Raw genomic sequence first — 288,358 nt, 5'->3', positions numbered from 1 at the left:
CCAGCTACCAAGAAGGAGAAAAAAATTACTGCTATTGCTGAACTCAGGACAACATGATTTTAATTAAACACATGCAAGAAAGCATAACATTCCTGCCTAAACATAGTCATTGAGAAGCCAGAACAGAAAATTTTCTATCAACAGATACTGTCATTTTTACTCATCTTGTTTTACAGTGTTTCCTTCTTACCTTTTCTTATGAAAGTATGGAAGAATGGTAATTAGACTTAGCTAAGGAAATGGGCTGAAGCAATTCTGGCTGAAGCTCGTTTTCCATGCAGGACAGCAAGCTAAAGTATGTCTGGCTAAAAATCAATGACATTATACTGTTTAATATAGTAGTCTATGTCATCATCCATTTATGAACACCTATAAACACTATAACTGGATGACTTATGCCTATCTTACAATAATTTTGGTCAGCTAATGACTGTGGACAAATCTAATTAACTTTCTAGCTGTTTTCATGAATCTTAGATGTTATAAGAAATTCTCATGGTTTTGTCATATCCTGTGTCATTTTTTGCTCTGGTGGTTATTCCTAGGAGCATACCCTCCAGAAATGCAACAATATCAACACAATTGTTTTTAATATTTATTCTGTAACCTTTAGATTTCCAAATATTTGTATTGGTATTACTTACTGACATGGTTTAAGCCCAGCTGGTAATTCAGTACCACACAACTGTTCGCTCTCTCCCCACCCCTTCTCCTGCTCCCAGAGGGATGGGGAGGAGAATCAAAAGAATGCAACTCCCACGGGTTGAGATAAGAACAGTCCAGTATAACACAAACTACAGCTGCTACCACCAATAATAATAATGATAAGTGAAATAACAAGGGAAGAGAATACAACCGCTCACCACCTGCTGACCAGACCAACCTGAGCACTGATCTAGCCCTTCCGGACTAGCTGTCCCCAGTTTAAATAGTGGGCATGACGTGCTGTGGTATGGAATACCTATTTGGCTAGTTTGGGTCAGGTGTCCTGTCTCTGCTTCCTCCCTGCTTCCCCTCCTCCCTGGCAGAGCATGAGACTCACAAAGTCCTTGGTCAGACTAAACATTACTGAGCAACAACTAAAAACATCGGTATTATCAGCACTGTTCCCAGGCTGAAAGTCAAAACCAGAGCACTGCACCAGCTACTAAGAAGGAGAAAAATGACTGCTACTGCTGAACCCAGGACACTTGCAAATGCCCCTATATCCCTAGGAATGTTTCATAGTGGAGGATTATTGCATATTAATTACTTTACCTTGTGGCCAGAATCTGTCTTATGGCTGAGATATCTTTAGTGTCAGAACCATCCCTTTTATTTTTTGGCCAATATTGAGAAAATAGTAACTGGAAAGGATGTGTGTTATTATAAAGCTTTTAAAACCCAGTCAGACTCCCTTGTGTTAAATCCATTTGGCTCACTGCTTATGTCATACACAGTTATATAAATTAATATTTGGTTTTTGTAGAGGGTATTGTTGCACTTTACTGCATTAACCTAAGATTTTCCAGCCTTTTTCAGACTCAGCCTAGGAATCTGAGAATATTTTAAATGGGTGTGCATTATTAAAACATAATAGGAGTCTGTATCTTCTTGTTTAAAAGTGCTTAATTGCACTAATATTTTAGAGGACTGAATTTTTCAATAACTGTCTTAACAGTTCATGCATTGCCTCTGTATTGTAGGCAAAATCATTAAAATTCTTTTTTATTGCATATAAGTGAAAGTTCCACTGTGTTTTCTCCAATACCTTTATCTGTGGTTTATCTGTGTTTCCTCCAAATACTTTAATCTGTAGAGATATTTTCAGATCTGCAAAAGCCCCTGTCACGTGAAATGACTTTTTTTCTGTTTGGTTTTGGTTTTTTGTTTTTTTTTTTTTTGTTTGGTTGGATTTGGTTTTGATGGGATTTTTGGTTTTTTCTTGTGGTGATTTATTTTTCTGTTTGGTTTGTTTTTTTTGTGTTAGTTTTGTTGGGTTTTTTTCTTAAATGAATTAAAAAAAATGAATTTCATTCAACAATTTCTATTCTGACCTTCCATGGTAATAGAGCACTTCGACACTGGACTTTTATTTTCTTATTACCAAATGCTTTCATATTGCTGTAGCTGATATGCTTGGTCTTTGGGACACCAAAAGACTTTCTAATCCTGTTGATGTTTTCTTTCTTGTGATTTGAATGACCTTTAAGTGCTTTCTGTAAAATGTAATATTATCTCATTTATTTGATTTAAATCTGTGTATGTAAAATTGTTGTTAATGAGGTGATTTAATAATGGACAAGCACTAAATTATCTTGTTCAATTTGCATAAGCCCCTAAAAGCTTTTGGACTCTTGTTCAAGTTTAAATTATATGATTATGAAACTGAAGGCTTTTACAAGAAAAGATGTTGGCACATGCTTGAAACCATTCCTTTTCAAGCTAAACTGCTTCCAGCAAGAAGAAGTCTCAAATGCACACTTCTATTAATGAAAAAAGACCCTGTAACATTCTGTTTTTTTCTGATTGGTACAGGGGTACCACTTTCCTGGCAATTGGGGTCTAATTCCTATCAAAATTTAGAAAGACAGAATTGTGAACTCACATAATCCTGAAGAAATTTTCTGAAATTGCTAAACATTTTCTCAAATGTCTGGTAGATAGGAATTTCCTGACCTGGTTGCTGAACTGGATAAAAAATGTTAGTCAGCTCTTTTTTCTTTAATCTTAGCCAAATCTGATTTTGCCTATTATTTTCTAAATATGTACATAATATGTAAGTGAACGGGGAAATTGGAGGGGACTTTATTTTTTTAAGGTATGACATCAATGAAAAAAGGTTATTTTAATGAGGCTACAAGAGGTTTCCTGTGTAACCAAGTTCTGTTCATTCGTCTTTGTCATTTGCTATGTCCATAGTTTCTTTGTGGGATATGGGCGTATGTGGGATATTTGTGAACATTTCTTTAATCTTCTTCCAAATCTCTGTGCTCTTGCCTTTATATTGGTGACATATTATGTCAGTTCATATTACATTCCTCATTTTCAGACCTTTAAGCACTGGGCAAGGGTTATGTAGTTCTTATTTTAACAAAGTCAGCCTCAAAATTTTTCTCTTCCATTTAAATAAAAATGAGGAGTATATTGACTGTGCTTGAAGGAAGGAAATAAAAGCAAACAAAAAAGAGAGTCATAGTGAAGGACTAGGAATTTTTTGTTAAACAAGAAACCATTCTTTGTTACTCTAGCCCACACAACAGTTAGCATCACCTTGCAAGCCCAGGTTGTTAAGACTTCAGATGTTGCAACCCATGTTGTGCATGGAGCCAATGAAAGCCCAGATTACAAGGTTACCAAGAAATTCCCATGAAAGAGTAATCCCCACAGAAGAAATATACAATCGTGGATGTGACATCTATCTTCAGGGTAAGGATTACTTTATCCTGCATGAGCCGCTTTACTATGGAGCTATGGGATTTTTTTTAAAGGTACAACATTTCTGATAGAAACTAAACTGTAAAATTCTCAAGAAACTGCTCAAGGTAAGTTATCTTTAGCAGAGGAATTTAGCAACAGTCCTGAGGAAAAGCAGAGAAAGACAACTTTAAGGCAGGGAATTATGTCAACCATCCCTTCACGTAAATGATTCTTTTATTTATCCCTTTATTGGATATCATTAGGACAGTAAAGCGTTTCTTAACGGATAAATGATAATGTGATACAAAAGTTACAAATGCCACATCAAAATGTTATAATGCCTAAAGGTACAGAACTCCTTAAATCCCCCAAAACTAGAAAATTTTACAGGGTGTCCGTACTGTAAAGACTTCATCTACTCTCATGCAGTTTATGTGCATTTTATTTAATGAGTCTTCTGAGTTTGGGAAGTGGGATATTCCTCACTTTTCATTTGGAAGTGACTGTGTCCAGTTATAAACACTGAAAATTTCAAATGTTTGCCTAAATTCCCGAGGTATGAATAACTCACATTATTTCATCTTTATTTTAATAAACTTCCTAATAGACACTACTTCTAGGAGTTTAGGCTTCAAACCAGATTGAGGTGTTTAATTGCTCTTTGATGGCCTCTGCTGTCCAGGTGTAGAAATAGGAGAAATAGATGTTAATGAATGAACCAGTACAGGGTTATGTGATATGTAAGTCTGTTCATTCTCCAACTACTATAGAGTTAGAGGTGACATTTAGTAAGCCAGCAGTATTGCTGCTTACTTACCATAGTAATGGAAAGAAAACTCTCGAGTTAATCCCACCAATCCACCTGTCTGGGCTGCACCAGATCCATGTGTAGATGCAAGCTTTATACAAAACCAAAGCAATCTACTGATGTTCAGATTTTTTTATTTTCCTTGTAAAACAGTTGTTGTCTCACTTTCTACAAGTAATAGAAATTGTAGAGAGGGTTATAGCTATTCTCAGGAGCATTAGCTGTTGCATTGATTTTTATTTAATGATATACTGATGAAATTTATTTGTATGTAATTGCCTTGGGCACTGAAAGGTGAAGTGAAAGGGCTACTCATACCCTTAGCATGGCCTCCTGGACAGGGGTTCTTTGTTTTTTGCTTACTACTCAGAACATCTTATTTAACTTTTCATTCAAAGTGTATTGCTCTTCAAGATCTTTCCTTCAGTTTGGAAACAAAAGAGGGATTAGAACTCTGATCAAGTTTCCAACATGTAGACTTTGAGTGCCCTGTAATGATTTGACATGCTTCAGGGATGAGAGAAAAATAAATTTCAGGTTTTGGTCTCTAAAGCACACAGATATAAAGTGTATGCATTCACAAAGTCTTTAATGTTAATATGAGAGTGAAACTATTTTTTTTTTCTTGCAAGCCTAGCAATTCCTTGCATCTTTTTAGCTCAGCTATGAGACTATTAATGAACGGATTCATCACACACTACAAAGATATTTTCTGTTCACTGAAGTGCTGCACTGAAATTGTTTATAGTCCAATTCGTATGCTTCGAAGGGGAATATTGGTCTCTAGAGTATAGTTGAAAAGAATATTTTACATTAAAATATGAGCCTTGGTTTCCAATACTTTGGGTTTGTTTTTTGGTTTTTTTTTAGGGGCGAGTTCTGTGACTGGAGGACCCAGAGCAACATTTGCTTTAATAAATATATTTCAGTTAACATTTAATAGTTGGTGCATATGGGAACTGAAGTTGAAAAAAGAGATAAGCAAAGAGCAAAACAAACCTTGTAATCTTTTTATCATGTACCCTCTGTCCTTGATTGACTTTTTAGATTGACTGCATTGTTAACATGAGCCCTCTGTTCTTGACTGCATCTGCTCTTGCAGTCCTTGCTGTCATGGTTTAACCGCAGACACTTGTTTACATTGATATTGTCATCTGTTAATCCAAAGAACTGCAATGCCCTAAGGATTACTTGTGCATTTGCTACTGGGAGAAACATCTCATCTGAGAAAGGGCTTACTTTTCAATCCTTCCCTCTCTGAGAACTGAATTTTTCAAGTTTAATAATCTTGATAGGATTAGCAGTTTAGGTGCTCAGATCAATGGTTTAAAAGGAGTCCATTTTTCAGAAAGTGCTGAATACAGGAACTCCAGACATGGGGGGGTTTTCTCAAGGGAACAAATGGTTTGCCAAAACTGTGGCAAGTGAAACTGCTGTTTGGTTATTTTGTTTGTTGCTTCTTCTTGTTTGGGAGTTTTTTAAACCCACAATTTTTTCACCAGCAAGCTCTGTCAGGTGCATAGTACAACACAAGGGAAAGAAATCATAGACTCATAGAAGAGTTAGGCCTGGAAAGAACCTTAATATCATCTAGTTCCGACCCCCCTGCCATGAGCAGGGACACCTCACACTAAACCATGCAATGCAAGGCTTTGTCCAACCTGGCCTTGAACACTGCCAGGGATGGAGCATTCACAGCCTCCCTGGGTAACCCATTCCAGTGCCTCACCACCCTTACAGTAAAGAATTTTTTCCTTATATCCAATCTAAACCTCTGCTGTTTAAGTTTTAACCCATTGCCTCTTGTCCTGTCACTACAGTCCTAGTGAGCGAACTGTGCTTTTTGTTTGTATGTGTTTATCCAGAATAATCCCCTCAAATTGCAACAGATTAAAAACTAATGCTGCTAGAAGTGTGGTTTATTCTGTCATGTCTGTCCAACTCAGTGGTGTAGGGAACAACACTGGACTGTTAGGGCGGAGGCAAATCATCTACAGAACTGTTTGATTTATTTTGTAATGAATAAGTTTCCTAGGTATCTGAATCCTATTAAAAAATGTTTCAAAACTCTGTTAAAGATACTATAGACCTGCAAATTTTGAAAGAAAGGGATTTTGGAGGATTTGGATATTACAAAGTCTGAATCCTTTTTTACCCTGCAGTGTGTTAAAAACATGAATTTTGACAACTTTTTCTAACCCTTCTGTCTCCCATGTCTGAAAGACTCTTTCTTCATGTCCTGGGTTCAGCAGTAGCAGTCATTTTTCTCCTTCTTAGTAGCTGGTGCAGTGCTCTGGTTTTGACTTTCAGCCTGGGAACAGCGCTGATAACAACGATGTTTTTAGTTGTTGCTCAGTAATGTTTAGTCTGACCAAGGACTTTGTGAGTCTCATGCTCTGCCAGGGAGGATGGAAAGCTGGAAGGAAGAAGAGACAGGACACCTGACCCAAACTAGCCAAATAGGTATTCCATACCACAGCACGTCATGCCCAGTATATAAACTGGGGGCAGTTACCCGGAAGTGTTAGATCAGTGCTCAGGTTGGTCTGGGTGTTGGTCAGCAGGTGGTGAGCGGTTGTATTCTCTTCCCTTGTTATCTCCCTTGTCATTATTATTATTGGTGGTAGCAGTAGTGATTTGTGTTATACCTTAGTTACTGGACAGGTCTTATCTCAACCCATGGGAGTTACATTCTTTCAATTCTCCTCCATATCCCTCTGAGAGCAAGGGAGGAAGGGTGGCAGTGAGCAAGCAGCTGTGTGGTTCTCGGTTGCTGGCTGGTCTTAAACCACAACACCTCATTATGAATAATTTCTTCCATGATTAGTCATATATATTTTCTGCTTATCTGACTTACTTTATGAGCTTAACAAATACATTGTTCATTTCATACTCTCCACAAAAGGAAGTAGCCACAATACCTCTGAGCTTGAATCCCTCAAAGGGAGCTTTCTTCATGTTCTCAGTTAATTAAAATATCTAGTAGACTGGACAGGTGTCACTCATTTGGCAGAAGAAGCTTTTATTTTGCATTAATTTGAAGTTATTTCTCAAACATCATACTTTTTGTGTCCCTGAGACATTTTTCCACACATTTTTTTCTGAAACTTTTCATTCAAACCATCATTGCTTGACAGCCCTGGATCCTTTATTGCATTTCATCTACAAGCACAAGGAAGTATGTCCCCAGTGATAAAGAAGCCCCATTTTACTTGCATTACTTGAAAATAAAACCTAAAAACCCCCCAAACATAGATTGATCATCTGAAATTAAGTTATATTTCATTTTTATGGAAGTAATCATATGATAATAAAGATCTTGAGCAGCAGAGACTCTTAAATTTTGTTACCTTATTATAAATGAGCAGTAATTGAAACTAGTGTTATTCCTGATTTAACTCTAATGCAGCTCTGATATGACTCTTCTGCAGCATCACCTTTTTGTCTGACCCTGCCACTAACAAAGCACAATGCAGTGGTGAATCTAGTCCCTTTCTAAATACATTAAGATAAATTCCCTATTGCTTTTATGTAGTCTGCCTGTTGTTCTCTAGTATATTGTTCTGAGAGGAGAAATACTGGTTCTATAGGAGCCATGATAAAATTTGAATTGGTAAAGTATTTCTAGACATGGATGAGAAACCATTTTGTTAGACTAGCTGTAATTATCTGTTCATTAAACACACCGTGTCACCTTTATGCTTCACATAATTCCAAGATTGCCTTGTTGGGATTACTCACAAATCTTCCAAAAGACTTTGGGAATAACTGTGAGAGATACTCACTAACATATCATTTTTTTTTTTTTTGACTGGAGTGGATGTTCCTATCACCCCTAGAGTGATGGAAACATCAAGTGTATTTCCACAATACACTTACAGGGCCATCTGAAAACTGGATATTATAAACAGTTTTCCTCAATGTCTGATGACACTGCAAAAGATGTAAGGCCCTCAAGCCTATGTCTTTCAAGAGAATCACACCCAATATAGAGCCAGTAAGCAAATTATGCTGATCCATCATGTTTGCCTAAAGGTTGTTATATTCAATAATGCTGATCCATCTTGTTTGCTTAACATATCCTATATTCTCAGTGAAAAATATCAAGTAGCTGTAGATAGCACTGAACTTGATTAAATAGATCTATCCTGTGCTGCTTCTGTATTCATTCTGGGTCGGTGCTGTGATATCAAGCCTCATATGGGGAGGTTGGAGCAGAAAGACGACATACACAAACATACATACTGCTTCTTAAAGTTCAGGTGAATATGACACAGTCAAGATTCTACAGTAAGTTTGAACATGCCTTTCTTCTTGGTGGCTTTATTTAGATAAAATCAATCTTATGAAAAACATTTTGCTGAGGGACTATTTAATTTACGTAACCCCTATGACAAAGCACTGGTTTTGCTTTACACATCCTTGTGGTTCTGAGACATTTATTCCCCAAAAGTCCACATTGTGGAAAATGTTAGTATGCTAAGAACATGACAGACGAAGACTATTTCCTCCATTAATATATTCTTAAAATTCTCTATATTTTTTCTTCTTTTAATTTTTTTTTAATTGTTCACTTTTTTTAACAATTGCTGAGGTATCTCTAAACTCAAGTCAGCATTATGAATTTTAATATTGTTTCAGAAATGTTATAATTTTTCTTAATGTTTTTGGAGTAAATTCCATTGTAAAAATAAGTTACTACATTAATAGTTCTCCACACTGAATACACATGGCTATAATATGCAATTCTTGAGTCTTCTTATATATGAGAACTAATGTATATTTATGTATGTAGCCCTTTCACATTCAACTCCTACATAAAATACTTTACCTCGTAAAATACAGTGATTTGCTTCATAAAACATTTCCCTACAGTACATGTGAAAGCAGTCTCATTTTGTCTCCATTATGAGCTGAGGAAGACACTGAAAACAGTTTTATGACACTTCAAGGCACATCTTGTATGCTTTCCTTACCACTGTTCATCCACTGTCTTATCTACTAAAAAAAGACAGTATTTTTTTTGTTGTTATTGAACAATAAGTCTCAATATGAAATAAGAAGACTAACACAGGTAGAACTAAAATCTTTATTATTGAACTCTGAATTTTAAACTGTATTGAAATTTTAAAATATTCTTATTGCAATGGCAGTTATCAGTTTCTAAAAGTACAGCTTCAATCAATTTTAAATTATCATGCTAAACTCCTAGGATGCTTTAAATGGCATGACCAGATTTGAAAGGTTAACTGAGGCTAAAACACACGTGTATCTATCTGTGCATATCCTTTACAATTTATATAAATAATCTACTTTGCAATATCTCATATTCTCTTAAAAAATGTTTATCAAGTTTTGGTGCTGGATCTTCTTTACTGAGAAATCTGTTAACAACAAATACACTGGAGGGACATTAAGTCAGTTTTCATTTGTTCTCTTATATCAAAACCAGAAGAAATTAAAAAGCTTCAAAATTATATTTGGGGGAGTACTAAATGTAGAGGGAGGTCATCACAGAGCACCCAAGATACACATAAAGGTTAGTGAAAGTAGATATGTGACTTGTCAGGTAATCTTTTAGTCTTTATGACCTAAGAAAATCTTGAAGGGATGAAAAGGAGAGCGATGTACACTTTTTATGTGTACATTGAATACACAATGTAGTGGAAAAGAGCGGAGAAAGGTCTGAACAGCCCTTAAGGTAATGACAATAATAGTCAGTTTGTCTTGGGTATGGAAGTATCTTCTCACGCACATCTCTTCAGGCATCCCACACTTCTGGAGAGGTTATGTTTGCGCTCACTGAAAGGGGTATTATCAGAATGTAGTGCATCCTTCCTCTGGAGGAACGAAGTAAATTTGTGTAAAACAGATGCATGCAAACTTCTTCCACATTTCCCAGAAGGAGCAGTATGACAGCAGACAACTTGCTAGCTGTACAACTTTTAAATGAAGAGGTTTTTTAATGAGGCCAGGATTTGGGTTTATAATATATCAGTGAGAGTTTTCCCTGTACTTTAAATGTGAACAGGATTTGAGTCATTTCCTCACTAAATGGCAATGATGAAAATTAAGCAAATAGATCTCACAATCTCCTATTTGCTAAGTATCTGAATACATAATTCATTGATTCTGAATGCATAATTGTAAACTTGTGGAATATAGTAGGGTGTATGAATCTGATAGTCTTAAATGACCTAAATTCAGCATGACCAGTGTTTTCTGAATTCTTAAGGCCAAATGTGCTATATAGTTCTTACTGACCATGTTTCTCTGTTCGCGCTAATTGTGTGTCTCATGTGAATTCAGATACAAGCAAATTGGGAGGACTGGAAAGAATAATTTATGGCTAACTTCGGGAAATACAATTTTTGGTTTATTTTCTTACATAGATGTGTCTATATGAAGCAAATCACTAGTGTTTTACAAAGTAAAGTATTTTATGAAGGAGTTGAATATGAAAGAGCTACATACATACATATACATTATTTCTCAGATGCAACAAGACTCAAGAATTGCATATTATGTCTATGTGTATTCAGTGTGGAGAACTATTTAATAATGTAAAGTTAGATCTTACTAACTCGTTGGGGAAGGTAATACCATGAGATTAATAACAACATTGTTCTGAGCATCTCTTTCAGTAATTCAGAATTTCAGACGTTTGTCGTTCAAGTTCTGACCTTTTCTGCATCAGTACAGTTCAGTCTAAACAATTTAGCTAAGACTACTATCAGTTGTATGTTGTTTTACTATATTGTAACATATCACACACAGCCTTGTACCCTTCTGTTTATGGTGATGCTCCGTACTTCGGCAATATGATCCAAGAATACATTCCCGATAAAGATACTTTCAGTACTCAGAGATTAGTTAATGTTTTCTATTCACATCACATTTTTTAATTGAAGAGTAGGTACTTGGCTTTTTTTGGTTTCTTTTTTTTTTAAATGGCCTTTTTTTCAGGCACCTGATTGTTAATATAAGCATGTCACTAGAGTTACTGTGTCTTGAAACTTTGGATCTTAGCACATTGCTGGTGCTATTGTAACAGATGGCTCCCCCCTGAAGACCTAACATTCTAAGGTATTGAGCAGCACTGATGGAATAATTCATAGATTTAGAGGTACAAATTAAAACATGCAAAAAAAGCTGGCTACATATGCTACTGCAGCTTAGAAGAAATAGTCTCAGCAACAGGGTATTAAGCAATGGTAGACAGGTTTTCTTTACCAAGAAACAGACCTGCATGTGCAACATCCAATAGTGATAAATTCTGGTCTGTTTTAGCCTTAAGCAAAACATATTTTTTCATAACTGTTATTAGGTTACCATATCCCCACCATGCACACAGAAACACAGTGAAACTTTTTCCTTCTCTCTGTTTTTCTCACAGTATCAGGTAAGCATTTTCTCACCCTGAAGACTGAAGAATGATGATGCCACATGAAGTTATGACTCTGTAAATGTGAATGCTGTGTATCATGTGTGTGAATTTCAGCTAGCAACTTTGTCTCTAAGTAAGAATAAGTTTGTTTTCTTTTGTTTGGTGTTTTTTTTTTCATTTGTTCACCAAAAAAAATGTTTGCTGTAAGATTTTTACTTAGCATATAATTTCTAACCCTTGAAAGACTGGGTTACTGCTTCATAAAAAAACACAAACAGAACATAACTTAATCCATTATAAAAATTTTAGATCAGTGCTGTTTGATTGCTCAGGCTCTCATTTAAGTAAATAACAGTAATTTAAAAAAAAGAAACCTAAATTTAAAGTTGCTGTACAGGAGACAAAAATATTTTGATTTGACAGTATCAAAGAAGACTTAGATTTCTAGCAGAGCCCTGGAGGTTCATAATAAAAGATACTGTTTTGTTTTTCTTTTTCCTTTTTATTTCCCTCACATAACAATCTTCATATTCTTCATACTAATTCTATTTTAAAATGTTCAGCAGCTGCTAGGACACAGACATTTATGAAATAGGCAGGACTGGAGCAGTTTTAAAAGGCTGAATTATACCTTCTAAGTGGCTTGTGAAAAAATATCAGTTGTCCTCAATTTATACTCTATGGAAAAAAAAAAGAAAAGTCAATGATGGACTGGATATTTTGTCCAGTTTTAAAAGAAAGTCTTGAGAGACTTTGTAGCAGTGAATTTCAAAAGTCATTAAACTGTATTCTGTTCTCTTAAAGAGGGAAGAAATTTCCCTGAGTAGATTCTGACCTAAGGCAACCTCACCAAGGCGCAGGGTACTTAGGAATGATGAGAAACCTAATGAAGAGAAATGCATTATAGATCACAAAGTGATTTTTTCTTTTTTCTTAAACCTTCCTAGTCTGGGTATCTGGTCAACTTCAAAGTCTGTCTTTGAAACAAGAAACTTGGAATTTACAATTAAAACTAGGGAACTAGTATTTTTGTCTATAAGAATCATCAAAACAAAGGAAACTGGTGATGGTGATGGTGATGGTTCTATGGGTCTAGCTGCAAGACTTAATTTCTGAGAATAAATATCAAGCAGTGCTTAAAATAAAGGAGGATCCCAGCATGGAAATGAAAGTACCAAAATAATGGCACCCTACTGGTCCCAAGGTTAAGACAAAAAGCACACAAGCCAAGGGTGGTCCAGGAGCCATGTACTCAGTGTTCTGGCACTGTCTGGTCACTGTGGACTGATAAATGTCAAAGAAGCAATTTTATAATACCTGTATAATGATTATAACTGTTCATAAAATTAAGCAGGAAAAAAAAATACTGATTTGGTATATTCCTTCAAGAAGAAGAAAAGTCTCAGAATTTAACAGCTTTGCTCCCGCATTTAAAAACATTAATCATAAAATTGTTGATATCTAACCAGGCAAAGTATAAACTTCTTTAATATGTTTCTTTGTTTGCTGTTTCTCTTTTGTAAACATAGACATAAATAGAGATGAAGAAGATTTTGTTCCCTTAAAATTGAGCATTTTCCCTTCAGCTTTCAGACCTCAGGTCACTGTACCAAGAATACCAGCAATGCATTCCTATTTCACCTGAAATGCTAAAAAAGTCCCACATTCCATCTGGGAATCTCATGGCACTTTTCAAACACTGATGAATTTACTAGTGAACAATATAGGATCAGCTCTCCATAGAAAGGTAATGGGGGGAAAAAGAACCCTTTTCCATCCACATGACTTTCAAATATCTATAAAGACTACTTCAAAGACTGGAATAAGTGGCCCATACACCAATGTGGCTTCTATGACAGTTACAAATGATTAGGTAGCAGCGAGAAGTATGTTTAGGACTCCTGAGCGTTCTACCCCAAAGATCCTGGATTGAGTTGAGACCAATGACTAGCAGCTGTCAGAACATGATATTATGCTATATTGACAATGGCTGCTGAAAGGTTCAAGAAATCTTTACTTGATTACTGTATACCTATCTGGCATCCCTCTGTTTCAAAATTACCTGAGAAGCAAACCAAACTTTGATTAGAAGAAAAATGACTGCTACAGCTGAACCCAGGACACCAATTCATATATTTCCAAATTCTTGCTGAAGGCTCTCTGAAAGGGGAATTGCTGATATTTGCAAGTTCCAAACACTTAGAGATTAGTTTTGTGTAACTTGATATACAGTCATAGTTATGTTTGGTTTGTTTTTTTATTTCTCTACTTTTATTTATTTTTAATATTGTAGGACTTCCTTATGAAAATTATACGTCAATTAAATTCTTACAACTCGTGGATATTGTGTATTAATATACAGACATAAAGCAAAGTGCTTAGAGACCAAGGTTTAAAGTGTAAAATTAGTGTTTTTATTACATATAATATTAATGTTCTGACTTTGTCACTATTTGTTAACACAAAAAACAGGTTTTTTTCTTTCAGAAGCCAGTGCACTTTTTCTAGGTATGTCGCTACAGTCACTAAATATTCAAGTTGTCATGCAGATGTAACCATTCATTTATTGCATCCCTTTAATGTGAACACCTTTCACCATGTGAAAAGGCTTTATAGTAGAGCTATAGTAGTACTACACACAGTTTGTAAATATACATCCATTACTTACTGCCTAAATACACAGAGCACATAGCTAGGAAGAACTAGACTAAACAACTGTCATGATTTAAGCCTAGCCAGCAACCCAAAACCACTCAGTCGCTCGCTCACTCTCTTCCTTTCCTTCCGCCGCTCCTGGAGTGATAGGGAGGAGAATGAAAAGAATGTAACTCCCATGGGCTGAGATAACAACAGTCCAGTAACTGGAGTATAACACAGATCACTGCTGCTACCACCAATAATAATGATAAGGGAAATAACAAGGGAAGAGAATACAACCACTCACCATCTTCTGACCAATACTCACCCTGATCCAAGCAATGATGCAGCCCTTCCAGGTAACTGTCCCCAGTTTAAATAGTGGGCATGTCATGCTATGGTATGGAATACACCTTTGGTTAGTTTGGGTCAGGCATCCTGTCTCTGCTTCCTTCCAGCTTCCCCTCCCCCCTGGCAGAGCATGAAACTCAGAAAGTCCTTGGTCAGAGTAAACGTTACTGAGCAACAACTAAAAACATTGGTGTTATGAGCGCTGTTCCCAAGCTGAAAGTCAAAACCACAGCACTGCACCAGCTACTAAGAAGGAGAAAAATGACTGCTACTGCTGAACCCAGGACATCAGCATCTCCACTACAGGCATCTGACATGTCTCTGCTGCCCAGGCAATCATTATTCAGGTGAGAAAGTGTCAGGCTTTACTCGGTCCTTGGAATAGGGTGGTTCTTGATCTTTCTGAGCTCTTCGGTTTTGACTCATTAATTCTTTTCAGCACTTCACAGCTTTTCATACTAGTATTTTCCTTTGAGTCCCGAGTTGCTACTATCATTTCAACAATTTCATTTCTGGTTTTATTTTTCTCAAGAAGAAAATCTTGGCTTTAGCTTATATCCTCTCTCACAGCTCAACAAGTTTTCAGTAAAACTGAGCCAAGGCTATGTACCTGCACAACACAAAACTGGGCCACAGGCTACAGAAATCTAAACCCCTGTGCCACAGTTTGCACAGAGTGCAAAAATTATTAGTTAAGACTGAGGAGACAGATATTGCACACAGTTCTGAGATAATCTTAAGGTCAGATATATCAAGGATAAAGATTTCTATTTATCTGCATACTTTGCCTTTTACTTGATGTAATAAAATCTGCAGACTATCTACGCTTAAGTGTATTTAAGCAACCTATGCTTAAGTACATACATAGAACAGAGAAAATGTGTCATCATTAAGGTCATCAGGATGGACAGGTTTTTTATCTAAGAAGTTATCATTTACTTTAACTTTTTTTTTTCATCTTAATGCTGCCCAGTACAGAAGAAGTAATCTCTAATAGTCTTTACAAGTGGTATCTGAAACAGGAAAAATATAATTGACAAATAAGTACATTATAGTATGAGTATTAATGTAAAATTATTTGATGCCTATGTATAGAAGTGCATGCCTGGAACTGATTAAATTAATGTTTTTTGAAGAAGAAGTTTTAAGGTAACATTTTCTGAAGTCTTTCCTTAAAATTTTATCTCAACTACTTACTTCCAGTTTGAATTGTCTTTTAACAGCCATTTAAATGGATTTCTGAAGGAGTTTTCCAGAATAAAAATCTGATAATTTAGATTATACAATACTGTTTGTTTTGGGTGCCCATAATGACCTTTGACCTGAAATATTAGAGTGAAATCTAATTTTCTCCCGAAATCTGAGAACAGTTCTGCACCTTCTGCAACAGCCATTAATAACCCTACTCAGTTCATATTAAAAATATTTACAAAATAATTATATTGGGAGTTGGGGCTGTTATCTACTGCCTACACTCAGCAATGAAAAGCCATTAAGTAACTCTATTCTGTTCACCTGAGTTTGTGATTCTAATTCTGTTTTACTGTATTCAGACTACCCCAGAATCTGTAGCAATACTTTTTGCCTTATTTCAAAATATTCTTTTACGTTAAGTAGCCTCCCTTCTTTTATTTTTGCATGTCCTGATTGAAATGTTCTTCCTTTGTCCTCAGGAAAAGGAGAGGTAGTCTTTTGAGTATGTGCTAAAAAAGAGTGAAAGAGTATTTAGTTCACAGCTTGTAAATGTAAAGACCCTTTTTTTTTTTGTTATTATTCTCTACTCTTTATTTTGTCATATTGCCAGCATAAATCTTGAATAAAAGCAACAAGACAGGGTAGCTGGAGCTGGTCTCATCTTTTCAGATAGTGTTCTTATTTTTGTTTGTCTCAGTCACAGACAGAACCTCCACTGAACTGTTTAAATGTACTCTACACACCTTTTGAAATATACCTTGAATGCAGTTTTCTGGAGAAAAAAACGAATATTGTGGTAGTAATTTGACAAGAGTTTTAACATTAGACCAATCAATTTTGCAGTGTAAATGAGTACAGGATAAGCTGAATGGTTATTGCTTCAGGAAAGACCACTATATGTTTTCATTAAATGTGTAACTTCAGCTCCTCCATGTTTTCCCACAGCTGGTCTGAGATGGGCAGTGAAGAGAAAAACTTGTTGTGTCTGCTTAAATGGACATGATACACTCAGGACAGTCGGGGGAGAGTGTCTCTCAGTGATTCCTCTTCCCTTTTATCACTAGAAGTTTCCATGATGTAAAGCTATTTGCCAAATTCTTGAATGATTGACACTTACACTTGTCCTTAAATTTGCAGGGGTTGCTATTATTTCTTGAATTGAATGTCACATTAGATGCTTATACCACATGCAGGAAAGGGTGTTGCAGATATTGACATTTTTTAGTAAACACGGAAAGGGCTCATCTGCCGGGAAAAGATAGAATAGAAAATATTGCATGTCAAATTCAGTTCACTGCTCTGTGATTTAATACTGACACATCCCAGGGACCTTGGGATCAATAATATTCATAATCTGATGTCCCAGAATAATTTTTTCTCATATGCAAACATCACCAAATTGGTTGTCATTTACAATTCGGCACTTTTGCATAATGCCAGAGAAGCTGAGCAATAATTAAACAAACTTCCTCTCTCCTCATTTTTGACATTGAGAACTTGTATAAGAAAATCTGGAATGGTAGATCTCTGTGGTAAGTTCCTGTTTAGCAGTGAAAGAACAAACCAATCTCTGATCTAGGCTAGTTAGTCTCTCTGTTCAAAGACATTAGCATTATTGGACCTGAAAAACATCAGTGCAGGAACAAACTAGTTCTGCAGACATCACAAAATTTAAACGATGATGAAGAAAAAGACTCTGAGAAGAATACAGGTTGATTAAAATGCCCATAGAAATAAATCTGAGCACCTTTCTCTGCCAAGAATAACTGCATTTTGAGCAACCTGCTCTAGTGGAAGGAGTCTTTGCCCATGGCAGGGCAAACTACTAGATGATTTTTAAGGACACTTCAAACTCAAACCATTCTACGATTCTATGATTCAATGATTCTATGATTTTAGCAGCTTGAAAAGAGGTGATTTTCTTCTTCACAGTAATAATTGAATTTCAAACAAGAACAAGCTAGCAATGTTGATATAAGCTGTGTAGTTGTACAAAATCACATTTTTATCTAGGCTAAAATGAACCTCAGACATTTCTAGATACTCTAATGTCTCATTTGACTTGACATTATTATTTGATAATAGTGCCATCCAACGCACTTTCCACATTTCTGGGAAAATTAGACTGTTCCAGTCTTTGGAGATTGCACATCCTTATCAGAGATATCCAATCTAGAAAATTTATCTAGCACTCAGGCCTAGACTGCTTGTTTAAATCTAACTTGATTTTTCAGACCAGTAGGGTTTTTTCTAGGGTGATGGATTTGTGCTTTGTGAAGATTGTTGCTACAACAGCTAAAGCCACTCTAAGAACAAAAGCCTGATGATCTGGTACATTACTTGGAATATCTTCTCATTCTGACATAGTTGATTTTGTCTTGCTTTCTTCTATCTGAGAGCTCATTCCTGAATCTCAAATCTTTCTAAATTTTCTAAAACTCAGAAATAACATTTTAAAAAGAAAACAAAACACTAACACACACATGAAAACCAAAACAACTGAAACAACTGAAATCTTAAAAATCCTTAAAATAATAAAAATATTAAAATTCTTGTTTACTAATTAAAACACTTTGAATAAGCATAGTCATGCATAGCAGAAGCTGAAGGACAAATGCTCCTTGGTTTGATAAAGCTGAATTGTTTTGTATTATTTTAAATACTGGAATGTCAAATATAGAATTGCTACCTTGTTAAAAGGCAACAAAGAAGGAATGTACTGTTCGTTCAGCAATGTCTTAAGATATTGCTAAGACATTCAGCAATGTCTTGAGGCAAAAAATACAAGTTACTTTAACAAGCACTAGGTTCATTATTGTCTAGCATCCTGCCCTCAAGAAAATAAGTCACTGTGACATACAATTATTACCCTAGTCTGACTTCAGATTGCAGAAAAGTATATTTTGTATGACAGTGGGAAATTTCAGCACTCAGACCTTCGTGAAGAAAATACATTTTCTCTTACTAGGGTTTTAATTTGGAAATTAAAACCAAGCCAGTAGAACATGATTGAGGCTCAGCTTTACAAACAATTACCCTTCTTGAGTACAAATACTGTTTCTTTTTAGAATATCTGCCTATGTGGATCCTAATCATAGACCAGTGAAATTTTGAATTCTTTCACCAGTTATTTCTTTGGAGATAGCATATGCATTCAGTTTCTGCTCTTCCCCTCCCCAAAAGCATAAATCAGAGAATAATCCCTATTGTTAATCAGTTCATTTTTGTTGCTTCTGAGAACATGAGTAACACAGAGTCCATTAAATTATGAGACCTAGGTTTTATATGTATTTTTTCTCACCATTCTTCTTCATTTTGTAGTTTGATTCTACCCCATTTAGGTTGAGGTGATTTTGTGAGGATTTTTTCTCTTTGGTTTTTTGTTTTTTTTTTTTTTTCTTTGACAGTGATATCTTTTTTTTTTTTTTTCCTCTAGGTAACTGTGGTTAAATAATCCAATAATCAAGGTTCTTGCTGTCATGGAATCAAAGTCTGGAGAGTGCATCTTATTTCAGAATATTAGCAAGGAGTAAGGAAACAGCAAAAGAGGCCACAGAAAATAGCTTTCACTGGTTGAGAATACCTACAAAAATATGTTCTACAGAGTCTTATTTCAACTGATTAGTGACTGGTTAATTCAGAAAAAGAAATCACAGCTTTTGGGTGATGTAGTCAGTTGTCAACTGTTTTCATCAGCTGCTTTCTAAGGAACAACATTAATAAATATGATCTTATTCTGTTTCAGTCTGTGGAATTAATAGGAGTTTATTCTAGGCTCACAGGTGGCTAAAGCCACAGGAAAATTGCTTCATATCATATTTCAGCTGAGAACAGAGCTTCAAAACCTGTCTTTGGTCATTGGTCAAACTGAGCCTCAGGTTATTTGGACATTTGGTTCACAGATTTTCTCAATGCTATTTACTCAAGAAGTCTGTAACCTGTTTACAAGCCCAGCTGGCAGAGGATAAGCCTTGGAGTGAGCTCTGGCATGTATATTTTTCTCTCTTCAGTGGTACACAGGTTTGTGAAATGGATGCCAAATAGTTTTGTTTTCTATCCCAGTATCTGGTACTTCAAAGACCTAGTAGTTGGAGTGAATGTGTGCGGAGAAAGCTCCTTTGAATTGCCATTAGATATGTTTATAATGATTTCTGCTGGATGCTGAAAAAGCACACAAAAGAGCTATAGCACGGAAGTGTTCTGAACAAGGTATCAGTCAGAGCTCAGAACTGCTCTTAGTCATATAGTCATGTTCACCCGGTATGTATTTTCCCATTGTTTCTACTAGTTCCGTGTCTTAAGTATATACCATAATTTTCCACACCTAAAGAGTGAGCTTTGCAGCCAAATCTTTCAGCTGACGCACTTGACAGCACCTAGCGCTTGTAAAAGAGTCTTAGTCATTACTGTTGTGCAACATCTGAGTGTTTACGAATTTTATGAAACCCGTGTATCTGCATCTGCATTAATTCCCCTTAGAAAGGGAATCTGTTTGTAATAAGGTAAGGATCACAAAACAACTTTACATTTAAATCCAGAACTGGCTCTTTCTTAGAAGTATTTCTTTGGTTATGTTGCATTAATTACATAATATATAACAACTAAGCATAAATTAAAATATCCATAGTTTGAAATTAGACTTCTTTAGTCTCATATCACTCCACTGAAACACAGTCCTAACTGAAGACACAAATGCAAGGAACGGTCAATTTCTCTTGTCAGTACTGGCAGTATGATAGTTCCAGAGAGTAACGTTTTTCACAATCACTTTTAAAGTTGGGCTGAGCTTCAGGGTATATAGGTCAGACATCTTCAGAGATGTTTTCTGGTATGATGAAGTAAGTCCTGTGAAACTTCAGAAAGGCCGTGTAACCTGAGAGAGGCACTAGGTAAAAATCCTAATGTTTGTCCAGCTCAGCAGCAAGAAAGTCTTTGAGGTTTAGATTCTTCCAGAAGACTTAAGACCAACAGAAGCTCTGGAGAAACCGCAGAAAGGCTAAACGTATTATTATTATTATTATTATTATTATTATTATTATTATTATTATTATTATTGTTGTTGTTGTTGTTGTTGTTGTTGTTGTTGTTGTTGTTGTTGTTTTGTTATTATTATTAACAGGAGGGAGGAGGAAGGGATTTATTTCCAACCCTCCACACAACTGTTAAAAAAAAAAGCCAGAAGAAACCAACAGCAAAATCAGTGGTGGTATTTGTGGACTAGGTACTTACTTGCTCACACTTCACCTGTGCAACTGTGTACTTCACCTTGGACAGGAGCTTACCTGAACCTTACTGGTTTTCCCTTGTATTAACTGAGTTACCTGAGACATTTCAGGTCATTTCCTAAAACAATTTTCAGTCAACTTACTTTCACGTTGTATCTACAGGTGCAAAAGATTATATAGCACGTCCTTCTTCCTTACACATCAAACACACTCCAGGTCAAAGTTAGTATTTCTGTAGGCAAAAAGACCCATACATGCAACATAATAGGCTTTGGTGGAGTTGTGGTTCAGTATTTGCATCTGATTGTATCCCTGGAGCATCTGAACTGCCTTTTGAAGGAAACAGGCTCATCACCTCTGGAAGCATAGGATGAAAGTAGTTGCCTTTTTAACAACATAGAAAATGCCCTCACCTCAATGCTACATCCTAAGAGCTGTCCTTGGGGGAAATGAGATAGTTATTTCATCCAGAACTAAAAAGTCTCACTGGCAAGAATGAAAACCCTTACCTTTACAATATACATGACTATCAGTGAGAATATTAATGAGAAAAATCATACACCTAACTCATGAATTTCCTTTGTAGAATAATAGAAAGCTTTAATCTACAGCCTCATTGTAACTCACAAAATTTGTGTCTGCTTGGAAAAATATGCATTGAATTTTCATTCCAAGGCATGGGGGGGGGGGGGGGGGGGGGGGAGGGGGCTGTTCTGTAGAAGTGGCATCCATGAGGAGAGGCTAGGGCTGTCCCATGCCAGAGACAGCTGGCTCCTGGCAGCTTCAACATACCCACATCAGGGCATGGCTGAGCCCCTCAGCCACAGGCAGGCATCTCAGGGAAAACATCACTAGGAAAAGGCAGAAAACTCTTCACAGATGAAGGATGAGGGGGAAAAAGTGTAAGAACCAGCAGAGGGAACACCAAGGTCAGAGGAGAAGGAGGATGCTCCACGTTTGCACAGATATCCCCACTGCAGCCCATAGAGGACCCCATGCTGCAGCAGGTGGACATGCCTTGAAGGAAGCTTCAGCCCATCCCTCGTTGCTTTGGTGGTGCTACCCAGGGTGGAGAGGGGGAGAAGAGTCAGGAATGAAGGAATGAAGTTGAGCTTGGAAAAAAAGGGGGTAGATGAAATATCTTGTTTCTTTTTTTTTCTCACCATTTACATACATTTTAATTGGTAACAAATTACATTTTTTTCTCCAACTCAAGTTTTGCTCCTGAAAGTAACTAGTTAGGCAATTTTCCTGTCTTTACCCATGAGCCTTTTTGTGTTATTTTCTCCTTATTTGATGGAGATGAGAGAGTGAGAGGCTGGGTGAGAGGCATCTGGCTGCTAGCCAAGGTCAACCCACCACAGGAAGCTTATGTCTTCCTAAGACATCAGTGATATGAACTTCTTGCAGAGGAAAGCTTTATCAGAATGAAAGAGACATCATTAAAATGGACAGAAGATTAGGAGAGAATTAAGTGTAAGAGTGTAATTTTAAAATCAAAATGGCATAGCTTGAGCACTGAGGAAATATTATATAGCACCTTAATCATACCTCTCAAAGTTAACTTTTGGGTAAAGTAGTAATTTCATTTGTTTTCCTTCCAATTGTAACAATCATCACATAACACTGATCCAAAACTGGAATTTGATGGCAGAAAGATAATTTTTTTATGTTAGAATTATGTTAGTCAAACTGCAGGTTTAAATATCAGTTAAAAAATGCCTCCTTTCAATAGTTTTCCTTTTCTCCTCCTAAATTGGTTGTTATTGAGACTCTGCTCTCCTTCTTTAGTGTACAGCAAAGAAGCACAATCAATTCCTGTTAAATAAAACTTTTCTTTTGGGTGATTTTAGTGACTTAGTAATATGAAATATCTCCGATCAAGCTTAGTCATCATGTATGTTAGAGTCACTACATAAATGCAGTAACTGACAGGATTGATAAGAGGAGCCTGGGCAGCTGGAAAAGAAAGACTATAGTTCTCCAGTGAATTTTTAATGACATGGTTATATAAACAACATGAGGTTTTGTTTGTTTTTTTCAGCTATGCTCTTCATAACTATTTTTAGCTTCTTGTCCATCTGCCTCCCATTGTAAACTTCATATGTTTAAGTCCCTGTTGACTCTATATTTACATCTATTCCTGTATTTATATAATCTTAAATCATAGAATATCTTGAGTTGTAAGGGATCCGTAAGGATCATCAAATCCAAATCCCTGTTTCTCACAGGAACATAACTGTACAGAACTTTACATAACAGTAAACCAATATTTACATGCACTTTCTCAATTTTCTGTCCACCAGAGGTTGATATAGGGTGCTAGACTTTCTTTAACAATACTTACTTGAATACCTTCTTGTTATTGCAGGGTGCCAGATTGCTTTTCCTGCTTCAGTTTCGACACATAATCAGTTTCTTTTATTGTTTGTTATTTCTTTTTTAAATGATGAAAACTATATAAAGTGGGAAAGAGTATAGTCCTTTGTAGCAGCCTGACTTCCAGTGCATACTCTCTATGGTCTTGCCTCTAATTCATCTGGTTTGTTTCAGGTTTTTTTCAGTCAGAACATTGCAACAGGTTTGTAGTGGATATGCAGAAGCTGGACTTTGTGCAAGCAGTATAGAATCCTCCCTGACCTGTTCTCCAGGAAAAAAAGAAGTAAGGCTGGGTTATCTGCTGTTAACTTTGTCAGTACCTTTGACGTAATGAAATTCTACATGCAGCTAAGGCAAAGACAAAAATAAAGACATATATATATTCACATATACATATTCAGTATTATATTTCAAACTAAACCTTACCCAAAGCCATCTTTGTGCTTGCATATCAAATGAAAACAATGAGCTCAAAGGGAATCTGTAGTCATTGCTGAAGATAAATATACTGAGTTGTTATGAACCCAATTAACTGCTAGTCATATTCAAATAATTTCCTGCTGAAGAGATGTATGTGCTAAGAAAGACACATGTAGTCATACCAGAAGTGATTGTGAGACTTATACTTCGCCAACTGAAAGAAAAAATGTTGCTCATGAGCAGTCTTATTTTAATATACTTACTGTGTGGGACAAGCTGATAGCTATTATTGCATTATGTTTTAAAGTCTCAATAGCCACTCCCTTTGAACCATAGCCTTTTGAAAATACTTGCTGATCTGCTCCCTGAGTTGATATACAGGGCCAAATTGAAATGCACTTATGAAGAAAGGCATATTTACCTATTAGAAATATGAAAATGTATATATTTAATTCGTAAAACTTCAGATCTATGGTTTGAATAGCATAATCGTTTTAATAACATTACAAAATACAAAATATGGAGGCTTGTTTTCTTAGAATCATAGAATAGTTAGGGTTGGAAATGACCTTAAGATCGCCTAGTTCTAACCCCTCTGCTGTGGGCATGGACACCTCACATTAAAACATGTCACCCAAGGTTCTGTCCAACCTGTCCTTGAGCACTGCCAGGAATGGAGCATTCACAGCTTCCCTGGGCAACCCATTCCAGTGCTTCGCCACCCTTACAGTAAAGAACTTCTTTATGTCTTATTGACCTTTATGTAATTAAGCTTTTACCCAATACTTTAAGACTTATTTTGTTTGGCATGTTTACCAACTTAAGCTCCCCTGACTCCCTAATTCTACTATTGATTAGCTGATATCCTGCAAAAAAGGCTATGGCTATATATTAAATACAGGAGCCACACTTGAAAAGAGCCACTTAATTCAGTTTTTGTCCCAGTTCTGTACTCTAATAAGGTAATTTTGAATATGTATGATATTAAAATGAGTCAAATCAGCCCTCTGAATCTGACAAACTGATGTGTTTCTGAGAGCTGGTTGTGCCTCTAAAATTAGGTGCTAATCAGGTTTTCAGCAAATGTGCAATTGACTGTGGAATTTTGAGGCCATTGAACAAACTCTGGATAATGAAACAGCAGTACAAATAACTTCTACAGAAGCTGAATACTCATTTTCATTTAGTATCTTATCTAAGATATAAATACTATCCAATAGTATGAGGCATAAATACATTCCCTAAAAAGTATCAGGAAGTGGGAAGGGGTATCCAATGAAGGAGCATGTGGCCAGTCCTTATTTTGCCAGTGCAGCCACAGTGATAACAACCTATTTACTGACTACACAGCCAGTGCCATTTGGCCTCTTAGCCATACGTTACACAACCTTGCAAGATGTTATTTTGAAGTCCCCTTGTTTGACTTGGAATCTGCTTAAGTCCTGATAGTCCTAAAGTTCACTAGTCCATAAAAAAGTCAAAAAAATCACAAGCTTTAATCATGCCATGTTGAGACATTTTTATACAGTTTTCTTTTATTCTATAGGTACAAGAAGATATTTATAATAATGCACTGTGATCAGGCACATTTTATGAATGTTGAAGGTTGCTTGAGAAATGTCAGGGTTTTTTTCCCCTCATGATTTTTCTGATGTAGCTGTCTTGCATCAGGCAACAACACTATATTTTTGCTCTATAGCCCACTTCTCAATGAGGCTAATCAGTCACACATACACTTTCTGCTGGCTGAAAGCCTTTTCCTTCACCACTTAGTTGGCTTATGCTGTCTAGACTTAAAAATTGCTTCTTTGACACTCCTAAAAAAAGCAGTAAAACTGAAACAAGCAAATTACATCAGGAACAAGTTGTACAAGCACTAAAGCTTTATTGTAATATAGGAAAATTGTATTATCAAGCAAAGAAAATCACAGAATTGATATGAAAAGCAGTTTAAAACTCATGTATCATCATTGCCCTTCCTCAGGTGATTACTACATGAAGTGTAAGAATAAGTTTGTATTGTTTTTTGTGTTCTTGGAACAGAAATTGGTTATACGAATGGCTTCCTGAGGAACTAATAATTGACTTGGGGGCTTAAGAAGCAAAATTTCTCTAGTGCAGCTGCTGTCTCATTTTTAGATAAGATAAGGATTAAGAATACAAATTGCCTAATAAAGAGAAAATCTTTTCTGTTAAACTTGTTTTACTCCCTCCTATCACAAGGGAAGCTGAAAATGCCTAGTTTCCTATTAAGAAAAAATGCTTAACCATCGTAAAACACATTCCTATGCCTAGAAAATGATGTGCAGTTTTCAACTTCCTGTTGCATGGCACTAACTACAACCATGTTTTACTCTTCCTGCCAGATGATACCAAAGGCCTAACTATATCAATACATTTCCTTTAGCAGTGATGAGTAGCAGATATGTCCCTCTGTTATTAAATATATGCATTAAACCTTGTAAGAGGGTCATCATCTGCTTCTAACTTCTATACTATGAGTTATGATATCAGGGGCAACCCCTGAACTAGTGGTGTTTTCACAGACTTGTACCATATTTCTTATCAGTTAATTTGTTTCCAGAAAGAGGAATCTCAATATTCATTTTCTCCTCACATAATTTTTTTTTGCTACAGGAATCATAGCTGATACTGTTCTGCTTCTTTTCTAGTTCTATTTGAGAACTGTAGCTGCTATCTGAAGCCTATAACCATCTCCAAAGGTGAACGGAAGCTGCCAAAGCCCATTTACATCTGAGATTTACTTTAGTTTTCTGTTTACATTTGTCTGTTTCTTAAATAAAACAATGGTAAGAAGCAGCTATCAGCAACGCTGCCTCATCTTAAAGTACTAGAAAGTTTAATTATTTAAAAAGATAAACGCTTTTCAAGCCAGTTCAATACCCAGAAAGTTATTTGACAATGGGACAACTTTGTTATGCTTTTGAGAGCTGAGTACATATTGCAAGATGGCTGCTGTGAATATTCAATAGTAGTTTTAAAGAAATAGACTTCGGTTTCAGTTAGCCCCCTGATAGTCTTTTATCACAGATATGTTAGCAAATGTCTCTGTTTGCTGTTCTGTATATTCTGTCTATTAAAGCAGCCTCTGTCTAAGAAGAAATCGTGAAATTTTGGAATTAAAATTTTAAATTCATGGCTATAGTAATTCAAAATAGGAAACATCATGGAATAATTTTTAGCTACTAAAGTGTAAGATGATTTATTGAGTTTGGTTAATGTAATAACTTGACTACTTCAGGTCCTTGGCAGGAATAAAGCTTTTAACGTTGCTGTCTCTCACCTGCTGACTTAAAGGTGACTTTGGACTTCTTGTAGTGGGTGTTCCATTATTTGTTCTTGTAAACATATGAAATATGACTTCTTACTCAAAAAAGAGATTGCTACCACTACAGCATTGTTCTACTCTCTTCTAAAATGAAATTATGGCTTTTCATTAGAACTACTGAAAATCTAGAGATGTGCATCAGTTTGCACTTTCTTTGGTACATCAGCCACCGGAAATGCAAAATTGTATGACCTACTTCATTTAATTGTCATATGGGAGGTGAAATGACTTTTACAGAAGGTTCAAACACCATGTGCACTTTGTCAGAACTGCCTTGTTTTGTAGTCCCTGTTATTACTAGGTTACTTGTTCAAAAATTGTCAAGGAAATTAAATCTGGAAGAGCTGTCAAATTTCAGAAAAATGCCTTGAGCTGAATTCTCTGTTTATCTGAAATACCATGGCATAAAAAAACCCTGCCAGCATTTAAAGGAAATCAAGGCGTCAGCAGAAAGAAATCTGTTATCAATAAAATTTCCATCCTAAAAACACATTATGTGTTTTCAAACAGTGTCACTTTAGATATTCATAAATAAAAGGTAGTTTTCCTTTCTGAAAAGTTACCTGTTGTGGCTTATTTCATTCTTATAACCACATTGATGTGCAGTCATTTTATGGCAGTATTTGGTGGAAAGTTCAGCAGCTGGCTGTTTCTCTGAGTTTGCCTGGCATGAGTAACAATTTCTGCAGCTTCCTGAAAGTTCAGTTAGCAGCAGATAACTGAGCATCTTTAGCCCTAAACAAAAAAGGTTTCTTTCTCTGCAGTAAACAGAGAATTTCAGTAATGAGTAAAGATACCAGTTCAGTTTATCCCTGACTCTTCGCTTAGCAGTAAGACCAACACAGTCAAGCACAGGCAGAATTAAGATTGTTAGAGCAATATAAATGTCTCTTTATGCATGTGCAATAATAATCTGTCTCTAAGTGCACAACAGACTCAGCCTGTACCTTATTCTGAAGGTTTCTCACTGGGATCCTACTTCAGATTTCCCAGCCAGTCTTTCCCTTTGATCCCCATATCTAGGCATGGGTTTTTGATTTCTAATATTCTAATCAGTATTTGTTTTACATTTCATTCCAGGGACTTCTTCCTCATTGCCCCTCAAGCCAGCAGGGGAAAGAGGTTGAAAGAGATGCCTGATATGCCCACTGTAGGACTCGGGATCTGCAAGAAAAGTGAGAAAAGTTTAAGAGACAGTCTTATGAAGACTACTGGCAATAACTTTTGGTTACAATCTGTTTCTTCACTCCGAGAGGTACACAAGAGTCCATTATTCTGAGTTTTGTTTTACCACTGAGCTCCAGGTTGTCAAACATATTCCATGTTTATTTGCTGGTGGATGTTTGTGTACTTGAGTGTGATTTACATTTCCCTTTCAGATCTGCTAACTTCACAGTTAATTGTAGTGTTATCCTGTGACAGGAACACTAAAATAATATTTCATGTTTAAGACTGGTGCTTTATGGTGGAACATTGCTTTGAAGGGACAGATTTGGATGTCTTTTCAAGTGAGGTTTTTTACTAACTCAACAAACATTCTTAATGAATGTTATTGAGATCAATATGTTATTTATGAGGTGAGCTATGTTTAACCAGAAGCTTTAGAAACTAGCTTGTGTTTAAAAACCTTTACATCTGCTGGTATTAGCCTATCACTTTTTATTAGGGATCTAGCAACAAACAACCCAAACAAGAAATACCCACTACTGTGCCTACACAGAAGGTCCAACCCTAAACTCTACCACTTTGCACCCTGAGACAAAAAGCTTCCATAAAGCCAAAGACAAATAGGTGTGGGATTTAGGCTCATGCTGGGAGTTGCATAAACAAGGTATCATAAACATGAAGGTGTCAGAGGGCAGACTAAAAGTGTGCCAAGGCAGATTTAATGTAATAATGAAGTCAAGCAGGCTGATAAGTTTCTGTAAGCACAAAAGTCACTAAAACTATGTGTTTTCCCTTGAAATACTTCATGCATTGAGATGTATGAACCATTAAAAAAAAGAGGTTATTTATAGGATTGTATCCCCACAGAAGATTATATTCAATCTCATAATCCCCAAAGGTGGCATTCCTTCCTCACCCACATAAGTGCAACAAAATAAAAATAATGGGTAGAGTAACCTGATCATCTCCTTAGATTTATTTTTGCCAAATAATTCTATCAACATGTATGCAGCATTCCCAAGTTTAGAATATGACATTCTGAATTCTAAAAATGATTTCTGAAAAAGTTTGACCTGTAGTACATAAACTCTTTTAACAATTTTACATTTTTACCATGTATATGAAATGTGTTTTAGCTGCAACAGCGGACAGCGGTTTTTGCCTTTTGGAGGGTTGGAATTTATTATTTTTTTTCCTGAATAATGCATGTTATGAAGTCATAATGTTGTTAATATGCCACTCTTAAAGGTTACAGACATTTTCTCTCATTTCTGAATAAACATTTTTGCTGTAGGTGTTCCACTCAGGGAAGTTTGGGAAGTTTACTGTACACCAGGTGCTCTTGAGTGAAGATAACTCGTTTCAGACTTATTTAAAATGTATTGAATAAGTTGATTGCTTACCAGCTGGAAATATTACAATTCCACTTCTACGGCAGCGTATTTCTGTTAGGCCTGTCTGCCCGTCAACACTATACATTCTGATCACCACTTTCATTTTATCTTTATAAGGATAACCATCACTATCAAGTGCAGTGGAAGAACCACTTAAAGAAAAGTGTGAGAAAAAAAAATAAATAGCCTGTCTTTAAGCCAGTATTTGTTGTCACTCCAAAAAACCTCAAACCAAGATAAAACAAAAAAACACCAAGAAATTCCAAGACAGTCTGCTTTCTAGAGTTTTCTACAAAGAAAGCCTACTATCCTTCTTTAATGTTTACTATCAAATTATCAGTCGGTATAAGAACAATTACATCTTGAAATTTCTTCACTATGAGTCCTTAAAAAATATCAAGCATTTGAACCATAGTTTAACATTAGCAACACATTTGCTGCTTTTCGCTAGTGGTTGTTACGAAAAGGCAAGTGGAAGCATGGTGGTCTACTCTCTCAAAGATTAAGTCTTCTGGATCTCCATCTTTAGATATTGAACAGCACATGCCATTTGTTCTTTTTGGTATCTTTATTATAAACTAACATTTTCAGAATAAAAGAAAATTATTCATAGAAATGGTCAGTTGTGGAAAGTGTCATAAAAGGGAATAAAACCTTAAATCTGTAATCTGCAAAATTTTTTATAGCTTATATGTAAATTTTGCTGGTAGTGCTACCTATTATAAAGTTCATGTAAATTTTCACATCTTTTGTTTCATTTTCCTCTTTTATTGCTTATTCTTGTATGTCATGCTATCGAATGAACCACTGACTAACAGGAGGGATAAATATTGTTTTCCATTTTCCATTTAGTCATTCTACTATGTTGATCTGTCTGCCCTATCAATACAATTTGAGTCCTGAAAAAGATCAGGTACTTATAGAACCCAATTAGAAAATTAAAAAATTAATTACAACTTCTACAGTGAATGCAACTTGGTTTACTAGCTTCCTAGCTTATTCAGAAGCTGAATGGTTTTTTTAACCCGTAAAAGGTTCCATTTAAATAACATAGCAACAGTCCTGCCTTAAGAATGTGAAGAGTGACCAGAAGAGAAGAAACTGAAGAGCTCTTCAGAAGGTGTACTGACCTCCACATTTACTTATCCTTTTGACTCCACTAAACTGTAGCCTAAAACCTGTATTAGGCACACTATACTTCAGTGAAATTAAATTTTTTTGCCACTGTTTCTTTAGCTTTCTTTTAATTCTAGAGTTACAGCCTTGCTTACAACTATCCGTATATACTTACAACTATTTATATATATATGTATGCATATATGTATACAGGTGTGCATAGATACACATATGTGGTATACAGGGCTTCAAACAAGAGGGAGGAGTAAAAGCAGCACTCTGTTCTTTGCTGTACTTAATTTCACTGTATTTCTTATTCCAATGTCTCATGCTTTCAAAGTATCACAGATTTTCCTTAGCAATGTATAACACTAATACAAAAGATATTAAGAGACAGAGTTTGAGAACAATAGGGTTGTTCATCATATGTGAGTATGCAAAAATTAATTTGCAAAGGACACAGATAGGAGTAGATAGAAAATAATGCATAATACTTGAATCTTTCTGTAGTTAGTTAAAAATAGAGACATCCAAACTGCTACCAATATAGCTGCAGAGTAAACTACATCTTGAGATGAATGGCTTCTTTCTAGATTACAGTATCATCATTTATACTTGGTTCTTATTTTTAAGGTTATCTATGTCATCATAAGCTGTAAGAACATTTTTTTTGCCTCAGTGAAAGCTGAAACTCTAGGATATACTTAATATGATAATATATTTTTTCTGGAGATTAAGGAGATAGAAATGCACTGCTACTTAGTTTTGCAAGTGATAATTTAAATAACGGTAATGTTACTCTGTATATGTGCAAAATTGTAATTTAAGTCCCTTTCCGTCAAGAGATTTTTCAGTGAAAAATTTCAAAGCATGCAATAGCAATTCTATTTAAAGGCAGATATTTCTTTATTATACAAAGTGGTTTGTATCTTGCTGATATCACCATTTTAAAGAAAATAGACATTTCAAAGTTTGGTATTATTGCCTGTGATAGATAACTATCCAAATCTGTGTTAAGATTCTGGGTTCCTATATGTACACAGCTAGTACATTGTTAGCTTGTTCCTTAAAGTTGGAGCTAATCTTTATATGAATATTCATTAAAAGATACCTAAGATGTAGTCACAACTAAGAGGATTCATATTATCTCATTAACATTTTTGACTTTGAAATTCTCAGGTTTTTTTCTGCATTACTTAATAGAGATGTTTTTGAGCTGGGGCATTTACCATTTTTTATATGTAGCATTTCTTTCCTGATATCTCTTTTTTCTAGTTAGCTCTTTTCAAAACTTGTTAGCTGGAAGGTTTGTGTTGTTCATGTCAATTTGTCATATTAGATTCTTAGAATCTCATCAAAATCATATCAAGTTTCATCAATCCAAACTGTGTTCTGTGCTTCTGATAACAGAGTGCTATAGAAAAAGTGTGGCTTGAATGTTGTTGGAAGACGAATAGCTTTATCATCATCTCAAAAGTACTATAAGAATTGCAGTAATTTACTAAAGGTTCACAAAATATGATTTTTGTTGTACCTAATAATCTGAAATTGTCCATAGTTTATGATTTGCAAAAAATGTACAGAAGGCTGAGCTTAATTTTATAGGGCTATTGCTAACCCCTGCCAGGTGAAGGATTCTCTTTCTCCAAAGGAAGACAGTAATGATATAGAGATAGCTTTTGTTCTGGCCCCTGAAAAGAGCCAAATACTGAAACAGGAAATTAAAAGACAGCCCCTGAAGTTAAATATGTTACAAGATATTTCTGCCCTAGCTATAGGGCTAGGAACATAACAAAAATGCATCCTGTGGCTGTATGACCTCTACCATCAAATCTTCTGGCACAGATGCAGATAAACCAGGCAGAATGCCTTTCCACTTCTGCATCATGTAGTACTTAACAAAAAACTGTCTATCACAAAAACGTACATTATCATACGCTGCTGTTACTGTTATGCTCAGGCACCTCTAGACTTTGGACAAGCCTAGGCATTCAGAGAATACCTTTCTCATTTGACTCCTAGACTAATGAAGCAAAACAACTGTCTGTCAGACCAGAATTGGCCTGTTCCTTGAAGTGTGCTATGGCTTTCTCTGGCAAAGATCATACCTTTCAGAGAAGACTGATTAATTGCCTCCTTTTGGCCTTTTGTGAATAATTGAAAAGATCTGGCAGGAAATTTCAGACACTGCCCTAAATTTTCTTATGAGGAAGCAACAAGTTTGCAGGGGCAAGTCTAATTTTTTTCTCCCACTCCCCCAAGGTTAGTTACTGTTGTGCTGGGCTTAACTTGCATAAATCTCTTAAATCATTCAATGTCCCTTTGAGACTGAGATTAGAAAAAAAATCAGTCTGCAATTACCAGCTCATTGAGGGAGGGAAAAAATAGATATGTTCCTGAAAGTTCTTCCACAGTGAAGGGCACCAATGTCATCTCAGCCAGTAGTTTCTATTTGCTCAAGCAATTCACTCAGTGAGAATAACATCTTTTCCAGTGTGTATGATCTTACTATTCCTTTCCCATATGTCTTGTCCTGATGAACCTCCTAGCCAGTGGTACGCTTTGTTACACACTGCCTTTTTCATTGGGGTTTTATTGATGCTCTAGAGTAAATTATGTTTAACTGCTGTTGTGACTCAGATAGAGGGCATGTGATTAAAGGACAGTTTACGGGATTCCCTAATAGTGGTTCCAACTAACCCTTAGAGCCAAAAGATTTCCTCATCTATACTGAGTAATAACAGAAAACTGAATTTCCTATAGGTCAGTCCAAAATACTGGCCCCTTGTACACCAAAGCTCTTTCAATTTTTTTGAGTAATTGTCATTGGGGATTTCCTATGTGAATGTTGTCAATTTTATTGTAAGTCTTACAAATATTGGCGGCTTTAGATCTCATAGTCAGAAGCAACTTTAAATATATTCAAAATACCAAAGTTAATGAAATATCTAGCTTTTATGGATTTTAAAAAAATCAAATAACTTTACTCCAGTTGTGACTTTGGTGAGACAGACTAATAGATTATGAAAAAATAAATATCAATCAATCACACTGGATTCCCAACAAAGTGTTTTTTTGGACCCACACACACCTTCTTTGTATCAAATGGACACTCTCTGCTGTCTGTGGATTTTGGTTTAGACTCTGGAAGCTGCACGTGTAATAATAATGGGAATGAGAGAGAGCAATTTCATCTCATTCCTGCTCTGGAGCTCTGTCAGGTAAAGCCTAGGTTTAGCACACCTCTCTAGTGCCACCACTGTTGCAAATGTGAGAATAAGATTCAACCTAGGGAGGGCTTCTCACTTTTTGTAGGACCAGGGAAGTAATAATCCCCCTGTACTTGTCATTGGTGAGGCTGCACCTCAAACGCTGTATTCAGTTCTGGACCCCTCATTATAAAAACAGCATAAGCAACCTTTGCAGTTGTTTAGTCTGGAGAAGGAGGGATCTTAACACTCTCTACAACTACCTGAAAGGAGGCTGTAGTGAGGTGGGGTTGGTCTCTTTTCCAAGTAATAATAGGACCAGAGGGAATGGCCTCAAGCTGCACAAGGGGACATTTAGACTAGATATTAGGAAAAATTTCTTCACCAAAAGAATTGTCAGGCATTGGAACAGGCTGCCCAGGGAAGTGGTGGGATCACTGGAAGTGTTCAAAACCCGTGTAGATGAGTCCCTCAGTAATATGGTTAGCGGTGGCCTTGGCAGTCCTGGGGTGACAGCTGAACTTGATGATCTTAAAGGTCTTTTCAATCTAGTTGATTCTATGATTCTCAAAATATGTCTTTGAGGTTAAATCTTTTGTACCAAGTTAGCTTATGTTAAGGTAATCTAGTTTGAATGGCTGCACCACAGTGAAATACTTGAACTAAAATTTCCAAAGTAGTGTCACTAGTTCACTCACAGCTCTAAGACCTTTTACTGACACATCTCATCATTTTTATTGCTGCACTAATATGATATACATTAGAAATTCCTTTGTGCTAATATAGCAAAGACAATTTTCTATCTTGAATACATGCTGAATATATGTGGGAGTTGTGAGAAGGCATTAGGCTTCTAATAGAATTTAATAATTTTCATCTGCATTGACACAGCACTGTGGTCTTTTTAAACTACATTGAGAATAAAATTCAGCTTGTATTCCCAGAGAAGCCAGCAGACTGTGTAAAACAGCCACAATATACTCACCCTTTCAAGGATGCATGGACTTTAGCTCAGAGCAATCCCCAAGCTCAAGTCATCTTTAAAGCAAAGACAAATCTTGGGACTAGTCAGTTTGGGTTGATGGATCAAGTTGTTTATATTGTTAGACTCCTAAAGTTTGCAATTTAGTGATATTGCCATCAGCTATATTACATTGACAAGGAAGGAAAAAATTAGTTTGGGAAACAAGCATGAGCATTTGGCTGATTCTGTGGAAACCCCAGCTCTTTAGTGTGCACAGGGGGCTTTTTGTCAGTCAGTTATTTTTCTGATTGCAAACTGAAGTGGCAAGGGACAGAATCCAGTGAAATCATTGTCTCTGAGCTGGCTGTGAAATAGCCAGAAACTTCTCAGACAGGGAATAGAATTCTCTTTCTTCAGTATAAATTTCCATACCTTGCTAAATAAATTATGAGTTACATTGGCCCACAGTTTCTAGATTCTTGGGCAGCTCAGTCTGATACCAAGAAATTAATGAATAATTAGGAGCCGGTGTCCCTCCCATTGTATGTTGGTGCCAAAATTCCTATTTATTTTACTGGGAATATGAGAATATCTTCTTCAGTCGACCTTGCTTGCTAATAAGGAAAATCAAACCTCTTCCAAGGCCAAAAATGTGCTAACATCTCCATATTTTTATGGTACAACAATAAATAAATTCAATGTTCCAGTTCTTCAGTTTTGCCAAATTGTCATCTAGAGCAACAATAGAATATGGGTCCTGTGCAGTTTGTTCTGCCAATTTCTGAAGGTATCATAGAGGTTAAATAACAAATACATAATGTTTCTGCTTTGGATGGTGTTATAAAGGAAACTGGATAAACACAAGAACATAAATCAAGAAAAGGTGCTAGAAAATGATGCCATCAGTTAGAAAAATGTGCCATACTAATACCTGGCCTGTCCTCTTACTTGCTGAAAGTAGAAAAGAGAAAATCATTTAGCATCTTGAGTAGCCTAGGCACTGATTGATGGCATCTCATCATGCTTTCTAATGTATCTTCTAGAGCAACTTATAAATGACATGCAGGTTTTTTCTTTTTAAATGCTACTTTATCAATTCTCAGTTGTTCAACTCTCAAAATAGAAAAACAAAATTGAGGTCTGAGCAGTTGAGGTTTGACTTCATATTGAAAACATTGATTCTGGTCAGATTTTTGGTGCAGGTATAGCCTGAAGCATATATGAAGTCCCATTAAAGATGTGCTTAAAGTGCTTACAGTGCTTAAGTACCTTTGTGAATAAAGACAATTTTTGGTCTTTCAAAACACTGATATTTGGTGCATGTTAGAAAAACATTCTTCAGGGAAAAGGTCACACAAATAAACATGGAAAGCTGTTCTTTTAATGAAATAATTATGAGCCTCGATAACTGAAGAATTTTGCACAGATTTACATTTCATTGCTATTTGTGTGTGTGTCTTTAAAACTTGTTTCTAGCTAAGTTACCTAGAGTTGTAATCATCCTTATAAGCCCCAAATCACGAGAACTCTGTGAAACTCACAAACTGGAGAAGGCAGTTGTACTTCCTGTCCCACTCTGCAAATCTTTTGTTTGGCAGAAGGAGGTGAAGAGATCTTGGGAGGTTTGGGAATATAGATGTGGTGTTGAGAAGCACCTGGAACACATGACAACTGGTGTCTGAAAAGAATCTTTAACCAATCTGGTCTTTGTAAACCTGCCAAAAATTCTTCATCCTAGCAAAGGAGTAGTCCACTACAAATCAACTTTTCCCATCAAACAAGAAAAAGAAGAGCAAGAGAAGATGATGTAGGTCGCAAGGATAGAAAGCAAGAGCACAGTTACAAAGAGCAGAAGTGTAACTAAAAAAGGCTTTGGCCATTCAAGTGTTATCTACTCTTCTACGTTTTCATTTTAATTTATTTCAGGCACTGGGCACTGCTATCTCCTTCTAAGCTGCAGCTGATTTTAGCCCTGTTTTCAAACCTTGAAAACTGTTCAAGCTTGGGTCTATTTGTGACTTCCTGTAGGAAATATCTTGCAAAGCCTTTTTTAGGCAAGAGATACACCATGTGCTTCTTTAAGCATAGATGCAGACAGGGTTTTGAAACAGAGTTGGAAATATATACTGATGGTGGAGAATATAACAGCTCTGGTAGAAAACAAACAACTCTGGTATCAGCAAAATATTGATAATTGAGGAGTTTTACAGAAGCTATCAATCTCCTTGAATAGAGATTAAATAGATGTTTTTATTATGCATTCCTTTAGCCCATGTAGGATGTAGGAAATAAGGCTGAGATGTTATATAAAATAGCAATAGACAAAACCTTTATCTTATGTGACAGCATCCCATCACACTCCAGTTACAAGTTGCAGGGACTAGGACCTGTGCCAGTGTCACGCTATCCACATTTTTTCCCAAGTGCATCAGTTGCCTCTTCTGACACAAAATCTGGGCAAAACCAAGCTAATACCATTGGTTTCCTTATAATAAAAAAAGTCCTTACAGTGGGATGGAGAGGAGAAAAGAAGGAAATGTGATTGTTTAGCATAGTTCCAGAATAAAGTGCAGCTTTTTAAAGTAAATGTGTCCGAAGTAAATTTCCCTGTGAAGTAACACTGCTTTCCTGCTAAGTTATTGTTGAAAGGATTTACATTTAATGAGAACAATGAATAATCCTCCTCGTTCTTCACTCATCCTGTCAGTGAGCTCATGTACTATGCAGGACTTAAGGCTTATCACAAAATGTTAGAGGATCAGGGGACCGCAGGGATAAAGTGACTGTCAAGTTGTGCTGAAATTAGAAAACACAGAACTGTGTTGAGTTCCCAGAGCTGCTCAGATTATCAGGACTGAAGGCTGGTACCACACATAGTGCTTGTCCAGTCTCCTCATAGCAAGACCCACTGCCTTGGTTAGTATGTTCATGCTATGTTCAGGAGTGAGATCGAAGTCTGAAACTGAGGTTGGAGAGTGAGTGGCTAATTCCTCTCTGTACTGTACTGGCATAGATCACAACTGGTGCTTTGTAAGTCACTGGACAAGCAAAAGCATAAGACAGATGGGAGAAAAAGAAAAAAACTTTGCTTATTTTCTGTTACATCTCACTTTTCTCCACTCTCTGTCTCTGAAATGTCTGTCTTTGAGAAGGTGAGGATTATTGAACATGTGGTGACTGTTTTCTCCAAGGTCAGAGGTGATACCAGCACATTCTGTGAACATGAGCAAGTTTTCCTGTTTTAAAAACTGTCAGATTAACACCGGATGCCAGAAAGAAGTGAACATAAAGATGTTAAGCAGCAAGGAAAGTAGCCTTTCTAGATACCCATGATACAGAAAATATGCACAAAAACGGATTAAACTAGTGAAGGAATTTAAATGCAAGTAACACTGAAAGACGGTGCCCAGAGAAGTTGTGGCTGCCCCATCCCTGGCAGTGCTCAGCAACCTGGTCTAGTGGAAGGTGTCCCTGTCCCTGGTAGAGGGGTCAGAACTGGATGATCTTCAAGGTACTTTCTAACTCAAACCATTCTATAATTCTATGATTCTATAGGATTTTCACTTGGCATTTTCACCGGCCTTTCCTGATACCCATTAGTATATTATTATTTATGTAGGTACAGGTACAGTAAAAGAGCAGTGTTGATGCCTTGGGTTTTTTTCTCAAGTATATTGTTTCACATGCAACTATGGTCAAAAGGACAGATATCACTGTTTTGCTAAACATTGGTACAAGGACCATGCACCAGAGCACAAGCAGTGCCCCATTCTCCCAGCTTGTGTGGAACAGGAATTTTTTTATATTTTTGCCATTTATTTTTTTTTCCTTTTTTCCCCTTAGTGTCATTATGATAATTTTTTTTTTTTGCTATCCACATCTGGCCACAGTAATATTAACTAGTGACATTAGCCACACACAACTGGATGCACAGAGGTCTGTTGGCATTCTGGTATAGAACCTGCTTTCTTAAAGGTCTGTGATTCAAATCTCCTTAGCTTGGTAACATCTGACACATTTTTGATGCTCTTGATGGTCTCTAAGCAGTTCCTTATATACAGACATCCATGTCATACTGACACACTGGACAGCATTTTTAACAGAGGGACAAAGGATTGAAACAGCAGCACACAGCCTGAACTTGAGCCCTTTTCTCTTCTACCAGACATGTTCTGCAAACACTAAATTCTACTTAAAAATCAAAATAAAATTAAGAAGTCTTTCCACACAGATCCTTCCATCATGGGGAGGGTTGATCCAGGCAGTAGAGTGCCCTGAGACAGCAGTAGCCCACAAGGCTTCCTGGTGATTATAACATCAGCCCTCTGCTGCTCCATGTTGCAAAGTCAGCCTCTCTTGCTGAGCACCAACATTGAGAGTGATTCATTGAATACATCAGAAATAAAGGAAGAAGTCAGGGAAACTAAACTTGAGGAGGTAGAACAAGAGAAATGTCAATATTCTCAGCACCACACCCTAAAAAAGACCAAGAAGAATAACAATTACCTATAAAAGTTATGCTACACTGAAAAGAAAACAAAAATATGGTGAGCCACTGTTTCAAGATATCAGATCTTTTATATAAAAATGATAAATCTTATGAAGAAAATTGCTTTTAAAAAGATAATTACATTTCTATATACAGAAGAATCAGAAAATCCCCCTTATGCCAAGTGAAAATTCTATAGAATCATAGAATTATAGAATGGTTTGGGTTAGAAAGGACCTTAAAGATCACCCAGTTCCAACCCCTCTGCCAGGGACAGGGACAGGGACACCTTCCACTAGACCAGGTTGCTGAAGGCCCTGTCCAACCTGGCCTTGAACACTGCCAGGGATGGGGCAGCCACAACTTTTCTGGGCACCGTCTTTCAGTGTTACTTGCATTTAAATTCTTTCACTAGTTTAATCCTTTTTTGCGCATATTTTCTGTACATGTTTTTTTTCTCTAAATTATAAATTCATTTATTTATAATATTGTAAGTGCTGGAAAACATTTCATACGTTTCTCGTAAAATATGCGCAATATGCTTAGTTTGAAATAATTGGCTTTCTGTGCCCATATATTCTATCACAAGATCCACATTTTAAAATGTTCTCAAGGATATGAAAAATGGTACTAGGTTGAAAGAAATATTATTCACAGAGTGTAGAGTTTGTTCACAGAAACACCTGACAGAAAGCAAGACTAGAACTCAAGAGTGCTGTGATTTAGAAAATCAATAGAAAAAAAGCAGGTAAAAGACATGCAGAATAAACAACAGAAATGATAAACAACAGATTGAAAATACGTGTGAGAGCTCAGACAAAAAATAAACCTTAAGTAATATGAGCAAATGCCCAACTACAGACAGTACAGAAATCGCAACCACAAGGAGTTAATCTCTGGATAACATCTTTTTTTTTTTACGTATGTGTTCTTAGAAAATTGAACCATCTCAAGGAGGAAGCACAGTTGCATGCTAAGAGTATTAGAAGAAAATTGCCTGAAAGAGAAAGTAAGTGCTAAGAAAAAGTGAAATGTGAGTTGTTATATCAGCTAAACTAAAAAAAATGTATAAATTCATGGTGGTTTGAAATGTGGAAGTATTTGAACTTAGCTATTTTATTTTCAGTTATTCTGAAAGGCAGAATGAACCCACAGTACAAGGCAAGAGAGATGTAATGCCTATGTGTTCAGGTTGTTTAAAACAGTAAGTGGACATTGTTTGCAATAGTAAACAGCCTTAGTTGTTTGCAGACAATGATCTGAAAGTTTATGAGTCAGCAAGGTACCATTCTCTGTGTAGAATGAGGAGCAGCACTTTTGTTCCTCTCTTTCAAATTTTACTTCAACCTGAGAAGCGGTAGTGCTGAGACAGAGGACTTACAAATAACTTTGGAGAAAGCAAGCTGCCACAGCCTCTGCAGGCATTACAGGCAGTGCTCATCATCAGTCCCCAAAGGCTGGATTCAGGAAGGTAATTACTGAAGCTGTCAGGATGATATGGGAGATGCAGAAGTCACAAGAGCCAACCTGGAGAAGACCCTGAGGATTCAATAGAATGTACAAACATCTGTCACCCAAAGACCTCTAGAGAAAGTCACATCCAGAGTCCTCCAATCTCATCTGGAACTGCTGAGCAACTCATATGGCTCAAAACCAAGCAAACCAAGGTTTAATTTGAAAGTCTCCATTAGCTGGTGTTCCAGTCTAAGAAAAATTTTGAAAGTAATATCTCCTAAGATGGTAAAGGCCTCTTCATAAATCAACTCTTCAACAGTTCTGCTCTCGTGAGACCTCACTTGGAGTACTGTGTGCAGTTCTGGTGTCCTCAACATAAAAAGGACATGGAACTGTTAGAACAAGTCCAGAGGAGGGCCATGAGGATGATCAGGGGACTGGAGCACCTCCCGTATGAAGACAGGCTGAGAAGCTTGGGGCTGTTCAGCCTGGAGAGGAGAAGGCTGCGTGGAGACCTCATACCAGCCTTCCAGTATCTGAAGGGTGCCTACAGGGATGCTGATGAGGGACTATTCATTAGGGACTGTAGTGATAGGACAAGGGATAACGGGTTGAAACTTAAACAGTAGAGGTTTGGATTGGATATAAGGAAGAAATTCTTTCCTGTTAAGGTGGTGAGGTAGTGGAATGGGTTGCCCAGGGAGGATGTGAATGCTCCATGCCTGGCAGTGTTCAAGGCCAGGTTGGATGAAGCCTTGGGTGACATGGTTTAGTGTGAGGTGTCCCTGTCCATGTCAGGGGGGTTGGAACTAGATGATCTTGAGGTCCTTTCCAACCCTAACTATTGTATGATTCTATGATTCTATAAACCCTATGACACAAGCCCCTATCAGTTTCAGGACACAGAAATTAATTTTGCCTGATTGGAGTGCAGATGTGTAGGCATGGAAGCTAGATCAAAACTCAGAGAGTGTATAATTATTTCCATTCAAGGAATGGGGTTGCACTATCTTATTCTTTCTCAGAAACTTTCCTACAATCATATAGACATTTGAAATTGTATCTCCACATAGGCTGTGGGCCAAACACCTTTCCAGCAGTCCATTTTATATGCATTATTTTTGGCATCTTTAAGGATTGATGAATTGTTAAAATGAGAAAATGCACTGATTTCTATTACTGCATCTGCTACACATTTCATGCAAGTTATGTCTATGAGTTATTTACGCATTGTATTTCTACTAATTACTATGCATTATGTTCTCCTCTAGATCTGATAGTTTGTTTCTGCTCCCATTAGGGAGACTGAAATGTTTTAAACATGAGCGCAACAAATATTGCATGACAAATATCAGACAATGAATTACCCTTCTTCAACACCAAGAGATGAAAAATTATTTGTTCTACTATACTTGAAAAATGCTGGATTTAGCAAGGCAAACATCTTATGGAATATTTTTTTTTAAAAATATTGGAAAGCTCTAATTTCAAATATGTCTTCTGTGGTATGCTTATATAAATCAGTGTTGCTGACTGAGGGTATCTAAGTAGAAACATGTGACTCTTCAGATCTGGTAAACTCAAGTTTGATTCCATTTCAACCACAACTTATTCTTTAAACCCGTTCAATTTTTTCACCTCAAAGGATAAGATTAATAAACTGCTTGACATGTCTACCCCTTTTCTTTAGTATAAGCATCATATTTGCTTGGTTTCTATGTATAATTATGTAATTTAATTGATGTTATAAAAAGGGACAGTTTTGGTCTGTATGCTGTTCCACTTACCTCTCTTTAGCCTAAAGAGGAGAGAAACAACAAGAATGAGACATGGATTTCAGTTTCTGCATGTGCACAGGAAAGATCCTCAAATAAGGAAGCTCAGAAAGATCCATTGGGATGATGCAGTAGGAGACACACACGACTGGAGTATACTACTGGCATGTACTCACTCCTAGAACAATGCTTTTTCTCACGTTCAGAGAATCAAAGATGGGTAAACTCATCTTTGGTTTCTTTTGTGCACATCACAAGTGCCAGAGGTAATTTCTTCATGTTGGAAGGAATATTCTTTGATAGAGCAGCATCTCCCTAATACTCTCTTTTGCCGCTAGGTCATGACATGGTTTGGCAAATTCACTTGCTTGTAAGGAGATTCTGTTCATCACTTTATTTGCTGTAAAGAAATAAAATAGATTATATGTTATAATAATGGAATCATAGAATGGTTAGGGTTGGAAGGTACCCTGAGATCATCAAGTTCCAACCCCCCTGCCATGTGCAGGGATGCCTCGTACTAGACCAGAAGAGACTTGTAGGGACAAGATATTGAAAACCTAACATTCTCAGTGGGTGAAAATTATGTGAGAGCTTCTCTCATAAAGGAATTTGTCTCAACAGTCTTTGCTAATATTAGTTTGTACTTGTGATATTTGAAGTTGCTGCTTTGCCAGCTTCTTAACCTCTCAGAGGTAGCCAAATCTTGATGCTGATGGAAGGGAATTCAGTTATAAAACACTATGAGATCATTTGGATTGAAAGATGCTATATAAACATGATTTTTAAAAATAAATGTACTGTAAATTACAACACAGCTTTGATTTACAATTACTTAAGGGCGTTTAAATGTTACGTTTCATACAGTCACTTAGACAACTGGGATGCTACAAGACTTAGTAGTCCCAGAGCAATACAAAGCCAGAGGGAGAGAAAATTACAGGCCTATGATTTTTCTTTCTTTCTGTCTGAGGATATGGTTCACCAAAACCCACATTTAAAATAAAATGGCTTTTTCATTGTCAGTCGTTTGAGGAAATAAAAGCAATTAAATGGCACATTGATTTTAAATTTCCGTCTTCCGCACTTCAAGTGTATCTCCTCTGGGAACTAACAATGAAATATTGTTATTTTAAATCCACTTCTAGCTATGGTGCAGTACTTCACAGACCATGCTTGCACAGCATTATGCAAGGTGGAATCCAGCAAATTAAGCTGACCTCACATTCCCCTTAAGCAAATAGTGAAGAGTGAGGTGCTGTTTTAGGACTTGTGTTTGGGTTAAGCTAGGGACAAGCAGTTCAGGTACCTTAAATGTGCTGAAAAATTTGTTGGAACAGAGCTAAATAATGCTGATCATTAGACTCAAGCTTTTCTCCTGCATAGCAAGGAAAATGGCTATACAAACCCTGCCTAGAATAACCATGAGGCCAGAAGAACAACTACATCCAGGCTGTAGAAGATCCCTGTCACCCAGCACCCTGTCTCTGACATCACCTAAAATTAATAACTTAGGAAAAAGTATAAGATTAGGTAAACTACATGCAGATATTCTCCCAGTTTCCAACAATTTGCAGCTCATATTGGAGCAAAGATAGTGTCTTTATGTTTTAATTGTCCTCAGTGGATTTTTTCATTAATTTGACTAGTCATTTCAAAACCACATAAATATTATTATCCACAATATCCTCCAATAAGTAGATTAGATAACTAGTTAATTGCATTAAAACTTTGGTAAAAGAACGCACTTTTAATGTGAATTTTTACTTCATGCAAATAAAATTAGCCGTCTTAAAAAGAAGGTTAAGGTTCATTCTTTACTGTGAGAGTGACAGAGCACTGGAACAGGTTGCCCAGGGGGGTTGTGGAGTCTCCTATGTTGGAGATATTCAAGGCCCGCCTGGACAAGTTCCTGTGTTATGTACTTTAGGTTACCCTGCTCTTGCAGGGGGGTTGGACTAGATGATCTTTCAAGGTCCCTTCCAACTCTTGGGATTCTGTGATTCATAGGCAGAAAAAGTACTTCAAAACATGATCAAAACTATTTTTTAAAACAGATTGATCTAAAAACATTGTCTTCTGGGTTTTCTTGTGATTGTATTGAGTTTACATGGCAAGCTGCTGGTTGTGGTGGGGCTACAAGAGTGTCTTCTGTGAGAAGCTACCAGAAGCTTCCCCCATGTCCCATGGAACCAATATCAGCCAGCTACAAGACAGACCCATTGCTGGCCAAAGCTGAACTTATAAGTGATGGTGGCAGTGCCTCTGGGGTGATGTATATAAGAAGCGGAATAAATTACTGCACAGGAACAACAGTAGCCAGAGAGAGGAGTGAGAATATGCGAGAGAAGCATCTCTGAAGAGACCCTGGTCAGTGCAGCAGGAGGAGAGGAGCTGCTCCAGGCACCAGAGCAGAGATTTCTCTGCAGCCCATGGTGAGGCAGGCTGTGCCTCTGCAGCCCATGGAGGTCTATGATGGAACAGGGAGATGCCCAAAGGAGGCTGTGACTTGATGTCCAGCCAGGATCAACCTGCCACAGTGATGACCAAAATTTAACTTTCCTCAGGTATAAGTGAACTATGATCTCCAGGTTATAAAAACCAGCTTCAACTCATTTGCTTCTTATGTGGATGCACCCCTGAACTTAGTTTGGCTGAAATGCTGGAGTGTGGTTATAATTTACAGACTTGTGATGGAGACGTGTCTCTCTGCATTTTCATCCTCCTGTAAGGTGTGATACCTGTTGCAATCCTGACAGCCAGCTCTGGGGTTTTCACTTCCACTATAGGCAGACAGCTCAGATGATTAGAGAAAAGCTACTGCATTTGAGCTATCAATAATCAAATCATTCATGTGCCCTTAGTGAATAAAAATTAATTTTTAAATTCAAAGTTAAATAGGAGGAAATTAAAAGGAGCAAAGAAATCCCTCATCTTCATAGTCAGAAATTTGAGTTTTGAATCATGGGTTTATGTTTCCTCTCCCATAAGAGAGAGGGAGAACATAGTTATCATCAATAAACACAATGGCATATTCAAGCAATTATATGGAACTCTTCATTTCAAAACCCTGAGCAGTTTATAATCACTAAATAAGTAAACCTTGCAGCACTTCTGAAAGGGATATGGAACTTGAAAAACGTATTTCTTAGGGGACCCAAACTGTAGGTTTTTTGTGTAACCCACAGGTTAACTGTAAAATTCTGGATTCAATACATCTGTAATGTATTTTCAAAGTCAGTTCAAGGAAATAGTCCCATTGTGTCACTTATCCCATTGAGGCAGAGAAAATAAAGCACAAACAGAAGTGTGTGTTTCTAGGAACTTCAAAACAGTGGAAAAGGAAAACAATGGGAATTCAGAGCTGATCACACTTCACTCTACATGCTCAGAATTTCATATAAGGTTTGGTTGTTAGGTGTGTTATTCCAGAAAATTTCTTATCAAGCAAAGAAGGCCTGTAAAAGATTATGCAATTATTACACATGTTGCACCTTCATTGATTCCTTATATAGACATAAGGTATAATGCAGCTAGTTTATACCTAAGAGCCACAAGTACTGTATCAGCTGGTGTGTTTGGTGTATCAAAGCCCCTGTTGTACAGTCTGCACTCACTTACATGAACAATAATCTAGAACAACTTTGGTAAAATCATTAAGTGGATTAAGATCAGGATATATGAAATCTAGTCCAAATATAAACTGACAATATGAAATAATAATGGTTTCTGAGAGACAAAGAGGCAGAAGAGATGTGAATATTTGTGGTCTAGGTACCAATGAAGGCTTTCAGGAAAGCACTTTCTGATGCCCACTCGAAAACTGTATTTTTTTCCTTTCAGACATATCCAAAGTACAAACACACTTCTAAGGTTCTCACAATCCCTCAATAAATCAAAATTCTGCTCCTGATTTCTAAAATATTTTCTTACAATTTAGAGCCCTTAAAGAACTATAGATCCAAAAGTGTACAGAGAGATGGTCTGAGCTGCTGTCATAGCAGAATTAGATATCTTTTTTACTTAAAATATTAATTATCTGATCTATCAGCAATTTGAATTACACTGTTAAATTATATACTCATGATTAGTTTGTAACAGAGAATCATAGACATTGATTTATAAAACCTTGAACTACACTCTCAGGCTGGCAGAACAGGAGATTTATGTTAAAGTACTGCTGGTTTAGTATAATGTGTGTTAACCAGAAAGAAGAATCGTAGCATCATAGAATAGTTAGGGTTGGAAAGGACCTTAAGATCATCTAGTTCCAACCCCCCTGCCATGGGCAAGGACACCTCACACTAAACCATTTCACCCAAGGCTTCAGCCAACCTGGTCTTGAACACTGCCAGGAATGGAGCATTCATTCACTACCTCCCTGGGCAACCCATTCCAGTACCTCACCACCCTAACAGTAAAGAATGTCTTCCTTATATCCAGTCTAAACCTCTGTTGTTTAAGTTTCAACCCGTTATCCCTTGTCCTATCACTACAGTCCCTAATGAATAGTCCCTCCCCAGCATCCCTGTAGGCCCCCTTCAGATACTGGAAGGCTGCTATGAGGTCTCCATGCAGCCTTCTCTTCTCCAGGCTGAACAGTACCAACTTTCTCAGCCTGTCTTCATATGGGAGGTGCTCCAGTCCCCTGAAGACAACACACGTTTTAACAGGGGACTGATTAATACAGTACAGATAAGAAAAGCAAAAAATAAACTGGGAAACTAAAGGAGTGATCTGGATTCTTCTCAATTTAGAAACATGACACTGAATAGCATTTTCTCCAGGTTAGAAGGAAACTACCCTTCTCTGTTTTATATCCAGTCCTCACAAAAACTGATTAACCTAAGGAAATCTCTCCTATTCTGAGGAAGTGCCTGAAAGTTCCAACGTTTATTAGTTTATTATCTAACAGCCCACCCAATACATAAGTAGTTTAGATAGATAATCAATAGATAATCAGTTGTGTTTGTTCTGTGCAATATATCTCAATTTCTCATTAATCCAACTATGATCTGTAGATCTCTTGGGTTCATCTTGTGGTAAATTTAAGATTTGACTTTTTTCCCTTAATGCATGTGTTAGCTACATGCATGGCTACATAACTATGCTTTATAGAAACATTTGCTTGAAACTATCCTAATGCTAGCATACTTTAATATTGAGTCATTGGTACAGAATTACTGCATTCAGTCTAGTCAATATAATTGATAATCCAGGCATCATCCTAAATTTATTACTCTCAAATCTGGATACCTTCTCTGCATATCCAGAATTATACCAGTGTATTGGCATGTGCTCGGTATGCTCCTATCCCTCTTGCCCAGTTTTAAACTAAGACCAAAGAAAACCATGCACATATAGTTTGAAAAGGTCACGTTCTGCTCTCAGCAACAGGAGCATATCTGAACACCTTAATGGCTGCTGTCAGACTATGTGATGACTAAAAATGACAATAATTTCTTCCTTTCAGTAGTTACTGAGTTACAGAAAATAACAAATCAAGGAAGGTGCTGCTGATAAGTGAAATTTTGATTATAACGACATAAATATGTTCTTATTGATTTCAGCCCAAAAGTAGTAGAAAAAGAGTCAATAGTGCATATACCAATATAGATGATGGCTTATGGCTTGCATATCTTATGTTCTGCATGTATATCCTTTAACACTCTTGTATAAATAGAATCAAACACCTGTCATTGTAACTCCCACTTAGTCTGAAGTAGACCACAAGGCTATCACATGACATGGCTGCAACTCAGTTAAATCACATCGCACAAAACTGTGTAGAATGCATTTAATCACTTGTTCGATGCAAATCTACTGACTGACTTGGTTGAATAAATGTTGCACAAATATTTTTGTTCTTGTTATTGTTGGTAGTTTGCAAATTTGCATATTATTTATTTATTTACCTGCCCTTAGCTGGTTGTCATCTTGCTGTATTGAGACAGATTCAGGTTTTATTTGCGTTCTGTAGAAGTGTTTGTTCTAAAACAGTGTATTTCCATTGGCCTCAGATCACACTCAAAAAAAAAAGTCAATGTCTATTTTATTTTAATGTCAACTAAAATAATACGTGAAATGAATCTTCTGGAAGTAACTCAAAGAGGTGAAAAAGGAACTTTAAATTTAGTAAATTAGATGTGTAATCTGAAGTTAGGTGCTTTAAGATGAAACTAAGTGCAAACAAGGGATGCACAAGTCTGATTCTTTATGGGGGTAAATTAATGAAGCTCCTTTGCAGAAGACCTATACCAAAGGAGACCAATGAGGAATGTATAGACAGATAGGAAAAGCCTCACACTAAAAGGCCCCTGTCATCATGGGTGACTTCAACCATCCTGATATCTGTTTGAGGGACAGTATAGCCTGGCACAAGCAATCCAGGAGGTCCATCGATTGTGTGGAAGACAACTTCCTCCTGCAAGTAATAGAGAAGCTGACAAGGAGAGGTGCTGTCCTTGACCTCATGCTCACCAGCAGGGAAGGGTTCGTTGGAAATGTGATGCTCCAAGGAAGCCTTGGCTGTAGTGATCACAAGATGGTTGAGTTTGAGATCCTCAGGACAGTGAGAAGAGCGTGCAGCAAGCTCACTGCCTTGGACTTCAAAAGAGCAGACTTTGGCATCTTCAGGAACCTGCTTAGTAAGGCTCCATGGGCAGGGAGGCCCAAGACTGTTGGTTGATATTCAAGGATCACCTACTACAAGCTCAGGAGTGTTGCATCCCGACTAGAAGGAAGTGCAGCAGGAGGACCAGGAGACCTCCTTGGATGGATAAAGAGTTACTGAGGAAACTTCAAGGGAAAAAAGAGGCTTATAAAAAAGGGAAGCAAGGATAAGTGGCCTGCAAAGAATACAAGGATGTTCTCCGGGAAGCTAGGGACCAGGTAAGGAAAGCTAAAGCCCATTTAGAATTAAACTTGGCTAGAGATGTGAAAGATAACAGGAAGGGACTCTATAAGTACATTGCAAATAAAAGATAGACTAGGGACAATGAGGGCCGTCTCCGGAAGCTATCAGGAGAACTAGCTACCCTGGATTTGGAGAAGGCTGAGGTTCTGAATAACTTCTTTGTCTCAGGCTTCACTGGTAAAGTCTTGGAAGGCAGATGCAGGGACTGCGAGAATGAAGACCTTAGGCCATTGTAGAAGAGGGTCTGATTTGAGACCATCTTAAGAACCTGAACATGCACAAGTCCATGGGACCTGATGATATCCATCTGTAGGTCCTGAAGGAGCTGGCGAATGAAGTTGCTAAGCCACTGACCATCATATTTGAAAAGTCGTGGTAGTCTGATGAAGTTCCCGATGACTGGAAAAAGGGAAATATAACCCCTATTTTCAAGAAGGGGAAAATGGATGACCCAGGAAATTTGGCGTGGCAAAATCTTGGAGCAGATTCTTCTGGAAAGCATGTTAGGGCACATGAAAAAAACCCAAGGTGCTTGGTGACAGCCAGTATGGCTTCACTAAGGGGAAATCCTGCCTGATCAATTTGGTGGCCTTCTATGACGGGGCTACGGAAACGATGGACAGGGGTGGAGCAGTTGACGTCATCTACCTGGACTTGTGCAAAGCGTTCGACACTGTCCCACATGACATCCTTGTCTCTAAATTGGAGTGTCATCAATTTGATAGGTGGACCACTTGGTGGATAAAGAACTGGCTGGATGGCCGCATACAAAGAGTTGTGGTCAACGGTTCAATGTCCATCTCGAGACCAGTAATGAGTGGTGTCCCTCAGGTATCGGTGATGGAACTAGTCTTGTTTAACATCTTTGTCGGTGACATGGACAATGGAATTGAGTGTGTCCTCAGCAAGTTTGCCGATGACACCAAGCTGTGTGGTTCTGTTGATATGCTGGAGGGAAGGAATGCCATCCAGAGGGACCTTGACACACTTGTGAGGTGGGCTGATGCCAACCTCATGAAGTTTAACCATGCCAAGTGCAAGGTCCTACACCTGGGTCAGAGCAATCCCAGGCACAGCTACAGGTTGGGCAAAAAGGAAATTCATGGTAGTCCTGCGGTGAAGGACTTGGGGGTGTTGGTCGATGAGAAAATTAACATGAGCTGGCAGTGTGTGCTTACAGCCCAGAAAGCCAACCGTATCCTGGGCTGCATCAAAAGGAGCATGACCAGCAAGTCGAAGGAGGTGATCCTGCCCCTCTACTCTGCTCTCGTGAGACCTCACTTGGAGTATTGTGTGCAGTTCTGGTGTCCCCAATATAAAAAGGACATGGAACTGTTGGAACAAGTCCAGAGAAGGGCCATGAGGATGATCAGGGGACTGGAGCACCTCCCGTATGAAGACAGGCTGAGAAAGTTGTGGCTGTTCATCCTGGAGAAGGCTGCGTGGAGACCTCATAGCAGCCTTCCAGTATCTGAAGGGGGCCTACAGGGATGCTGGGGAGGGACTATTCATTAGGGACTGTAGTGATAGGACAAGGGGTAACGGGTTGAAACTTAAACAGTAGAGGTTTAGACTGGATATAAGGAAGAAATTCTTTGCTGTTAGGGTGGTGAGGTACTGGAATGGGTCACCGAAGAAGCTGTGAGTGTTCCATCCTTCGTGGTGTTCAAGGCCAGGCTGAACAGAACCCTGTGTGAGATGGTTTAATGTGAGGTGTCCCTGCCCATTGCAGGGGGCTGGAAATAGATGATCTTAAGGTCCTTTCCAACCCTAACTATTCTATGATTCTATGTTTCTAATTTGGTAATGACATGATGACATTTTTTTTACGAATAATTTTTTTTGCAAAAAATTTACTGTACAGGCTCTTTCTATGCAAGATTTTTCTATGGATTTTATCTATAATGTTCTATTCTTCTGTATTCTTCAAAATAAATATTTTAAAACATTGTTATGCTACTATTTTACTATTTTTATTTATGTCATTATTTTTATTATGTAGAACCAGCAAGCTAGAGCTGGGTTTGAACATCACTGGCTTCAGGCTCTTCAAGATCATAAAACTGAACTGTCTATTTTAATTTTTTAAGAGTTTATCAGACAAGAACTGCATGGGTTTTGAAAAAGGCATTTAAGACATGAACAGGGTGAAAACAGTGTTCTTCAATTCTAACTCAGATGCCATTATAATTGATAGTTTGGCGTTTTTGCCTTTCAGCTGAGATGAGGAAGAAGGGCAATAAATGGTAAGAAGCTTTGGCTGTGGACAAGAGACCTTGAAGGAGAGAACTGCAAGGATACTGTTGACAGAACAAAGAATATCTAGAGTAAAAATCTGGCTTTTCTGCTCATCTAGTCCTTGTTATTACTATGCTGTTTCTGCTCATTTTTCTCTAGTATTCTGACCGGCAACTTCTAGAATGTTTTCTGGGAATATGATTACATTGTTTTTAGGGTAGATTGTCTGGGAACAGACGCTTGCACACTTGGAAAGGGATATTTTGGATTTTATTTCCTGTTCACAGAGAACACTACCAGTGGTAATGTTTGAGCTGTAAATGTGGATTCCTGATAATCAATTGTTTATTATTCGTGTTTTGTATTTACCTCCTGTTGATGCTCAGTCTGCAGGTAGCAGGAGCAAGCAGACCCTGTTTAGTTGCCAGTTGCTTTTGTCTTTCTGTGCATCTACACAGAACTCACAAATGTAAGCATGCAACATTTATCTGTGTACTGTGGCAAGACCCCAAGGCTTTGCTTAGTAGTAGGGGTCATAAAAGACTTTAAAAAGGCTTTTTGAGGGCCTTCAAAAAGTAAAAAAACAAGTATTTCACTCATGAAGTTTCTCAATGGAATTGATGCAGAAAGTTCAGAAAAAAAGTATGAATCCTGCTGCCCGAAGCTGCGTATGATTAAGGTATTACATCGTCAAGGAACAGAGGCAGATGCAGCCTTTAGAGCTTGTGAGTACATCCTGGCATGATTTTAGGTATTTCAAGTATATCCATAGTGCTGTTCAGTTTTTTTTTGTATATTCACAAACAAGATTATTCTTTTGCTTCTGTTTTCATCAAAACTAGGAGAGCTTCTCTAAGGTTGTCTGCAGACCCCGACTGAACACAGGGTTTCCTATGATTCAGACTTCAGACTTTCTATCTGATGGCTCCACTATATATTGCTGGTGGAAAATTAAGATGAATGTAGCCCCAGTATTTAAATGGCTTAGTGTTGTCACACACTGTCTGCAAGTCAGGGAGCATAGAGGCTACTGTAAAATTGAGGATTTATTCAGAAAAAAGACTAATATTCCTGAAACTGTCAGAAACACATTTTCTTATTCCTAAGTAACTTAGAACCAGGAAAAACAGAACAGTTTTTGATCATTGTGCTTGGGCTGAGAAGAACAGATAAAGAGCAAAGTGAAAAGTTAAAATTAAACAGGTACACTGTGATAAAGTTCCAAGCAACTGAAAGAAGGGTAGCAATGGAAAATGTTGGCCTCTTAAAATATCTGTTGCTACCAGCTTCAGACATACTCTAAAAAAAAAAAAACCCACAGATAAACAGATAAAGCTACTCAGACAGCTTTGGTCTCTGAGCTTCCTCCAAGTTCTCTGAGCTCTAATTGAGACAACAAAGAATTGTGCTAGTTTCCAATGTGTCACTTATCTGAAGTCACAGAAGCATTATCTTTACTCAGCAAAATGTATTTTGCTTTTGAAAATCTGTTCATTCAACCAGATGACCTGCTACTGTCTAGACTAGATGGAAAATATTTGATGCGCACAGAATCTATTTCTTCAAAAAGACATATATGATCACTCATTTCTATTGCTTAAACAGATCCAAATATTTCCCATTCAAAATAACATTTGAAATATGGAAAAGAAAACATAAAGCTTCAGCTTTTGTTAGTTTTCATAATTTGATGTAAATTATCATCAAAAACCCTATATTGCCTTCCTTACTAAAAATGGAAAATACTGAAATGATGTGCATTACAGCTTCATGGATTTGTCAACCAGACATGAAATCTTTCACTGACATAAACAAAGGCAGATTATTTGGTATGGGTATTCTTGAGACAAAGTACTATTTGCCTAAAATTGCATGGATTCTGAAAAGCAATTCCATAGAAACATAAAGAAGGAAAGAATTCATAATCATAACTATGAAGCCATGCCTCAGGAGAGGATCAGTCCTTAAAGTGAGGTACAAATTGGAAAACAAGAAATACACAAAAGGTATATTTGTTGATTATTAATTTTAGATCGTGTATTGCCTTACATAAAATTGTTCCCTAGAGTATAGGAAATCAGTAGGAAATCAAAGGTTTTGTAGTTTCTTTTATAAACTATATTTGTGATAAATGCTTGCCACAGCTGACGAGAAGTAACATTGATAGAACCTTAGTACCTAGAAATAAATTCAGTTCTGTTGTACAGAGTAGCATATTTCATGTGGGAGAAATAATGATCTATTTTTAGTTCAGCTGTACTCCTAAGAATTGCACCTTTCTTCCCACAGAAAGAACTTATTGCACTTTCACACCTCAGTGGACTGTTAGTAAAACATTTCAAGCACAAAATCCAGTAAGATTCAGTAAAGTGTATTACAGACTTGAAAGTCACATGAAAATTGCAAATGTTCTATGAGTTAGTTAAGTCCAGTTCCTCCCTGATTAGTACAAATGCTTCAGCTCTTCCTTCTCATTCTTTGGTAGAATCCCTCATGTGCAGTACAAATGCTTTTTCAGCTTGTTTGTTTGTTTGTGTTTTGTCTTATGATATTAAAAAAATCATTCATTCATAGAATCATAGAATCATAGATTAGTTAGAATTGGAAAGGACCTCAAGATCATCTAGTTCCAACCCCCCTGACATGGGCAGGGACACCTCACACTAAACCATATCACCCAAGGCTTCAGCCAACCTGGTCTTGAACACTGCCAGGGATGGAGCATTCACTACCTCCCTGGGCAACCCATTCCAGTACCTCACCACCTTAACAGGAAAGAATTTCTTCCTTATACCCAGTCTAAAGCCCTGCTGTTTAAGTTTCAACCCATTACCCCTTGTCCTGTCACTACAGTCCCTAATGAATAGTCCCTCCCCAGCATCCCTGTAGGCTCCCTTCAGATACTGGAAGGCTGCTATGAGGTCTCCATGCAGCCTTCTCTTCTCCAGGCTGAACAGCTCCTACTTTCTCAGCCTGTCTTCATATGGGAGGTGCTCCAGTCCCCTGATCATCCTCGTGGCCCTCCTCTGGACTTGTTCTAACAGTACCATGTCTTTTCTATGTTGAGGACACCAGAACTGCACACAATACTCCAAGTGAGGTCTCATGAGAGCAGAGTAGAGGGGCAGGATCACCTCCTTTGACCTGCTGGTCACGCTCCTTTTGATGCAGCCCAGGATACGGTTGGCTTTCTGGGCTGTGAGTGCACACTGAAGCTGGCTCATGTTCATTTTCTCATTGACCAACACCCCCAAGTCCTTCTCCGCAGGACTACCATGAATTTCCTTTTTGCCCAACCTGTAGCTGTGCCTGGGATTGCTCCCACCCAGGTGTAGTACTTTGCACTTGTCATGGTTAAACTTCATGAGGTTGGCATCAGCCCACCTCACAAGTGTGTCAAGGTCCCTCTGGATGGCATTCCTTCCCTCCAGCGTATCAACAGAACCACACAGCTTGATGTCATCAGCAAACTTGCTGAGGGCACACTCAATTCCATTGTCCATGTCACCGACAAAGATATTAAACAAGACCAGTCACAGAACCGATCCCTGATGGACACCACTCATTATTGGTCTCCAGCCGGACATTGAACAGTTGACCACAACTCTTTGAGTGCGACCATCCAGCCAGTTCTTTATCCAGTGATTGGTCCACCTATCAAATTGATGACACTCCAATTTAGAGACAAGGATGTCATGTGGGACAGTGTCGAACGCTTTGCACAAGTCCAGATAGATGACGTCAACTGTTTAGATTCCACTTATTTAGCAAGTAAAATTTCCAAAGGCATTCTATTCTGTAGATTATATTCAGCTCAAGCTAAGCTTTCAAAATTCATGTTATAGCTGATGAATTTTACACAGAAGTTTTTCCACTCTTAGGAATAATATTCTGTCCACAGAATAAATTGTGCAGTTTGTCTTACTACTGACAAAAAACCCAGTAACGTTGAACATATTTCATCACATAACCTCTTTCTGAATTGTTCATGTTATAACTGTTACTTAATAGTAACCATTTGAAATGAAAACTTGTCCTGCTTGCATTAAGTTGGTTTTAAGGGTTCTTTTATTATTTTATTGAGATATCTTTGGAAGATGTGGGTTGAAGCTGGCAGAAGCCTAATCCTAGAAAGATTGGTAAGAATCAAACAAGATTTGGTCAGGCCACACTCTTAGGAAAAAAATCCATTTGCATAAATTCAGTACTTGACAGCATGTCCTTGCTAAAGTTTTCTTCAGGTTTACCCAAAATCAGCCAATCTGAATGAGCTCGCCTTTACTAAAAACTAAAACAGTACCACACTCCATCTGGTCATCAACATGCAATCAGCTTTGTTCTCTGATAACTCACACTTTTCCTATCAACTCCTAGGAATTTGTCAGAGTTAAGCACAGGTCAGGTATGAGTTCCAAATATATAGGAAAGTTGGTGCTTCTCTGGACTGATTCCCCAACCATTTCCCATCAGGTCTTTCCTGTTTACTTACACATGCAGTCCTAGTTCACCCACAGGAGTGGTTGAGATGCCCTCATTATTATCCACATCCAAGCAAACAGAGGTATGATCAAAAGAGAGCCTTTCCTCATCCTGAGGGCTTTCCACTGGGCTTGCTCCAGGAAGTGACTGCTTGGTATGCACAAGCTGAGGAGGCCAAACTGGACACAATCCTCTCAGCAAGTCTTATATGGGCCAAAGAAAGGGGAGGAATCAGCTCCTTTGAGCTGCTACCTACACTCTAGAGGCACCTACTCTGTGACCACCCTCCATCACTGCAGAAAGCGTACCATTAACTTGTGGTCAGCTGCTTCTTCCAAAGGATCCAACAGTGTTTTTCTGCAAGGCTGATCCATACTTTGTCTGCCCCAAGCCCACAGTGCTACATAGGGTCACTTCATCCCAGGTGCAGAATCCTGCTCTTACCTTTATTAAATTTTATGAGTTTTCTTTTAGCCAGATTTTCCTATTTCCAGTTTAGTTAGCTGTTAACAGTTGTTAGTGATGACATTTACAAAGTGTTGATCCTAGTGTTGTCCCATGATGGCACCACTGATATACCCTTCTGAGCTACTTTACTGGCTGTCTAGCCAAAGAGATATTGTCTCATGATCCATGCCCTACAGTTTCAATTTAGGGGGTTCCCTGACCCACTTCAGAACTGGGCTTCATCTGGCCTAGGACCATAGGAGGAAGTGAGGATGCCTGGGAGGATTGTACTCTTGGCCACCTATGTTCATTGACATCACCTGATCTATCTCCATGGCAAAAGTGAGGGCAGGGCAACACTCTGGTGAGTATCTATTTACCAAAAGCTTATGTTCAGGCTTATACATTGAACGACAGTGGGCAGCATATCCAGTGGGACTGGGTTTGGAAGGACACTGAATAAATCTGCCTTCATCTTATCAACAGTGTCCCATCAGCCATATTTCAGATAATGCAGAGGTATATCTCTGCATAGCAACCAACTATGTTGCATCTCAGGGTACCTGCCTAGAAGCATCTGCGCCACAGTTGAGGTAAACACAGTCAGATACACAAGCCTACCAAATATGAATTATCCTTGCAGACATTTATAAATGCTATCCCTTTAAATATCCACTGACCTATACCTCCCCAGTGAAAGGACACACAGGTGTTCTCAGCACAGTTCCAAAGCCACTCAAAAACACCCCTGAGTTTTCCACATATCCCCAGAAGCCAGAAGTACTGTTGGTGGATCTAGGTTTTTCTTGATTTGCAGGATATAATTTATAAAAAGGATTGCTATAGCAACCTACCCACCCCTTTCATTCATACATTTTCAATAGTCTGAATTTCAAACTTCTTGCAGAGTCTACCACAAAAACACAACTTTGCTTGCTTGCTATATATGTTTTCCCATAGTCCCAGTTCCCTTTTTTTCTGGCACCTGCCCCAGTTACCACTCTTTGTCAGGGCTTTGAGGAGCCTATGTTTGAGCATCAGCCAGCATGCATGCCTGTGCCTCATCTGTCATGTAGTGGCCGGATCCCCAGAACTTCTGATAGTTCCAGGGTTCAGAAATGAAGAGCAGGAAACATTAATCTGGGTGTGAACTCTTCCATTAATTAACCACCACCTGGACTGCCCTCTTTACCCTTGCTTTCTAGCAAATCGTAGTGTTCATGGTTATCTATAGAAGACTTCTCAATGGCCCCAGAGAATGTCTGAGAATAGTAGCAATTCAGAGGTGCCCTGGGGTATGTTAGTAGGGACAGGGACCAGCATTCTCAAATGGCAGCCTCCTTAACCTTGTAGGCAGTTGATGTGTCATGAATGGGGCAAAGAAGAAAGGAATACATACCCCTAAGATGCATGAATAGTATATGCCAAGGTGAATGACAACTAAAAAAGTTATGACAAGCCAGCTACTCCAGGTAGTAGAGTTTAACAGCCCGGGTGTGAGCTATCAGATGTGCCCTGCCAATTAACCTCAAGAACAAAGAATGGATTTGGAAATGTTTTATTTAGTAGTGTGAACCTAGCAGGGGAGTTCCTATCCTCAGTAACATTTCTCTATGAAAACACTGGTTCAGGACATGTAACAGCAAAAAACAATTCGTTTTGCAGTTGTATTTGGTTGCAAGCCTTGAGGAGACCTGCTACTCTCAACTCACACGGTAACTATTCTTTACTTTGTGTACCTAATTGCCATTTTTTTTAGTGAGCAAGACTTCACATCTCTATCTTATAAAACAAAGAATGTAATTTATATGGTAGAAAGAAAAGTGAAAAATAATAGAAAAGTAAGAAAATCAGTAGTGTGTACAAAATTATACTTTCTAGGTCTTATATAGCCTCAGCTGTTTTGGGGATGAATGGGGCACAGTTTAGACCTTGACAGTGTTCTTTGGTCTAACCTAGTTCTTTCCTTGCACAAAGGAAATATACCCACTTCCCAGTTTCTCTGCTCTTTAGTAGTTAGTACACAATAAGGAAAGTGGGACATGTCACCCTCAGCTGGTTAGTACTGGTTAAAGGTAATACTACATCTGTTATGTATTTGAAGGTGACCTGTGCGGTAAGTATTAGGGGCTCATACTCCAGCCTGTGGATAAGAATGAGTTAGGAAAATAAGATGAAAGAGACTTCCAAGTTCAATGAATTCAGTATCTTCCTATTTCTGGCAACTGTAGTGATAATTTGCCTAATGTGTTGTTGATAACCACTAAATGACTTGATCTTTCTTAATTTCTGTTGTACTTTTGGGTTTAGTAATTTTCTGTGGCAATAAATTCCACAGTTTACAGTTAATGAATGGAAATCTCCTTGAATCACTTTTTAATTGACAGCTTTTTAATATCATTGCATTTCTTTGCATTTGCATTATGAAACAAAGGAAAAGAATTTTCTAATGCTTTTCTTATAGAATACATTTTCTTATGTTTCTTCAGTGATCAGTACAAACTGCTCAGTTTCTTTTCATACACAGACACTTCCAGTCCACTGGTCATACTTTTCAACATCCTAAGAACTAACCTAAGCTGTGCAATGTCCCTTTTGGGATAGTAAGCAGCACTGTGTACTCCAAATGAGGTCATATCATTAATCATAAAAAGTCATTATATGCCAATGTTAATTACCCTATTAGTCTTCATGTAACCTAACTTCTTGTTAGACTCCCAGCTATGGCTGCATATCAAGCAATCTGTAGCAATTTCTAGGTCTGCTGTAGGAGTTGCTTCCATAAATTTACAGCCCTCTGAGATGTCACAGAAGTGTGAACTTTCCTTTTCAATGTGAAATGAAACATTTATTATGTTGATAAGTAAACTACTCAAATTAGGCCTCTCTGAGATTTCTTTCAACTTCTGTGACCCTTCTGGACTTAAATGACTTAGTCGTATCTGCAAACTTCAGTAAGTAGAACCACTACTGTCCTACAATTCTTTTGGAACTATTGATAGACAATTAAAGTTTGAGTGCAGTAGAGTACTCGCTGTTTTCAGGTGGTTGGCTTGGTTTGGGTCTTAGTTGGTCATTTAATTATGCTCTTTAGATTTTTTTCATGACTGTTGCCATTCCTCTCAAGATTATTTGTTTTATAGAACCATAGAATATCTCAAGTTGGAGGGACCATGTCAAAGACTATAAGGTAGTTTTATTAAATTATGTGAACCAGTTTTTCTCCATCTATCCCTTTATACATATAGTCAAAGAACTTAAAAAAAAATTAGTAAACAATATTTTCCTTTGTAGAAGCCAGCTGACTTTATTCTACTTCATGATATCCCAGACACTTTATTTTTCTCCCTTGGTAAGTGTCATTTTCAACTAATCTGCTAGGTACAGACTTAGTCCTTAATTCTCTAAATATATTGATAAGCTTTATAAAGAGTAAAATTCTTGCTATGAACTGGATCAGGTGGCTAATATATGCATCCTACTGAAAATAGCTCTACCAGTATAAAAAAACGCAAGTATTTTTGAAGATGAATATTAATGTAATCACTTTAATTCATAATAGAAGACTAAGTAGCCTACAGAGGGCACTGTGATAGTAAATGCACTAACTCAGGTCTCATCCTCTCTGGCATTGCTTGGAATAGTGATACCCTGAGATTTCCACTACTTAAAATGCTCTTATCTTTTTTGTATGGAGAAGAATACAAGGACAAGCAAATAATTATCTTGAAAACTGTCAATACCTTTTTCCTAATATAAGAGTTGGTCATGCACAAGGTCTATTGAGCTGAACAACTAAGACAATGGTCTTAGGAGGGAAGATACCTAAGATGAAAGATGAAAAAAAAAGGATGAGTAATCAGTGATATTTCTTGAAAATACTCTGCCACCTTCAGAAATTTGTACTTAGGGATTTCTTCAGCCAGATACCACAATTCTCTGTTTAATAACCTTTGAGGGAATTTTCTATTATACTGTTCAATCGCTCTAAACTTCTGTAAACTTCAGTATCCACATGATCCTTACTAAGTGGAGATGAGGTGCTGAGTAAAATGCCCAACTCTGTACTTTTTTTTTGTTGTTCAACCCTTCAGCGAATCTCCACAAAAGTGAATTATGTTTTATTGTTCAGTGGAAGGTGTTCAAACCACTTTACTGATGTTAGAAATGGTCTAATAAAAGAAGTATAGCTTTTTTTCCTAGCATAGAAAAGGCCTCAGGATTTACAGTGGAATTCTGCCTTGTAGGAGGGGTTGCTTCTGCTGCCTTTAATGACTCTTTTGCACTTGACAACAGAGCAGAAAATGTCCACTAGGCAATAAGGCTTCTGCAGAATAAATGATACTATAAGATTCCTTTATTTCACCATTAGAGAAAATGTTTAGACAGAGGTGCTTATACTCATTTTAGCATCAATTTACATACATTCCTCCTGCCTGATATAGATCCAGATGTAATTAGTCTTCACTACAGACCCTGAGCAGCAATTTCAGCAAAGAAGAAAGAAACCTCTATCACATTTGCAAAGCAGCCCTTGTACAAATGGAGAAAGTGTGGAAGAGCTCAAAGCCGAATGTTATACTGTAATAACCTCCCGTATAATTTCACTGAAATTTTTTTTAATTGTAGGGTCATGTTGCCCTCAGTTGGTATGTGCAACTTTTGCTGGCACTTTCAGTGGTGGCAAGAATGTCATCTCTGAGGTATCAAGAAGCATTTTTCAGTGATGCAATGACAGCTTTGCTTGGCATCAAATTTTTGATAACCAGAATGTCCCATCTTTGCCACGTCAGTTGACAAGCAAATCAGAGAAGACTAGACTTTCTGAAACTAGCTGAGATCCATGGGTTTCCACCTGTTTGAGGACAAGAACATCAGGATAAGTTATGATATAAAAAAAGCAGACTTTAACCATATGTTTCTAAGATTTGCTCCAATTTCTGATGAAGAAAGTTAACAAACAAAAGCAAACATTTATAAAGCAAAATAAATTATAAAGCAAAATAAAAGATCCTGACATGCTCTAGAGATATGCTACCAACACAATGGCAAATAATTTCACTTCTCTTTCCTTCTAGTTTGACAGCCATACATTGGCAAAACTGCTGCTGAAGACATCTTTCCTTGCTTTAAGGTAGCTACATGTAAAGATTTGCAGAAAGAATAGTAATTATCATGGCAGAGAGCCCAAGATGAAGATAAGTCTACACAGCAGCAATTAAAGAAAGTGAACTTTGTAAGATGGATAATGAACAGAATATAAAGCACACAACTATCAAATTGGGAATCAGTGGAACACTCTTTCAGATTCAATTGTGAAAAGGATGAAGAAACAGTGTATGGCATATAGAACACTCTTTCACAAAGAGATCAAGATTGAGTAATTTGAAAACAAATACTTTGTTTTTCAGAATATTCAAAAAGTTTTACAAATGTTTACAATATTCAAAAGATTTACACATAATTTTCCCTTTTTGTTTCATGTTTCTTATGTATCTAAATCTTTCTGCCCCAAATTAATCTCCATAGCCTCTCCTATTATTCCCACATTCTATTCTGATACATGAATATTTCATAGAGTCATAGAATAGAATCATAGAACAGTTAGCTTTGGAAAGAACCTTAAGTTCATCTCGTTCCAACCCCAATGCCCTGTTTGCAGTGCAGAAAAATAAGAAAGTATCCTGGGGCATTTCTTGTATTTATGTCTCTGGTTGGTTTCCAGGAACAAGTCTTTTAGAAGCCTGCCTGCAGAAAGTGACACTAATGAAAGGATTTGTATTGAAAATACTGCTTGTTAGAAAAAAAGATCAGGTGGACAGCTTTCAAACAGAAAGTAGAATAGCGGATAGAGGGATTTAGACATAACAGTTGTGATGAAAAAGGAAGAAAATAAGCAAGTCAAGCACTAAGGACATTTTTATTGACACAGCAGGAGATATATAGATATGAGCTGTATACATAAGCATACATAAACACACACACACACATGAACACACACACATATCCTTCCACTTGTTTAATTCTCTGGATATTGTTTATTATCTTGTCAAACGTCATCTTCAAATATAGTACAACATCTTTTGTGCTAACCTATCCTTTGGTCCAGGACTGTGCCATGTGGCTTAGTTACTTTTTTTTCTCAGAGCAGCCTCTAATGCTACATCTGTCTCAGATTTTCAGTGTGGTCTTTAAGTCTGCTTTTGAAAAACCTAAATATTCTTAACCATAGCTGCAGAAAACAAAAGCTACAGAACCTTACAGGTAGATAGGACATCGGCTTTTACTGGGCATTAGACACAAGCTGATAAGAGAAGAGCTTCTTGATCCATTATATCACAGTACTTAAGGAGAGCATGCAAAAAAAAAGAACAAACCCAAGTTATCATTTGGTACCTGGGAGTTAAGGATAATGTAACATAGCTAGACATGACAAAGATTTAGTTCCACCACTCTCAGAAATTATTAGTAAAATGTTGAAATGACTATTCTTCCCTAAAGTAATCATCAGGTTAACTACAAATGATTGTCCCTTAAAATCATTGCTGATTATCAAAACCACTAAGATATCAGCTTCTTTGACACCTCATTCTTTATTAAAACAGTGGTCTTCCTGCTTGTAAAATGATTTGTACAATTTGCTTTCCAGTATAAAGCTATCAGACCCATTTAAGCTCTGTCCTGACTACTGCATGGAGTTGTGCAAAAGAAAATGGCATGAACTTGCCATGTCAAGGTAGACCTAAAAACATAGACTTGCCCAAAAACTGTAGAGCTCAGTGCAAAATGATTATTGATAGTATGCCATAGGCTCTTTCTGAAGATCTCAAGCATTTTCCACTTCAATTCATGATTGTTCAGTACTTCTCTCTGAGATTGAGAACAACTGTTAACCTTCATTATTGGAAAAATTACAAGTCCTTCATAACTGTTGCTTTCAGCATTGCTGGATTAACAGTATTGTTTAAGATCTTCATTAAGCAGTTCATGAAACCTAGGTGACAGAAAGAGAATGACCACAAGGGTGGTGGCTTACCAAGGCCAGCTCTACTGCAATAACATGACTGTGTATTTCAAGTTAATGCACCTAGCCTGTAGGTACTTATTTTCTATATACCAACACAGATTACAATGGAAATACCAAATTCCCAACAGCTCAGTCTGCTTTTTCTCTAAATTGTTGAGAAAACAGTATTTTCAATCACCTCATATAAGTAAAAATTTGCGGCCCTCTTTTGTTCTGTTTTCACTTCCATCCTATGAAACAAAGTTATTTTCTGCTTCTCTGAGGGAGAATGAAAAGGTGTTTCAGCAATTAGTGCTTGCAAAGTTCTATGAAGTAAAAGTCCTAAATTTCAGTCACTGAGATCAAAACAATATGAAAAAATCTCTGTTCCAGAACTTCTATAAGTGTCCCCAAGTATACATAGCCTTTGATCAAATGATCAAGATAGTCCTGATGTCTTTACTTCTGTGGAGTAGATTATTGCACAACATAAATTGTCCTATAAAGATCCCAATGAAAGTACTTGTGGTTTGCAGTAATATTCAATGCAAACAAGAGTGTCTGCTTCCAAATGATAATTAGTAAAGAGGGTCCACTTCAGTTTTAATTAAATCAATAAGAGTGTTTTCATCTGCTTCACTGGATAGCTGCTTTTCTTTTTTTACAAGCTTTCTCATAGTCCATTTAAAAATATGTATCTCTCTAGAGATTTCAAAATGTATCCTGTACTGTCATAACAGCATATTCTCACTACCATTCTCCAGATCAAAAAGGATTTTCAATGCAGTTGTGGTCACCATGCTATTTTACAGAGTGTAGCATTAACAATGTTTGGTGTTCTGGTCATTTGTGTGCCACTGAAATGAGACAGACACAGTGTGACATGTAAATAGTAAAGAATGCTTTCCTAAGTTAAGGAGCAGTTAATAATATGCCTCAGCCCCTTTAAATAAATAGCATCACTGTTTTTAATCATAAAAGAATAGAAAGGAAAAAAAAATTGATTTTGTTACATTGATTGAGTAATGTAAAATATGCACCACCTCAACCCCCTAGAGGGTTCTTAAAAACTGCTATACCTTGTAGCTTGCCAAAGCTTCAAAGTATAGCAATACCTGGTGGGTTTTCTAACTGTGAAAAACCTTAGAATGGACTCATTAAAGTGCATGCAAATATCCAAACAGAAGCTTCACCTAGTAGAGGTTCCTCTTTAAAATGTAAATGGTTTGCCACTTTTGAGGTTAGCAGTTTAGAAAAACAAAACCTTTGAACATTTTAACAAGAATCCACATTATCTGAAATTTATTGTGATGGCTAGTGCTCAAAAGGAAAGAAACGGATGATTTGTGTATATGCTGATACTCATGCTATTATAGCTCATATACATTCCTGCTAGTAACTGTTTACATTGTCTTTTCACATAGTACTGAGAAATTCAAACAGACTTGAAGAGGAACTTTTTTATTGGCTTTTAGGACCATTTTATGAAATAATGCCTTGAATTCTATCAGGCCACCCATGCAACTTCTCACTGCTAGACAACCACCTGGCTAACATTTTTAAAAATAGCTGTATTTTCACAGCCAATAGTTTCTCCATTTAAGGTTAATTATTATGACCCAGAATTTTAGCTTACAATATATGAAATACAAGGCTACACTAGCAACCTACTGAGGTTGGCTCATTTCTAATTTAAATAATGGACAGCTTTACTCCCCCACAATTGCTGGAGTGAGTCACCCAGTGGCCCAGTGTCACTGAGGCTGTACACATGTAAATTAGAAGACAATTTGGCCTGCTGTCTGGGGTCTGGGCTTAGTAGTGTAAATCTACAGATGTTCCATGGATACAAACCAGTACTGCTTTCCACTTGTTAAGCAGCAACATAGTTATTCATTAAACAGCCTCAAACTATTGTTTGCAGCAAGCAAGTAGTTTCCAGTGTCTTTAGAATCGTTTCACACAGCAGCAAGGCTGCAGTTGTTGAGCATAAAACTTGAGGAAAAGACATGCACATGATGAGCACATTTTGCATAAGATCCCTACATGCAAGCAATAATGTTACATGAAAGAAGACTAAAGTTCTTGGAAAGTTTCATTAACATTTTCAGTAGTCTCCATGAATATCAATTCCAAGTTCTAAACCTGCCTGCCTATGTTATTTTGTTAATCTGATTTAAGGGGGTTTATATTATATAAGACTGGAGTCTACAAAGAGACAGCCTTTAAAAATGTGAGTGCACTGACTGAGCTCAATTCAGTTAGATTGCTGAGAATAGTAACTATAAATGCCTGCAGGAATTTACTTTGTTACAAATATGTCTTTTTATAAAAGCAAAGACCTAGCCTCATGCTTTCCTTTTCACTCCACCAAGCCAGGCCAGTATAGGTGATTCTTTAAAGTGAACAGTGATTGATCACCTTTTCTCAGGATAGCACAGGTTATGGCAGCAGTGGCATTGTGGGACTTCAAACCATTACGAAATCCATTTGAAAAAGTGAAGAAGACTCTCAGGTGAGTAATCAACATTCATCCCTGTTTTCTGCAGAGATGGAACTACCCGAGTTTAAAACCAAGTTTAAAGTTAGTCTAACAAAGTTTAAGGTCAGTCTAGGTACATTTACATGAGCTGCAGGTGCATACTATAGAAATCTGGGCCCAAAATATGCAAGTATGTATGCAGTGTTGTTTTAAATTACCTTAAGAAAATCTGAAATAGATTTTTGAATCTGCTCTGGTGAATCTCGTGCAACTCAAACTATGCTATGAGTCAGCATAACCCAAGTTAAACACTTTTGGTAGATTTTTGCTTTTAGAGTACATGAAAATCTCTCCACAAGGTATTACAAGTTACAAAAAAAGGACTCTCTGGTTTGACAGATTTCCACTTACTCTTTCTTTCCGGTCTCTCCTTTTAGTTACATTTAGTTACATCCAGGTCTTTAAACCTGGAAAAGCCTACTAGCTGCAGCCCCCAGGGAGCCATTATGCATTTGTGTAATTTAGGGGTGAAGCCTCTTATTTCTTTTCTCTCTGTCTACTAACTGCTTGCGCTTTTGGCGATGGTGGTTTTTCCTTGGTTTTTGTCTCCAGCTGCTGGTAATTATATGTCTTGATGTACTTGCTTGGCTGTTTGGGAAAATGAAGAATTTTTTGTGGGGGTGCTTTGAGGGCTTTGGTCCTCTGATGTGTCCGGGGGGAGCTGGACAAGATGCTTTTCTGCAAGTATACACTTGGCCTCTACCCTGAAACTGGTATTGGAGGTAGCAAGGAATGTCTTCCTGATATGTGTGTGTATAGATGTTCTTCCTAGAGGGATATTCTTCTCAGGGGGATATTTGCTCCCCATTTTATTATGTGTATGATTTACACTGGGTTAAAGTAAACTCCAGATTAATTTATGATCCTGCCTTTGGAGGAAGAAGCATTTCACTGCCCACCAGACCTCTGCGGGACTTTCTGCAGTCAAAATGAAGACATAACTGTATCTGGTCTAAAGAAGTTACTACTTAGCAAACCCCATAGAAGTGTTTATAGTCTGATGGCTGAATATTTATGATTGAACTCTGTTGGTGCTATACAAAATAAGGATAAGATTAAATGAGATGTGTTTGGTATGATTATTTCCTTCTATTGACTGCATCTTCTTTGCATTTTCTATTTAGTGTAGTTTGCCAGGTTGGCTTGGATGTAATTGCTGAATTTTGTCTTGATTTGACAGGTTCATATTTATTGCCCTAATACAATATTGATAATCCTTGGGGTCTTTTACTTTACAAATACCCTGCAATACATGCCATATAAGCAGTCAGAAGGATATAGAAAAAGAAAGCCAGCAAAATGGATAATAACAGAATATGCATATGCCCTGTTTTTGTTTTGTTTTTCCACTGGTAAATACACTGAATAAGGCTGCTTTATAAATTGTCTGGTAGCAGACTCTATAACCAGGTTAGGTTTTTTTATTTAAATTCCATGTAGTTTTCTTCTTGAAATTAATAGGAATCTTGATTTTCAAAACATATCTGTATAGGAATTTTAGTTAGCAGAGTTCCATTTAGTACCACGTGACAGGCCCACCTATAGTGTTTTTTCATTGAGGAGTATATATTTATGAAGCCATTACAAATAATTGGAAAGTGTCTGAAGAATTGACTTAAATTCCACAGTCAGTTTAATCTGGCATATGTTTGAGCTGCAACTGAAAAGGTCATTTCTGTTCCTGCTTTTATGCTGTTCATGTGTCTGGGGGCGTGAACTGACTAAAATGGTACGAGATGAAAACTAAGGAGGAGTGGAGAAAGCTTGTTTCAGACGAGCAGTGGTTTCCTGAAGAAGTTTGCATGAATGCCAGCCATAGCATGTGGAACAACGATGCTTCTTTGGGCACTGTTGTCTGCCAGATTTAAACCTGAACCACTGAGAGACAGTATTTAACCCTCTGTTTTCATAGCCTGTGCTGTGTTACACATCTATTCCTCTGCCTCAGACATGTGACTAAGCTTCTTTGTATTGACCCACTTAAACATGGAAACAAGCAACACCTAGGCAAGAAGCAATTTCTCTTGCAGAAAAAAATAAATGGAGATCTTGATGTAGCACCCTATATTCCCCAAACCCGTTGGCTGGTTTTGTTTGTGACTTGGCAGACAGTGCTCTATGTAATTTTCATTAATTTAAGTGATTTCTGACCATGTCAACTTTCTCTCATGGTACACAAAACATATAACTTACAGTCCCAATAAAGGGAGGGTCTGCAGAAGAGCAGTGTCATGGTTTAAACCAAGTCCACACAGCTCGTTCACTCACTCCCCCCCTTGCTCCCCCAACTCCCGGAGAGTTAGGAAGGATAATCCAAACAATGTAGCCCCCACGGGTTGAGATAAGAACGGTTTAATAACTAAGGTATAACACAAATCACTCCTGCTACTACTACTACAAATAATAATAATAAAGCCAATAACAAGTGAAGAGAATACAACACCTCACCAGCCACCGACCCATAACTCACCCCACCCTGCCCGACCGAGCACCAACCGATACCTCCTCCATCCCCCCAGTCCTTCCGGGTTTCTCCCGATTACATCCTGGGTATGATGTGCTATGGTATGGAATACCTCTTTGGCTAGCCTGGGTCAGGTGTCCTGTCTCTCCTTCCTCCTGGCCTCCCCTCCTCCCTGGCAGAGCATGAGGCTCAGAAAAAGGCCTTGGACAAACCAAACATTTGAGCAGTAACTCAAAACATACTTGCTATCAGCAACCGTTCCCAGCCCGAAAGTCAAAACACAGCACTGCACCAGCTACCAAGAAGGAGAAAAATGGCTGCTACTGCTGAACCTAGGACAGACAGCTAACATTACCATGAATTTTCATGGAATCGTGAAGATTGTGTGTCCTGATGTCTTTGGGATTCTAGTTTGAGATAACACTGTGTCTGACCACTCAAGTATGTTCATTTTCTAGATGAGAATCCCACTCCTCTTTACAATTTTGGGGTTGTTTTGGTCCCTGACTTCAGAAAAAAACATAATACCAAAGAAGTGGCATATAATATGCAGAAGTAGTATAAAAAATTATTGTTCCATACACTAAAAAGTACTCCCTTTATTCTCTACCTTGGTGATTTATAAGAACAAAATAAAATGTTTGTGCACTACACATGAAAATCCCATGTGAGTTAAATTTTTGCAGTTATAGTGATGGTTTTGAGTGATTTGTGGTCTATGATGCATGGGTGGAAAAATACAAACATTTAATAGCTTTGTTCCAAAACCCAAGCAACATAAATAGTCTCAATATGGATTGCACATGCTACATGTTGTGGTCAGTGTTTAATCTTACGTGTAATAAGAGCAATTCCCTTATGGCAGTCACTGATGTCAACACAACATATTGTGATCCACAGAAGTCAATTTGTGCGGCTCTGTAGCCAGTATTCCAACCAGAGGTTTCTTTTAAGTCTTACAGAAAGAACATACTTCTATCTGTCCTCAAGGTGGAGGTGCTGACATTATGAACTTGTTTAATCAAAAGTTTTTGTATGGTGAGGAAGGGTGAAATGTAGGCAGTTTAGTACCCGGCTTAGTCTTACTGCCAGTTCTGTTCCAGCATGCTGTGTGTTGCTCTTGCTAGCCATGGAACAACCTTTCCCTCCTGTTTCTGCACAAACCAGTAACATCTTCAGTGTATTTTTTTGTTGTTTTCCTTCTTGACTTACAGCACCAGAAATGGTTGTTTCTGAGAGTCTCTACATACGTATGAACACACATAGTGTCTCATGGTTACTTGTGACATAGTCAATGAAATTATAGCATGAAACCAATGAAAGTAAATGTTTTTTCCACTTATCTTGTAGAACTGATGGTTAAGGCTACATGGTTTTACTGTCAAGAGAAAATATGCTACATTGTACTGCACATTCTTTCTTCTTTTTAACACAGCCACACTGGAAAGAAGGGCAGGTAGCACAGTAAACATATACAGAATTACTGATGCTTTAAAGGTGCAGGGCTGGGTCAGAACAAGCAAATCTTAATTTGGCAGTCAGTCATAATTGATGTTTATTCACACAAAACCTTATACAGTAGCTTTAAAAATAACAAATGACACATAGATGGTGGGTATTAGCATGTTCTCATAGACTACAGCAAAGTAAGATATTCTGTGGTGCTGCAAGGCTAAAACCAGTGATCAAATAGGAGGTGCCATGCAAAAGCAGGTATGATCTTAGATGTTATACTTTTGATGCTGATAATTTTGTTATCCTATCCTGTGTAAGTAATCTCACACTTTATTTCTATGTTTCTATGTTTCTAGCTATACATGCAGACATCTTAAGCCAGTAGAATTGATCTGCTAAATGTCTTAGAGCATGAATGAAGCTGGAGAGATAAAGAGTCCTTGTATTGATGGTAGGAACTGAAGCTTTAGAAGTATGACAATTACAAGATGGTAATTGGTATTTCATTGATGATGCTATTGAGACAAGAGCTCAGAACAGAATGCACCTATACATAGACACATAATTTGAAACGCTACTGATTGGGAAACAGATTCAAGCATCTATAGCTGAACCTTGATTTGGTCCCATACTGATTAAAACTATTATCTGGTTTTAGTTTTTAACACAAATTGCTCTATACAGATGGGAGTGGTACAAGCATGGGAAAGAATGATCCATTTAATTCCAGCCTGTGAACATGATCTATACTAATTTCATAGAAAACCGTGCTCTCATCTAAATGTTCTCAGGCTTAAGGAATTTAATAAAGCCTCTGTATGAACATACAGGATTCTGAACTGCGTGACTTGCTTTAGGATTATAGCCAAAATATATGACTATAATTAAAATCTGTTTATTTCAACAATTAAAAAATCCCTTCCCCCTCAACATACCAGTGATAGGGATTTCCTTTGCAGAAAAACAAGTCTTTCTAAATGCCTCAATAGCAGATGTTGCTGTTAACAAAGTATCCCACAGATACATTCATTATGTAAAAAATCACCTGGAAAAGATGTAAACTGAGCAAAGGAATTTCACTGCAGAGTTGTAAATATCTCATTCTGCATAGAGTAACTGCTTGTTACTGCTATCTATATAAAACTATGGCTGTAACACAGAAAGAAAAACAAAAGTAAAACAAAGTAGCTATAGACACCTGTTCAATGAGAAAAATTGTTTTCAGGGCTAAAACAAGTGAAACAAAGCTGAAGGCATGTCAAGAAACCTTCTGACAAGGCAGACCTGACAAGCCGCAGTCTTGGGGCCTTGCAAATTCTTTCGAGTACCGGCAATACTGTATTACAAGGCTACCCAGTTATATATGAAAGGTAATCACATTAATGGGTGAAAATTAACAGTAAGCCAGGAGAACATGTAAGGATCACTGGCTCCTTAATAAATTAAATGAGGAGATTAATGTTTTGATATGTAATTGTACTTCTTGTTAATGGTAAATGTGAAGTCTTAAATTGATGCATGTAATTCTCACCCTACAGTTATTATCACAGTTGATTAACTCCTTATTGCAAGTCATGATATTTCGTAAGTCTCTCTGGATTTGATTGAATGATTTTGTGTTTTACATTAGCTCTGCTAAAATGTTTGAGGTGAAACAAAATTCAACCCCATCTGTATTTCAGGCAATAATGAAATAAATACATTGCACTTCTCTGCTCTCTACCTTGTTTACAGGTTTGTATGCTGGAAAGTGAGACTGCTCTTCAATGGCCTTTACAGAACCAGAGAGCACTGGGAAAGCAATAAATAGACCAGTCCTAGTCAACCAAAAGGAAATCAAAAGAAGATCTGAATGTGAACACTGATTTTATCTCATTAGCCTTTGTAAGCTCATGGGTCCTTCATGAGCTTGTGAGATTTTTTCTTATTCTGTAAAAATAAGTGACATTTCTGTAAGGAAGCTACACCTCTGTACACTATTTGCAAAAAGCAGTAGGAGAACTGAGGTGACATTCTTGTGAATCACCTTGCAATGCCATTGCAGGTTCATACTCTTCATGGATGTCAACAGGGAACAATGCATATAAAAGCTCTGTGATGTGAATTATTCTTTTCCGCCTTTCATTTTACCTTCCTTTCCTGTGTGTGCTTCACATTCCAAGTTCATTAGCTTCTAATAGAACACTCGTTTATTATAAATTCCTTCAAAACTGCAATGCAGTCAGACACCAGATCTTTTACATTTGGGGCACATCTTAAGCTGCCAATGAAGTGCTCTTGTTTTGGTGTTCTGTGGTCTGCTCAACCCTTCCACCTGAATAATTCTGGATTTTACATGAATGTTCTTAATAAATGTTTAGATCTTGGTCTCTATCTCTCAAGAGTCTGCTTTCAGGACTTTTTTTTAATCCTTTCACCATCACTTCCATTTGGGTATCAACCCTCTGCAAGTATCTGCAACCTACTGCTATAGCAGCGGATCCAGTTCCTAAGCATTCTCTTTGCTAGGACTATGTATGAGCTGGAAGTCTAAGTTCAGTGTTACAGAAGTAGTCCAGAGTGCAGTACATTATGCCTCAAACTTAAGCAGGAGACTCATTGTTTCATTTGTTGCCTTGTGCTCCCTGACAGTGTGGCTTTTGGTGCACTATCTCCCCTTCTTGCTCTTGGTCTCCATAAATTACATGAAGGTAATTAGCAGATCTGTCATGCACCAACCAAGTGAGGCTGGTTCAGGGAGCCTGAAGCAGAGAAAGCTGAAATAATATTTTAAAGGAAGTCATACTCCCTAAAAGTAGCTTAACACTGTGAACCCAGATATGATACATAAACTTGTACAATACACCAAATCATTATACAGTCTTTCTGCAAGAAGATATCCATGCCAGGCCTTGAAATTGAAGTCTCACAGACTACTTACTATTCCAGTAGTTCAAGAAGCATTGACATGTTTTCAGTCTTATAAATGGAACTGTAGCATCTTTAACTCCATACAAAATTTATGAGTGCTTCTGTCATACTTTATGACATTAATTTAGTGTCTGTTGTATGGCGTTAACTAATCTTTTCTCCACAAGAAGCTATTGTGTCTGAAATAGGGAACTCCTTGCTGAACTTATATGCAAAATGGAAGTACACAGAAGGTGGAAACAGGGGCAGGCTGCCCAGGAGCAATATTCGAACATTGCCTGAGCACGAAGTGGAGGTGGCATGCACCTATGTGAGGTGAACAATGTCATCACAAGGCTGCTGTCTATCATCTTTCAGAAGTCATGAAAATCTAGGAAGTTCCCAACAACTGAATAAACATAACTGCTAGGACTATCTCCAAGAAGAACAAAAAAAGAACAATCAGATAATCCTCAACTCAGTTCCTAAGAAGGCTACAGAACAAACCCTTCCCAAAGCCGTTCAGTTCCTGGGAATGACATGGAACAAACCCTTCCTAAAGCCATTTTTAGCTACATGAAGGATAAGATCTTTTTGAATGGTTGGCATGGATTCAGTGAAGACATATCATGCCTATCTAACCTTATTGCCTTCTACAGTGAGATGAATGGCTCTGTGAATAGAGGAAGCAGTAGATATTATATACCTTGACTTTAGCAAGACCATAGTAATCCATAGCGTTCCTATCGCCAAAATGAAGACTTTCCTTTTTCTTTTTTTTTATTTGTTGTCTGAATAAGTGGAAAATAAGGTGGATGGAAAATTGGCTGAACTATTATGCTCAAACGGTGTTCATCAATGTCACAAAATTCAGCCAGCGCCCTGTTCTGTGTGGCATCCTCACGGATAAATACTGAGACCAACAATGCTTAATGTCTTTCTTAATGATGTGTGTAAATTTGCAAGTCTGAAACAGACACTAAAATGGAAGGGAGAAGGAAGAGGAGGATAGGGTCTGAAATGCTGGGGGCAGGACTCTTATTTAAAGGGTCCTCCATAAGAACCCATTTGGCTTAGTCAAAATATTCCAAGATCCTTAGTTTTCAGTTTTCTAAGGCTCTCCAAGGAAGGAAAATGTGAAGATTTTATGGAAAGCACCAACATGAAAAAACAGTATGGCAATCTGTCAAAAGCTGACTCTAAAATAAGCAGCAAAGAAGCTGATCCAGTTGTAATCCCAAGGAACTGTACCAGCAAGTACTGACTCAGCCCTAGGAGCCTCTTCTTCTCTTGCACATGTATCTTACTCTCTTTTTTACATCTGATGATGAGGGGGAGGAGAGGGGAAAGCAATAGTTTTCAAGATCGTTTGGGGTGAGAAGACAATGCTGTGGCAAAAACAGCAGTAGAGATTTCATGACATGCAGCTGGGCAAAATTCCAGCCATGATTAACATCAGCAAAGTGATGTATGTAGGGATCAGCATAGTCCCTGGGTACAGACAAGGAAGTCAACAAGTGATTAGGAGGGTAAGTGTGCAAGGTCTGGGAAGAAAAGTTTCTAGATGAGGATACAGCTGTTGGGGACAGGAAGTTACAGAGACTTTCTCTGAACTGATGACAGTCTTTGATTTAGACACAGAGATTGTAATTTAAGAAATATCATTCAGAATGAGAAAACCCTCAATAAACAGCATGGAGTTAGTGCATCTGCTAGGCAGCAGATGTAATTAGCATTATCCTGGCCAGAGCCTGCAGGTAGACACAGACCTCTCAGGGCCCTGTCTGCAATGAGTGCAGCAGCACCATGCTCACAGCAGTGCGAAGGAATGCAATGAGCATCTGGACCCACTTATAAATCTGGTTCTTACAGAACGGTACATAGCAAGAAATTACTGAATTCTTGGAGACAGTAACTTCAGGGCTGTGCAGCTGCTCTAACACTGTCTTCAGAGTTGTGACTATGTGTTGCAGTGCAGGCTTCAGTTCTGTGTGCATATGTACTTGGATTATGTTAAACATTTTACATTTGTAGGAGAATGTGTCCTGTCCTGTACTTATTGTTTTGCATCAGTTTTGTTGTCATGGCATGGTAGTGATTGAGCAATGTGACTTGGTTTGTCCTCACAAACTAAACAGAAATTCAGTTACTCTTGTAAGTCAGGTTTTGTGTGGTGTGGGCACTTAAAACCCTCATTTAATTCTCTAGGAAAAAAAAAATAAAAAAGCTCATTATCTATCAGAATTTGGCCCTCTTATTGCTTGCCTACCATTCTACATTTGGTTTTCTACTATTTTTCTTACTGTATATTTGAACACTAAAGGATATTTTTAATACCATTCTGAAACATAATTTATGGAGTTAAAATTAAGACCCTGCTTCATTGCACAAAACATATGCAATGAGTGAACCTGAAGCATTTTCTAGTTTAATGATTTCTTTCAATTCAAGTGATATTTATTCTGAATCACTAAATTCTTCCTCTTGGTTGTTAGAAGCTTCAGTGCTAATAGTTCCCCAAAACTAATGGAATCTAGCAATATTCAATTGCATTCTATTTAACTTAGTGCATGAAATATTTGTTTCCCTATGTGAACATGTTTTATGGAAGAATATGCTCATGTCTCTGTGGTGACTGAGCTTGATGATTCTTTCAGGTCAGGTATCTTTGCACTTGTGTCACCTTTTCAGACATATGTGCTCCATGTACCTTGCTTCTTTTCTAATAACCAGTGCTTACAATAGCACAAAAAGTGGTGTCAGGGTTGGTGCCAAAGCTGCTGTGGCTTGGAAGCTTCCACATCACACCTGTGTGATGCTGCTTCTGCCCAAGAGCCAGGAGATGCTGCCACATTCCCAGAAGCAGCTTACAATTAAGCCCTGGGGAGTTACTGTTGCAAGCTGGAACAGCAAGCGTTTCCAGTAGAGCTGACTCATCTTGAAGACAACGAGATAACTCATAATTTCATAGGATAAGGTTCCCTTTCCAGTGCTATCTTCAGTTTAAGAAGTAGGAAGTTGATTGTCATGCTATAAGTGCCAAGCTGTGGCTGGGAGCACTTCCTACATCTGTGTTCAGAAAGTAACTAACCATTTTTCACAGCACTGTTGTCCTGTGAAACAGATTGTGAAGACAAGCAAGGAACCTGAAACAGACCTGATATGAAGGAAGTCACAGTAGGTAGGGCACTGCAAAACAGGTGGAGCAGAATGGGCAATGGCAGGCCCCTGGGACTTAAACTGAAGAGAGCAGGGAGGAAGAAGGAAAGGATGCCCAAAAGCTACTTAGATGGAGGGTGCAAGTCACCAGGGAATCTTCCTGGGAAACGCAAGCACCCTTTCATGAGAAACAGGAGAGCAGGGCTGACATGTAAAATATGTTAGTCACCATCCTGCTTCCGCAGATCTCTATTATTCTATTTTTTAAGGGTTTGGAAAAACATCAATGACACTAAGCAAACTGAGAACAGTTCTTAGGGTAAACACTGAGCTCAGAGATTAGAAAAATCAGTATTGACAGTTGCTGTGCTTCTCACACTCTCCAAGATGCTATGTTATCTGTTCTCCCTCCCACCCCCCAGGCTTTAAACCTGCTTCAGCACTATCATAATGGGTTGCATTATGTCAGAACAAGGAATACATGAAGATTTCAGGCTTTTGAGGATATTTTTTATGTTAACTTTCTTTAATAAGCATCTCCTCGTTGCTTGAAAATGTCATTCTAGCCAAAGATCTTCTATAATTAAAGAGCAAAACTGTCCAACTAATTAGAAGTTTTCTCTTGCCCTGAGCATAGCTCTGGGCATAGAAACAGGGAGTTTAAGGCAAACTGCACAGCAGTAGGAGTAATTGAATTATTTAAAATGAATGTCTACATTCTAAACCATGTTCAGTGGGAAAAAAATAAGCAGCAAGGTCAGGAACAATGGAAAAACGATAGGGGATTTTCCTTGGGAAAGTAATCAAAGCAAAAGTTACAAAAATCCTCTCTTAAATGGCATTGAAACAGCAGGATTTTGTGAAAGCCACTGACTGTCAGGCCCCTAGGGCTTCTGGCCTTGATTATGCAATTGCTGCACAGGCAGGACTGGCTGCCAGCAGTGGCTTTCCCATGAATTTCTTAAAGAAAATACTACAAGATGCACGTTTAGGTGCTTTTAATTCAGAAGATATTGCCTGTGATAGAAATCCGTGGGTTCGTTCTCACTTTCTGATGATGAGGGAGAGAAAAGACTTGTCTAATTAGATACATCTCATCCCAGATTCCCTCTTGCAAATCTCCCATCTCTGATAATGAGGTGTTCCTGCTCCCTCTGCAGGGGCTAAGCAGGCTGCAGTCAAAAAAACAGCCAGCTTTTGCATGCCTAAGAACCAGGTGAAGGCATAAGCCCGACCATAATTGTCCTCTCATTAGTGCAGTGTTGAAAAATTGCTCAGAGGGAGCAAATATTATTTGGACTCTTTTATAACTGCCTTTCTCACTGTTTTTTGCAGTGTGATAATGGCAAAAGCACAAGGCAGTTTGCTTTGTGCTTGTGATGATTGCTTTTTCTGTTTTTCCAGGCTGTGCTTCAGGATACAGGGTGGTATGGCATCTTAGGGACCAGCAACTCACCATCTTTCACTGGTGAAACATCTGTGCTATCAGTGCTGCTTGGTAGAAAGAAGACAGTTAAATGTGACAGAACAAAAGAGAAGCAATGTATAACCACACCTGTGCTAGCAAAAGTTCCTTATAGCAAACTTTGAAAAAAGCTCTGCTTAGTGTGCAAAGTCCTGGACTGTACTGATGCATTTCAATAGGGTTTCATTCCTTTAGCAAAGCTGCACTTCACTTATTTACCTTAAAATACTTATGTGGCTGTCACCCAAGTGTCTGAAATAGAGATAACAACTGCACCCCTTTCTTCTTCTTTGGAGACAGGAGAAATGGCTTGATTAATTTATCATAGGTTTTTGTTTGTTTTATGTTTGTATGGATGACTGGGCACAATGTGCTGGAGACTGCAGGAGAATAAATTATCAAAGGAGAGCTGTAGCAGGGCTGCATAAAGGGAGATCTGTGAATGTTCATTTCACCTGAGGGTGCTTTCCATAACCTGAAGTCCTTCTCCGAGTGAGTTCCATTACTGATATGATACATTGCTGCATTTGCTACAAATTTTGAATTTTCAGGCTGTCTAGCTTCATGTCTATATCTTGCCTTCTACCATCACTTTTGGCACCCATCCACATATTTTATTGGTTTATACTCTTCCTCAGTGATCACTACAATTTTTTGTCACTTGGATTCTTTGAGCAACCAAACGTGCATATATTAAGACTTTGCATGAAAAAAAGACTTACAATTAAATTCTTATTTTTTATGAAGTAAATATAGTATTCTTAGACTAGAAATAAAAAGGTGGTTTTTTTTGTAAATCCTTAGCTGTGACAACTGGAACAGGAAACTTGTTTCTTACTCACACCTGTGGGAAAGGAAGAGGAAGAAAAGATGCCCACCTCCTAAAGGAGATTTTTAGCTGGTGAACAGAGATTTGAAACTGGTCTTTACATGATGCTCCACAATTATTTGGGCACAGAGTGAAAACTTCAACCCTGGCTTTGAAGAAAGTCTCTTTACCCAAAGCTAATAAATCCCTTTCCAGTGGCAAACAGGCTGTAATGATGTCTCTAGGGTGAAGAGAAGTGTAAACTGGCCGGAGAGGCCTTTTCTTATTGCACTGGAATGCAGTGATGGGGAGAAGGGGGGAAGCAGCAGGATAGAGCACACAGCTGCAAGGGGCCTTTAATTGCACACAGAAAATGCTGCAAAGGCTTGCCCTGATGCCCCTTTGGAGTATTGCACACAGGTACAGTTACCAGCAAACTGTGCCCAAGCAGCATGAGAGACAAATAGCCTAACCTGGCACCAGGTAGAGGTTGGAAGCAACTCTGTTACAAACTGTTGAAATGTGGTGCCTTTGTCTCTTGGGGTTTTATAACCCTTTAATGTCCCAAACTGCATTCACCTAAACGTCCACACACACATTTCACCGGTGTAAGAATTTTAATTGTTTCAATATTCTCTTAAAAACTGAGGCAGAGAGAGGAACTGGTAACTGCACAGTGAGCTCTCTTGCCTGCTTTCTAAGATAGCAAAGATGACTGATTAGTAGGAAATGAAATTGTGCAACCATATTAAAACCTAGAGATTTTGTAGAGTGCTTTATCTTTGTATTACTGCTTAAATTAGCTTGTCATTTCCTTTAGTTCTTTCCTGCACCATCAATGGATTCATGTTTGCCTTTTCTGATTACTTTGTTTTCAACTGTTCTTGCCCCCTTCCAATAGAATATGAGGTATAAAGAAACACTAGGAAATTACATAATTTACAAGACTAAATAAAGAGGCAACCAATGAGTTAATGATAAACAGTAAGAATTTTAAACAGGAAAGAAAGAGAAATTAAAACCAGACTTTATAGATACATTTAAGTATATAAGAAATGGATATTTATTTTGAGACAAACCATCAGACTATGGCCAAAAAAAGGGAAAAAAAGCTAATAATTTTATAAGAACAACTGGAGATAGCAGATATGGACAGAAGTTTTCAAGGACAAGTGGGTAAGACCTTCTGAAAGGTTAAAATTTCATCTCTAGATACATAAACATAAATAATTCTGAAAATTTCAGACCATATTTGTACATTATGGTATTATTATTATTTTTGTTTATGGTCTATAAGTGCATTGGGAAAAATTATTTTGGGACACATAAGATTTTCTGTTTTCCACAGTCAGCCTTTCAGAGCTTAGAGACATACCCCAGAATTCAAGACGCTCATTTAAACTGCAGTTAATCTGTCTCAAAGGACTGGAGATCTGCATTAACCAAGCATTCGAGCCCCTTTTGGAGAATCTAGGCACTTTATTTCTGATACATTTATTCTTCCCCTTGAGGAGACAAAAGAGATCTATAGATCTTTTGAGGAAATGGCTGGCTTTATAAATTATTGAGGCATAAATGCAATAATTAGCTGGCTTTTGTCAGCACCATATTCCATATATAGCAGAGCTGCTAATCTCTTACTGTTTTTCAGGGCTTTTGTCTCCTTAGTAGATTATATATAACTCTATGACTGTTTTTGATCACTTTGTAATGAATATTGTATCACAGTGCACTAAGTAGACTAGTATCAACATGTTCTTTAGGATTAAAATTGCATGTGAGTAGTTTTAAGAAGTATTCACATTCAATGGAAAAATCCAGTGTTTTCCAAACAATTAGATTCTGCAGACTAGGACGGGTTTTCATTGTATACAATATTATTTTGATGTTACTAGGCATACTAAGTCCACATGATGCTGTTTCAGTTCTAAACTGGCTTACAAAGACAATTCATCGTCTCCACCCTGAAGTGTATACATCCATCATGTGCTTCAGGGTATGGTATAATTATTTTAATCCTGCTTTACAGATTAAAAAAACTCAACAATGTGAACTGAATAGGTTTATTAGACATCATAGTGCAGGCCAAGCTAAGCAAGAAATGTAGCTGTAGGACACTCTGATGTTCTAACTGTTAGAAGCATGTGGCATTCCTAGAAAAGTTGGATAAAGAAATATCTACATTTTATTATGTTATCCAGACTCAGATTTTGAGAACTTCTAGCTAAATAATTTATCTTCATTTCAGCATGTTGATACAAGTGTCTCAGATGTAACTCACTACATCCACCCTCACGGATTTTCTCCATTGCTTTGTGCTTATACAGTGTCAGATTGGGTTGGCTTACTAAAGCTCCTAGGGCACATACATTTTCTCTTCTGTGGCAGATGGTGACTGGTCAACTGAACATTGGTGCTGAACTGAGCCAGCAAACTTCTCTATCTGGTTTGGATATTCTTCTAGAGTTGAGCAGGCATCAAATCCCAAATGACAGAGCCATTTGTCATCACAATCCAAACCATTCTTTCAACACAGAAGGCCTGTGCAATGAATCAGAATGCTACACTCAGACTCTTGAAAGCATTTCACACACAGAGCATTGCTCTGCTTAACACATTTCAAACTACAGTAACTGCTAATAAGGTAAAAAGCAGTGACAAATCAGAGAATGTCGTTTCCAACAATCATGCATGACTTACCATGGCAAACACATCCTCACTGAGTAAGGAGAGTGCTCAGCATCCGTTTCAGGCCTCCTACTGCAGCCTTTTATGCTTTTTATTTTTATCCCATTTGTCAAAATAACAGCCTTTTATCAGTGCTGATTGCAGAGGTTTTGACTCCTCACCTGCTGGGTTCCCCCTCTGCTCCATTGGGGTTTCCTAATTGAATATTTCCCCTGTGAATAGAAAAGGTTTGAATAAGAACAGGAAAAAAATTATTAACAGTGTCAAAACCTCCCATGAATCTTATACCCCAGTCCCACACACAAGCTCCTTTTTCTTTCCAAAGTGCAGAATACTCTTATTTCGGTGAGCATACTCAGCTTTTTCTGAAGGTAATCACACTTATTATACGCTAAACATTGTAAATGAACTCAAGTAAGAGCCTAACATGAGGAAGAGGAGAAGGAGAGGTATTAATTCAAAGTAAGTTACAAGGTGTCTGGTTTGCTTAGAGTAGTTGGAGCATCATTTCTCATATTTGCGAGTCAAAGCAAGGAATCGTTTAATTGCTTGCGCTGAGACCTGGCATTAACAATTTCTGCCCATGTCATGGTGGATGGCGTAGGACTGAAGGATGAATAGTAAACTCTCATGTCTGCCACTATTATTCCTACAAAAGCAGCCTGCATGCTGTCATTCACTTGAGAACTGACTAACAACCTTGTATTTCAGCTTCTGACGTGTGTGGAAGGTGGTGCTCTGGATTGAAGCAGAAGGAGGACTTTATCTGCCAGCTTCTTACCTTGACCATGGTGGCTACTGCAGATGCCCATGGTTCATCATGTCTCATCAGAAGCTGCTACGTAGGTGCTTTTGCTGCATCCCTCAGCAGAGGAGGCACAAAAGAACCACAAAGTGGAAAGTGTCTGTGAAAAAACAAACAAACAAACAAAAAACAGTGTCAATGAGGCTGTTGTGCACACTTGGCTTCTTGAAAGCAAAGCAGACTTTCTTAGGAAAGGGAGGCTCTGCTGTATTGCTCCCTGGGATTTCTCAGCTGTTTCCTGAGTTTTAGAAAGATCCCTACTTCTCTGCACACAAAACAAAGAAACAACCAAATGCATTAAATAAATGAATGGATCAACAAATAAATACATAGTTAAATGGATGGTGAGAATGTCTGCAAAGGAGGGAATCAGAAAGCACAGATAAGCATGGGAAGGACTTAAAAAAGCTGAAGGGAAGCTCTCTCTACATCCCTGCTTCTTCATCCTCTAAATCCTCATGGATTTATTTTTTTGTCTTTTTTTTAAAGGGGACTTTGCTGCACAGATGGTTGTGGAAATAGTCTTACAAAGAAATTCCTTGTAATCTTTTGAGTGCATAAGCTCACAATAATGAGAAATGCTGAGGTTTTCCCACTCTCCAATTTAGGCCAGTTATATCATATCAAGGGAGGTCAATCTGCATATTCTGATCCTGCTTTCCCAGCTTCAGGTTTATACATCTTTTAGTGCCTTTTCCCATATCATTTCCCCACTCTATGAAGCAGATTGATGAATTCATTTATCTATTATCTAGCTGCATGTGCTGCCAGAAGATTACGACTGGAAGGTATCTCTCCTTGTGAGAGTGAGCAAAAGGGCATCCCTCAGTACCTGTCTTCAAATATCATCTGTTCTCCTATCAAATGATATACTGTTGAATTTCAGCTTTGAAGTAAAATGATCTTGAGAGGAATGCCTGTTAGGGGTATTTAACTGGACTCTGGTACTCCCTGTAGGTTTTTAACAAGAGGTTAATTGCATTCTAATTCTTTGAATAAGCCAGGTGAAAAAAGATTTCAACAAGTTTCCCTGTGTATGTACATTGGTCTGCAAAGCCAGCACTGGGGCAAGAGAAAGGGAAGACCCAGAGAAACCCGAGTCTGCTGCAGATCAGGTACAGGCAGGTAGGCAATGCAGGATTCTGGCTGCAGATTCAGCCATCACCTGAGAAGGAGGGTGGGCTGGGTGGGATGACCAACGCTGGGGGTTCCTATGGCAGCAGGCTGAAATTGCTCTGGACAATCTGGTTTGGGGCAACTCCTGAACAGCTGAGTCTGCTGCTTCCCTGATCAACATGCGGGTAGGAGACAGGCTGTGATTGCTGCTGGGTAGACTGGTAAGAGGATGCTCTCTCATTTCCCAGCTCTGCTCCTGTCCCTTAACAGAGCAAAGCAGCAGTGGCTCTGGCTTTATAGGGTGCCTGAGCTAGGAGGAGAACAAGGTCCTGGACATTCAGCTGTTCCTGAGAGCCTGCTGTCAGTTCTGATTGTGGCTGGAAACAGCCCTGGTTGCAGGCAAGAAAAAGTAAATCAGTCTTCTGTAAATGAAGCAGTTTGATACAGCTAGGGCAGAGACTAAACACAGAACCAGAGCTTTGAATTCCCCCAGGTGCTCTTTAGAGTAGTGTATCTCTTCTTGTGAGGCTCCACCAGGTATATGGAAGAGTATAACAAATATGCTTTGCATTGTGTAATCAAATATCTTGAATATCAGAGGAAAGGTTAAAGGCCATCACAAAAGGACATGTAGTGCTACTTTGCTGCAGTTCTTCTGGCTGCTCACAAATTATCCAGTAAGTGCAGCACAAGGGAGAAAGCTATTAATAGTCTTGCTCATCATGGTTGCACAGTGAAACATCATAATCCTAGCACAAAGGAATATGTGAGGCATGAACTGTAAAGCAAAAACTTTAGGCACAGAAGACAGCCTCAACACCATGTAATAATTAACAAATGAGAGAAATAATATGTTTAATGGAGACTACTCATGAAGCTACAGAAGAAGGCCTCTGCAATAAATAAAATCTAAATGAAGTCTTGCACCTGAGCCAGAGAGCAGAGTGTTCCGGCTCACCCTCATAAACTCTATAAACATTTTTGTGAACAGATCAAATAAAGTGTTTGGTGTACAGGTGCCTAATAAGCTCTACCAGTGGTGGAACACGTTAATCTCAATTTGATACACATCCGTGTGTTTGAGTTCCATGTGTGCTTCTTCAGCTATGGACTACTTCTACAAGTCAAGGGTTTAGAGTACAGGCCTGAATTTCTATCAAAAGCATTGATAGAAAATGCATATAAATTCGGTTTGACAGTGTACTCAATAGCAATTTCCAAAGAAGTCTGTGCTAAAATAGTATGGTTTAGTTATATGCACATGCCACTTAACATAAATACACATCTAATTTTAGTGCATAAAGCATATTCACAGTTTCCTGAAATTACCAATGCTATGATCTTGACTGTCAAGCAACAAGAAGAAAATCCTATCAGCATATTTCCACCGAAAAAAAACCAGTACATTTTGGAATAACAGTAGCTACTGAAGACCTTGAGGATAATATATGTAGGACATAATATTTGAATAAAAATCATAATATTTGTATGTGAGTATTATGCAGTATATTTATGAAAAACCTCCTCTGTTAAACACTTATACCTTGATTAAATCCTGAAAAAAAATGCTAAATATATTTCCAGGCATATTTCCATTACCAATTTAGAACATTTGGATCACTTGTATTCAGAAGGTATGCAAATAGATTTAGCTGGGTCATATTTTAGCTGGTATTTCTAACAAATATAACACCATGGGAAATTTCTCGTCAGAGCACATTTATTTTATTATCTAGATGATTATGGCTGTATTTTTTCTTCACATATTCTACCTTGTTGATATGCTGAACTCTCAGATTTTCAACAACTGCTTACATTGCAATTACTTTAGATATAATATAGTGTCTTTTATTCCCAGTTTTCACAGATCTTTAAAATTACTACGTTTCTATCTAAACTGCCAAAGGGAACAAATCGGTTATGGCCCTTCTCCATAGGCGGAACTAGCATTGATGTTGGGCCAAAATATTGTCATAAATGTTAAAAACATGTACAATAAAACGTGCAAATGTTCATACCCAGAGTTTAGAAAAGATGAAGCTGTGACTACTTATTTCAATATTTCCATTGCATTAAGAATAGCAATTCCAATTTATAGAAAATATTTCTGCTATAGAATTTGCTTTAGTTCCAGGTGTAAACAAACAAAAAAAAGAGCAATTATTAGTTAAAAAATGGGGAATTGGATGTGAGCTTTCGCCCTCTCAGATGCCTTATTACTCAAGCCCTAGTGCCATTTCTATTATTACTTTAACATGAATAGTCACTGGGAAAATAAAATAAGAAGGTATTTGAAATCATGTCCCCCACAGCCTAGCTGACTGGCTTTTCAGCTGCTGTGCTAATAAGTCATTTCTAATGGCTCTCATTTGTTTCACATTCTCTCAGCTTTCTATTAAGGCTTTATCAGAATTGTTCCTTTTATTATTTTTTTTTTTAATTCACTCTTCTCCAAATGTATAAACATTCATTGGAAAAATAGCCTGACTAAGAAGGAAATCTATCTGTATTGTAAAATGCAGTCTTGGGTAAAGTTTATCAGAGGAAAAAGCACAGGTTTAAGAAAGAATAAAAATTAAGATACCAGAAGTGCAGTCTTTCTCAGTCACCATGCTTCTATAGAAATATGTTATTTCTAGAGGAGCAATGAACAGGAAAAAGGAACATAACATAAGTAATTGATAACAAATTCACCTAAATCTTGTGTCCGTAACTTCATTAATAATATGACTAATATACTATAACTTTTGTCCTGTTTGTAAAAATGATCAGCAAATAATGAATCACTCGTTCCACAATGAATAATAGGCAGGATTAGCCAAAATCTAGGAAGCCTAATTCCAAGTGGGGTCATGATTCTATGATTCTATCAGTACAGCTATAGTAGATGTCACTATGGGAAATGCCCTACTTGTGCACCAACCAACCTCTAATCTAACAGAGCCCTTGACCTTAATGCCGGATTGGGGTGGGTTTGGTCTATCTGGCAAATATAGTATAGGCATATAATTAAACATTGTCATTTTATGGCTATTTTATCAACTTGCTACAGGTAGTATGAAAATACTGGAAAAAGTAAAGTCTGCAATGATATCAGAGCTAAATAAAAGTTTCACAAATGGATCCTGAGTGTCTGAATTTCTATTTCCATCTAAGCATGACTGCAAAGTATAAAAGCTATACCAGTGGTACTATAAGAAGGCTAGATTTCTAGGCAACCCAGTCTCTGGCCTCTGCTAGCCATATAACATTTCAACAGGCAAAAAGGATTCTTTTGCATGTGCCATGGGGTTTTTCCATGTTAATAATACTGCAGGCCTTTAGCTTCTTAAAACACATAGTGCCATGTGATTGAGAAGGAGCTCAGTGGAGGACAAATGAGGATGAGACTGTATAGGGCAGCAGCTTTGCAGGTGCAGAATGATGCTTGTGTCAGTCAGCACCTGGCTTTGTGTGGCTGCCACCCTCTCTGAGTGCCATGGCACTGCCTCATGGGCATGGCCCGCACAGGATTAATGGCAGGAGAGGCACTGGCACTGTTTGGAAGGAAGCAGGGCACCTGGCAAATCCACCCTGCTTTCTTTCAATGGCATAAGATGTTTTCCAGAAGAAAACATTCTTCAGAGGAGCACACAAGCACTAAATATTCACCTATTGGCAAAAAAAAGACAGATTTTCATTAATTCTTTCAGTAGTATTAATGTAGTAATGTATAGATGCATTAATCCCTGCAGCTTAGGTTTATATCAGTCCTTCCTTCCTACATAAATATATGCTATCTTTTCTTATAAAAAACAACAAAAAAAAAGCATTTAAGTGAAATAAATTGATGTGCTATTGAGCTTGAGCCAATCTCTTGAAGCAGGGCTTTTTGCTATGCAGTGCTAGTCAACAAGGGAAGAACAACCACAGAGCTGTTTTAATTACTTGAATTATTCACCTAAAACTCCAGATAAACTGACTTTCCAAAAAGAAAGAAATCCCTGTTTTTTCTGTTACTGGGAAGTGAAATGCTGAGTTTAAAAAAATAAATAATAAAAAGCTTCATTTGCCTGAGGTTTCTACCCAGAATTCCTCCCATGACAGCTGGATAGAAGAAGCGAATATATACAAGACACACAACGCAGGGATCCTATTTTTGGCAGAAAAGATACTACCGAAAGCACTGCCTGCACTCCAGCTTTGGTCTTCTATCATTAAGGTTGTAATATCATGAAGCTGGTGCCTCTGTGTGATAGCATACAAAACCACTGTCTTTCTGTCCCAGCATGCTCATCCCTGGCAGCGTTCAAGGCCAGGTTGGACAGAGCCTTGGGTGATATGGTTTAGTGTGAGGTGTCCCTGCCTGTGGCAGGGGGGTTAGAACTAGATGATCTTGAGGTCCTTTCCAAACCTAACTATTCTATGATTCTATGCAGGGACACTTCCCTACTCAGCTGCTAAGAAAATTGTGCGAGCTGGAGCAGCCTTTTCCCAAGGGGCTGGAGACAGTTCTGACTAGTGTGGTCTTGGAGAACTGAGAGTGGCCAGTGTGATGCACTGCTTGGGTGCTCAGAAGTAAGAAACCAGTCCAAAAGTCTCCGCTCTGCCATCTATCAGTAACTCTCTACAGACCTCTCCTTCTGCGCTTCAGTTCATACCTTTCCTACCTGCTGATATTACCCATTTTTACAACTCCTTCATACTAACGCAGTGTGGACTTTAGAACAAGTGTCCTTATCTGAGTACCTGATCAGCAGCTGCCTGTTTATGATGACATGTCAGCAGACATGTCAAGACAAGGCAAGAAAGAAATTATATGGCAAGGAGACATTTACTTACTAAAATCCAAACTGCAAAGAGGGAAGGAGTTAATTGTTGCTAAAGGTACTTCTCGAACATTGTGTGCTTAGTTTTTAATGTAACTAGTTACTGTGTTTCTGCAGGTTGAGGCTGCACCTTCAATAACACTTTATTCCTGGATACTTTAGAAACTAATCAAGAATTAATTGCAAGGAAATAACAAGATGTGGGAAGCTAAAGTCTGTTGTCATTGTGAAATCCTACTTTTCGGCAACAGTAATCAGCGTGGCTTAGCTTTTGAGTATATATATTTCTATTTACTTTTTCCATTAGAAAATACACATCCCATTTTGAAAATATTTAAAGTATAACACACAAGAAAGACAAAGTCAAAATCAAATTGCAGTGATTCTGAAACTGGGTCTTAATAGTTACACAAGACAAACTACTACAGCCTACACAAGACCTTTTGGACCAAAGGGGTTGCCAGATAGTCTCTTAGGCCATCAAATAAAGCTGGAGAGAAAGTTGTGTTGTTGACTTTTTAAGTCAATTGCTGTGAGAGTGGAGGTAATTTCCTTGCACTTAACAAAACATACAAAAGAAGAAGAGACAGTGTAGCAAAAAGTAGGGAAGCATGTTTTTGTGTTCATGATCTCAGGGTACACGGCAGCTGGTCAGTCACAGATGGATGCTCTGGGCTGGCAGGTCAGCCATGACAGCTGTTGCTTTAAACCTTGGCTTGCTTCCCTGGTCCATAGCATCAGTAGGATGGGTAGAATAGATCTCTTTCCTTCCCTCATTCCTTGCAGGCTAGGCCCAAGTGAAGGTCCTGCTCTGTGCTATGGCATTCATGAAACTAACTCCCCCCCACCCCCCAAATAAAAAAGAGAGGCTGGGATAAAGTGGAGGTCTGTGAAGAAGGACATACAGATATGGTATGATGGAGCAAGAGCTTATGAAGCTAGAGCATAGCAGCTGGCTATCCCAAGACCCAAAGCTTGTACATAACAATCAGAGTTATTCAGCCCTGCTAGCCTTATGCCATTGCATCCTACAGCAACTCATCATCCCTTTGTTTTGGTCCATAGCATTGTGTTTCTCTTTGGGTGTGTATATATAAAGCTTCTCAGACTCTAAACTGATCACTGATATAAATAATGTATGATATACTGGAGTCACCAACTAAGCCTAATTTTTCTCCTTCACTTAAAAGTCTTGATAATACACAGCCCTTGAAAATTAGTAGTTTATTGTGTTTGAATTACCCTATATTTGTCTCCTATTTTGTATTCCTTCTGTCATTAGTCATTAGAGACTATCTAATGACTCCTGATTACTGCCATAGGCTATGACATGTATGATGAACTTTCACCAGTTTCCTCCAGGTGAGCTAGCTGGCAGGTCACTGGCCTCAATTAATAACAGTATCTTTTGCTATGACACATGACTGCTACTGAGAATCAAACAAAATAAAAAAAATCAAAACAATAATGTTCATAGTCTCAGTTTGGAATTAGAACATATTTATGCATTTGTATTATTTAAAATTTTGGCATTTACACAAATGGACTTATTAGAGAAACAACATTCTGTCTAGCTGAAGAAATAAAAAGATCTTAACAATTAATCTTAAAATTGGGATATATACATATCTAAAGCATGTATGTATAATATATATGCATATATCACTATTATGTGTAGATTTTTAATATGGAAATTCAGGAATGACACAGTGTTTTCCATTCAAATAGCACGAGCCAATTACATTTGAAAGCACAAACAAGAGCAATTATATCATTTCATCTTCCAAAACTGAGAGAATATTCCTGTTAAGGTGAAATGGGGGCTAAAGCATTTCAGCACTTAGAGAATACAAATTATCATACAGCTAATTTACCCTGGGCAAATGAGCTATATTTCCTAGAGGGCAGAACTTCTCTGTAGACTAAAAAAACACACAGATAAGATCAAATCTATATTTACACGAAGGAAAAGGTAAATTTGTTCACAGAACCTTTTTTTTTTCCTTTCCTTGTATAGAAAGGGCAAAAAAAGTGTTTCTCATAGCACTCTTTATTTACTGAATACAGGGAGTTTCCTACATGTAGAAAAGTATGCCTTCTGATTGCATCATGCATGCTCCTTTCTGTGCTGGGAGTCAGGACCTGAGGAGTGGTTTTCTCCTCTGATAGAAGTACTCCTCTATCCCCAGATCCCAGGAGATACAAGGAAACTCTTGGCACCCTTCAGCTCCCCGGGGCTCACAGCAGAAACACTGGCCAGCCTGCTTGGTTCTGTAGCCTATAATGACAAACCAGGATTTTTGGAAGAGCAGATTGGATAACCTGTCCATGATGGCAGCAGAGGAGAGATTTATGTCTCTGCCGTACATGGCAGCCAGGCTGCCCTGGAAGCTCAGGAAGAGGGAAATGTGCTCTGTACCAAAACCTGTGTGAACTACACCATGGGGCAGTCGATGAGGGAAGTGCAGCTTCCTCTCTGCCTTCTGTCCAGAAGAGGAAAAAGAGGGAAAACCAACTTCTTCTGACTTCAGAGCCCTTCTTTAGAGCCTTACTTCAATTTAACAAACCTTTGGCTAGACATCAGAAGAATGATGGTTTTGGCAAAGCAAGGCCTCCTTTGCACTCTGCAAATTTGGGTGGAATGTGGTTGTGAAAGTAAATCTAAATGAACTTTTCTGTAGAGAATGAGATTATGTAGGGTTAATTTCTGTTTCAGAGAGTAAGGTAGACTGAAAAATGCTGAAAGTGAATACATGTTTAAGAATTTCTTCAGTGTATATATGTCTCTGCAGCAGATTGTGCAGCCAGGCTGTGTGTAAGACTTCGCTTGCTGAGGCTGTGCTCTTTTTTTATTCTTATTTTAAGTAGCATCCATAGGAATTTTGCCAAACAAGACTCTGGTGCCAACACATATGCTGCATAAGGCCTAGAGTGCTGGGCTGTTTGGGGTTTTATTTGGGCAAGGGGAGGGGAACAACATTGTTTTGATTCATACACACAATTCTTGAGTCCTCCCATTCCACTGAGTTTTCAGGAAATGAACATATGTCTTCAGAAAATCTAGCTCTTTGTCTTGGGCTGTGTCAGATGTAATGAGGGGAAGAGCAGCACAAAACAGAGGCAAGTCACTCACATACATGTGTCTAGGACAGGAAGAATAACTTCAAAGAAAGCTGAAGAAGTCGGCTATTTCCTTCAGGAAGACAGCACTCGGATTTGGGTACTAAACACTGTCATCATCTTTTTTGGAAGGCACAGCTTCCAAAATGTGCTGCAGAAGGGGTTGTATTGATCTGTTGTGCATCATTAGTGAGCCATTCTCACGATCTCTTTATTCTCAAGTCAAAAGAATGGTCTTTAGCACAAAAACAATGTCCACCTTTATGAGGATTGGGCTACACGCCACAATTTGTCTGTGATGATGCTCCAAAAAAGGCCACAATTTTATTTTTTTTTAACATAAAGAAAAACTGTTTTTTCTACCTCTCACCCTGTGGTGGCTGAAACTGGTATTTTCAGACTTGAGAATGCAACAAGTATAGATAATTCAAATTTCAGGGATTTTTGACTTGATAGCTGGAAACTTTAGCAAGTAAAGAGTATTATTTAGTGTCTATGCACAACAAAAGTAAAGGAAAGCTCTGCTGTCTGCTGTAATAAGTACTGATCAGGCCATCCACTGTCACTAGCCCTGCTCTTGCCTATTGCATTAAGAGAGTGCAAGTTTGAAAATAATAAGAGAGAATAAAATTCTTGTATACTTAACTTCAGCGATTATTCTATTTCTGCTTTACTTCTGCAATCCCTGACTGAGGACTCATATCACAAACAGCAGGAAAAGAAGTGTTTCCCTAGGAATTTCTAAGAAATGGGAAGCACTCTATTGTGAAATCCAGTCATTAAACTAAAACTCAGTAACTGATAAATCCCACTATTATGCAGATTTGTGGCCCCAGTATCAGAGGGAAATAGTTAGTACTTTGCTAGTCTGCTTTGAGCTGTGCTGATTAAATGAACAGTTATAACTTCTGTTCCACACATGGTATCTTTACAGTTTCTACTCAGTGAACATAAAAGGTGGACACCTGAAATGAAAATGAATGAAGCCAAATTCTCAGCACCAGGTAGGCAGTAAAAGACAGCTACAGTTCCAAGGACTACAAGCCAAAATCAATGACATTTCAAAGTCCCCTGAAACTGTTTACTGCCATTAAAGCAGAAATGCCTTTGACTGGGTGTGAAACTAGGGTATTAGATGTCTGCTCTCATTCCAGCATCTCTTAAATGAACAAACTTTAAATAAATTGGGGTTCCTAAACTGCATTTTTGTTTCCTTTTATGTAATGGATTATTCAGAGCACTTTCATTGGGATAGAGTTCTTCAGTCAGATGGAAGTTATTTGATTTCACAAACACATTCACATAGCAAGAAGTGTGTCTTTTATACTGAATATTAATGCAAATACATGCACTTTACCTTATTCAAGGAGATAGCATTCTGTTACAGCTCCCATGCTAGTCTGCAGCTTTGCTTTGGCCCCTTTACACAAAATCAAAATGAAGAAATGGTACGAAGACATTCAAAAGTCCCTGGGAATAGCAACAGGGAAACTCCTCTGACCATGCACCGCAGAAAGCAGCCATGACATTGCCCTTTGAGTACTTCATGCAAATTTAAAAATGGAAATGAGAAGTGTAGGAACTGACAAAAGGATATCAAAGATTATACAGAGTTTTAAGGCAAGTCTGTATTACATGGGGCAACCCGAGGGAGATGACTGGAGTTGACATTCCTAAACCTGTCTAAATTACATGGCCTCATGGTCAGACTGAAACACACAAGTATTTGTACCCTGTTTTAATGACCTGATCTCAGTTTCAGAGCCCTTTTGTTCTGCCTACCTGTGGACAGCAAGATGAAGCTCACTATAATTTTCTTTTTTTTCTTTATTCCTCATAGGAATTTTCTGGTAAGGAAGAGGAAAAATATCAAAGCTGCTGGAGTGTGTTATGCAACTTCATATTCTCTTTCTTCAGATGAAAAAGTGTTGATCCTATCCTTTTACACAGGCTGGTTTCCCAGCTGCTGGCTTCCTCACTTTTATTACAAAGCTCTACCACTTTAATCTGATCCCTTCTCTGTGCTACAACATACTCTCACTTTAGCTTGTGAAATCTGTTCCAAGTGGACTTCATTCATTTTCAACTAATTGATTGCTTTCAACTTCAACTAGACTGCAGTTGTGACTGTGTGTTGTTTACCCATAGTATGAAGGGGGAGTACTGGTTTTGCTCAGGAGAGATCAGAGATCATTTAGCCTGAACTGCCTCCATTCCCAGGACTGGAACTTCCTTAGGTAAGCTTCCTGACATGTGGAACATCACTTTCTTCATTCATCTGTATTTTTTCTTCTGTTACATTAATACTACGCCCCCTCAAACTCTCTATCAAGGTTATACACTATATACCACTATCCTGAGATGTGGTTAATTTGCTGCTGCAAACAGTCAAAAATCTGCTTTTTTTTCATTCATTGCAGGGAGAAGGTGGTATATTTTCAGTTTCATGGGGGTTTAGCTGAGATATTTACATCAACACAGCTGCTTTATGTGTAGCTAGATTTGAAAACCTAAGGCTTAAGCATAGCAGCCAGAGCCACTTGCAAGAGGTGCTTCATGGCCCATTAACAAACTGTCATATATGGCTTGCCTTTAATTAAATATTGATAGGGATTTAGTCTTGGTGTATCATTTCAGACTAATAAGGAAAAATCCTTTTAATCTGCATAACAGATCAACATGCCACTACAGTGCTCACTCTAGTACTTCTGGTTGGAAGAAGCTGAGGCAGGCACATAAAATGGGAAGGTTGTTCAGCTTTTGGTGCCAGTTGAGTCCCTGCTGTCTCTACTAGCACTATAATTAAGGATGCCAGTTAATATCAGCGATAGTTTATGTGAATGGTGGCTTACACACTATAGGATTTAAATTCCCATGAGGAGAATCACCAACCTGTTTTACAACAGTTTATCAGTAAGTTTTTTCCTGGGTTTGAATCGACTATTGAAAAATTAAGAGTGAAAGCTTCCCAGTTCAGTATCAGCCCCACACAATTCAATACATAGTTTTCCAACTGAATGTTTCTCATACTGAGAATTTGATTATATGCTCCCCAGCCCCTTGCACATGGCAGGTACCCCTGAAGATCACACATCTCTCTGGAACACTTGTCTGCAAGTTAATTATCTTTGTGTACAATTGCCACAGCTGTTGAAGGGTCTCATGTGAGTTAGATGGTCAATGCTGCTGTGCACAAGAAAGAAAAGTAACTCCTTTTCCTTTTAAGCTGCAGCCAGTGTATTTGGAGATTCATTCTCTTTTAGGCCTGCCTTTTTTAATTAGCCATTTAACAAGTACTTGGAACTAGTGAGCTCTAAATTTTCTTTTGCTGCTTTTAAAAAAAGCCCAACAAAAAGATCATGTGCTGACTGTCAATCTGGGTGCAGCATTGAAGGCTTCTTTTCATTTTTTTTAAGAACAAATTTCAGATTCTGGAGACATTCCACATAATCAGCAAATTCTGACAAGTATGACTGATTCACTTACACTGTATTTTTCTATTGTGTGGTGCTCATTTCTTCTGATGCTCAGTTTTACTGGCAAAATTGTCTTTCAAGAGAACAAATGAGATACCACCTGGATGTACAACATGCTTTGTATTGCAGCTTTGCATGAATGGATCAGTCTGCTTCTAACATTGATTTCTTTTAAATTTGGTTTACTTCACTGTATTAAATCTCACTTAAATATTTTCCTTTCTGAATGGATACAGAATTTAATGAAAGTTAATTTAAAACATTAACGTGCTTTCTTCTATCACTTACTGTATTTTATTGTCTTCATAACTCATCCGGAGGCATGGCATTGTTTTCGCACACCTAAGCTCATAATCATCAGCCATAGGATGTCGCAGCATAATCATAAGGAAAAATGAAGCTCTAGAAACATTTAAGAACAAGCAATTTCAAGAAAGTCGCTTATTGGACTCTGGCCTGTAAAACCTGGTCCTGGCATTTTGCTCAGGAACCGTTTCAGGCCAGTGGTGCTTGATAGAGATCTTGTTTGCTGATATATTTCCAAGTGCTGTTGTTACTAGACCATGTAGCTCTACACCTGTCTTCCTCCAGCAAGGAAACTAGTCTTTTTTAAAGGAGCAATCTTTAACACCATAGTCAAAGGATTCTATTTCTTTGTGCACTTGCCATGTAGTTTTGAGTTGTGCCAAAGGAAAGAATCCTATAGCAGTAGGTCTTGTTTCAAGTCTTAAGTGCTGGCTGGAGGCAAATCCAGATGTTTTCTCTTGGCAGGGCTCATATTGGCAGAAACAGCACTTTGATTATTGGAAATGCTTCTTCCAGTGCTCAGTTCTGAGTTGTTAGTTTGTGGAAACCTGTCCTGACATGTAAAAGGTCCTTACTTTGTTGCCAAATGCCTGAGCAATGGATAGTCTTTACAACTGTTTCAAAACCCCTTCACATTTGCATTCTTTTAGCCTGCTCTGCATCTGGATGCATCTGCATCATGTTACATAAAGGAACAAAAATAATACAAGCCAAAACTGAACTTAAACAAAAAAACAAACCAAACAAAACAACAAAAGAAACAAAAAAAAAAGCTTCAAAAATCCCGATATATTCCAAGAGGTAAAGAAAATGGAGCAAATGAATAAATGCTAGTTAGCATTACTTTGCACTGGGGAGTCACAGAAATGTTAGTCAAACAGGTACAACACGGGTATATCTAATAATTCTGCAAGGCATGATGATAATGTTGATCTATTTAACATCTGTTACATATCAAGGAAGCTGACAAACCCTCAGAAAGCAAAATAAGTGGTAGCAAATTCTTTTCAAGAGAATTTAAGAATCCATTTGTTCTGTAAAAACAAATTTTATTCAGTATTGTCAAATAGCACCTGTAAAGTAGAAGACTTCACCAAGAGAGGATGAATATTACAGCTTCAAGAATGTACTGATTACTGCAGCAATAAGAAAGATTGTGCCAGTGGAACTGTAATATGTTCGTTCTTCTGAATCCAAATAATGAGATAGTGTGTTGTGCCTCTGTTCGAGGTATTTAGGCATATATGACATTCACTGATAGAAGTTAATCATCCTCAAACATGTATGGGATAGAAAAACAGTTTCCCTGTTCTGTATGTAGAATTGAAGGGTAGGCTAGATTAAGAGACTTGTCCAAGGGCATAGGGGAAGACTGAATCCAACCATTGCTCTTGTCTACTGGCTCACCATTTATCAGGTTGCCAATTAAGTGCAGGGCCCTACATTCTATTATCAGTGATGCTGGTCTGACAAGGAGGATGCATTAGTCCTCATAAGGTGGCATACAAATGAAGCATGTTAATTTAAGTACCATTAGAAACACAAGACAGAGGGAAGAAAATCAATGTTTTGTTTTATAGTAAAGAAAAAATCAATAAGGAAAGAAATGGTATTTCCTAGGATCTCAGAATATACGTTGGGCAAAGGGGAATAATTAGAGGGAATTAAAACTATTTAATATAAGGTGCTGGTGTCCTTTTAAAGAACAATGGTCTAGAGCTGTCATCTGTAATAAAAACCTGAGTAAAATCCAAAAGTACAAAATTGTGAGAAGAAAATAATACCAAGTAGAGGCTGGTTGTTGGGTTTTATTTTAAATTAAACTGGCAGCTAGTTGCAGTGAATATGTGAAAATTGCAGAAAAGATGTTAAAAAATAAAATTAAAAAATAAACATGTACAGCAAATAAGAGACTACATGGAATCCCAAAAAACACAAGGCATGTTTACATAAGAAAATTGCCAGAAGTCCATTTCTGCTCTTTTTTTTTTCTGTCTTTTACAGTAGCCCATAGCAGATGGCTAGGGAAAGTATGTAAAGACAGGCCAAAAATGGAATGAAGTTTTCATGGTGTTGACTCTTGCTCTTGGCAGTCTGCAATTTAGAGATCCTGAAACACGTTGCATCTGGACCATTCTATTTAGTAGTCTATTTTTTTATGTTCTTTAAGCTGCTCTTTAAAGACTATGTTCTGTCAAAACAAATCCTACCTTTTAAGTATGTATTATATAAAAATCAGTGGTTTGGGTTTGCTATAAACTTGTTTATTATCCTTGAGTACTCCTGCTTCCTATAGCATGACAAAATGCTGAAAAATTATTCCCTAAACTCTGTCCTTATATAGTTTCATAGTTATCCAACAGATTTCTGTTTCCCCTTGCTTCCTGTGCCCATAAGTCATTTATTTGTTACACTGCTTTGGTCTTTGAAATTTATTTCCTCTGAAATATAAATTGTTCAATACCTCTAAATATAATTTTGCTCTTCTGTTTACCTTCATAGGTAACTTTGGTACCATACATAACGTTTGGCTATGAAATTGTGCAGTATCATAATGGTGGTCTCCTATTTTCCTTTTCTTTCTAAAGTTGCTAATACCTTTTTTTTTTCTTTTTAACTGCTAGTGAATTTCATGCAGAAGATTTCATATACCTACCAACAGTGCCTCAGGAGTCTTTCATAAGCTATAATATACCTGATAGTGAGTCCATCAGGTTTGTTTCAATGTTTAGTGTCACATTATATGAAACTTTGACACTCCTTTTTTCACCCCTTCTCCACATCTCTCCTATTGCAGTGAAAAAAGAATAAAAATAGCTGGCCACAGGGAATACTGCCACTCTTGTCTGTGTTGTTTCCTGCCTTTTAGCTAGTTTTAGGTACACAAGCAGATCTTTCTCTTGTGTCACACTACTTTAATTTTTTAGCACCTCTTGGTGGAGGACTTTGTGAAAGGTTTTATGGAAAATTGCAATTTAGTCCACTAGTTGGATCACTATTTTCCATATTTCCATGGATTTTATTTCAGAGAATTTTAAATTTCTGAGGCATGACTTATTCTTCATTATAACACATTTGCCATCTGTTTATGTATTTATGTCTGCATTACGACCTCACATAATTTGCATGTCAGACAAATCAGAATTGCTGATACATACATAGTTTTAGATGACTTTTAAAAATATGGAACTAGCATCATAAAAATATCTTCTATTTCTCTGACAGCAAGACCAAACTAAGTAGTATATTGCACAAGCTGCTAATTTCATATTTAAATTTCTCTGGAATTCCTGGAATTCCATTAGAAATCTTAGAACGTTGTTCTTATGGTTTATTAGAATTTTATTCATTTGTTTTAAAGGGTCATTTGCTGATTCTTCAGTTTTGGCCATAGGTTCATAAAATAGCATCCTGTAAATGAGGACTCTGGCACATAAATATACTTAAGGTTGGCTGCTTCCTGGCAATAAAATAAGATTACTTTGATTTTTTTCCCCATGGTCTTATGCCCCCTGCCTACTCCTATTATATCTCATTTTCTATTTGGAATTTTACTAGCTTTCTCATTTCTAATGTTTTGGAAAAAGTTGTTTACATATTTTGTTTTACCAAGCATTCCTCAAAAATTATTTATTTTTTGGTCTATCATGTTCTGGGTTTATATTTAGCTTGATGTTTTGCATTTTTATAACATCTCTTTATATGTACAATATAAACATATTGTGTTAATATACCCCTATCATACATTCAGTATTGTATACAATGTGGTTTGATATTTTATTGAAGTTCTACATTTATACCACCAGTTCCATATTTCCTTCATTTGAACACAGTTTCAAACTTTGAAGTAGTCTACTAATTCTGGTAACCTCCTCTTTTTTTACTATTAAAACTCTTGTTACTGTAGTAATTTCTTCTTGTCAGGCAACCTTGGTTTAGTCCGGGCCACCAACAAGGTGACTTCACCAACAAAAGAGTCTTCCTGATACCTGAAAGCATTTTATGCTTTCCAGTGCTTTTCTCATAGCTTTTTGTGTAATTCCTTTCTGAATCTAAATGTTATGTAGTGGATATTTTTTAACCACTGATAGAGTGGATCATTGTCAGATAGACATTTACCAGGTTCTGTGTGGTTTGGGATTAAATTTTCATTTTGTAAATTCTTATTGCATATATGTATGGAATTTTAGTACATAACGATTCTGTATGGTACATACTTCCCAACTTTCTCATGTTTTATCTGAATCCTCTTGCTCCACTCCACCTTCCTCTTTCTTTCTTTGATATATTAAGTAAAAACAGTCTTAAGAAGTATATAATTCTTCTCGGCAATCTGTCATAACCTGTCTCCAAATTTAGATAAGCTAAAATTGCTCACTCATAAGCACTAAATCAATTTTCAAAAATGGTTAGAAAAATTGCAATAATAAACATTACTATGTGGCCCAACACTGTAAGCATTTCTGACACAATCCTAAAAATCATAAACCACACAAAATAGAACAAGGCAGTATCCTGTAGAAAAATAGAGGTGAAATACTACATTGTGCAGATGTTGCATTTAAACTGGAAGTCTCCCATCACTCTGAACATAAGATTAACTTCAAAGGAACTAGCCACTCTTAGGAAAGAAGTTCAGAAAATGCAGAATAATTCCTGAAGTAGCATTTCACTGGCCTCCTAGAGAAGGTGGAGGATACAGAACTCCCTGCTAGTGCAGTAAATGACACAAAATCAGCTGCTGTCTGTTAGATTGAATCTCTAAAGTTGCGTATCTTTCCTCAGAATGTAGACAGCAGTAAATGACAAGGGGACAGTAGAGCTAGCACACTGTGCTGTTTTATATGAGAACTGTTCTCGCCAGACCGCACTTGGAGTGCTGTGTGCAGTTCTGATGTCCTTAACATTAAAAGGACATGGAACTGTTGGAACAAGTCCAGAGGAGGGCCACAAGGGTGTTCAGGGAACTGAAGCACATCCCATATGAAGACAGGCTGAGAAAGTTGGGGCTGTTCAGCCTGGAGAAGAGAAGGCTGCGTGGAGACCTCATAGCAGCCTTCCAGTATCTGAAGGGAGCCTACAGGGATGCTGGTGAGGGACTATTCATTAGGGACTGTAGTGATAGGACAAAGGGTAACGGGCTCAAACTTAAACAGGGGAAGTTTAGGTTAGATAAAAGGAAGAAGTTTTTTACTGTGAGGATGGGTGAGGCACTGGAATGGGTTGCCCAGGGAGGTTCTGAATGCTCCATTCACAGTGAATATGCAGTGTTCAAGGCCAGGTTGGACAGAGTCTTGGGTGACATGGTTTAGTGTGAGGTGTCCCTGCCCATGGCAGGGGGGGATTGGAACTTGATGATCTTAAGGTCTTTTCGAACCCTAACTATTCTATGATTATTTATCTGTATCTAAGTGAGTTTGTTTAATGAACCCATTTCAATCCACAAGATCTTTTGCCAACCATTTTCACTGTTCAATATGGAAAGTGTGGTCAAAATATGTCTTCATTTGCTTTCTTCTAATTTTGATATTGTGTAAAAGGGTGCATCATCATTCTCTATTCATCTTTTTCTTGTCTGTCCTATCATTTTTCATAAAGTCATTTCTTTTATAGGTTGAGGAGCCTTGGTATATGCAGTCTTTCCTTGCTGGCTGAATTCTTAGCTCATGCTTGTCACATTTTTCTGTTCCTTTCCTCAGCCAACTGTATTCATTAGGAGATGATGGGAATCAAAAACTGCATGTATGGCAGTTCTCCATACTTTTCAAAATAACGGCTAATATCCTAATCCCTTTTTGATTAGCATCAAGCTGATGTCTTCTTAGAGCTATCTATTATAACTGTAAAATCTTTTTCCTTAGTGGAAGTAGCTACTTAACGGTTTGTTATGGACTATCTGGAATTATTTTTTCTTTAATTTTTTCCCCTCATATTTTGCTTTACTGATGCAGAATTTCATCTGCCATTTTATTGCTGGGTTTTTTTTAGTATAAGACATCCTCCACAATGGCTTCTGTCACCTTCTTACCCTTCAGACTACTTACTTTCTTCCTATCCAAACACTTTTCTAGATCATTTATGAATACAGTAGATTGAATAAGCCCCAGTACAGATGCCTATTTCCTTCCATTGTGAATGCACTATTCCTGCCCTTTTTTTCTATGCTTTTGTCTGTTATTATTTCATGAAAATGCCTTCCCTTCTACAGATCTTAGTTAAAGTCTTTTGGGAAAGACTTTTAAAATCTTTCTCCCCTACAGATTAATGTTATCAGTTGGATCACATTCATCTACACCCTTCTTAGTTTCCTCAAAGAATGCCAACAGATACGTGAGATAAATATCCTGCTTGACTCTCCTATACTATTTTGCTTATATGCCTACTATTTTTATTCTTCAGTATTGTTTTAGCCAGTATATCAGTTAGATTTTCTTCTAAAGGTTGTCACATTATGCCAGGCTTTTCTGGCAAGTACTATGTCTGGAACCCCACAAAACCCTTAATGAAGTTCACATTATTTTCTTCTGATATGAAGGGTGATGCGAGAAATTGCACATTGCTGTTACAGTTCAGTATTAGGCCAGAATTCTTGGCTGAATCCTGAGAAATGGTTGATGTACTTTATATCAACTTTGTCCTGATACCTTCAGTTTGAGATATACCCTTTGACGCACCACTGTAAAAAAAGAATCTCACACAGTGAACAGACAAGAAAAATTAACTTAGCTTCTCTGTTATAGCATTATTTCCTCTAAGAGCTCCCAACGTAGTTTGTTCATAAAAGATGTCCAGGTTTGCAAAACTAAAATATTTTATTCTCCAGTGAGAGGAATCAAGGAATAGAATATGCTGGCTCATCCTGTTATGATCAGTACCAAGAACATACATGCACTGACATACACATGCAGTCTTGGGTTATACCTACATTTCGGATACTGTGGAGAAAGGTGTACAGTATAAACGGGAAAAGTGGGAGGATTCATTCTATTCTTACTTTACATGCAAACAGGAGTAAATCTGCTGAAGCAGCTAAATAAAACCAATATTGTAACTAAGCCCTGACAGAGGAGGGGTAAATGTCTAGTAGGTCTATCTTGAGCAGCAAGTGAAAGCAAGAAACAGAAACAATTATTTTCTCCCGCAAATAACAGTGGGAGAGAGGACAATAGAGCTTTGCACTCTGCTGGAAGGAGACCTTTAAATGAGGTTTCTGTCAAACAGTCCTCATTGATTGTCAGACTGAACGCAGCCATGGAAGTGTAGCTGCTTCACTGGGATTTTCATCAGGAGGTATTTGGGTGGCAGTAGAATAACTGCTACGCAGAGGTTGGGGAAATCTTTGTGTTTATGCCTTAAAAGGCCCTTGCAAATTGCTAGTCAGTTGATCCCAGTGGGTGATCTTCATTGCACATGTATCTTTCTCCACAGTTATGTAAATAATCCTTGATTTGGAGAGAGATATTGAGATCTATAAATCATAGATGGACAATCTGAAGGTACAGCACTGAGAGTGTTAGTAACTGCCTTTTGAGGATGAAAACTAGATATTCTGCAGTGACATTAAGCCCTGATCACCAAATACAATATGAATTATTTCATTTGATCAAAATCAAACTTTCTACTACTTTGAAAAAATGGGAAATCACTTAACACATGTCAGTGATCTAGAAACACTGCAGAAGTCTCTCTCAGATGTATTCTCCTTCCTGAACACAACCTTTCATATTCTACCTTTCATGGTATGATGATCTCAGACAAAACTGTAAATAGAGATAGTAAAGCAGAAGATTGGGCTAGTTCATTAAACTTCCTAACCATACTTTGCTATGAATTTAAGTACCTGTCAAAAATCAAAGGCTTTTTCACACAGTGATGATGCTGAATTCCAGTCCAACCCTCCCTAGGAAACCTGATTGCTGGCCCTGAGATATCTTTTATTTTTAGTTCCAGTGAGGTTTTACTGGGGAGGAGGGAAAAAATTGGAGGAAGGGGGAGGGATTATGGGGTTTGTGAGTTTTTTGTTTGTTATAATGTTTAAAGTGTTCAATTCTGGGGTGACATTTTCAAGTCTATTTTCCAAATTCTTCTTAAATGGATAGAACTAAAATAATTCATTATTTCTTTATGCTAGTTCTATTCTGAGTATGAAAAATCCAAGCTATGATGCCCCAGCAATTTGGACAAATCACTCTAGTTTTGCCTTTATTACTACTTCTTTCTCTCCTCAATGCAGCATCAATACAGCTGACAAAATATTGCATGCATCTGTGCTGAGAGATTTGACCTGAGGCTTGTCATCAAGCTTCTACAGCCTTGATATAATTGACTGCTTGGCTTTGACAGCCCTTTTCAGCAATTGTATCAATTAACCCTGGGGACTGAGGTCTTCTGACACCAGCACAACAGTAAATTTCTCTCCTGTAGACAAGTGCTTAATGGATCATCTATAGCAGTTTTCTTCCTGAATCACCTACTGAAACCTCTGTTTAAGATGAAGAAGAATTGTGGGACCCATTTGCTATAACTCAACAACAAAATAATAAAACATTTTTAATAACTGAAGAGCTCTCGATTGTCCAGCTGCCAACTGGCAAAAGGAGTAACATATCTATCCACGCAGTTTCTTTTATCCTGTGGTATGTGTGGCAGTCTTGAGTTGCCAAGAACAAGGGCAAAATGTTATTCTTTAATTTGAACGCAACTTCCTGGCAAATTAATCTCTGTCAGGTACACATCAAAACAGAGCTGCCTTTTCTTGTGTAATCTGAGCACTGCAGCACAAAAGAGCAGTGAAATTAAATTACAGCTGTGATCTGTGCAATGCAGACTTTAAACAGCAATGTATAACACCAAACCTGGAAACCAAACATATGAACTAAGGCAGCAAAGGAAGCTGTGAACATATTCTCATTAAATCTTGCTTCTATCAAAAGCCTGAGTCAACCTATCAAAGAAATCCCACTAGTACCAAAGCAAGAGCCTAAGTACAGACCTGCTGAACTACTACTGGATTTTTGCCTCTGCTTCAGGGATTCTTCTTCCATCTACCATTCATCATGGATTTGTTTAACAGCACGAACTTCTTGTTTAAAACCTCAGGTGTGCCTGATATTTTCTTTTCCCAAAAGCAGTTATAACCTCTATTTTTTTACAGAAAAATTAATCCAAACTGAGAAAAAAGCATTGGAGAAAGTAGGGTTGTTTGGTTGTGGTTTTTTTCCTTTATCTCATTCAATTCTGTTTAATTGAAAAAGTGGAAAAGTTTGGGGAACCTGTTTTTACGTGTTTATGCCTTTCTCAAGGCTTCACAATAGAAAAAAAAAAAAGAAGAAGAAAGAAAAACTGTTTTAAAATAAACTCCAGGCAAAAACTTTTGACAAGGAGATTTGGGAGTCTGTGCCATAATCAACCATCTCACTTTTGTGAGCACAATAGTGAGCTAGCTCATATTAATAACATATTCGTACTCTGGGAGAAATCCAGCCTGGGGGGCTGAGCTATAGAGGCATTGGTCACCTGCAGCTCTGATCAACTTCAATGGGAAGTAGATGTCTCTGTAGATCAGAATTTACTGGAACAGAAATTCAGCCTCAGGATAAAGGGAGACTTTTAAAAGAAATTTAATTTACAGAGAGAAATGTGACTCGTTAGGGTGGTTGCAAGCTGCTATGTGAGGATCTCCCCAAAGGCCCCAGCCAGCATTTGATGGAGTACTGGCAAGGGCATCTGCTGTTGTGGCTACAACTCATATCAATTGTTAGTCTCCTTAATTAAATACAAAAACAAACCTACAATTGGAAGTGATTGATTTCCAGCAGATACAGGAGGAAAATGAAACTCCAACAGAATATCAGGCATAAAAGAGTGAATGGTATGATAGCTTTAGAGCTAGGGAATAACTCAGATCCCCAGTTCTTTGAATGATCCTTATGAAAAAGTTACTGGCGTAAAACAAAAATCAATTTCTTGAATAAGAGTTCTAGAATTCACTCCAATAGTCTATGAAAACTGCAAATGTGCATATACAAACCTGTTCTTGAATTTGTCAGGAAAAAGAAATTTAACTGGAGCCTTGAAATAAAGTGAAGGCAAAAGATGACATGAAGAAAAAAAAATGTAATTGCCTAAGTTTCAGAAATCAAACAGCTCATTTCAACGTCAACACATAGATTGCTTTCTCAGCTCTTAGCTATTTTGTAGAAAATAGTGATGAGCACTGAACTGTGGATGGAAACTAAGTAAAAGAACTGGGCAATAGTTTTAGGGCATGATAAGGGCTAAATTTTCAGAAGTCTGGACATTCACCTGTTTCCACTATGATACTAATAGCCACATTTTTCAGAGCAGTTCAGTGTCTGGTAGGCTGAGGTCATTTGACAAACTGGTTCTTTGTTATTGCAGTTACCTGCTTAGCTATCTATGACTACAGAAATGCTTTCCGAGCCTGGAAGGTATCATGTGCATTGATCTTCCTTTTCTTCTTCTGTACTGCTGCTGCTGTTCTTAGGCAGAAGCTGAGCTATAGCTCTCTCTGAAATTACCACAATGGTTCAGCAGCCTGAATCTGCTTCCAGAGTCAGTAATCATGTTAAAGCACACAAATTTTAATTATGGAAGAAGGAAGGATGCATTTTGAAAACCTTTGAAGGCAAGAGTTTAACAGTGTGATGATTACGCAGTTAGGGATGGTTGGTTCAGGGAGCCAATTTATGGCTGATTTGGTTTAATATCTTTGTATGTCTTCAACAACTATTTTACCCCTAGAACTGGGTGCAACTTTTTATTTTTGTTAGCCAGAGGTTTTGGCAGTTCTTTGTCTATGACTTCAGTTCTAGAAACAAGTTCAACAGGTTTTCAGACGTAACGACTGACATTTCAGAACATAGGACCCCATCCACATGAAAATTTATTTGGATTCAGTTTATGGAAAGTTTTCTGGTTTCACAGAACTACTAGAAGAAAACATGCCTCAAATCCAATCCATTTCTGCACTCTGAGACAAACTGTAGACCATTGTCAGATGAGGTTTGCTACATTTTCCTGCCCTGACAGAGGTGATGACTTGAGTCCTGGCTTCTTCTCCAACAAAATGCTTCATATGCATAAAGCAAACCAGTATTAAGTGAGAATTTAATCGGCAGTAGCCTGATGCTTAGGGAAGGTAGGACTATGGGGTTAAATGTACTCAGGCAGGGCAGAGGAAACTTGTAGCTCTGCATGGTGTTTAGTCCCTGATCTACTGGTCACTACTGTCACAGGGGAGTTTTTGTAAGCACCTACATCGTCAATTTCTTCATTGATCCTGCAAGCACCTAATCTGAAAAGTCAATTCTCTAACAGGCTCTGCCTGTAATAATTCTCAGGCTATACTGTGGGTAGCCATGGGCATTGCATTGTTTCCTGTTACCTTTTTCCAACAAATAGTAAACTCAACCAGCATGACCAACTTCCATTCATTATCACAATTATGGAACAATTCTGTTTCTTTTACATTAGACCTTGTATCATGGTGCTTGAGCACCCTGCTTGCTCCAGTGGTCCAAAGGAGATCAGTACATCAAAGCCTGGTGGTAACAACTGAGCAAGGCACCAAGTTTTTTGCATGAATGAGCACCTAAATATTTATACACATATAAGGGACATAGGACACCAGCCATTCAGTGATGCACTCAGTATCTTACTAGCGAATAAAGTCAAACATGGACTAGTAAATGGTGCATTGCAAAGGGAAGATGAGAGAGAAACAGGAACTTTACATTAACATAGCTCAGCTGCTGACCTGCTGTATGACTTCAAGCCACTCATTCCTGCTCTCCTTTCCCTTCTTTTCTGGTCACTGGAGGATGTACAATTCTAGGGATACCAGCCAATTCATTAAACATTTGTGCACTGCCTATGTAAGGGGGATCCTGTTACATCTGGGGTGTTCAGGTCCTGTGTGCAAACACAGAAAAATAATTGTTTCTTTTCCAACTCAAGTTCTTGCCCAAAGATTGTTTACTCTGACTTTCTGGGGTTTTTATTTTTGCTCTGCTCTGACATCTCATAGCCTAAATTCTGGGCCATGTAACTGTCATTAGAGAGAAAACTGCATCACCAGCCACTGTGATTGCAGAAGGTCCTGAGCGTAATAATCTCTATTAATTAGATCTAAAGACAGAACACTTGGAAATTTCAATTCATGAAACTTTCAATATGTTATAAATCATAATCTGTCCAGTTTAAAAACAATGACATTATCAAATGTATATGAATCAATTTAAAAGCCTCACTGGGGTTTTAATTTAAAAAGAGCAACAAAATAATCCATTGCTTACCTGGTACTGTATCAGAGGCACTTGCTAAGGGACATAGGGATTTCTACAGTAATGTAAAAGGGTAAGGCTTCCTGTAGACAGGAAAGCAATAAGATTTCAACACCAGAATTAGAAGAATTTTCTTATTGATTGGTATATTTAAATAAGTTAACTCCAGCATCCAAGCTGTAACCTCTACATGTCTGTATAGTCTGGGCATTTACAGGGGTACTGTCACATATGGAGTTTCGGGTTTGTAACAAGACATGAGGTCACAGCACACCTTCAGTGACAACCAGTTTAAGGCTGCTCTTCTCTACCAATCCTCCTCTTCCTGCGAAGCTTTCAGAATTCAGTTACTTCATCGAGTTTGTTTGAACTTAGCCAGCAGGTTTAAAACAGAAGGAAAACAGGAGGGTAAGATGTGCATGCATTATGCTCTGAGTGTCATTGCAAAAGCTTCAATTTTTACTAAGTGGATAGTAACAGAGAAAAGCAGGGCAAACAACACGAAAAGTTCGAAGATGTATTCTGGAAAGCATATCACTGAAGGCCTCGTATCCCTGCAGATTTTGGAGAACCTCCTAAGAGGCCTGATGGTTCTTGGAGTCTGCAGTTATCTTACAGGTGTTTAATTCTATAAACCATGGGAAGAACACAGGCTTTTGCACACGTACTGTGAATTCCTTAATTTTCAAATTCTTGACTCGGAAAACTTAATTTGAACGTATGTTTCATCAGCTTCTCCAACAAAAAAAATGAAAAAATAATTTAAAATGGGTCAGTTGTAATAGAAAGCATTTTACACATTTGATAATGCAGAAACTTTAGAAGGCATTTAAAAAAATATTTTTAATGGCTTGTCTTTGTGGAAGACAAGTTTGTAACTACCAACCATACAGTGAATGACTCTACGCTACTATTAGCAGGGTATATGAATAAGAACAATGTCTTTTAAAACAGTCTTATTTCATATACATAGATCATCTAGAAAAATGACCTATGCTGTTTTTTAAATAATTTAAGTAGAAACCAAATTCTAAAAAGTACAATTCTTGTTATGGAAGTTTTAAAGCAAGTTAGAGAATGGAAGTAAATATTGGCATGAGTTACAGTGCTAGACTGATTTTGACAATAATAGTGTTTATTTTTCCCTGTCTTCCTGTAAGGTATATAAGATGTATTTTTCTTCAATTCCATTTACTCTTTTAGTTCAGTGTTTAATATGACAAAAGTAAAGAAATCCTGTAAAAACTAAAGAGAGAGCAAAGCTGGGATTTTGTTTTTTTGGGGGTGGGTTTTCATCCAGTAATATTAAAAAGCAGGGAAAGGATGAGATAAACTAACTTGGAATGTGGAATAGTACAGGAATAGACTATCTTTTCCTGCAAACCTTGTGGTAGTTGATGTTCCGTTTACTGAAGAAATTTACTGTAAACACAAATGTATCTAAAGAAACTTAAATATTAGAAATAGAGCAAGAATGAAATTACACATAATAAAGGGAGAAGTAATGCTGATTTGTACTTTCAACCAAATTTCAGATTCTATGTGAAGAGAGCTAAACACAAGCTTAAGAAATACTTTGTTCAGTTTTCCAACACAGTGACAGTGTAGTAACAGAAAACACTCATAAGGTATCTTTTAGCTTTGCAAAAGGGAAAAACAAAGTATAGTATTAGGACTTGTTTATATGAAAGATGGTGCATTAAATGTTTTATGTTCTTCTCTGCATGTCCATGTGTATGTACATGCAAAATATGTTTTGTTCCCTGTTTTCAAGCAAAAAGGCACAAATATCAAATAACATTGTGAGCTATTATTAATATCCAATTTGCCCATGCTACTGAAATGTGGTGAAAATAGGTGCATCAAAATCCATTTATAATCACTCTAGTGTCTTGTAATTACAAGAACAGAATACTGTGCTTTGAATAGACAATTATTTTTTCCTCAGAATGAGCCCACACACACAGGTCCTAAATTGAATCCTCCCGTCTCTCCAAAGGTTTCACTATGCAATACTTAATATTAGTCAATTATTGTGGTTAAGGTCATAATAACACTTTTCTGAAGTTTATAATGGCAGAAAGTCCATTAGAGATGCAACAGGCATGTAAGAATAGAAAAGTGACTGAAAGCAGCAGAACTTGTGGACATCTTGTACACACAAAGGCAGCATGTATTTCCCTTTCTCTTTCACGGACCTAGAAGAGAACCATGGACTGAGGTTGAATACTTGCATTAGAGTCTCCTCTTAGCTTACAGGGCAGAGAAATTGATCACGTCACAGAAAGAGAGCTTTTCTGAGTTCTTTTAAACAAAGCCAGTCTTCTTTCTCACATTTTGGAACAAGACTTGTTATGAATACTTGAAATTAGGATATTTTACATTTAAAAATATTTATTGTTTTATTTCTATTTGTTGTGGTTTAACCCCTGTCAGCAGTTAAGCACCACACAGCCACTTGCTCACCACCCTTGGTGGGGTGGGGAACAGAATCAGACAAGAGACTTTTGAGATGTTACTGCTCTAGCATGGGCTTATCCACAGCCGCAGACACTTCAGGGTGTCCTCCTCCTGCATGGACCCATCCACAGGTCACAGTCCCTTTGACTCAAGTTCACACGGGAGCTCCAGCCTGTCTAGTACAGCAGCATAGAAACAGCAGCAATACCCTGGCCACCTGCCAGCCCAGGCGCATCGCCATTGCCGTTATCAAAATGTTCCCAGGCACAGCACAGTAAGATGATCAGCAGTACAGCACTACAGCAGTTCAGTGAGCAGCGAAAGCAAAAAGCAGCCAGTAATGAGCACTAGACTCTATGTACAGTAAGGCAAGCAAGCCCCATGGCAATCACAGGAATCTGTCAATTAGTCGCTAAACAGCAATAACAGCTATAAATTCAAGCTAGCACATTCCAATCAAACCTGTTCTCTCAAACCCTTCAAGCCCCATACTGGGAGCTAAAAAGGACTATCATGATTTAACCCCAGCTAGCAAATGAACACCATGCAGCTGCTCTCTCACCCCTCCTGGTGGGGTGGGGAAGAAAATCCGAGAAAACTCATGGGTTGAGATAAAGGCAGTTTAATAGGGTAAAGCAAGAGACACAGACAAAAACAAAGCAAAACAAAGAATTCATTCACTGCTTCCCACAGGCACACAGGTGTTCAACCATACTCAGGAAAGCAGGGCTCCATCATATGCAATGGTTACTTGGGATGACAAATACCATCACTCTGAATGTCCCCCCTTCTTCTCCCAGCTTTATATGCCAAGCATAACAGATACAGAATGGGATACACTTTTTTTCTCAATATTTGGCAGTTATTCATGTTTAGTCATAGAAAATAATACAGGTTTTACTGGGAAATAGAAAGAAATTTACTCTGAAATAAAAAGAAGTATAGCTTACTTCACAGGAGAAATTTAAGATTTCTTGGTTTTGGCTGAGAATTTACAGCCAGAATGTGGCAGTCACTTGGAGCAGCTGTTTGGGTTTCATTTTAATCTGTTTGGACAGTCTGGTAAGATGGACCTTCCATATCACAAATATTTCTTAGGTTTCACATTAGGAACATACAAAACTTGTCTTATGTGGAGCCTGATGCCACCTCCCATATCATGCTAAGCTGTGTTGCCATTTTCTGTTGCTGCCACCAACTGGACTGAAATTGGCATTTGGAATGAATCTGGAATCAGAAACTGGAATGAAAACTGGTTAATGGTTAGACTTGATGATCTTAAAGGTCTTTTCCAACCTAAATGATTTTACGATTCTGTGTTCAAGGAAGTGTTCAAGACATGTTTCACTGATCTAGTGGAAGGTGTCCATACCCATGTCAGTGGGTTGGAACTGGATGAGCTTTAAGGTCCCTTCTAACCCAAACCATTCTATGATTCTGAGATATCCATTGGTGCTGAGCATGATGTCATGAGGTGCAGAATATCCCTGGAGTAAAGTAAAAAGCAAAATTTAAAATAAAAATCATTATTTATTTGCCACCAGGCAAACTGTGATTTACAGAAGTGTAAAGAGAGTCCTTTTACTGAAGATCCTATGCTCTAAATGACAGAGAGGGCTCTTAAGTTTTGATTTCATGCATGCAAAACAGAAGAAAAATGTAATATCAGGATCTGTGAAAAAAAATAATAATTTGGAAACAATTAATGGAGACACAACTGTAAGCACAGCTTGTGTAATACTTCTTCAATAACTACTTATCAGACTTGTAAAAAAAGAAAGAACTGGAGCAGTACGTGTTCAGTATCCTTTGCCAAGTGGCATAAAGAAAATAGAAGAAATAAAAAGATGAAAGCTAACCTAGTTTAAAAATAGTTATGGAGGCTTGTTTGTTTGCTTGGGTTTTTTTAAGAGGTGTTGAAACTGCTTATTTATAATCGAATTTTTCAAATACACATAATTTGTCAGAGTAATATGTACCTTGGCTTTGTCTCTCTCTTTCTGCCTTCAGACTGACTGCTATTTGAAGGCCTTATTTTATATGGCTGGACTAATATTGTTGCACAAATTGCTACCTTTCGAAGGCTGCGATGTGAGCCTGCCTGAACAACTGCCACTTTAGCACCATAATAAAAAATACCTTCCCTATAACAACTCTCTTCCTTTCAGGAGAAATAATGAAACAAAACAAAATAAAAAGGCATGACTACCCATTTTCCCAGAGGAGTCCAGCCTTGGGAACGCCTTCTTGCCTCTCAGCTTCCGGAGCTTGTTTCAGAGCCTCTGAGCTGAGATGGGCACACCAGAGTATACCTCCTGCTATACTCTTCCCCCTGAGCACACCCTGTCGTCTCCAAGGGCTCATACAGCAATCTGTCACTAAAGCCAATCTCACTGTGTGGGGTTTTCTAAACACACCCTCCTCGTCCCCCTCCTCAATTGCATTGGGGCTCCTCTTCTGCCGCCGTGCCCTGCCCAGCTCCACAGGCCCTCATGGAACTCTCTCCTCTTTTCTCTCTCTGTCTTCTTGGCTGAAGACAGAGGCCACCAGGGGACACATTAAATAGGAAAAATGGAGCATGCTACCTGCAGGAGACCATGTGAAAGGGGACAGATGTGTTGAGTGACCATGTGGTGTGGTGGGGCTGCGTGCATATGCCCATATCCTGGGCCTTTCTTTATCCATGTATTAGGCTAGAAGTGGTTGTCTTACTGGTTTTAGATGTCTAGATGAAATGTCTGCATAGCTATGAGGGTTTAGTTTTATACTGTTATTAACAAGGCAGACAACCATTTTTAACTTGGCATAAGATACATCCTACATTTGGGTTCCTGTCATTCACATCAAGGCCATTCTTAAAAAAATAAAATAAATATATTGCTCAAAATTTCAATCCCCCTAATCTCATGAAGTAGATATTTCAATAAACTTTCCAAATAGCCAGACTGTTTAGCCTGGATGTCCACACTCACTGTCTTGAGCCTGGTCTATTGGAGAATGTCATCACACCAGTTTAGCTTCAGTCATTCCTCTCCAGCACTATTTTTAATTCAGCTATGAAGTTCCTTTCCATTCAACTGTTTCCTAGTAAAAATAAGCTAATTCCTAATAAAATTAAGCTAAAATCAGCATAGACAATTCTGTGCCCATGACAGCTCTGATGTAGCTAATGCAAAGTTTTCATCATGCAGGCAAGATCCAGAAGAAGGGAAAGCATCTTGAACAGGATGAAGAATTTGATTATTATCCAGAGACACAGTTGTCCTTATTACTATTGCCTAGGGGGAGAGCAGAGTGGGGGAATTTGGACCTGTGTTTTTATGCCATGTCTATCCTGCACATAAAGAGGACTTCAGTCTCCACAGCCTTATATGTTATACCAGAAATATAAAACTCACATTAAAGACATTGTTAATTGCTTTCAAATAACAGATTTTCATGACCCTCTACTATTTCAAAATTCACACTCAAGAAAACACCAAATACTTTTTACATGTCTGCTGTTTGACCACTTGGACTACAACATATTGCATATTGCTATAATATATTGCAATTTGATACTGTATCAAAGCACTTCTCCAAGGGTCCTAGTGTCAGGTACAATCTATCACTTAATACATCCATGAATCTGAATAAACAGAGGCTTAAATCCAATGAGAAATCTTTCAGGAAAAGAAACGAGGGTATTGACCTCTTTCTTTGCCAAGAAGGCTAGGATGAGCTGCCGTTGTCACTATGAAAGTTCTCTAAAGTTTTGCCCTTCTTATTACGCAGCAGCATCTTGAACATCCAGCCCTGGCTGATCCATCTGGGAGAGGCAGGGCTCTTCCAGAGGGAGGGCTGTATGCTGATCCCAGATTTTGTACCAAAGATTCTCCTGGGAACATGTGAAAATGTCAGAACCATAAATTGGCTTTTCTCTCCTCTTTATCATAGATGTAGCATTGCCTTCCCAAGTCCCTCATTTCCTTCTGTCCTGCTTTAGCCACAACTAGCTGCTGCTTGACAGCAAAGCTTACAAGCTTGTGAACACAAGGTAAGGATGGTCATTCAAGTTCTAGAATTAGCAGTGTTGCATACTGGTTGATCACCCCATGGCAGGGTTTAAGCTATATAAGGCATACAGGTGCTGTTTTTAGAAAAGGCAAAGATTTAATTCTTTATTCAGAGGTAACAATACAATAATTCAAAGGCAAATACTCCTTAATGACTATCAGTCAGGTAATGAGAAAGGTGTAGCTTAACCCTGTGAGACTTCATCTAGAAAACCCCCACAGCAATCTAGAATTCCTACAGCCTACAGAAACATTTGATTTCTTGTATCCTTAAAAACTTTAGTCTTGTTTTTAAAAGTTTCAGAAGATTAAGCCACTATTTAGCTGGTGAATATCTGACTGGGAGACATGAGATGGTGTCAATAGAACTAATTTTGTAAACTAGGCAGACCTCATAGATGTTTATAACAAGAACCTAACGGCTAAAAGAGTTTAGCACCTGCATCCTCCTGTGGAGGAGTTTAAGTGTCTGGGTTTTCAGAAATAACCGGCACTCATGAAGGTACTTACCAGTGAAACATTAGTATCCATCAGATTTTCATTGCTCTCCTGAGTACTGATACTGCAGTGCTCCCATCTTAATGAAAAATAATCTGAAAATTTTACATAGCCTAAAAATTTCAGTTACAGCGCCAAGCACTTTGGGAAATCCAGCCCCAGCCACGAGCAGGGAGCAGAAGGCTGCTAAAGAACTACAGGGGGAAGAGGGTTAGGGCAGCTGGGATTGCTCTGGAACATCTGCAAAGCAAAGCTCATTAGAAGATTACACTGGTATGTCATCTAATGCAGCTTTAAAATAAACAAATACGTAAATAAATAACCTTTCGGGTTCCAAGCCCTTGCTCAGCTCCAGAACAAAAGCACCTCTAGCATTTCTTTTGCATTTCTGTCCCAACAGTCTGTTTCAGCCATCACATTTGTAATAGACGGCTCTGCCCCTTTCTCTCTATCAAGAAGCATAAAGGAGAAAAACGCAGTTACATTTAAGTGTCCATCGACCATCCACGAGCACGGGTGAATATTTCAGTTGGCAAACCGTGTACCGCTCCATCGCTAGAGAAGGCTAGCAGGAGACAGCTAAACCAGGGGGATCTGATGCTGCATCACGGGCACCAGAGGCGAACACCGCCGGCGCTGGCCCGGCTAAACGCTGCCAGCGCCCCGGGCCCGGCTATACCGCAGGTTTGCCTCCGCATCGGCCACCACCTCGGCAGCCGGTAGGCGCCTCACACCGCATAAAGTGCTCCCATTCCCTCAGCGCCGCAGGCTCCGCGAAGCTCCCATCCCGAGATGACACCTTTACACCGGCAAAAGTTTCACCCATCGGTGTGCGGGGCCGACCCCGCCCGAACCCCCGCCGCCCGGCTTACCCCACCCCGGCACCTGCTCGAGCTCCCGCTGTGGGAGACCCCCCCCGACACCTTCATCCCCCCACCAGGGCTCGGCTGTACAACAGGGTCAACCGCTCCATACCGCCCCCCCCTACTACCACCACCGGCGGGGCGGGGCGGCCACGGGCGCTGTGCGGCCGCACCAGGCGCCACCGCCCCCCCGCCGAGCGGCGAGTCCCCGCCCTGCGCCCGGCCCGGTGGCGGAGGGAGGACGGACAGACGGACGGGCAGTGCAGAGCGTCCCGTCCAGCCCCATTGCCGCTGCCCCCGGGGGCGCACGGCCGCGATGTGAGAGGAACGGGTGCCGCGGCGGAGCCCGCCCCTGGCGTGGGGGGGCTGGATCGGCTGGCGGCCGTGCCGTGCCGCGCTGCGCTGCAGGCGTTGCAGGACCGCGGCGGCGGGCGGGCTGCAAGAAGCCGACGCCGGCGCCCGCCCGCGGCCCCGCCATGGGAGCCAGGTGCGGGGTGAGGCTTGCAGCTCCGAACCGCCGGCGGGGCTGAGCCCGGCTCCAGCGCAGGTAGGAAGGCGCCGGGCCGGGCGCCTAGGGGAGGCAGCCGGGCTGGTGAAGGGGTTGAACCCCGCTCCTCACCACCCCGCCGGGCGGGGGTCGGGAGGTGCTGCCCGTCCCGACAGAAAGTTTGGGCAGCAGGCGGAGCGCTCTGCTCCGCGGTGAGGGTCGGGGGAGGCGGGCGGGCAGAGAGGTAGGCTTTACATGGGTATAGGGAGCTGTACCTCGGAGGTGCGGCCGTGCCGGGAGCCTCGAGTGCCGTCGCTCATCGCGGCCGGAGCAGCAGTGTACGTATTCTGGGTTGGTTTTCTCCAGTTTCGTGTGCCGCGGTTTCAGGACTGGAGCCGGGAGCGGCGCTGAGCTACTGGAGGCTGTGGGTTAACTGAGCCTCTGCTGCGGAAACTCTCAACGGCTCCGCTTTGCCTTTAAGGCACAGGGAGAAAGGGGTGGTGTGTGCTTGTTTAGGTAGTTCGGGAGAGAGATAGTCTGGCTGTACGCGCTTTAATGTACTTCGTTTCGGTTGTCTTGAACAGAAATGTGCTCACTGGTAGGTAAATAAATAACCCCAAACCGACAGCATACTTGAGACTAAATAAGAGGTTAATGACAACCAGCGTGCCTGCAGTCAGCGAATAGGATTCGCTCGGGTGATTTCTGTTCCGGACTCCCCTGTGTTTTGGGGAGCTGTTTAATTCAATGTGCGTTCTCTTCACGTGTTGTCATTTAGAAGGAAAAATAGCCCTCAAATGTTCTGGGTTTTGCTTGCATCTGGCTTTGCGAATCCGAACTCCCCAGACTTATGCGTTGTGCTCTCACGGAGCCGAAGGCGCCGGGTCCGTGTCCAGAGGTCTGCTATTTATAAGACTTGGCAGAGTGGGGGGGAGGAGGAGGGATGCAGCACCAGGCTGTTGTTTGCCTTTTGCATAAACTACCGAGACAGGTTGCATATTGTTTGAGATGTTGAATCAGTGTAGGCAGTGGGGGGGGGGGGGGGGGGGAAGGGAAAGAAGTGCAGAAGCTGAAGTATTCCTAATCCTTTTCTTCCTAGGGACTGTGCATCTGTGAAGCGCTTCCCTCCGATGTGAATGCAGTGTCCCCTGTGGGATGCAGTAGGTGATGCCCAGCTCTACTGCAATGGCAATTGGAGCTCTCTCTAGTTCCCTTCTCGTAACCTGCTGCCTCATGGTTGCCCTGTGTAGCTCCACCATACCTGTACAAAAACTGGCCAAGGCTCAAGACAAACAGGAGATTAAGGCGAGCCAGGAAAAGAGGGATCACACGTCTACAAGGGACAGCCAGACTGGCCCGGGGAAAATGAATGAGATCAGCAGGAGCGGGAGGGAGGAGGGGAGCAGGGACTGGAAGAGCAAAGGGAACAGGAACTACTCGAACAAGGAGTCTTGGACTAAGCAAAAGCAGGCGTGGAGCAGCCAGGGGACAGGCAGTAAATCCGGGAGCGTTGCAGTGCAGGAACAGAGGGACGCTGCTCCCGAGGAACCTCAGGTGGCTGAAGATTCGTCTCTCCCAGAAGCTGTTGCCAGTGTAACTCCTGAACCCCCGGAGGAGTACGCCTACCCGGACTACCGAGGGAAAGGCTGCGTGGACGAGAGCGGCTTCGTCTATGCCATCGGGGAGAAGTTCGCCCCGGGCCCCTCTGCCTGTCCCTGCCTGTGCACTGAAGAGGGCCCGCTGTGCATACAGCCCGAGTGCCCCCGGCTGCACCCGCGGTGCATTCAGGTGGACACCACGCAGTGCTGCCCGCAGTGCAAAGAAAGGAAGAACTACTGCGAGTTCCGAGGGAAAACCTACCAGACCCTGGAGGAGTTCATGGTAAGGGCTGAAGCCGGAAGTCGTTTCGTGGGTCCTTAAACCCTTAAAGTGGTGTTATGTTCCTCAGGTGCTTTCTCGGGGGCTGTTCTGGCACTCTCCCTCCCCTTTTCATTTCTGTGTTAATACTGTTTCTGCAGTGCTGCAAAATATTCCCCTTAAACATGACCTTTCTTGCTCTGTGGTACTGTAACATTTTTAAATGAGGGGGTTGATCTTCGTTAATTCCTTTGGTATTTACAGTAAAAAGTGCTATTTGAAAGGATGTTACTGGAGGCTGATATGGATTTGATGAAAATTTTCAGCAAGACATTCGTTTCCTTATTTAACTGTTAATTGTGAAACTTCCACCTTGCACAGGGGAGACCACGGTTTTGTGAGCTGCCTTCTGTTCCTAGTCAGGCAGTGTGATGGTACCTTTTTGGAAACAGACATTTCTCTTTCTCAACCATTTAAATTGCTCTGCCAAGGTTGCATAATGTTCGCCTTCCTAGAATGACTGTGGGCCATCTTTCTGATAGGAACAATGGTTCGCAATCTGGATTACAGAAGATACCTAAGGAAAGGACTTGAAAAGCTTAATGTTTAGAGGAAATCCTTTTAGACTAGTGCCTTTTTAGCACTGTTGTGTGAGGTTATTATCATTGAAAATGTAATTTATTAAAGTGTGCTGAAAAGTTTTATGGGTTGCTTACCTTGCCCTTTTTCCTTTAGTATTTTATTGTGGCTGAGATCTGTGAGCAAGCAGAAAAGGCGGAATTTGCTTGTAAATGACTGTTAGACACAGGGCTGGTCCAAAACCCATTTCTGACCACACCAGAGATTTTTGAGCTGAATATGTTGAGAGGAGTACAAAATCTAGTTCAGGGCTCTGGAAACTTGAGCCCCTCTTGGGACAGAGAAAATGTGTTTGTGAAGGCTGTAAATAAGTTGCCACCTCTGCTCCCTGTGGTATTTGCCTGTTTTTGGAAACATAACTTTGATTCATAATGTCTTTTCATGTTCTTTGACTTACTGAAAAATAAATAATTGAAGGAGCAGAATTACCCTCTCCGGAATAAACCAAGGTGTTTGCCTTGCTCTCTGCAGTAATGTGTAGAGCACTGGTGGATTTCAAAGCGTGGCAGAAGGCATCATGCCATTCTCCCTTCTCCCGTGTAACCCTCAAGGATGGCAATCCGCTTCAGGATGGCAGTTTTCTACTTCAGGAGGGAGAAGGTAGCCACTTTTAGCAGTGGCTAGTTGGTGTGACCTTTTCAGAGATGGACTGTAAGATCCTTCATTTTCCAGATTAATTAATGTGAGGGGTGGCCAAAACAGTGATGCTGCTCCACATGTTCTCTCATAGGTCAGTTTTAAAGGCTTCTCTCCAGACTTCATTCACACTCTTCTAACAAGTTGCATTTCTTTGTCTTTTTCTACAGTGATGACATTAATGGCTGTAAAGCAAGCTTAACATACTATATTCTTTTAGGTGTCTAGTGAGAGAATAAAACTGTAGAGTTCCCTCTCACCTTTGAGCATGGCTGGCAGGCTTGGTAGAAAGGGAGTGCTGAACACTGACATTTACAGAGATGTTCTGAAAAGACTTCTGCTTTCAGCTTTCTTTTTAACCTCATTCAGCCTTCAGCCCTTGTGTTGATACCTTCCTGTAATGAAGCATCAATTCCCTTACCACTTTGTGTTAGGCAGCTTTGAAAACATAAGTGAGAAGGGATGCCTGCTTGGAATGCACAAAGCAAATTACTGACACAGTTAGGCAGTGGAACTGCAGTCAGTTTATTTTGATATGTGAGGACCTTGGATTTTACTTGAGTTTCAACACTGATCCCAGTATTGTGAGCACAAAACTCAGATGTAAATGCAGATGTTTGCCTGTGCCACTGCAAGCAGTTGAGATGTCTGGTGCGATAAGGTACTATGTAGTCACATTGGTGCTGCTAAGTGGAAGCGATTGTAAATGCAAGTAATTTCAGGTGGTTTCAAAGGTCATTTTACGAGTTTAAAGTTGATGGGCTTGGAGAGGTTACTAATATGCTATTTTTTCATTAAGGTCAAGGAAGGAGCTATAAATGGACAGTGATCTGATTTTTTTTTTCTGTGTCTGCACCTACTGTTTGTGGCAAAGAGTACCAGACATCAAAGAAAAAGTTGATCTCCTAACTTTTAAGTGATGCTACTTGCACAAGCATTTATGTATAGGAATGTAAACAAGCACACAGGTTTGGGAGTTTGCTCACATAAAATTCCTGTATGGCTTGGCATGACAAAAATCTGCCCTGACCAGAGCTAGTGCTAACTCGAAAGCTGAGTTTGCCAGGAAGTGGGGGGGTTTCATGCATTTGTTTCATAGTTCTTCATGCACACTTTTCTTGTGTGTGTGTGTGTGTATGTACGAACACATTTTTCTCTTTCTAAAAAAGACATGGATGTCGACACAAAAGACGTCACAGGTATGGGGGAAGGATGAGGTCTCATAAAGCTGTTTCCATTAGCACCACTCTACTCCCTTGTGGATAACAGGAGGCAGGATGGCAGAGAGACCACAGCATCCGTATGAGTGGAACTGGGAGCAAAAGATTTAGCTGATGAAATGCAATGAGGATAAAATTCTTCACCGGAGCTGGAGATAGCTGAGCGTGTGTTCCACTAGACACTTTTCAATCTCAAAGTGAGATTAGAAAATGTAGGCTGACTTTCAAAGTCATGGCCTTCAAGGACTTTAAATTATCTTCAGAAGTGTAACATTTGGAAAGACTGATGTTGCTGAAAGTTGTTGCTTTGTGTGTCTTTTTTAGAACTTCTCTGCTACCCCAAATTATATTTCTTTGTGAATAAATCTGGAAGTCAGCAAACCCAAATGGCTTCTGAAACATCTGTGATATTTTCAAGGGACAGAGAAGTAAAGCCAAGGCTGGTATGTTTATTCTTGTCAGCCTAACCCCATTCATGTTCTCCTAAGTTGTGTAACAAGGAAATATTAATAAAAATTCCAGCACAATAGCAAATAATTTTGGGATTATGAGGGATGTCATTTTTTTTTTTAACTTAGATGCTTTCAAAGTTCAAGGAACCAAATGTAGATTATATGTATGTATATCTGATTCATATGTTTTGTTGGCTTAGTTTTGTATTCTTTTGTTTTTAATTAAAGTTTGCCATGTGGAGAGGGAGAGGAGAAGGCTCAAATTGCTTTAGACCAGAACTTCAATGAGGGCAAATGATTTGTCATTTCTTAATTACCACAATTTACACTAAATTGCTGGATAAACTTACTACCCTTACTAAGCTCCAGTTTTCTTCATGCCCCACTAGTGGGAAATTTACCTGTTTACACAATGGTGTGTTTGCTTTTTTACAACATCTGCAACCCCATTTATGCATCTGCTCATAAACATCCCTCTAAACAGTTCTAAAGAAGTGGTGGGTTTTTTTTGCCATCTGTACTCTATTTTCTACAGGGTTTATGGCTGCCTAGTGAATACGTAAAACTTCTGTGCCTCTTATTGTCTTCCCATAGTTTTTGCATAGGCAGAACTATTGATGCTATAGAGTTAATAGCTTCATCTGTAGACCATGGAGTTGTGGTATCATTATTCCTCAGAGAGAAGTTGATAGGTGGTATTATTTCTAGTCCAGCCTGGTTATATCAGATATGTTAAGCATGAATGCTGCTGGGTTGGTTGTTTCCCGGATGAACAAGTGGGATGCTTGTTGCATTGGCTTCCACTAGAAAGTGTGCTGCAGGGAATGCGCTAACGTTATAAAGAGTAGAAGAGAGGAAATGAAGGACCAGATGTGTCTTTACATTCTGATTTATTCAGTTGTTATTACATATACACACAGTCTTATTGTCTCTTTCTCTCTCTAGTGATGATTATGTCTCCAAGTATCAATCTGCCATTAAGATGCAGAAAGTAGTGGGCGTTTTCTACATTTCCTGCTACATTCTGATGATACACAAAAAGCAATGCACTGCCATTTAGTCCAAAGGTGAACAGGTAAAGGTTGACACCAATATCATTTTAGCAGCCACTGTGGTTCACTTACATGCCTGAAAAGAGCTTTGTAGAAATAAATACATGGAGACCTTCCTTAATTTTGCTACCATTACTCATACTGGTGTGTTGTATGGATGACAGTACTTACTAAAGGTGTGTATTGCCCTGAAATCCCATGATCTATTACGCAGGATGGTTATTCATGACTGCAGTATCACATTAACAGCATACTGCATTCATGAAAGACGCAGTCTTTAAGTGTACATGCTGCATAGGATGGAAGTGAGTTATTCTGAATCATTGTTATTAAAGATTAGATCAGTTTTGTTTCTTGTTCAGTAGTAGTTTCAGTGCTTCATGAAATGGCTTCTTCTAAGAATTTCAGGCTTCTGTCAAATTTGGAATTCTAGTAAACAACCTACTTAATTAGAATATGTTTAGATTTTACAGATGAGAGATTTTAAGAATAACATCTGTGTGCTGTCTTGTTTCTTGATTGTCACCAGGTATTCTAGTTTTCACTTCTAATATTGAATGGCACAGCTACTAAGCGGTGTCCTGCGAGAGGGAATATCTGTTGTAGTAGTTACTTGTCTCGTTGAGCTCTGGTTGGCAAATTTGCATCTTTTTCAAGTCATGGCAAAAAATGTTAAAACTGATTGAAAGCTATGGGTTTGCCTTATTGAACCTGATCCTTGGAATTGAATTCTACTAGCTTCAATCAAGTAGGATGCCTTAAAAATAATAACAATTAAAAAATCAGTCCTCCTTGAAAGGCATGTTTGCGTAATTTAGCAAGTATTGTTTCTAGACATAACTTAAGAGGGGACATAGCCTTACTACTGACTAGCTGATAGTTAGGAGGTCAGGTTTGCCAAACACTCAAAATGTCACATGCGGTTTAGGTGACTACCTGAGATACCTGAGCCTCTCAACTCTGAACAGTGGATCAGGAACCTCCTCATCTGGTGACACTCCAGCTGACCCAGGGGACGTGACAGTTTGTAAACAATTACAGGACAAAGTTCTTGTCCCAAGCCTGCAATAAAAATGTGCCGTACTAGGCTGTCAGCCTCCTGGTAGCATTATATATGGTGTACGGTATGTATGTATATGTTTGCATGTTGTGGTGTGTATGTATATGTTTTGTATTATGTGTTGTTACCTAGGTTCCTTCCTAGCAAAGGAGCCTGAAATAAGTAGTAATAAAAACACAGCACTGCAAGAGACCCCATTTAGGCTTTCTAAGCAGAAGGGACAGCATGAAAGCTATGCAAGTGCATAAGCAAAGAACAGTCCTGGCAGGTGGGAAGAGAAGTGGCAAAGCATGGATGAGCATTTAGTTGGATATGATGCTGTGCAAGCATCAGCATATTTTAACTCTGGAAGCGAGAAGGATGTGAAAGAGGCATGGAAGCACGCAAGTGGATTCGACAAAATATGTGATGGGCTGCCAGAGAAATAGGGAAAATAAACAGATGATCTGCATGTGGACATCCACATGATTCTTCACAGAGAGAAATGGGATTTTAGATTTGATGTTGTCCTGCTTTTGTTGGAAAAAATGTGACAGGTGGTGGCTTGCATCAGCTGGAATCCAGACTGAAAAGGGTCTGTAAAAAACAACCTCATCCTTAAGTAAACCAAGAATTTGCCCAGATTACGGATTTAGAGGATCACTAATAACATTCAGCTGCATTTTCATCTTGTTCTCTGAGCATGGATGACGATGTGGGTTTTTGGAGCTCAGCAGCAAGATTTAAACTATTCCATTTATTGCTCTTCAGCATCCTTGCTTCCCTCTACCACCATCTCCTTGTGTGATATGAGGACCTCATTGTATACAGTGTACAGCACCTGGTCAGGAACACTGAAGAGGACAGCTAGAATTGTACATGTGGCACATGCAGACATTTGAAAGTCTGTTTTTTACAAAATGGGACCTTGATGCTGTTTTGTTTGGAATTAATTTCATTGAAGTAGGTCACTCAAGTAATTGTCTCATGGTACTCCTATTCTGTAGGGTTATTCAAAACCAGTAAGATTTCAGTAGGTAAAAAAGATGACCTGTATTTTGCCTTACCCCTTTCTCTGAATTGCACTTTCTCTTCAGAAAGTTGCAAGTATTACAGGGATGGTCCAAATACAACTAACCTAAGGGAAATACCTGAATTCAGAGTGTGTTTATTTCCTGGCTTCTCTGTGGTAAATTTCAATAAAATGCAACTTCCTGCTACCAAAAAACTAAAACCTGGAAAAATTGCAGTAAGGATTTCCATCAAAAGAAGGCTCAGATTTAATTTAGCAAAATTTCTCTTCAAGTACAATATTTTTTGCTAAATTATGTTTTGAACCTGTAGTAGAATTAAACCAGAATTCATTGAAGTTAACAATTTAATTTGCTGGAATTCAATAACTTTTCTATTATTAATTTTTCTGGATTAGAAATGTGGTGGGAAAATTTTTGCTTTATTTGTGTTAAAAGTCTAGAGTTCTTGTTCGCAAGATCCCTTTGACTTTCCCATTTTGTGTGCAGGTTCAGAGCAGAACCTCTGTTTACTTCTGCTGTGGTTCCTTAATTTCGCAGCTGGGAAGGTAGGCATTGCACACTTCAGGAGGGCATTAAGTGAAAGAAATAAAAGGTGTCTGGATTTGTGTTTCAGGTTTCTCCATGTGAGAAGTGTCGCTGTGAAGCCAATGGTGAAGTGCTGTGCACTGTCTCTGCTTGCCCCCAGACTGAGTGCGTGGATCCTGTGTATGAGCCCGATCAGTGCTGTCCTATCTGTAAAAATGGTAAGTGATGTCTGTACAATGAGAAGAGTGCTTCTGTCAGATATATCCATGTTTTGCTGTTCTGGGTTTGAAAATAATTCCAGTATTTTTCTTTTTCCCCCCAAATGGATTGTGTCTTCCTGTTGTGAAAAGTCAGATCCTCTCTTGGCTGGGATGGACTTGATTATGACCTATAGGGATTTTTGTTACCCAGGAGACAATTAGGGTATTAATAGCAGTCATTCATGTGGCTTCTGGGTATAAATTTTGCATGAACTAATTGTGTGAACATGTTTGAAATAGGCACACAAAGCAGAACTCAGGGCTCTTCGTGTTATCCACTTTTCAGCGTGAGCAGGAAAAGTTACTTTTGTTCTCCCTTCTTATTTGTTCCCCTTTCAGAGGTTCTTTTCTTTTTCTATTTTTTTTCCTGAGGCAAATAAAATGTACCTTACTGAGCTCATTTAATTTTCATAACTAAATGAATTAAACTCCCAAGTTTAATTGAATATTTTTCGTAACTAAATTAGACAGAAAGTCTCTCTACTCCCAGCAAGGGCTTGCATTAGATCAAAGTCTTGGTCTATTTAGAGGAAGAAATTACATGACACACTAGCTCATCGCTTATAAAGAAGAAATGATAATTTATTAATAGGAATGAAAGCAGCAAAATCTCAAATGAAATTATATTTAAAATGAAAAAAAGACATTAAAAATATTCAGATAATTTGCAGACATATTATTTCTCTAGAATAGGTAGGTTCTATTGCATTAGCTAAACCAAACTGATTGATTAAAATTGTGGAAAAGCTAGGGGAGGAGAGAGTGTACAGCATATGCTTTCCACAAATTCAACAGTGGATGATAAGGGATAGTTAATTGCATTGGAGGAGTTTCATTTGTATGGGTATAAAAGTAATTGCTTCACATCCCTTAATTGGTTGTTACAGCCCTGAAGGAATTTGTTCTTGGCTGTACAGCTTAAGGGCACTCTGCTTTTGGAGTTGAGGACAGGCATTTTTTGAGGCATTCAGGGACAGTTTCTGAGGCAGGCTGAATTTAGGAGCTGGTGATGTGATAGCTAGTCAGTGCAGAGCATCCTTTAGCAGTTGTTTGATGGCAAGAGCTTTCCTGATGTGCTCACAGGCTTTTTGTGTGTGCCATGCTCTGCTGCAGTTCCCCAGGTCAGAGTGGCTCTTGTCAGGCAAAAGATCTGTTTTCAGTATGGGGATGGAGTCACATAACACATTAAATCTGTGTAGTTTTTCCCACTGAATTTCTCCAGCAGTGTTAATACTGGAGCTGGATTGACTTCATGGGTGCATATTCTCCCACAAGCATCAACATATGCACTGCAGTGGCCATCTCCCCGCAGTGGCTTGCCTTTGGGTTAAGGTGGTATGGCAGTGCAGGGCTTGGCTTTGCTGCTTGCGTGGATACCCTGACATGCTTCCCAGAGATTGAGCCTTTGTTTAAAAACTGTACATAAAACTGGCCTTAATTGTGAGGAAGCTGCCTTCTCTGAGTGCTAATGCTGAATTACCCTAGTTCTGCCTGCAGGAAAAGGCTGATCTTGTCCTCAGTGTCTGAGTTTCAAGCATTACTTGCATATTCCTTGGCTATAACCACAAGCTGGCATCCCTGACCCAGTTTCAGACCAAGGTGACCAGAGCTGTCTGTTTCCAGTGAGCTGTACTGTCACTTCTCTGCATGTCAGAGAACCAAGAGTGGCTTTCCTTGTTAGCTTTTAGAAGAGGAAAAAAGCCATTAACAATAACAAAACCAATATAGCTCAGAACAAGCTCAACTTTTCTGGTTCAGCAGCTTCAGTATGGTGTCACAAAGAAATTTCTGAGGAATCCTCTCCATCTGAGAAGTGCATAAAGAAAAAAAACTCAAACCAGGCTGTTTGCTTTCAGAGCTGATTTTTAAGTGTGGGCCACATACATTTTGCAGGGAACTTCAGTGAATTGCTGAATGTTTTTAATTAGATTGGTGCAAAACCTACTGAGCAGGAAAACCTAGCCAGCCTCATCCCCTCATTTTCAAGCCTGCTGGAACAAATGCGCTGTGAATGTGAGTTGGGGAAGCAATCATCACATTGTGCTTTAGGGTTGATTGTCACAGCGATGATGTCAACAACATTGTATTAGTGACCCAGAAGAGCTTGGGTGATGTATAGGGAGCTCCGCTGCATAACCTGCGCAGTGGGAAAGGTGGAGCCGTGGAGAGTGCACCACTGGGGTAGCTGCTGTAATGATTTATATCCTGCCTTTGGTAGAGCAGGAAGGGGTGGGAGGAGAAGTTTAGATTCTCTATATTTACTAACTTTTATGTGTTAAAAATGGAAGCAATCCAGCTGTTTTCTCTCCCTTTCCTGGCACATCATAATACGTAACAGTTTCCCAGCTTGCCTGGGCTGTGGATTGCTGGCAGTGAACCAACAGAGTGAGAGCTAAGCAACTGCATCTGTCACTGATAATACCACATACAAATGTCTGATTAAGAATTATGGAAATATAGTGAAAGCCTGCCATTATTAAAAATTAAGGAATACAGCCTCTTGGCAGGTGTGAGATGCTGTGCATTATCCCTAGTGGGAATGAGGAGTGTTAGTTGACTCCCCCAGATTGATTCCAGAAATGTACAGGCAATCTTTCAGGTGAGGGATAGGTAAGTGCACATTGGGCTTATGCAACTCTGCGCTAGTGTAGGTACAGACTTACTCTGAATGTAAGAAGTAATGAATGGAAAACTTGCAGAGTGAAGAACAGCCTTATGTGTAAGATCTAATAGCATTTTCTATCACATCACAAATTCCTAGGAGGAGCCTGGATACTTCCATAGTTGAAGATAGTATTTTCTTCTCTGTGGGTGGGCACGAGGGAGTACTTTGAGGAAGTATCTCTCTGAAAAGCAATGTATAGAAGGGATAAAAGGTGATACATCACTAAGATGGGGTGAGGTGAATTTGTCTGCTTTCTGTCTCTGAAATCACTACAGCTAAGGGAGCCGGTTTGTGTTTATCTTAGGTACGTGCCCTGCAGGGAAGCAGGGTGGAGGTGGAGGGTTTTCTTCCTGTGTGGGTTAACAGGTTGAGCTTCATGCTTTCGGTAACTGGCAGCACCAGCAACAACAAGAAAAAGCATCCAAAAAGTTAAATGTGACTTCAGAGAGTTGCATTAAGTAACAGGTGCCCAATTCAGATCTCTGTCCTACTTCATAGTATTAGCAGTGTAGTACTTATGTGGAAGCTGTCCCTGTTAACAGCAATATCAGTAAGCCTAGTATGGGATACAGACCTTTCTACTGTTTGTATGGAGTGAAGGGTTAAGATAATACGCATACAATTCCCTTTCCATTAGGTGGAGCTAAGGCTGGGCACTTGACACTGATTCATTTGGGGCTGTGGGAAGGGGGTGGAGGTCATACTGGAAGTGAATTACCTTGGTAAATTAAATTCCTTTGGTTGTCTGTTCCACTTCTATTTCCAGTATTAGGGCCCTACTATGTATACACAGCTGAATGCTGCTTTGTCTGAAGCATGAAGCGATAGAGCTGCTGATGGAGTCAGGGGTGGCCCTGCTCATGACAGTGTTGTTGCAGGAGGATGGTTAAACCTGCAATCCACATGGAGTCTGGAGGGGGAGACGTGGTTGCTAGACCGAAAAACATTTTGTTCCTGAGAGATTTTAATTTCACTATAGGGTTGTAAGATTGCCCTGGATAAGATGAAGCTGATGCCAGTGCCTTCTTAGCATTTATCTATCTGTGCATCAGAGTTGCTATGTCTGCAGCAGGTAGAGCTGAGCTTCTCCTGTTAATGAAGGCTCATAGCTGTGTATAGAAATGCTGATGCCCAAGGAGTCCTGTATTTTCTCAGGGCTGGAATGTTCACAGATGCCTTGTCTATTCTCACTGGGAATGCACTAGGGAGACTTTAGTCTGGATGCAGTCATCTGAAGTGCCTTAGGTGGCATGAATCAGGACATCATTTCATATTTAGATTCATAGTTACAGTTGAAATACACGTGTTGTGGTTGAAACGGTTGCTGCTAGTAAAGTGCAGGTCTAACATGGTATGTTCTGACTGGGTAAATGGTCATGGTTTTGTATACCCATACTGTGGGGTTGACTCATTGAAACTTGCATTAGTACCTTTATGTAGAATTACAGTGGTTAGGCATGAGGTGGCTTGAGAGTGCCTGTAAACTGGCAAGTGGGGACTTACATCTGTACAAAGGATTTTTCAAAGGGGCCAAATGCTGGCAGATGTCCAGCCCCTTTTGCTGTACAATGGGACTTTGCTTCATTGTGGGTCTCCAGTCTGTTAAAAAAAATGGTGTTGGTCGAGGCAGTATCATACCACCCGTGAGCTGTTGTCCCTCTAAAATCCAGGTGGAGAAGGGATTGTGTTGGGCCAAGGGACTTGTTTGACAGAAACAAGGCTGAAGGATGTTTATTCTGGGCAGAGAAAGGGAAACTGTACCTTGGCAGCTCTCACATGAGCTGGCTGTTTGCTCTTCCCTGCAGCCCCAGCTTTGCTCAAGCACCTTGGAGAATCTGACCTGTAAAATTTAATGTCCTTCTGTGATGTGTTTAAATAAAATATGACGTGCCCTCGACCGTATATGCCTCAATCGCAGCAATGAACAAAGTACCATAATGCTGTCCAGGTAGAGGTCAAAGCAGGACTATTGCAAACAACAGGAATTTAGTTGGTGTGAAATGTAGATAAACAGTGACTTTGATTGTCCTCTATTCTTTTTACTTTCATTTTAAATACCTTTTTCAGTCATGCTTTGGCAGTTAATATATAGCAAAGAAGACCCAGAAGTTTTAAAGCCTGAGAGTGGTTCTTCAGCCTTCATTAAGGAAGGGATCAAATCAGGTGGTTACAGTGGTCTCTTCTAGATGTAAAATACAGGAATCATAAAATTATTGTAAAATCTAGTTTATAAGATTGAAACAGAATTTATAAGAAAAAAAAATGAATTTGCATTAAGAATAATAACCTAATGAACAAGAAATCCTTTCAAACTAATCGCAGTTCCACCCATACTGTGTATGCCAATGTAATTTGTTCCCTTCTGATGTGTTTAGCTCTGGCATTTAAATGCCTGTGTTTGCAGTCTAGTATTTGTTTCTGTGTGCATGAATCACGTAGAAAAAAATTTACATAAAACTTCCACTTAATAGGCTTTATTTCACAACATGATTTATAATACTGGACTGTTAACCAGGAAATATGAATGTTTCTGGGAGACTGAACATTTCAGGGGGAAAAGCACCATTAAAGTTGCATAAGAAGTTGTGTATGATTAAAATTGCCTACTGAATATGCAGGTAGGTTGAAAAACTGTAGCAGGTATTTTGGCAGCTCTTTACTGAAAGGAAGAAATATCAGATTTGCTTCGTTTTGGCTGCATTGGGCATTTAAAGTGGCTTCCAAATCTGGTAGATGAAATCAGTAAACAACTTTCAGTAGTTTCTGTTGTTGCCTGCTGTTGATGAAGTTGTGAGGAAGTTCATTCTGTGTCACCTTAACACAAGGAATTTCTTTAACCCCATTTCATCTCTGCTCACTGCTCTCACATCCTCTCTCCGCTCTGGAAAAGCTGGTGGCTACACAAGCTGTGTGTGCTTCCTATGCAGAAAACACAGAATTTTCTTAGGAGTTTTTTCTGCTTAGATCAGAACCTGTTTAAATGTGCATGGATTGCAGCTGCAAATTGGGCTTAGCAAAACCTTGTGCCAAAACCACACAGGCCTTGTTTCCAGCTCGCATGTGCATACATGTACACAGCTGTGGGATCCAATGTTGACTTGGTATTTTCATGTTGAGCTGGCTAAGTAGCGGTAGGTGGTGTTATTGCCTCTGAGGGTGTTTAGTTTGCAAGTGAGTTCCAGGGGATATGGCTTTTTCTTTTCTAATGATAGTAAGCTTGACAGAGGATGAGAAGGATCTGTCTGAAGACATGCAGAAGTATCCAGTTATACGGAGCCTAACCTGCTTACCAGGAGAAATCTATTTATATAGTGTATATGTATTTTGTATATAATGTACAGGTATTTATTCATTGCATATACAGATATACTTTTTCTTTTTTTCAATTTTTTTTTTTCACCAAGAAGCTGAAATGCTTTTGTTTGGGAGTTCTGCAGGCAAAAGGCAGCAGTAAGTGTCCTCCCTGAGTGTATAGGATCCTCTCATTTTGCTCAAACTTACGAGGGCAATCAGAAGTTATACTAGTATTCAGTATTTAAAGTAGTACTTTATACTTAAATAGGAGGATGTAGAAGAGTCTATTAAAAATATAAAAACAGTGTATCCTATAAGTTTTCCAGAACTCATTCTGCAGTATATTTTCATTACAGGCTGCTACAGTGAGCCTGAGAAGCATTTCTTTGGCAGGCAGTTTTTCTCCTCTTACCTGATACTGCAGGCTTAACTCCTATATCACAGCTGAATTCTGCTGTATCACTCACTTTCATGGCAACTGCTTGCAGGGGGTATCACTTTACTGTGAATTGAAGCACAAGTTGACAACGATGTGCCCCAAACAGTTGTTTAGCACTGACGGTCCCAGGTGACTGTGGGAAACAGACTGCCAGCTCCTCTTGGTGTAGTCACAACTGCAGTGTGCCATGGCTCCTGGGTTCTTTGCTTCAGCTCAAGGAGCAGAAAGGTGAAAATGCTCTGTGGTCATAGAAAAAGAAGAAAATTTGATTGGATGTGGGGAGAATAACAACTTTTCTGCCAACTTTCATGTACTTTTTAAAAGAAAACAAGAAAAAACAACACACACACAAAATAAAAAAGAGAGAGATATCGTGTACCTTATGCTGTTTATCAAGGCAGTTTCATGTATTCTGCCATCCTGTGTAGTCCTGGGTGCTGCGTCTGGTTCAGACATGAAAGTGCTTTCATGCTATTAAACACCAAAGTATTTTAGTAAACAGTATGCTATTGCTTGGTTTGTCTTTCCTGACAGCTTCTCTTTTACACAGACATGCATTTGTGGATTTGCTTGTTTTCTAGTGAAACAGATAACCAGTGCTCCTCAAAATGAAGTAATCATTTGCTTTGGGTGTTTGGTTTGGTTTTTAGGTTCTTAATACAATAATTTTCTGAGTTTGATTTGCAGTTTTAGTTACACATGTATATGGAGAGAGGTGACATGTTAAAAAAGAAGTTAAAATAATCATGGAGCTCATATTGGCTCCCTTCCTCCTCCAGACACTGCCCCTAGTGTTCATTCTTTGCAGTTCAAAGTTCAGAAAAGCAACATCGAGGCAGTTAAGTTTTTGCTTTGTCAAGTCTTGTTCTTTATGCTATGTTCATTAGAGAAAGTATTCCCACTGTTGATTTTGTTCCCCCATTCTGCTATTTGATGTTTATTTCAGTGTTGTATCGTCACTAATTGAAATTACGGCAAAGATCTGGGGGCATTTAAGATTCCAAGGTCTGAAATACTTGTCAAGTGCATCTCACTGTATATTATGTCCTTGGAATAATATCCCCTATCAGTAGGACACTAGCTGTTTGGTTGAATTATGAGCTCTGAAGCCCTGTATTGCTCCTGAGTTATCATAGGTTAATTCATTACCCAATGCTAGCTGAGCCACCGTAACTGTCCACGTAAGTTCTCAGTTGTATTCTCTGCAGATAATCTTGTTTGCAAATAGAAACTATTTACTAGCTAGGTGCTACAGTAGTACAGTAATAGGACTATGTGGGTGATTAGTATTTTATAGTGTGATCAAAAGGAGTAATGAAGATATATACCCTGTGTGTTTTGCTTTACATTCTTCTGGGGTTTTTTTCATTGCTATTCCATTGTGTTAAATGAGGCATCCAAGAGTTTGCTTGGCTTTGAGGGGAGGTGGAGGTTTGTACTAAAGTGTCGTGGTTTGTTAGTATATCCCTCTGATAATACTAATAGTATCCCTCTGATGATAAATGATGTATTCAAAAAATCTCCTTTAACTTCTAAGTGCAGTGTAATTTTTCTCTGCTTATTTTTCACAGGAAGTTCAGGTTTAGGCATTAAGGAAGATGTGAATTGATCTATGTGACTTACTGATTGATGGGAGCAGGGAATTGGCTGATTCCATTAAACTTCATTTCTTAACACTGTGCTCTTTTATGGTTTGTGCTTTGCAACCACAATGGCCTTTCCATGCAGTGCAGCATTGCTAATGTAAGGTCTGCTTTAACTCATTGTTACGCTTCATTCTCTGGGTTATGTCTTAGGTCTCGCATTAGCATGACAGCAATTGCAGAAGTTTTCTTTCAGTCCTGTTTGAATTGTATTGTAAATGAAGTACAGATCTGATGAAGAGGAAAACTTGTTTCCTTTCCTGACATCAGCTTGACTAGGGGCTGACTTGTACTCCTCTGGCGGTTCTGGAGGAAGGGGAGTGATGGGTTCTTAGGGGAGAGCCTAAAAGCCTCTGGTATTTTTTATTAATATTTGTAAAATGGCAGGGCTTGTTTTTCTTGTCTCTTTAAGTGGTATCTTACTGTTTCAAACTGCTGCACGGGGGAACTCCCCTACCCTGTGTGCCGTGGGAGTCCTGAATTAAGTCGCTGACCGTTACCTTTGCCCAGCAGGTAAAACATCTTTATCAGCTGGAGATTCAAGTACTTTCCTAATTTAAAACCTTGATCTTTAAATTGGAAGCAGCTTTTATTTCCTGAACCTTTGGATTGCTTCCATGGGGGTAATTATCCATGCAGTTTTGCTTCATTGAGCATGTTCAGCTGTACAGCAGTGATTAAAAAAAAGAAAAAACCCAACCCAAACCAACCAACCAAACAATCCCCAGCAGTTTTTGAGTAATTCCTTCCCTTCACAGTTACCAGAATGATTAACATGACAAAGCTGATAGGCAACCAAAACCTTCTCCATTTTCATTTAGGAAAACCCTATAATTCTGGTTGGGTTTTGTTTGGCTTTTTTTGGTTGGTTGTGTTTTTTTTTTTGTTTGTGGGATGTTTTTTTACTGCCTACACTGGTGCTAGTTAAATTTCCATTAGAGGAATGACTTCCTGCTGGAAAACATCACTTTCTTCTAAATGTCCTGTTTTTTTTCTGAGTCTTCAGCTCTGTTTGGTTGTTTCTGTGCCAGTAGCCCTTGGGTGGGGGACCCTATTAAAAAGTTGCACAGATAAATGCAGCTGACCTTGCAGTCTTATAGAAGAGCATTTTTTTTCCTGCATCATTTCTTGTCGCAACCATTGGTGTTGCGCCCTGGTCGCCGACAACTTTTCTTTGCAAGCAGCAAGATACACGCTGTTTATCACCCATGGAAAAGACAGCTGTAACTTCACAGCATGCTTACTCAGTGAGTGAGTTAAATATTTTTTTTCTTTTCCAATGGAATTGATCAGATGGAGCAGCAGCAAGAAGAAAAGAACAAATAATGCATTTTATCGGGACTCAAAATACTATCTGGTGAACAGCACTGAATAACAAAGATCCATATCCAGGCAATTGCTTTTTAGCCTCTTGTGTTTGAAATGCTTGCAATGTTCTCTCCTTTCGCAAAGGTACTTTCATATTAGTGTGGTGTTAATTGCTTTTCCCAGAAAAAGTAAAGGTATTTCTTCTTATGCCAAAATAGTTCCTATTCCTTTCTGGTAGTATTATCTCAAACTCCCATGAACATTTTGAAGTTAAGAGGGAAATCACTGGGTAAGCTGGGCAATTTTAAAGGAGATAGACAGTGAGTCCTGTTAAAGACAGAAGAGAAAGAAGGAGTAGTGTCTGTTAATGATATTTTATGAAGCCAAGTAACAAGACAGGATAATGGTAAATGAAATTCAGCAAAACCATTGTGTCAGGTAGTGAAAGAAGTTGCTTGGATATCTTGATGACCATTTGTTAAGATTTTTGCCAAGTGGTTTTAGATAAATATCAATGTGAAATGCTGTATGTAAATATCTGTCAGGATTCATTAGGAAAGGCTTGCATTTATTAGAAGTATGCTATTATATAAAGACTGGTTCCTCCCACCTGATTTGTGTAATCTTCTGTGTTTGCTGAGCACTCAGCAAGAAGAGGTTACAGACGTACAGAGAAGAGCAGCAAGAAAGCTGAATATTCCCCTGTGAGAATAGATGAGGTCTTTAGTAGTGATAGCACATGAATTAAAAACCACATGATAAAGCATGCTACTGGGGGAGAGGGATACTGCCAGTGAAAATCTTTTCTGTGCTCACAACACAAAGCCAAAGGAGAAGCAAGAAAATCAAAAGGCATTGTACATAATATGGTCCTTAATGCATTGTGTACTTAACCCATGAGCACACTGCAGAAGATAGTTCTGACATGCAGTTTCCTAGGAATGCAATAAAGATTATTTCTTTGATAGAAGGAGTAAAACACCTTAAGCTAGCTGCAGTAAAACTGCTTGGGGTGACATGCTTTAAAGCCTTGTTGAAACCTGCTTATGGGAGTTAATTTTCACATGAGCAGAAATGTGACATTCTTTCCTTCTGTCCACCTCTTAGAATTTCTTTTTTGAACTGCCTCTTTTAAAGCACTTTGCTTTAAAGGTTAGGCTGTCTTGACTTTGGCCCAGCCAAACCCATCCTAGAAGTACATGTACCTTCTTGGTAAGGTAAGAAGACAGACCTAATTAAGAGATCTTTAAAACAGCAGCAGGTTTCTTTTCCCACATAACCATTATACAGTCACTGTGTGTGTGCTGGGACACAACAGCACGTTACTCAGTACATACAGATGATGGAAAGGACACCTAATGAGGATGCCTTTTGGCATAGTCTGCTTTCAGCTATTCTGTCAAGCTTTATTTAAATGACCTAAAGGTAGGTCACCCATAAATTGCTTGTGTAATAGCTGTCCATACTGTCTTAGACTTCTGAGGTTGGCCAAAAGACTTTCTGTAGTTACAGTTCATGTGTATTTAATACAATATTCTGAAGGGCTAATTGAGGGGAAAATAAAGGCTCAGACACAAATAAATTATAGTAGTTTATGGAGTTATTTGTTATGTCAGTGCAATAGAGAATGTGCCACCCCACAATAGAAAGCTAATTATTTCCTGCCATGGCAGCTTGCTAACCTGATATATTGTTAATGAAAGGATCAGATGGAGGTTTGGCAGCCACTAACATGAACAAATGATTGGTATTAAGACCAGTTCATGTTGATGCCGAGGCCCAAGCCAGATAATGATTATGACAACTTAGAGGCAATTTTGCATCCATTATTTAATGTATATCTCTGTCTTTTGCCACAGATATTTAATTCTAGTTATCCATGTACATCCCTCAGCCCTTATACATACAGCTGGAATATATGAGGAAGTCTCATTACCTAGTTTGTAGCCTAAATATTAAACCCTCAGACTGGTTTTGATTTCAGTGTATTTATATGAGGTGTTTTCCTTCCCTTGTGGCTGACGTATTTTGCTGTCATTAGGTAAGCTGCTAAAACATGGAAGTATTGTTAGGTCCAAGCGTTGAGGGAAGCGAGGTCCGGGTGTGTTGCTAAAGGCTGCCTGGCTTGCTAGTAAGGAGGCTTTCATCAATTGTACCATTTATATGCCAGTGGTGCTAAAAATAATCACTTCTTTGATTTTTCTTGCTGGCAGCTCATTCAGCAGAGAAGTTTTCTCCGTTGCACAGTTTTCATTACAAGCAGGTAATGCATTTGTCAGTATGAGAGGACTTCTTAATTTCTCATCAGTCGAGTGTTTAATCTTCAGTCTTCTTAGTTAAGTTTGTTCTGACAGCCAATTCTCTCCAGTCAAAATGACTGGAGAGTCAAGTCAATTATCTTGAAATACATGGGTTTGTGTGTGTGTGTGTGCCTAGGTATGACTGGTTAGGCTCTAACTCTGGGGTCTGTGGTGGTGCACTCTCCCTCAGGGCCCTGGTGTTCTCCCCTGACTGTGCTGCTCTCTGGGCACTCACCTGGCTAGGGCTGTGCATGGGAAGATGTTTCCATGAAAACCACTGTGGTACTGGCTAATTGGAGGAGCAGTCTGGAAACCTTCCAGTCCCTGAAGCAAGTTTTGGGGAGGGCAGGAGAAGTTTTCTGATCTCTGGTTTTGACGTCTGCTAGCAGAGACAAATGTTCGGGGTGGATAGTTGGCAGAAAATGGAAATCTCCCCTGATACAAGTCATGTTAGTCTAAATGAGATACACAGATTACAACCTCTGGACAATGCAAAGGGAACTTTTTCAATTCAGATTATATAGAACACACTCATATCTACCCCAGGGTGGGATCAGCTCCAAAGATGGTCCTTGCTCTTTGAGATCTATCTGGTAGATTTAGAGCCTCCTGAGAAAGCATGTTATTTATATGTATACACATATATATGTATATATACATATGCTACAGGTATCGTCAGACACCATGCTTAGTGAAAGCACTTCCCACTTTGGAAACTCCCTCTTGAAGCAGTTTCATGCCGTGGGCCATAGCCATTACCCTCTTGTTTCACTTCACAGACACTGGGGACAAACTTTTTAGTAGGGCCTGTTGCAATAGTACAAGGTATAATGTTTTTAAACTGAAAGAGGGTAGATTTAGACTAGATAGAAGGAAGACATTTTTTGCAATGAGATTGGTGAAGCACTCTAACAGGCTGCCCAAAGAAGCTGTTGATGCCCCATCATTGGAAGTGATTTGGTGGAAGGGTTAGGTTGGACAAGGCTCTGAGCAACCTGGTCTAATTGAAGATGTCCATGCTCATTGCAAAGGGGGTTGGACTAGATGACCTTCAGAGGTCCCTTGCAACCTGAGCTATTCTATGATTCTGTGATTCTGCATGCAAGGACAGTAAGGTGGGCTGTGTGCTGGGGTGGCAGCTGTAGCTTTCTCAACTACTTTTGTGAGACAGGATGATTGGCAACTTGCTGTAACATGCTCATCCTTCCATTTGGATTGTGATGGATCCATGGGCAAAATACCTGCTCCCATGAGTCTACCCTACTTCTGAAGAGAAAGCTGCTAGAGTACTGTACCAAGAGCTGCATGGCTATTTTTGCTACAGGGCATTACAGGAGAAAAGGTTGTCCTGGTATTACAACCCCTGAGATGAAAGATGATGTTTTGATTGACTGCCTGAAGATGTGAGCACTTCTCATGTCATTAGGTGTGCCTAGCTTATGCTGAGATACATTTGTTACCATTGCAAGACTCAAAATCTAGTGTTTGTATTTGTGTTTTAGGATTGTTGCCTTTTCCTCTTTTTAAGAAGCAAAACCAGGTTTGGATTTAATAACAAAATTTCTACAGACCCATAATTCACACATGACTGTAGCTAATATGCTCAAGTTGGAGATCCCACCCTGGCTGCATGACCCTTGCAGTGGGATTAGCTGTGGATTGGAGATGCACGAGCAACCTCCATGGTGAGTGCAGCCTGAAGATGTGCTCTCAACTGGGCAGTCCCATAAAAAGGTACAGTCCCACTTATTGTCACTAGAGGTCAGTGTTAAAGTAATTTTAGGGTCAAATCTCGTTTTATCATGTAGTGGATTGTAAATTCAGGCTGTGGGTAGTTGTGGCACACGTGGCACTTGCATGAAATGGGTAAAATACTGAGCTTGAATGGTTGAGTTGATTCATTTCATATATTCTTCTAACCCCTCTTGTTTTGCTGGACTGACTGCTAATTTACTTCCAGATAAATGACATGATGATTTGATCTATTATCTTTTGATTTCCCTCCCTGCTTACTTGCCTGCTTTATCATTAAAAATATGCATTTCTTTTAAAATTTATGGGTTAGTTCATTAGCAGAGTTCCAACTGAATAGCTCTTAAATGATTTTGAGCTGGGGGTTGGGAGAAGTTAGATACACAGATACTGTTACAGTTCTGTTGTGATTCACTGGTTTTTGTGCATTGACAGCTGGGTATATAGGAAGTGTGTAGGAGTGCATCATGCGGAGTCAGAGACACACAACTTCCCCACCAAAGCCCTATCTCTAATGCTGGCATAGGTCATTTCAATCACCTTTGAATATTCCAGCCAAAGAACTTGTACATAAAAGGCAGATCTGGCTGCAAGTTGAATTTGAATATTTAGTTAGTTTGATTTTTGGAATATGTGTGTTTTGTTAAAATAACTACTAGCTTTTGATGCTGCATATTTCCTTGTGCAAATAATGTATATAGATGCAAGTCTCAAATTACAGTCGTAGAATAGTTTGTGTTGGAAAGAACTTTATTATCATCTAGTTCCATGCAAGAGCGTCTAGTGTATGGCAAAGTGGAGCTGCATGTCTGTGTTGGGGTATATAACATGTTTGTAGGCTACACTCATAGAAAGCTTTTGAATAAACTAGATCTATGGATTCCTGAGAATGCCAGGTCACCAGGGGTACAGGAAAAGATGCTGTCAGTTGCTGCGGCTCACTGAGCCAGCCCTAATCTCCATGGGAGTGATGGGACTCTCGAGGAGTTGCTGTTGTCTTCTGCCCATGAACTTCCGCAGTTGCTTGTCTTTTGGGATTGCAGTGTGTGCCTTGTTCATAGCAGATTGCGCTGAGCAATAATTGGCACTCTGTCTAATCCTTTCTGGTTTAGGCATATGAAAGAATTACATGACATAACAATGCCTGGAAAATAGCAGAGTAGCCTTGTGTGGATGTGATTATTCATCAGTATGTGTTTGAACATCACGGTGCACATTGAGGAAGGAAAAACAGACTTTATGGGGAAAGGATGGAAACCTCTGTTATTTCAGGGAGAGCGCAGTGTCTCATGTGGGCTTTGTAGCTCTAAAATAATGAACTTATTTACAAGCATAAGATTATTTGATTATATTTACTTATATAATTCCAGATAAAATAGTGTTATTTAAATGGGTGTCATGCCTTCCATTTATGGAAGGTGAAATAGCATTTGCATTTTGTGCTGTCTCAAAGCCTTGACTTCCCCCAAATTGTTCTATGTGACAAACCAGCCTCAGTGACAATTAAAGAAAGAATAGTTTAGCATAAATGCATATATAAGCGCTTTGATCATTTTCGTGGAAAGACAGCTGAGTAGTTCCCATCAGTGAACTCTTGATCCCTATTTTCCATAAAGAAAATCCAAAGAATACTTAAGAATACTGAAAACCCAATGATTTCAGCCCTCACAAGATGCACCCACAGGAATACAGAGCTGCTGGATGAATAAGTATAGATGGGTTTCCATGGATTGTTTGAGGGTGTGATAACATGACACAGATTTATTCAGCTCCATTCCTGTCAACCTCCATTCCCGGGGTATTTTATTGGGAAGGTCAGTGATCTGTCTGAGCCTAATTATCCCATCTGGTGAGTGTGCTTGAGGCTCATAAGTTTCCTGCAGTTTGTGTGCACAAAGAAATTATGTGGTTAGCATATTTATTCAGCTTTGACTCCTCAGCTGAATGGAAGGGTATTTGCTAGGAACTGCATTGTCCACGGTAGCCTGAGATATGGCGCTGGGAAAGGACTCAAGTTTGCATCTCCAGCTTTGTGGGGAGAGCTTCTTCTACTGGTCTACTACAGGGACTCTTGTTTTCATTCTGTTGGTTTTTAACTTACTCTTTTAGTGGTTTCAGAAGACAGTTAAAAGCTGTGTGTTGCTTCATAGCTTTTTTTTTTTCCCCAATTTTTCATAAGTGTCTTTCATTCTTCTGGTACCACTGAAATGTTAGGTTGGCTTTTCAGAAAGACCTCCAGGTCTTCAAGCTGTAGCGTCATACAGCCAACATTATCTGTTTTAAGTCTTTATATAGTATAGACCTCCATGAGCACAGTACATAGTCAGCCCAGCCATCTCCAGCACAGTTCAGCCACATGGTGCCTCTGTAACCATAGAAGTAGTGTTGGAGAAGAACACTGGTGAAGCAGGTACTGTGTCCTTGAGACAGGGGCAAGAGAAGGAAGTTAACATGTTAACTCTTGGGTTATATCTTAGCATACAAACTGCTAAAATGCCTTTGTTTTTATCTAGGGCTGCTATTCAAAATGCCAGCCAAAATTAATATAGATTATAGACTGTATTTGAACTTTCCCCAAGACTATGTGCAAAACCAAAATCTTCGGAGACGTCATTATTAATGAAGCCTCTCAGTCATATGCAGTAAAGCAGATACGTATTTTAAGACATCGATTTCCATGCTTTGTAACCCTATTTCAGCACTGAAAAGAATATAATATAAATCTTGCTTGAAAATGTTTTAGATAAATCTATGAATTCAGGCAAAGCTGTATGTCCTTTATCTGCTGCTAAGCTCTTTCATTAGTAGCTCTTGACAAAACAGTGCTGTGTAAAAGGTGACAGGCAGACTGATAAAAATCCAATTTGCTTTGTTTAACCAGGAACAGGTGTGCAGTCTATGTGTTTTCTCCATGAGCTTTGAGACCGCTGGTGGGACTGAGATAGGTCTGTAGCTATCAGGTTTGCAGCTTGAATTCTGTCACTAGCCATTTTCCCACTAGTATGAATTTGAACTGTTAGCGGAGGCACAGAGCAAAGCCATGCCAAACTGTGATAAAGATTATATGCACCAGAATGATAAAAGAAAACAAATACTATTGTATCCCAGGAGCATGCTGATACATAGAGGGTTTTGAAAAAAAGCCTATAATAAGGGAGGGAAGACTCATAGGAAAAGGTTGCTTTTGTTCTTTTCCTAACCCCTGTCTAGAATAATTTTGTAAATGAGTAAACCAGAATTTGCTAGCTCTTGTTATGTCTGTGTTTAAACATTCAGACTTGCAGAAAGCATAAGCCCATCTCTCTTCTGGTGATGCAATGGAAGTATGGGTGCTTTTTCTAGTATAATTATTGAAATGCGAAAAGTTTCAGCAAAAAGTTTACTGTCCCTTTGTTTGGAAGATAACTTGGAAAAAGTCTGGGATACCTGAGCTGTATGCAACAAAGTAACATTGTTTCCTTTCCTGATAAATTTGATTTGGTACACTGGTACAGTAAGCAATTGCAATTGCTTGAAGAAATTCTAAATGCAGATATTTCTTGGTCATCTAAGCTGATCTTTAATTCTGCCAACATCATAGTTCAAAGAGTGTTTAAGTGATGATCCTGCCCCTCTATTCTGCTCTTGTGAGACCTCACTTGGAGTATTGTGTGCAGTTCTGGTGTCCTCAACATAAAAAGGACATGGAACTGTTGGAACAAGTCCAGAGGAGGGCCACGAGGATGATCACGGGACTGGAGCACCTCCCATATGAAGACAGGCTGAGAAAGTTGGGTCTCTTCAGCCTGGAGAAGAGAAGGTTGTGTGGAGACCTCATAGCAGCCTTCCAGTATCTGAAGGGGGCCTACAGGGATGCTGGGGAGGGACTATTCATTAGGGACTGTAGTGACAGGACAAGGGGTAATGGGTTCAAACTTAAACAGCAGAGGTTTAGATTGGATATAAGGAAGAAATTCTTTACTGTTAGGGTGGTGAGGTACTGGAATGGGTTGCCCAGGGAGGTAGTGAATGCTCCATCCCTGGCAGTGTTCAAGGCCAGGTTGGATGAAGCCTTGGGTGATATGGTTTAGTGTGAGGTGTCCCTGCCCATGGCAGGGGGGTTGGAACTAGATGATCTTGAGGTCCTTTCCAACCCTAACTATTCTATGATTCTATGATGTTAGGAAAGGTAATGGAAAGTATGGGAATTAGGAGAAAATGAGAGAAAAGAATGAAGAAGGAGTAGAGATGGAGTCAAGGAAGATGGGAGAGGTAGAATCAGGCTATGGCACTCTAGAAGAAAAAGGTTGGGTACCCATACTGAGGTAGGCAAGAGGCACCTTACTTGCAGTTTGATGTATGTTCTTGTTATCTGTGTCTGGGGGAGAAGAATATACTCTGCCAGAGGGTCAAGTCCAAATGTTTGCACGTGAAGAATTAGGGAGCATGAGGCATGGAAAGCAGAGCTGTGGTGGTTGTATATTCTGCACAAACCCTGCATATGCCTGGCTGGCTTTAACCCTGCAAGGCAGACAGGAGCAAACTGTGTCTGTCTTCCCTGAATCTGTCCTGTACTGCTGCAAGCGTGAGATTTATTTCATTGTTTTAATCATTCTCAGCAAAGTCATCCATCAGCATCTTAAAACTTTCCTCCTAGGATAGGAGCTAAGCAGCCATTTTATTGATGAGCTTATTGAGATTTTGTATGTGTCTGACTGTGGCTTTCTTCACAGCACGGTTCTGTTGCTTTGGCAGGAGAATTTTATCTAAAATGTATAAAACAAAAGGGGGGGCTTGGCACAGCTAAATGTTTATTAAAAAGGGAAGTTAGTGGTGGAGATCTGTAGTCAGTCGAGGCGCTGGGGTTTTCAAGAAATAGAACTATTAGCCGAAAATTCATGGGGGGTTTTGTTTGGTTTTTAAATTAGTTGTTGCCTTCAGTCATAATAGATTTTTCATGACCTTGGAACTAGCAGTGGGCAGCAGAGGAACTTCAGGAAAGATTCAATGATTTCACTTCTGGGTTGTTTTTCCTGGGTAAACAGAGGTGATGTTTTTCATTGTTGGCAAAAGGTTTCAGTGCTGCAGGTTGTAAGGATACCATTCAGTCTCTAGCAAGCACAAAAAAATGACAGGGAAATTAGTTTGTTTTTTTAGGAGAGTGGAGGAAAGAGGAGAAGCTGTAAGATGCAGCCCTGTGTGCAAAGTGTCCTCTTAAGTTCAACATCACACAAATTCTGTGTGATGTAGTTTATGAACTCCCAGATTTTCACTGTCTAGGGTAAGCATCCTGAGCATGAGAAACTCAGGGAATGGGGACCTAAGAGTGTCTCATCCAGTATGAGTCCATGACATCCCAACACTGTTGTTTGAGGGAAGACCATGATGTTCAGTTCTGTTTGTAAATGTCACAGATGTCATCATCTGGAATAAAATACTGGATGTTTGGAATATGAATTTCTTTTTCTTCTTCTGTCATTTTAAGGAGATTACGTCTATTTCAAATGGGACGTGCTGAAATGAGCATTTCTGATCTGTCTGGTGACACTTGTAGCTTGTGAAGTTTTTGACAGTGATAATAGATCATTGCTTGTATAAAATGACTCCCTCCCAGCTGCTTTTGCTTGGGTTTATGTTTGCCAGCAGAAGCAACTTAAAAAGGATTTGTAGCATAGATTTCTTGACCAGATCAAGTGACGTATTGTGGCATCTCAATGTCTCCTTCCTCGGACCACATGGTCAAAAGAGTCTTTTGCTTAGAGAGATTTCCAGTCTTGAGGCAGCTTTCATTACATTCGTGATTGTCTTGCTTGTGTTGCAATAGTACTAAAGATTCTGAATCTGTGAACCAGGACTAAATCAATTAGTAAGTATTATGTGAGTGAAGAATTAAAAGTAAATCCCTGCTTTAGCAAGCTTCCAGTCTAAATGCATATTTGTCATAAGGAATATGTTGTAAATACAATTATTAATGCCACAGTCTCCAAACTGTCAATTCCTAAACTATCAACTGCTTATTCTATACAGACAGTGGTTTTCTTACCGTGACACATAGCCTTTTACAGTTACCAAACATAGGCTAGCATTTGGCTAGCACTGAAGGGTATGTATTAAGTATGGCGTAAAAAAATCTCATAATTATTATTTGTGAATGGGACAATTCAGTAAAGTATATTGAAAATCCTGTGCCCACATGAAGTTTGAAAGTATGGAAAAAATAGAGAATAGCTTCAATCATTAATCTGGATACTTGAACAAAGTAACCAGTGAACAAGGTAAAGAACCTTCAGGACACCTTTAAACATAATTATTATTCATTAACATGCTTCTTCCAGTTTAATAAGCTTGCTTATTTGACCCTGACTTCTGTTTCTTTAATTGCTTTCATTAAGCTACAAAGAAAGTGTAAATCTTTTAGCAAATGAGGAACTTTACACTTCTTTATCCAATCCATTCAGTAAGACTGTGTGTACTCAGGTATTTATTAGTGCCGTCAATGTTGCCTGGTTTATCTGGGGAAAAGAAAAAAGTGTAAGAGGCATTCTTAGGGTTTACATTCAAACAAAGGTGAAGTGTCTCTCAGGGTTGTTTTCTTGGTTAGTATAATTTTAACTGCCAGCCTTCTGACTCTCTGGCTTGGAATGTAGCCGGGTTAGATTTGGGTCATTGCCTATTTATAGTGTTTTCAAAATTGACAGTACAGGTTATGTGTACACTTTATGTTATGTGTATACTTCTATGTTATGTGTACACTTCTATTATGTGTATGTGAGTTATGTGTACACTTCTAAATGTTTCTTGTGGGCTTCTGATATGTTCAGTTGTGCAGAATAGGATCATTCAGATTGCCATTGTAATGATTTTAAAGTATTTAATGCAACTACAAGGAGGGACTTCCTTGTCCTGTATGTAGACATGTAGAGTCAATGATAGAGCTTTGAGTTATCAGGTCTGCTTTGACTGTGTTGCATGACTTGCGGTCACACAGTCCTAACAGACTGAAATTAGGATAGACTGTTTTCTAAACTTATCTCTTGAGAAAAAGGAAAAAACAACCAAATACCACCAGGAACGAAGCACCAGAGTTGTGTTATTTTATGTTTGTTGTTAACAGAAAGGCGGCTGTGAGGTGAGGAAGCAGACAGGCCCTGCTCTGAACAGCTTGCATCTTAAGTAATTGTGCCAGCACAAGGAGAATGGGAGAAGGAAGAGGGTGACACTGTGTTTGCACACACAGTCTTGGCATATGAAGGTGCTCCGAAACTCATTAGTTCTTGCCGAAGGTAGTGAACTATTGGAAAGATCTCTTGTTTACCACTGCAACCTGTGACTTTAATTCTACCAAGCTGGTACATTATGTCTTACTGATGAGAGGAGATAGCTGCATCTATACAGCGGTGACCCCCAAGCTGAGATGTGGATGGCTTGGAAGGGTTTAACTGTAGAGAGTTTCTTCCACCCTTCCTTCAGGCAAGGATTCAGGTTCCCTATGATGCTGCCAGGTCTTCTCCAGGACATTCAGGCCTCTCTGTTTCCTGTTTTTGACCTGCAGTTTTCTGCACTTCCCATGCTCCTGCTACCCACAAAGAAGTAGTGGGTTTGGGGGCAGGAGACCTTTTCCCTTCAGCTCCTTCACATGTGGATGCTGCTATACCTCCTCTTATGGCTTCCAGGTGCCCCAGCTAGCAAAATGGGGTAAACATTAGTTTCATGCTACACAAGCTGCTGGGACCACTGGAAATGGAGAAGGCAGTGCCCTAGATAAATCCAATAGGACTGCAGAGGGTGTTTGCATATACAGCTGAAGCTGAAGGCAGGAGCTCACCAAGGAACAATCGTGGTACCGGGAGGCTGCCACCAGTGGTGTGAAGTAGAAGCAAATTGTCTTTAAACCATCTTGTGATTTAGAGGATAGATGTTAGCATGCAGCAGTGTGGTAGTCAGCTGTGCTGTCAAACCAGTTGGTGACAACTTTGTTAAGCTCCAGCGGAAATCAGGACAAAACCAGCAGTGGAGAGTTGGTGCATCAGGGTTGTAATTCGTTTTCTCTGGAAGTCGTCTTTGGGTTACTGATAATTCGAGGATATGTTGCCTCATTTTCCTGTGCTTTGAAGCTGATGATCATTTGAAAGGGAAATAGTGACCTCTGAGCAAGTTGGTGCTGACTGCTCCGAACAGGGGGCTGCCAGTGCAGGTATCGTTCACCCAGGTGTAGGTTTAGGATTGTACATCTTTGATGCAGGTTTAATGTAATTTAAAATAAATGGGAAGGTTGAAGGGTGTGGGACAAAGGAGAGTGTAATGGAAAACTGGATGTCATTAAACTGAAAAGCCGTGTGTTAGAAAATGTGCAGACTTTGATGTCTTGGTTGTTTAGATCACATAGCATTAAAAATGGGATTAAAAACATCTTCATTTTATACATCATATCTCTGCCACTGCAAGCACTTTCAAGTCGCAGTCAGTTAAGGAGCTTTTAATGATAATGACCCAATTATTTTTAAGACTTGGTAGTAAACATATCGTGTCGATATTTTAAGGTTTTAAATTAATGATTTCAGTTTTACAACTTGGCAAAAGCTACTGTAAGAAATAAGAATGCCATCTGAAACTCCACTGGCCAGGCACCCTTTAACATACCCTATCCCTGTTACAACAGGAAGCATTAATTAAAATTTGAAGCCTGTGAGTAATTACTTCTTTCCTTGCAGTTTCTTTGAATGGCATTATTATGTTCAAATCCTGTGTGAAGGCTGTGGTTAAGGTGGTTTAAAAATCAGTGAATAGTTTTCAGTCTTTCAAAGACAAGAAACCACAAACTGGTGTTTTCCTATATAGGAATGCAAGCACAGTTGCACTATTGTTTCTTTTCTTTAATTTTATTATTAGAGTTTCTGATTACATCCTTAAAATGCGTATTGTATAATCAGTGTGAGATGACCACAAACTCTTCTCATAGAGATATCATTTCCACTGAAATAACTGCCCAAAAACACATGCCCAATAATAGTAATAATACTTTGAAATAGTTTATCCTTGTCTCTAAACTGGAGAGGCATGGATTTGCTGAGTGGACCACTCAGTGGATAAGGAATTGGCTGTATTGTCACACTCAGTGTATTCCAAGTGGAGACCAGTGACAAGTGGTGTTCCTGAGAGATCAGATTTGCAACCAGCACTGTTCAACATCTTTGTTGGTGATATGGTGCACCCTCAGCAAGTTTCCTGATGACACCAAGCTGTGTGGTGCAGTCGACACACTGTAGGGAAAAGATGCCATCCAGAGGGACCTTGACATGCTTGAGAGGTGGGACAGTGCCAACCCTATGAAGGTTAACTATGCCAAGTGCAAGGTCCTACACCTGGGTTGGAGCAATCCCAGGCCCAGCTACAGGTTGGGCAGAGAATGGATTGAAGGCAGCTCTGCAGAGAAGAACTTGGAGGTAATGGTTGTATTGATGGTGGCGTGCAGCCCAGAAAGCCAGTTATGCATCAAAAAAAAGTGGCCTGCAAGGAGATGATTTTCCGCCTCTACTCTGCTCTTGTGAGATCCCACCTGGAGCACTGTGTGCAGTTCTGGTAAGCCCAACACAAGAGGGACATGGACCTGCTGGAACAAGTCCAGAGGAGGACCACGAGGATGATCAGGGGACTGGAGCACCTTCCGTATGAAGACAGGCTGAGAAAGTTGGGGCTGTTCAGCCTGGAGAAGAGAAGGCTGCATGGAGACCTCATAGCAGCCTTCCAGTATCTGAAGGGGGCCTACAAGAATCTGGAGGACTTTTTACAAGGGCATGTAATGATAAGACAGGGGGGAATGGTTTTCAACTGACAGAGGGGAGGTTTAGTTTAGATAGTAGGAAAAAATTCTTCACTATGAGTGTGGTGAGGCACTGGCACAGGATACCCAAGAGAAGTTGTGGTTGCCCCATCCTTGCCAGTATTTAAGGCCAGGATGAGGTTTGGAGCAACCTGGGCTAGTGGAAGGTGTCCCTGCCCATGGCAAGGGGTAGGAACTGGATGAGCTTTAAGTTCCCTTCCAACCCAAACCATTCTGTGATTCTATGATCCCTTTTTTGAGTTTTGAGTAGCAAGCAGCTGTATTGATTGCAGGGATCAGACTCCATTGCTGCTTCTGGCTGCCTGGCACAGCAACCCAAGAAAGTCCCGATCCTCAGTCAGACCTATCTCTTTGAAGCAGGTGGACTTGCTGCTCCTTAAAACAGCTGCAGTTTCTCTTCTAGGCAAAGGTTCAAGAGAAGTGGCTAAAGAACTAAGAATGGGTTCATCTAGGTTGTCCTCCTGTTCTCTTGTGTGCAGTTTGTTTTGCTCCAGGACACCACTGTTGAAACAGAGATAACCAGACACTGTGGGTAAGCGAGGTCTGTGCTAGCTCTGTGGAAAAAGAAATCTGAGCTTGTGTCATGGTTTAAGCCCAGCCAGTAATTCAGCACCACGCAGCCATTCGCTCACTCCCCCCCTTTCCTCCCCCTGCTCCCGGACGGATGGGGAGGAGAATCTAAAGAATGTAACTCCCACAGGTTGAGATAAGAACAGTCCAGTAACTAAGGTATAACACAAATCACTACTGCTGCCACCAATGATAATAATGATAAGGGAAGTAACAAGGGGAGAGAATACAACCACTCACCACCTGCCAACTGATACTCAGCCAGACCAGGCAGTGATCTAGCCCTTCTGGGTAACTGCCCCCAGTTTATATACTGAGCATGACATGCTGTAGTATGGAATACCTCTTTGGCTAGTTTGGGTCAGGCATCCTGTCTCTGCTTCCTCCCTGCTTCCCCTCCTCCCTGGCAGAGCATGAGACTCAGAAAGGCCTTGGTCAGACTAAACATTACTGAGCAACAGCCTAGGCTGAAAGTCAAAACCACAGCACTGCACCGACTACTGAGAAGGAGAAAAATGACTGCTGCTGCTGAACCCAGGACAGCTTGTATGCTCATTTATTTTGTTTTGTAAGGGAGGCTGAGCTCTCATTTGGTGTTTTCTGGATAGTATGGTGTTTTCTAAGTAACAAAACAAACAAACCCTGTAAGTCATGATTAAGCCTATAACTCTCAGCTTGCACAATAAAGACTTTTCCAGTCTTTTTCTGCTTTCCTTTACTCGAGTTTTCATGCCAAATGGACCAATGCTGTTTACTCCCAGCATCAAGTATTCAGCTTCTACTGTTGACTGGTGAACACTGGCAGAGCTGAGATCTTTTGTAGTAGCAGCTTTAAAGTGAACCATGGTGAGCCAGTGCCCTGAATGCCCTTCCCACAGGCTTTAGTGTTCCTCTTTTCAGACTCATCAGCAGACAGTGAGAGCACATGTAAATCCCTGCAACTTGTACATTGCTTTAGTGCTAGAAAATATTTGAGTTGTATCTTGTCATGGTTTAAAACCAAACCCGCACAGCTCGTTCACTCCTCCCCCCCTTGCTCCCCCAACTCCCGGAGAGTTAGGAAGGAGAATCCAAAGAATGTAACCCCCACGGGTTGAGATAAGCACAGTTTAATAGCTAAGGCATAACACAAATCACTACTACTACTACAAATAATAATGATAAAGCCAGTAATAAGTGAAGAGAATACAACACCTCACCAGCCACCGACCCATAACTCACCCCACCCTGCCTGACCGAGCACCGACCTATACCTCCTCCATCCCCCCAGAGCTCCAGCCCTTCCGGGTCTCTCCCGGTTACATCCTGGGTATGACGTGCTATGGTATGGAATACCTCTTTGGCTAGCCTAGGTCAGGTGTCCTGTCTCTCCTTCCTCCCGGCCTCCCCTCCTCCCTGGCAGACCATGAGCTCACAAAAGGCCTTGGACAAACCAAACATTTGAGCAGTAACTCAAAACATACTTGCTATCAGCAACCGCTCCCAGCCCGAAGTCAAAACACAGCACTGCACCAGCTACCAAGAAGGAGAAAAATGACTGCTACTGCTCAAACCAGGACATATCTAAAAAAGCCTGGTACAGCAAACCCAGATCTTGCCAAGAATGTAAAGAAGAAATTATTGCCATTGGCAGTCTTCTGGCAATGACAATATTGCTAATATATTCCTAATATTTTAACCATATGCTTATTATACTATCATTCTCTTTACACTTTCTGCATTGCGGACATACAGTGCAGAATATAATTATATGTACATTATATAATAATGTACTATGTAATACAGCATAGTTGTACGTATATGTGTGTATATAGATATACATATATGTGTGCATATGCATATTCTTAGTTTTGAAAACTGTGCTCCTACACTGATTTTTGATGTAATTTCAATACCTCATTGGCAAGGGCAGCGTATAAATTGTATATAAAATCATCTATATATAACAAGCTAATGGCAGGATCACAACTCAGTCACATTAGTAATGTCCCCTCATATGTATTCTGTAATTGCTCTAATCTATCTTATAGCTTTCCTGAGCAGAAAATGCTACTGAAAGGCTGCCGTAATACATGGTAAATATGCTTTGGCCTGTCCTTTTAAAACTAGTATGTTTTAGTCATTGAGTTGTAATCAGAAATTTCAACTTGTTACAGCCTGAGGTGACAGGTTTTGGGTTGGTTTTTGCCTGCTTCTAGATTCTGGTTTGGCCTTGATGACCACCTCTCAGGGGTAGCCTAGGAAAGATGAATACATTCTTAATGGTGGCACCCCCGCACACATATATACAAGTGTGTGTATGTATATATACGCATTATAAACATTTATATTTAAATTAAAAAATGTTTAAATTAAAAAAATGTATAACATGAAACTATCTATTAATGACAACTTTGAAATACTAGAGGGGAACTAAATAATTCTATGGTTCATTTGGCAAGCCTTTCTTGCAAACTCGTTTCAAAAGCTCCAGGCTACTTTGGTATCTATTGGATCTCCAGTCTTCATTTTAGTATTGGCTAGCCATCCATTACTTGTTGGTCCTGGCAGGAGACATTTGCATTGCAGGAGATGTGTCCTTTTCTTCTTCTAAATGCTGGATGAGGAGAGAGTGAATCAGGTTTTGTTTTGGCAAGAGTTTGTGGTAGTGTTTATTGATGACTGTCATTATGCCTTTGAGGATGTGGAGGTGGCATATGGATTGCTGCAGTTTATGCAAAAGAAAGCATGGTGTGCATTTGCACACACAAAAAGGAGTGCATTTTCCAGCAAATACTTGTCCGATTATGTAGATTTCCCAGTTTTCCATGCCTGCAAGTTCACTCATCAATTACCACACTGAAAAGGCATTTTGATCTGTCAGCGCTTGCAGATTTTGAGCCCATATTAACAATGTGATTAATCTTTGGTTAATTTATGTTGCACATTTTAAATTTCTCTTATAATGGACATGCTACATCATTGCAGAGCCCAAGCAGAATGCCACATGTGTATGCATGTAGCACCAGTGTTAGGACTGACTTGGGTCTGTTGTGTGTGGGGTGAACCGTAAGCAAAGCTGTTTGTGGTGTAGAGGTGATTGGAGAAGAGGGAGTTTCTTGCAGAGGTCTTTGGTTAGCTGGAAGAACTCATCAAAGACATGGATAACCTTGTTCTGTAGCTCCTCTCTGTTATTAGGTAGGTCAGGCTAGCTTTCATTGACCCACAGGTTCATGAGCCTTAAGTAAATGTTGATGAGATGATAGGGTTTTTTCCTCTGTTTTTTTAACCTGCAGCTGTTTGCTCCAAAGCAATGTTTTTGTTCCATCCCATATTTTATGTTAGGCCATTTTTGGAAATATCCTTTTAATAAAACCATGATATAAGTTCAGAGAATTTTTTGTCCGTTATTACTGTTGAGCACATTCCAGAAACTTTATAGATGTTTTGTTTACACCATCAATTCTTTGGATGGTGTTCCATTTATCAATAATTCAGATAGATGGCCTTGGAAGGTTTTCAGTAGGGCTTGTGCTGCATTGTTCTTCTAAATAAAATTGCCTTTCTGTATGGGTTTTTTTTGTCTGTAGTCCTAGCTACTGTTAGCAGCGCAGTAGGAAAGGAGCCAAGGCAACTGTGTCAAAGACCTTCTTGAGTCCAGCTCTTTCTGGTTTGAGTGTTAAAAACAGGTCTGAGCTAATTTATTGAGATCTTTGCAGACCTAATTCTGCTTAGCTCTGAAAATGTGTTTTTCACTAGAACACCTGATCAGGACATTGGAGTGAAGGAAAATGGCTTTCAAAGTGTTTCTTTGTGAAGTTATTGAATGTTTGCCTTTCTACTTTGTGTAGCCAGTGTATCACCAGCAACATCTGGTGGAGCTTACTGATGAATCAACAGACAAACAGGACCTGCTCCAGCAGCATTTGTTGTTTTTTTGCCAGAGTGCTTAAGAACTGCACAAAAAAGTCTTAAATGTCTTAGTAATCTTTCCAGATACTGAACATCTGCTCAAGTTGCATCTGTCCTTTAGTATTGTTCAGCTACGTTTCCCTCTTCAGTCTTTGATGAGTGCTTTGACAACTGAAACCCTGTGATATAGCTGTGTGAATTCCCGAGGTAATACCAGCATTCTTATTCACTAGTATTTCACCTTAGTTCAGGATTTTGTCAGTTGCACTTTGCATGCATATCTGTGCAGCTTACAGAAGAATAGTCCATGAAGGTATGTCCTGTGGTGACAGCCAGCTGAAACTTGCATCTTCTGTAGTGTGCCTTGTACTGCTCTGCTGAGACAATTTGTTGAGGATGTAGCTGCAGAACAAATATGTGATGCACTGTCAAGGGGGTGGGTTTTTTTAATGGCACAAAAACTTTCCAGCACCCTGTAGACTGGTAGTAACTGAAATACAGACAAATTGACAAAAAAATTAACACTGCAGCATTCAACTTTCCTCATGGTAACCATCTTGAAAAGGTGCCCTTGTGGCAAAACAGTCCTGTATAGGAAGAAAATTCTGCTGTACAACTTAAACTTTCCTGATGTAGGTTTTCCGGCTCAGATTGTAACAGTTTTTCTCTCCTCCATGACTGACAGATGGAGACATGCAATAAGAGTGTGGCTATCACAGGGAATTAGTGCTATTCTGTGGGAGAAAAAGTAGGGTTGTTACTATACTGCTGACAATATTGAGTGTGGTTGATTTCTATACTCTGGTTACTATATTTTAAATACTGTTGCCACTGTGACTCTGGGCTGGTCAGAACCTCCAATGATTTTGGTGGAACCAAAACTTGTCTTCTAATGTTGTTTTTTTAAGAAAAAAAAAACAACAACTTGTTTTGGAATTTCTCCTGTAATAATCTCCTAGAATTGCCTCATAATGAATGAACCAGTAATACCTGATTTTGCAAAGGTAAGACATCCATGCAGAGTGATCTATTCTCCAGTAAATGAGAATGAGGTATCTTAACTGATGGACTCTATTCTCACATCAGTTATCTTTGATATGCTTTTGTTACAACAATCTGTTGCTTTCCGTAAATCTCTTCAATAAAAAGTCTTTTGCCCCAGACATAGCCATATTCTTCCGTTCTCTGGTTTCTTATTAGCCTGTGCAATGGTAGCAGGGCCAAGTACCTAGGTATCTGTGGAAGAGCATGAGGCCAAGGGCTGTTGGCTTTTAGAACAAGCTGTTTTCCACTGCAAGGAACATCAGTGTGCGTATTTCTGTTGTGAGAGTGTGATCCAGCACAGAGTAGCGATTTGGGAAGTTCCAAGCTGGCATGTTGAGGAGGAGACCCGCAAGTGCCAGCTGGGAGTGAGGAGCAGGCTGATCACTGGCTGTGCTTTCCTGAAAGTGCTTGGACAAGTTCCATGCTTTAAGCAAGACGGACAAAACTCACACAGCCAAGAGCATTCCTTGAGGCGCTTTTTAAGTGTGCTCTCCAGGCATGTTTAATTACACCTCTAGCTGGGTAAATCTTCCCTCAAGTTTTAAAAGTCCCTGGACTCATGCAGCTGAAGGGATGTGACAGTGTTTCTTCAGACTTGCTACTGTTTGTCTTGTAATCCTTCAAAGAATCTTTGTCTTCTTCAAACAAACATACTTTCAAAAGACATTTCTTGTTTATAGTCCACTGCTTCAATGATCTGGCACCTGTGCCTATCCGCATCACCACAGGCGCTGAGAAACAAATGTGAGTGCAGTCCAGCATGTCCAGAGATAAGGTACTGAGTGATTACTGCTTTTCCCCTAAACTCCTGTCTGTCTTTGTAGAAGCTAGTGCTAACTAATGTAATTTCTGCAGGCAGTGTAAAGCTGTGATGGGGAGAGTGGGGTGGTTTTGGAAGGAGGTTCTTTACAAAAAAACATGTTTTTGGAGGAAGTGATTGTAATAATAAATCCAGGCCCTCAGAGGTTTGTCTGTTTTAAAACATGTAAGTACTAGTGCAATGCACATAGACTTGGCAGTGGGCTAGATTTGGAAAAGCTCATTTACATGTGAGGTGCTCATGCTTTGACAGCTGGAGGAAGAAAGGATACTCTTAAGTTTGATTTATAGTCTTGAAATCTTTCTAATGCCTTGGGCCTGGTTTTCTGAACATGCAGACATGAACATTTCAGTGTGGGAGCCTTGCTGGGGCAATTTCCTCACTCTTATTTTTCCGCAAGTTCTTTTACCATCCCTGTTCATCCTGTATTGCCATGTGGCCAAGGTGCTCTGTTCTCCTAAGTGTATATGGTTGAATGTCCTCCGCAGCCTTCTTGCAATCTTCTCACGGAGCTCACATTTGAAAACTGAACACAGGGCAGAGGAGCATCTTAAGGGGGAAAAAAGGAATGTGTCTGGAGTGGAAGCCTTTCTTTAAATCTTTCTTTTAATAGAAAGCAAACAAATAAGAGAATAAGCCATAGGAAGTCTGTCTGTAATGGGAGTAAAATGTGGTCAAACATGGCTTGGCAGGCTAGCCCTCTCCTTAGATGTTTTTTTTTTTCTCACTTTTTAACAGCCTGGAAATGAAATCTGGCTTTTAACCAGAAACCAGTGTTTGAAATGGTCTTCTAAAAGCAATGTTGTGTGCAGGAAGAGCATGCGATAGATTAGTTATTGGGAAGAATAAGTGACTGAGTACGGCTTTCAAAAGCTTCCCTTTGAAAAGAAACGAAGACTAAGAAGAGAAAGTAGAAGAGATAAAAAGCAGTTTTTCTTTCTGCCTTCCATTATATCTGACATTTTATCCTATTTTAAGAATTTGCCCCTTTCGGACTTATCAGTATCTGTACTCAGTCATTACTTGTCAACACAGTCTTATTTAATATGCTTATATATTCCATAATTAGCTAAAATACGAGTCTCATAATTACATTTGTACAGGTGTTTTATTTGCTAAGACTTTGCACCCAGGAAAATGACACAACATGCCAAGGAGGCTTAAAATCAGAAATCTGAAATTATCAGTCTGATTATTTAACCGTGATTAGGGTATCTTGACTTAGTCCGGTATCCTTTCACAGTTCTGGTGTTTACAGTACTAACCAAAGATGAAGGTGTGTTTTACTGCCTTTTCCATTGCTGGCATTTTGAAGAGCCATTGCTTCTGTTTGTATATGATTCCCTCAGGGAATCTTGTCTTTGCAACTGGATTATTTTGCCCTGCTGCTGAGATATTTTTACCTGGAGCAGTGTTTCTAATAAAGTAGAAATCAACTGACACTCACGCCTCAGGGAATTGACTCCCTGATGTATTTTATTCCTTGATGTAATTTGCCTAGAATTATGCAAAATTCTGTGTAAAAGTTTCCATTCCAAAGTGCTTTAGTCTATTTGAAAGCATTAAAGTGGTCTTATTCACAGCATTATGGTAAAGACTCCCCTTAAAAATTCTTCGCAGGTTTAGGGTTTTTTGGTTTTGTTTTTGTTTTGTTTTGTGCTGCAATTTAGAAATAAAATGATCCCTTGTTATCCTGTAGAATCGTAATACTGCAAGCCTTATTTCCATATGCACATTAGATAGCAAGATTATATTTAATGGTTGTTAGAAAATGGTTGGTGTCTCTGTACTGCAGTTTTAAGAAAAGTGGTCCCTTTCATCTAAAGGATTTAGGTGATTTTCTCTTTTTCAAAATATAATGGGAAAACTGTATTAAAAATCATTGGTATTCCCTTGCTTAAGAAAGTGAACAGATCCTTAAACTATAAATTCATAGACATCTGGCTAATCTTACAGCATGTAAGTCCCAAGATAAGGTTTGCAATCCTTGCCTGGAAGGCATCATAAAAGAGAACATCCTTATTATCAAGAACTTCAGCTGCTCATCCTCAGAATAACACCTCTGCTGTCTCTCACATTAAAAGTACTAGTCTAGCTCAGTGAAATTATTATGTGAAGGCTCAAACTAAGCAAAGTGATGTAAGTGGTTTCTGTACATGTTAGAGTGAGACTGGAAGTCATTGCCAGTTTCCCTTGGCTGTCAGGAGTTTGCATGGGTTTGAAAAATGGTCAGATACATTCACAGGAAAAGAGTCCAATAGAGCAAAATGCTAGGGGCATGAGGGTCAAGGCATTCCTACCTTAATTCCTGAGGGAATCAACATCTTCAACAGGGAGTATGCAGTTGATTTCTACAGTTTGGATAGTACAAAACTCTTTTGGATAGTCAGATGCTACACTAGTGGCAAACATCTCCAAAAGTTGCTCACAAAATGAGTGTGGACAAAGATGGCAGGCAAGGTTCAGTGTACAGTGATCCCCGTAGGCTAAATAATATAGACGGTGCCTCTGTGCTAGGCTGGGAAGTGGCTGTTGCACTTCAGGAGTGGTTACTGAGAAGTTTCTGAAATCACCAGCTTGATGTGTGGTATCAGGTAACAAAGCCAGTGAAATACTGCCCTTAACTGGAAATACTGTCCATAATCAGTAAGGATAATGAGAGTAAGATAGATGGTCCAATTTTTTTCCCCACCATCACACCCACGTGTGAGTGCTGTGTGCTGTCCTGGTCTCTGCACCAGAAAAAGGCTGGAGCAGATGGAAAGAAGGTGCAAAGATTACCAGCTAGCGTGCTGGAGAGCATGGGGCTGGCCAACAGGAAGAGACTGAAAAGGATGCCATTCTTCCTTTTGGAAAGAAGATGGAGGAGGGGACACATGGGCAAGGGTTATAGAGTCATGGAGTCTGTAGAGGCAATAATATTTGCCAGCTCCCACAGCACTATGAGTGGCTTTTTAGTGTTTGGTGGATACAGATACATGTGCAACTCAGTCACTGCAGAACCACCTTGTTAATTTTGGGGTGTCACCATGTGTGTATACGTTTGTTTTACTGATGATAGAGCCCTGAAAGCTCTTCTGACTGTGGCTGGGTTTTTTTCCTTCATCTCTAACACACCTGTGAGAGAATTCATCTGAGTTTGAACTTTTCCTTACTGTTCAGTGAGATTTGTTACTTCATAATTTAGTAGCTGTGTCAAATAACTAACAGTATTTGGACTATCAGGCAAAGCCCTAAAAGGTCCTATAGAAAGAAGAATGTTCATCATAATTACTGTAATTATTTTCCAAATTAGGAGCAATGATCTAACTTGCAAGGTCCTATGCAAAAAAAAAACCCCTAAAACTTGCAAGAAAGAGCCTCAGCGCTGAAGAGTTTACAATGAAATAAGCAAGAAAAGGTACAAATATAAAGGGAAGGAAACCAGTGTAGATGTCATATGACTCTGGCTGTGAACTGAATCTTCTGTCCTCCAGTCTTCATGCATTCTCTAGCAGAAATGAGACTGCTTAAAACTCTTCCTCCCCTTTTCTCCAGCCACTCTTGAAAACCCATCCAAAGTTTTCGTCCCGTGGAGATTCCTTACAGAACTCATTTTTTATGCACGTTAATACACAGATTTCAATGACATGCATAAATTACACACATACTTGGAATAAAGAATGAGAAATTACTAATCCATTAGTGGTTGTAGACTTTACAAGTACATATTGTGCTACTGAAGCTTCTGGTATTGGTTCACAAGGAATGTTTGCAAGTTAAGCCCCTGAGCAAGTCAGAATTAAACCACATTTTGTGAAAGAGAATGAATCAAAATGAGTTGGTGTTTTTTGACTCTTGGGCTGATATTCCCCCTTTGCTGTGACATTGGCTTTCTCCAGGAAACATCCTTTTCCATGTCTCTGAATCCCACATATTTTGCAACCCTTTGGTCCACTCTGTAATTGAGAGCACCTCCTTTCAATTTAGTTTTGCCTTCTAGAGGGTTTCGGTAAACTAATGACTTACATTGCACACCAGCTTCCCAGGCCTTCCTTAAGCTTATGTATGCAGCAGGTGTGTAGTGATCAATTTTATCACTGTGGAGTAGAAGAATACCCCAAAGACAAATGGAGTAGCTAACATTGTAAATCGAGTGCTTAATTGTTGGTTGTAGGACATTTTGGATTAATAACTTCATTAGAAAAGTAAAATGTAATTTTTAGTTTTGCTGCTTTCATTTTATTTGCTACTCTTTTTTTAGTGCACTAATCTAAGTTTTACAAAAACCAGTTCAGGGTGTCTCGGGAATCATTTACAATTTCATATGGCTCTGGTTTTGCCTAGGAGAAAACAAACACAGCTTTCAGATAAACATTAAAGCACCAGCTGTTTTTCCCCCAGAATTTTTATTTCCATAATACTTGCCTTTGGGGATAATTTTACAAGAAGAAATATATAATATGTGGAAATATTTAAGAGTAGGTTTACAATGATTCTGTTACTGTAAATACAAAGACTAGCTTTCATGCCTCAATAACTGCTCCAGAGGTCTAACGTGTTGGGAGAGAAAAAGAGAGATCTAAGAAGCAGCCCAGGCTCCCAGTGCCAGCTTGGCCATCCTGGGGCCATTGCCTGGAAGCCAATTTGGTTTTTGTGAAGACAGAGTTTTCTGGACTGTTAATTTAACAAAAGGCCTGTTCTGATTTCTTTCTTTCCCCAGAGCATCTTTGCTGGCTGCTCCTGTGAACAGGAGCTTCAGTGATGTTGGTAGTGCTTGCACCCTCCAGAGCTTTCGGCTAAGCGGCAGGACATTTAAATAGTTCAGCTGCTGTCTGGGAATATCTTGTCTCTTCCTTCTCAGAGGAGCAGATATCTTTGCAACCTTCATTATATGAATTTTTGCTGCTTAGATTATGAGATTGCATTTGCTAAAAATGGGTTTTTCTAAGTGAGCGATGTTGCAGTTGGAACATGAAAGGAAGCATGCAGTTTACCATCATGACTTTATGTTTCTTTCACTAGACCCTGACCCAGCTGACATGCATCCATGTATACACAAATCTGTCTCCTCTGAGGTGATTGACTCCTTTATTGTGCTCTTCCCAATGTCACACGCCTGTATAATGGAAAGAAAACTTGTGCTAATAACTACATGAGAAAATAAATGCTGTATTCAGACACCAGATATGAAGTCGAGCGATACTCCTATGGAAGATTTCATTTGGGTAGTGATATCCTTTTATGTCTGCCCCTGTGAGTGACATGCAATTCCTGTGCTGCTGCTCTTCTCTCAAGATGAAAGTATTTGCATAACTCACAGAGGCAATCGTTTACATTTAACAAAGCCAGTTCCCATATCTTTCATAATTCATGTCTCACACTTTGAATCACCTTTCTTTCCATCTCCACAAAGAGATGGACCCTTAAAATAATTTTGCCAGTCACCTGGCCTGTTTTCCTGCCTTTTTATTTCCTGCTTACAATCCCACTAATTTGGTTTCTTCCAGCCCTGTCTTCCTACTCTTTTGCCTTTGCAATGAATCACCCTTCCATCTTCTGGTTTTCCACTCTTCCTACCCCAAAGGATCTCTGTTAGCCAGTTGTTGATTCATGAGTTGTGTAATGGTGAAGCAGACACAAATGAGAGGGAATTGACTTCTGATAGTGATTAATTTTTGTGTTGCAACTGTTGGAGCAGTTCATGAAGAGCTGTATCCCATGGGAAGGACTCACATTGGAGAAGTTGGTGGAGGACTGTCTCCCGTGGGAGGAATCCCACATTGTAGCAGTGAAAGAGTGTGAGGAGTCCTTCCCTGAGGAAGAAGCAGCAGCAGAGACAGTGTAAGATGAATTGACCACAAGCCCAATTCCCCATCCCCCTGTACCACTGAGGAGGAGGAGGTAGAGAATGTGGGAGTGAAGTTAAGGCCAGGAGGATGGGAGGGGTGGGAGGAAGGCGGTTTCCAGATTTAGTTTTATTTCTCACTATCTTCCTCTGATTTGATTAGTAATAAATTAATTTCCCAAGTGCAGTCTGTTTTGCCTGTGGCAGTAATTGGTGAGTGATATCTCCCTGTCCTTATCCCAGCCCATAAGCCCTTCATTATGTTTTCTCTCCTCTGTCCAGTTGAGCAGGGCACTGGTAGAGCAGCTTTGTTGGGCACCTGGCACGCAGAGCAAGCGCTCTATGGCGTAAGCAAGTGGTACAAGCCCATGTCAGAACTTGGGCTGAACCATGAGGAGGACATCTGCATGCTGGTGAGGGGATCAACCTGCAGACCAGGCTTGTGAACCACTGTTGCAGCACATGGCTGAAAGGGGTGCAGTGACTTGCCCCTGGAGGTGACTCTTCCTTTCCCTCTGTAGACAGATGGCTGGTTCGGACCAGATCCCTTGGGTTTAGGTGGCAAAGTTGTGTTCTGGGTGACTTGTTCTCAGTGCTGTCCAGGAATGTGTTGATGTAGGTACCAAAGCCGGACTTTCTCTGGGTCACATCCTGGTAGAGCACGGGAACAGGGCAGCTCAGGGTACCCGGGGCAGGAAGGGCATGCTCTCACAGCAGTGTTTTCCAAATACTTTCTCCTTGGCTTCCTGAACAGGCACAAAATACAGTCTTTCAAAAGCAAGCTGTCTCAGTGCTGTGCTTCATAACCACCAGAGGAAAATCATTAAAGGGCAAGAAAAGGTAGAATTATTGATTCAGCAGCATGGAGGGCAAAGCACAGCCTGTCTCTTGCTCATAAAAGTACTAAGATTTTTCGCAGTTGTGGAGTAACTTGGGTGCATCTTATTTTTTTTTTTCTTGGGCAAAAATACCTGTTATTTACAGGTATTTTCACATAATATTAGTAACATGTTAAAATTACCAGCATTATAATTGTATATTTTATAAATTATCACACCTAAAGATAGTAGTAATTCATTAGGAATTGGTGAGGAAACAGCTTCTTCGGTTTCCATTCTGATTCCAGTGCACTACACCTGTTTTTTCGGAAGTGCAGCTTTCTATTTCAGTCAGTGAAGCTAAGAATGCATGGCAAAGGATGTTGTTAGAAGTCATTGTATTTTAAAGTGATGTATGACACGCCAACAATTATAACTCATTTTTCATTATAGATTGCTGTCACTTCTATCCCTGTCGTAAAGGGCACCATTTATCTATTTTTAGGAGGCAGATTTCCTGAAACATTCCAAGTAGGAAAGGTGGAAGTGGAGAGAAGGCAGTCAGACTTTGATATATATAGTAAAGAAAGACCTTTGTGGAACTGTGTTTTTTAATGCTTTAAACAACAGCTGTACCGGGATCGATCTCTGCTGGGTTCTTACCTTTTGTCATGTAACTTAAAGAAAATGGATAAAATGAGCCAAACATCGTAGATACCATCCAGAAACTGCCACAGGAGCAGTCTCCAGATATGAAGCTGAGCAGTTCAGATGTGATGGACCACTTATTTCTGTTATTGCACTAACTTTATTCTCTTTCAGTCTTCTGTTACCTTTTCAAGCAGCTGACAACATTGCTCACAGCTTGCCTGTATGAGAGGGTCACGCGGGTGTCTGAAACCCCAAACCACTGCTCCTTCAGCGATTATGCCTATTTCTAGGTTTGAGTGTATCATTTCAGCAGTGGCTTATCTAGAGAGAGACATGTTAAGTACATCTGTACGACTACAATCACAGCAAACCACCTCTAGTGAATTTAGATGAGGGGCTAGAAATCTGGCTGTGTAGGCAAGCCGCGAAAGTCATAATTAAAAGCCCAAAGCTTTGGTTATGATGACAGAACCTAAAATAACAACAAAAAAGCCAAACCAACGCCTTATAAAATACTTAATTTTTCAAGGGAACTCTTTAATTGGGAGAGTTGTTACTGTCTGCTGTGACAGTCTTTCTGGAATTGAATGACACTACATTCAGTATTTTGATATAAATCATCCTCAGTAAGAGTAATGCTGAAGATCATAAGTACATAAATAAATCATCTCAGTAGGAAAGTTAACCCCTGATTTAACAGTATTCTGTCTATTTATTCTAAAATGTGGTGAGAAAATGGCTGATGCTTGGCTGATAATGTTTTGTTAATTTCATTGAATAACTCCTTGTAGCAGTAGGTAGCCACTGGCCATCCTTATATTCTCACTACCCAGTGCTTTATAGTGACTGGAAAATTACTCTGATTTAGATTCCACTTCATTGCTAAAGCAACATTATACTATGCTTTGGTACCACTTTAACTTTCGATTTAGTTGAAGTCTTTAGGGGTTTTTCTATAACAATTCTCAAAATCTCTTCCTTCATTATCATCCTTTTAGTGTGTGCTCCCCGACACATACAGTCCTGCACAGCACCACCTAAGCTGCTGTACACTTCTCAGTGACCTAACTGACCTGCTTGATAGATGCTGCAGCCCACCAGTGCTACTGTGTTTTGGCTAATTAAAATGTACTTTCAGGGTTTGCAGCAGATCTCTGATGCATTAAATTACTGGCCTGTAGTGTGTGCTTTTAGAAGTGCTGAGTCTATTTAAATTTGCGTAATAGTTTTTAGGGTAACTTGTTGCAGATCTTTCAACAAAGGCATTTCACATGGCTTGCTTAGTCTGAAGAGTCAACTGATGCTTCCCAGTGCAAAGAAGATGTCTTAGTGCTGAGCAGGACTTTGACCAGGCCCCCAGGCAGGGTCACTGGGATGAATAAACAACTTAAGAAAGGGAAGGACTCCCCCCGTGCATTAACCTTAGCAGCAGGGCTTTTAAGCCTCCATGCTATGAGTGCTGGGGCAGGCAGCAGCTCACCCACTGCAACCCACACAACATCCCACCACCACTAGTAGTCTATCCTCACAGTGCCTGGCAATGCTGCAGCAGCTTCTGTAAGTAAGGGAAAACTTAGCAATTCCATCAGTTTGGTTTCTTAGATGTGACTGCCCTCTCTGGGCTTCAGAAATAGTTTTCTAAGCAAGTAGCTCATGCTTTTGCTGCGTACCCCCCCTTCACTGCAAGCATCTCTGCAGGATGCTGCGCTGCAGATCATATCCTGGACCAAAATCAGCCCTCCTGTTTTCCAGGACAACTTTAATCCAGGCTAGTTCACGCTCTGGCCTGGCTAGTGAAGCAGGGAGCAGAGAACTTTGGGGAGCACAGGCAGGTAGTCCCTGCAAGCATAACATCAGTCAAAACCTGTTCCCAGCAGGCAGGTTCAGCAGGGAGCTGCAGGTGAGCAGTGCCAGCTCCTGAGTGTTTCTGTTATCTAAGGAGGCATCTGACATGAGTCTTCCTGCTGCATTCAAGCCCTGCATCTCTAGTTTCCTAATCCCCTGGGTGGTGCCTGAGCTGCAAGAAAGCTGAGTGCAGAATTGATGCACAGCTTGCTGGCTCCTACATGTTTATTTTCTGAAAGATACACACGATGTTCAGCTCATGTCTAATCGGTGCCATTTCTGGGTGGAACACAATATCTCTTTACAAGTTGCAAGACTTCTGAAAATCATTTTAAGTAGAGCATTCAAGTCTTTCTATATTTTCTCTGATAAAGGAAGTTGTTTGATGGAGTTTATTTTTATGGCACTCAGGCCTCCTATTTAATTGGTACCTTTTATGCTCTGAGGCTTTCTGTTTGGCTCATGCAGAATTGGACTGTGTAGTCGTCGATGTTCCTTTGCTTCTTTTTGTTCAATACACAAAAAGCAGACATCTCAAATTCTGCTCTCTGAATACATATGAAAATACAAGGGGCCAGCGGCAGTGGCAGGGTTTTATGGACCATTCCCTTCCTGCAAGCAATTTCTGTCAGTGCAGAGGTAACTGCAGCCCTGGTTTTGGTAGCATTTTGCATTGTCATTCCAGGGATACTAATATCACAACAACATGCAAGGGGATGGAGAATCAGAGCTGGGAAGAATCACTGGTGGAAGGGATCTGTCCAGTGGCCATGGTGGCTTTGTTTTGTGTCCCAGAGGATACTGGGACACTTATTCAGTTTCTAGGACTAGGGATGGAACTAAATGTTGATCAGTAGTGCTGCCAAGCAATAGAATCATTAATCATAAATAGGTCTTGTGAGTCTTATAAGCAGAATGCTAAAGACCAACTCTGAGTAGGATTATAGCTTGCTCTATCTTGTGCGTTAAAGAAAAGGCACACACGCACACGCAGAGGTGCACTTAGAATACAGCAACAGCTGGAGCTTTGCTATCCACTTTGCCAAAGCAGTGCCGTTGAGGATACAACCGCCCCATTTAGTTACTGGAGAGCTTCACTGAGCTCTCTTATGTCTGTCCACTCACAGCAGATGCTGCTGTACCCATCCTTCTAAATTAGGTGGAAAAATCTTATTTTTAATTGTTTTGCCCTTGACAGACTTTCTTTCAATCTGTCAGTCCCCTGTGCTTGTAACAAAGCATGATCCTATGTCATGGTTTAAGCCCAGCTGGGAACCAAGAACCGAGCAGCCACTCACTCATTCCCCCTCCTTCCACCCCCCCGCCCTGCTCCCGGAGGGATGTGGAGGAGCATAGATGTCTCACGGGTTGAGATAAGAACAGTCTAGTAACTAAGGTATAACACAAACCACTGCTCCTACCACCAATAATAATAATGATAAGAGTAATAATAAGGGAAGAGCATACAGCCGCTCACCACCCCCCGACCGATACCCAGCCTAACTCAAGCAGTGCTCTAGCCCTTCCAGGTAACTGCCCCCAGTTTATACAGTGGGCATGACGTGCTGTGGTATGGAATACCTCTTTGGCTAGTTTGGGTCAGGTGTCCTGTCTCTGCTGCCTCCCAGCTTCCCCTCCTCCCTGGCAGAGCATGAGACTCACAAAGTCCTTGGTCAAACTAACTATTACTGACCAACAACTAAAAACATTGGTGTTATGAGCGCTGTTCCCAGGCTGAAAGTCAAAACCACAGCACTGCACCAGCTGCTAAGAAGGAGAAAAATGACTGCTGCTGCTGAACCCAGGACACCACCCTGACAGAGGGAGGAGTTTTATTATTCTTAAAAGCAACAAGCCTCTAGCATAAGCAAAACACCACTTTCATGAAAGATAGCACATTGCACACACTGCCTTTTTGTTACTTCCCATAGCATAAAAACATTCCCATAACATCTAAAATCACCAAATGCATGAATACCTCTATTTTTTTTCTCCCTGTCATTTGTATACACGTTTACTGAAAGTCTAATAGACTTTCAGTGCTATTCAGAACTATTGTCATGGTTCTCTGGCAGCCATTGTCTTAAGGCATTGATAAACTGCAGAAATAATACATGGTTCGTCAGGGTCCCAAATTGCTTTTAAAATTGGGTCTCCGTGAATCCTTCTGTAATTGAAAACTCTCTTCTGGACTCGGTTCAGTAGCATCCAAAGGTAGTGAGGCAAGTAAAAGGTTGTGCTGGATTTGGAGCAGTCAGAATCGTGACAGCAGCAGGGGTGATGAACTTATTTTTGTGAGAGAATGAGAGTCTTCTGCAATCCTAGTCACAGGCGACTTATGCCAGATGCTTTTTGTGCTTTATCTTCCAAGCTGACGTTTCACAGGAGATAGATGCATTTGTATATGTCCGCATGAGAGGAAAACAAAATCGGGTCAGGGACATACAGACCCTTAAGAAGAGATGAGGGATTAGAAGGGCACAAAGTAGGTACCAATACCATCTCTTGAGGAAGTGATTAGATTTGAGAGGGATGAGGGAGGTAATGCCTGCATCTCTGAAATGTTGCTGCTTCAGTGCGGCATGGCAGAGCAGCTTTGTTTTGTTTCCCCATGCTGCATTAGCACATTTTGAAATCCACCTCAAACATAAGGTACATAAGGAAGACAGGTATAGCTACCCTTTATATGTGGCTTGGTCCTTGGCTGTCCCACCTCCCCTGTGTAACTTCCAGTTGGAGTGTGGAAGAGTCCTTGGGTTTGTGCTGTGGCATTCCAGGTCATCTGCAGTAGACATCTTGAAATGCAGGCGAGGAGATTGCTTACATCTCTTCTTCCAGCTTGGTGTTTCATCAGTTTTACTGGCATCTGGAAGAAACTTCCTGGAGGAAGTCTTAACATCAGAAAGAAGTGTCTGAAAGGTGAGTGGAAGGTCTCACTTTCCCTGGTTTGTTACTGAAATGACTGAACAGGAACACTCTTACTGAACATGGAAGATTGTCAAGTAGCATTGCTTGGAAAGCAAAGCTTTTCTGTAATGCAGAAAGGCAGCAGCAGATTTAACTTGATGTTATGGAATGTTTGTTTCTATATGATTTCTATCTGGTATAATGAAAACGCCAGCTCAAGTTTTCAGTCATTGGTCACAACAGAAAGGCAAATGTCAAAGAGTAGGAGGGAAATAGAAAATGAAACAGGGAATACGACTGTGCTACTGTGTAAGTCTGTGTTGTTTCTGCAACTTGCTTGTGGTGCATAGGTCTGGTCCTCAGCCCAAATCAGAGGTAACAGAACTGGGAGAGGTGGGGGAAAGTCAGCAAGGATAGTGAGAGCTCAGAACCAGCCTCCTAAAGCTGCAGGTGAGGTGATGGAAGGAAAGGGAAGCGTCATGAAGATCTATAAGCAAAGGGGGTGGTTGTTACTGCCTTGCTGTTAATGCCTCTTCCACTATGAGGATTTGGGAATACCAGGTTTAGGTGATGGGTGGAAAGAATCGGGCAGCAACAGAAAACTCTTCTACCCTGTGCACCAGAGCTTTGGACCTCCTTGCCACCAAGTGCTGTTTATATGGGTTCAGCAGGATGTTGGAGAGGTTTATCATAAAGAAATGCATTTAACTCCGGCCATTAACTTCATTAAGTAAGCACTGGAGTAATTTACAAAGTCTCTGATTTAGAAAGTGCTGGAAGCTGGGCATGTTTGCTTGCTGTGTCCCCATATACCTCCCCAGGCATCTCCTTTTGGCTGCTGGAGGTGGGCCTCCAATCTCAACCAGCACAGGTGTTTCTTGTGTAATGTCATGGTTCTCAAGATTTCCAGGGCAAAGTGTAGGATCTGTCTTTTCATGTAACCATTGGAAATCTCTCCCTGAAGTTTGAAAGTAAAGTAAATTAGAAACAAATTGGGGCTAAGCTACATGTTGAGGTTATGTCATTTACAAAGTGTGCTAATACTGCAGTGATGAATACCATTAAAACTCTCAGGGTAGATGGGACTGCTGTCAGGTACCTTGGAAGTGACCTGTTTGACTGCTGCAAGGAGCTGTTCAAAGAAAACCTATTAGGGAGTAAGTACAATGCAGAGCCCAAAGCAGTCCTACATCAAAGTGCTATATTACAGAGTTTGTCACTGTAGTTCTAATAGGCGGAAATTTGCCATGACTTATTCTCCAGGCAAACACATTAACTCGCAGTCAAACAGATTTCTTTGTCCATAATTTGGTTTAACACATGATGAAAACAGTTGATTAAAACACAATTTACCAAATTGCTGTATCTTACATTTTGGAAGTGATGAGAACATGTTCCCATGCAAAAGCAAGGGCAGGCTGCAGAGGAAATAGGCACAACTCTGTAGTGTACAGCTGTGGTTTTGTGTAAGGAGAGGAGGAGGAGGAGAAGCTTCAGAGAGCCTCTTGTGAGGTTGTCAAGGTTACAGGTGCTGTTGCTTCTGTAGGTGAGTGGCTTGGGCATTCTCTGCCGACAATTAGTATCGGTTGTTTTCTTCAGAGATAACAAAATTTGCATTTTAATTAGGTTGTTGCATTTGTCAACTCTGAAGCATAACATAGAAGTCATTAGAAGCTTTTCGCAGGACCTGTGTAAAGCCTTTGAGTAAAATCACAATAGCAGCAGTCTCCCCAATTGTATTTTTATACTTTTTACTTTTTAGGCATTTAAAAGGTGAGGATCCCATTCATACAATCATATAGAGTGGTTTGGGTTGGAAGACACATTAAGATCATCCATTGCCAACCCCACTGCCAAAAGCTGGGACACCTTCCACTAGACCAGGCTGCTCAAAGACCTGTCCAGCCTGGCCTTGAACACCACCAGGGATGGGGCAGCCACAACTTCATTGTGCAACCTGTGCCTCACCACCCTTGGAGTAAAGAATTTCTTCCTTCTATCCAACCTAAATCTCCCCTGTTTAAATTTGAATGCAAATCAATAAATCCCATTATAAACTCCCAATGAATTAACCACTGATATGTCTTCCTAGTTCCTTAGATCCCAATATAAATGTTGCATTTGGAAGTTCGGACTCACTATTTCAGATGCAGGGAAGCTGAGGCTGCATGCCAGTCTAGTGCTCAGTGTGACAACTGAGGATTTGCACTGAACTGTCTGCTTCAAGACAGCATTGAGACAGACTGTGCCTTAGCCCTAGGAAAGAAACCTCTGCGGATACCAGCATGGTATGGCTCAAGTGGAGTCTGACAGCGCCAGTACATACTTTAGGAAAACAAATGATGTCGTGTTAGATTTCAAGCTGCACTTGGAATTGATACAATATGTCATATTGAATTTTCTGACAGATTTAAGAGTGATATGGCAAGATCTTCATGTACTGTGAAAACATGCAGCACTGCTGGCTTCCTTAGAGCTATGTGTATATGCAGTTGGGGATGGGGCCCAGGAGGTTTATACTGTAGATAAACAAGCTCAAACAAGCCACTGCTGCACTACATGGGCACTGAGTGATGAGGGCGGGCAGGATAGTGTCACCAAGAAATCACTCAGAAAGCAGGCTTCCTGCTTTGTAGACCAAGGAGAAGAGATCCACTATTCCTGCAACACCAACATATTATAGTCAGAAAGACCACCACGGCTTTGGAGCTGGAATGGCCCCAGTCACTTTGAAATGCTTTTCATGTGTTAAGTCAGGTAATTTTGCAAACATTAAAAAAAAACTAAAAAATGTTGTGCCCCCTATGATGGGAGTCTGAAGTTATTGCTAATTCAATATAAACTGCTCAGTTTCAAGTAAAGCAGTAGTTTTGGCAAATGCTACACCTTCAAGGCAGCTTATCCAGTTTGAATGTGGAGGAGACACGTGCTTCTGCCTCACTCTGCTAAGAAACAGTGAGGAAATAACACTCAACCCTAACACCAGCCTTTGTGTACCTGCTCTGCCTACTCTTGTCTTCTTAAAATCGTTGATTCTTGTGAGACCTTGGAGTATTACTCCAACATAAAAGGCCATGGAACTGTTGGAACAAGTCCAGAGGAGGGCCACAAGGATGATCAGGGGACTGGAGCACCTCCCATATGAAGACAGGCTGAGAAAATTGGGGCTGTTCAGCCTGGAGAAGAGAAGGCTGCGTGGAGACCTCATAGCAGCCTTCCAGTATCTGAAGGGAGCCTACAGGGATGCTGGGGAGGGACTATTTATTAGGGACTGCAGTGATATGACAAGGGGTAATGGATTAAAACTTCAACAGGGGAAGTTTAGATCAGGTATAAAGAGGAAGTTCTTTACTGTAAGGGTGGTGAGGTACTGGAATGGGTTGCCCAGGGAGGTTGTAAATGCTCCATCCCTGGCAGTGTTCAAGGCCAGGTTGGATGAAGCCTTGGGTGGCATGGTTTAGTGTGAGGTGTCCCTGCCCTTGTCAGGGGGGGTTGGAACTAGATGATCTTGAGGTCCTTTCCAACCCTAACTATTCTATGATTCTATGATTCCTCCATTTCCCCACTGTGCTTTTAGGCAGACAGAATTGGATCACTAACTGCTTCATTAGCATCATCCATCTGACTGGCAGGGCCTGGGAAGGGCTGCTGGAGGTGCAGGTTCAGCCAGGTCCTGCCGCTGCCACCCCATGCATTCTTCATCACTGCTGACCAATTGCCTCTAGCCAGTCTGGTTTCTGTGACTGCTCCTCAGAGGAAAAGGGATGAGTGTCGCCTGCTTGATGGAAGGGAGCCACAAGATGCCAAGAGCCAGGGCTAGCACATACAGGTTCAAAACTGAATGAGGTTTGGGGTGAATCTCGGTTGGTTGGTTTTTTTTTTTCCCTAGAAGAGGTCTGAGGGTTTGGAGAAATGGTAAAAGGAGAGCAATGGAATTATTTTCCTTTGTTTAGACACTATATTATACTGACATTTATGTGCAGGGTGTTGCAGTAATATAGTCAGTTCAGCCTTTTCATTGATGACCTTTTCTGTAACATTAACCACAATATTGTGTGCACACAGTATTGCAAAGAAAAAGATGAGGCATGGATACCAGCTGGTTATTGCCAGTCTAAGTTCTGTATTGGATTTGCAGTTACAGTGATGATGGGCGCAAATGCAGAACCAGAAAATAGGCAATTTTTTGTAGAAAAATTGCATGATACTAAAAAAATATTTGTTGCTGTCATTTACTTTTGTGGGTCCCTTTCTCAAGCAGATGGTTATTGCCCTTCTTTACCCAAGCAGTGACTTTCCCCATCTAAAATAGTTTAACTATTGAGGGCTAACTTGTATCTTTACATGTAACAACTTTCTGATGTAAGAAGGACTCGCATACATTGCATTAAGGTGCTGCTAACTGTAAATGAAGGCATTTACATTTGGAATCCTAGTGAATTATATTATGTGTGTTGCACTGTTTTCACTTCATTCCCTGGCTGGTTTTTGTAACCAGGCATAGCCTGTAACATTTACTTTCCCAGAATGAAATAAATCCCGCACAAGCAATTGACATCACTGGTGTTCCTCTTGTGCCTTTTACATAGTGTTTAAATTTCAAGTAGTCTTGTAGGTTTCATATGAATTCATCATGGAAAGTAGATTCTGCCTTTAATATTTTAACTCTTTATATTAGACAGTGTTGTAAAACACCAGGCCGTTACAGGCCGGCATGCAAAACAATCAGTTTTTTTTACCTAATGTGCAGACAAACCCATCTTGGGATGAAAGTTCGTCAGGTGCAAGAAGAATTCTGTATTCAAATGAAACAGAATTTCATAGATTAGAGTTGAAATCTTGTAAAGTTCCACTGAGGAGAGCATTGTTAACAACACTACATCTCAGCTGAAAGCTGAGGCACCTCCCAGCATGCGGTGGGACCCAGCAGTGTGTCTGCCATGCCAGAGCCCTCCTTCCGGGGTTGTCCAGATCAGTGATACCTTGCATGGACAGACTGAGGGGGCTGCAAACACAAAAGTGTCACAGTACCATTAGATTAATAAAGCAGGTAATTTTACATGACATACGCTGTATTTTGCTAGTTCTGCATCCAAAAAAGACTTAACTGGACAAGAAGCCACTCAAAACTATCAAAGAAGCCACATGTTAGAGGTAGAATAAATACCAGCTTAAATATTCAGAGGATTAATGGTACGACTTGGTGAAGCAAATTTCTGTAGGTCTTGCGGGTCTCTCTTAGAGGGTAGCTCTTCACAGAGGAAAGGCCTTCATTACTGCCAGTTCGGCATCTGATTCTCAGGCTGCTATGTCAGTATCCAAATACATATGGTGATCTGAAGGGATAACTACTGAAGCTGGTTTGTAGCTGTTTGGTTTGTGCCTTAGAATGTGCAGTGTGCCCCTACCTTTGGTTTTCAGAGGAAGCACTTTAAAAAACAGAAGCAGACATACTGTTTGGCTTAGGTCTCAGAGTAGACCCTGGCAGTGGAAGGCAGAGCCTCATCTGTAATTCATTTCCTTGTATGGCAAACAGGTTGGCAGCCAATAAATGTTTTGCACACCCATATTAATTCAAGAGTTTCAGCGGTATCACATCAATGTATGTTCGCCACTATGGCCCATCCTGCCATGATGGATAGTGCCACTGAAATGCTATTGAGTGGCCAGATTCTGCCAGAGCAGCTCTTGCGTGTGCTTAGTGAATGAATGGGATGAACTACCCCAAGGATGTGACAGTGTACATATAGAGGATTGGTAGGATTAGTGCTGCTTTACAAGTGCATGTGGATTTTCAGTGCAGAAACAGACTTCTTTTTAACAGGACTGTAGATAATACAGTACTCACAGCCTCCTGCGGCAGAGGGAGGATGTCACCTTCTGAAAGAACTAAATTTGTCTCGTGAACATTGTGCTTGTGAGTTGTTCTCCTGTCATGTCCTTGGAAACGAAGCTATTTTGGTGTACTTTGAAAAGGGGAGTTTGTAGACTTGCTGACTTAACATAAAATGGAATATTGCATTTTATGCACAAAAATCATCTCCATTCAGAAGAGGCTAGAACTCTTCCATTCAACTGGAAAATGACTGTTTTCTCATGAAATGGAAAATAAACTAATGTGATATTTTGATTACCACATGAAATACAATGCTTGTTTCCAATGGGAAAAAAGTAATAACACTTACAATCAGCTCTCCAGTAACCTACAGTCACACTGTTGCATTACCAATAGCTGGCATTTTTGCTAGCATAAATCTGTATTCGTCTGCATTGTCAGTTTGTGCTGAGGTCACCGTCACAGTTCCATGTTTCACAGAAAGCCTTTAGTGTGCCTTCCCCTGTGCAGGGCAGGACAGCCTCAGGCATGATGCTCATTCTTGTTTAATGTGCCCGGCGTTACTCGCCTTGTGTTAGGTTTTCCATGCTTTAGACTAAAAGTGAACTGTGCTGGATTACAGTGTGCTATTGATGTCACATAATAAACTCTTTTCTTTATTTTAGGCCCAAACTGCTTTGCAGAAACCATTGTCATTCCAGCAGGCCGGGAGGTGAAAACTGATGAATGCACTATATGTCACTGTACTTATGAAGAAGGCACTTGGAGAATTGAACGGCAAGCTATGTGCACTAGACATGAATGCAAGCAAATATAGGAAATCTACAAATCTAAGTACTTTTTGTGGTTTTTATAAAATATCTCACAGCAGTGAGCACCCTAGATGACCCAGGGAAATCTGAATGAGAAGATTCTGGTGAGGAGCAAAGAATAAAATACTGATATTTTCTTTTTCAAAGTAACATAATACTGCAAGGCAGAGAAGTGCATATATTTAAAATGTTTGGACATAAGAATACCTGTCTTAATAAATGTGTTATTTTCACAGTGAGTACACTAAAATACACTCTATAAAATATTCTATGTATTTCTATAATATCATTATAGAGCTTAAAAATAAATGTTTTATATAGACAATGCAGATTAAAGTACTGTATCATTGCCTGTCCTGTTGTATACATGCGCCATGGCTAAAACATTGCATTTCTATTCTAGTTTCATCATGTAAGGGTTTTCTCTCAGGTTTTTTGTTTTGTTTTGGATTTGGTTTTGTTTTTGCTTATGTTCAGTATAGTGGGCTAGGAAAGAAGCAGCATATGACAAAAATGTGCTTCAAAAACACAATGACATTCTTGCTTTTGAAGAGAATGGTGTAAAATATGCTTTCAGAGAATATTGGTGTAGTGTAGAGCTGGGTCAGCTCCTTCTTTCAGTTCCACTGGTGCATACCTACTGGTCCATCACCAAGGTAACTTGGAGCAGTGGGTAATAGGAAACTGGTCTCTCATAGCTGCTGTTATAAAAATTTAATCCGACAATATCATTACCTAATATTCAGTTCTAACATAACATATTTCAGCAGGACAAACTTCTCTATGACATAAACAATATAGCTGGTGGAAATTATGGTAAGTAATCACATAGCATTATTAATGTAATGCATAATGAATGTGGAGCAGTGCAGTGTGGAAGGGCTAGAGCAGCCAAACAAGCCTCCAGTGATGCTGCTTCATGTTGTTAATCCACAGATAGGAGAGCTGGTTAGTAGCTGCACTGTTCCCTAGGCCTTGCTCTTGCCACCTTGCTCATGCTGCTTCAACTTTGGGGTTCTCTCTGGTGGTCTGTATGAGGTGTGTAACACTGTGTTGAGGACACAGGTTTAGAACTAAGTCTCTGAATCCATAAAAGGGTTTCTAGCACAGAAGCTGACCCTGACTATTTGTGAGGCGAATCATGTCTCTCTGCTTCAGCCACCAACAGCCTTTGCTTGGATGTGTTTCGGGTTTGGTTTAGCTTGTCACCAACTCCTGCATTGCATCTCCTTTGAATACCTGTTAAGGCTGAAGAAGACACTTAACATGTGTTTACCTTTAATCTTTTGCTAGAGAGAGGACTTAATGAATCATTAGCTGAAAACAGAAAACTATTGCTTACATTCCCACCTACTCTTTGCTAGTTACTTCTGTGGTGTAACCTGGTTAGCCAGTCTGCAGCCATATGAAGTATGATTTTCTCATACTTTTAAAGACCATGGGTCTTTTGCCAGTGACTTCAGTGGATCCCAGTAATTACCTTATGTCTGCATTTTGAGCATGTGTCTGTCTGTCACTGGGCATTATTTTCCTCAGTGATGGTACAGGAGAGGAAGAGGAGTGACAGAATCCAAAATCAAGGAGCTGTCTCTTGCACAGTCCGTCCTGTGGCAAAGACATGCATAGTATTTGTCCAGTTACAAGGACAGGAGAGGGAAATGCATTATTTGATTTAAATGGTTTCTAATCACACAAAAACCAAGTAACCCTGAAATGGATGTGCACGTATGTAAACATTGTACTGGAAATGCTGTTCTCCAGTAGCTGGAGTTTCTAGCAGACGTCTTTTGAGATCCTTTTTCTGTTTTTCTTTTTTATGTAGTAAGGTAGAAGTCATAATGGGCTTTAGAACAACTTTATTCTAAGATCACTGGTGACATGCTGTTTTGGCCAGTAGTAAAATCACAGAATTACAGACTGGTTTGGGTTGGAAGAACCTTGCAGATCACCTAGTTCTAACCCCCTGCCATGATTGATCAAGGCCTCATCCAACCTGGCGTTGAACACTGCCAGGGATAGTACAGATTCTGTGGGCAGGTATTACCATATGAGCTCTCTTTGGTTGCCCCAGAGATGGGGAAATGAGTTGAGTGACTCTTCTTGGGCAGCCTTGCCCAGTGTTGTGGAACCACAGTCTGTTATGGGCTAGCCCTTGTAGGTAGCTGAACACCACACAGCTGCTCACTTCTCCGCCACCACCACCACCACCCCCTCCCCCCCCCCCCACTGGAAAGGAGAAGAGAAAGGAAGAGTAAGAAAACTCATGGGTTAAGATGAAAATGATCTAATAAGCAAAGAAGTAGAAAAAGAAAGAAAAAAAACAAGATGCAATAGTAATCACTCACTACCTCCCATGTGCAGAGCAGTTGACAGCCAGCTCCCAAGCAAAAGAAAGCTAACCTTACCTAAACCTTGCTCCTATTCATTTTACTGCTGGGCAAGACATTATATGGCATGGAATACCTCTTTGGTTAGTTCAGATCACCTGCCTGGTTGTGTCCCCCACCCCAGGCTCTGGTGCAGCTCCACTCTACTTGTTGGGGTTGGATAAGGAACAAAGAAGACCTTGACACTGTGCACACACATTGTTCAGCAATAGCCAAAATACTGGTGATGTGTCACCAGCCTTGTTTTGGTCAAAAATCTAAAACAGAGCACCATACCACCTATTGTGAAAAATCCCAGCCAGACACACTACAATGTGATACCATCAGCAACCCCAGCACAGAAGGGAACACACTGAAAGACCCTGAAAGATAATTTCCAAGAGGTGATGGAACCAAGCAGTGCATAAGTCTTTGGCAATGGAGTTGGGGAGGCAAGATTTGCAGCCTGCTGTGTCATGTAACTTCACAGAGACAAAGGCTTAAAACAGAAAACTTCTTTTCTAAGAGTGGAAAATGAAAATGTGGAAAATAAAAAAGTTCTAAAAACAGCCATTGTGGAATGCAGTTGGAAACTATTTGCCTTTAATTTAATCTCTAAGCAAAAATAGAGAACTGCCATGGTGGCCACATGTACTTACCTAAATATTATGATTTGGGCATGTAATATACCTGTTCATAGTTTACCTTAAAAAAAATAGCCATCTACATCATTTCCAGTGAACCAAATTCTAAATAATATTGACTTCCTCAGTGAAGCCTAGGCACTCAGCTGGTTCTTGCTTCAGTGCAAACAGCATTATGCATCCTGCATATGAGGAACCCTTCAGCTTTGCAGGTGGGTTGTGTCTATAAAAGCTGTATATCCAGACACACTGATAGCTCATGAATGATTTTGTATTTGAAGGTCTGTTGCTTGGATAATAAATGTTCTTCTCCCATGTTCTTACGTAGCTGCATTGACATGAATATGAGATTTTTTTTGCTTCTACTTCACTTGCATCTGCTTATTTCCTAGTTGAAATCGAGACAAGTAACTTTTGGTTTGGCCTCATCCATTTTTGTAGGATTGAAATATACATGGATTTGGCTTCGAACCTGTGCAAGTAAGTGCCTGAAGAGATTGTATTCTAGGTGGTTTCAGGTAATTAGAAAATCACAGTTAATGTGCAGTAGAATTCTTTATACTACTCATTTGAACCACAAAAATGGAAGTGCTGACATTCACTTAAATACTTAATGCGAGGCTTGAAAGGGAAAAGGGAAAAAAGGAAAGATACAAGATACGAAACAGGGGAGTTGAGATTTACGGTAGGAATATTCAATAAAAGAAGACTGGTTACAATGTCATACAGGTATTTCACAGGCAGATTTTCAAAGAAAATCATAAGTAAATGGGAAATATATTTGTGCACAAATTGAAATACAGAAATTCTAGTTGGAGATGGGAAAACAAAACAAAAGCCACAAAGTAGAAGTGATTAAATACTAGAGGATGTTGCCCAGAAGTGTCATGGAGTCTCCATCCTTGAGCATGGTCAAAACCTGACTGGACATAGCCCTGAGCAGCCTGCTAGAGCTCAATTTGCATTCAGTGGGGTATTGGACTGATCTCCAGAATTGTAAAATTGTTCATCCCAATTTAAGTGACATTGAATTAAAGTCTATAGTAAAAATAAGAAAGAAAAAGATATGATGAAAGGTTCCCTTGCTTTGGAAAACAATCTCTTCTGTTCTCATATGGTGTAATATAAACCATATTGTCATGATTGTAAGGTATTCAATGTTACTTTTTGTGGTAATTTTAATATCATCTAAACTATGATAGCTCCATAATATGTAGGAGGCTTTGAAAGGCACATATTTAAGACTCTAACAGTCCAGCTAAACGCTCCATTTATTCCCTTTATCAGGCAATGAATTTTCTTCACAGCCTGAGTTCCATGGGTTTTCTGCTGCAAAAAAAAAAAATACACCTTCTGCCCTATATTCCTGCTGCATTAAAAACTGAGGAGACAGCATTAAACTGAATACCACAGACTATTTTTCTGGCTATCCAAAAAGTCAAATTTTGGAATAAAAGTTAAGTACTACCAGCAAGTTTATAACTTGTTCAGTTGTGAGACAGACACTCCTTCCCAGAATCCTTTTTCCTCTAAAAAAAATATACTCCTGCTCAACCACACCGACAGTGTAAGTTTTCAGTCTTTTGAAATGTCACATTAAAAAACTCCCATAGCAAAGAAAAAATAAACACAGCCTAGCATGTTTTTCCAGTTGCTCATATATAATATGTGCCTCATGCATTTTATATGCTTTTAAAACAAACACAGGAAAACTCCAAATCCGTATGTCAGTTACCAGTCATCAGAGCAGTCAGAAATGTTATTGTTTATGTGTTGAGATTATGTGGAAATACTGATACCTAATATTAAGTAGTAACAGAAAAACACTGATACAATCAGCAGCTCAAAACTGATGTTTAAAAACAATCGACTCTCAACTTGCCAGAAATATTTGTTAACATTGTTCATGTTAGGTTCATTTGGGGCTATTAGTGAATAGTAATGCTATTTCTGTAACACTTCACTGTTTCCTGCTTTTAAAAAGATAATTGCTTTTAAGAACCAGACAGCATAACTAAAGCTATTATTGAAGAGGCAGATTATAGTAACAGAATAGCAAGTTACTTGCTGAATATGTGTATGTATGTGCTGAGTGCTTCTGTGCACAGATTTTACTTTGTGTCAAAGAGGTGAATTTATGAAAAATAGAAAATGGGAAATACAAATACCAGTTCACACACAGTGTGGAAAAATAGCAAACACATACCAGATGTAGCATGAGGAAATGAGAGTAAGTTCAACATGTGATTATTTTTGGGAACAGATAAAAAAGGAAAACTTACTTCCATGGTTCTACACACAAACTACTTTTTTTCTGGCTCTCTTAACCAAGCAAGAGAGTAAACCTACAATATTTTAGTAATGAGTGATGTATATATGTACAGCATGTATTCAAATGAGAATTTGTTTATTGGTGAAGCCAGCAAAAATCAAGAGTAATTTAGAAGCCCACATCAACACTGTTAACTGAGATCAAGATTTCTTCCATAGATTGTTCTTGTAGTAGAGCATTTATACTTGACTGGAAAGAGTGAATGAGGGAGAACACTAACAAATACTCATGTAAAGTGCTTTTTTTCATAGTAAGCAGAATTAAAGACAAATTTTTATGGCTGCTTAATTTCCTTTTTCCAGTAAGCCTTAAACAGTGTGCAAACTTTGTGAATTTAAAATGAATTTCACCTGTCAAGAGGACTGAAAAACATCATTTCTGTATTCTGCTAAAACACAAAAATGTATTCATGGAGAAGAAAGTCAATATTCTAGTGTGTATAGTATGCCTGCAAAAACCACATCAGCTTTATTATTCTCCCTCAAAGTATAGAGACAATTCTATAAATGCCTTTAATTGATGAAATGGTCTGTCAACCAGAGCTTTCTGTTTCTGATGTGCAATGGGAAGGTGAATATATAAAAATGTCAAACTGCTGCTTAATCTATATTGCTATTGCCTTAAAAGCTGCATTCATTTCAGAAGGCAATTCTCAAACTGATTTGTTATCCATACTGTAGGGTGTTCCATGTGCTGGTATTACTTGGTATGGTAATTTTTTTAGCAGAAACAGTCTGTATTTTCATAAAGACAATACTGCATCCTATGCTCTCTCTTTAGCCATTAATAATTCAAAGTAATGCTAACTACTCTAATACTATTGTGAGTAGGAAATTATGGAAACACAACATACAGGTATGCAGTGCTTTAGCCTAATATAGCAACCCAGTGGTTTGTTCATTTCTATTTACCAGACAAAAATAAGGACTGGATAGCCTTTAGTCATTCTATTGATTACAGTTAAATAGAGTTTAATTTCTTAACTACTAAACATTTAACAAGCTGTTTCCCAAATATTTATTTTCAAATGGCATTTGATAAAAAGAGCTATTTTATATATCCTGGTAGTTATGGTGTTTATACTAGAGTTTGAACAATGAACAGTGTCACTCTGTAGAATGCTAACAATGCTTATTTTCTAGTTTTTTCAACTGCCTTAGTTGTGCATTTTTTGTATAAAAGTTCATTCAAACCGGAAAGGGAAATCATACAGTCTCACTAGTTACTTTCAAATGTCCTGTTTTCATTTTTTATGTCCGTCACATCAAAACATATTTAGAGCTTCAGGCTCTGCCACATAAACAGTGTGTTAGTGGGATACTTACAGTATCTCACGATAATACAACATATTCAAAGATTACTTCTCAGATGTAGCACAGAATTTTTTTTTATTCCTTTTTTTCAGAGTATGATTCCTGAAGATATACATATTCAAACCTGTGCTCCATATCTATGTTTGAGAAAAACTAGAGCCTGCAATCCTGTTTTCAAGACATGACAAAGAACTACAAATTACCTTCCCAACTAGCTCATTTTTATACATGAACTAAATAGAACGAAGAGCTAAGGAGAAAAAGGGTATAAAATCTGTAATATTCATTAAAAATCTGCAATTTGCATGGGGTATTACTTGCAAATACCAAACAAGATTTTAAATGGGATTCTGTTACTGAATACCAATTTAAATAAGACTATTAATGAATGACAAATACCAGGAATGCATTCACCTAACTGCTTAGTAATTCCCAACAGTCTTACAAAAGTAAAGAAGATGAAAGTCATAAAAAGTACCACAGTATTTTGTGTTAGTGTGTGTTTTCTTCAGGTGAGAGCAAAAGTCTTGTGCTCAATGTGGTATCTTTTAAGGTGGAATAGATGACTGACCCAAGTAGAATTTTACATTCTTTGGGAAGAAGTTACTAACTGGTCATTACTGATACTATAATTCATCTTGAAAGTAAGTTTTTAGGATGTTTTTGCATTTGAGCCTGCATTGCAACATTCATGACCTTTCAGTGCTGGAGGTACACCATGGGCTATTTACTATAATCCTGCTAACCAACGACTAAATGGACAGGTAGATAGAACTAAAATATAGATGCCTTACTCCACCTCCATGTCAAGAGGAGCTGAGGTCCATCAGCAAAGGACTAAGTATACAAAATACCTGTGTATTTAGTTCCTGTGATTGAGTTACTTTTCGTATTAACCTAGCAGATGTTCTAAAGAACTTGCAAATGAAGAATCCCTAAGTGATATGACCTAAAACATTTCACCAATATGCTGATGGATCATTATTTCTTAGAAAAAAAAAAGTGCATTTTATTGATGTAAGCAAAACAAACTGTATATATTTTAAAAATATTTATTAATACTACCATGTTAAAATACATAAGAGGTATTGCAAGAATGTAAATCCCTCAGCCATTAGCACTTTGTTGCTCCATATATCAAACTTCTGTCACACTGAAGACAGTGATTTCCATTACTAGGATTGTATGATCCTGGGCTGCATACAACTATGGACAAGAAAAACAAAAATGTGGAATTTAAATTATAACTACAAAATATTTACATTTTAAATGTTTAGATTGCATCTTCATCTATTTGAAAAAAGATCAGATTTTTTCCAGCATTCTGCTACTTGATGATGAAAAAATTCTATACATTTTATGCATCATCTGTTTATTACAACAATATTTTTCTCTTCATCACTTTCCACTCCATCTACTTACAGGGGATGTGTCCATCAATTACATTTTAATATGGCCTATATTCAACAGTGTTTTAAATAAACTGCTTTAGCTGCCTGTAAAAGTAACACAAGACAAAATAAAACTGAAGTGTAAGCTCTCATAATTATGAAGAAGTAGTGAAAAAAATACAGTATCAAACCCAAAATCAGTGTATGATGCAGAACAAGTGTTCTGAATGAAACATTTTTCCTGTTTGATTATGCCTTTTATTGACGTGTACAGTCATCTGCAGAATGACTTCCTCACAAAAGACACCTCACCATTATGCTTTTGGCAGAAAAAATGCAGAACTTGAGCTATTTGGTTATGACTATCCTGTATCATACTTCTCTTTGGCAATAGTAGCTTTTCTTTAGGATAGATTTTAAATTAATGGCATTAGTATTCACTGTGCAAAGGTAATTAAGAGCTTCCTTGCTTTTGCAGAGTCAATGCTTACCTGGTTATTGAGGTTTGCCTGGGTTAATGACTTCTTAGTCACTATTGCACAAACCTTCAGCAGGATTTTCAGTATTTGGTTTGGTTTATCTTCATTTGTTGAGGCTGGCAGGATTCATTTGATCCTCAGTGGCTGTTACTAGCTTGGCCTGGCAATTTTGCCACTGCTATTGACTAAAGAGGATTTTAGAGGTCTTATGAGAGGAAAAGAGAAGGAGTCTTCTGCAGATGACATCAAAACCTTGCCTCTTTTGTACATCACTATAGGCAGACAAGGTGGCTTTATGGGAAAGAGAGAGCTTTACAAATATATGTAACTAAAGGCATTTTAATAGAATCATAGAATCATCAACTAGGTTGGAAAAGACCTTTAAGATCAAGTCCAATCATTACCCCAGGATTGCCAAGACCGCCACTAAAGCATATCACTGAGGGTCTCATCTACACGGTTTTTGAACACTTCCAGGGATGGTGATTCCACCAATTCCCTGGGAAGCCAGTTCCAATGCTTGATCACCCTCTCTGTGAAGAAATTGTTCCCAGTATCCAGCCTCCCCTGGTGCAGAGTGAGGCCATTACCTCTTGTCCTGTCACTTGTTACTTGGAAGAAGAGACCAATCCCCACCTCACTACAACCTCCTTTCGGGTAGTTGTAGAGAGCAATAAGGTCCCCCTGAGCCTTCTCTTCTCCACACTAAACAACCCCAGTTCCCTCAGCCATTCCTCAAAGATTTATTCTCCAGACCCTTCACCAGCTTCGTTGCCCATCTCTGGACCTGCTCCAGCACCTCATTGTCTCTCTTGTAGTGAGGGGCCTGATCTGGAAAATCAATCATCTTGAGTATCAGATGAATAATTATCCTCTTTTTACTGAAGAATATAGGCACACTTCTGGTCCTTCGGAATTTTTAGCTTATTTAAATAAAGCAAGTTAGACTTCCCTTACAATGGGATAAAAAGTTTCTTTCTCAGAAGTGTCATTTGTTTGCTATCTGGCAGAAAGCATGAAAAACAGAAAGGAATCTGAAGCAGGGACTTGTAGCTAATTTAGCCAGCTGCTAGAAGGTTTCTTTAACTGGTAAACTTACCTTGTTTCAACCTTGTCACTAGTGGAAAACTCCCATTGGTATACTTTCACTTTGAAAGTATAAACATCTTAGCAAAATATTCCATCTTTACAGCGTATATTACATACTTGACACTACACACCTCACAAACTGATATGCATGTCATCTTATTTTGTTCTTGTATCGCAAAAGCTAAGTATTTTGCACTCCTGATTTTTAGGACAATTTCAATATTCTCTTGAAAAATATATTTCCTTTTGAACTTTCAAGTTACTGTGTTTCAGTAAGATAAATAATCACAATGCTGTGAGAAACAACTGAAGAAAACCAAATTAGAACTGACTATTCAGTATCTAATGTACTAAAAATACCACATAAATCAAGCTCTGCAGAATAATAATACAGGACAAAAAATATTTCATCAAGCTAGTACAGGGTATGATATCAAATTATGTCTCCAGAGAAGCCTTAAGAAACATATGACATTTTGTACTGTATTAATCTCACAGCTGCATCTGATTAAAAACAAAAACAAAACCCAACCAAACAAAAAAACCCCAGAAAAATAGATTTATAAATCAGAAAAATTGTATTTAGATGTTTTGATGACATGAAAGTGACTCAATTACCTACATTAAATAAAAGGTAATGATTGATCAGACCTTGTGGCTGTTACCAAAATATTTAATTATCCTGGAATAATGTGCTTTATTTAACATAAAATAGGGCCTTAAAAGCAGACAAATATTAGCATTAAGATAAAATCATGTAAAATAATTTCTGAGATGTTTGTACTCATCAATTCTGTTTATTCAGGATTGCTTTACAGGGGCAGAATGGAATTATTAATCAGCAGTAATGATTATTAATCAGCAGTGACTCTAAGTCATTGCCTCTACAAACTTACACAATAAGGAGCTGTGCCTGAGGCTTATGTAGTACCTGATGAACAAAATTTTGATATGTTTTACCACCAGTGTCTTCTGCCAAAAAGATTCTCTAAAAATAGATACATCACCCAGTGACTAATCAGGTTAACATGTTTGATTGATTGACTAATTCAGAAGGAGATTTAGACTACAAAATGGGAGTAGAAGGCGAGGCAGTAGCTCAATATTTAATGCCATTTTAATATAAAAGCAGAGGGTGGAAGGGTGAATGATGGTACAATATGATACAAAAGAACATGAGATTGAAGCATAGGGAAGAAAAAGAATGAAGCTCTAATACAGAAGGTTCAGATTGGTACATCATGAAGTAAGTGAAAGGGTTATGCTTAGTGCACAAATTGTGTGATGGTAGTGTGAAACAAATGATGCACTATTCACAGAGCACTGCACAACAGCATGGAGGAAGCAGAACTACTACAAGACTTCATAAACCTAGTTATTCTAAAAATTATAGAGGAGAGAGAACAGGTGTAACTGATTATCTTTCTATTTGGCTGTATAAGAAGTAAAAGTAGAGTAGGTTTGTTTATGCAACTTGCAGAGGATATGCATACTATCTTATTTCTCCATGTTCTTGGGCCTAGTCTCTAACCTCTTTCATTCTGTCATATCCTTATCAAGACCTGGAGACTAGAAACAGTAACACTGTTCAGCATTTAATGTACTTCAAATGAGAAAGTCTGAATAACATCTGTTATCATGTTCCAGAATAGAACTTGCCTGCAAAAGGGTAACACAAATGACAACGTGAGGTTTTCAATGTATCTGCCATGATACCCTGTGACCGGTGCTAACCTGTGACTGGTAAGAAATGTATTATAGATTTTGCAGAAAAGGAAAAAAGAATCGCAAAAACCACAGAACAGTGGATGAGACTTCTATACTATGTAAAGATTTCAGGAATAAACACTGAAACACATGCAGGTAAGTGGAAAGTAACACAGTTTGATGTTTCTCTTCATTATAAGACAACATGTAATTAATTTTAAAGCAGCTGATATGGCAGCACATACAAATGTAATAAACTACAGAAGACTATGATTAGAATAAAATTTTAAAAGAGTACCAAATGTTGCTTAAAAAAAAAAAGCAACAGAAATTGCTAAAGGGACAACTTATGAGACAGTCTTAAGACACATTTCACTAAATGTTTCTACTAACAAGATAATTAGAAGTCCCAATGAACTATGCTGACAACAAAACTGAGAGAAGCTGTAAACAAGGACAAGATTTAAATAGGAAGAAATAAAAGAATCGGAAAGGTCTATATATTTGTTTGATTAAAGAAGATTGTAAGCAGGATCAGTCCATGGGAAGGAGAAGCATGGAACTGTTACATCATGTGAGAGAGAAGTTCTTAGGACCAAAAGAAAAGCACTGATAAGGCACTGCTAAGAGCTCAAAATTCAAAATGACGCATGTGACATACAGAATCACTGAATAAAAGCTCTTACAAAAGCAAGTACTTGGCTTGTTGTGATTATAAAATAGAAGACAAAAAAAAAACCAAAATCTGCTTAAGCTTAAAGGGCATTCTCCCCATTATGGCAAACGACTATGAACTTTCTATTAATTTAGAATGAAAGCTTGATCTTCTAACTACAAAACAAGGGTCGGTAAAGAGACCAAAACTCTCAAACAGTTCTAAAATGCGCCTTAAAATTGTTTTATCTGGTTTACAGAACCTGGTTTCTGCAACTACAAGGGAAATTATTGCATAACCCAAGAAATTGAACTCTACTGTAATTTAGAGGAAATGTGTTTTTCAAAATATTTCTACGAGTAACTGTATGTTTTGGAAAAAGTTCCCCCACTAATAAAGATATGAGGCAAATATTTTATTGCATGTTTAAGTAACAGTTCCAGGGATTTTAGCAAATCACAACTAATCCTCTCATGTTAACATGGTCTTCTTAGAACTACTACATCATGTTTGAGGCACTGAAAACAAATGTAGGGAAGTTAGAGAGTACAGTAATCAGGCTGAGCCGAGGTCAGTCAAACACAACCAAAAAGACAGAAGTTCAGAAGTTGAGGTGGTTTAGTTCAACAAAGACAGTATCAGAAAAAAAAAATCAGAGTCTTCTAAGATACACAATAGCTACTTCAAAAATAAGGTTAACAGAATTGTTTCCAGATTTCGTGAGACAGAATAAGAAGACAGAAGACAGAACAAGGTATGAAATACATAAAGTGAAATTACATAAATATCTTTGAAAAAAGCCTTCCAACAGTGAGGATATGCAGTACTAAGTTTTATTTCCTTGGGAGCCTATGTAGTCTTCTGAGGTTTTAAAGATTATGCAGGATACATCTGTTAGAAATAACTGAAGCCTTGAGGTAGAATGATAAGCAGAGGACTGTTTCCATTTTACTGCCTATGATATGGTGTTTTGGATTCTGGGAAAAGAAATTACTAATTCTACAAAGAGGTCAACTAAGGAAAATGGTGAAGGTTTGAGCATGCTAGGGGAATTATATCCTCAACTATGGGAGGTAGTAATCAGTCAAGATTCAGGACTGACTGTTTCAGATTCTTGGGTACCTCAGATGTGAAAGCTTGCCCTTGTATCTGCCAAAGCAGTGTCTGTTATGATTTGAGCTCGAGAGATCTTGACACTAGTGGAGGACTATGTAGTGTTTCTGTCTTGTGTAGGAGGTGGAGGTGCACAGCAGATAAGAAAACTGTTATGCTAAACATATCTGGAGCGTAGCATGTAATTAGTTAAAGGAATTGCATTATTATGTATTATTATGTACCCTTTTATAAATTTAAGAACAAAAATAATTGCCTTATCTCACCACAAAAAAAAAACAAAAAAAAAACCTTGAAAGATACCATGTCAGATTATAGATTTCTATGCTAATTCCAGAAAGCCCCACTGCTATCTAGAGGTCTGACCTAGATATCTTACTTAAATTAAATCAATCCACAGAAACTACAGGTCTAGCTTAAAATCTAAATCAACAAGGTCTTAAGAAAGTTATACCCAATTACTAACCTGATCTAGTACAGGTTACCTTGACAGACTTGACAGGATCACAGCCTGTTATATTATGTCATAACATTTTTACAAAGATAAGTAACAAAGTACTGAGTTCAATCAGAACAAAAAACACTGTAACAGTATTTAATACTTTATACAATAAATTAATTTGTCACTTACCACAACACCCAGGACATTCTGGATGCATTTGAGCATTCATTCCATACCCTGGAGAGCAGCGATCAACCCATACCATTTGCAGAGTACCATCAATGTAGTATATTTTAGGCAACGGTTCAGAACTTTTCCTGATATTTTCCGCTTGTTGCTTAAAAAATCTCTCTATAAGGTGTTTAGCCTAAATTTAAACAAATGATATTGTATCAGAACCTTTGATGGAAGAGGTCAGAATACAAGAAAAGACAAAAAAAGTGAATATAAGTTTTAAAGGACATACCACTAAATCTTTTGATTGTAGCTAAATGGAAACAGGGCAGTCTAATATTTTGAATATGTTGGGTTTAAATTAGATAAACTTTGATCAGCTAATACAAAGTCTTTGAAAGTGTTCAGGTTTATATAAATGGAATTTTAAAATCTAATCCATGGCAATTTTGCTTACATTAGGCAACTGCAGCTCAACATCAAGAGAAGTACAGCTTTCCCATCTATATAGGTATTGTAGTTTAGCTTCACGTAATTTCCACCTTTGTTAGCAATTTCTGCTCAGCAAAAAGAAAATGCCAAACTTCTTTTGAAGCCAAGTTAAATAAGGGGATTATTAATACCATATCATGGAAGACTAATTCCTTTACTCAAAAAGTTTTGCACAAATATAGTCCTAGAAAGGAAAAGCATTCCTTTCAATCAGTGCAGAACCAGCAGCACAGAAACACAGAAATCTTAGGATACAAGGGAGCTCTATTCCATCTGATCTATTCCACCCCCCTAGCCAAAGGCAATATTTATCTTTTAAAATCCTTTATTTTCACTGGAATTTTGGATCATTTTTTATAGTGTCTTCCACTGGAATATTAAAGAATTTGTTATTGTAGTTAAATCTCAAAATGTGACTTCTAACTATAAAATATAACAAACGCACAGATCCATTAGCAAGCTGACAAAGACTTAACAGTAAAAAAGTATGAATGCTTCGTTTCCAGACAGTGCTTCATTTGAATACAAATTAAGGGGTTAAGTGTATATATATATATGTATATATATATATTTATAAATAAAGCAAAGAAAAAACAACCTTTAATAGGCTGGCACAGTTCAGCATACACACCAATTCACAAAACCAAATTTATTCATGCCCTCTTAATTTGATCCTCTTTTTCTGTGTGGAAAAGATGGACTTTGATCATGAGTTTTCCCCACAAATTTAGAGGTTTTCACAGTGGACAGGATGGAAGCTGCTTAATGAGTTCAATGTTGTTTTAAACTCCCTCACCCCTCTGCTGGAATCACAAAGCACAACTTGCATACCTGCTGTATTTTAGTATTCCTCCTGTACTTCCCTTCCTTTTCTCCCATTTAAGAACCTCTAAATTGACAATTAACTTAAAAAGCAAGACTCTGGCTTCTGGTTCTCTACTATAAAAGCCAAATACATTCAAACAGCTAAAATTCTACCACATCAATAATAAAATCATTTTGAAGTGATGGAAAGGCAATCCCATTGTAAAACAACATTTGATATTTGTAAGACAGCACATGTTCAAAGTTTCCCCAATTGTCTTGCCACTTTCTATATTCTTAATATACTGCCTTTAAATCTGGTAGCATAACCTGCCTTATCCATATCATCACTAGAATATTAGCAATTTTAATGGAAAAAAAATTATGTACACTTAAACTCTTATACTGATTTATTAATTTCTAAACAAAAGGTGTTTTATTTCTGATGTTGTTATACTTTATTGTGAAAATAGCTTATTATGGTAATTTCTTTATTACGTTAGCTACTGTACCTTGTTTAGTCTATAAAAAGCATTACAATTTCTTTGCTGACATAGTCTGCCGTTTTCGCTGTCTAAGGAAGTAACTGTAACAAAACATAATCTGTTTATAAAAGATCAAAGTCAATGAAATCAACAGTTATTTAATTAACTGATTTAAGATTCTAGTTAGTTCTGATGCAAGTATTTAGGACTTTTTAAAATATTTTAGATGTCTGACTTTCAATGATTTAAAGAAATAAGAGCTTATCTTCATAGATACTACATGCCTATGTCTCAGTTTTGGTATATTTAAATCTTTTATGGGAACTGCCATTTATTTGTAAATTCTAATGACAAGAAATTGTATTATTTACATTAAAAGCAAGGCTGATATTTACCTGAAAATGTAAAGAAGTTTTCATTCTGTAGGCCTCCTCTCTGCATTTTTACATGATGGCATTCTGACTTAATTAATGTAACCTCACAAGAAAGTTCAGCAACAAGACTGCTTAGTATCTGAAGCAATGCTTTCTCAAAATAAGCGTTCTTAGAACTGTTGCAGGGGGCTGTGTGATACTGGGCTGTGAGCTCATAGTAATTTTTAGGATCAGAATAAGCTGCAGGGAAAAAATGTGGAAGACGGTAATGAACATTTATGAAGTAAAAAGAAAAAAAAGTAATTAGTGTATTTGAAAAAAAAAATTCAATACGTAATTTCTAAATAATGCTTATTTTGCGCTCCCAGAGAATTTTTAATGATAAAATAGTATATGCTGGGCCAACTGGAAACACTCAAGAGATTTTTACAATTCAACATTCTTATTGAAATCCACAGGTAAGTCTCTTTATTACTGATTTTTTTTTCATTTTTAAAAAAACAAGAGATTACAGTAAAAGGATTAGGACTATGAATGGTAATGTTAAGGAATATACAAAATACCCTTTAGTATGTAGCACAGTATTTAATCTTACACATTATGGCCAGTTACAGTGGTATGTCAAATATTTTTAGTCAATTATCACAAATTATTTTAAAGGGCTTAAAACCTCAATTCTCTTCCCCACAGATCAACAGAAGATGAACTAGTACAATGAACAGGAATTCCTTCCCTGTGAGCACAAATTATTCCACCGTTACTGAAAAGCTAAATGCACACCTGGACATCTTTTACAACTAAGCCAGTGTACCATAAAATGTCTGTTTCTAGTTATTTCATAATAACCACTCTACTTGCCCAAAGCTGAAAATCAACAGAGCACAATGTTAAATAGAATATAAGAGTAAAAGAATGAAGAATAGGGGTCACCGTGTGGGTATAATCACAGAAATGAGGGTGGCAAGGAAGAAGGAACAAAGCAATAGAAATCTAACCAGCTAAAAGAAGCAGCAAAAAATCCAAAATATGGTACCCAATTAAGGCAGCTTATTAGATCCTCCACCTTGCTTCTGACTCCCCCAATTTCCTTTCCCTTGCTGCTGCATAGTCCTTTATATATATATATGCATAAAACTTGAATTTTGTATACTAATATTCAGATTTGATCCGTATTCAATAAGGACATAATTCTGCATTACTGAAAACTATAACCTTTTCCATTAAAACAGTTTCAAAGAAACTTCTTCCTTTGCAGATCTGTCAAGCAAGCTAGCTGCTAAAAGTCAGGGCTATTCTGTATGAAGGTTACTGTGCCAAAGTAAAATTAATTTACATCAAAGGTTAATTTAGGTTATTGTGCTCTACTGTGTTTCTAAATGAGCACCGATTTGCCTTTTAAATTCAAGATCAGACATAGTTCTTGCTGAAGGCAAGAGAAGCTCTTGCCCACATCTCCACAAGAATAAAATATCCTTTAAAGGAGAGCTCATAATGAATAAGTGACATTGCCTTTACAATCTTTCACTTTATCAAAAACTTTTTACCCCCTGACAGAAGGAAATGTAATCAGAACAGGAAAGAATAAGCTACAAATATTACATTATTAAATGATACATACTTACAAAGCACAAGCAGGTAATAATTAAGGCATTAACATATATGAAAAAATACGGCTGTGCCAAAATCAATCTCATAAAGAATAATTCAGTTTAAAATTATACTATTTTAATGTTATTAAGGATTACTGCCTGTACAATTTGTTACATTTCATTACATTTTATGTTTCTTTTTTTAAAAAGAACTGTATTCATCCGTTTCTCAGTCAGCCACTGAGCTTCATTTAAAGCTCTGTAAATGACATTAAATGAACTGCCTGGTAGAAACTAATATGAAAAACAATTTCCCAGAGAAACAGAATGTCTGAAAATTAAATTCTAAATAGACCTACTTATTTAAAACTAGGAACACATATTTTTTAAAATTAAACTTTTTCAAAGCAGTGACACACATGGATTCATAACTTACCATAAATAAGGTATTTTATTACGAGGTGTTCAACAGGTTGCATTGCTGTTAGTTTATAACCAATGGAACAAGTGTAAACTCCACTCTGATTGAAGTGTCTCAATATTAAAGTTCCTGATGGCGATATTTTCACACTGCTATTTTCTAGTAAATACAATAATTAAATAAATTTAGTTGCCATAATGAAAAAATGTAGAAAGCAAGGATCAAAATGGCTATTTAATGTTAAACTGTGCAGAAAATACTAATATTATGGATTCAGCTGAAGGCACATGACTCAGGAATTGAAGCTGATTGGGTGTCACTCAGTTCAGCATTACTCAAACCCACCTTATTGCTCCTGTGTTTTTAAGTACTGGGTTAGCAAAGCTGTCCTGGAAACCTGTTTTTGTTTGATCTTAGACATCTATTGCTCTCTCAAATAACTACTTCCAAGGGCAAAAAGCTCAAAGAAAAAAAGCACAAAGTGGGCAAATAATCTCTTTTTATACTTATATATATATTCGAACTGGTTACTAACCTTTCAGTCTTCAGGAACTGCCTGATGAATTAGCTGCTGGTAGTGTTTAACATGCAGTAAATTTCACAGTAGGCAGGAAGTTCAAGTTAAGCAAGTAGTGTGTAACAGACCTTCCAAAAAGAATTACATGTATATGCCAAAATGAGAATCATGGATGTTTAAGATTGTAAAATAACCCTTCTGTATGGAAAAATAAGCACTGTTACAGTGGCCAAAGTCTTAGCACAATGCCTTAGTTCAAGGCAGAGGTGAAGCAGAATCCTACTTCAGAGGGCAAATAATGAGCATGGCTCTTTAACTGAGTTTTTAAAGAGAAAGGAAAGCACTGCTTTAGGTCAGATTTGGGCACTGATAATGAGCTATGTAGCCTGCATGTGGGTTAAATGATGACAGTTGATGAGCCCTTTCCTGATTTGAAAAGTCCTCAGGCAGTAGCAATATAGATAATGACTTTGTCAAATAGTAATACGCAGCCCATCTTGCTGTCAAAGAAAACCTTGGGAGCCACTAGATTAGTGTTGATTCTAATAGGCTTCAAGGTAAAATACTCACTTTAATAAAATACTGAGAATAATTTTGTTTTCCATTTTCAGATGCCCCCTCCCAGTCTTTTTAACATCCTAAATAATTTAGAATTGTTATGTAGACAATGGAAGCTTAGTCAATGTGTGTGGTGCAAGAGCAGCGTATTTTCAAACTGAAAAAATCAGTGCTAAGGACACGAGATTTATACCACATACATCTTATGGCATTTACTTCAGACCAGTCCTAAGCTGGTTTTACAGATTGAGCACACATTATTTTTCAAATAAAAGCTTTACAATTAGCTTCACCCAAAACGGATCTACTTTGTGTACTCAAAGACAACACCAGATTCAAATAAAACATGGTAAATGTGTATAATCAAGCAATTCCTTTCAAAGCCACACTTCTATTCAAACTAACATGTTACTGTAGATGCACAGTGACTTTCCTGCTGTGTGATTTTAAAAAAGATGCTGGAAAAAAAATAGACTTATTGAAGTGTATCTTTTAACATACTTGGCAGACGATGTAGGACAACTTTGTTCCTCAATAAACCATTTAAGCTTTTAATTAACTAGTTTTTTCATATATATCACTCTGTTAAAAAACAATAAATTCAAATGCTGGCAAAAAAGGAAAGAAAAAAACAACAAAACAGTACTATGAAAGAACTGAAAGAGCAAATTCTTTGACAAAAATGGTTTGGGATTCCATATCAACCTAGGCTCTCAAATTAATGGCACACTGTCTTCCATTTTTTGGATGATGAAGAGGTTTTTAATCTGATGATGACCTACTCCGGATGCTAAATCTATAAACTAGGATGTCATTTGCTACTGTATGCTGGAATAGCTATCAGATTAATACTGTCAGAAAAAAAGAGCATAGATTTAAGAACTACAGTTCTCATCTTTAGCATATGCAACTGCCCTGTGCAGGCCAGAAACAGCACCACTGTTAGTTGACTGGATAGCTGGAACACCTTTAAGATATATCACAGACAGCTTTGCTATATTTATAAAATGCATTACTGAACTGCAAAGATGACAAGAAGTCTGCAAAAGACAAAGCTTGGAAATCCAGTGAAGAGATCTGGTCACAGATAATTTCTACAAAAATAGAAAAGTATTCCTCTGATGGACTGAGTCACAGATCTTTATTACAGAGTTTTATCCTACCTTGAACAATGGATGCTTTATATACCAGAAAATATCACATTTTTTTCATCATAACTATTAATTACTTTAATGGTATATCTGTGTGTAAAGAATGTCCTTTTGGATCATGAAATCAAGAGCCTGTTATGTTGCTGGTTTGGGTTTATTTTCCCCCTTGTGTTATAAAAGAAACCACATTTAAAATGCCTTCCTCCATGGGATTATCTGGATGAATACTACGTCTCAGATGAGTTTGGGTCACAAAACAGACTGTTAGCCATAAAACAGAATTTTGAAAGTAATTAAGCTATTCACCCTTTTGTTCAATCTAGTATCTTTTTCCCATGTTACTCCTTTACAGCAGGTTCAATAAGACAGGTGACAAGGATTTCACCTCACATTTTGTGATACAAATTACATTATATGATTTAATATGCCTGTATTATGCAGGAGGCATTTTACACGCATGATGGACAGAAAGCAATGTGATCAATTCAGAGGTTCCCTGGAGTCAGTGAAAACCAGAATAACTTAAAATAGAAAATAAGTTCTTTTAATTTATGCTAAGAAAAGAAGCTAGACCATTTTCCAGGATCTTCAGGAATTAGAAGGATGCAAAATAGAGCTATTCCTGTGAGAATTATGTTATGAAGACTAAATCCCATAAGTTTCCATGTGTTTGTAGAATTATATTTGAAACTAAGTGTTCCTACATTTTAGGTTCTCTGTTTACTAAACTTCAACCCAACAGATTGATACTCCTTCCAATGTTTTCAGTGCAAAAAAATTAAAGTTACTCCCCATTATCCACCCAATCAGACCAGTTTTACAGTAGAGCAACTTCTGTATTTTGAAATTATATGTTAAGAATAGAAGTAAATGACAGCAGAATCAGGCCAATGGGCTTTTCAGAAACAGATTTTTCAGACACTCAGAAACAGCTATCAATCCAGATCCTAAATTTTAATCTTCAGATTTTAAAAAAAATGTGCATGTTCAAATTTAAATATGCAATACCTAAGAATGTCCAAATAGGTAAATTCAGTGATTAATTATAGACATACAGGAACAAAAGCTAATACCTCTAAAATAAACTTGAGTTCACCTGAAAAGCTTTTTAGGAATGAAACACACTCTGTTTTGTAGACCATACAGGACTCCGACTGTCTCTCAGGAAACATGTATAAGTCATATATCAGTTATGAGGATAGCATGAATATACAGATATACACACCTATTAAAAGAAGCTTCATATTTCTTCTCATTCTCTTTACTTGCCTGTCCACAGAAAACCTGATTGATATACCAATAGCAGGTTTTAGAATATCTGGGGTTCAGCTTGCAGTTGAGAAGTTGGGTGCAGGTATTTAATTTGTCAGTTGCTTTGTTCTACAAAACTATAGTACACACTTTTTTCAGTCCTGTGAAAGGAGAGTCAAAATCTTCCACAACAAATATTCCTTCTACACATATATTAGTGTCAGAGTGTATGAAAACCAGTAACTTTCCTGTAAATCCAAATTCCTAGGTGCAAACTAGAATAGGCCTATTCTAATGTTTGCATTTGGAAATAAAGATCAAAATGTTGTACATAGCTGTTCAGAACACCATCAAAATTGCTGTTTTATGCAGAAAAACTTTTAAGATCCAGAACATAAGCAATTATTTTGAAGGTTTTATCCTCCACTTAAAACCTATTTTGAAAAAGCTCTTATTCTCAACCAGCCCAAAAGCTGTTTAAAAATTTCCAAGTACAATTTCCAGATCTTAGTAAAAAAGAGTCACTATGCTAAGTGACGAAAAATGACTTGCTAATTTTGAAGTTGTAATGATTTTAAATTACATTTTGTGCAGTATTTAATTTTTCATTACCCTTTCAAGCACACGTAAGTCGACTGGAACTATCTGAACAAAGCTGCTTGTTCAAAGAACAGAACTGGTTTTTAATGCCTACAGAAAGAAAAGTGTTTACTGCTCTTGGTGAGCTTTTATTGTAGTCATGATGTCTGATGCATATAGCTGTGTGTCAAAGGCCAATGTGCCTGAAAAAGAATCTGATTTTTCTACTATGACAGATAGTACGATGAAAGATAGGCTCTCCTCTTTCAGTCTTTATGCTTAAATATTTGCATTTATTTTGCAGCATTCCAAGAAGCCGTATTTTGTTAGTCTTTCCTAAAACTCAATTCACAGTTCTATGTTTACACTAAAATTACTCTTTTCTTTCCTACAGTCAAGCTGAAAAAGTATTAAATAATGTATTAAGCAAGGTTTTATTAAACCTGATTTCCCACTATTGTGGAGATTTGCTACAACAGGCATTAGAATACCAGCTAGTCACACCAAAACCCAGATAATATTTATCCATTACAGATACACCCATCCTAAATGGAGGCCAAGTGATAAAATCCTTTTACATAGCAAACACTTCAGGAACAAAAAACTTTAAATAGCTTTTTGTCTATTTATACTTTCTTTGAGTTAAAAAAAAAACAAAACAAAAGTGGCATCAGCCCTAAGAGACTAATACATCTTTGTGGTATTTACCCAAAATTGTGGTGGCTGAGGCTGAAGTCCTCTCATTACTGCTTTTAAAAATAGTTTTTTCTACAGCCTTTCTCATCCCTCTAGAAAGTTATGTCAGACAAACACAAGCTTTCTTCTTTTACTGTAAAGTTTGCCCACGTGCTGTTGATTCTAGTATACCTGAAGTTGCCACAGAGCCAAGAACCCCTGCCACCATAGCTTTTCTTGCTAGTTAACCAAGGTTGGCATAGCAACTTCAGATACTGCTGAAGCAATCTCCCCAAAGAGATTTATACCTGTCAACTAGAAGTCTGAGGTCTCCATGTTTTTCCGTTCTACCCTGCTGAAACTGCAGTTTGAGTAAACAGAAGCCAGAGTTGTGAAACAGGCAATTTTTGTTAATTGTGAATTGGTAGATTGTCTTCTTTCTAATCAGACTCAGTTAAGTACTCAGTACTTAAACACATGACAATATATCTGAAATTGTGTCTGTCATGCATCACAGACTGGACATCAAAATACATGTTACAGTGCAGAACATTCAGCTAACCAGTATATATCTATACCAAGGGAGAGTAGCAGTTGCATGTAAAACAACACAGCCCACAGGCTTAAGTACAAGCAGAAACACCTATAGCACTTTGAGGCAAAGAATGATAAAAATTCTGAGGGTGAAGTCTGCTATTAGTTACAGAGCAGAAACTCTGAATATATCTGTGTTAGATATCATATAAATATGAAATGCTCTACTATGAAGGCTGGCATATAGAGGATTAAGAATGTAGAATCACTGTGATGTAAATGGTATTTCAGATTGTGTAGCAGGAAAGTATAAGACCAAAGACAGCGTTCTGATAAACACTAGTACAGACTACGATGAAAGCAAATAGTTTTTGGAAACACTGCCATTGTAAAAGGATGAATGATTCATAACCTAAATTGTAAACTAAAATAAGAGATTAAATAGGTTTATAAATTCATGACAATGCTTATTGTTCCTTTTCAAAATTAAATAAGACTAAAGGGCAAATGAGATGCACAGAAGGAAACAAAAACCAGAACTCAGGTTCCCTGCTAAGTGATTATTCTCTCCCTACTTAAAACTCATTTGAGCTCTCTGGAATACTGTGCCCAGTTTTGACAAGACAGATAATAAGAAACTGGAGCAAGTCAACAAGCAGCTTTCTGAGATGATTAAGGAGCTGATGTGTAGGACAAGAGGCAAAGGAAACTGGAATTTTTATCCTAGAAAATTTTAAGGAAGAAATTCTAGTCCTTCACTACCCAAGCAGATATACAGGGAAGAATAGTCCATATTTTTTAAGAGGTGCACCACAAAAGGACATGCAGCAATGATGACATGTTACAGTAAAGGAAATTATGATTGAAAATAAGAAAAAAAGATAAACAGATCGCACAGAAAAGACACAAAATCTCCCAGGGTACAGATTCCCCAAACTCAAGTGGTCAAGGTCCTGAGCAGCTTCATATATGATGGTCACCTGCCATGGAACAGGAAGTTGGACTAGATCACACAGCCCATCATCCTATTATTCTGTCCTTGTAAAACACTGCCAGATGTCTCTGCCACAAAGAACACTAAACCTCAGCCTCTGTTGCATCCAACATGCCCTGTTCCACCTAGCACTCTTTAGAGTTGGCACCATTCTCTACAGAGACCTGGAGAAGTGTTTTAGTTTGGTTATCCCACCCCTTTCTGAAAAGTGAAAGTTAATTTATACGATATACATACAAGCACTCTCACAATGTACCCTCAGTTACATTCCCACCCTCATGCTTCTTTGTAGGTGCAAGGAAGAAAGCGAGAAGGTGCCAGGGGATATGTAAGAATCATAGAATCCCAAGGGTTGGAAGGAACCTTGAAAGATCATCTAGTCCAACTCCCCTGCAAGAGCAGGGAAACCTAGAGTACATCACACAGGAACTTGTCCAGTCGAGCCTTGAATATCATAAAACCTTACCTGAAGAAAGACTACCACCTGGTCCAGTCCACTGGAATACTGGATCAATCAGTTCTAAGTTTCGCAGATGATTTGTCAGACATAAAATATGTGGACTGTTGTGATTCAGCTTGACATAAACTTTGACTGAAAAAAAAAATCATTAACATCAAGTATATATCAGTGGTATCCTAATACTGAGCTATATGAATTTCAATACAGTGGTTAAACAATGATCTTGAATGGAGTTCTGAGTCTGGGACTTGTTCTGTTATCTCTACCATCAGGTTTGTTTTCCCCAGAAAATAAAACTAAGAGTATTCTTTCTAGTTCTAGGCCTATCTCATGTAAACAAGAATGACAGTGCGCTGTTAACATCCTCCTGAATGGATTATATCATTTAGTGGGTTCTCACAAGCACAGACTTCCGCATCTTGCTGTCTCAACTGGAGTCCAACACACACATGTAGAGAGTGAAGTTGCAGTATGTTGGTCCAGGATACTCAGACTTGAAAGGTTGCTGTTTCCATTCTATTAACAGTGCTAATAGTCCTGCCTTTTACCAGTGCATAATGTGTTTGTTTTAAAGGGTATAATGTTGTAGCTCATTTAATGGTGAGCTTCCTATTGTTTAATTCAGGGATAATGAGATAGGAAGCAAACTGAGTAAGGTAAGGATTTAGTTTGTATTTTCCCACAGGAGAGCAGGTATGCTTGTCTTGTATGCAGTTTGCAGTGTACAGGTGCTTCTAGATCTTGCAATTGTTTCTAAGAACTACAACTGGTGTAGTCATAATCACTTCCATAATATGCAGGATTTTAGTGTGTATGATTTGTTATATTTTCCTTCCTACTGACATTCTGCAAAGCATTTATCCTCTTCAGAATTCTGAGGCTAGGTATTCACATTTCAGTAAATGTGTACTTTAGTATACCATGCTCTGCATCAGGCTACCTTCATGCCACTGAAAAGCTACAGCTAGTATAAAACATTACAGCTACTACATTTCTGTGATTTGAGAAAACTGACTAATAATTTAAACTGAATCAAATAAGCAAACTAACATAGTTTATCTTATCATTGACTATTTCAGGTTCCCTGCAAGGGGAAAACAAGTTATGTGTTACAGGAATGGATTAATGTTCAGAAGAAGTTGTCACTTTCCCATTATGGCAACTGGCAGTAGTGCCACCACAGCTTTCTTTCCTCTCCAGGTATGATTGTTCGCTTTCACTAAAATATGAAAACTTACTTACATTCACATTAAAGTATGAAGTTGTTTCAACAGAATAAAGACTTAGATATAACATTTAATAAATACGAACAACCTTAGGTATTTCATAGTCTTAAGATCAGCAGGTACGTCCATCCCAGCTAATAATAATTTTTTACAGTAGCTTACACTGCAGAAAAAAGCAAAGTATATATTTTCAATTGTACAACAGCATATCATGGAAATTAATGTCTTTTACAGGTAATGTTTCAGTTTTTAACCCTGAAGCATGAAAATCAATATGAATTCTACATGTTAATGCAACTGCCAATATGATTAGTCTTCTGCCATTGCAAATCATTTGTACTTTTTCTCAAAATTTACTAACCAACTGGCTTTAGCAGCAGACTAGTGAGGCAAAATTGCATTCATTGCATATGTCTCCCACTTCACATTTTTTGTTTTTTATTTCCTCAAGGTTGCTTTGTTCTGTCTCGTGGCAATATAAAAAAGAATAATTACATACGCACCATAAAAAGTAAAAAAATTATGGTGTTATTATTATCATAACCTGTGAAGATGGAAAAGTCTGTCCCACCACTGTAAATTTCCATGACAGTTTTGTAAGCATGTATCATAGGATACACAAGGGCATCTGCCAGAAAATAATGGCTGAAAAAAAAATATCAACCAGGTATAACCTTATTCCTCTGCATTTCAAAATAAAGTCTTACTCTTTTAATTAAAGTTATTTGCTAATTTTATTATTTGTTCATATTCTCACAATTATAAAAATATTTATTATAGACAGTGACAAAAAAGAACATTTTTGTGAGGTATTCTAAAACTGCAGCATTTAAAAAAATAAGGATTAAATATAATAAAACTTTGGTGCAAAAGTAAAACACAAACAAAATAGAGATGTTGCCCAGCATCTCAAAAGAACACTGGAGCCAATTCTAGTATATTCTTAGTGGTCTATTCCAAAGAAGGTGGAAAAATTATTTATTAATACCAAATTGTTTAGAAGCAGAGTTGGGATAAATCATTTTGATCTTGTCTTCCAACTTTCAAATTACCCTCTGCCATTCAAGTAGTAGCCATGTTTATAGACAATCAGAAGAGAGGAAAAGTATACTAATAGGATGAATCTTGAGACCCGTTAGAGCCATTATTTAACATTAAATAGTATTATAAGATAAACCATTAAGAGAAATCTTAAAAAAAAAAAAATCCCAGAACTGTTTCACTTTTGGACAAAAATTCACACGTCTAAGAATTTGTACCAAAAAAAAAGGCAAAAAATACTGTCTTTTAGCTTTCCTCCAACAACAGAAATATTACTTCTGGATATGCTACTAGTTAGTTATGCTACTGTTACTGGAAAACACACATGGAGAAATCTATGGGGAAGAGTATTACCAAAACCAAGCCAGCAATGTGCATTCAGAGAAAAAGCAACACGAGTAAATATATGGCAGTGAGGAACAGTGTGGTCTATAATTTAATTTTCAGATTTTCCAATAGTTATTTTGTTTAATGAGAAAAGATAGTGATAATCTTATATATTTCTTAGACTGATTTATCTTAGGAAGAAATTAATTCTTAACCCTACTTATTTCTTGTAGAATATAACATAAACCTCAAGCTCCAGGTTCTGTGTACATAACAAGACCAAATAGGAATACCTACAGTGGAAGAAAGAAGTACTTCAGAGCAAGAGTCCTACAGCCAGGTGGAAGAGTGCACGGAATATTGTTATTGTTATAACAATTATAGAAAATTAGTTATCTTGGTTTCATAAAAATTGTAAGTATAAAATAACTATAAAAATAAATACCAATAACAGAAATAAAGTCTGTGGGATGGCCTATTACGTATACATATGTCAGTGCAGAATTGTAATTAATTAAACCACTTAAAACAATTCTAAACAATTCAACAACAAGGGGTATAATAAAGATAGGCCTTTTCTTGGCAAAACAAATATTCTCCCTAAAAACTGTTAAATTATGTTTAAAGAAAAATACCTGGAAATATGACAGATCCCACTATTTTTAAGTTGTCGTGTTTTGGCTCTGCACTTCTTAAAAATCTCTTTGAAGGTTGAACTGTTAAAAGATGAAGCAATGACATTAATATAATAATTTAATTCATCTGAAAAATCAAGCAGCATACTTTAGGCTAATCTACATTCATTAATAGACTAGTTCTTCAATGGATATTAGGTTAATATCTGTCTAATGTCTTATACAACACATGACTGTCATTAAGGCAACAAAAACCAATGGTAAAGGCCTGATACCAGAAAAAGCATCCTTATTCTAAATGGCACTTAAATTTACATTAAGTTTAAAAAATATTCATGTTTTACAAAAGAACTGTCACATTTTAAATTGAGATTGTCTGTAATGGAGAAAGTGTGAATAGGCCCTCTACAAATGAGGATAAAATTTAGCTGCATTATTATGATAACCTCAATGGGGATGTCAATAAGTGTATTATATACTGACCATTAATGATTGTCTTAATTTCCCCATGAAATGAAATATGAGGTCTTTAATGTCTATTTTCATTTGCATTTATTCTATTTTAAATAGAAATTACAAACATGTTTATAAAGACTCTAAAGCTTTGCAAGATATGCAAGGCTTCTGAAAGAAAAATTAAGTATCTTTCAGGTGGGTATTCTAGTACTAGTCAGATATAACTTTCTTTTAAAGGAGTTCCTAGAGATATGGAACTGAAGCCAGCAGAAAGATGACAACGGCAATTAGACCTCTCAGGATTTTGTGTTCTTTGTCTCCACCTCCTGCTTGGAAGGAACATGAGTTACTGGGAGTTAAAATATGCCTGTGACTTCTAATTCATTTAGGGAATCTGGGAAGCAAAGTAAATAATAAATGAATAGAAAGTCTTGAATACAGAACAAAGCAATAAAATACCAAACATATCATCAGTAGCAATTATTTTATGAAGGTGAGCTAAGTAATTATGTGGCACCACATCAGTGTTGGTTGTTAACTTAGGTTCAATATTAAAAAACTAAAAGCAACAGTAAATACTCTAGTAAACTGGTTATAGATGAAGGCATCTGAGGACAACAAGAGAGATGGAGTCAAGTCCCATCTTTGTTTTGATTTATTTTGATTTAAGCAATAATGAGAAATTATCAATTCAACCCATTTATTATATAAATAGTAATTGTACTTCTCAACAGTGTTCTTATGGAAAATAGAAGCAAGGCAGATTCTCCAGCTATCAGGATAAGATAATCAAGGTAAAATAAAAGAATTATCTGTACTTGTCATTTCAGAATGCAAGCAGAGTACACAGCTTAAAATATTTAGAAAGGATGAAGAAATCAAACCTTGCTTGCGAAAAGAAAAAAAACAACTGAGAGACAATAATCATAAAAGCAGATTTATATATGGTGGATTTCCATGATTAACAGTTTAATTTACTTTGCAATATTGCTTCACTATGTATCATTCCCACAACTTCGTTTGAGAAGCAAAGTTTTTCATATAACTTTTCCCCAAAGACCTTCTAGAAGGATTGGAGGGATTTTGTTGAAAAACAAAATAGATTAACATTTTCTCACTGGAATATTTATGTTAAGTCTTTCAGAATTCTGCTGCAGTGGCAGAAACAAAACTCATTTTTCTCTGAAATTCAGCTCCCAAAAGAATTTGATTGGATTTTCTATTAACAACAAAAAAAAAAATCAGCATATGCTTTGAGTTTAATAAAAGCATACTAATTCACAGCAAATTATAAATCCTACCTGAAATCCAGTCTGTTCTAAAATTCGGTCTGCAACTATTATCTGTGTACATCATAAATATTTTATGAACTGACAAGTTGATTTATGTATTGTAATTGGAGAGGAAAAACATAATCCACCAAATCCAAATAAATTAATGAAAAACCGAAAAAAACAACCTTATACAGAAAGTATTGAAAGTTTATCAGAAGCCGACTGAACAAATGCATCTAGAAAAGCTGAGCACTGCAAACTGACAAAGTATGAGCAGATACAGAAAACTTACAAGATGTATAAGCACTACTAAATGCAAAAGGAAAGTAGTGGTTTGGGGGTTTTTTTACAATAATAGCTTAAACCCAAAGATGGAGCTCTTGAACTGTTTATTTAAAAAGAACTAGAAAAATGGAAGCAACAGTTACTGAAGGAAGGCACTGTAAAACTTCTGAAATTACTTTTCTGGTACCTTCAATGACATTGCATGCTAGATTTTGAGAAAGTCATCTTAAATGCTCTTTCATGTGCATAAACAATTTGCTTGCATAGCAGCCTTTTCAGTCAGTAAATGTTCCTGTCCACATATGAATCCCAACTCTCATATAATCTGTCCTCACTTTCTACACTGCATTTTAGGTTTTTTTCAAGCCTTTTTTTCAGGTTTCCTATTTGAATTTCCTTGCTTGCCTCCTAACCACCCGGAATTTAAATAGAGTTTTCTGTAGCAGTCTAGCACAAATGCTATTTCTATTCTCACTCTCAATTTTAAAAGTGTATGTGTGATTAGGTTAGAAAGATGCTTTTCCTAGAAAAAAAAAAAGGTATCAAGACGCTATTAAGTCCTAGAAAGAGCTACAAAAAACAAGTAATGGATAAATGATCTGTTTAAACTACATTTTAAAGTTATTAAATATTTTATTCCATCCCTTCAATCTAACCTGCACTTAACAAGCAGTGGCAAAAGCTGTTCCACTCATTTTTGAGAAAAATAAATGAGATGTCTGCATTAATTCCACAAATTAAGTTTTTTACGCAGCCCAATGCACCAGAAATATGTAGAGGTGATTCCTCATTGTACTTTTTTATAGCATAATACAAGGTGTGAGCAACAGCTCCTTTTGCAGAAGAACATAGATGACAAAAAAATAGCTTTACATCACTATCAGACACATGAAAGTTTGGGATAATTCACCCCCAAGCCCAGGGTGATTCAAACTTCTCAGCTGCCTGAAAAGCCATTCCCATTCCCCAACACTAGAATTTAAGAGTATATTTGCCATATAAAGTCTCTATGCTACTTGAAGATTCATTGGATGACTTTCAAATCTGATGGAGTTAAATTCAACAGCTTTACTACTGATTTATGCAACTGAAATAGGCCAAAGATCCTGCAGTAAGTTAAATTTAAGCACAAAACATTCATACCCTTTTTGAGGTATTTTAAATCTACTTGGCAGATACTCCGCCAAACACAAAGCAATTAACCTGTATTTGTAAGGGGTTTTGCCTCTAGGGGGAAAAGCCTCAGACCAGAAGTAGCAGATGGATTGTACGTGCACAGACAACCCCACCTGCTCCTCCACAGTCAGGTAAAGTGGAGTCCTTCTCCAGTTCCTTTGCAAATGAGGGACCTGAGGTGAGCACTGACTGCATGAGCATTCATTCCAAGCCCACTGAGGTGAAAAGAAATGCCATTCACCTGAATATCACATAAAGTATATTCTACTATTTCATAAAACATTTTATTCTGAATCTCTTAGTCTTAGAATGAGCATTACAGCTGTAAAATTAATCGCTTCACAATAATTCACCAGAAAATTAAATTTGGTCTAAAAATTGTAGTAGCAGGAAACAGTTTAAAATGAGCCTTAAATAATTAAACAATCAATTTATTCATGAATTAAATGCTGTATTACTTGAATGTTCAATTGGCCTAGCTTCAACTCATTTATTTAGAAATGAAAGTTCCATGAAGCGATAGGAAAAGATTTATTTAAGTTACGGTAGTTGCTGAAAGTTTTTTCAAAGTAATTATGTTTTGAGATAATTTTTGTAAAGAGATTTCTGCACCAAGAGTATATAAATAGCAACATGACAAATTATTTTTGCTCAATTATGCTAATAGTCAAGTGTTTTTCTATAACCAAGTATTTTAATTACAGCTGGCATTTCTAAGCTGCCTATTGATGGCAAGTGCTGTGCAGAAATATTACCATTTCTATTCCTAATCATATAAAAGTCATCTAGGAGAAAACAAACCAGTTTCTAACCTGTCTCAGTTAAGTTTAACCTGCAAGAATGAACTATATTGTTTTTCAAGTAGGCTTTCAAATTTCCTTTCTGATAATTACAGTATTAGCACACTTCACAAGTGTCCTGGGTTCATCTGTACCAGTCATTTTTCTTCTAGTAGCTGGTCCAGTGCTGTGTTTCGGCTTTAATCTAAGAATAATGCTGATAACACTCCCATGGTTTAGTTGATGCTGAGCAGTGCTCACTCTGACCAAGGGCTTTTCATCTCTGCCAGTGAGGAGGGGCACAAGAAGCGTGTAGGAAACAGAGACAGGACACCTGACCCAAACTAACCAAAGGTGTATTCCACAGCACATCATGCCCAGTATATAAACTGGGGGGAGTTACCCAGAAGGGCAGATCGCTGCTCAGCTCAAGCTGGGTACTGGTCAACAGGTGGTGAGCAACTGAGTTGTGCATTATTTGGGTTTTTTTTTTCTTTGAGTTTTATCTCTCTCTCTGTTATTTCTCTTTTAATTCATATTAGTACTATATTGTATTTATTTTAATGACTAAATTGTTTTTATCTCACCACACAGGTTTTTACCCTTTTTCCGATTCTCCTCCCCATCTCACTGGGGAGATGTGTTTGTGAGCAAGTGGCTGCATAGCACTTAGTTGCCAGCTGGGGTTAAACCATGACAGTAAGTCTAAAAGGAAACTTTTTTCCCTTCTTATACAGCAAGCCAAAATTAAAAATGTACCTTTTCAGTAAGATGGACACTTCCTACAGATGGCTCAGAAAAGTCAAACGTAATTAAGACATTTTAAGAACCACGCTTCACAAAAACACATAAGCCAAGACTGTCACCATTAGTAAACAAACAAACCCAACCAACAAAACAAACAAAATCCTCAAAGATGTTCATATTCTTTACATTAGTCTGAACTCAGCCTATATTAATAACACAATAGTGCAATAAAACTGAAATAAGAGACCTTTCTTTAATTGACAGCATCTCTTACACCTACTAAAGCCAGACAGACATTTCAGTGAATATATACTGAAATACTGCACATACTTTTCCTGGTTTTGTCAGAGAGTAGAACAACTCGAACTTCACCTCTGATCTTGTTCCTGGAGAAGACCTTGGTTTTCTAAAGTGAAAGTCAGTCATAACCAGGCCATTGAATAAGAAGATCTAGCATATATACACACTAATGTATAAATTAAATAATTTAATACTAATCTAATAATCAGAAAGCCTAAGTGATTTCCTATGTCCAAATTTCAAAGCCTCACTAGGAAGCAGAGCCTGTTTTTTCAGGCTAATTCTGAGTCTTAGAATTGAAAGGCCGTCACCAGAATTTGTCAGCCAGTGACACCTGATAGCTCCAATTATGCACACAGTGGATACAAAATCAGCGCTAGTACACCAGATATGTACATCTTGGCATCCAACCACATAACTATTTCTAACTTAGAGCCTAACTATTTACTAAGAGCCTAGCTATTAACTAACTTGGAGCCCTTCACAAAGTGATGCAGCTGTTTTAGCTGAGTACTGCTGTTACCAGCTGCTCGCTCCCCATGCAACTAGCCTGTGGTGTTACCCCCTGACTCAGGCGTGAGGCTTCTTTGGAAGAAGAAACACCCCTCCCCTCAACACTCACTTATCATTTCTGAGGAAAAAAGAGATTACTTAGATAATCCTCTTAGCTTTCCTGCATGCATCCCCACCTCCACATGTGGAAAGAAAGTTTTATTCCACTGGTGCATATGGTGTGTGTGGATGGGAAGAGAAGTAGCAGGGGTGAAACAGAACCCACGGGATGAAAGCTGGATGTTAAAGGGCACAGCTCCTGCGTTATGGAACAGTAACACAGATGTAACAGGCTGCAAAGAGGGTCACATATGCAGTGACACACACACACTTGCTTTTATAGAACAGTGTAAATAAGTGCATGAGGGCAAGGACAAAGCTCAGGCAGGGAGTGAACTCGATAAAACCTACTGAACTTACACCCGATGCTCCAGACAGGGCAGGTTCCGGAACTGCCACCGCTGCCAGGCCCCGCGAGGAAGGGCCAGCCCGCCGCTCAACCCCCCCCCCCCCCCCCCCCCCCTCCCGCTGTCCCGGTCCCTGCCCGAGCTCCGTGTGTCGCCATCCCGGGACGCTACCTGCGGGCAGCAGGACGAGCAACAGCAGCAGCAGCAGGAGGAAGCGGTGGGCCGGGAGGCGGCCGGCGGTAGCGGCGGTTTGCCGGCTGCAGCTCCGCACCCTTCCCCGCTCCGCACACCACATCGCCAGAGCCCACAGCGCCTCCTCAGACGGCGCGGCAGCCGTTACCCCTCGCAACGGCGCCGGGGCCGACGCGGAGGTGCGAGATGTGGCTGCCCTGCTGCCTCTGACCTGTCGTACCAGAGGCAGGGTTCCCCTGCTGCAGAGCCAGGCTCCGCGCCTTCATCTCTGGCGAAAGACAGGAGGAGGGAGTAGGCTTTCATATCCGCAAACCCTTAATCGTCCGGCAGCCGGGTTATTAACCACAATTCATTTAGGCACCCACTCTACAGACGGGCTTATAGAGATGCGGCCTTCGCCTGGGCTGGCCCGAGGTATGGTGAACCGGCCTCACGGTCAGTGCGTTGTTCCCAAACCCAGGAGGGCGCAGGGAAATTCTCACAGCAAAACTGAAAGATTAGGCTGATCTAGTAAAAAAAGCGAGCACTGACAGTTGTGCTGCTCTGTCTTCGTTGTGCTGCTGCATGAAGGCAGTTAAGAAAGTGTTCATATACCAGGATATTTGCATGTTTCAATGGCATCAGATTAATTTGCTTTTGATAGAGAAAAGATCTTTTGGAAGAATGGGCAGGAGAGAGGATGAGTTATCTGGGAAGTGGATGAAGTCTGGCAGGAAAAATTCACAGTGTGGAAGATTTGGTATGATGTTACTGTGCCAGAGAACCAAAAACACTGTTCTGCAGGAATCCTGAAGCAAAGTAAAAGGTGGACATCTAGTAGAGAGGATTAGCTTAGACACATAACTAGTTCGTCCATATGCTTCTTTAAAATACTTGAAAATTGACAGTAGAAATCATTCAACCTTACATGGCAGGCTTACTTCCCAGCACGACCTGGACAGAATCCCTGACAACAAAATCTAAACTAAAACTTTAATTGTATTTCACTCTGCAAAATGAATGCAAAAAACCATGAGCCATCATTGCAATGTCTTCCATCCTGTGCCTTACCTCAGTCCTGTGTCTTCACCTCCCCTGCCATCTCTGTCTAAAGCTTTCCAGGAGAAGGTAAGCAGTGGGGGGAAAGATCAGTTTGCAGCACTGAGTGTTATTCTAGTGTGAAGCTGATTGTATTTGTGTCATGGGTTCAGCCGTGGCAGTCATTTTTTTCCTTCTTGTAGCTGGTGCAGTGCTGTGTTTTGACTTCTGGGCTGGGAACGGTTGCTGATAGTGAGCATGTTTTGAGGGTGTTTTTGTTCAAGGCCTTTGTTTTTGTTCAAGTGCCTTTTGTTCAAGGCACATGCTCTGCCGGGGAGGAGGGGAGTCCGGGAGGAAGGAGAGACAGGACACCTGACCCAGGCTAGCCAAGGAGGTATTCCATACCATAGCACGTGATGCCCAGGATGCATACTGGGAGAGAGAGAGCTGGAGGGAGAGAGCTCTAGAGGAAAATGGAGGAGGGAGCACGCGGTGCTCGGCCAGGCAGGGTGGAGTGAGTTATGGGTCGGTGGCTGGTGGGGTGTTGTATTCTTTTCACTTGTTATTGGCTGTATCATTATTATTGTGTTATGCCTTAGCTATTAAACCATTCTTATCTCAATCCGTAGGGGCTACATTCCTTGGATTCTCCTTCCTAACTCTCCAGGAGTTGGGGGACTTGGTTTAAACCATGACAATTTGGCATGGAGATAACTGAGTGTCAGTAAATACAGACACCAGTATGGCATTTCAAAGGTTTGTTACTGGCAGAAGTCAAATTTTGGAAGTACCTTTGACTAACTTCAGTGTGTGAGTGCAATAGGAAGTGGACATGAGATGTGTCATGCAAAGAGTTCTGAGTTTTCATAGTGTTGGCTTAGCCTTATAGTACTAGTACTGCATATACAATGTTCTCAGCTGTCACTTCTTACCCATTTTAGTTCTTGTGACCTATATAAGAAAGATGTCTTAATAAAGAAGGAAGTTGGGTTTTTTTCCTGCTTCATCAGCAAACTTCTCCAAAAAACCCACACCATGATTCTGCATTGTGGAACACAGCTTTTATTACTATAAACCTGTATTGTAATAAGTGTTAGGCCCATATCTGATTTCCTGTTAATCTAGAGCAAGTTAGGAACTCAGGGAAGTTGCATCTGTATGAGACTAACATAAGAGAGAGAATGATTAGGCTCTGTGCCCTAATTTTTTTCTGACAAGGCCACAAAACAAAAGTTCTGTGTGTGAATTGAGCTGTCCAAATAAAAGTAGTTTGATTTTTCTGAAGTGCCAGGCCTTTGCAGATGGCACTGAAATTATGCAGAGAGGTCATCTATAAATCAGACTGCTTTTGTTTACATTGTTAAACGAACACCATTGAGTTTGGGATTAGGAGATGAGTGCTGCATATTCTGAGCTGAGGTGGATTTGGCAATGGATTTGCCAACCTGATAGAACAAATGGCAAAACTCTGGAGGTAATTAAGCTGCATGGAAAACTCTGATGTCAGTATGATTTACTTATTCCAAATAATAATTGTAAATTTTCCAGATTTACATTAGTTTGCAGTAGTTTGTTAAATTTTGTTCCTGTTAAATCTGTGTTTCAATTTAGTTCACGTTTGTGGTCTAGATACTGACAGAACAGCTTATTTCAAAATACTTAAATAAAAACACCATATAATTCTTAGTAACATTGAAAACTTCTTCATTTTGTCTCTACTAGATGAATAAGTAATTTGTAGTGCCATCTCAAATTGCTATGTGTGTCCCCTTGAAGGACTAGATTACTGTGGTATGCATGAACCATGTTTCACAAGAGATATTTCATTGTGAGGTGGTTTCCATTGTTGCCAAGAAGAAAAGTAACCCAAACTTCTCTGCTCACTCAATGGCTCTGGTCTTTTGTACCATACTTGGTAAATCTCTTTTCAGGAGAGAATTCACTATTTAAACCACTGCCTTGATCTTCATGTTTTCTATGCACTGATGTTCTGGAGGATGACCTCTCTTCTTACTGTTTGTTGGCTAGGACTTCAGGAACATGGAGAAACAGGAGCAAGCAGACTCTTTTAAGTTTACTACCACATAAGGACAAAAGAGGAGAATGACAGTGGCTTCCCTTGGAGCTGAAAGGGAAGCATGTAAGTGCTTTCAAAAAGTCCACCTTGTCAGCTGAACCAGCTCACAAGATGTATCACCAACAGTATCTAAGCCTGTTAGAGATGTCCCTGCCTGTTGTGAGAGGTCCTGAGAACAGACATGGCTTTGCCAGCTTTGAAGAGAAAAACAGCGATCCTTTCCTAAAGTTCAATCCATTCACCCCTCCAATAGGGATGATGTGTCTTTAGTAGATCTCTGCTCAGATTAAGCCAACTCCGGTGATTTCCATAACTCATTACAGCTAGAACAAAATTTTTACGGAAATCCAGGCAACATACTTAGAGATGAGGGAAGCCATTTCTTAGAACATGGTAAAGAAATTAAAATAAGCTCCTTGTTGCATTTTACTATACAACTAACACTCACTTCACCGTTAGGTATACTTTGGCCTCATCATTGTCACCATAAGGTGTCTACATGCCATAAATTCAGGCAGTGGTTTTGGTTCCTTGTTTCTGCCTTTGAACTTTGCATTTTAAATCACTTTAAGTTTACTGCAGTCATATAACAGAACCCAGAAGAGGCCAAGTAACCACAAGGGATCAGAAAATTTACTTTATAATTTTCCTTTTTTCCCCCTTCTTGCTCATCCCGTATTATTTTCACTCTTATTTCTCGGTTGCTGTGTTCTCCATGTACATATGAAATTAGACCTCAGACATCAAGCAGAACTGACCAGCTGGAGTTTTTCTGCAAGCCCCTGGAAAAGTGAATGGGAAAGAAGAGTTGAGATGTGCAGTTCTATCTGACCACTAATTTTTCTAATGTAGAGAAAAGCAGACAGAGATAGAGATATTCTGGCACAGATACACATGAACACAGACAATATACGAAATAGAATGTAATCAAGTCAGTAACCTGAGTTACAGTTAAGAAAGTGGTCTGAAATGGAGAGTAGTTCCACAAACCTGACGGAAACTGTCCAGTGGCTTTCTGGTAGTATTTTGTTGGGTAAAGATTGCTGTTAGAGTGAAATACTGACTGCTGAAGCTGTCAGATAAAGTCAAACTTAACTCAGGGGCAAACCTTGAAACATATAGTCCAGCATAAATTTTTTTAAGGAAAGCTGTGTAAATGTTCTTCCAAACCTAGTATTAATTTACAAGTTTTCCTGTGATGCTGAGGTATTAACTGCAAATGTGTAAATAGAGATATAAATAGTAGTTGAGTTTTAAGCTACTATTTTTAATGAGATTGCATAAACAAATGCCAGATTTCATCTGTATGATTCAGAGCCCAACTACCAAACCCCTCAGGCATGTGATGTGATGAAAGTTGCTAATCTTTCTAGATATCAGTCCCAAGACATTCCACAGCTACGTTGTTTGGGGAAGTTGTGCTGAAAGTGAGATCAGTCAGGCATTTTGCAAGCAAATTCTACAGTCACTTTCTCCACTGTGTCGTGGATGAATGCAAAATATAACAAAAAGAAAAGCAGAGACAGAGGCAGCCTTTGACATGGATGAGCAGAGGTACTAAAAACATCTGCAGTAGACAGGAGGTTCTCTGTTGTGAGAAGATGTAGTGCTATGGCTTGGGCAGTCAACAGCGTTACTTTGAACTTCCCTAGCAGTCTTTTGCATCTACTGAGTGGAGTAACTTTATTGAACAGTGAGAATCTGTGATAACAAACCAGAGAAGCTGAAAAATAAGGTTATTCTGAGACTGAAGCATCAGAGCCTGCCAGGGAAGGGAGACAGCTGAAGTGCTATTCTTCAGGTATTCTTGCTTGGTGTAGTGAAGGCGCTCAGTGCTAGAAAACAAGGCCTTTAGGAAGTTGGCAGTGTTTGCCTGTAGAATTCTCTCACTCAGAATTTGACTGTGCAGGTACACCTGGAAAACTGGTGTTTTGACTGTGTCACCTGGAAAACTGGTGACAAGGCCCTCATATCCAGTTTGTAGTTATTATTCTATTTAGTGTGGCTTAACACAGAGATGGGCATGGGGATTGCGGAAGGAACCAGCGTATTTGATAAGTCTGATGAGGAGGAGAGGTGACTTCTTGCCCCTTCTGTAAGCTAACACATCTGTAGACAGTTTTCTCTGAAAACTGGGAAATGGGAAACACTACAGAGTTTACCTCTGGACTTGATAGTAACCTTTTCTAAAATAAATAAGCAGTTAACTCATGCTGCTAGTAGAGTGGCCATATTTGGGTTTGTCCAAAAGCCCAACTAGTCCAGTGTTCCACCCAACACTGGATAATTAACATAAAATATCATACTTCCCCTGCATATTTGCATATCATGTGATGATTTGTTGACCAGGGATTCATGACAAGGAGCTCGTGTGTTTGTATTTAGTAGTCATGGATTCAGAGATTTGCCTTCATGAACATATCCATTTGCTTTTTGAACCCATTACTTAACTTTCAAGACCCTATTTCCAGGTAATTTGTGACTATGTTAAGCAACAAAGTTATAAGCCTAGATGGGTTGCCTCCAGGTCTCTCTACCAGTGATCTCCGTCTACCTGGAGAATTGATCATTTACCCCTTTCCCTCCTTCTCTGATCTTCTAAGCAATTATTTATCCATGTGAAGATCTTATCTTTATTCCATTGTTACTTGAAGAGTCTCTGTGGAAGAATTTTACGCAGAAGTTGTTGAAATAATTACAGTTTCATTATACTAATCGTCCAATGGCCTTTGTATAGGAAGAGTTTCTTTCTCAGTGCTTCCTGTCCTGAAGCAAGAAGTATTTTATCCAGAGTAATCATTACTTTGGAGAAGTAATCATCCAGGAGTAGTCCAGGATTAAGCAGCACATTGTGAGGCATATCAAGATAAGATTCCAGCCTCTCCTACCTTTTAAATAATGATGGAAAATGACTGTATGCAATGCTGGTGCAGCCCCAGTTTGTAGCACAGATACTTAGTGAGATAAAACCTTTTGCTTACCTACAGAAGGAGATAAAAGTTAGAGGCAAAAACATGCAAAGCAAAGAGCAAAAAATGTGCAACTTGAAAAAACATCAAATTAACAATTCAAGGACACTCATGACTGTTATAGCATAGAAACAATCAACTTAGAATGGAAAATAGCCTACAGTAGGCTTGAGAATATCTGTGCTATTAAATAATTGCCCATAACACAATTAATTGTGTAATACTACGCTGCCTAATAAGCTAGTAGGTCATCTGGAAATGATACAGAAAGATTCAGAATAATCTGTGGAGGGCTGAGTGCCATTGAATAAAGCAACTGCGGTTTCACTCTGGATTTGATTATTTATCATCCCTGCAGTTATATATTTCACTTTGTATTTGTTTTTTCACTTGCCCAAAAGCAGAGTGATGCTTTTTTTTTCAGACTTTCTTCTTTTTGTTTTGCTCCTTTTGTTGTGCATGTCTTACATATCTTTCCAATATAAACTGATGAGGTTTATGCTTATAGTTTTCAGGGGATGATTTGTAGCCCTTTCTTTCAAAGTGATAAAAGATAAAGTAATGTGTTCTATTTATTTTCCATATATAAAGAAAAGTAGATTAGTTAACCAAAGAACTAACCAAAAAAAATCTGCGACAGTTATCTGTAAACCTTTCATTTGGCATTATTGTCTCTTGCTGGGCCCACTGAAATCAATACTCCTACTAATTTTAAAATATAAGAGGTCAAAAACAGTGCACAGTTTTTGAATGATAGTGAGATGCAGTGAAGCTTGTGAGACTGCTGAGGTGATCCTTCTACAAGATGGAGAACAAAAAAGCAAGGGACTATTTCTACAAGTCAAACACTAAAAGTGAGTTTCTTTTAAAAACAGGTTTTGCTTGTGCTTTGCTTCATTTTTTTTATCTTCTTTTTGCTAATATGCACCTTTAGGCAGCAGGGCATACAAGACTACAAACAATTTTAATATCACTCAGAACTTTTATAAGCATTTAGCATAGCATTCATCTCGTGAATATTAGTTACCTAAAAGCTTGCATCCAGTCTGTGCCTTTCATCTCCTCTTTCTCTATAGGCAATGAAGAGAAACTGGGATTTCCAAAAGGGCATTCTGTATATCTGTCTTCAACGCCTGACACAGGCATGATATGACTAGTGTCTAACGTCTATTTATGTCTCATCTCACTTGACTGATTATTCAAATTTAGACAAAATGAATCCCATCATCATTGTAAGCTTATTGGCAGATAAGCTACGTCTTTAAATTAGTGAGAGTTTTAAAGAAGATAAGCCTGTGAAACTGTACCATAACTACTTGTTCCCCAACAAGCAACATAGAATTCCGGGCTTTTCATTTCCCCTTAAAACTAGAAATGCATACTTTTGTTACTTTTTACATCCTTCATTGTCATATAATTCATCATTATCTAGCAACCAGTGTCATTCAATAATGATTATATGGGAACTTTTCTGTTTTCTTTTTTATTGTTCATCTAGAGTTTATGAAGAAGTTCCTTGGGATAATATGATACATCGCAAAATCGCACCTCCAGAATCAAAGTGGAAGTGCTGGCTGATCCTCTTTCCCAGAACAGAGATACAATCCTGAACCCAAAATAAGCCAAGTCAGTGAATAATTTCTTGCCAACTGGTTTTAAGTTTTGCTAATGAAATTTAGCCTAAATGTTGTGTAGATCAGACACAGCAGTGTTTTTAAATAAAAACAATCCCAAGTGAGCAATTAAGGTCATAGCACACTTCAGTAATTGCCTCGAATGATTTCATAGTTTTTACCTCTTCCTCCCCTGTAAACTGGTACAGAAGATGTGCGTGCACAGTACCAGAAGAGAGGACAAGGATGTTGGTGAAAAACTGGCTGACAGGAATGATGCTGTACCATAACAAATCTCACATTAAGTTAGTTTGCTTGTGATTATTAACTGTAATGAACATTATTTTTACTAAACTCAAACTTAGTCCTGCAATTGTTTCTGATTGCTGCATGAAAATCTATTAAGCCAAATTTATTAAGCAACATTGCCTTACAAGAAGCATCTAATTATGATTTAAATTGTTGGAGGCTTCTGGGACAGATTTCAGACAAGATCTTTTACCTCTCCACAGATACCTGTTGATTCATAATTTTCATTTTTTTGGGGAATATCAGGGTCCTCTGGACAGTTCTGATGAAGTCTGTATAGAGTTAATTATTTCAATAGACTAAATTCAGCAAGTTCTGTAACTGGAGAAGTTAAGATATTCAAACAATAATTATTTGAAAAGTAAACTCTAGCATGCTTCTCCTGTGAGGGAGTTAGGTGTAAAAAGTAGAACAGAGAAATTTGTGAAGTAAGTGTAGAGATTCCACATATCTGATGTTTTTAAGACATGTCATTTATGAAAATACCGTGGTAATCAAACACATGTACAAACTCAAGTTTTTATCTGCTGTCTGTAGAATATAAAGCAATCACCTGTGCATTGGTGTCTTTTTTTCACTCTGTGTCTCACTTATTGTATCTCAGAGTGGAACATTTTAGATGAGCCCAGGAAAGGGTGACAGGAGTTTCAGAAGGGCTCAGGTAAGAGCCAAGTAGAGATGGGAAAAGAAAGGTTGGTCAAAGAAAGATAGGAAAACCAGAGCCTTCTTTCGAGGCCGTAAGCCATCAGATTTGCTGAGGCAAATTCAATGGACAGGTGTGCTGTAGGGCACAATCAGGCATACAATTGGAGAGCCAGGTATCTCTACAGGGTGGAAGGGGAATAAAAATCTCTATCATGATTTCTTGAATGTTGCTCTTTCCAAGAAACACAGATGTGGATAGTGAGAGCAGCTTACAGGGACAGACCAAGAGAAAGTTAGACCTGATGTTAAGTTTTCCTATATTCTCAAGAAATGAATGAAAGAAGTGTTACAAGTAGAGAAGCAGTTATTTTTCAAAGATTTGCTTATACTATCCTAGGAAATTGAATGAAGTCCCAGTATCTGAGGATGGAGAATAAAACAAGATTCTGCCTGCTGAATGGGGTCATTTAGCATATATGCCAACCTAATAATTTACCATGGTCTTTTACTCAAGTCAAATGAGCACTGCATCATTTCATGAGCAAAACTTTAACTTGTCACCACCTCTCTTTTGGGACCTCATAAATATTCTATCAGAATATTCTGTTTGGTGAAAAAAAGTTAATTGATCTATTTTGTGTTTAACAGTGTAAATTCTTGAATCTGTCATATCCCTTTGTATATGTAAACACAATGTCCCTGGGTCATTTCTACAATTTTTATTAAGCCTAAGCAATCTATCTCTCATTTTCTGAAGCAAGAGTTGTAGCTGTATTATGTTACCTAACCTTAAAATGTTTTCTGGTACCAAGGGAGATAGTGCTGAGTCTCCTCTGCCTGCTGGTGACTCCAGCCTGTTACCTGTAAAAGAGAAATTAATATCTATTATGTCCTTTTTTTGGGAGAATATCCCAGTCTGATTATGGGCATAGCCAAAATAACAAGAGAGTACACATTTCTATCTTATTTCTATCCTTCCCAAGCCACCTCTGTGCACATATGTTCTAGAGCTGTCATTTGTTATGTGCTGCAAGTTGAGCACATAATTGTCTTCATCTTGGGACATGCCAAGGACACGAAACAGTTCATCTCCATGTTTTTTCTTGTGGACCTTTTTAATAAATAACTAGAACTTTGGAGCATGCAGTATGTGGTTCAGCTGCCTCCACCAGCTGTGTAATGAATAATGTACACATCTTTGATTTCCTTTCTATCCAAACAGGGGCTATGTTGGTGCAGGAAATTCTGAAGACGTTGTCAATGCCAGTGTAGCCTTAATACCACTTAGTCATGTGCAAGCTTCAAAGCCTCCCTTCACAAGTACTGCAGGGTATCTTTCCTTATTAGTATGGTTTTGATACTGCCTCTTGAATTCTTGTTACTTGGGAAGTTATCTGGTCTTGGCTGAAAAGAACAAAAAAAATTAGAGGGAGCGTTCCTTATTCTTTTTAATAACTTGAATGAGTTCTGTCAACACAGGAATCACAGTAACCTTTCAGATTCAAGGTTGAACTTGAAGAGTCCTTTCTAACAGCTGAAACAGTAGTAAATGGCCTACAGTGGCAGCTGTCTACCATGTAGGTCTGTGTAAATCTAAGTGACTACTCAGCCCAGATACACAAAGAAAGCTGATACAAAATGAACAGACTAGTGAGGTGATGGTATAACAGATTTTATCCATCTGCTTGTGTTATGGTAAGCTTAAGTGCAACCTGGTTTGACCAAGTATGAATTTGTTATAGAACATTATGGCCTGATTCTTTATTGTGTTATATTAATGCTACAGCTTCAGGGCAATTAGGCTCCTAACACTGTGCATCACACTTTTAAACCAGAAATGTTGATTAGGGTTTCTTTTTTTCTGTCCAGGAATTGCTCTGTGACCCAAGTGACCCTGCCATCATCTAGTACAGAATGATTGACCATAACTGACTGTCACCCCAAAAGCTACCCATAGAGTGCAAAAGTTGCCTGTGGTAAACACCAGTGCAATATACTGTCATGATATAATGAACTCTTCATGATCAGCAGCCTCTGACCTAGTCTGGGATGGAAATCAGAGCATCCCCTGCTTCCTGCTGTTAACCTTGCTAAACTATTGCACAACCAAGTTTTAAGAACTTGGCAAGCACCTTTCCATTTTTCTGAATTGAGAAAGGTTGCATGTGAAGCTAGACTGAGCACATCTGCTAGATCATACCCCAAAACACCTGACTTGTGGTTCCTAATAATGCTGAGACTACTTAACACAGGCGTTCCTGTAAATGCCCACCATTAGAAAATAGATTCATGTTACATGCAAGGCTCAGGTGGGGAGGACATAGAAGAGAAGGGTCTGAGCTTAGTGTGCAACAGGAATTTCTGTTGACACCGTTCTGAAGAGTCCTTAATTAAAAAAAAAAAAACAACTATGTTTATTTTCAAACTATTCCATACTTTCATACTTTAAATGCCTCTTGTTCTTTGTTATTAATGAACAAGGCTGGTGGGTAGAAATGCACATGCTGTTTTCTGATGGATAGTACAACGAATATTGCCATATTAAAAATGTGTGATTTCTAACTTTAGTCACTAGATGGCCTTTGAGTTTGCAAAAGCTCCCTGAATACTATTAGGAGCACTTTTTTTTTTTTAGATAGATCACAAAGTTCGAGATTCAAAAGTTTTTGCTTTAAGCTTTTCCTAAAATTGTCTTTAGTAGCTTGAGCTGGTAGTTAAGCATTTATTTGCAAACTTTTGAGAAGTAAAATGGTAAAAGTAATGATGTAATAGTAGGAACTAAAAATTATCAAAGAAAAGAGGAAAACCACTGGTCTTTTCACATAGATTTTCTCTTTGCACAGGCCTTTTCTTTCTGTCATTTCAGTGGTCTTGCACAGTCCGCATTTGTGAGGCAGCTACAGAAGGGATACTTCACTGGGCAAAGCAGAGGGAGAGGAGCTGTATTGTTTTTACATTGCCCACTCTGTTATGAAGAAAAAGCATAATTCTAGTCCTTACATAAGGCAGAGTATGTGCTAAACATTCCTAGTCGCTGGGAGCTGCCTTGGAAGTAGCTGAGATTTCTAATATCCATCTTAGATCTGTTCATTTCTGTTTCTTACATCAATAGCCTTTGTAATGCATCACATGCTGTCACACACGTGTGGGGAGTAGTGTATCATTCTTCACACAGCCTTGTTCATTACAGCAATAGGTTCACAGACAAAGTAAGGTGCTGAGCATTGTAAAATGCTCAAATTTAACCTATATTACTACACCAAACCTGTTATTACCAAGTTTTTATGTACATAATGCACCATTCTGATTGTTTTATCTCACCTCCTGAAGAAGCCATCTCATTTCTCACAGCTTTCATCTAACTTTTAGCTTCTGCTTGAATTAAAACATAAAATAGCACAAAATGATTACTGAGAAATATGCTTTAAAAATACAGCACACACAGCATACAGTATAGTGTTGAACAGAGATTTTTGAGTTGTAGGGAAGTTAGCAGAGCTATTAACCCTTAGTTCTGCCATGTCATACTGTTATTGCTGTAGAGCTTTGAACAATAGAAGCTGATGTGTACACTGTCTCGCAAACAGACAGACATCTTGCTGGAGCTATTTGCAACGTATGATATCATGGTGGATTTGTAAGTTCGAGCAACAGGGTCTGTACTACTTTCTCTAGTACTCTCCATGTAGTGGACAAGGCTATGGATTTCATTGACTTCTGGCAACCAGGAGACCAAGATTTCTGAGACCTAAAAGATTCTGACATCTCCAAGTTGTGAAAAACTCAATCCCATCTGAAAAGCTCTATTACATTTTCCATATTTATTCTTTGTGAGTGTCAGACATCAGGATTGCTATCATTTTAAGCAGAAGAAAAGAAGAATTCAGAAAGAATACATACGATTGATCCCTAAAATTTTTGTTTTGCTTTGTATGTTTGCCAATAGTACTGGAAAGATGTGTAAAGGTGTTGACTCTACTAGACTCCTATTAAAATCCTTGAGAAATGAGATACATGCTTTGGATTTAGAAGCATAAATATTCTCTGTAAGCCTGTAAGATGTAAAAATCTCTTTGTATATAGACACTTTCACTCTTTCACGTGCTAGCAGTTGCACTTCCTGCCTCTAGCACTTGGGCGACAGCACTGTCACTCAGGCATAACTCTGGAGGGAGACATTATTCTTTCCCGAACCATGCAAGAAAGTGGTTGCCATTCAAATTATTAGCAAAGCTGAAACCAGCTAAGAGTCATCTGTCATGTAGTTTTGCAGAGACAAACAGGAAGAGTGGTGAACCTGGGCATGGTTTGTATGTTACCCTTGTGCCCACCCTCTCTTCCTTTTGGCAGAACAGGAAACCATCTTCTGTTTTTCTTCTTTTTTTCTTAAGGAATTAGAAAAAAAGATAAAAGGCAGGACTTATGCTGCAGTTGAGCCTAAAAGCTCCTAGTATACGATTAGTGTTGTGAAAAGCTGTTGTGCACATACCTGACACTGTAGATAATGCTCTGAAGTCCTTGCCATGCAATTTGGAACTTTTAAAGATGGGAATCCAGGTGCAGTGTAATCAAGTGATTTGGCAAATACCATTGGGAATCTCTGGTATGGCTAGGAATCAAACTTCATGTATCCTGAGCCCTCGCCTGTGCCTTTTTTTTTACCAAACTCTGAGCTTTAAGGTATTGAAATGGTGTTTTGCTAAAACTTGGTTTTAAAAAATAACTATTAGCACAAGTGATGGCCATAGTTCTTGAAAGTTAGGATGAGTCACAAGTGAAGAGTTAGGAATCTAAGCACTATTTTACTCAGTTTTTCCTCTGTGATTCAGACATGGAATAGCTGTGGGAACCTCCACCACATGTAAAAAGTCATGTCATAAGTGTTGTGATTCATCTAGAAGTGCTAAATTTATGAATCTGAACTTATTAATCAAAACTATGTGATCTGGTGGCAGTCCAGAATGATCAGTGGGAATTTCCTTAATGGAGCTGTGAAGCTGTTTTTTTCAGGTCAGACTGGATGGTGGTTCAGTTCCTCTCATTCCCTTCCAGGCTTTCATTAAAGCCTGTTTTAGGGAAAGAGATCAATTGCATCATCTCTTGATATCTGTTCCAGCCCTGGAATGTAGCATTCTTAATATACTTGGTTTGTATATGCATTCCTGACTTTGATTTAAGATCACAGATTCACAGAATAGTTAGGGTTGGAAAGGACCTCAAGATCATCTAGTTCAAACCCCCCTCTCATGGGCAGGGACACCTCACACTAAACCATATCACCCAAGGCTTCATCCAACCTGGTCTTGAACACTGACAGGGATGGAGAATTCACAACTTACCTGGGCAACCCATTTCAGTACCTCACCACCCTAACAGTAAAGAACTTCCTCCTTATATCCAATCTAAACTTCCCCTAAGTTTGAACCCGTTACCCCTTGTTCTATAACTACAGTTCCTAATGAAGAGTCCCTCCTCAGCATCCTTATAGGCCCCCTTCAGATACTGGAAGGCTGCTATGAGGTCTCCATGCTGATTTCTCTTCTCCAGGCTGAACAGCCCCATGAATTTGTTCTCTCTTTCATCCTTGGTTATGTTGCAATATATGCCTAAAACCTGGAATCTTCTATTATTTCTTTGCCAAGGGCAAAGATCCCTTTCTGGCTCTTTTCAAAGATCGAGTAAAAATCTTAGGAAGTTTTTGTGAAAGAGAACTCTGAAAATATATTTCCAATGTGGTACTTTTTCACCAGCAGATCTCCAAAAGTCTTTCCTAGAACTTATGATCTAGTCTTACAGCTCAGGGCACCATTGAGTGGACTACAGGGTCAGAGCACAGGAGTTGCAGGTTTGTTTCTCATTTTTTATGTCACTAACTAGTGAGGTTCCAAATTGAATCCTTTGATGCTTTCTCTTTTTGTATTTTCATTGTATGTTGCTTTTGTGCTTTTGTTAGGTATCCTGGACTGTTTTCCTTGATTAAATTTTCTTTGTTTCTTACCAATTTGATTATTAATTATTTGCTTATTTATTTATTTGTGGAAGGTTAATAATGCATTTGGGGTTATATGTCACATAGCTAATCATATACTAGGTAGGGAAGCAACTGAGAGCTAGAGTATGTTTTATGCAGCCAGCCAGGCTTTCAAAAATAGCTCAGCAACCACACATGAAAACCAGAACTCTGAAAGAGCTCACATTCTGGGTGCATGTTGACTGTTAAGCTCCTGCAAAAATCTGACCACAAACACTACAATGAAGCTTTTAGGTGCTGTGCACTTTTAAAAATCTGATGCCCTGTGTGTAACTGCTGCTCTAGCCCAAATGGGTATAAAGGAAGAGGACGATGATGTGAATTCTGATAAAACTGTGTTTTCAGCTCATTTGGGCAAGTTACACAGAGGAGGAAACTTCATAGCACAGCTACAGTGACCTCCAGGAAGACTCAGACTGCTAAATTCTCTGGGCATTTTTGAGAGGTTCCATGTTATTAATAAGCAAAAATAAGTGATGACACAATTCATTCTTTCTTGTAATTAGCAACTACTTTGAAAAAGATTTTCTTATTCAGAATTGCATTTTGAATTTAATAACTTTGAAAACCATAAAGAAACTAGCTTTACTACACCATATGGATTCCCAACATAGTAATCTGCTGTCCTCTTTTTTGCTAACATGTTTATAGGAATGTAGTTTTGTATAGCTCTCCTCCACCCCTCATCACTAGCTTTTCCCTTTGTCGACCTCTTCCCCAATCAGCTGCTGAAACAAGGTTATGCTTTATGTGGTATTTTAGTGCTGCAGGTGTTTTAAGGGTCAATGGAAAAAAAGCTTCCCACACTGCTGGTGGGGATTTCCTCTGCAGCATTCATGGGCAGGGCTTTGGTGAATGCTCAGCCTGACAAACAAATAACTCACCTCCTTGGCATTGTTAGAACTCCCTTACACTCAGTGAGTTAGCAGTACTTAGTGAAGTAGTATTGTAGCACATTTAATGCATTCCAGCATACAAAGCAGCAGTTCATATCTATCAAGTATTATATTTAACTCGTGCTCTTCTCTTTTTTTGTGTGTTCCTGATTTTCACTGCGATACTTACTGGAACCTGCCCCTTGAAATTTGACAAAAGCAGTTAGAACATAGATTATGTTTTCTTGTTCCATGTGAAAAGACTCTTCTCCACAATTAAATAAAAACCTGTCAATCATTAACATTTTAAAACTTGCTACTCAGAATTCATCAGCTCTCATAAGACTCAGTAGAGGGCAGTGCTTACATAATACACATGCATTCTAACCAAGTGTTATTTACTTAACAGCACTTTCAAAGCACTGACTAATTCATTACCATAATACTGATAAAGTAGATGATAGTATTAGTTTTTGAAAGATGAAGATTAAGAAGACTGAAGTGAGTTGTCCAAGGCCAATGAGGTTGTGTGTCTCAGAGAGGACAGGATCTGACCAAAATCCATTTCTGGAAGTAGTTGATTGAAATGGGAACTTAATGCATTCAGTTTCTAGGAAGACAAAGTCATAAGTGTTTCAAGTCCTACAGTTCTTGCGCAAAGATATACTCTGAAACTCCTCTTTATCCTTGGATCCTCAAGGACATTGGGCAAAATGCTATTACATCAGTGTATCTGTAGTGACTTCGGTAATTTTTTTTCAGTGCAGTCAGCTTCCGACTGTGTCCAAGCATCCATTATAATTTCAAGTTACCACAGAAACCTCACAGGCCACAATTAGATGGGGACAGGACCCTCTGCCACCTTCCACCTTGTGTAGTCATTTTCTTCGGCTGCCTAAAAGCTTTCCCATCTTGTATTTTTAATTCAGAAGCTGACAGTTTGTCCACCATGTATGCCTTGTTAGTGATTTTCTTGTTTGAGTCATGCATGGGGTGGATGGTGGGGAATGCTGAAATATTCTATTTTGATACTTTCTAATTGAGATTTTATGGCTAGCTTAAGGGGTGGTGATAAGGTGGTGGTAGGGGGGGGAGGAGGGTGGAGGTGAAAAGGGTGAAAGCAGAATAAAACTCTTTGAAACTGTAGAAACGAAATGTTTCAGTTCAACATGATTCAAAATATTTCTGGGGTATTACCATTTTGATGTAAAATCCATTTAAGTCTTCCTGGAAGGGAATTTGAGGTGAAGGACAGTTGCAAGTCTTATGTGCTGTGAGTAAGATCCAAGAGACCTATTTTATAATTTTAGTAACAAGAAGAGCTAGTTAATGATGTAATCTGTTGATTCAGTTATATGAGATTTATACAACAGTGTTTCTAAGAAAGAGTAAGATGCTAGGAGATCTTTGCTTTTAAGTGCAAGGTAAGAATCTACCAGATTGCTTTCCCTAGACAGAAGTTTTGCCCATAGAATTTGCTAGCTACCTTGGTCATTCAAGCTAAAATGCTAGATCCAAGTTTTTCAAGAATTTCAAATTATTTGGGGGAATCCTGATTCTGCTCCCGTAAAAAGAGCCGATATGGAACTGACACGGCAAACCTGGGCATCCAATGCCCTGGAGGTACCCTAGACCATCACTTCCAGCTGCTGTTTCAGGACAGCATGGATCTCCTGCGGGTCCTGTGCTATGGGGGCTTATCTGAGATGCCTTAAGGCATATCAAATACCTCTAAATGTCAGCATGGGTTGCCAACTCAATTGATTCTACACTGTTTTCTTGACCACTACCGGGAAATAAAAATCTTCAAAGATACCCAGATGTAGGTATACAACACAGAGGCACACCAAAGCAGACATACTCAGAATCACTACATTCCGCTTGAAAAATCTTAGAGCTTGCACAGATTCAACTGTCAACACTATATTTCTTACTGTTGGGACTAAGAGCTGCTAGTGTGATTACAAGGAAGTATATGAACAAGAGAGATGTCATGGTTACAGCAAGAAAGCTTGATGACGACAGCATAACCACAGAGGAGTTTTGCATGTTGCCCAGTGGTAGCCTGGCACTTGATTGTTTTCTTTAGCAGCAGCAATTGGGTTTAGCACATCATCAGAGAACACACACGAGAACTAGACACCATGATCCAAAAACAAACAAAAAAAAAAACCCAAAGGGGTAATTTTTTAACCTCAGTTTCTTCTGCTTTATCACATACATAACCACAGCTTATTTTTGCATCTTCTTTGAAGGTTTCCAGGAGAGCAGCTGCTTTACTGTAGTATAAGCTTTCTTACTATCCTGGTTCTTTTAACTTCTCTTTGCCCATTTCTCTTCTCTTTCAGAGCTATATCCTTCCCACATATTATGAATATAGCAATTCCTGTCAATCCTTTCTAACAAGTCTAAAACAAGTCTTTATCTTGAGCCATCTCTCAGGTTTCATTTTTGGGTCACATCTGGCCATTTTTTGATGCCTTTTTCTCTTATTCTAGTTTTATAGGTTTTAAGGTCAGATTTTATCAATCAAGTGCCTCACAGTGGATAATGTATTCTAGTATCTCCACAATTGCATAGTTATTATGTCAGTTAAATCCAAATAGGTTATTAAAATGTTGCAAGTTAATTCAGGGCTTCTTGTTGTTATAGCCTCCTCTGTGATGCTCATACAATTTTAAGGACGTCAATGTAATTTTCAAGAAGGGGAAAATGGATGACCCGGGGAATTACAGACCAGTCAGTCTCACCTCTGTGCCTGGCAAAATCTGGGAGCAGATTTGCTTGGAAGGCATGATAGGGCACATGAAAAACAACAAGGTGCTTGGTGACAGCCAGCATGGCTTTACTAGGGGAAAATCCTGCCTGATCAATTTGATGATGAGGCTACAAAACTGATGGACAGGGGTGGAGCAGTTGACATCATCTACCTGGACTTGTGCAAAGCATTTGACACTGTCCCACATGACATCCTTGTCTCTAAATTGGAGTGTCATCAATTTGATAGGTGGACCACTCACTGGATAAAGAACTGGCTGGATGGTCGCACTCAAAGTGTTGTGGTCAATGGTTCAATGTCCAGCTGGAGACCAGTAATGAGTAGTGTCCCTCAGGGATCGGTGTTGGGACCGGTCTTGCTTAATATCTTTGTCACTGACATGGACAATGGAATTGAGTGTGCCCTCAGCAAGTTTGCCGATGACACCAAGCTGTGTGGTTCTGTTATGCTAGAGGGAAGGAATGCCATTCAGAGGGACCTTGACACACTTGTGAGGTGGGCTGATGCCAGCCTCATGAAGTTTAACCATGCCAAGTGCAAGGTCCTACACCTGGGTTGAAGCAATCCCAGGAACAGCTACAGGTTGGGCAAAAAGGAAATTCATAGTAGTCCGGTGGAGAAGGACTTGGGGGTGTTGGTCAATGAGAAAATGAACATGAGCTAGCAGTGTGCACTCACAGCCCAGAAAGCCAACCGTATCCTGGGCTGCATCAAGAGGAGCGTGACCAGCAGGTCAAAGGAGGTGATCCTGCCCATCTACTCTCCTCTCATGAGACCTCACTTGGAGTACTGTGTGCAGTTCTGGTGTCCTCAACATGAAAAGGACATGGAACTGTTAGAACAAGTCCAGAGGAGGGCCACGAGGATGATCACGGGACTGGAGCACCTCCCGTATGAAAACAGGCTGAGAAAGTTGGGTCTGTTCAGCCTGGAGAAGAGAAGGCTGCATGGAGACCTCATAGCAGCCTTCCAGTATCTGAAGGGGGCCTGCAGGGATGCTGAGGAGGGACTATTCATTAGGGACTGTAGTGATAGAACAAGGGGTAATGGGTTGGAACTTAAACAGCAGAGGTTTTGACTGGATATAAGGAAGAAATTCTTTCCTGTTAGGGTGGTCAGGTAGTGGAATGGGTTGCCCAGGGAGGTAGTGAATGCTCCATCCCTGGCAGTGTTCAAGACCAGGTTGGATGAAGCCGTGGGTGATATGGTTTAGTGTGAGGTGTCCCTGCTCATGGCAGGGGGGTTGGAACTAGATGATCTTGAGGTCCTTTCCAATCCTAACTATTCTATGATTCTATGATAATTTATTGCATGTGAGAGATGCATCTTGATATGTAGCACACCACCACAGTGATAAAACTCCATTCACGGTCTGACTGATTCCTTCAAAGTGATATCACATTTTTGGGTTTAGATGAATGCAGTCACTTGTACTTGCACACACCCAATGTCCATTGTGTCCCTCAGTGTGATCTCTGCATATGCAGATTAAATTTTTGACAATTACCTAATCCACATGTAACCTAAATCTTGTCTCCTTTGACATGTAAAATCAGATTTGTCTGCAAGCCATTTTGGCTAATTCAGAAAATATGTTCTACTGCTGAGCAGGTTTTCAGGCCTACTTGTTATCCCTGCATGGCTGCCATCAAGACAGAGAGCAGATTTGTTACTTGCTGAGCCAACACCGTGATGATTTAGTATAGGTAACAGCTTCCCAAATGCTTCAGAACTGTTGTACTGACTCTACAAAGCCATCTTCTCTGGAAGGTCATGTACTGGAGCATGGCCCAGGGAATATAACAGTGTAAGAATGTATAGGCTATCACAAGGCTACTCCAAAATAAGACAAAGAACTAGATGGTCTTTCTGCTAACTATGGATACAAAGACCGCAACATATATTGCCAATGCTCCTGTGGCAAGTATAGTTCAATCGCAGTCCTTTGTTATAACTGCAGTTAGTAGATACAGCATTTTGTCATTACATCTGCTATTCTGGTTAAGAATTCCAGATCCAAGTTTCCTAGTACACAAGTCAATGAATCTTCTGATAAGCCACATTTGGCACATATGTCCAGTTTTGCATCTTGTGCTGAACTTATTTTCAGAGAAGTAGCTGATCAGCTGTATTGAATCCAGTATCTGTATGCACTCTATAATTAAAGGAACTGTTTATTTTTATCCAGTACAGAGGAAACAAAACAATACCTTGGTGATATTTTAAAGGAGGCACTGTTACCTATCATTCTTGTGGTCTGAAGACCTCCAAAGGTCTAATGGAAGTAAAGGTTACAATCCCAAGTATTTAGCTGATTCAGAGGATGAAAGAGCTTGTCATGCATTCTTTCCTCCACGCATAGGGGCTGGCTGGATATATGCATAATTCAGCAGTGTCCTATTTTGAGCTGTCAGTATAGAACAGTACTGATGATACTCTCCGAATAACTTTGTGTTGAAAAAAGCTATTTTATTAGGGCCTTAGAGTGTTAATCTTTAATCTTCATGGATTATTTTAATGAATTATCTTCATAGATTTAATCTTCAGGATCATCTCTCTGAATTCTTATTTGTACACCTTCGTGTTTTTTTCTTTAATTTTGTCCATCTCTGATATCAAAATTTTCTGTTGTACTACCTCAGAGAAGTAGAATTCTTTTCTCAATTTCTTTTATTTTGTATTTCACATTAAAATTTAGCATTGGAATTAACAAAAGGCTTTAGTCTACCAAGATGTGGCCCATACTGTCTCAGTCCACTGGTGTACTTGGGCTAGGATTTAGGTTGATGTGTCTAAGCTGTGTTAATAATTTTACATATATATGTAAATACACTTTTAATGAGCTCTAGGGGGGATTTAGTAAACCTCAGAATCATTCGGAAAATCATTTGTGGCTTAGGCTGTGAGAAATCACACCTGTTGGCCTAAAACCTGCTACCTAAATTCCATATTTGAAGCTGGAACCTAAATATGAGCTAAATCTTTATCACATTTTAGAAGAGTAATTCTTTGCTCTGTGCTCTATGCAAATCCCATGACCCTTTTTTTCTTTGAGATTCAGTGTTGATTGTAATCATGAATATCATACAGATATTCAACCTAAAGCAGGGAAAACAAAAAAGGAAAAGTCACTAAAAAATTCGCTTTTGCCATGTCTAAGTAAAGATTTTAGGTCAGATCATCAGCTAGTTGTTTATCATTTTGTTATCATCATAAAGCTGTTTCCCTGATCTTAAAGAAGCTATGCCAGTTCATACATTCTAAGGACTACGAACCATATTATAAAGAGGTTTTACGCCATCCATCTTTGATAAGCACTAGCAATTTTAGAACTGATCTGTAAGTCATATTTCAAGCCTATAGTCATTTAATTTAACCTTTCTCCAATTTTCCTTTAGCACTCCAAATATCCCTGGATACATTGGCAAGGTTCATTGGTCAGCAACTCACCCAGCAAATTCTAATCTTCCATCAACAACCCCATCAATAATTGCACGAATGCATGGGTAGGTATGAGACATATTTCTCAGCTTGTTCAGAAAGATTACAGGGAAAATCCTAATTGCATTTATTTAGTTAAAGAACAATTAAATGTTAAGCATGACATTCCATTGGCTTAGAAAATACTGAACAGTGTTGGATCACATCATGTTATTGTCATGCTAATCTGAAGTCCTTTTGAGGTTTTAGATTTTTTCTGGAACATTGGAAGGTATGTACTGGGGTGGTACCTTAACACTGAGGTAAATCATGATTTGAGAATGTGATTATTTCTACACTGAGAAATATTTCTTTAGCTATGGTTGCTAAGTCATGGTTTAAATTACTTTTTTTTTCCTGGTTGATTGATCTTTGTGTGTTTTGAAAGAGACCTACGAATGTCAAACTTTAAAATTCCCAAAAGAAAACTGTGTGGTATTGTATTTCCAAATTGGTGCTAGCAGATACATGAAATGTGTATTTGCTATACAAAAATAATTGTTAAAAATAAGTGGGTTTACTTAGAGGGCTATAAGAGGCAAAATCATGCCATGCCCCTACACCAATGCAGCCCAGAGCCCTGTGACTATGAAATCATCACAGCCCCAAATCACAGTTGTGGCTGCCTCATGAAGTGAATCAGTAATATCTATTCTCTCTTGCTCTCCATACAAGGCTTGTTAAAACTATAGGCCAATATGTTGTAGGTAGGTGTCTAATTCTTGTTAGTTTCAAAGGAGATGGACACTTCAGAAGAGCTGAAAAACCCTTTTCCTTTTGTTAGCACAAAGAGTTCTGACACCAGCAACCAACCTAGCCTTTCTCCCAGTAGCTTCAGAATAGCTTAATAACTCTTTGTTTCCTGTATCTCCATTATGATTCTGATTTCTCTTTATCCATAGTAATCTAGAATGCTGTGATGCTATCCCAAGTTTCCAGGTTTTGCTGAGATATTTATCTTCCATTAAACTGTTTAATTTGCCTTAGAATTCTGTTCACAGCACATCATCCTTCTTTTTCAGCACTGCCAGCGAAAAGTATCCAGAAAAGGCTTGAGGAGCTGCCTGGATTTTACAGAATTCACCTTGAGTGTTTCAGCACCATGCAAAAGGCACTGACTTCCATTTCTGCTGCTCTACATGTATTCACTTCTGCTCTTTTTCTCTTGTGGCTATACTGAGACAATAGGCAGTCACCTGTAGCTGCAGTTTGCTGTTGACAGGGAGTGAAATGATGCAAGAGAGTCCTGAGCCTCTATAGGCTAATAAAGCTGAACCCAGAGCATCCTGATGTAAGACTAACTTGATTGTAAATGTCACTGGCAAAAAAGACATATGCATCTTGGCAAAGATCATCGACAGACTCCAGACAGATACTAAACTTCAAGAGCAAAAAAAAGTAGGCACCACTGTGGTCTAAGAAAGGAAAACACATCTGTTACTTCCTTTTACTTTACACAGATGTTACTGTGGGTGTAGTGAATTTGCTTAGTTTTCAGTAGATACCAAGAACAGGGTTCTCGTTCTGTGCTGACGGATACTTTCCATAACCAGGAATTAATCCCTGATGTTTTGAAGAAGCATATGTAGGAAGCACATTCATATGCAGACATTGTAGGGCAGGTTTTACCACCCTTTTTCTAAGCTGAGTGGTACATTTCCCCAAGGTAGTACAGGCGGCTGCAGAATTGTAACAGTCCTATTTTACTTTCTCTGGACCTACTTGTCATCTAAGATAGTGTTCACTGATCTAAGATGGGGGATCATAGCCCTTTTTGAAACTGCTATGTAATACCATTAGGGATGCTGGGAATCTCCCCCCAGCATTAGACAGCAATGCCCATAAAAGAGGGATGCTTAACATTTGATTCCTTCCCTTTGTGAAATAAATGATAAAAATTACTTCTGATTTCAGTGGACACAGATCAAGCTATACTGTAGTGGAGAGGTGAAGAGACAAGAGTTTATTTCTGGAATCTGGGGTCAGACTACCCCAATTCACCTCCACATGCTTTTCATGGATGATGTGATCTCATTCTTACTGTTTTTAAAATGGTAAGCCTTTTTTTCACCCTTTGATCATTCTCAAGCTATGACTGCAATAATTTCTCAGCAGCAAGTGATTGCATGTGGTGGATTCTTTTATAGCTGCTTTATTTGACACATATAAAATATATGGTCAGTCTCCTGAAGACAGTTATGGGTATCAGAGGGAGTCTCTTGTCTACTGCTAACATGGTCTAATAAATGTTCCTGTCAAAAGTATCAGCAATACCAGATAGACCAGGCAGCAGACAACCACTTCTGCACTATGTTTCTATTGCATGGAGCTTCCACAGTGTGTGGGACAAAATCCATTATATCCTGTTTTAAGCATTCTGAAATCAACAGGACTGTACAGGATATAGCACAGAAGAAACACAGTTTCTTCATCTTCAAATATGAGTAGTACTTTTATATGTCAAGTTTATTGATGTATTTTTATTGTGTTTTCATTTCTAGGTAATCCCAAGGTGAAGTCAGCAAATTAGGCTTCAAAGTCCTTTAGAGCAATCAAATTTTTTGTTTAGCTTTTGCATAGGAAGCAACATTTTATGTTTTGTTTTGATTTTTGTTTAAATGAACTGCCCATTGCCACCTAAAAAACACAAATTCATTTGTATTATGAGTTGTATGGAAATTCACTGGCATCATCATAGTTAATGTAAGATTAATTTAGTAATTGATTTTTGAGAGAAAGTTTGCACCCTTTCAGCAAGTTTGTTTGGAGATTTCCAAAGGGATTTAAGTCAAAAGAAAGTATTTTATGTTTGGGGAGTGAACATAAGATTCTGTGGTCAGTTCTGTATCAAAAAAGCACAGGACAAAACCCTTGAAGAAAAAGCAGCCCTGCTTTTCTTTAGGTGTGTCATAGCAGAGGCATTTCATGGCAGTTCTTCAAATATGCAGTGCAGGTTAGTTGTGACACAACCTTGTGTGTCAAAGAAAGTCTGAAAAGAGGCAAAAGGCAGACAGCATACCCCCTGTTACAGTTGCTATAGGGATCTGTCTTTCAGCATGTTTCATATAACCAGAATGTAAGATTTAAAATAAGATTTAAAACTTGTATGAAGATTTCCCACCATTGTTTTTAGGGGAGCTGAATGCTATGAAACACTGCAAACTGTTAATATTCTCTGAGGCAAATGGCATAACTGTTTATGAACAAAGGAGTGAGAAGGTAAAAGAGGACATGTTTAGCAATGTAAGAACACATTTTGAAAGTCTTTTTTTCTCTGTGGCTGCGGATACATAGAAAAACATGGAAGTTCATCTCAGTATAATCACCAGAACATTTTTCTCCAAAGGTGACTCCATAGTCTTCATAATTTTTACAATAAACTGTTACAGTTTAGAAAGTGTCAGTCCTTTTTACCTGGATAACTGAGACCCTCAGTGTCTAACAGTGAGGAGGAAGGAAATGTGTGGGAATATGTAGGGAACAAAAATAAAATAACATAGCAGTGGTTGTACGTGGTAGTCCTTATTGCATTAGTCTCATATTTATGACTTTCTAACGTTGACAGTTAAAACCATACTAAAAACAAAAGGAATCAAAGGCTTGAAATTTGTTCTCTGTACTGGATTGCCTCCTTAACTAAGGTTGAAAATGATATGGCAGCTGTTCCATCTGTTTACATAGATATTTTGTGTGTATACATACATATATATATATACATACGCATGTGGACATACATATGTAAGTGTATTGCTAACTAAGAAATCATTACAGAGCAGTAGCCCTTCTCCTCAGCTGTCATAAGCATGCCTTGCAAAGATGGTTAAATGTCACAGAGTGATATTTTAATCTTAGAGATTTTAACCTCAGAGATTTTAATCTCTGGCTCCATGTGTAGTATGAATAAAAGGAGTCAGGTTAGATCCCTGGTCTGGAGGCTAGTTAAGACTGTGTGGCTTGCATCCATGCTTTAATTCTGTTATGCTTAACTTGAAAATGTTAAATAGGGAAGATAGAGGGCCAGGACTTAAGTCTGTGTCTTGGCACTGTCTTATTTCTGATGTTGGTGTAGACAACATGAGGATATTGCACCCATGAGGAAGAGAAGACCAAATGCACATTTTTAGATCAGAGAGTTCTGCTGTACTTCAGGAACCAACATAGTCCAAATAGTTTCATTTGGATAGCTTGGTAACTTGCTCAGAAATTTCTGTCCTAAAGTCTCTTGTATTATCCAAGTCATCTATATTCCTGCTCTGTTACCTCTACTGCTTGCTTTTCTCCAGTGCAGGCTTTCTCCAGGCTTTTGAGATACATATGTGTAACATGATTGTAAGAAATAGCCTTCCCATAGCCGCTTAAGGGCTTTCTGTGAAAGATTTTAAAATGCACCAATGGCAAAAAGCCTTTTTAAGAGCAGACTGAAGACTCATTGGAAGTACTGAAAGGCAGGGAACATAAAACACAGACCCAGAAGACAACAAATCCACAAAAAGAACTAACATCCCTTTGGTGTTAAGATCCTCAGCAACAACAATGGGAACCGAACATCCAAATCCCTGATGCTGCTGTACAAATTTCAGTCACAGAGGACAAACAAGCCCCTAGGAATGTGAGATAACAGCTAAGCAAGGCAGGCACTGATGTTAAGGTGTGCCATTTCTCCTAATAAGACTGTAGCAGATTGTTTATCCTAGAGTGGAGCGGAATGATTCCAGTTCTTGAAATGTCTGACCTAACAAAGAAACTGTAGCACTTCTAGCTTTCTGTATTTTCATTGTGTACAAATCACTGATACCATTTTTTTTTAAAAAAAAAAGATGCTCTCATCTAATCAGTTTCTCTGTATGCATTCAGTTAGAATTTGCACGTACTTGTGCAAAGTTAAAGTTCCTGTATAGGTACAGAAAGCACGCAACGTGCCTTTGCCTTTTGTGCTTGTTCATTTTGGAGCTATGCATGTATGCAAGTCAGTGAGTATTTTAGATAAAAAAACAGTCTCTTTTGCAAATTTATTTTATCATGTCATATGGAATTATGTACCACATAAAAACATCTTTTACAGAAGTTATGTTGTTATATGCTTGAGAAGGATTGCAATGAAATCTTTCAGAGCCCGACCTTTCAGTGCAAGGAGAGTGATCTGAGTTTGGATATGAATGTAGGAACTGTCTTTGCACAATGCAATGTGGCATCACAGGCTATATCTTGAGCAGAAACTTCAGTTCCATTCAAACTAGCAGATGAAAACTGATTATATTTTAAACCAGTGGTGAGCTAAGAACATTAACTGCAAAGACACATGCCATTGCTTGAGTAACTTCAGATTGGCTGCTTTATGTATAAAAATATTTTACACATGGCATAATTCAAGCACAATAATCTATGGAGATGGGAGCTATTTTTAAAATTGAGCAGGTTCTTAGCTGGATAAGTCAGGATAGCTTTCTCTGACTTTACAGATTACTTGAGAGCTAGAATCTCTGCATCTAAGGAGTGAAAGCTGTGTGTTAGAAATCCTCTTGATAAAACTATTAAAAATGTAAGGATGATTTACACTTCTCTATATTGCTAGATCAAGCTGAAGAAATATAAAAAAAATAAACAGTGAGGAGGAAAGGAGGTTTTTAAACTCAGTTTCTAGTTACATTCAGTTTCTCTGAAAACTTGAACAAAGATCAAGAAGTTCTTGGACTTTAATTGCAAATGAAATGGAAATGCTTGTGTCCAAGCAACAACTCATTTCATTTAAAATTAATTTGGTTTTAACAAATCTATATTGTAGTTCCAAGATTATGAGAGACTATTGCTTGAAACCTCTAGGGAAAATTTTCATGTATTGAAAGAGAACTTACAAAAGTATTAATAAAAAAAAAAAGGTATGTGACACATTCACAATAAGGCCTATCCATCCCTGTTCTTACTGGTTGTAATAGCATTGCTCTTGATAGTGAAGACAAAAGGGGATTTTTCCCATCATGTCAATCCTATAAATAGCACCACTTGATTTAATCTGATCTCTTCTAGATTCATGTGATTCCTGGTATAGTGAACTGGTTATTGCAATCCTAATTTTTAACTCTTCAGCACTATCCTAAAGAGAAATAACACAGACACACACCCCTAGTTGATAGTGGGCCATATGGTAGAAAGTATATGATTTAAAGTACATGAAAGAGGATTGCTATTAAAGAATGCCAGTTTTGCCCCCAGTTGGAAAACAGTGAACAAATACTTAAATTCGTGAGGCAACTTCTGCTTTCTATCTTTTAAATGCCTTGCTGAATCATAGATATTGTTAATGTATCCACAGTGTTCATAAAGCAGTCAAATTTCAAGTCATTCAAAATCATTTTTGGATCTGTTCCTTTGAGTTATGGCATCGACACCTAGATGAACAGGAACAGAGTTGGCTTCCGGTGTGTAGTAAAACCACTGAAAAACAGTGCTGCTGTGAGAGAAATGGTTTCCTGAGTAGAATTTAGTTGGTTTTCCTTCTACAGTCTTCTAAAGGCTTCGGAAAGTATAGTCTTCTAAAGCAGAGCATTTGCACCACCCAAAAAGTCACTACATCTGCAGCTTGTTTAACGGAATTTCTCTTTATAAGCAGAAGGTTTGGAAATTCAATTATTTAAGTAATTTTGTGTGAAGTAGTTGTTAGCACAGTGACCGTGCTTTGAATATGATCACTTCAACATACACAGTATATAAACACGTCTTAAACTATTCTATTTCTTTCTAAGTATCTCTAAATACTATCTATATATTTTTGTATGCATAGCTACTGAACCCCTTCAAATACATTTTTGTGTTAAGTTGAATGGATTGATCACAAAGAAACATTTTGGCATGGAAAAATTGTCTACAGCAGAACAATTAGCATAACTAGCTAAAGTTCATATTTTTTAGACTAGATTTTTTTTTCTCTTGCTCCTTTCAGAAATATGCATTTTTTAAAAAATGGTTTCTTCTGGTTTGTTTGTTATTTTATTCCTAATGCTTCTCATCTGCCATCTAGTAAAGGTCATAGAAATATTAATGTACTTCCAAAGCAAGAGGACCAAAAAGCTTTGCTTTCAACATAGCTTAGAGTATGGGGATGCAAATTGCAAAAAGTCAGTGGCCTGTATCTTCTCACAGAATTATTTAGTAATGAATATACCAAGTGAAAGAGAAATGTCTGTTGGGTAAACAATACACATAAACAACTTCATGGTAGGAAAATAATACAATATAAGAGGTTGTGGTGATCCTAGCCTGAAATCTTGAAAATGACTGGGGAAAATAAGGTACTTATAAAGGAGACAGAAACCAAAAGCATATAATAACTGGAAGCTTTGTGTCATTTTGCTGTAGATGGGAACATTTTTATATAATAAAGTACAATTAAAATTAGAAAAATATCATGAGCAAGTAGAGAATTTGTGTGGCCTTCAGAAATTGAGAGATAAAGTACAATTTACTTGGAGAAGTTGGGCAGAGCAGAGGAGAAAACAAAGTTTAAGTGGAGTATCCCTCTCCACTGATAGCTAAAAAAAGCTCCTTGTTTCAAATCTCAGCATGTCTCAGCCACTGCTGTCTTTTCTTTCCCCCCAGCAATGTGGGACTCAAGAGGCTTGGCTTACCCTTTATCACAGGACTCTGTTTTTCCCAGTGTGCAGCGATACAAAGCAGTCCTGATGTACCCAGCCATCCCAGAGGAGATTGCTCCTAAACTACTGACCTGTCTTGTGCTGAGGCAAAACAGCTGCTTGTCATCTCATCCAGGTCCATTTGTATTTAAAAAATGCAATTGCTTGTTTTGTAGTAAGGAACGAGTACATCCTGGATGGTAAGAAGTCAAGACCATGCCTTGTATCTTCCCTGAAAAACAGAAACTATGAGATAAGCCTGATGAAATGTGTTTCAGTAAAGGCTGAGAATTAAAATAACTGCCCAAATCATCTCCTCATTTACTAACTTTGATTTTCATTGGGGGTTTCTTCAGAAGAATAGAACTCAGGCCTGAGTGTAGCTGCTTATGGGACCAAAGCAGTTGCTGTTGCTGTGTGCTGATTACTTTGTCTAGTAATGAGTATATGTAGTGAGTTTATGATTTAGATATATGTAGGCCCTGAAAGTCAAAGGTCTTTAGGCATCCATGTTCCACTGACTGATGGCTTTGTTTGCCTGACTGTGCAACACTGGAGCATCACTAACTCAGCAGCTGGATAACATGGCAAGTGTTCTTCCTTTTACCATGGCTTATACTGCAAGCCTCTGACAATATCCTATCTCTGCTGCTATTTAAAAGATTGCAAACAGGTTCCAGCTTTAGATAATAGGCATAATATGGCTCCTTGTTGTCACTCTGCTTGAAACAAATCTGTACGTATAAATTATGTGTAAACACGTTAGTTTAGGATTTTGCTGTGTATTTCTTCAGCATTCTCAAAATTGGAATGCAAAATGAAATTTCCAGGACCTCTTAATAAAGATCTAAACTACAGCAGCTTCTCTCATCTCTGATGTGGCCCTTTGAATCAAGAAATTATCACTCTATAACAAAGTACTTACAGACAAAACTGAGAACAAGCACATCGCTGGTTCTCAATTTTAGAACAATATACATCTTGCTGAATCCTGTGGTGTAAACTTTATTGTTTCTGTCAATGACCACTAAAAAACCTATAGGTCACTCACTCAACACCACTTAAAGTAGTTAACCATTTCATTGCAGATAAGAAATCTCACAATACACAAATACTGTAGTTATTGAGCAAAGCAGACATGTATCTTTTAAATCCAGACATTTCCTTCAACAAGAAGCTTTGAGTATTCAATGAGTTCATTACTCTTAGTAAAAAAAAAGCAATTCTTAGACTTTCTGCTTAAAAACTAAACAAAGCTTCTTACAGGACCATTGTGCTTCTTGAAGAAATAACATCCAATGTATTTTGACAGGGTAAAAGTAAAAACTCATAGCTGATAAAATTACTTGCAGCTTTCTACCATGTTCAGTTCAACAGTGACTGGCAGTCAATTCAGGTTAAAAAGCCCACCTGAAATTGTTAAAGAAGTTCAATCCACTTAACCAGGCACAGACCTCGGAGTTAGGGCTCTCCAATTTCTCTGCATTATGGTCTCAGTTCTCTTAAACTTTATCTCTTCCACATATATAGTCTTTTAGTACAGGGATCAAGGCACCTTACTTTGTAAAGAAAGCAAGAAAATCAAGTCAGAAAGGGAATAGATAAAACCTGAGTTCTCTTACCATTATTCTATATTGAAATTAAAATGTGAGCTAATTTCTTTTTCTGCAGGCTCCACGCTGCTCTTGCTATTCCTCTATTTGTCTAATTCCAGCCCTACCCTGAAAAGCTGTTAGTGTGAAATCTCACAGAACTTCTTAGGCTCATCTCCAATATTAATTTTTTTTGCTGACACCCTTGCATGGGACAAATAATGTGGGTAAGCAGTCACCCCAATCAAAATATTTTCCAGTTAATTAGCAGATCAGATATCAGTGAAAAAAGCATATAATTGTATTAGCCACCATCAGCTTGACACAGTAAATATGCTAGTATGTACACATCTCAGATAATGACACAGTCAGCAGGCTGTAAATCAAACTGATTTACACCTAAAATAATTAGAAGATAAAGGAGAAATGACTGGAATGACTGAAGATGTTATAGAAGGCAAGCCACATCATAAATGTAAGTGATTAAAAAAGAGAAGTATTAATGACAGCCTTAATAAAGCTGCCTAAATGCAAGGTAACTTGAACTATGCACCTTATCAGTAAACTGGACAAGCTCCAAGCAAATATAAAATATTCAAATGAAAAAGCAAAAGCTTCTACTGACTTCAGTGCTTTGTAAATCAGTCTGCAGCTTTCTAATGGCTAAAGATTTGGTGCATGGAGGACAATAACTTCCTAAAGCAGAAGTCAGGTGGGATTTAATTACTCAAATCAAAAACTGAGATTAATACTCCTCCCCACAATATACATCAAGGTACACAACTGCCATGGCATCCTGAAGTTGACCTGGCTTGAAAGTTGCCGAGACTTTGAGGCTGTGCCTGTACTGATGAAATAAAACACATCAAGGGCCACTTGATGGCACTTGGGTCAAGGAACAGACAATGTCTGTACTGTTAGCTTGGCAAGACTCCAAAACAAGGTTGCCACTGGTAAGAAGAATTGGTAAGTCCTGCCAATTTCTGAATTTATGTCTGAGATGTTCTGGGGCCAGTGGAGAAGAATGCCATTCAGCATGAACTAAAAATAGGTCAGGCACCATGCTAAAAATCTAATAGCACAGCTGTTCCAGTTGTATAGCAAAGAACAGTCTCCTGAGGTGTTTAATTTGCTCACATAGACACAATTGCAGAAATCTGTTTCAGAGTATGCACGGAATTACCTGGCACAATGCATACATAAGCTAGATCAAGTTCTGGAAGACAATAATAACAACAAAGGAACAGTTCCCTAAGAAGCCTATCCTGGGAATTAATATATGCCCTTGTGAGGAAGCGATATGAGCAGGATTCACAACTTCTATGGGAATAAGATGTCCATAAGTTTCAGAAAAGAATCATGGAGTCATAGAAAAATGTATACGTTATATATATAAACCCCTCATTTAAAATCCAGCCTTCAAAGCATGTTGCCCAGGGTCTTGCCCAGCTGGCTTATGAAAAATCTCCAAGAGTGAAGACTCCACACTCATGTGAACATCACATTCCAGTCTTTCCCAACTCTCCCTGTGAGCATCTTCTCTTTATGTTGTCTTTGTCAGGGTCTGTGGCTATTGCCTGATGTCACTTGGCAATTGCAACTCACAGGAACACTGGACTCCATTTCAAAGTTCTAACTTTTCTTTGGTTAGTTGAAGATTGCAGTTACACCCTCCCATCTGACTCCTTCAGGATAAAGTTTCTTAGTCCTTAGATGATGTGCTTCAAGCCCCACGCCCACCTCTGTGTCCCTCCTTTGGACACTCTCCTATTTATCCATAGTAACTTCCCCTATCCCCAGGAAGCTTATGGTTTATCCAGCCTTGTTGAGTCCTGTAAACCAGGACACCACTGAACTTTGATAGCACATAAAGGAGATGTGGAAAAGAAGGAAGAAAGAAGATAAAGTAGATTTCCCAGGCTGTTTCTTTGTTATAAAGTGCTGTGAAAATTATACTTTTCAGTAAACAATAGGGTTTTATGTAGACACAATCAATATGCTAGTACGTGTGTGCATCTCTGTGTTAGGATGTATATGCGTGTGTGTGTCTGTGTGTATGTTTATATACATGTTTATATACCCGTGTGTGTATCTCACACTGGCTGGGTTAAGGTGGCTGCACACCAAGTGTTTCAGACATCCCAGCTGCAGGTTTTCACCTACACCTGCAGTTCCTGCTACTCCTTAGGCACTCTTTCCCACATTCCCTTGGTCTAAATTAGGGATGTGGTTTCCCTTATGAGATGGGGATACCTCAGCATTTGACTCTGTGCTACCTTTAAGGCACTTTTTCTGGTTTGGCCCAGAGTGGCTGCTCATTATAAGAGGATTTACCTACATATTCATTTCTACACTGCCCTGGGAGCAATATGTTACCTTGCAATCCTAAACCCCCCCATCCCAAGAAGCAGTTCTGTAACATGGATGCTATTTTTCAGCCCAGGATCAATTGATTTGCAGCTACTAACCTGTTTCCATACACCACTCACTGGCAGTGTGCTAAGAATTTCTTTTATAATAGATACTTCTCACTCTAATTTACCTTTCAAGTGGGCTAATGAAATGCAGTGCTACAGTCCAGCCATATTAAGAAACAACATGAAAAAATCCCTCCACACCAATTCTGGAGTACTGAATAGCAGAGAAAAGGAGCCTAATATGACAGAGACAGGCTCCCATCATATTTGTAAAACTTCCCCAGGAAGGAAATCCTGTCAACTTTCAAAAGTTCCTCATCTATCCAGACATTTCAGTTAGAGCTGTGTTTTTTGTGTATAATAAATTGCTTCCAGTTGGCTGAAAATCATTTTTTAGCTCTTATCTCTGTGATCGGTTACCTCTGCTGTTCTTTAATGGCCTTCACCTCATTATGCAACTAGTCATTAAAAGCTTAGTATCCAGTACAATGGTAGCTTATGTAAAGTGATCTATGAGAGCTTTATATGGGCTTACCAGCCGCAGCCTTAATTTTACTCATTCGTCTTAATTTTTTGTAATCATTTTTTGTAAAAAGGGTATAATGTCAGGCATGCTTCCCTGCTACTGACAGATCCAATCTAGCAGATAATTACCATAAGGAAATTGATGTTTTAGTGTGCAGGGGAGAATTTAATTTACTCAGACATCCTACAGTACAATGCATTCCAAAAGATATGAGGATTTAAGTTTTTAAGAAATTAAATTTCACTATTTAACATGATTACTTATGTTGAACATCATTAACTAGCTTTTTTTTTTAACTGTTTGATATAATTACAAGAACAGTTATTTGGTCTAAAATCCAAAGTCCTCTTTAAATAAGGGTTAAGGATCCATGAAGTACAAAAAAGAAGGTTGCATTCTTCCTTTCCAAAACCAGCCTTCCAGCAATAGCATTAAAAAATCTATAGAGATTAACCGAACCAATGCATGAGCTATAGAGCTTTTTCCAATGACATTTTAATAGATCCTTTATATCAACCCATTCCACCTCAACTCCATCAGTCAGGAAAGCCTTTTCAGTCCTATTCACAAACACAAATTGCTTATAACATTTCAAAAATTATAAAGCCATGAAGGAGTTGCTGAGTTCCCAATTAAGCATGGTGATTAACTTTTGTTTAATTTGGGACATTTGATTACTTCAAGAGAAATCCATGGGATTTGGAATTAGATTAATTCAATTAATCACTATAAAAATGTTTACTCTCCATGAGAAAGCATTCTTTCTAACATACAGCGTATATACCTTGCAAGCAGAACACACAAAGTACAACCAAGAAGGCCCAAAAGGTTAGGTCTTTTGGAAAACAAAATTTTGAAATCCTGAAAAGCCTTCTTCTATGAAGTCCAGAAGCTTTGCTTTGATCACTGAACTTCCTTAGTAAAATTTCAACCAGAAGTTTGGAGCAATGGAATTTTGTGCTCTTTTTACTTCATGTTTGTTTGAAGTTTTGGTGAAGATTTTAGGACAACTTTTCCTTCTTTCTATTTGTCATGAGGCTGCACAGTCAGAGAACAAAAACTAAAAACAGTCAAGTGTGTATGACAAGTACCTGTGAATTGCAGGATCTATCAACAGAATGTGAATAGGATCTGCAGCTACCTCATCCTTGTAACTGTTGCACAGAGCTAGTGCTGATTTAAAATATTCTCTCAGGACACATTTTTCATTCCAGATTAAAGTGCCCTCTGTGAGATTATGAAACTCCTATCACATAACACTCTGGAAATGATGCTGGACAGAACCCCTTTATGAGCAGAATCATGACAGGGAAGTTTTTGCTTTAGTCTGGAACTGGAGAAAGCCCATCAGCTCCTGACCACCCATGGTCTAATAACCATTTCTAGATTGTGCAGACAACTTCTGATCAGATGGTGTTTTCTCTTATTCTTTATTATTGAAATAAAAGGCTTCAAAACCAAAGAATTATTTCATTAGGGGTAGAATAAGGTCAACTGTTGGTGCCTCAGCTAATCTTGAAAACAGTTTCTGTCTTTTCTTAAAACAGCTTTGTCAAAAGCACACTTTTTGTATTTGCTGAAGAGAAGCTAAGAAACTGCAAATAGGAGGAAGGAATTATATGACTCAGTATTATTTCTAAAGTAAAAGGTAAAACCATGACATTTTTAGTTACAACCATAGACGCAATGTGTAATATGGAAAGAGCATAATGTCAGCAATGACATCAGTGCTCACTTCGAAGTAGCTGTTTTTTATAAGAGCTGCACTTGTAAGAATGCCCCAAAATGCCTAAAAGGGCTAATCAATAACAGCGGAAGCACAGAGGATGTGACAGTGTGCCCTTACACAGCCTGAAGAGACTGCACGCCTCTGGTGTCAACATCTCTCCCAGGTGATGGCTTTCCTGGGAAGGGATGGCTAACAGGGGTGGAGGAAGCAAGAGGGTGCATCGGCTGCATGCACCAGACATTGCCTGCTGTGGTGATGCTTGGCTCAGGTTATTTCTCTTCCAAGTGAGTAGACCACTTACACTGGAAAATATTTTCTCCTCAGTTTTTAACCATGGTCAAGCTAGCAAAACTCTTCTACAGAATTTCTGAGGAAATTAAAACAAACAGAAAAGCAATAGTTTAAAGCAATTATTTCACTTTCTGCAGCTTGCCAAAAGTCCACCAGTTTACACAGAAATCCCTTTCTCTGAGAAGAGATCCTGCCTGGTAGTTATTTGCCTGAAGAGTAAGCTAGGCTTGTCCATGCTTCAGAAAGGTGGGCCTTGGCAGCTTAGGAGATGAGCAGTTGGGGAAGGCATATTTATCACCTGTGCAAGCACACCAAGGCCTCCCTCCCACAGGTATTTGCAGTCTTTAAGAAATCCCAGTCCTAGAACTTTCAAAATCAGTAAAGGAAAAAATATGAAATTCAATGGGCCCTCATTAAATATCTCTAATTGTACTTTCTGAATCATTTTCTAACTTAGTCTGCTTGTGGGTTTGGCACCCTAGCTGTGGCTTTGCTGGGTACTGCATTGCCTGCTCTCAGCATGTGATTCTCTATGTGTACCTTAAAAACTTACATGCACAGTATCTGTATGGAGGACAGTTCACACTTACACATACATATTTTTACTATATATGTATCCCTTAACAGATGATACATAAAAATATATTTAGTGTAAAAAGTATATACTTTATATACTATATATATGAAAGAGTATGTAAACTCACAACTGTTCACTAGGGCATGCACAGACACATGTTCTCAACTCCAACCCAGCAGCCTTCTAGCCTAGGAAATATCCTGCTTTTTTACAAGACTCTTTTTACAATTGTTTTATTTCTTTTTTGTTTAGTTTTTTTTTCATCTTCAACCATCCCCAAAGCTGTGAAAAAGCAGTGACATTTTTTTTATTTGGTTTTGGAGTTTTTTTTGACACAGAGAAGTGTGTTTTCCTTTTCCCTCATACTCAGAAGAAGGTTTTACCTCACATTTCCAGAAAAAAAGTTGTAGCTTAAAGCAGAGGCCAAATGTGGAAATTTTTAAGCTGAAGTGTAAAAGCCTGAGCAAGAGATTTAGGTGGGTGACCGACAAGAGTGGGCTAGAGTGGAAATTATTGCACAACATTAACAGAGACATGTAGGGGGATACCATTCCATTCCTGTAATAGATTGGTTTGGTAACCAGAATATGTAACGGGGTATGCTGTACCCTTTCAGCACGTAGCAAACCCCCTAACTTCCACTGGAAGGTAAGCAGAGACCATTTTTTAACATGGTGGTTGCTGATTGCCTTGTCTTCTTCTTTTCTTCTTTTTCTTTTTCTTTCTTTTCTTCAAAAGAATGAGCAGTTCAATGTCACTTCTTTCAGCCACAGAATCACAGAATCATTTGAGTTGGAAAATACCTTCAAGATCATAAAGTCCAGCCATTAACCTAACATTGCCAAGTCCACCACTAAACTATGTCCCTAAGCACCCCATCTACGTGTCTTCTAAATACCTCTAGGGGTGATGATTCGACCACTTCTCTGAGCAGCCTGATCCAATGCTTGACAACCCTTTCAGTGACAAAAATTTTCCTAATATCCAATCTAAATATCCTCTGGCACAACTTGAGGCTGTTATCTCCTGTCCTATCACTCTTTACTTGGGAAAAGAGACCAATCCTCACCTCACTACAACCTCCTTCCAGGTAGTTGTAGAGAGTGATAAGGTATTCCCTCAGAAAGAGAGTTGTCCAGATTAAACAACCCCAGTTTCCTCAGCCATTCCTCATCAGACTTCTGCTCCAGACCCTTCACCAGCTTCATTGGCCTTCTCTGGACCCGCTCCAGCACCTCAATGTCTCTCTTGTAGCAAGGGGCCCAGAAATGAGCACAGTATTCAAGGTGCAACCTCTGCCCTGTCCCTGCTGGCCACACCATTTTTGATGCAGGCCAGGCTGATGTTGGCTTCTTGTCTCTGTGGGCACAAGCTGGCACTCAGCCAGCCATCAGTCAGCATCCCAACTCCTTTTCCACAGAGCAGCTCAGAGGAGGAAAGTTGAATTACTCTACACCAGTGCACAGCAAGGACCACATTCCCAGGGATTTCCCTGGGAAAGCAGAGTCTCACCTCTCTGCCTGAGGTCTTTGGGCTCTCAGTGTTCAGAAGACATCAGGATATCATTCACTAAACAATCCAAAAGTAAAACCCCATGGTTACTCTTTGGCTAGAGTTGCATGAGGCAGAGCCTGACACTGCATGCTGCAGGCAGCCAGGGGCACATCTGAAGGGAGCACTGCTTTGAGTGGAATATGGGTTTAAAAAGCAGATTTGGAACCAATGAGAAAGAGAGTTGCTCCTCTCTCAGGCAGAAGAGCAGACACCTTCTCGTCTTGCTTCTCTTTAAGAAGGCAGCAAGACAGCTCTAGGACCACCTGGGCTCTCCCACTGCTCTGGGGGCAGCCATTTTGCAGCAGTCACAACGCTTGTCCTGACACTGACCCTGCGGGGCAATCCCTGTAAACTGATGGCAGGGTCCAGAGAGCTCTAGTGGGTCTTAAGGGCCATGAACAGCCTCATATAGGGCCCTTATCCACCCCTCTGCCCACAGGCTCTATTGCAGGTACCCAGCCTGCCCTGCGCTGCTGCTCCACAGTGAGCTCAGGCCTGCAGGGTACCAGGCACCAGCAGGGCTGTTCCTCAACAGTCTGCACCCAGCTGTGCTGGACACAGCCATCATCAGGCCCTGGGTGTGGAGCAAAGGCAAGGAAGGCACAGTTCGGAGGGCAGCAGGTAAGTCCCTGACATCCTTGCACAAGCGTGGTGGCACTGGAAAGAAGAGTGTTGGAGGCTTCATCTCCAGCATCACAGATCTTCAAGTTGTCCAAAGGTATGTGCTTTATGCTGATTTTTTAAAGTGTGGGGCTGTTAAAAGATTGCCCATTGTAGATGATAGGTTGATTTATTATGAGCTGCAGTGTGCCCTTGCAGCCAGGAGGGCCAACAGCATCCTGGTGTGCACTGGGGGGAGAGAGGCTAGCAGGTCGATGGAGGTGATACTCCCTCTCTACTCGACCCTAATGAGGCCATATCTAGAGTACTGTGTCCAGTTCTGAGCTCCTGTATACAAGACCGACAAGGAGCTACCGGAGAAGGTCCAGAGGAGGGCCATATGGATGATCAACCTCTGGAGCATCTTTCTTACAAGGAGAAAATGCAGGAGCTGGGCCTGTTTAGTCAAGGGCAGACTGAGATGGGATCTCGCTAATGCATGTAAATAGCTCAAAGTGGATGCCAGGAGAATGGCACCAGACTCTTATTAGTGGTGCCCAGGGATAGGACAAGAAGCAATGACCACAAACTAAAGGTGGCAGAGCACTGAACAGGCTGCCCAGGGTGGTCATGGAATCTTCCTCTCTATAGACATTCAAAACCAGCCTGAACGCATTCCTGTGTAACTGCTCTGGGTGGCCCTGCCTTGACCAGGGTATAGTTCACGAGACAATCCAAAAGTAAGCCCCAGTGGTTACTCTTCAGCTAGAGCAGTGTGAGGCAGACCCTGTCACAGCATGCTGAAGGCAGCCAGGGCACCTCTGAAGGGACATCTGCCCGTTAAACCTTGTAGACCTCTATCTCATCATTTCCAAACCTGCTTTTCAAAATCAGATGATTTCCAGAGGTCCCTTCCAACTCTAACGATTCTTTGAATCTGTGATTTTGTAAAAAGTTAATATTAAGTTACTCTTAAAGGAAAATAATTACCCTATAACAGATTTTTCCTTAAGGCTTTCTCTGAGTTAACTTCATTTCAATTCTGGTTTTCTTGTCATTAAGTAAGTGATTTTGTGGCTTATGATTTAATAATTATGTTTTATTACAGCTGAGGCTGTCTAATATAATAGAGGATAGGCTGGGTTTTTTTCTTCAGCTGTGACCCGTGAGTTTTTCCTGGAGCCATCTGCAGCAATCCTGACAGGGAAGTGCAGGATAGAGCTGCCATTTTCCAAAGAGGTGGCAGTTGCCAACCCTCATTCTATGAATAATTATGCATGTGCTTAGCACCATCACATTAGAGGTTTCTGTTAATTGTAACAATGTTGCTCATTCCGGTAAATATATATGTAAGCAGGCTAGCAATTGGCTAGATAAATCCCTTTTCTGATATTTTAACTTTGCTGGAGAGGAAGAGGTGGGGGAGAGAGATGACCACAAGGAATCTGAAGGGTTGCCTAAGGGAAGTGAACTTACCCAGGTGCTGGGGAAGCTCAAGACTGGGACCTGCTGCTGCTTTCCTCCATGACATTATCAGCACAGGCAGGCTGAGAAGCCTTCCAGTGCCATGCAGTCGCTCCAGGAAAGACTCCCAGAATGGAAAATTCAGCTGTGCCTCATATTTGACATAGTCTTCATCCTTTAATCATAATTACTGGTGGGCAAATTCCCTATTTGAGGAAGAAGCAGCCAGAGAAATCAAGTTTTGGGGAAGGACAGGAAATGAGCATGCTGATGGTGTGGGAAAGATTGCAACGGAAGTGGTGAGCCTTGACAACTTTGGGACAACATGCAGCTGAAAAATGCAATGACTGGAGGAAGAAATGGAGATGAGAATAAAATAGCTGGCAATAGCAGATGAACCGTAAAGGAAAGAGGTGCAGAGGTATACATGATTTAAGGAACAGAGGACAAATATCTATTTGTCAAAGCAGAAAAGCAAGTGCCTAGGTGTGTAAACAGGTAGGAAAGGATAAGTGTATGGGAGTAATAGATAAAAGTTTCTTTCTACTAAGGGCAAAGCCAAAATTTCCATTGCTTTATAAATAGATTGTCTTAGGCTTGCAGAAGAAAATAAGAAAAGCTATGGAGAAACTTTCCTACTGTTGAATTAATTGGTAACCATTGAGCATAAACACTAACCACCTGAATCCAACACACATTATCTAGAGACAGCTTTACTGCAAATATTAGGAGTCATCTCCCTCCCCCTCCCCAAACCAACACAGAAAAAAAAACCCTAACCCCAAAATAGCCCTTACTTCACCAAACTGTTCGACATGTCATGAAGCTAGCACAGGAACTGGTTTGGGGGTTTTGTTTGTTTTCTATTTTGGACATTAGCCTCAAGAGGTAGAGGAAAAGAATATCAGACATCTAGGCTCTGCTCCTGTCCCAGAAACCACCATACTGTTTGGTATGAGTAAAGGCTCTGCTCCTGTCCCAGAAACCACCATACTGTTTGGTATGAACATCTATAGTAATTTTCATATGCTTACTGTTCTGAAATCTGCTAGCTGATATGAGCAGTGGGTTATTTGATTACCCTTGCTATTTTTAAGTGTTCTTTTTAATAAATCAAAACAAAGGCTTTTAGGGACTGAGTAGTGTTTTCTTTCAGGCATGCACTGTATTTAAGAGCTGGAAAAAAAGAACTGTTCAGACAAACCTTATGACTAGTACTTGGATGCAAGGTAGACTTAAATTGTTGTGGCTTAAAGCCATACTTCTAAAGCCAGGGTAAGGGACTTCACTAGAAAACTCACTCATTTGGTATGGCCCTGTGACTTTTTAGACTTCCAGGTCGGCAATGAGGAAATCTGTTCAAGAAGCCTGAGGAGACTCAAGAAGTACTTCAGGGGCTTGGGAGGAGTGGTTCAGGGTTCAGGAGCCCAAGTAGTGTACTCATCCCTCCTGCCACTTGCAATCAATGACAACGGCTACATCACAAAAATCTCACTAATTCCTGGCTCCATGACTGGTATCAGAGTCAGAATTTTGTGGGATTTGACCATCAGTGATTCTACACAGCAAAAAGCCTGCTGGAGGCAGATGGGGTACACCTGTCCCAAAGAGGGAAAATGATCCTAGCCCAGGAGCTAGCAGGGCTTATAGAGAGGGCTTTAAACTAGGTTGAAGTGGGCTTGCTAGAAATGAGCCACGTGGTATCATGCTGCTGCTGGAGTCCAGATCCACTGGGCAACTTAAACACATTTATGCCACTGCCTGCTGCACGGGCAACAAAGGGGGGCTGGAAGCCATTCTGCAACAGAGAAATTATGAGATCACAGAAACTTGGTGGAACGATTCACATGATTGGAATGCTGCAGTGGATGGCTATAGGGTCTTCAGAAGAGATAGGCAAGGAAAGAGAGGTGGTGGGGTTGAGTTGTATGTCAAGGTGCACATTGACTGCCTTGAACTAAATGGTATGAGTGAGAAGGCTGAATGTTTGTGTGTGAAGATGTGGAGGAAGGCCAACCAAGCAGATACCCTGGTAGGAGTCTGTTACAGACCACCTGGACAGGATGAAGATACAGATGAAGTGCTCTTCAAACAACTGGGAGAATTTCATGATCGCTTGCCCTTGCTCTCTTGGGAGACTTCAACCTATCAGATGTCTGCTGGAAGTACAACACAGCAGAGAAGAGACAATCCAGGAGGTTCTTGGAGGGTGCTGATAATAATGAGCCAGCTAGGGGAGGTGACTGGCTAGATTTGCTGTTTGCAAACAGAGAATAACTGGTGGGTGATGTGATGGCTAGAAGCCATCTTGGGCAAAGTGATCACAAAATGATTGAATTTTCAGTCCTTGGAGAAGTCAGGAAGGAAGTCAGCAAAACCTCCACCTTAGACTTCTGGAGGGCTGACTTTGGCTTGTTTAGAATGCTGACTGGCAGATCCCTGAAGGACAAAAGGATCCAGGAAGGCTGAACACTCTTCAAGAATAAAATCCTTAAGGAACAGGAGTGAGTGGTCCCAGTGTGCCAAAAATCATGTCAGCAAGGAAGACACCAGCATGGTTGAACACGGAGATAGTGCTGGAACTCAGGAAAGAGAATTTATCACCTGTGGAGGAAGGGACAGTCAAACCATGAAAAGTGCAAGGATGTTGTTAGGTTATGTAGAGAGAAAGTTAGACAAAGGCACAGATAGAACTAAATCTGGCCACTACCATAACAGATAATAAAAAGCACATTCATAAATACATTAGCAATAAAAGGAGGACCAAGTAGAGCCTCCATCCTCTACAGAATACTAGGGGAAACTTAGTGACTGAGAATGATGAAAAGGCTGACGTACTTAATGCAGCCTTTACCTCAGTCTTTAACAGTCATACGAGCCATCCTCATGGTACTCAGTTCCCTGAGCTGGATGGCAGAGGTGGGGAGCTAAAGTTCCCATAATTCAGGAAAAAGTGGCTAGCAAGCTCCTGTTCCACCTAGATGTATGTAAGTCTATGGGGTCAGATGGGTTACACCCAAGAGTGCTGAAGGAGCTGGCAGAGGAGCTTGCTAAGCCACTCTCCATCATCTAGCAGCAGTCCTGGCCTAGTGGGCAGGTTCCTGAGGCTTGGAGGATGGCCAGCATGATCCTTCTCTACGAAAAGGGAAGGAAAGAAGACCCTGGCAACTAAAGGCCTGTCAGCCTGACCTCAGAGCTAGGAAAGGTCATGGAGCAGATGATCCTGAATGAGATCATAAAGCACATGCGGGAAAATGGAGGAATCAGGCCAGTCAGTGTGGGTTCATGAAGGGCAGGTGCTGCTTGACCAACCTGATCTCCTTCTACAACAAGGTGACCCCCCTGGTTGGTGAGGGAAAGGCTGTGGACATTGTCTATTTGGACTTAAGTAAAGCATTTGACAGTGTCTTCCACACTGGACATTCTTTATGTCTCCATTCTCCTGGACAAATTGAGTTCTCATGGCCTGAATAGGTGGATTATTCACTGGGTTACAAACTGGCTGGGTGGCTGAGCCCAAAGGGTGGTGGTAAATGGTGTCACATCTAGTTGGTGGGAGGTTACTAGTGATGATCCCCAGGGCTCAGTACTGTGGCCAATGTTGTTTAATATCTTTATCAATGATCTGAATGAGGGGATCAAGTGCACCCTCAGTAAATTTTTGGATGACACCACGTTGGCTGAGACTGTTCATCTGCTGAAGGATAGGAAGGCTCTGCAGAGGGATCTGGACTGGTTGGATCAATGAGCTGTGGCCAATGGTATGAGGTTCAACAAGGCAAAGTGACGGGTCTTGTATTTGGGCCACAAAACCACCATGCAGCACCACAGGCCTGGGGAAGAATGACTGAAGGCTGCTAGGTGGAAAAGGACCTGGGGGTGTTGACTGGTGGCCAGCTAAACATGAGCAAGCTTGTGCCCAGGAGGCCAAGAAAGCCAACAGCATCATGGCCTGTATCAGAAATAGTGTAGCCAGGAAGGCCAGTGAAGTGATCGTCCCCCTGTACTGGGCACTGATGAGGCTGCACCTTGAATACTGTGTTCAGTTTTGGGCCCCTCACTACAAGGAAGACATTGAGGTGCTGGAGAAGGTCCAGAAAAGGGCCACAAAGCTGGTAAAGAATCTGGAGAATAAAACTTACGAGGAACAGCTGAGGAAACTGGGGTTGTTTAGCCTGGAGAAAGCTCAGAAGGTGGGCCTTATTGCTCTTTAAAACTACCTGAAAGGAGGTTGTAGTGAGGTGGAGGTCAGTTTCTTCTCCCAGTTAACAAATGATAGGACAAGAATTAATGTCCTCAGGCTGTGCCAGGGGAGGTTTTGGCTGGATATTAGAAACAATATCTCCACAGAGAGGGTAATCAGGTGTTGGAAGAGGCTGCCCAGAGAAGTGGTGGAATCGCTGTCCCTAGAAGTGTTCAAAAACAGTGTAAATGAAGCCCTCAGTGATATGGTTTAATAGTGATCTTGGCAGTCCTTGTGTAATGGTTGGACTTATGATCTCAAAGGTATTTTCCAACCTAGTTAATTCTATGGTTCTATGGTTATTCTTCTTCCAAAGACATTACTTTAAAATTATGATTAAAAAGCTGCTCAAGAAAGGTCTATCCTCATTTAGCATTCTTACATCCAGTTAAATATTCTGATTTATTTGTGCTAGATCTTTAGTTAATTTCAATGTGGCCAGCCAGCAGAAAGGCTGTTACTGACTTCAGTGGGCTTGGAACAGTCCTGTTTGCTTGCAAGTAGATCAGGTACTTGAAACACGTCTGCATTGAAATCAGAGCCAAAGGTATAATATCATGCTATGATGACAATTGATAAAGAAGACTGCCCAGCTAGTTTCACGCTAGAGTCACAGAATTTAGACAAAGAAATCCCTGGAGTGGTCAACCTGCTGCAAGCTGTGCAAATAAGTGCTGTGGTTTGATATTGATAGAGATGCTATAGGTATATAGATGCTATAGATAGATATTGATATAGATAGATTCTCTATCTAGGTGATAGAGAATAGATAGATAACTGCTTAGGAAAGCTCTTCCATGGAAAACTCAGTTATTTTTTAAGTAAATCCATTTTCATAGCCAAGTAAAGGACGAAAAATGTACTAAAATTTTCCTTGCGTTTATTTCTTCTACTACTTCCCTTTTATATGGAATTCGCTCACACATTCACTTTCTTCCTCTTCTCTAAGCAATTTGATATCCCAGTGATATCTGTTCTTGGATGTTTTCATTTCAAATAAATTTCCAGCAAATGAAGAAATTAAAATGAATCATCATAACCTTCAGTTTGCAGAACCTAAAAGAACAAGGGAAGGTTTCTTGTGTGTGAAATCAAGTCAGTAGTTCAGAGTTTGATAAGAAATGATCAAGCAAATGTTTCATAGAATCATAGAATCATAGAATAGTTAGGGTTGGAAAGGACCTTAAGATCACCTAGCTCCAAACCCCCTGACACCTCACACTAAAGCATGCCACACAAGGCTTCGTCCAACCTGGCCTTGTAATCATTTATTATTTAATCATTTATATTTAGCCACTCCAGCTTGGAGACAAAGACTCCAGGTTGGGGAGATATCTTCTGACCTACAAATATTTCCCTAGTCCATTGAAAATGAAACATGGGGTTAAGGTAGCTTTAGATACAAATTGACCTATAGTCTGATCAGTGAGGGACTTTCATCAGAGAAGCAGGTCCAAGTCTTCACAGATGAGGAAAACTTCCACACGCTGAAAGAGTTCCATAAACATTTATTTACAAGTAAGTTGCTCCTCTTCTGCAGGGATACTTGTCTTAGATCCCTAATTCACAGCTAGGTAGTGTATTCTTGGTCAGGAGGTTTCTCCTAGTAGGAAAAATGCCTCATGCTCTCCTAGCTGGGGCTGTAGCTGCACTCACCTCCTTAGTAGCTTTTGCATGCTCTAAAGAGCTCCTGATTCTTGTGGGCTCCCATGTTTGAGCATTTAACTTTTCTGCATGTATTGTGTAGGGATTTTGAGCACCCAAGTCAGAGCAGTAAGCTCTGCTAGACTGTAAGGTAAACATATTGATGCTTTTGTTCTGCAAATCTAGCCTTTTTTTTTTTTTTTTTTTTCAGTGTCCTCATTCTCCATCTAGGGAAAGAAGATGGTATAGGTATAGGATATTTTTTTTGGGAGATCCCAATTCTTTCCTGGGAGATTTCAAATAAAAACTGGACTACTGGTGTAGGATAAATGTCCCAGATAGTGACTCATTCCAGTTAGGTATGAAATGAGGAGTAGCCTTCAGTTTTAAATGTCAGTCATTTATATCTAGTAATTAATATTTCTAGTTTCAAGTTGACTAGTGTAAGGGCATCTGTGTTTCATTCTAGAGCAGTGAGAATCAGAGGAATATAAGAGAACAAGAAAAAAATAAATATATTTAGCAATAACCCATTTGAGTGCATTTGTCTATGGAAAAAATCACATATTAATACAAAGCACAAATGCCCATGTCTATCCAGCTTTATCGTGACCTAAACTGTCAGGGCTTACCAGGAAGCTGTTTTGATAAACACCTTGTTTTCACATGGGATGCAGGAAGGGATCATACCAAGATGGTTTGCACCCTTCCACCAAAGCAAGCCTGAAACTCAGCAGTCTCCTTCACACCAGAGGAATCCTAGGTTGGAGTGGAGCCAACAAAGTAGCTCTGTTGTACTGTCTGTCTGGCAAAAGAAAGGACATGGCCTGAGAACTGCTCTATAAAGAAGATTTCTCCCTACTAGCAGAATCAGTCAAACTCAGAGCTTTTATGGACTTTGTGTGCTGAACTTGGGACATGCTGTGCATGATCACAGGTCTAGCTAGCTATGCCTTAATTCAGTTGAGATCAAGTACCCAATGCCACTGTAACCAAGTCAGCAAAATGTCAATTGATGTGGGCTGTACAGATCTGCCTGGAGTCCCAGGAACAGCCAGAGCAAGTCTGTGCTGTTACTCCACTGCTAGGCTGAAGTTGTGCTGGTTAGATCAGTCCATGATAGAGGGTTGTATCTCCATCCGTAAATGTAAACATGCCCTGTGAGCTGTTTAGAGGGGCTGATGAGCTCACTCATACCAGCAGATCTGCCTTAATGTCAGTTGCTCCTCCCAGCCATACTCCAGCACAATCTGACCAAAGGCAGAGCCTGCACTGCAAAATGTTAGGTGTGCTGGAAACACTGCTGCATGACAATGAAGTGTGCTCCTTATGTTTTCTTTTATTACCTCAGTTTCAGGGTTGAAGAACTCAAAATTTTTTGGTTTATCTCTGAGATTTGTATTCTTTGTCACTGTGTTTGTTCTTAGTAAATCATATGAATAGAAACTCTTAACAAGGAATTTCTCCTTCCTAGGTTTTAAACACAAGTTTCCTCAAACTGCCTTTCTTTTTAAGATCAACCTGACATACATTCAGAGTTCATAGTGAACAGTGTGGTGTTTTCTCTCTGTATATATTGAACAGAAGAGCATTAATGAGGAAAGGCATAGCTAGAAGGCTCGCTGGGACTTTTATCACAACCCTATGTAAATTTTAATGGTAGAAATCTTTCAAAATCCTACTACTACTTGAGATTCTCAGTACTTCTTTCTTTCAAGTGGCCTAATGTATTTCTAGAAAAAAAAAATTCCCACCATATTTTTCACATAGACTTCCTATTCCAAACCAAACAGAATATGGCACCAATTTCTTCATGGTAACTGTTTGCACAGGCAAGTTTCTTGGCCTCCTTTTCCAGGGAAATTTCTGCTTTTGTTTAAAAGCACATGTTCTCTAAGGAGATTGTAATTTATGTTTCCAGGGTGCCATCTGTGCTTTATCCTGTAATTCCAAGAAGGGATGAGGTACACTTTAAATGTTTGTGTTAAACTTTCAAAACTTTAACATATAAGAGTGTCAGGCTGTTCTGTCAGTGAAAATTTCATATTTTCCACTTACATGCATTTTATCCTAGGGGTCTGTAATCAAGTTTGATTTGATTTCTTTTTTTTTTCTTTTCATATAAAGAAGTATTAATGATAACCAGACGTTACCATTAAAAATCCTTAGAATCAAAAAATAGATTTATATCTTGACACATAAAAGTACTTGGTCTGAATCTAGCAGATCCAAACCTTGTGGTCAAGCCTTTGTCTTTGGTTAGACTTACATTTCAGTTAGAGTTCCTTGATGCTCTGTGTTTATGATAGAATGGCAATAAGAACCTGTGCCTCTGCTACTGATGTACCTCTGCAGTGCAGAGAAGCTGTTTGAAATAATTACTCTCACAGAACATGACTGAGGGAAAAACAAAGAATGGTATCTTACCAGCTGAGAATTTGATTTGTTTCATATAAAGAAGGCTTCGCTGTTGAACCTGTATATGCATATATAAATGCAGTTTCAAAGCTCTTCAGATAATTCATTTAATGGCTTTAATGCATTGAAAAAATATTATTTAATTCAAAAACTTTTTCAGTTTATGAAATTAAATCATATTTCCCTCTGCTGTGTGTTTAATGTCCACCCTTACAGCACAGTGACAGTTTTCAATATTGTGATTTTTCTATTGCTAGCCCTCTCACTCAACTAAACAACTATATATGAGAATGCTTACTGCAAAATAGAGGTTACTGGACATCATCATATTCAGGAATTAGGCACGTCTATATGACAAATGTCTTTTAGTGATCTGATGATCATTACTGTTGCAGTGGAGGAAATTACTTTATTCTTTTCTCAAAACATTCCTACAAAGTCAAGCATGACTATAAACTGTACAGTTATTTGTGCAAAAGAAGCCTACAAAATGTAGGTGTTCCCCTTACATCAGCTTATATCCTGTTGACAACTCGAATGACACTAGGCCCATTTATTAGTTTCTAGTGGTTTAACTGACAACTTTTGGTCTCATAAAATGTACTATAAATACTATCTGCAGCACAGCTTTGCTGTTTGGTGGTACACCAAGTGTTCAGATGGTTGAGAGTGCTGTTTCCCAATGGGAAATGTGGCATTTGGCAATCGTTTATTCCAGTTTCCTTTGGGGATACAGAATCATAGAATCATAGAATAGTTAGGGTTGGAAAGGACCTTATGATCATCTTAGTTCCAACCCCCCTGCCATCAGCAGGGACACCTCACACTGAACCATAAAGGAAAGGTTTTACCAAATTTCACCAAAGTAATCCCTGAGTAAAAAACAAGCAACAAAATGATTAATACCTAAGCACTAGTCTATGGAATGAATGCTAAAATGCAAAATTTATTATACCTTGAAAGTAGATAGGGTGATTGCATGCTTCTACCTCTACAGGGAAATACATGTTTGCTCTTTCCACACATGAGGTTGGTCGGAAAATTGCATAGGATTGATTTCATGAGTTTGGAAATGAGCCCTGGTGTTGAGAATGACTTCACAGCCCCAACTCTGAACTCACTTGGCAGCATGGATTTAGGAACCTCTTGCTCCCAGTGAAGTCAGTCCTGCCAGTGGTTTCAACACAAGGAGGGTTTGGCTCAGAAAGGACAGATTGTGATATAATGAAGTCCCATTGTGGAGTGAAGGAAACTGTATTTGTTTTCACTGGAACAGGACAGTTTGTGGAAAGGGAGGAGAAAACAGCCTAAGCATTTATTCCTCTTGGTTTCTCTAGAGCTATGGTGCCCGTATCTTCTTAGGAAAACCAACGGAATGAAGAAAGACTGTGAAGTGCATGTTTAGCCAATGTAAAATTATCACATTTATTGAACTTTAATGTCACTTTTCTAATACCTAAGTTCACCCTGTTCCTTCTCTGCAGAGTTAATAGTTGATCTTTTTTATTTCTTGCCCTCCTTCTTAAGACATGAGGGTTATGGGGCTGTGCTCCTACATGACCTTAGGCAGCAGGCAAACTGATCTGCGAGTTTCAGCTGAATTTGATCACAAGTATATTAAGTTCCTACCAGCCTTTCTAAAGAATTCAAGCCTATATGGAGAAAAGAGCCTGGACTGAGAGAAAGCACAGAGAAGCTGGTCCCTGCCTAGCCTAGGGGCAGAGGGCAGGTGACCAGCCAGCATATACGTATTGCTGGGCTGCCGACACACATCATCCAGAGGCAGACACTGAGCACACCATCTCCCTCTTGTCTAAGTGTGCAAGGGATGTGGGAAGAGAGCAGGGGGAGGAAAGAGTGACACAGAGGTACACAGGAAGGTCAAGGTGGCATATGGGGGGCTGGGGTTTGTAGAAGTGGGGCATGTGAAGAATGGGGTATTTCATTCCAGAGGAAACCATACTTCATACTCAAAACCTTCTCTTTGTTTTTTAATCTAAACTGAACATTCTGCTTCTTTTTCACAGTTTCTTTTTTACATGACCTTTCCATACCCACACTCATTAACCAAACCCATGACAACATGGATTTAGCAGTTTGGGTGGGCTGTACATTTTCCTCAGGAAGATTTTAACCATCACTTAGAAAAATGAATTAAAACTCTTATGTGCAGCTACAGATGCAGTGACCTGAAACAGTTAAATGCTGATCTCATAATAAGACATGAGACCACAGAACCATTTTTTCAGCCTCAGAATAATAGCCTCCCTGCTGAAACAAATAGAAAATGTGTTGCCTGTGCAGATAAGAGAACTTTAGAGTACTTTTGAAACTGTGATTCAGCACTCTGAACTTACTACTGTTTTACAAGAAGGTGCTGACTCATTTTCTAATTGTATGTCAATAGCAAAACAATCAAAAAGCATCACTCTTTCTCCAGAAAAATTTAGATGTTACTATCGGTGGCTACCCTGAGCAAAGAAGGGACAGAAATGGAAAGAAAAAAGTATCTGCACTCTCCAAAGCTGACTGGCCCATGTGGGGAATTACAAACAGCTGTCAGTAATAGATCTGACCCCTGCTAATAAGTAGGTGCTTGCTCTTCTCTGTTTCTAGATGCATGATAAGGAATGACTTAATTTGAAGGGGATCAATCAAACTTTGAAAGTTGTCCTGAAGAACCAATACAGTCAGAAAGTGAAGGCAGAGACAGGTTCAGAGTTATTCTTTCTATCATTTCATGCTTTTCAAGGCAAACTGTCAGGTTAGGTCATCTGCCAGCTTTTTGTTTTTTCACTTCATAGCAGCAAAGAGTTCGTGTTAGTCCTTGCAGACATCTACTGAATTCAGTAAATATCTGTAGCAATATATTATTTAAGGTTTACTTATGTGACGCTAATACTTTTCTATCAAAACTAACATGCTGAAAGTTAATTTTGTTTATGTTCCCTAACAGTGGATAAACTAAAATTCAAGGAAATTACAGTTAAGTGATCATTAATATCTGGATTGTCACTCCCAGTTGATGTATCAGCACTGCACTCTGATTTTGTCCAGGACAAGTGATCCTGTACTTTCAGCCTGTGACCACCCATACTGCAAACCTCGAGTTGCTTCCACACGTGACCAAATTGTCTCCAGCTTCAGTAATGTAAGATGTTGTATAGAAAGATAGGTTTACACTGTGAGAACATGCAGTGTACCTGGAAGTTTTGAGTCAGTGCTCAAACTTGAAGACAATGGAGGAATTGTATCCACCATCACCTGTGCCTTTCTTCCTGGATTTCACACTTTTTAGAGGTTAAATACCTGTTCAGTAAATCTGAAGCCCTTCTGTAGCTTCCTTGTTTTTCACTAGAGAATTTAGCAGAATGGATGCCAGAGCAGCACTATAGAGGGATGCTGGTTACACAGTTCTGGATTATTTGTGGCACTGGTAAGCACACTTTCTCGAAACTGACATTGTGCCCATGTAAGACATCTGTGGTTCAGTTTGTGCACAAGGATGTAGCCCTAACTTACTTCAAAAATGCTTTGGAGAGAGATGAGCTTGCTTATATAGGTAACTCCTTTGCTGAAACGCTTGAGGAAGCTGTAAGCAAAGGCATAAAACTAGTATTGATATAACCTTCTCAAAACTCTCAAGATGGAAACATGGTAAAACTGCCTCATGCTGCTTCTCTAAGAGTGAAATGTTTACATCAAAACTACTTCTCTTTCTGGTAAATTAAACCAAAGCAGGACAGGTATGGAAACCATAAGCAATGGCCAATTTGCAAATGTCATTCTCATTCTTCCTCTAGACCAATGTGTGCCTCACACCCAGGAAAACTGTCCTCTCAGCAGACTTGGGCAGTGAATTCAAAGTGCTTGCTCTTCACCTCTCAGAGTAGGGCCCAATCTTGCGTTTTCTGTATTCTAGCTAGGTAATGTATTTAATATATGTAAAATGATCCTACTACTGCCATTTTATTCTTTTGTACAGGACTTGCTGTACTAAGAGCTGGTGACCTAGAAGTAATATAAATCATGGCTTGGCAGGAGTGAAGTGTTTAGCTTAGAGGAATCAGGACTTCAGCAGTTGTCTGGTGCACCTGGAGATCAGGGATTTGCCTGGAAGAAAGAAAACTATCTGTAGGGTTAGGCAGCTGTTGAGTAGAATGGATACCTGTATCGCATACATGATGGATTTATGTGCCCCATTACCTCTTGTGAACATAGCCCAGACCAGTTGAGAGATGAAAAGCAAGGTCAGATTTTATGCTTTTTCTTACAGTTCCCTGAAGGGTTAATTAGTATATAGCAATAATAGCTCCTTGGTCTATTTACAGTACTTTTCATCAATAGAGAACACTAGTTTTAGGGAGCAGGTATTTGCCCAAATGCACACATCTAGTGAGGCTTAACAGTAAAGGCAGCTCTGCTTTGTGTATTGGCTTTTCTTTCCATGTGCCCCTGAAGTCTGACTTTGGAACTCAACACTTAAAATTTGCCTGTATTGCACATTCCTGAAGATTTGCACTAGCTAAAAATTAGAAAAAAAAACACATAGTATTGCAGGAAAACCCCAAATATTTCCATTGAAATCAGAAGGAATTTGGCCAGCAAATTCGTTGGAGCGGGTTTTTAATCCAAACTTTGAAAAGTACGTACTTTTCCATTAGTATGTATATGACACATAATTGTGTGCCATTACAAAGCCACATGATACTATATATAATCACCTAATTCTCTATAAGAAAAACATAAGTGGAGGACAGTCTCCATTGGAATTGTTTCACACTCTGGTATTTGGTAATGCAGAAGTAGTGGTGCATGCATTGCCCTCTGCATTTGGTTTGCAGAGGTTCTTTTAAGAGAAAAAAAAAGCAATATCACGGCCCTCCTCCATGTACTTAGGAGAGGCAGAAATATTAATCTAGTGTTAAATCTGTAGCATAGAGACTTGATATGGGAAGAGGGATAAAGTTGATTTGAAGGCACATCAATGTCCTTTTTCCATAATTTATATTGAGAAAACTTATTAAGCACTGATTTTTGAATCTAACCTGTAGCTAATTCTACAGGTTTATGGCCGTAACGAAGCTTATTGCACCATACCCTACGTCTTATCTTCCTATGGCAAATTTACATTTTCCCTTTTCCTTCTTTGCCAATCACTTAATATTTCAATATTGTCTTTTTAAATACGTGAGTCTGTTGTGGTTCTTACAATGCTTTTAATTCTGCTGCCAGGAACAGCTCCATATATCAGCTAAACCCTGATTTATTTATTTATTTTCTGCCTCAAAAACAGTTAGTTACAGCTGTGTGGCTTCTGTGCATTGTTTTCATCATATAAAGACCTAAAGGTACAGTGCATTTTCTCCTCTAGTGATCTGCTACCTGTCCTTTTCTTTCTCTTTTCCTTTGAAAAGCTTCTGCCTCTGCTTTCTGCTGAAGATACTTCCTCCATACTCCCTGGTACATAGTTTCCCACTGTGCTTTTTAGCATTAAATCCAGCACACTGTAGGAACAGGAGAAGTTCCTGCCAGCTTCCTGACTGTGGAGGATCTCTGTGGTGATAGGGAATCTCTGGGGAGAAACTACAAGCTCTTGTGGCTATCTCTGTGCCACACAAGCAGTACCAATGGATGTAGCTGGATGAAGAAAAAAAAAACAGACAAATTTTATCTTGTTGGAGGAATAGCTGTTTAAAGAATAATGTGGTGGTAATTCAGAATGTATCTCACCCTATTGAGATGATTTGGCTGATGCCTCGCTGTTGAGTTTTGCTTTCCCTGCTATTTCACATGGTCTCTATGTGACGCTCACACAGGCAAAAATGAGGTGTTGCTCACAAAGAGTTTCCAGAGCAAGAGTAATGGGGGGGGTTTGTTTCCTGGAGATTAGTTTATAGCTGGTGTGACTCAAGCCTGATAAAATCAGCTTAAATGAGGGTAGCTGATCATGGTTTCTGGTTGGGTTTTTATTTAAAAAACAAAAAAGGTCTATTTTTGACCCAGAGTGCTATTTTAAGGCTTGCATTTTCTCCTAGAGAAGTCCAAATGCTAATGCAATTAATGACTGAAGCATTAGATTTTAAAGGATAAATCTTCATAATCTTTGTATTGCCTTGCCTTTGTCACATGGTTTACTGAGGGGATGCTGTCAGTGTGCTTCTATATGTACTGTATCTATGCTTCCAAGAAAGTCTGCACCTTAATGTTTCTGGTCTGCAGGTCATTGGATAGGCTGTTTCTTTCTACCTCAAGAATAAAAGTTGTGTTCAGAGAAAAGGGTGTAATCTCAAGCTACAAGCTAGGAGCTGTAGCCAGGTACTGTCAAAATCCAGGCTGGGGTTCCTTCTTCCTCAGTGTTTTTTACATAAATCTGTATGCATGAGTAAGGGGATTAAAGGTCCATGTGCAATGCTGAAATGAGGACTTTTAGTCTGGGAAGAGATTCAGTGAAGTTAGTGTAGAACTCTGTTTCAATGGGCTTTTGGGCTGAGAGAGCCATCCCTGACAAATTTTGCTGGCATCGCTGCATTAGTTAAGGTCAAGAAACTAACCACAGCACTGACACATATATATGCCAGGGTGCTGCAAACAACCACCACCAAGTCCTTTTTCTGCAGTGCATGTGGTTTATCAGTGTCGTGTTTGAGACCAGGACAATGAGGAAGGCAGTTTAAGAATGTTAGCATCAGTTCTCTGTCAGTAGGGCTGTTTTTAATGCAGCTGGAGGATTTATAAAATGATCAGAAGAATTCTGGAGAAAGTGGGTAAGAGAAGAAAAAATGTAGGTTTCTGTTGCTGATAGAAAATATTTATGTTCAAAATGTCCATTTCTATTGAATATTTTTGAAGTGTTGAGTAATTGAGAGAGAATGACTGTAAAAAGAATAAGCAACATGAAAAATTTCGAATTTGAAATCTGCTAATAAAAAGCTGTTGGTTTGTGGTAGTCTTTTTTGGTGGTTAGTTTGGTGTTTTTATTAGATCCTCAGGACAGAAGCAGTTTTCCCAGTAATGTCCATCGTTGAGTGGTACTCTGATAACTGGCATTAGTCATGTGATACATATAGTAAATTATGTTTAAGATATGCTCTAAAAAGGAACTTAAAATTTACAGCAATATGGAGTTTTGTTGTAACCACCTTTTCCCTTTGGATGTAATAGCACATTTCATTCATAATTGAGACCATAATTAAGAGAGATGCATAATGATTTAAGAGTTTCTCAGTAGATGAATGTATACCACAAAGTAGTTAAACTAAAACTGTGGATGCTTAGGAAAAGCAACTTTTTCTGAGGTAAGTCTGAACGTACAACCTACCTAACAGAGTGCAGTGCTCAGTGTTCTCTTCTCCCACCTGCTGCCCACCCAAATTATGTGAGAAATATTTGAGAACCTTACTATATATAGTCAAGATTTTATTATCTCCTGTTGAGGTCAGTGAGAGGTGCTGAAACCAAGATGGGGGAGGAAATGGGCCGTGTGGGAGCAAACTTATGCCTCCTGAAACTGGGAGGCATTGGGAAGATGTGGGTCAGCTTTGGCCATCACATCCAGCAGACCTGCCAGTAGGAGTGCAAAGCAAAGAGGTGGTGCAAAAATAAGTGTTGCTAATACTCATGTGGAGGTGGAATGGGGTGTTTGCTTTACATGAGAAGCCTGAGCTGTATGAATGAAGCTGCACAGGAAAGGTGGGACTGAAAGACGCGGGTTACAGGAAATTGTGAATATGCTACCAATGTGTGCTGGGACAATCTCCATATAGGTTGTACAGGAATGAGAGTCATATATTCCAGTAGCCATATGTGATAGGAAAGTTCCCACAGCTGAAAGCTTTGTCATGTCTGGGTTAATTTGTCACTTGTAATAGGTGCTACTGTTACAATCTATATAGTTAACCAGACAATAGTCCTCAAATATAAGAACTTTCCTCCCCTCAAGTTGAAATCTAGTAATGAAGACACAGATTTCAAGTGAATGCCTGGAGATTTTGGTTTTAGGTTTTTTGAGGTCTTGTTTGTTTGTTTGTTTTGTTTGGGATTATGTTGGATTTTTAACCAAGGTTTTTAAAAATTGAAGGTTTCCACCTCCATTGAGAATTGAGTCTTACTTGCACTGAGATCTCCTAGCTTGAAGGGCTGAGTGCTTCAGAAACAGGTGCAAAGGAGTTCCTGCTCTGAGAGTCTCTCAGCTTTAAGGCCGAGACAAATGGTGCATTGGCAGGGGAGAATGAGTGGTGTGTTAAGATTTTTTAAAATAAGGAATTCAAATTAAAGACATACTAAACAGTGAAAATGCAAGGGAAAGCTAACACAGTTTTGAATGGGACCTGCAGTTTATTCTCCCTGTAGATTACAAGTTCAGCCTGCTGGTTAACCATGACCACTGAACAAGGATTAAAGCAATTTTTACATAAATGTCATGTGATTTTTAAATATAAATTATTTTTATCAGGTGGGTGAGATTCATTCTGTGAGGAAGGAATATGCATCATCTTAGTTTTATGATGGAAAAATACTTGTGTTCATAGAAGGAAAGCTAAATGAGGAATTGGACACAGATTTTCACAGATGAAAAACCTTTCTTTGCCAGTTTGTCTTAGAATTCAAGGATCTTTTGTGAGCTTATGTATGAACCAGGTCCCACTGGGTTGGGTAGTACTCCCTTTCAGCTCAAGGAATCCTAAGCAGCTTTAGGGTGTCAAACAGGAAAATTTACAATCACATTTCAGAAGAGTATGTGTGGCTGATATATTCATTGGGTGGATTTTTCATTCAAAACTAATGAATGAAAAAAGGGTTGGTGTATTGGACAAAACACTGTGTTTTGGAATTAGAAAGAAGAAAGAAAAAGGAGGGTGGAAAAGAGGAACTATTTTATTAGGCTGCAAGTTGCATTCTTTATTTGACATCTATTTCATTATCTCCTATTTCCTGATGATAGCGTAATGTCCTCTCTTTTCCTGTTACCCAAGCATTTTACAGAACATGTGTTGCATACCTATTGGCAATCATGGACAATTTGACATTTTCAGCTTATGTTTACATGACTTAAAATTAGTTCTTTTTCCAAAATACCCCACTACACACCAGTGGAATACATTTCCCCCCTTCCTATTGCATTACACGCTGCAGAATGGTAGATGTTGCCTGCAACAAATTTTAAGGCTGTACATCCGTCTGTGTCCACTTTGACTGAACTACTGTCCTCAGTCCATTGTCAATGTCAATATTTTCTGACCGCTTAAAGTTTTCTGGGTTCAGTGATGCCTTTTCTTGTCAGTTTTGACAGTTCATTCTGTAGGTACTCCACCCCAGGCCAAGAAGTGGTTAGATTTCGTTTGTCACTTCCACTCCTACCTTATGACCAGGCATTTTTCTTCCTGTTTTTTATTATTTGTTCCACAATGGACATACTGGGTTGGGATTGTCACACACATGTTCTTTGCTGGTATCCATTTGCCCTGCTTCTTTTCTCACTTGCTTGCCAGGGCTTCTTTTCTTGTCTGTACTGAACTAGTAGCTATTACGGTTTGTGTTACAACTTCTTGATTGGTAAAGATGAACTTGTTACCTGGAGTTTCTATAGAGTAAAGTTTGTTTCTTGTATGACTCTTCATTTTAAGAGGAATGTTTCCAGTGCCTTGAATGATGCTGTGTGTCAGGGATCTATGTGAATGCTAACATCCTCAGGTATCTAACAGAAGTATGTAGTATGATTATTTTACTTTGGTTTTCAGGTTAAAATAAGAAACCCAATATCCTGTATTTCTCAGAAAACTAATTCTGCCAGTGGTCACTGTAGTGGTCAAAGACAGCTACCAGGATTTCCTGCTTCTCAGGCACCAGTCCTAGCAGTGTTGACTACAAAACTGCTATGGTGGTTATTTAACTAACTGACAGTAGGCCCTGATCTGCTGAAGATAATATGTGCTGTAAGTGTTTTAAATAATGAATATATGGCTATCATATATTACTATGCAGAGCCAGAAGCTGATGCACCCATAGACAGAGAAAAATATTTGTAATATACAGAGCATCTATTAATCAACACTATGTTTCCTGAATTGCCAGTAGGAAGAATGCAAATGTAATTCAATATACAATATTCTACTAAATCCCCTGAATTCTCCCTCTTTTAAGCTACTTTCAGGAAGGAGCTCCAGTATATACTTTCTTGGGTAAATCCATACTTTTATTTTGTTTATGTACATATTAATGCATACCTTCTCACTTACGTTTCTATTAAAGGAAGTAATTAAATTTGAAAAACACTTGTGTGGGAATGTGGAGAATGACTTATGATCTTGACTGTTGTCCAAGCAGAATCTCAGGGTAAAAAAATAGGTTATATTCCATAGATGATATTATATTACAGTATCACATTACATACCAGTTGAACTAGCAAAACCCCTCTTTAAAGTGCCTTACATGCATATGCTTTATTTACGAAACACCATGTTGTATATTAAAGTTGTAAAGGAACAATTCTTCTGCCTTATGATTTTAGAATTGTAGCATTCCTCTCATAATACTGCTGCACATGAAATCTGCAGTGTTTCAGGACACGGGCCTTAGATGAGGCAGATTTATCATGATGATAAGGGTGATGGAAACAGCACTCAAGAGTCCATCCAGCCTACACACCCAGGGCCACTTTCACATGTCAATCCTCCACTGGTTCCTAAAGAAGGAAATGGGTATGAGTTTGGGACTATCTGATCCAAGAATAGAGGCAGAAAAACAATTCCTGTTTATCGAAGTTTTCTGTCTCATCTGGAACATCTAGTGCTTCAGAGGCGGGGGAAATACTATGGCAATAGGGGAGTGGATGAGGAAGGCTTCTCTCCATAAAAGTATACTAGCCAAATGGAAGGATAGGAACATGGGAGACATGAATAATAGGATCTCTCTTGTCCCTTTTGAACTGTGTAAGAATGGATCTTTGGCTGGAGCACCTATTATATAGAACAGTGAGCAGCTGCTGCTGATATCCAATTGAGAACTGAAGTCTATTAGAGAAATAATTGCTTCAGTTTCCAAGATGCTCCTAGAAATGGGATCTAAATTTCTCATTATAGTCTTACCTTGCAAAATACAGTATGTTCTTAACAATAATTAAAAGTTCTTAAATTAAAAATTCTTAAAAAAGGCCAGTTAGTATTCCAGGTTTGTAATGGAGAAAAAAGTAGGAGCAAACAATCCCCTTCTAAAGGGGAGAATACTAATAGGGCCCTGTTCTCTCATCTGAGTGAGAAATGGAACACCTGCGCTCATCCTCTCTAACTAGTGCTTGGCACTCTAGTTTTCACCTCAAGCAGTTTTCCTTCAAAAGAAAAAAATGAAAAAGAAAAAAAACAAAGAAAAGAATCTGGACTCTTTTGTTTTTCCAAACCATTCCATATATATGGTGAGGTGTGCTGTACTGTCTAAATTTATTCCAGATTAAGTAGTGCACTTGGGTAATTCTTTATTAAATTGTCCCTTCTTAAGTTGCTTTTAAGGGATAATGCTTTTCAAATGCACCAAAAATTGCAAGCAACTTTTAAAAGTGTAGGCAGCTAGCATATTTCTTGTATTTTGCTGTTATATGCCCTTGTTCCTTTGTTATGCTGATGATCTTCATTATACTTTTTTCAGAACGGCAAACTGATAGTGCACACAGCGGGGGAACACAGGTAAACACCTAAATACACAAAAAATAATTTATATAAATATTGTCTTAGACCCACTTCCTATCTAATACTGGGAATCAGGACATTGGTTAAGAGGTTTCAAATTCTGAGAATTTATCTCCTGCATTTTATAGTTAAGAATTTCTTCCTTTTTTTGTACTTCACAACAAAGATTGTAACACTTACAGTCTCCCTTTTAAGTGTGGCAGCAGGACTAATAATCTTCTCTAAGGTAACTCAGTGGAGAAACAAATTCTCCTTAAATGGTACACAAATTGTGAACCAAACTTATATGCTATCATTTGTATATCAACTAAAATCAGATGGCTTAGCATTTTAGGCCTTCACCTCTTACCTTTCTGTTTTCTTTTTCCTCCTTGTCCATACTAGCCCAGATGGGTAAGAACTAAGAACTACAGGAGTAAATTATCAACAACAAAAGACTTCTTTATTTTCAGAACTTTAGGTTTTTTTTACAGCTGTCCTTTTAAAATTCTTTGTTTTTAAATGAAAATCCTACAGTGACTGCCCAATAATGCTTTCTTACACTCAGAGTTCACCTGACATTTTTCCAGAAGTATGGATCTCTCACAAGTCTCATGGTTCTCAGCTGAAATGGAACGTTGTGAGTGATTCAAAAAAAAAACACTGGCTTTGCTGAATGGGATAATAAATATTCAGTCTTAATCCAGTCTCTGATGCCATGCAAAGATGTGAATATCAAGGGAAAGTGCCAACTGGGCTTCTGCATCACTAAGTGCAATTGTTTCCTTTGCTGTTAACCACACAAGAGTAGCAAGAACCACTGTACCATCTTCCTCTATGTGGTTAGCCTCCTGATGTGATACCAGCTGAACTGTGGTGCTGGCAGGGGCCTTTGGGGGCTCCTGTACTATAAAGGCTAACTGTGGAGAAAGCATTAACATCTGCTGGCTGAATTCAGACATTGCTCTGAAATTCCTCCAAGTACAAGGGGACTGATCCTGCAACCTTGTTTCAAATGAACTATGTCTTCTGACTGCAAGGAAAATGCAAATAATCTCCAAGTACACTAGGTAAGGTAAATACACGCCTTACTGAGACTGGAAAAAAAGCCTCTCTCTACAACACATCCTTTTCCTGTGACCCTGTTTTAGTGAAGGATAGTGACTATTCTTCTTTAGTAATACAGTATCAGTGTTGAGTCTCAGTGGAGCTGAACAGTTGCCGCTCACCTGTATTATAGCACAAAACATAAATGAGCTATTGGGGAAAGAAAGGGAAACATAGTGAATAACCAATAACACATTTCTGTGGGCCGTCTCAGTTATGAAATTTGGTTTTCATGGCTTACCTGTTTTCTACCAGTGTATACAGATGAGACAGATGGCTCACAGCCTGTTTTAAGAATTGCTGGGGGAGCACTTCCTTCTGTGAGTGAGATTAGTCTTCACAATAGTTGGATAAGTACAAGTTTAGATGGGACAAACAAGGCAGAAAATGGTTTGGGAGTTTCCCATTGTGGTAGTATCCAGGTCTCCTTTGCCTGAAACAGCTGAAAAGCAAAAATGTACAGACAGTTATTGGAGGTGGGGGAGATCTTCTGAACAAGACTGAAAAAGGAAAGTTGAAGGGAAACAGGGTCTTAAACTAACAACAGGGAGGTAACCTCCCATGATCTCTGGTTAGGTTGAAAATCTCTTAGTTTTCCAGGTGTTAAACCTCTTCTGTGATTTTTTGTTATTCCACTACCCTCCCCCTGCCCCCAGTTTTTCATCTCAGAAACTTTTAGAGCATGTTGCAGAGGTTCCTGCAGGGATGGTGAATTACATCAGCTAACAGGGAGAAAAGGGTGGGTAATCAGCATCTCATAGGGTTGGGCCCTTCTACCAAGACTTTAATAATTGGAGGTAGGGAGAAAGTGGAAAACACTTTCACTGTCACAGGACTTGTAGCGCTCACTGCTTTGAGTGGTGCTGACAGGGGCAGAAAGCTATAAATCCACCCTGTGCCTCACAACCCCAGTATCAAAACTGCATCAGTTTGCCTGTGAGCTAAGGAAGACTCAATAGCAGTTTATGTATAAGCAAACTGATCTATAATAACGTTAATAACAAGTTTGAGAGCATTATTCCTGTTATAAAATGTAATATTAATATTACATAAACACAGTAACACTAGTACATCTTGAAATGGTTGCATACTGCCTCGTTTGACAGCTGTGGTATAAAATGGATCACTGGATAGTCATGAAATGAATATTTTCTCTAATCAGAATGGAGAGCTTTATTACCCTTATAATTACTTGTTTAGCAGTCACTTATTAATTTTTTTTTTAGTCCATGAGTAATAAAATGGGCCTGTTTATTAAATAACATTTTAATTAGGAATCATTTTTAACATGTGCCAAGTTCTTAATGTTTTCTGCTGTGCAATTACTTAGATAAATGCTTGTATTTCTGATAACTCCATTGACACCATCAGCCAAACTAAGCCTTCCCTGGTACACAGCTCATATAAAATAACAGGCTCCAGATGCCTTAGCTTACACCAAACAGCTAATTTTTAACATATTGCAATAGAATATTGCTTATTTTACTAAATAGCTTTTACAGACTCCTGCTAGATACCATGTATTTACAGCTTATTTGAATTCAAATGTACTATTTTTGCTCAGCTAAATTCCTTACCGATTGCATTTGGAAAGCTTGCATTTAAACCTTTTTTTTTATGAAATTTCACATTTTCATTAAAACACACCTCAGAGGCAATGTTGACAAATTGTTTTGCAAATGTCTATGTACTATTTGGCCATGCAGAAAACCTGTTCAAAACATTATGAATGTTGATGTAATGTTGAGTAAATATTTTAAGTGCCGTTCTCAAAATACGATAGTCATGATCATTCTGATGAAATGAAAATGTCTTTCTTTTGTCTGTCTCACAAAGCTTCTTGGAGTATTTTGGCTTTTTTATCCTATTTTTTTGAATGAGGATCAGCACCATCAGAGAGCCTGCTTGTTTACACATGAGATATTAGCCCACTTTATTTTCATGTCCTGAGACTGAGACTCTTGTACAGGCCAAGAAGAGAGATGTCTGTCTTTTCACTGACATGGAACATGAGTAGATAAAACACTCTGTGCTTGTTTGTGCAATAAGGCCCTATTTGGCCAAGTAGTGCACTTAATTTTGGTGTAGATTAGGCTAATGAAGTATGCATTCTGGTAATAGCATGGGACCTACATATTCTTTGCACAGTGCCAGCTGATTTAATAAGCCCTTGCTGGTTTATGCTCACCAGCAGTTTTGCTCTCTAAATGCATAGTTTCCACATACTTACTGCTTCCCTGGTTCTTCTGTACAGGTTTTAGCCTAAAACTGGCCGTCACAGATAGCAACTCAAATTATCATATGAGAGTCAGTTTCAAACATGGTTTTATGTTTCAGTCCTATGTAATTATTCGTAGTTTCAACCTTGTGTCCCAGAGCTATCTGGAATACTAGACATTGAAAAGCCAATGCAGTTTCACCAGGACAATTTTGCCACCACTGTGAGGCATCCCTATATAAGAAGTGCCATGTGTTCCCTGCTTTTCCATTAAAACCTTTTCTTTAGGATTATTCTAGTATATGCTACTTACCATTTCTCAATAAACACTGAATGCATAAACCCTTGTTCATGAGTTCAAACCCAGTGTTGAAGGATGATTGAAGTGGACAAAAGTTCAAGCTGACTATGAATGAAAAGTGCACTCTTCTTTGAAATGAACATTTTAGTTCACTCACAGGAACAAAGGAAAGAAAAAAAGAAATTGTCCTTTCCTCTGGAAAATATACAGCTTTTTTAGCACTAGACATTATCAGAGATAAGAACATAAATCCGTGGAAGATCTACAGTTTGGGTTTTTTTTATTTATGGGGTTTGGAGGGCTCAAAAGAGAGCTGCCTTAGCTGACACATATACCTCAAACTCTATACCTCAGCACTATTATAAAAAGACATTAATAATAATAAGAAGAATAAGAATAATATAGCGATAGACTCCATGATCTCTTCTCCAAGTAGCAAAGACACTTTGAAAAATGAAGCTTCCAAAAATCAAAAAATGCAAGAATCTGGTCAATTTGACTGAGGACTGGTCTGTAGACACAACTGATAATGGGTTGGCTGCATGTCAGATAGATTAAATGATTTGCAAAATTGGAGGAATTTTGTGTTGCAGATCCTTATTCCTGGGGCTTGTTTCTTCTCAGTGTTTACTTGGCTTGGGTTCTAACAGTCTTGGGTGCTCAGTCACACCATCCCATATGACTTTCCTCAAGTTTTCTCTGCTTACAGTTGAATACCATACCTGGTAGTAGAAGCTCTGGATACAATAAAATTACCTTTGGTTTTCACAAAAAGATAATCCCGTGACTGGCATCACTTGCAAGTGAAATCTTGCTTATATTGATATTTCTGTGTGGTTTCTCCCAGTTTATCTCATGCTAAATGATGGTGGAATTGAATGAACAGATTTTATGTGGTTAGAAATAGGATTAGAGATCTACATCTGGATCCTAGACTTTCTTTGGCCTGATGGGAAATTGTCTCCAACACAAGATGTTGCAGTGTTAAAGTAAAATGACAGTTTAGAAGTTCCCTAGACTGCTACCAGCTAGGGCAGATATCATTGTGTTATGCTGCCTAATTCCCAGGAGTAAAGAATGTATCATCATGTTCTGGCATCATCAGGGCTCCTTACAGACTTTTTAAGTTGATTCCACCTTAGTTTTAGGGCAGAGCTGTAGTGTTACTTCAGTGCAAAAGCCACAGATGATTCTAGCAGTGTTGCTAAACTTCTTAGAACAGGATCCACCAAGGTCAGTGCCCAAAGAAGGAAGCACCTCAGAACTGCTCATGCGACTAGCATACAGTGTCTTAATCAGTCTCATATATGACTCTAGCATGCTAAGGAAACACAGGGTGCTAATTAATGGTCACAGCCCTGAAATCTCCTTTGATAGTTTAGTTCTACCCTACAGTATCTGCTTTTTTTTTTTTTCTGACAAAACACAACAGTAGTTCCTCCTCTCACCCTGCTTCCTGCTTCTCCCCACACAAATTTTTATCTGATAGTGCTTGTTACATCTGTAGGAGACCTGGTTTAAGTTCCTCATCCATCTGTAGGAAGGAGCCTGTCTTTGCCTAAGAGAACATTACCAGTTGATTGAACTACTGAGGTATTGACCATTCAGGGAAATGCTGTCCCTGTCTTGCCTATTAAATCCTAACAGCTTTATACAAGTGGGGAAGAGGCTTGGAGCTAGGTCCTGTAGCTGAGTGCTTTACATGACTCCACAGGGGTGCATGTGAGTTGCAGGGATTCTACCAGCAGGGTGCACAAGTAAATCTGAGAGATGGAGAGATGTCTATGTGGATGAACAATCTGTGCACATGATCTAGCTGCTGGCTTGTGGGGTAAAAGTGGTGTGCTGACTCCACTGGGGAAACACAAGCTAAGGGGTTGCCAGATTGAGGTGGCAGATGAGTCTTGGTTTGACACTCTGGATTGTTCTATCAAGTTACCTAAGCATATAACAGCAACATAAATGTCAGTTTAAGCATTTTGTGTATTAGCTTCCTTGACAGTTGGATCTGAGGCTTGGACTCTGCCTGTATCTGAGCTTCTTCTTCCTCTCTGAAAAAAACTCCTGATGTTAAGATTGTCTTATCACGACAACCTCAACTCAACAGAGTGTTTGGAACATTCTTTAGACAAGATAAGCTTCCCTTTTACAAGAAAAAAAAAAAAAGAAAAGAAAAAAGAAGAAAGAAAAATGAGGAACACTGGTGTACTAACGATTAATAGAAGCTTTTCTGCTTAATCAGTTTTAAAGTCTAAGAGGCTGCTACCACCGTCTAGCTGTTCTGGTTTCAAGGAGAGAGGCAAACAATGCTTGTCAAACTTGACTCTGAAAAGACACTAGCCTTTTCTGTGGTGGTACCCCTCAGTTTCCATTGCACTGGCTTGTCCTATTTTAAATTTGTAATGAAAGAAAAAATTCTAAAGCTGGTAATCATGCGCCTTCCTTGTATAAAAACACATCTTGTTTTTATCATCAGTAACCTGTACTACACAAGAGCTCTGACACATACATTTCAGGATAGATTAGGAATTGCCTGCTGCATTTACATAACATTAAAATCACTGTCTAGATACACAAAATAAAATGAATACCTTCTTGATTCTCTAGTATGGGCTTGCATGAAAACGATTTTACCTTACTTTCATTATTTATTTTTTCATGAATGCAACAGCCCCTCTATTTATTTAGTAGGTTGGAAGAGAAGGATTTGATAGCTGAGCAAGGGCACACCTATGTAATTCATTTTCCTGGCAGATTTGAACAGCATGCTTACTGCATTTAAAAAAAGTGGGGGGAAAAAGTGTTGTGAAAAAGCATATGGAGTGTGTGACAGCCTGGCCCTGTCTGACTCCCCATCATTCCTTGCAGCTGCCGGAAGCCAACCGCTCGTCTTTCCAAACCACAGGCTCATGTGGGTAATGATATGATTTCCTCTGTCTTGTGTTTTGTGTGTGTGCTTCAAGCAAAGTAACCCTTCAAGAACTTTACACACCCAGTTAATCAAGACAGGACTGGCTTCTCTCATCCTGCTGAAGTGATTCTTGCAATACTGGGAAAAGCAGCTGGAGGCTTCTTCTATCCCAAGCTGAATGATCTCCATCATTCACATTGTTCTTGCTTGCTTTGGTCTTTATCCTTCATCTCATTACTAAACAGGGCCCTCACCAACTGAAAAAAAAAATTGAATTCATAATCTAATTTCAGAATACTATAAATTCTTTACTATTTCACTTTCTTGGGAAAATCATTCATATATTGAGAATAAATGCAAAATCAAGAATTTTTTTCCTGCATTTATCATCTCTGCTCAGGAGCCCTAAAATATTGCTTGTATGTGTATAAGTGCTGGAAATAATAGATGTTTTACCAAGAGAAGTAAGGCTGCTAAAGTTGATGATTTGGAGTACTATGGTTCAGAAGGAGGTCATGGTCAAAACTTCAGGGAGAGGATGACTCCTGTTTTGGCACTGCTAAACTTGAGCTTAAAGAAATATTCACAAAGACATGTTGGAGAAGGCTGAAATTTCATTTTGAGCAAAAAAATGTCAGAAACTGGAGAGAAAAGTCTGTTTAATAAGTTTGTCAATAGTCAGCAGTTGATAGCTAAAATTGTGATTGCAAAAAACACCTTGCATCTTATTGTGGAAGGGAAGAGGAGGAAGAAGAGGTCCAAGAGAGAGCACAGAAGCCTTCCTCAAAATAATGGTTAAAGAAAGAACAAGAAGGGCTTCCAAAAAATGTGAAGCTAGGTGGAGAACCAAAAATGAGCACTGGCTTTGAAGCCATCAAGAAAAAAAGATTATGTAAAAGGATGCAGAAAGGACAAGAAGGAAAAGAATAAGCAAGTTCTGGTTCTGAAGATTTGCTGGAAAGTGATCGCTAGAGATTTTGAGAACAGCTGGGGGTAGGCAGGAGAATATCTCTATATCCTTGCCCATACTGATAACATTTCACAGGCATCTGTTTTCAGCTGCTGTGTAAGACAGAATATTGGGTTAGATGGTCCTCCGGTCTGACCAAGGACCAGCTGTTCTTACTTTCAATGGAGTAAAAAAGGTGCAGAAACTAGATTAGACATTCTAGGGTGGAAATGGAATACAGGAAATCTTATCGGTGCTTGCAGACAGTACACTCAATGTGTTCAGATATGAAGGGGAAATGTAGGAGGTACCTAGACAGGCAAGGGAAGTTAAGGATGGGAGAGACTGCTGCAGAACTGGCATGGGAACAGAGGGGATGGATTATACAGAAGAGTAGCAAAGGGAGAGAGAATGGGTGTGAGGATGATCAAGGGATGATAGGGTGGATGGGGTCACTGGGAAAACTGGAAGAATTAGAGGAAAATAATTGCAAAAATTCCCATGCCTGTGGGAGTGATGAAGGAAAGTTGCAGGACACAAAGGAGGCAAATTGGTGCTATATGAAGTGTAGAGGTTGTACTGGGCCAATTTGCAATGGCTACACTTTTGTAAGTTGTGAACAGGTATAGCACAGTGAAGTGCAATTTAACTATGAGTTATTTTTCACTCTGTTTATTAATAATAATGAAATTATGCATGCAATGTTAACAGTGTTATGCACTTAAAACTTGCAGTTCTTTGGACAAATAGCCAATTGCTGTGGTACCCTCAGAATAAGTAAAGAAAACACAATTTCTGCAACAATTTCCCACTCACCCTGAGGGCTGCTGGATGGGTTCTTCTTCCTATGCCTCTCCAGCAGCAGCAGCCACCAGTTTTCCTCCATTCAGTCTCTACCTCCCTTGTCAGTGGGAGACTGGGTACACAGATTGATTAGTCCTGCACAGTCTTGCTCGGAGCTCAGAAATCTGGTGCATAAAAAAGATTGACAAGTGGAGGAAGGTGTGTATTATACTTTGTAATTCCACTGGAAAAATATGGTGGGGGGACTATTTCCCCCAAAATGGCATACGTGATTAATGAAGCCTGTGCGACCATACACTGGCCTTACCTTAGATGGTCTGAAAACTTCATCCTGGCAAAAAAAAATAAGTAACCTAATGGCAAACTAGTCCTAACAAGAGTACCTTAATTTGCCACATAGCAGGCAATCAAAATTATATAAAATCCATTAATATCTCAACTCACTTGGGGAAAACAACTGTAGTGGCATAAATGTATCACATAAATTGGAAGGTGTTTTCACCTGGCAGTACTGAAGATTGAAAACTGAAGTTTCCTCTTACAAGCCAAACTCATCAGACAGCTTCTGACTTTGGTTGAGTATTACTGCAGTAGGAGAGAAATGAGAACTCTAATTGCATTTCTTTAGAGGGTAGAAGTACTTTTTTATTACTTTACTTAGTTATGCATTTATTCATAAGGTATATTAAAAGGTGTGTGTTCATGAATCTTTTTACTTCCTCTGCCTTAACATAGTTAATAATCTTAAGTTGCTTTATTTTTATAAACCATTTGTCTTCTTAAATTTTCAAAACGTCACAGTGCTTCTGATACTTCTTTCTTTCTGAATTCTTTCTGAAAAAAAGGAGCTGCCAGAATAACCATAAAGGAGTCTTGTTACTTTGTTTGGTATTGTATATTTAAATAGTATTCATAACTTTGTTTCCCTGCGCATTTTTCCTTGAAATATTATAGTTTTTAGACTGAGATCTACTAGACCAAATTCTCACTTAGGATAGATGAGACTAGCGCTTTCACAGCTGGCTAGTTTGCTTTATTTATTTATGTGATGGACTCTGGGACTGGTGAGTTTGGATTTTGATTTTGTTCAGTTTGGGGGGTTTTTTACTAATAATAGCCTGTAGCAGCAACCACGTGAACAACAAAGTGTCAGGAAAGCTTTTGTAGTAAAGGATTTCTGCATGTATTTGCAATAAAGAAGAATAAAGATGAAAATTTGTGGATTCTGAACATGGTAAGGTTTCAAAATAATGGTCAAATGCTCATCTCCTCTCTTATTTCAAAGTCAGGCTATCAGTTGTAACTGAAAGATAGTTATGATGCAGAGCTTGAAGATGCATAATTCCCTGGATGTTTGTACCTGTTGTGTAAACATACACACACAAAAAACACTCCAAGAAAGGTAAATATAACTAAAAAACAGAGAGATGTATGTGGAACATTGACTGCTTTGGCTGAGTTAAACAAGCACCATTGCTCTCTGATTGAGAAACTGGGTCATATATGTGGATGCTTACTATATTATCCCAGGAGATTTGAGTGACAGTATTTTCTGAACCTTATATGCAGCATTCTACATGCTCAGCCTGACTTTTTTAGAAACCCTAACCCACAACTGTTAGAGTTAAGCAAGAAAAATGTTCTAATTTACTATATACCCACTTTTATCCAATTATGAGCCAAACTTTTCCTCTATGTAAGAATAAGTACTTATTGATTTAAGAAGAAACAGGCATATTGATCTAAAGGGAAAATACACTGTACATGTTGATCAATATTTACCTTGCAGGACAAAACATCCTGATATTCACTTCAAGGCATCAATATATACATATTACTGCATGTTTGTGTCATTAAGTCAGGTAACTGGCTAGATTTTCATCTAACAGTATAAACTCTCTTAATGATTATTTTTCTAGTCAAATATTAGTCTCTAAAGGGAAGAAGGAGTTAGAGAACCAGAAAAAGAATAATTGTTCACCTTGCTTGAGATAAATAATATTTTTCATTAAATTCAGCTGATGCTTATCAAGAGCTGCTACACTGATTATATAAAGTAAGCAGTGAGAAGTCCTCCAAATTCCTCCTAAAAGTATTTACCCACACCAAGGTAAAATTGTAAAACTAAGCATACATTTCTGAAGATATTTAGGTGCCTAGCTTGTAATTAGTTAGATGTCAGTGAACTTGTACAAGAAGGAGCTGTTTTCATTTCAATTTCCAAAGAGAGAGTTCACCTGAGTTCCCAGAACACCCTCAGAAATTCCATGCAATAAAGACATCACTGGCTCCTCTCTATCAACCTCACTGCAGGCCAGGGGTTTCTTTTTGCTTGAATTCATTGACACAGAGCTAAACATAAATTATACAAAGATAAACTAATTATAGTGTAATGGGGCAGTTGTGGTACACATTTTTTTTCTCTGACATTTCTTTTCCGTCCCATAATAGCTCTAACACTGGGTTAATCATTTTTATTTAAATGTTTTTTTTATGGCTAATTTCACCCTAATATCACCCGTCTCCATCTTGAGTCTCCTGAGGCGCTCACTATGAAGAACACACCCAGGGAAGGGGCCGGCATGGGACAAAGAGGAGCTGTGACAGCCACACAGTTAATATGCATTCTTGATATGATCAGCTCCATAATAACAATATATAATACTTGTTGCTTCAGGTGAGAATAAATATGGCCCTCCCTTCAAACCACCTTTATTGTCTCCTCTTCCAAAGAATATGCCTAAAAGCTGTGGATTCTTTCTGCATGACTTTGCCCAGGTGAGGCCCTTCCTAAGCCTCAGATCACCTTGTGTGTCAGTCACCTTTCATGTCATCTCTCACCCTTGTCAGAGATAAGGCAAGCCCATCTTGTCCTGTCCTGATCATGTCCATTCAATGTGCTGGAAACATTATTGCACATGGTTTTGTATCTACTCTACTCTCCATCCTTGGTTTAATCTAAGATTTATTTACAATACTTCTGCTGGGAAGCTCTTGTATCCCTGACCCTTCTCCCCAGCCTGCTTATTCTCCTTCCAAATCAACATTTTCTCTGGTTACTTTTGGGGCTGGGAAAGTTGTGCCTGTATGTATCATCCTGGCTACTTCATTTTCTCCCTCCAACCCGTTTGTCCCTACAACGCTTGATAACAGCTACAATGATGTTGCACTTCGAGCCCCAGCCTATTGATTTGCCTTATAATGTCTCACCATTTCCTTGAGTTCCCTGAGCTGTTGTAGCTGTTGGTTATCCATTGTCTGATTAAATATAGGTCATGAACTGTTTGCACACTGCTACACCTGATAGAGACCTAGCCCCTGAGTGGTATCTGCTTATTTTCAGGTAATCTAAATAATAAAAATAATCTGAAGTACAGCCTTTTAGAAGGCCATGCTGTAAAAAGCTTGATCACCTGCCAAAAGGGTATGCCTGCATCTGGATAAAGGGAAGAGTTACAATGTTCCCTAGCTATGCTGTGCATCTTCTGAAATAAGCAGCTCTACACTGGGAGTCAAACAGCCACACTTGTGTCTTCAAGCTATCATCAGTATAGCTATTTGTCTTTCAGCTGATTGGGTTTACATGGCAAGGTTTGCAGAGGAAGGCAGTTGGATGGAGCTGCCCCAAGATGAGTCCAATTTGCCCATTATAGTAGCTGGTGATATCTCTGTCCTTATCTTTACCCATGAGCTTTTTCATTGCTCAAGTCCTGCTGAGGAAGGGGAGTGAGGGAGCAGCTTGGTGGGCAGCCAGACAAGGTTAATTCACCACAAGCTCATAGGTGGATTGCCATCTGGCCAGCTCAATCTGAAAGTATAGAAGCTTGAGTCCGCCCTGTAGACATGCCCTTATAATGGATTCCTTTATCACACTTCCTGAAATTTTCAAATGTTTATTCATCAGAGGACATTCAGGTGTCTTCTGAATACCCTTGTGAAATAAAGAAGCATCAACATTGCCATTTTCTTTGGAGAACTATGCTACAGACTGAGTGGTTCACTCAAAACTGCACAGTGAAGAGTGTCCAAGCCTATTGCGTGTAAATTGCAATTTTCTCCTTTACTGTTCTGTTTATTATAGGAGAAATCTTCCCCTTGGATTTCTTAAGACAAAGTCTTAACTGCTGTTAAACAAAAAAGGTTTCCAGCAAGTGATAGAGATCACAACGGCACTCTCACCACAACGGCACTCTCACCACATACCTGTCATCATTAACTATAAATAAGATAATCCAGAGAGGAGAAGTATACTCTCCTCTGTATTGAAATACATTGGAACAGGAAGGCACAAAGACAGGGAATATGGTTTACCTAAAATGGGTTTGCTTATCCAGACTCGGGATATTTGCTACATGTGTGAAGCAAGTATCAGGAGTTATAATTCATAACTAACTATAAACATGGATCTTAACAGACAGTCTCCTCAGCAGGGTGGGTCCTGTGGAAGATGGCAGACCTCATAGACGCTAGTGTTGTTTTCTAGGTCCAAATGAGTGTAGTTACTGCAAAGCTAAATTGAATTTTATTAATAGAATTGTTCAGTGGAAACAAATCTCTCATAGAACGAATACTAGATTCACTAGAATGAGAATTTTCTTTTCACTTTCTGGTACTTCAGAAGCAACATTATTGATTCACATAATCAAATAAAACAATTCAATGTTGAACCTTCATGTAATGCAAGTGTTAGGAGATCTCCACTAAATAATTATCAGTAATAAATTAACATGGAAAAATTAAGATTTTTTACAGAAGTTTTTATGAGCAGTGAAGGTGGATCAATACTTCAAGTATTAGCAGTACTATTAGTAGTTTACTCTTTCTGAAAAAATGAGCATAGCACTCTTCTGAATCTTTCTAATGTGACTTCATTAGAGATTTTTTGACTTGAAAAAATAGCTGAGACTTTAAAAGATAGATTAAAAAGTAAAAGAAAAAAATAAACCTCTATGACCTACACATTGGCTCATTAACACAACTCTCCATTTCTTCGTGCTTCTTAGTAGACAGCATTGAAATGACAGAGACTTGTTTCATTTCACCTTTGCCAGAAAATCAGACCAATATGCTCTTTGAAGTTTTTTAATCTGTGTATGTGAATTTTAGGGGATAATCTTAAATGTAGCTGAGGAAGAGGATGAACTATCCATTTACCAGTCAAATATCATTCTGAATTTTGAATGTCTTCCTTTTCTTATTAAATTAAGGCCATAAAAATACAGACATTTTTCCTATTTCCAGCTACTTTCTCAGGTAGGATTAATTTTGGCAGTAGTCTCTCAAGAGAAACATCTGTTAGGTCTTACACAATTCTATTAGTGGAGAAATGCCTGATTAACAGTGTTGATCTTGGAACAGATCCGCTATCTTACTATGCTGAGGGGTATCTTCATCCCTGCTTGGGTAGATTAGGTCCTGATCACTGTGATCTTCACCATGTTTATAGACCCAGAGTACCTTCATGTTATGTGTGCAGAAGAAAAGAATAAAATTTTAATTCTTTGAACTTCAGATGCAATGGATAGCACAAGTTTGGAGGGGATCAGTAACAGGAGAAATAACAAGTTTTGGAAGGGGTGTTTTTCAACCAGTGATATAATACAGTGTGTGGGACTGATGCCGTCTTTGGTACACCCGTCCCAAGTGTTTTCTGCATGTATATGTGTATGTGTACATCCATAACCAGAGTCTTTAGGTCCACTAAAATTGTAAATATATATAAACTTGAGATGGTCCTTGCTGAACAGCAAACACCATTTCACTTCATGATTCCAGTTTAGTCAGTCAGTCACAGGTCACACAGTATCTGTCCTTGATGCCAAAAGAATGTCTGCAGTGACATTCAGCTTACTACATTCCCTTACTGGAGAATATGTTTCTACCTCTCTTTTAGAAACTAAACCCCCTCTCTTTGCATTTACTGTTCCTAAAATGGAAAGGAGTTAACAAGCCACTGTTCTTTTTTCTCTCTTCTCACCTATGTACAGATTAAAATCTCACATATCTGAGCAGCTGTCATCCACATTTCCTTGCATTATTACAACAATTATTTGTCTTGTGTTTGTGGTAGTGTCCATAAGGCACCAAGAGTTTCTCTGATCTCTAGATAAGAAGCTCACAAAGAAAGAATTTTGAGGCTGAGGTACAGGAAATAACAAGGGGCGCTTTCTAATTGTACACAGGTGACTCAAAAACAGGAGTATGGTAGAAGTCAGTGGAAAATACACTGGAGAGAGGAAAGGACTTGCAGTTGAATTCAAGGGAGTCAGTGAAGAAAAGGTATGTAGGAAGAAAACCTAGAGGCAATTACTTCAAATGCTTATATGTAAATGAGAAACAATTATGATGGGAGAGATCAGGTAAAGAACAGTGAGAAGCCAGTGTAAGACAAGTTAGGAGAAAGGTAATATAGATGTGTTGCAACAGTGGCTGAGGAGTGAGTACAGCAGTGCAAATGGGGGAAATTACATTAATAGATTGATGGGAAAGAAAGACGACTTTGGTTGTGATGTTTTGTATTTATATGTCACTAGCACAGATGGTATTTCCATGACATGTAAGGAGAAGAAACCATGGAACTTTGAGATACTTTTGAGGTAAAAGCTTTGCTAAAAAGGTAACAGTTTTTTTCTGAAGTTAAAAAAAAAATGTATCAGACTACAGTTAATGTTCAAAGATTATAAACAAGGGAAGACCTATTAAATATTAGATGCCATATGGAATGGGAACAGTGATCTGTGTTTCCTATGTTATATTCAAATAGCTGCCCAGCAGCTATTTAGTGTGAGGTCTGTGGTATTTTCTTAAGGATTTCTGACTGCAAAGTATGAAAGAGCCATCTGAGAGCAAAATAGAACTGGGAGGTGTTTCTCGGGGACCAGGTGTGATAAGGATTGTGAAACAAAGCTAGTCACACTTAGAATTATGGTAGAAATCATTGTTTGAGGGAGATTACTGGTTGTACAGAACATTGCCTACCCTTTTGTGCCTCTGGAAATTCATCACGCTTCAGGAGATAAAACTTCACCACCCTCATCTTGATCAGAATTTCCAAACTGATTGAGGACTACTTTCCCAATACATTCACAATTGCAGGCAAACCCTCTGGACACTGTGCCCAGACCATTCTCTGAAGAATTAAGACCACAACAAATATGTTGCAGGGGAAAGGCAAGAATGAGGAGCACCCACTTGGCACACTCTGCTGTTGTAGTGAAGGTGCACACTCCATGCTAGAAACTCTTCTGCCGATTCTCAATTTTCAAAACTTTTCTGTTGTATATTTGTATTTAATTATCAGCTGCATGGTAATGGACTGAAGCAGCATTAATGTGACCTGCTATTGGTCTGAGGATTCAGGTTGGCAAGATTGCTAGAGGAAAGCACTGAGTGGGACATGGTCATATACAGCCCTCGAAATTGTACCTCCTGCAATAACAATTGCTATTTGTAATTAACAATGACTCTAAGGGAAACCATTCTCTGTGCAGCCTTATTAGATGCTTCCCACAGTAAACCTGATAGCAAGGGAAAAGTTTCTTTAGTAGATCTGAAAAAAAAAAGAAGAGGATGAAAACATATTTCTTCAGTCTGGTGATCCTGATAAACCAATGCTCTTGGGGGGGAGGGGGGGGGTTGGACTAGATGATCTTTCGAGGTCCCTTCCAACCCTTGGGATTCTGGGATTCTGTGATTTAGTCTGAGATAATCTTTAGCTGGCAATGAACTAGACAGCTGTAAGTCTGCTTTGTGGTTTTGGTTTTTTGTTTGTTTTTTTTTGTTTTGTTTTCTGTTTTTTTTGCTATACATTGCTCAACCTTATATCTTTTACAACCCACTTTGGCTCATCTAAAATTCCAAGCAATGGCAGTGGAAATATTGCAAGAAATGGATTATAGAATTTGGATCCTCAGACAAGTGCCTAAGTGTATATCTGCAACTACCCCTTAGTAGATCTGACTGAAGTAGCTCTAGCCTTGGTAAGCATCACTGGGGCAGCAGAGCTCTCTTCAGACTGCTTATTGCTGCTATCCCAGCAAGAAACTGGCTGTACATGAGAGCAGCCTGCCAGCAGTGAGCTCAGTGCTGCCCTGACTGCACTGCTAGTAACTCTTACGGGCATCAGCCATAAATGGATCTTCAAACATCATCTAAGTCCTGAGAGCTCCTATGAGCTGCTAACAACCCTAAGCACAGTGAGTTACAGAAGACGCTTAACATCTTACAAGACTTGACTTCAGCAGGCTCAGCTCATACATGTCCAGCAACATGATTCTGACCTTAAAATTCCTATTGAATGTTAATGAGAAATCAGGGCTTGCACGGTATCAAATTTGCCTTTAAATATCTGTGTCAAATAAGCTTCCCCTCCCAGTAGTCTGAAGTGGTCTCATGGCTGCTGGCCTGCAGGTCCTGTAGCAGCTGGAGCACAGGAGAGCAGCAAAGTGCTTCTGAGAGTGATGATCCTCAGTGGAGCGTAGGTCCTTTTACTTCAGACTATCTGGACACATATATCTGTGAAAAGTTGCTGCATTGCCTTGAGCTAATCAGCTTCCATGATTGGTGAAGCTCTCCCTGCTTGTATTTCCCAGTCTTGCTGAGGTAGAGCTTTTTGGGATTTCCTGGAGAAAGGTACTAACTGCTAAGCCTATGGTGGCACCGTTCTGTGGATATGTTGTTTGGGTTTTTTTTTTTTTCTTTCCTTTTTCTTTTCTTTTAATACAGGAATGTGATTCCACTGATCAAATGCTTTTGTTCCTTGTATGGAAACCTACTGGAAAATCTGGGGGCATTATGGAAAAAATAAGAAGAGGATTTCACTCTGGGTTTCAACACTATTAGGTCCATAAAGTCCTCTTATAAGTTGCAGTAAAAGGAGGGCTCTGCATCTCTGTAAAGACAAGTGTGACAAATCAAAAACTTGAGAGGTGCTGAGCATACCTGGTTCACCTTGAGCGTACCCAGGTATTACCCCAGCTTGTGTAACACACAGCAGTCATGTCTGCAGACCTTCTCTGAGGGAAGGAGTGCCTGAAATAAATCTCCAGGTACAGTATTGCCATTTCTGTTCTAAAAGAAGCCCAACTTAGTATTGGAGACGTCATTTCATTGTACAGTATAAACTTCTACTAAGTAGCAGACAATTTCTGTTCCGAAGCATTTTCCAAGGTTTACATGCTTGCTTAACTTTGCACCTCTGAATTGTCCCTTTTAAGTCAATGAGATACTCACATGCATAAAATTACACCTATTTTTTTTTTTGTAATTTGAGAGCACAGATAAAGATAGGATGTGAGAAAGGAAGTATTATTATCCTCATCTTACAGATGAGGAACTGAGGCAAAGCGAAAATGAGATCCTGATCCTCCACAGAGTGTGTATCTGCTTGATTCTTAAGTGATTTCCATCAGGTTCACCGTGCCCTCTGCATTGAAGCGGCCGGTCTGGATTTCAGTGACTGCCTCTGCCACCGATTTGAAGTAAGTCACCTCGGTTCTGATCATACAAGTATTCAATCCAAGTTCCGAAAAAGTGCAGGACACATTTTGTGTGGGATGCGAATAACAGAGCTGTAATGGATGAAGGATGATCTGACCCCTTTAACTTCAGCTCTGAGGCCTCACAGGTGGATGTCTGCATCTGCCGGCAGGTCACATCCAACTGTATCGCAGTGTCTGGGTGCTGCCTGCTGCGCTGGGAGACCTCAAAACCCCAGCACCGCTGGAGCCGGGACCCTGGAGTGCCCGGCGGGGCGGAGAGGAGCCCGGCCCCCTTCCTGCACCTCCAGCCCTATGCAGCCTGCGGGGGCTCCGGTAGAACACCTAGCCAGGTAGAACCCCCCCGCAGCCCGCCCGGGCGGTGGCGACAGGGGCGCCGGCGTGCGCGGGTGCGGAGCGGGGCGGAGAGCGGGCGGGAGCAGCGGGGGAGGGACCGGGCGCGGAGCCGCCGCCGGCGGGGCAGCAACGGCACATGGAGCGGCGCCGAGCCGCGCCGCCACAGCTGCCGCTCACCCCGGCCCCCGTGTAGCAGGTACCGCGGGGCGGAGGGGTCCCGGGCGGGCACCTGTCCCAGACCCCGAGGGCAGGAGAGGGGTCAGCCCCGAGAGCTGCGGCGGGGGAGGGGTGAGGAGGGGCTGTGCGAAGCCGGCGCTGCCGGAGAGAAGTTGTCGGGAATGTAAAGCGGAGTCTGCGGAGCCCAACAGGCAGGTCATTCCATCCCATCCCTTGTTCCCCTCCTCCGCGTCCCACCGGCTTTTTGTTTGATTGGGGTTTTTTATTTTCAACCTTTTTTTTTCATTTAAAAACATTGTACCGCTGTTGGGGTGTGATCCAGGAGTTCAGTAGCGCTCCCTTCAAATGTCAGAGAGCAGCAGCCGTCAGGCGCCGGCCGGGAAGGGGAGTTCATTGATTCGAAAGGTGGGGAGGCGGCGGGGCGGTGGGAACGTTGCCCCCGTGCAGGAGCGGGTGCGGGCCGGTCTTTCTCGCCTCCTCATGTCAACTGCAGCACCTCGGCTTATTCAAAGCCCCAGTTCGAATTGCTGGCGCCTGGAATTTGCAGCGGGAAGGCAGGTACGGAGGTTGTAAAAGCTATTAAGAACTTGTAAAACTAGCAGCCATTGCGCGCTTGAGGGGAACGGCGTTAAGAGGAGAAGTTGCTGACTTCCGAATAGCGGGGCCACCAGAAGTTTTCCTCCTTGCGACACAGCCTGTCACAGCTGGAGGTTTTCTTTCACCAGGCTCCGCCAAGTTACCCTCTCTGTGAAGGGGTATTTCGCTGTGTAGTCGTTACTAAAGAAGATGCGTGTAGTTAGAAACGGTGTATGTGAAGAAACAACTTCCCACTGCAGCAGTCAATTCTAGGGAAACTTTTAATTTTGTGCTTCAAGAAACTTGATTACTTCTTGGATTACTTTTCTGCCTTGATCTAGAAGGTATGGTGACGGTGACAGACAGTTGTGCAAAGCATTCTGCTTCCCAAATTGTTAAAGAGTTAATAATATTGTGTTAGAAATTATTGTAGTTTATAATTGCAAATTATCTTTAAACTATGTAAATTACTATAAAGGAACATAATATTGTTTGGTTTTAGTTTAAGTAGTGTTTCCAAAGGACTTTGTGTAGGGATCAGAAGTTAGAATGAGAGCTTCCAGGCTAGGTATTTTTCTTTTTGATAGTTAGATGCTACCAAGGTTACATCCATATACCCTTACTGTCCAGCTGTCCAAAATCCACCCAAATGAAATAAGCCAGGTATCTAATCCTGTTTGTATTTGTTGCATTCATCCTAACAACCCATTTGCTATATTCAATAGCCTAGGTTTAAAATTGGAAGCTGTAATGCATTTAAGGGCCAAATCCTTTAAAAGACGTGCTCTGTTAGCTTCAGTTGACTGCTCACATCAATTGCAATTCCCATACATACCAGAGCACCATGCAGTATGACTCTCTGTTAAACATTATAAATGATCATTGAAATCATGCAAAGAAAAAGCATATTAATATATTGCATTTAGAAGTAAGTACAGAAGTTCCTTCAAAGTACTTAGAATTCCTCCAAATCAGCTGAGCTGGGGCACATTCTGGGTGGCTTGTGGCACTGCTCTCTTGCTTTGCTAGCAAATCACAGAGTTTAAGTGTTCAGTCTTAGTGAAATGCAGGATGGGATGGCTTTCTTGTATGAAAATGTAGTTACTTCTGAATTTTCCAAATCAAATTTTTCCCCTTAGGTAACTTTGCTTATTTTTTTTTTCTGTTCTCTAATGAGGGAAATTGTCAGAAAATTGAGAATGCGCTTGTTCATGTCCCCATGTAAACTAGTATTCCTCTTCATGGGTTAATATAACAGTAGCATACAGGAGTTCATAGTATGTCCCTTTTCCAAAAGGTGTTATCACTCACATGAGAATTTTCTTTCTAATATTGACATGCTATGTTTGGATTTTAACTCATAAATATTTGTTTTAAAGTGAATTAAAAAAATACAGGATATACTGCTTAGACTGCCATTAGCCCCCACTCCCTCAAGATACCTCAATCCTGAGCAAATCTATCAAGTTTTAGCTTGATGGCTGTATGCTTTGTTGCTTTATCAAAGTCTGAAGCTGCTGCATGTGGACATAAGAAGCTAAGTGTAGAGCAAGACCAAGAACTCTTCAAATGATAGCTGTGCTTAACAGAACTGGGGGGAGAGGGGAAGGGAGGGAAGTGCCCGAAATACTGCAGAGCTCTGCACTTTCCTTAGTTCATGTTTCTGTTTTTTCCAGATTTGCTTCCAACCTTAAAGATTTTCTCACAAATATTAATATTGGTGACTATCCATGTGCTCTTTTTTTTTTTTTTTGGAGTTAAGATGCCTAAATTAGAGTTTGATATCCTGCAAATTTATTAAAAACATAAAATAGAAATTATATCCCTAATGATAAGGCAAATTTAAGATAAGAAGCCAAGGAAAAGATAGGTTTATCCATCGAGGTACAGGACTGACTAGCCTGAAGGCAATGGAAGTCCTGTGCTGGACATAGGAGCCAGGATTTCAAACCTGCGCTGATGCCTGTACCTGTGTACAGCCTCCAGGAGAAGTGACAGGAATGCAGAGTCATCATATGAAATTGTACTGACTGTCTTAATTCAGTCAGCAAGGACTGGTGGACCCCAGCAATTAAAGAGGAATCACTCTTTCTGGCCCAGTGTAGTAGTGTGAAGAGAGGTCAGGGAACTCCTGTCTCTTTGCTCGTTATACTTCCAGTAACTGGAGAAGCTTAGATGCCAATCCTGTGTGCATCTTTTATACTAGCTGAGTATTTCTCAGGGTGGCTACTTAACTCTTAGCGAGTAAAGTGAGTTGATGTATTTTCAGTCGGTCTCACACTCAGGAGTTGCAGTGGAGAGGCAAGCTTGTCATACACCTGTGACTTCCCACCTCAGCTTCTGGCTGCCAATGCTCATTCGGGGAATGGTCTGGTTTTCTTCTGTACATATGAATGACACTTTTGTCACTTGTGTTACAAGCATTTTACAATAACAACAAAAAAAAAAATGTAATAGCCTCCATCTTGGTGTTACTGTAGCAATTTTGCTTTCCTTTGTGGACCTTAATACCAAAAACGTAGTGTGCCTGCCACTTCCACTGCATAGCAATGAAGAAATGTAAGTGAAGAATCAATCCACAGAGTTTTACAAAACAAAACTTGTTTCTCATCATTAAAATTGGATAACTCCAAAATGTGGCCAGAAACATTTCCAGATATGTTTTATTTGAGCTTAGGTACTTCTTACACTAACGTCACAATCTTGCAGAAAACAAGGAAATGGGTCCAGTCTGTATTTCAGCAACAGGGCATAATGAATTGTATGCTGTTCTGGAAGGTCGTTTTTGGCAGCGGTTACCTAAAAAGTCCAGAGGATATCAAAAGTCAT

General features: G+C 39.0%; 4 protein-coding genes across 4 annotated transcripts in view; 3 read left to right on the top strand and 1 right to left on the bottom strand.

Moving 5' to 3' along the window:
* Window positions 1-115,549: 115,549 nt before the first annotated feature.
* VWC2 (von Willebrand factor C domain containing 2) lies at window positions 115,550-172,873 on the top strand. The gene is made up of 4 exons (XM_005153375.3): window positions 115,550-115,633; window positions 116,673-117,454; window positions 124,116-124,245; window positions 172,383-172,873. The coding sequence occupies exons 2-4, from the start codon at window positions 116,741-116,743 to the stop codon at window positions 172,532-172,534; spliced, it is 996 nt and encodes a 331-aa protein (XP_005153432.1). The 5' UTR covers window positions 115,550-115,633; window positions 116,673-116,740; the 3' UTR covers window positions 172,535-172,873.
* A 7,425-nt stretch (window positions 172,874-180,298) lies between these two features.
* ZPBP (zona pellucida binding protein) lies at window positions 180,299-206,618 on the bottom strand. The gene is made up of 8 exons (XM_031052887.2): window positions 206,495-206,618; window positions 200,348-200,428; window positions 197,125-197,250; window positions 190,415-190,558; window positions 188,411-188,629; window positions 188,043-188,116; window positions 186,250-186,427; window positions 180,299-180,390 (listed from the first exon to the last, which is right to left on the bottom strand). Exons 1-8 carry the CDS (start codon window positions 206,616-206,618, stop codon window positions 180,299-180,301), a joined length of 1,038 nt encoding a protein of 345 aa, XP_030908747.2.
* Window positions 206,619-209,635: 3,017 nt separating this feature from the next.
* On the top strand, window positions 209,636-248,308 carry SPMIP7 (sperm microtubule inner protein 7). Its single transcript, XM_034060300.1, is given in 13 exon segments — window positions 209,636-209,674; window positions 209,676-209,871; window positions 213,368-213,388; window positions 213,391-213,432; window positions 214,079-214,135; window positions 214,138-214,167; window positions 214,170-214,204; window positions 214,632-214,710; window positions 215,781-215,829; window positions 216,368-216,475; window positions 228,229-228,336; window positions 245,076-245,245; window positions 248,019-248,308. Coding segments are annotated over 13 exon segments (1,224 nt in total).
* A 36,621-nt stretch (window positions 248,309-284,929) lies between these two features.
* Window positions 284,930-288,358, top strand: part of IKZF1 (IKAROS family zinc finger 1) — a 67,264-nt gene continuing 63,835 nt past the window's right edge. The window contains exon 1 of the mRNA XM_034068554.1: window positions 284,930-284,972. The gene's annotated coding sequence lies outside the window, so the exon portion shown is untranslated. The remainder of the gene's footprint in view (window positions 284,973-288,358) is intronic.

This window comes from Melopsittacus undulatus, chromosome 1 (assembly GCF_012275295.1).
Source record: "Melopsittacus undulatus isolate bMelUnd1 chromosome 1, bMelUnd1.mat.Z, whole genome shotgun sequence".
Classification (NCBI taxonomy): domain Eukaryota; kingdom Metazoa; phylum Chordata; class Aves; order Psittaciformes; family Psittaculidae; genus Melopsittacus; species Melopsittacus undulatus.
The sequence above is the reverse complement of the archived record's forward strand: the minus strand, read 5'-3'. Positions and strand labels throughout refer to the sequence as shown.

Excerpts from the sequence above, each read along its gene's own strand:
- VWC2 (XM_005153375.3), top strand. The coding sequence starts at position 116,741 with ATGCCCAGCTCTACTGCAATGGCAATTGGAGCTCTCTCTAGTTCCCTT. Across the intron at positions 117,455-124,115 it reads AGACCCTGGAGGAGTTCATG|GTTTCTCCATGTGAGAAGTG; the intron begins GTAAGGGCTGAA and ends TTTGTGTTTCAG. Across the intron at positions 124,246-172,382 it reads CTGTCCTATCTGTAAAAATG|GCCCAAACTGCTTTGCAGAA; the intron begins GTAAGTGATGTC and ends TCTTTATTTTAG.
- ZPBP (XM_031052887.2), bottom strand. The coding sequence starts at position 206,618 with ATGTGGTGTGCGGAGCGGGGAAGGGTGCGGAGCTGCAGCCGGCAAACC. Across the intron at positions 197,251-200,347 it reads GGGATCTGTCATATTTCCAG|TCAAAGTTTATGTCAAGCTG; the intron begins GTATTTTTCTTT and ends TTTTTTTTTCAG. Across the intron at positions 188,630-190,414 it reads AATAAAATACCTTATTTATG|CTTATTCTGATCCTAAAAAT; the intron begins GTAAGTTATGAA and ends TTTTCCCTGCAG.